General features: G+C 45.6%; 11 protein-coding genes and 1 non-coding gene across 26 annotated transcripts; 7 read left to right on the top strand and 5 right to left on the bottom strand.

The window, feature by feature from the left end:
• Positions 1-54,026: 54,026 nt before the first annotated feature.
• Positions 54,027-69,016, bottom strand: ATP23 (ATP23 metallopeptidase and ATP synthase assembly factor homolog). Of its 2 annotated transcripts, XM_069490020.1 has the most exons (6): positions 68,407-69,016; positions 65,279-65,324; positions 64,444-64,525; positions 60,349-60,486; positions 58,178-58,261; positions 54,027-54,401 (listed from the first exon to the last, which is right to left on the bottom strand). In XM_069490020.1, the coding sequence occupies exons 1-6, from the start codon at positions 68,591-68,593 to the stop codon at positions 54,198-54,200; spliced, it is 741 nt and encodes a 246-aa protein (XP_069346121.1). In that variant the 5' UTR covers positions 68,594-69,016; the 3' UTR covers positions 54,027-54,197. The 2 variants fall into 2 exon arrangements, with proteins under 2 accessions (XP_069346121.1, XP_069346122.1); XM_069490021.1 differs by lacking the exons at positions 65,279-65,324; positions 68,407-69,016 and adding an exon at positions 60,936-61,128 and having other exon boundaries at positions 64,444-64,495.
• A 72,365-nt stretch (positions 69,017-141,381) lies between these two features.
• Positions 141,382-166,226, top strand: CTDSP2 (CTD small phosphatase 2). Its single transcript, XM_069491861.1, has 8 exons — positions 141,382-141,944; positions 156,219-156,367; positions 158,531-158,569; positions 159,016-159,117; positions 159,700-159,756; positions 161,815-161,907; positions 162,049-162,234; positions 162,410-166,226. The coding sequence occupies exons 1-8, from the start codon at positions 141,881-141,883 to the stop codon at positions 162,533-162,535; spliced, it is 816 nt and encodes a 271-aa protein (XP_069347962.1). The 5' UTR covers positions 141,382-141,880; the 3' UTR covers positions 162,536-166,226.
• An 874-nt stretch (positions 166,227-167,100) lies between these two features.
• Positions 167,101-185,906, top strand: AVIL (advillin). The gene is made up of 20 exons (XM_069490668.1): positions 167,101-167,209; positions 169,500-169,584; positions 171,000-171,074; positions 171,827-172,023; positions 173,434-173,542; positions 173,635-173,745; positions 174,034-174,236; positions 174,697-174,775; positions 174,886-174,984; positions 175,739-175,892; positions 175,995-176,095; positions 176,569-176,706; positions 176,809-176,967; positions 177,763-177,942; positions 179,371-179,516; positions 179,653-179,797; positions 181,256-181,444; positions 182,063-182,131; positions 183,752-183,874; positions 185,323-185,906. Exons 2-20 carry the CDS (start codon positions 169,519-169,521, stop codon positions 185,434-185,436), a joined length of 2,457 nt encoding a protein of 818 aa, XP_069346769.1. The 5' UTR covers positions 167,101-167,209; positions 169,500-169,518; the 3' UTR covers positions 185,437-185,906.
• A 1,021-nt stretch (positions 185,907-186,927) lies between these two features.
• LOC138396532 (EEF1A lysine methyltransferase 3) lies at positions 186,928-206,809 on the bottom strand. Of its 2 annotated transcripts, XM_069489998.1 has the most exons (8): positions 206,563-206,809; positions 206,340-206,451; positions 197,930-198,039; positions 197,502-197,675; positions 195,124-195,252; positions 194,276-194,398; positions 189,325-189,412; positions 186,928-187,480 (listed from the first exon to the last, which is right to left on the bottom strand). In XM_069489998.1, the coding sequence occupies exons 1-8, from the start codon at positions 206,737-206,739 to the stop codon at positions 187,074-187,076; spliced, it is 1,320 nt and encodes a 439-aa protein (XP_069346099.1). In that variant the 5' UTR covers positions 206,740-206,809; the 3' UTR covers positions 186,928-187,073. The 2 variants fall into 2 exon arrangements, with proteins under 2 accessions (XP_069346099.1, XP_069346100.1); XM_069489999.1 differs by lacking the exons at positions 186,928-187,480; positions 189,325-189,412; positions 194,276-194,398; ... (1 more) ...; positions 197,502-197,675; positions 197,930-198,039 and adding an exon at positions 199,492-200,206.
• On the top strand, positions 196,069-196,175 carry LOC138397712 (U6 spliceosomal RNA). Its single transcript, XR_011235839.1, has one exon. It is a non-coding gene; the product is annotated as a U6 spliceosomal RNA (small nuclear RNA).
• A 99-nt stretch (positions 206,810-206,908) lies between the features above and the next one.
• METTL1 (methyltransferase 1, tRNA methylguanosine) lies at positions 206,909-210,987 on the top strand. The gene is made up of 7 exons (XM_069490000.1): positions 206,909-206,966; positions 207,329-207,466; positions 208,162-208,325; positions 209,493-209,677; positions 209,769-209,882; positions 210,054-210,155; positions 210,319-210,987. Exons 2-7 carry the CDS (start codon positions 207,354-207,356, stop codon positions 210,472-210,474), a joined length of 834 nt encoding a protein of 277 aa, XP_069346101.1. The 5' UTR covers positions 206,909-206,966; positions 207,329-207,353; the 3' UTR covers positions 210,475-210,987.
• A 1,001-nt stretch (positions 210,988-211,988) lies between these two features.
• CYP27B1 (cytochrome P450 family 27 subfamily B member 1) lies at positions 211,989-215,837 on the top strand. The gene is made up of 9 exons (XM_069491424.1): positions 211,989-212,177; positions 212,836-213,026; positions 213,543-213,745; positions 213,833-214,033; positions 214,122-214,294; positions 214,475-214,647; positions 214,839-214,917; positions 215,187-215,384; positions 215,724-215,837. The coding sequence occupies exons 1-9, from the start codon at positions 211,989-211,991 to the stop codon at positions 215,835-215,837; spliced, it is 1,521 nt and encodes a 506-aa protein (XP_069347525.1).
• A 2,630-nt stretch (positions 215,838-218,467) lies between these two features.
• MARCHF9 (membrane associated ring-CH-type finger 9) lies at positions 218,468-223,408 on the bottom strand. The gene is made up of 4 exons (XM_069490620.1): positions 222,625-223,408; positions 221,439-221,594; positions 220,556-220,748; positions 218,468-220,303 (listed from the first exon to the last, which is right to left on the bottom strand). Exons 1-4 carry the CDS (start codon positions 222,979-222,981, stop codon positions 219,969-219,971), a joined length of 1,041 nt encoding a protein of 346 aa, XP_069346721.1. The 5' UTR covers positions 222,982-223,408; the 3' UTR covers positions 218,468-219,968.
• Positions 223,409-226,174: 2,766 nt separating this feature from the next.
• Positions 226,175-229,083, top strand: CDK4 (cyclin dependent kinase 4). The gene is made up of 8 exons (XM_069489420.1): positions 226,175-226,395; positions 226,832-227,068; positions 227,201-227,336; positions 227,441-227,608; positions 227,765-227,874; positions 228,135-228,185; positions 228,324-228,459; positions 228,700-229,083. The coding sequence occupies exons 2-8, from the start codon at positions 226,851-226,853 to the stop codon at positions 228,790-228,792; spliced, it is 912 nt and encodes a 303-aa protein (XP_069345521.1). The 5' UTR covers positions 226,175-226,395; positions 226,832-226,850; the 3' UTR covers positions 228,793-229,083.
• A 42-nt stretch (positions 229,084-229,125) lies between these two features.
• TSPAN31 (tetraspanin 31) lies at positions 229,126-231,997 on the bottom strand. Of its 2 annotated transcripts, XM_069490202.1 has the most exons (6): positions 231,794-231,997; positions 231,100-231,267; positions 230,768-230,848; positions 230,308-230,439; positions 229,904-230,017; positions 229,126-229,801 (listed from the first exon to the last, which is right to left on the bottom strand). In XM_069490202.1, the coding sequence occupies exons 1-6, from the start codon at positions 231,854-231,856 to the stop codon at positions 229,727-229,729; spliced, it is 633 nt and encodes a 210-aa protein (XP_069346303.1). In that variant the 5' UTR covers positions 231,857-231,997; the 3' UTR covers positions 229,126-229,726. The 2 variants fall into 2 exon arrangements, with proteins under 2 accessions (XP_069346303.1, XP_069346305.1); XM_069490204.1 differs by lacking the exons at positions 230,768-230,848; positions 231,100-231,267.
• Positions 231,998-234,369: 2,372 nt separating this feature from the next.
• Positions 234,370-251,050, top strand: AGAP2 (ArfGAP with GTPase domain, ankyrin repeat and PH domain 2). Of its 2 annotated transcripts, XM_069490075.1 has the most exons (19): positions 237,639-239,310; positions 240,943-241,001; positions 241,600-241,687; positions 241,863-241,948; positions 242,093-242,240; positions 243,256-243,390; positions 243,728-243,837; positions 244,266-244,424; positions 244,583-244,669; positions 245,097-245,201; positions 245,636-245,798; positions 245,987-246,106; positions 246,889-247,017; positions 247,922-247,981; positions 248,214-248,362; positions 248,465-248,555; positions 248,661-248,883; positions 249,020-249,275; positions 249,455-251,050. In XM_069490075.1, the coding sequence occupies exons 1-19, from the start codon at positions 238,140-238,142 to the stop codon at positions 249,695-249,697; spliced, it is 3,582 nt and encodes a 1,193-aa protein (XP_069346176.1). In that variant the 5' UTR covers positions 237,639-238,139; the 3' UTR covers positions 249,698-251,050. The 2 variants fall into 2 exon arrangements, with proteins under 2 accessions (XP_069346177.1, XP_069346176.1); XM_069490076.1 differs by lacking the exons at positions 237,639-239,310; positions 247,922-247,981 and adding an exon at positions 234,370-234,529 and having other exon boundaries at positions 249,455-250,246.
• A 2,209-nt stretch (positions 251,051-253,259) lies between these two features.
• Positions 253,260-273,867, bottom strand: OS9 (OS9 endoplasmic reticulum lectin). Of its 11 annotated transcripts, none has more exons than XM_069491430.1 (15): positions 273,676-273,867; positions 273,056-273,232; positions 272,129-272,192; positions 271,927-272,003; positions 271,607-271,705; positions 259,137-259,347; positions 258,912-259,013; positions 258,591-258,691; positions 258,339-258,390; positions 257,577-257,665; positions 257,115-257,342; positions 256,597-256,786; positions 255,510-255,674; positions 255,254-255,366; positions 253,260-254,961 (listed from the first exon to the last, which is right to left on the bottom strand). In XM_069491430.1, the coding sequence occupies exons 1-15, from the start codon at positions 273,835-273,837 to the stop codon at positions 254,836-254,838; spliced, it is 1,956 nt and encodes a 651-aa protein (XP_069347531.1). In that variant the 5' UTR covers positions 273,838-273,867; the 3' UTR covers positions 253,260-254,835. The 11 variants fall into 11 exon arrangements, with proteins under 11 accessions (XP_069347531.1, XP_069347538.1, XP_069347530.1 ...); XM_069491429.1 differs by having other exon boundaries at positions 253,261-254,961; positions 258,912-259,016; XM_069491428.1 differs by having other exon boundaries at positions 253,268-254,961; positions 257,070-257,342.
• Positions 273,868-282,722: the final 8,855 nt, after the last annotated feature.

The raw sequence follows: 282,722 nt of genomic DNA, 5'->3' as shown, positions 1-282,722 counted from the left end.
TGGCCACAGAGCAGGGTATCTTATGCATCTGATTGTTATGATCCTCCTCTACTGAGGTCACTCTTTGATGAGCAGTTATATGGGACAAACATCTTCACTCTCTGTGCCCTTTCAGAAAAACCCATCCACGCACCTCCTGTCACCAGTTTTCCAGTTATGTTCTTTCTTGGGGGGATGCCAACATTCAGTCCACAACACTGACCATCTAGTCAAACCATTAGCCACTGTCGTTCAGTATTAGCCATACCTCGGCCAACTCCTCTTCCAGGAAAAATAGAAAATTAAGCGTATTCCTTGAAGTACTATCCAGTGATAAGATCTCCCTTCACTACCGTACTTCAGAGCCACCCCAGAGCGGAACAGTAGTGCTGAGCTAGCCACTTCTGGGATATGCCAGCATATCATACAAATCTATAAACCAGGCCTGATTTTTTTTTCTTTCTCAGTCAATGTTGGTCATAGAGAACCCCTTCATGAGGCCATATACAGTTGTTCCTAAGTATCCATGGGGGATTGGTTCCAGGACCCCCTCAGCGACCATAATCCATGGATGTTCAATTCCCTGATAAAAAAAAAAATGGCATAGTATTTGCATATAACCTTTGCATATCCTCCAGTGTGCTTGAAATCATCTCTAGATTACATATAATACCTAATGTAAGTCTCCACACACATCCTGATCTATAGACACTTCCAGGCACCATTGGATCTGCTAAGTCACATGGCAGAGGACTTTGCACAGCAAACTGGACCTATTGCAGAGCCTTCTTTTTTTTCAGGGTGATATTTTGGCCTCTGTGTGCAATCACTTGAATGTACACTTGATATACAATCCCTTGAATTATTTCCCACTAATTTACAACTTAAAGAAAAGAGGCTATGTATTGTGTGCTCCTAAAATACCCACATAGGATGTGGCGACTTTGGCTATTTTTATTTAATTATTCAAGGAAAGGGTAGCCCCATAGGCTAGAACTCTTCAGGATACCCAGTGACTGACATGTGTAAGACATAGATCCCGAAAATGAAGGGAAGGACCAAACAGCGATACTAAAAGACTTCTCTGACACCAAAACAATTTGTTGTGAAGTGAAAAATTCAGCCCATCAGCTCTGGTTTTTCCCACTGCACTAAGCATCCAGTTTGACTGATGGACCATTCATTTTGGTCCCACAGCCTATAAATAACAATCCTAAGCTCCCATGCAAAGGAGGGCCTTCAGTGAAATGGAGAATCATTGTAACTATGCGAACATTATCGTTTCAAACTCTTTGCTTCTTATCATTTATTTGCTATTCTTTCAGGCCAAACTGAACAAAAATGCTAATTTAGCACAGTTTAAAAAACAAAGAGGACAGCGATTTCACTCGAAATGGGGTCGTTTTTATTATTGTCATCTCTGCCTTGGACATAGACATTTAATATTTAAATGTTATTCCCTGGGAGATCTGGACTTTCAGCATTTTGTGGCTCTGACAGGATTCAAATTTCAAATTCTACCTTGTGTGAAAATATCATTTCAAAGTGTGTGCCCCAGGAGAATAACAATAAACCTGAGTCTTGGCATTTTTTAAAATGAACTTTTTTCAGAGGTCTCTTAAAATGTAGTTTATTCTCTCTCCTTCCTAGACACCAGGACTTAAGCAATGATGCCTTTCATTTTCTTCCAGTTAAGTTCAGTCTGAATCTGTTACCACACTATTTACTGTAAGCAGAATGAGTAATTGCTAAATGAAGTAAGATTATTGTATCTGCATTTAATACATTAATTATAATACATTTTCACGTGATAAGCTTGCCCTTTTATTCTAATTGAAAATGTTACATTAATTGTCTCTAATTACAATTTGGCTATTAAAAACATGTCTATTGTTTTTCTTTGTTATTAGTATAATCCTGAAAACACCTGCCCCCCAATGTACTAAATAGTAGGGGCCACAGTGATTAATAGCAAATCCTATGAAATCACTTTTTATCCTCAAGTAGTCTGAACAAATTGAGTCATTAAAGCACCTCAGCTTCAATGCTACATTGCTCTGGCATGTTTCATAAGGTTGCATAAATTCTGTCACTCTGCATCCCATAATTCACATAGGGTGAGAAATGCCATGTGCTAGACTTAACGACATGGCGTCCACTACTGACAGTGGCCCGGCAAAGCTTAATGGGCATGTCTTTTGTAAAAATATTTACAAAATTTTGGAAATAAAGGTTCTCAGATTTTCTTTAAAGGTGATTTTCTTATTTGAGTTCTTCCAAATTTTTTTCATAGTTGCTACTATAATAGTATTCAAATGATTTCCTGAAAGAGAACTGACTTTAAACAAACACATGCTGAAAGTTCTACATTTTGACATATGCCAGAACGACCAGTTAATTTCTACTTTAACTAGAGTTAGCTCTTTTGCTGCAGACAATATGACTAAAAAGGTAATTAACAGAAAGGTAGAAAAATTAGGAAAAATATTATTTTGCCTCTATCTAGCTTTTTATTAATATTTTCTAAGTTTATGATGTGTCTTTATGAATTAAGAGGTTCTGTCTTGATTGAATCCATTAATAGGTTAGAGAAATTTGAATTTTACATCAGAAAGCCAGAATCAGCAAGTATTTTTAAGTCTCATACCACTGTATTGGCTTATGTGGCAAGGATACCCCCGAAAGTTGAAGATAAGGCTAAACATGAATTGCAAAAAAAAAAAAAAAAAATTCAGTAACCAAAATAAATTGTCAGAAAAGGTAACCATCCTAACCAATAATCTGAAAGTAAATGGCTGAGAAGTTTCAGTACAGACAAATTCCAGTTATAACTTCAGAAGCCTACATTTCTATTTGCAGCATGGTTGACTGTGTGGTAAAAGAATATATCTGTGGAAGAGTAAGCATGATGCCTAGAAAACAGATGGAAAAGACTTAGTGCGCAGGCCCCTTGGCACATACGTCCTTAGAGTAGAGATAGATACATCAAGATCACATAACTCAAAGATATCAGACATTAAGGCCACTGACCAGCCCCCTGGCTCTTGTTCCATGCTGGAACCACCTCTGCGTTGTAATTTGGCTGCCCAGGTAAATTCTTAACAGAAGCAACTATTGAACCACAAAGATAATATTCTGGTCCCCTTGGCTTTCATTTATTCAACAGATACTAGTTGAGCAACTTCCAAGCACCAAGTACCCTGACAAGCACTAGACAATGCAGTAGTGAACTATGCCCTGTGGAGCCAAGGAGGAGACAACAAACAAATTAATGTACAAATAAATGACTGTTATAAATTTTATTAAGTGCTATGAAGGAAAGATAAGAAACAATAACTAGAAGGACTTAATTTGTGTTGAAAGGTCAGGAAGGCCCTCTCCGTGGAAAAGATAAGTTTAAGCTGACATTTGAAGCATTTGGTAGCCAGCTGAATGGTTGGGGAGGAGGGTTGGGGAGAAACACCACAGCAGAGGGACCAGTCTGTGTATGTCTTTACAGGCGAGTTAAGTTTCTTGTAGGCATCCTATAGTTGAATCATTTGTAATGTCTTTTCAGTGCAAACTTTAACCCATTTGCATTCAAAGTTAGTATTGCTATGTGAAGCTTATTTCTGTCATTTTATTAATTGATTTCTAGTTGCTTTATATATCTTTTGTTCCTTTCTTTCTCTCTTGTTATTTATCATTGTGGTTTTGTGGTTTTGTGTAGTGGCAACGTTTGAGTCCTTTCTGTTTCTTATTTGTGCATTTGCTCCACCAGAGGGGTTTACATTTTTGTATGTTTTCATGATGGTTGATATAATCCTTTTGCTTCCAGGTGTAGGAGTCTCTTAAGTACTTCTTGTAGGGCCAGTCTAGTGGTGATGAATCTCTCGGATTTTGTTTATCTGAGAAAAACTTTATTTCTCCTTTATTTATGAAGAATCACTTCACTGGTTATACTATCCTTGGCTGACAGTTTTGTTTTGTTTTCTTTTCTTTTCTTTTCTTTCAGCACTTTGAATATATGGTCCCATTCTCTCCTGGCCTGTAAGGTTTTTGCTAAGAAATCCACCATTAGTCTGATGGTGGTTACTTTATGTGAGACTAGATGCTTTTCTCTTACTATTTTAAAATTCTCTTTGTCTTTGACTTCTGACTTTAACTATAATGTGCCATGGAGAAGATCTTTTTGAATTGTATCTGTTTGCATGTCTCCGAGCTTCCTGTATCTGCATTTCTAAATCTCTTGATGGAGTTGGAAAGTTCTCAGCTATTATTTCATTAAATAAGTTTTCTATACCTTTTGTTTTCTCTTCACCTTCTGGGAAACTGAAATTTTAAATATTTGGTCACTTTATGGTGTCTCATATGTCACATAGGCTTTGTTCATTCTTTTTTATCCTTTTTTCTTTATTTTTGTCTGACTGGTTTATTTCAAAAGATCTGTCTTCAATTTCTGAAATTATTTCCTCTGTTTGATCTAGTCTATTGTTGAAGGTTTTGAAAGTGTCTTGTATTTCATTTAATGAATTCTTCATTTCCAGAATTTCTGTTTAGTTCTTTTTTATATCCATCTCTGTGGTAAATTTCTTGTTCATATCCTGAATTGCTTTTCTGGCTTCTTTGTATTGTTTTTTTCTGAATTATCTTGTATCTCACTTTAATATCATTATTTTGAATTCTTTTTCTGGAATTTTATAAATTTTTTTATTGGAACCTGTTGCTGGATATTTATTATGTTTCTTTGGAGGTGTTCTTATGTTGATATCCGTGCATCTGGTGTAACAGTCACTTCTCCTAATTTTTTTAATTGCTTTCACAGGGGAGGACTTTTTCCTGAAGATGTATTAGTGGTGTTGGTTGGATATAGCACTTTAACTTTGATTCTGGGTATGTGTGGTAGTGTAGTCTCTGTACGGTTTCTTTGACCATAAATAGCATTAGTGTTGTCTGTTATTTCCTCAGTGGTTTAGGGTGTGTTTGTTAGTGGAGGGAGCGGTGAAATTTTGCTAGGGACAGGAATGCCTTTCAGCCTGTTCTTGGACCCCCACGGTGGCAGCAACAGGGCAAGCATGCCTGTCCTTGGGCCTCAGGGACACCTGTATGTTGGCACCTGTATTAGTGGGTCCAGATTGACCAATTCTTGGGCCTCCAGGCAGTTTGCTCATGGGCCAGTAGTGGCAGGTGAGCAGGTTCTCAGGCCCTGCGCAGCATGTGTGGTATGGGTGATGACAGTAGCACTGGCTGGATAACCCTCTGGCTCCCAAGCAGTCCATGATGATATTGATAGTGGCTGTGATGGCCTGGATGGGCCAGTCCCCAGGCCCACAGGAGGCATATGTGGATGGGTGCCAGCTGTAGTGGTAGTGGCAGGTTGGGTGGGTCCAACCTCTGACCTGAAGGAGGTGTGCTCCAGTGCCAGTGGTAGTAGATGGGGCTGGGCAGTCCTCAAGCCCCCAGACAGTGTGCTTGGGCATTGGGGCTTGCAGAGCCAGGCCAGGCAGATCTGTTCTCAGGCCCTCCAGTTGTGCATGCAGGCACTGGCTGTGGTAGGCAGAGGCAGGGTGATCCCCAGACCCATGGCTGCATGCTTAGTTGAGGGCAGCAGCTGCTGTGCTGCAGCCCTGCTACTGGGAAGGGCAGGGTTGTTTTCAGTGGCAGTAGCCATATGCAGGCAGCTGGTGAGCATGTGCTTTGTTTGCATTTAGGCTCCTGTGGTGGCAGCCAACAGCAGTGGCAGCTGTGTGCTGGAGAGTTTGTTCTTGGGGCATGTGAAAATGCATGGTGACTTCACTGCTAGGGGCAATATAGTTGTTGCCAGTGGCTCCTACTTTAGCCCTGGTGACAGCAGCCAGCCACAGCAGTAGCTTCGGGCAGGAAATGTCAATGGGGCTCCAGGATAGTGAAAATGCAGGGGCCTCTGGGCCCCTAGGCAAGTTGCAGTCTAGTGGGGGCTGGGCTGTCAATATGGCTTCTTGCTGTAGCTGCTTAGGGCACAAGGGTGCGTGTGGGACGCAGCATGAGCTCCCTTCTCTGGACCATGCCTTTGCATGGTCTCCAGGCAGCTCCCTGTGTTAGTCTCAGGGCTTGCAAGGATCTAGGGTCTCCCCTGTGGCTAGGATTGCAGGAGTCTGCAGTGGGAATGTGGACCAATGGGGGTCTCTCAATTACTCTTTCCCCACACTGGGGAGCCTTTCAGGATCCCAGCCAATCCCAGCTGAGCAGGCTCACTTCCCTCTCTTCCCTGCCTTAGGTGTTTCCTGTCACTTCTCTGTTGAATTCCAGTGTTGTCTCTTGGATGATCTCATTGAAGTGTAATTATCTACTGGCTATGTTGGTTCTTCCTCATGGAGGAGTCCAGTACCAGATGCCTCTGGTCAGCCATCTAGAGGCCCCTCCAGTGGTGTTCTTTAATCTAGTTTAGGAATTACTCTCTCAGTCAATGTTATCCAAATCTCTTTCCCAGCTTTCTTCTCCTCCTTCCCACTGACTCTACACCCTGGAAGAAGGGGCAGGATTGCAAACTAGCCACTGCCCCACTAACTCTGCAAGTGGGTTCTGAGCCTGCAGAAAAACTCCTGCATCCTTGCCACATCGTGTGCTGGGAGCCACACATACCCTCCATCTCTCTCAGCTCCACTCCCAGCTGTTCTCTCCCACCCAGCTTTTTTGGAGCACATCTGTCAGCCCTCAGTCTTTGTGGGAGCTCCTGGCAAGAAGGCAGAGCCCCACATTCTTGGATGACCCTTCAAACCCCATGGAACACTCTCCTAAGACTTCTTGGGCTGGAGAAGGTTGCAGAGAGAACAGGTCAAGGACCAGGTACCTAATGTGACACTCCATGAACTCTGCCCTTTCTAAGAAGCGCCTTCTGCTCTCCCAGCTGGCTTTATATTTCCTCCCCAGGAGAAAGATGAACCAGTTCTTCTGGGAGCAAACTCATTTTGGCTCACACTTGGCAAGCTGTCATTGGACCTGGACTAGGGTAACACACGGGTAGATGGTCACGAAGAAAGGAAAGATGAACTTGTGGTTCGATGTTTCAAGTTATTTCCACACATAAATATTTTATACATGATATCTCTACAACCTGATCTTTGAAGGTCAAGCTCGTGACTTCTCTCTTGTTCCCTAAAATGTCCAGTCTACTGAAAGCCTAATGAATACTTTTGGAAGACCGAATGTATGATCTACAAACCAGTACTTTGTAAAGTTCCTTGTTGTCCTTCCTCCAAGTTTCCTCTGCCTCTTTAGTCCAAAGGTCCTTACAGTGGAGTCTACTGATGCCTTTTGCCCACAGGTCAGGAGTAATGTAATCTGGGGGTTAAGATTCATAGGTGCTTGATTCAGAACAATTGAAATACAAGCCTGACTCTTCAGGAACCCTCCATCAATCAAGAACTGAAAAGAAAGGCCAGGTGCTGTGGCTCACGCCTATAATCCTAGCACTCTGGGAGGCCGAGGCGGGTGGATCATTTGAGCTCAGGAGTTCGAGACCAGCCTGAGCAAGAGTGAGACCCTGTCTCTACTAAAAATAGAAGGAAATTAGCTGGACAAGTAAAAATATAGAAAAAATTAGCCAGGCATGGTGGCGCATGTCTGTAGTCCCAGATACTTGGGAGGCTGAGGCAGAAGGATCACTTGAGCCCAGGAGTCTGAAATTGCTGTGAGCTAGGCTGATGCCACAGCACTCTAGCCCAGGCAACACAGTGAGACTGTGTCTCAAAAAAAAAAAAAAAAAGAACTGAAAAGAAGCAAAGAATTGTTTCATGTCTAAAGAGTCAGGGTTGAGCCCTATTTCTTATTTTATTAGGAAACAGTGTCTATCTATCTTCAGGTCAATCTAAATGAGGATCTTTAAAACTTATACACTTATTTAATGTTGTTTTCACATTCTATGTAACAAGAAATAAAATGCTCACGCACATTTGCGCTCTCTCTCTCCCCCCGCCACACACACACACACACACACACACGCCCTACAGGTGTTTAAATAGTGAAATGGTGTATATGAAAAGTTTTGTAATCTGTAACAGGCTTTGAAAGCATAAGTTGATGCTAGCATAGAACAATAATTTTTATTATATCTCTTAAACTGGTGCACTCATGGAGTGCAGGACCCTTCCTTACTTTGCAACAATACAGCATAGCAGACATGACTATGGCCATTAATGTCACAAAAACAGGGGTTTAAACCTTGTTCTGTCACTCTCTACTGGGACTCTGAGCAAAGTTCTTAACCTCCCTGATATGAAGTTACCGCATCTGTAAAAATAGAAATAACAATACTTACCTCAGAGGAGTGTTGAAACAATTAATGTATACTTAAAGCACTTAATGAACATGCAATATTATGGATCATGAATAGAGCTCTATAAAGAGTCCATTATTACTTTTCACTGCTTTAGTTTTTTGCTTTTGTCAAGTGATGTCACACTTTGCTTTTCTTGGACCCTTAACTCTATAATCCAGGAAAATATACATTCCTGAACAAGCAAGCACTCTCCTTTGGGAGCATTCTTCACACAAGTGCTGTAGAAGGACATTTCATTAACAAACCTAACAAAAACACTGGCCTGTGGGAACATTAAGCATCATCCCTTATCATAGAGAGCTAAGCCAGAAGCATAGGGGATTTTAACAGGCCAACCCCGAGGGGTCTCTGGCACCATAATCAACCTTTGCTCATTGAGTATTTGGCAGTTCCCAATCTTATTATACCCACTGCATACATGATGAATGACATTCACGTGTAGCACTAAAATGAAGGCTTCGGTGCAGATGGAATATGCCGCAGGTTGTGTTGAATTCCCCTTCCCAATTCACCCTTATCTCTTCAGGCTCACGGAAATGCCAGGGAGATCCATGTCCTTGGGTGACCTCATCATGCAGATCACTCTGAGTTTGCACTAATTTCCAAATGAAGTAATTCATTTTAAAACTTTGGTAACTATTATCAATAACAAATTATTTGTGACACATCTCACAAAGGACATACCTTGATTGAGAACTGCTGCTCCCAGATGAGGGCTATGGGATTCAGTAAAAATATTGATGCTAAGGGTTAGTTAAAAGCAGAAGTTGTAGTGACCTAACCTATCCTACCACCTATGTTCAGTTACATGTTAAACTTACTAACTCACTAAAAAGAATCTTTCTGTTTAATTACCTATGTTTTTTCTTTAATGACCCAAAGTCTTCAAAATGATAGCATGTTTTAAAAATGGTTTATTACATTTTCTTATCCCAAATATTCTTCATGTAGCTGTTCATGTTCATTTTGAATATCATGAATAAGCTGTCACCAAGCTTTTATTAAATAGTTTTTAATAATGCATGATTTATAAAGTGGCTTGTGTTAAAACATGTTTCCATTTTTTTCCTTCATGTAGTATCATTAAGACTGAAATATTATATATGCTTCCCAGCACATGTGCTCCTGCACAGTTGATATTTGTGACTTCTTCTAGAATAATTACACGGAAAGTAAATGAAATTAAAGATACTTAATATAAATGGCCGCCCTCAAGATAGGCTACCCATATTAAACTGTCTGTGGAGCTGGTGGGACTCATCTCAATGGGCTCCCGACAGATGGAGTGCTCTGTGCGTCATGTTACTTTGGAGCTTCTAAATGTGCCTGGTGGGAATTCCATTACCTGCACCAGCTGTACAGGTGACCTCCCTGTCTTCCACTTGCCAGATTCAGAATATATGAGGCAGTTTTAAGCATGATTTTAAAATACAGCATATGCAAATATGGCCGTACTTGACATATTTACTCTGGTGCAGAAAAAAAAAAAAATCTGTCCTTCCCGCTTTAACCCCTGGATGTATGGGACGTATGGTTTTTCATCTCCTGAAAGTCTTTCTACAAAAAGGCATTTAATGCCCTTCTACATTGGGAGAGATTTGAAACGTTTTGTTTTCTTTTTAACACCTACAAAATGGGAAAATATGTTTTCTTTTATGGGGTAAAACTTAATAAAGTGTTCGATTTTCTTATCAAACATAGAATTAAATGATTAAAAGGTGGAGACATCTGGAAGATGTCCTCAACCCAGAAACGTCTTCCTTCCCAATGCCTGAAATTTCTCCATTAAAGACATATTATCTGCGATTCAGCAATCTTTGTACAGGCTTCCTTTTTCATAAAATGTGACAAGCAGAGCCAGGATTGGAACCCAGTTTCATTTGCCTACAAACCTCTTGTTCTTTTCCTTTACAATATACTGCTTCCCTTGGAGGATAGTCACTAACAACACAAATGTGAAGGAGCTTTTTTCCTAAGTGACAGGAAAGAAATCAGCACATGAAAACACTGATCAAGACGAGATGAAGACTCAAGAAACAGGGGCAAGGAATAGATAAAGAAGCTAGCGAGGCCAGGTGCGGTGGCTCACGCCTGTAATCCTAGCACTCTGGGAGGCTGAGACAGGAAGATCGCTCGAGGTCAGGAGTTCGAGACCAGCCTGAGCAAGAGCGAGACCCCATCTCTGCTAAAAAATAGAAAGAAATTATCTGGCCAACTAAAAATATGTATACAAAAAATTAGCCAGGCATGGTGGCGCATGCCTGTAGTCCCAGCTATTCGGGAGGCTGAGGCAGGAGAATCACTTGAGCCCAGGAGTTGGAGGTTGCTGTGAGCTAGGCTGACACCACAGCACTCTAGCCTGGTCAACAGAGTGAGACTCTGTCTCAAATAAATAAATAAATAAATAAAAGGAAGCTAGCGAGTGACAAAAGAATAATGTCTACTTCAGTTTTTCCTAAAATTAGCCATGACTAGAGTCTGACTTCTAAAAAGAACTCCATCTACAATGTAACATAGTGCTAACTCATTCCACTTTAAAGATCTCATATCACTGCAGAAACTTCACTTTAATGGTCCCTGCTCATATAACATGTATTACAACATGTCAGATTGGACTGAATTAGAAATGGAACATCCATCTATTTTTATTTGCTGCCTTATTGAACAGGTTGTAAAATAGCTTTTCAAATGTATTACAGTAGCAGTGAGCACCCCTAGCACCAGCCTGTGGTATCTATATTCTGTTTCCCACTAAAAAGTAAAGGGCTCCTTAAATAAATGATTCTTTCTGAGTCTGGGGCAGAAAATGCATCAAGATGAGTCTGGGATATGTTTTTGAAAGGAAGCTTTCAGCAACTCATGAGCTCATGTCTAAGGGAAATAGAAGCCAACTTGAAGGGGCTCTCACTGGCCTAAAGAACATCAAAATGAACAATAACTGCAGTCGATGGAAACACATCAATGTTGTGAAGCATTAAAACACATATAAATGCAAGAGAGAACAGAAAAAGAGAAACTGTTATCGATTAAAAGAAATTTGAGAGACATAATCAAATATAGCGATCATTGTTTAGATTCTGTTTCAAATGAGCCAACTGTAAAGAGATTTGGGAAGAATCTGAATATGGACTGGGTATCAAATGATACTACAATATTAGTATTGCTCATTTTGGGGGGTGTAATAATGGCATGATGGTTAACTTTAAAAAAAGAGATGCAAATGAAAATATTTACAGATGAAATGGCCTAACTTCAGGAATTTGCTTTAAAATATTGTAGCAAAAAAAAAAAGGTGGAGTAAAGGGAATAGATGAGACAAAATTAGCCAACTCTATATTTGTTGATGCTCAGCGATAGATGCATGGGGGTGCATTTTACTATACTCTTTACTTTTTTATTTAAAATCTCTATATTTGAATTTTTACTTTATTTAAATTTCCTTTAAAATTAAACTACTATTTAAATTGTATTAAATTATATCTAAAATTTGTTAATTTTTAATAATAAAATATTTTTGTCCATTTCACTATAGTTATGTCTACATGGCACCAAAATATTGAGTTTGAAATGAGAAAGGATTTGTGGCCTCCAAGATGACTACTATTGAGCCTCACCTCCTGGTATTTATGCCCTTGCATAGCCCCCTTCCACATTGCTTCAGGGTTGGTCTGAGTGGCCAGCAGAAACCAGTGGGAGTGGTGGTGAGTGACTTCCAATGCTAGACAATAGGGGACATTTCTGCTTCTGCTTTGCTCTCTTGGACCACTCACTCTGCAGAAGCAGCAGCCACGCGATGATGGCACTTAAGCAGCTTCTGTGGAGAGGTCTATGTGGCTTGGAACTAAGGCCTCCTGCCAACAGCCAGACCAGCTTGCCAGCTCTCTAAATTAGCCAACTTGGAAACAGATCTTCCCATCCCAATCAAGCCTTTGATGGCTACAGCACTGGCCAACATCTTGACTACACCCTCATGAGAGGACCCAAGCCATAACAGCCCAGCTAAGCTACTCTGTATTAGTCAGGGTTCAACCAGAGAAGCAGAACCAGTAGGCAATATATGAATTTATTTCAAGGAATTGGCTTATGACATTGTGGAGGCTGGTTTAGCAAGTCTGAAGTCCACAGAGCAGACAGTCAGAAAGGGAAGAACCCCAGCAAGCTGGCTGGAACTCATGGACACAGGCCAAAGCCATTATCCACAAATGAAAAGATCTCTCTCATTCTCTCTCTCTTTCTCTCTCTCCCCTCCCCCTCAAGGCCTCTTTTAAGACCTTCCAATTGTTTAAGTCAGGCCCACTCAGAATAATCTCCTTAAAGCCAACTGATTAGGGACTTTAACTACACCTGCAAAATCCCTTCATAGCAGCACTTAGATTACTGTTTAATTGAATGACTGGGAGAAGGTGTGTATATGCTACAAAATGCCCATGGTTTCTTCTCCATCCTCAAACTCTCAGGATACAGTCTCTCCAGTAGCCCACCTCATCTGGAAACACAAGGGAATTCTGAGGAATATTGTTCAGCCTCACCAAGATGACACACCCACAGCCATCACACACTCCCAAATTCCAGACCCACAGAAGCTGTAAAGGTAATACATTTTAATCACTGTTTTGAGCCTTTGGGTTTTGCAGTAATTTGTTATGCAGCAGTGTATCACTAAGAGAGGTTTGATTAAACAGGTTATCTGGAATCAAGTGTAACTACTAATGAAAAGTTGTTGCCTGAAGTCACTTGAGTTTTATTAGGTTTGTACTTAGTGAATTCAAATAGTGTTTATTTGTATGTAGGTTTAGTTTTGTACATTGGGGGGGCTTATTTATGGGTGCAGGTGGGTTTAGTTACAGCCTTCAGCAGAATCAGAATAGCAGGATAACAAAGTAGGAGGCACATGTCACTAGGACCAATTAATTATCTCTAAAATACTTCATGGGTCTTAAAAACTTGCTGGGAAATCAAGTAAATAGACTTAGAAACCTAACTTAACCCAATATCCCTACGCCAAGATGCCTCACTCTGAAATGATCCTATGGCCTGAGGTGTGGTATAGAGAGGGGCATAGACTTTACCATCAGACGCACCTGCCTTCTGGCCCCAACACCATCTCATACAGGATACCTTCCTTGGCCACTTTACATAAGCTTCCTGGGCCTCAGACTGTGTCAGTAAAATAATAATATTTAAAGCTTCCAAGGTCTAGACTTTTGTTTTAGTTGTCAGAGTCTTGGAGAGTTTAAAAAAAAAACACAAAAGTCCAGGCATGGTGGCTCACACCTGCAATTCTAGCACTCGGGGAGGCCGAGGTGGGAGGATCGCTTGAGGTCAGGAGTTTGAGACCAGCCTGAGCAACAGTGAGACCCCGTCTCTACTAAAAATAGAAAAAATTAGCCGGTCCTGGTATTGGGCGCCTGTAGTCCCAGCTACTCGGGAGGCTGAGGCAGGAGGATTCCTTGAGCCCAGGAGTTTGAGGTGGTTGTGAGCTAGGCTGATGCCACAGCACTCTAGCCTGAGCAACAGAGCGAGACTCTATCTCAAAAAAAAAAAAAAAAAAAGACAAAAGAAGAATCTTTTCTGGTGAAGAACTATTCCTATTTCTTAATATCAACTTCAGAATGTTATGATAAGGATTAATACAATAATTTATAAAGCACCAAAAAAATAGCAGATGCTCAAATGCTCAGTCCCTTCCTCCCTCAGTACAACAAAGCCAATTCCTTGTGCGAGTTTTGGTACCCTCCAGCCTTCTCCGTGTCCCATCTCCCGTCCCACCTTCCCAGTCCCCACCAACACACACACACACACACCTCTCAGCCTGGTGTTTTTGAAGCCTGTAAATGACCAGAGACTGCACGAGGAAATTCTGTGGGGTGAGGGATTTTCAAGGGGTATGTCTCTTCCCCACAAAGAAACTCACCAATTGTCTTCTTTCCTCACAGCTCTAAATGGCGTCCTCTCTAGGGTTTCATTGTTGGCTTCACTTCAGTTCTGCTTTAGGTACTCTTCCCTCCACAGGTTCCGTTCCTCTCAGTCCTGACTGGTTTTTGTTTGTTTGTTTGTTTGTTTGTTTTTTCCTGTTACATAAATTAACCCATTTATTATAGGCTAGTCACGTCTGAAAAGGTGAGCTTCTGTTGGTCTTTTCATTCCTTCAGTCTTCTAATGGCGGATTTTACTGTGTTTAGCGAGGTGTTCCCGCAGTGCACGGCCTGATCGCTGATCTCTGTTAGGTCCGGAGCCCAGAGGGAGACACACAGGAAGCCTCATGTGTACCAAAATGCTGTTATTTTGAACATCTGGGTGCAGATGGGTGGAGGCCAAAAAGGCATCCAGGAGAGAAAAGGGGAGAGCCTTGGGTTTTATAGAGGGTTTTTCTGGAAGGAGTAAACAATTTCTTTTCAAACAACTGGGAGGGATAAGGAAAGTAAGTTCCCCTCTTGCATTCTATTCCTTTATCTCCCTAGGGTATGGCCGGGAGAGATTAGCATAGTCCTTATCAGGAGGGAGAAGGAAGGTCATTTCCTTGTCTCCCTGGGGTCTGGCAAAGGCTACTGCCTAATACACCCCTAGGGAGGGGAGAGCCCTGGGTTTTATAGGAGGTTTGGGTGGAAGTTTGAGGACGGTGAATTTTTTAAGCCTAGCAATCTCCACCTCACCTTTACCTCACAACGCCTCCTCAGGAGCAGAGAAGCCATTAAGCACTGGTTCAAATCATATGGTTCAAACCCAAATGACTTTAACATTTGTTCTTTTCAGAGACCTACCTGACAGACTTTTGCAAGCACAATTTAAATTAAGCAGGATCTCAGAGTCAATCTTTTCTTTTCTTCCCCCCTCCCCAAGGGTTTTTCTTTTTTTCCTGGTGAGGAAAAGGTTTGGGAACAATTTATATTTGTTTGGCCTAGGAAAGAAAGGGACGGAGCTGGAATGTATTTATTTCACTTTTTAAAAAAGCATTTAAACCCAGCGCTCAGTACACAAAGAGATGCCTCCAGTAACTGAAAAGGGATGAACCTCGGCATATTTAATGTCAGAATCTGGCAAACAGTTCTAAAGGTTGGTTTCCAAATCTCTGCCCTAGAATCATTTATTTCTCTCCGTACACGGTTACCAGGGAGCCAGCGGACCAGAGAAGGTAGACGGATAATTGGGCAGCAGCACAACTCATTTCTCAGTTGGCAACCTTTTAAAGCTTTTTAAATCCTAAACAGCAACTGGCCTTTCCAGTTCTTTTTTCCTCCTTCTGACTGATGTCTGCAACAGACGTTGCTGCCTCTGTTTTGACGGGCTGAAAGCTCTGCCCACTCCCGATATCGGGAAAAACACCCAGTGCAAACTGTCCGAACATACACAACCAGCCTTTTAATGGCTTGGGACATTTCCTGGTATCCATGTTTCTGCCTAATGGGAAAATCCTGTTTTCAGCTGGGGCCCCAAGAGGGAAGTTGTTCAACTTGTGAAAGTCAGTGAAATAAAATAGTCCTTCCATTTGGGCAGCAGGTATAGAAAAAGAGCAGAACCTGTAGCCCTCAGACACCACAGCACTGGGAAAAGGCAGAGCCGTGGAGCTGCACAAACCAAGAGGATCCCCAAGTTCACATGAATTAGCTTTTTGCAGAGCCAATTTTGAGGGAGCAAATCACCTTAGCAACACTGAAATGAAAAAAAAAAATATTTAAAACATCAAATTCTCAACTCTGGCTGCACAAAAAATCACCTGGGGAGATTTTTAAAAATAGAAATGCCTGCGTCCCACCCCTAGAGCTCTTGCATTTTTTTTTAAGAACTCCAACAGGGATTCTGATGCACAGCTGGGATTGAGAACGGCTGACTGGGAACGTGGGGAAAGTTTATAAACAGAGATTGTAGATCAGGACTCTGTTTGCAGAAAGAAACCTCCCAGAGCCGATCAAAAGATTAAGATCAGCAGACCCTGGACAGCGCAGGGAAAGGAGTCAGTCACATCTTAGGATGGCTCCTTACTAGGGAATTTGGTTTTTATATCAAAACCCTCATGCGACCATATACAGTTTGTTATATATTCCTATGTGAGTTAATTTTTCGGTAGAGTGGCCCAGCTGAGCCAAAACTGGAATGCAAAGTCTAGCTCCTCACCACTCAAGGCGTAATTCTCAGACCAGGAGCAAGAGCATCACCTGGGAACCTGTCAGGAAGGCAGAGTCTAGGCTCCATCCCAGTCCTGGGGAATCAAGATCCGCATTTCCTTAAATGAAATGTGTTGGAGGCCATTGTTCTAGACTGAGCACTGGGCCCAACAGACCAGACCAACCGGAGTGGAGCCACTCGTGCAGTGGTGAGGTTCCTCGTCAAGGCGGCAGCAGAACTAGAATTGTTCTTACGTATATGTGCCTGGCACATAGCAGGCAGGGATGGCCGACACCACCAGGAAGACTTCAGGAATAAAATGGAGGGAGAGAATCTGCAGGGGGACTAAGCAATACAGAAATGGAGATGGCACAAAGAATCATCAGAGAGTAAACATGAGTTTGTGACCTCATTTGTACTCACAGATGCTACGGTGTGTCATCATACATACCCCAAAAAGAAAAATCATTTTGCTGTCACCATAAGGTCCAAACTGAACAATTTCCAAGTGTTGTCATAATTGAAAGATTCCTGGAGCAGCTAGACCCTCACCTGACCATTACTGCCAAAATTATTGTCCCCCAAACTCGTTATCCTAAAAATTGGGAAAGAAAAAAATCAAGCACTTATTCTGCCTCTTCTATATGAACTTCACCTCAAAGTAACCAAATAGTTGATAAGATAAAGTTCTATATAGAAAAAGTCCAGGTAATAATTAGTAGGAATGATAATCCATCATCACTTGCCAACCCCTAAGGAAATAAAGGATTAGGCAAGTGGTTCTCACCCTTGGCTGCACACGGGAATTACTTTTGGGAGCTTTAAGCACTCTGGTAATGACTACATCTCACCTCCAGAGATTCTGGTTTGACTCACCAAGGGATGGCCTCACAGTGAGACGTGTGGAGGGTTAGCATCTCCCCAGGTGACCCTAATGAGCAGCCCAGGCTGAGACTACTGATATAGGCAATGCCCATCAATGGCTGCTAGAACAATTAGATAGGAAAATTGCTGGTCTAGAACAGATGGATCACTTAGACAATAGCTATACCCACTGATCAATCATAACATAAGAAGATGTGATGCAATAGGAAGTATCCAACACCATCTATAAAATTTTCTTGTCAAAAAGTCAACTTGAATCTGATCAAGCCTCTTAATTTAACGACCACTTACAGGAACAGAGGAACAGGTTAAAGGGCACTCTCAGAATGCATTCAACAAAATCTAGAATGGAGAAAGGCTATAGGACAAATAATCCACTTTCTCCAACAACAAATAAACTGTAAGAAAATTTAAAAAGAGAGAGAATCTATACGTTAAAAGAATTTTCAAAGAAAAAGACATATCAATACAATGTGTGGACTTGATTTGAATCCTGATTTGAACAAACCAAAATTTTTTTAATTTTATGAGACTAATCTGAATATTGCTAGATTTTTTTTTTTTTTTTTTTTTTTTTGAGACAGAGTCTCACTCTGTTGCCCAGGCTAGAGTGCCATGGCATCAGCCTCGCTCACAGCAACCTCAAACTCCTGGGCTCAAGCGATCCTCCTGCCTCAGCCTCTCGAGTAGCTGGGACTACAAGCATGCGCCACCATGCCCAGCTAATTTTTTCTGTATATATTTTTAGTTGTCCATATAATTTCTTTCTATTTTTAGTAGAGACAGGGTCTCGCTCTTGCTCAGGCTGGTCTTGAACTCCCGACCTCAAGCGATCCACCCGCCTCGGCCTCCCAGAGTGCTAGGATTACAGGCGTGAGCCACTGCGCCCAGCCAAATATTGCTAGATATTTGATGATATTAAGACAGTTATGTTAATTTTTAAGGTCAGCAAACCTTTCCTATAAAGCCCAGATAATAAATGTTTTAGGCTTTATGAGTCAACAGTCTCTGTTGCAACTACTCAACTATGTTACTATAGCCTGAAAGCAGCTATAAGCAACACACAAACAAATGCGTAAGACTGGGTTCCAATAAAATGTTATTTACAAAATAGGCAACTGGATGGATCTTGCACATCTCTGTTTTAGAGATATGTTCAGAAGAGCTTATGGATGAAAGTATACAATGGGTGGATTTTGCTTCTAAACCCTCCATTGGAGAGGAGGGGAATGTAAGTGGACAATATAAATGCAATCAGGTTGGTCATGTGTTGATAATTAGCTGAGAACAGGAACATGGGAATTCATTATAGTAGTTCTCAAAGTGTGGCCCCTGGACCAGCAGCCTCAGCGTCACCTGGAAACCTGTTAGAAATGCAAATCTCAGGCCCCACCTCAGACCTCTTGAATCAGAAACACAAGGTGGGGAGCAGTTCCGGCCATTAAACAAGCCTCTAAGTGATTGTAATGCACGCTAATATTATTCTCTCTCTCTTTCTCTCTCTCTCTATTCTCTTATACGTTTGAAATTTTTTATAGTAAAAGAATTTTTTTAAATCGGATCCCCAAAGTGGCCACACCAGATAAGCAGTCCCTTTCAGGAAGTATCAATTGTTTTAGTTGGAGTATGACACATTGCTGTAGCAGAGGAATTTAAAAATTCAAATGAAACAACCTCCTCTGAAATGCTTAAGTCTATTACCTAACTCAAGACAAATGACTAGCACACACACATTTTTGTATAGCCCCAGTTTTTTCTAACAAATTATTATTATTATTAAAACAGAAGCTAACCCACCAAACTTTATTTTGTATGTACTATCAGTTGGATATCTGTATTAGTTTTTCAGGAAAAAGAATAAGTTATTTACTGTGAAAACACCTCTATTATTGAGAACATATCTTCCTAATACTCTGCTTTGTTTTCTATAGGTATCCGATATTCTTTTCCAGATTTTGTGACATTTTAACAATGTTTACAATATTTATTATTATATCTTGAATTAATTTGAATCGAAAAATATGCCAACTTTCTTAACCTCATCATCAACAGATTTGTTAACCTTTTCATTATGCCAGTAAACAGTTTGCTGTGGTTTTGGAAATGAGGTATGTGGAGCACTTCTCCATTATTCTTTAAAATTTATTCTAGCCATTATAGAATGAAGATGCTCTCTGTGTAGCAAAACAGTCTGTAACATGCCATTTTGTCAGATAAATTGACCACAGATTCTCTCTTCCTCTTTAACTGAGCCCTTCTTTTCCAGGGTCTAAGTGTGTCAATCACTCATTCTGAAACTACTGATGATGACAAGAGATCTAGAGGAGACATCCAAAACATCATATATTTTATCTAATATAATGTAAGCAGAGGTTACCTCATTTCTACTTCTTGATTGGATTTGCCTAAATTCCTTTTATCTTTCAGGATTGCAACGCACTACCAAAAGCTGGCATTTTTATGTTAAATATTCAGTGTCTTAAAAAGCACATTTTCTATCAAATAACTGATCCAGCCATCTTGTATTCAATCTGTATAATAACATACACATTCTCCTCTAACGATACAGTGAATTATTTTCTCAGTTAAAATGATTTGGTTGCAAGAAATAGAGACTGCCTGGCTAACTTAAACAGAAAAGGAAATGTATGGGAAGAAAATAGGGTAACTCACAAAATGGATCAAGATATGGAATAAACAGGCTCAGAAAGAGCAGGAGCTAGAACAACCCCAGAGAAAAACGGAAGCAAGACCTGATCAATGTTACTCAGGAAGTGCCACAGAAATAAAAAGTGTCAGCCATTTTTGGTCTTTATATCACTCTTCTCAAGAATGTAAATGCTGGGCTGAGTGCAGTGGCTCACGTCTTTAATCCCAGCACTTTGAGACTGAGGCAGGAGGATCACTTGAGCCCAAGAGTTTGACACCAACCTGGGTAACGCAGCAAGACCCCATCTCTGTTTGAGGTTGCTGTGAGCTATGATCGTGCCTTATAGATCACAGAGCAACAAAACGAGACCCTATCTCTACAAAAAGAATGTAATGCCTCCTGGTCACCTGGCCTGAGTCAGGAGTCATCAAGCCACTAACTGATAGTCCCACCAAAGCAAAACCAGGGCGCTATTCAGAAGGGGGATAGCTAATGGGAGGCAAGAATGGCAAACAGTCACTGCAATCATTGATTTTAAAAATATGAGCAAAATACTTCTTAAAAGCAAGCCAAGTATAGGAATCCCTCATTCAAGAAGTAGATGCCAACAAAAAAGTTGTCCATAACACAAAGTGTATCATGTCTTTAATTCTGGTTATATAATTGAAGACACATACACAGAGAACTGTGAGTAAAAACTATAAATTGTATAAGTTTGAATCATATTCAGCTTAATAATACAGGGGACTTATTCACTCACAAATATTTAGGCAGTGTTCTAAATATGGAGGATACAGTTGAATACTGAAAAAGAAATTTTTTAAATCCCTGCCTCATGGAACTTGTATTTTTGTCAGAGGGAGATAAACAATAGACAAAACAAATAAGTAAATTATGTGGCGTCCTAGAAGGCAACAAGTGCTATCGAGAAAAATCAGAGAAGCCTGACAGGGAGCACCAGGTCAGGGATGCAAATTTAAAGAGAGTGGCCAGGGGAGGCCTCACAGAGGTGTGACAGTGGAGCAAAGACTTGCAGGAAGAGAGGGACTAAGTTTGGAAGAAAGTATTCCAGGTAGCACAAGGCATTGAGGCAGGGGTATACCTGGGTGCTTAAAGGCCACAGAGAGGCTGGTGTGGCTGAGCCACTGGAGTGGGTGATGGGGAGAGGGTTTGGAGGTGAGGTCAGAGGTAAGAGGGTAGCCAAGTCATATCAGGACTTGCAGGCCACTGGGAAGCCTTTGGCTTTCTCTAGATGGGAAAACTACACTGCAGAGAATTAATGCCCCCACCCAAAAATCATCCTTCCCTTGAATGATCTTTCTATTCTAAAACCTATCAAACATTAAAACATCCTTTCCCCCCACCCAGCTCTCAAAGCCTATCTGTACTCTTCCTAGACTATCAAAGATTTCTGCAATATCCAGGCAGTGTCTACCTCCCAGAACATGGCTACTCAGCTGTAGCAGTCAACGTCCAACCAGGAGACAGAAAACACACAGTAATGTTAATAGAGAAAGTCTAACTATAACAGAAGATTAGTGTAATGGGGGATAAGCTAATAAAAAGTAAGGAAAACTCTAAAGAATACAGGAATTGCAGATACCACTCTTAGCTGAGATAGAGTACCCAAGAAAGGGCTCCCTTCTTCCTATGGCAGAGATCCAGACTTTGTTGGAGAGAGTGCAGTCATAGCTCACTGGTTACAGAGAAGTTGCTGAGGTGTCAGACTGGTGGAACTTTCTGGAAATCCATCCTCTGGGGTGCTAGAGAAAGCCATCCACAGGGAGATGCCATGCCTTGGAACTTGCTGCAAAGCTGCATAAAGGACTACCAGGGGAAACTGCTCAGTGCCAAATGGTGTTGGTTGTCATGCACTGCGGGAGCTGAGCACTGGAGAAGGAGCCAGATGCTGGAGAAGCCACACTTTTCAGGAACTGAGTGATGAAGAAAGCTGTGCCCTGCACTGCCAGCCTGGTGAGGTAGAAGCCACACACAGAGCAGGAGCCTGCCAAGAGAGCACACTAGAGCCGGAACATTTTCTTCTCTAGTGTTCTTCCAGTGCCCTCTATTGACAAAGCTTAGCGTCATTCCAGCTGGCAAAGGAAAAATATTTCAAGAACCAGCTCCATTTTCATAGAGCAGGAAATAATGGGTAGATTTGAAGCTGAGAAGCAATAAATTTATAACTGGCATACCAGCTGTTCTTGTTTGGATGCAATATTCACAGTACAAACTGTTGATTAGTTGCAATATTATAATTCTCTAAGTGTTGCTACTTTGCAATTCAAGGTACTCCAAAGAAATCCAAAACCATGCATACATGTGAAGCTCCAGGTTCTGAAAAATAAAGTATACCCAAACCATTTTGAAAATTCTACTCTTGTAATATATATGAATGTCTGTTTAGAGCACTGAAGAGTCTCCTTGGTAAAGAATTATTTGTGTAGGTTTGGATGTGTGGTGTTCTATATAATCATAAATTCAATTGATTTTTTTATCATTTCAATTTTTATTTCAAAATATTAAGGGGGTACAAATGTTTTTGTTACATGGATAGCTTTAATAATGCTTAAGTCAGGGCTATGTGTGTCCATCACCTGAATAGTGTTCATTGTACCTGTTAGGTAGCTTTTTACCCCTCCCCTTTTCACCCCTCCCACCTCCGTTGTTTCCAATGACTTTTACTTCTCTCTGTGCCCATCAATTAGTTCCAAATTATTAGAGAGTACATGTGGTGTTTGTTTTTCCATTCTTGAGATACTTCAGCTAGGATAATGGTCTCCAGTTCAATCCAAATTGCTGCAAAAGACATTCATTCATTTCCTTTTATGGCTGAGTAGTACTCCATGGTATACATATACCACATTTTGTTAATCCACTTATGAATTGATGGGCACTGAGGTTGACTCCACATCTTTGTGATTGTGAATTGTGCTGCAATAACTATTCCAGTGCAGGTATCTTTTTGATAAAATGACTTATTTTCCTTTGGGTAGATACATGTAGTGGGATTAATGGAGAGAATGGTAGGTCTAATTTTAGTTCTTTGAGGAATCTCCATACTGTTTCCCATACAGGTTATACTAATTTGCAGTCCTACCAACAGTATATAAGCATTCCTTTCTCTCTGCATCCACACCAACATCTATTGTTTTTGGACTTTTTAATAAAAGCCATTCTAACTGGGGTAAGGTGATATCTCATTGTGGTTTTAATTTGCATTTACCTGATGACTGGTGGTGTTGACCATTTTTTCATATGTCTGTTGGCCATTTCTCTATCTTTTTTCGAAAAACTTTTGTTTATGTCTTTTGCCCAATTTTTAATGGAGTGGTTTGTTATTTTCTTGCAGACTTGTTTGAGTTCTTTATAGATTCTGGATATTAGCCCTTTATTGGCTGTATAGTTTGTAAATATTTTCTTCCATTCTGTAGGTTGTCTATTTGCTCTATTATTTCCTTTGCTGTGAAGAAGCTTTTTAATTTGATCAGGTCCTATTTATTTATTTTTGTTGTTGCTCTAATTGCCTTTGGGGGTCTTAGTCATAAATTCTTTGCCTAGTTCAATGTCTAGAAGAGTTTTTCCTACATTTCCTTCTAAAATTTTTATGGTTCCATGCCTTACATTGAAGTCTTTTATCCATCGTGAATTAATTTTTGTAAGTGATAAGAGAGAAGTGTCCTGTTTCATTCTTCCTCGTGTGGCTATCCAATCTTCCCAGCACCATTTATTGAATAGGGATGCTTTTCCTCAGTGTATATTATTCTCTGCTTTGTTGAAGATCAGTTGATTGTTGGTAGATGGTTTTATATCTGGGTTCTCTGTTCCATTCCATTAGTCTATGTCTCTATTTTTGTACCAATGCCATGTTGTTTGGTTACTGTAGCCTTGTAGTACAGTTAAAATCTGGTAATGTAATGCCTCCAGATTTATTCTTTTTGCTTAAGATTGCTTTGGCTATTAGGGCTTTTTTTTGGTCCCAATGAAGCATAGAATTATTTTTTCTAGATATGTGAAATATGACTTTGGTATTTTGATAGGGATTGCATTGAATCTGTAAATCACTTTCAGCAGTATGGACATTTTAATTATGTTGATTCTACCAATTCATGAGGATGATATGTTTTCCATTTGTTTGTGTCATCTGTGATTTCTTTCCTCAGTATTTCATACTTCTCCTTGTAAAGTTCTTTCATCTCCTTGATTAAGTATATTCCTAGATATTTTATTTTCTTCATAGCAATTGTGAATAATATTGAGTCTTTGGTTTGACTCTCAGCTTGACTGTTATTAATATATAGAAATGCTACTGATTTGTGTACAGTGATTTTGTAACTAAGATTTGATGAATTTCTTTATCAATTCCAGGAGTCTTTTTGTGGAGTCTTTGGGATTTTCTAGATATAAGATCATATTATCAGTGACAAGTGATAGTTTGACCTCCTCTTTCCTTATGTGGATACACTTTATTTCTTTCTTTTGCCTGATTGCTCTGACTAGGGCTTCTAGCACTATGTTGAAAAGAAGTGGTAATAGTGGGCATCGTTGTCTTGTTCTAGTTCTTAGGGGAAATGCTTTCAACTTTTCCCCATTCAGTATGATGTTGGCTGTGGGTTTGTCATATATGGCTTTTATAATATTTAGATATGTTACAGCTATGCCTAGTTTGCTGAGGGTTTTTTATCATGAAACAGTGCTGGATTTTGTCAAATGCTTTTTCTGCATCTATTGAGATGATCATATGCTCTTTTTTTTTTTTTTTTGGCTTCTGTTTATGTGGTGAATCACATTTATTGATATGTATATGTTGAATTATCCTTGCATCCCTGGGATGAAGCACTTGGTCATGGTGAATTATTTTTTGATGTGCTGTTGAATTTGTTTTGCTAGTATCTTGTTGAGAATTTTTGCATCTATATTCATAAAGGATATTGGTATATAGTTTTGTTTCTTTGTTGTGTCCTTTCCTGGCTTTGGTATCAGGGTGATACTGGCTTCATAGAATGAGTTGGGGTGGATTCCTTCCTTCTTGATGTTATGGAATAATTTCTGTAGTATGGGTACCAGCTCTTCTTTGTAGATCTGGTATTATAGAATAAATTCAGCTGTGAATCCATCTGGTCTAGGACATTTTTGTTTTAGGGAGATTTTTTATTACTGCTTTGATCTTGCTGCTCATTATTGGTCTGTTCAGGAGTTCTATGTCTTTCTGACTGAGTCTCAGGAGGTTACGTGTTTCCAGGAATTTGTCCATTTTCTCTACGTTTTCTAGATTATGTGCATAGAGATTTTTGTAGTATTCATGAATGATATTTTGTCTTTCTGTGGTATCAGTTGTAATACCACTTTTTCATTTCTGATTGAGCTTATTTGGGTCCTTTCTCTTCTATTCCTAGTTAATCTAGTAAGAAATCTACCAATTTTGTTTATCTTTTCAAAGAACCAACTTTTTGTTTTGTTGATCCTTTGTATTGCTTGTTTGTTTCCCATTTCATTTAGTTCCACTCTGAGCTTTGTTATTCTTTTTTTCTGCTAGCTTTGGATTTGGTTTGCTCTTCTTTTTCTATTTCCTTGATGTCTTACATTAGGTTGTTAATTTGTGATTTTTCTGTTTTTTTGATGTAGACATTTAAGGCTATAAATTTTCCCTTTAGGGCTGCTTTTGCTGAATCCCACAGATTTTGATAGTTTGTGTCCCCTTTGTCATTCAGTTCAAGGCATCTTTTGATTTCCATCTTAATTTCATCATTGACCCAAGAATCATTCAGTAGCAGGTTGTTTCATTTCCATGACTTTGTGTAGATTTGAGTGTTTCTCTTGGAATTGATTTTTACTTTTATTCTACTGTGGTCTGAGAAGATACATGGTATGATTTCCAGTTTTTTAATTTGTTGAGATATGTTTTGTGGCCTAAGATATGATCAGTCTTAGAGAATGTTCCATGTGCTGATGAGAAGAATGTATATTCAGTAGTTTGGGGGTAGAATGTTCTATAAATGTCTGTTCATTCCATTTGCTCTAAAGTCCTGTTTAAGTCCAGTGTTTCTTTATTTTCTGCTTCAACAATCTGTCCAGCCCTAAGAGTGAGATATTGAAATCCCTGGCAATTATGATGCTACTATTTATCTCTTTGCTTAAATCTAGTCAAATTTGCTTTATGAATCCAGGAGCTCCTGTGTTAGGTGTGTATGTGTTTAGGATTGTTATGTCTTCTTGTTGAATTGTTCCCTTTACAATTATATAATGACCATCTTTGTCTTTCTTTACCATTGTTGATTTAAAGTCAATTTTATCTGATATGAGAATGGCTACACCTGCTCTCTTTTGGTTTCCATTTGCCTGGAATATTTTTTCCCATCCTTCACCTTGGGTCTGTGTGAGTCTTTGTGGATTAGATGTGTTTCCTAAAGACAGCAGATACTTAGGTTGTGTTTTTTCATCCATTCAGCCAGCCTATGTCTTTTAAGTGGGGGGTATTCAGGCTGTTAACATTGAATGATAGAATTAATATGTAGGATGCTGTTCAGTTCACCATGTTGGGTAGTACCTTATTGCTTTTTTTTTTTTCTTTATTGTGCTATTGTTTTATATAATCTATGAGCTTTAGCTTTTGGGTGATTTTGTACTGTTGGGTATATATTGTGCTGACACACGTATAATGCTGCTCTGAGTATTTCCTGCAGGGCAAGTCTGGTCATGACAAATTCCCTTAGTGTTTGCTTGTCTGGAAAAAACTGTATTTCTCTATCAATTATAAAACTTAGTTTTGCAGAATATAAAATTGTAGACAGGCTTTTTATTCACTTTAAATTCTCACCTCTTGATATTTGTTTTTTTCTGAGATAAGTACACAATTGTCCACCTTTACTTGGATGTATTATGAATGAATGGCACAGTAGAATATACCATGATAGAACAATGGCTCTATGTCAGACAGACTCAGTTTTAAGTTTTGATCCTACCACCTGCCAGATGTGTGCCCTTAAGCAGATCACTTCATCTCTATGAGTTTCAGTTTGCTCTCTAGTCAGGACAATAATGCCCACCTTACAGGGTTTAAAAGACTGTCTGGAGCACCTAGTAGAGTACTTGCCCCAGAAAAAGTGCTTATTTTAAAAGATGGCCTGGATTTAAGAATTTTTCTGTTCTGATGTTGTTAGGGTTTTTATTCAACTGCCCATGGTGGAAATTGTAAGGATGCCAAGTTAATTCAAACTTTCATTTCAAAGACAGTCACAGAAGCATAAAATAAAGCTTGTAAAGTGTTCCCCTAATTACCGTAGAATTTCTAAACAATATTCCAGAGTTGTTGGAAAAAACAGTAATGGGCACAGATACCAAAGGTTAATAGAGACTCTCAGAAACATTAGCTCTTCCCTTGCCGCCTTTCCTTGATTTTTTTATTCTTCATAATGAGAGATGTTTTTTAAAAGTGAAATTCCTTTTCCTCTTAAAAGTGTCTTACTATAATAATTCTATTCTCAACTTAGAAAGTTCAAATAACTACTTATGGGAAAATGAACCACTTCTTTACATACAGTGCTGCCATTTACAAGGGCTTACCAAATGGAATCAGGTACTATACGAAAGAACTGTGAAAATAAAGCTCAAACTTGAGATCTGTACACTTCACTTAAAAATGCCAGAATGAACTCACTTTCAAATTTCTCATCACAATAAATAAGTTCCTAGGACTTTCATCTAGTTTAGTCTACTCTCAATTCCCAAAAACCAAAATGGACTTTCTAGCCTCTATGTTCCTTTGGTTCATTTTATATTACAAATGTTGTTCATATTCAGACCAGACATGTTGCCAAATATTTCTTCTACTTTTTAAAGTAGATGTCAGCCAGAGAGGAATGTACCTCTTCCTTGACAAGAGGGTTCTGAAGTGTCCTCTAAGCCAATTGAATTCTCAACACAAGATCAATAAAACAAGAGTATAATGAAACCCAGGTGTTATACTAATTATTAATTTAACCATAAATGAAAAAAGAGAAATATTAATCCTTGATGCAAGTTGTTGTGTTATTACAGAATCCATCATAATGAAGTAATGACCCCACTTTGCTGAGAGGTTAACTGTACTAATAGTACTGTATTGACCAAATGTTAATGAGTTGTGTGTGTGGCAGCAGGTGAGCAGGAGATGGCAGAGGAAGCTATGCGATAGGTAGATGATTAAAATGGAAGTCATGTCTTGGGTAATGAGCGGCATTCACATCACATCTTCTCAGTCACAGCACAATTTCTCCAGCTCTGTTTATAGTAATCTGTGGGATTATTTGATGGCAAGGTGACATTTTGCCTTTGGAACAAATTTTTCTCATAGAAAGCACAATTACCCACTGATATTGTGATACACAATTAGACACAGCAATGCTGGGTAATTTAGATTCTTTTAAACATACAAACAGTGGATATGTTGTCCATTAGCACATGAGATTCTTCGGTCCTTTTATATAACCCTTTTGGTCTAAATGCTTTGGCAGTACGTAAATTGATGCATTCTGAAATGTTTTAATTGTTATTTAAATAAGAAGTTTCAGGAGAACACTAGGAGCTCAAACTAATATGTGTGATGGATCAGATCTTTATTGTGTGCAGACACTGTGTTTTAAGGAACATTATTTGTCTCGTATTCTATCTAAACCCATTTAACCAAAAAATCCATATTATAAAGGAATTTTATTATGGTATAAAATGTAATATGCTGGAAATATGTATTAATTCTTATGAGTCTAGTTGTTTTATTTAAACTCACTGAGGTATCAATAATGCACCACACTGAGTATCCAAAAGAGAGAAACCTCTTCTTGTATATTTTCTAGGCTTTGCCAACTTTAGCAAGAGAATTCTTTCCCTGGAAAGCATGTGTGTTTGTGTGTGTGTGTGTGCATGCACATGCACTCATAGTTATCTACCCTTAGCCATCTCTCCATTAACTACATGTAAAATGACAAAGTTTCATCCCACACTGATTTCCCTTCCCATCACTCAGGACCACCCTCTCTCCTCCAGGTGTATTCAGGAGACCTCAGTGTGTTTAAACATTAGCCCAAACAAAACACAATTTTATGGAGAAGTCTAAAATAAACTATTTGTTATATGTCATAATCAAATAATTTAAGAAACAGCAGTGTATCCTCAAAATCACGGAAAATAAGATAAACGTATCTTCTTTCTGGAGTATGGAAGATATTTAAAATAAACTCAAAAAACATTGGAAACTGTATTGTTCTATTACGCATTAGGAACACATCATTAGTCAAAAGAAAGAAAAAAAATCACATTTACTTTCTGATGGGATATTATCTGATTGCCAGAAATTAGCAGAAATACTAAACCTCTGCAATACTCATCTATAATGTGGGATAATATAAGTACCTCGTGAGGTTTATTGTGAAGATTTAATGAGAGTGAGAAGGGGTCAGCAAACTATGGACCACAAGCCAAATCGGGCCCACCATTTATGTTTGTACAGCACACAAGATCACAATGGTTTTTATATTTTTAAATGATTAGAAAAAATATTATGGTAGGAGAAAAGAATAACAATGTTTCATGATGTGAAAATTAGGCAAAATTCAAATTTCAGAGTCTACAAATAAAGTGACATTGGAACACAGCTACACTCATTCATTTTTGCATTGTCCATGGCCACTTTCACACTGCAACAGCAGAGGTGAGCAGTCGCAACAGAGACCTTATGACCCACAAAGCCTAAAATATTTACTGTCTGGCCCATAACAGGAAAAGTGTGAGATACACATGAAAATCACTTAGCACAATTCTGGCATATAGTAGGAGCTCAATGATATTTATTTACATAAACATGTCCTTAATATATTCATATATATTACATGGAATAAAAATTTTGGGTCCCTCAAATGCTACATGACCACAAACTGTAGTATGAAAATCTGGCTCGACAGAATAGGCAGACCACTCGGGGCCCCAGCAGGGATTCTCTGTTACCCCCTGTCCCTGCCACCAAGACTAGCTGCTACTTGCCATCTGCTCTGCAGAGAGGACGGAGAGGCCCCTTCTGTGCTGGTTTAGATTATTGCTCAAAACCAATCAAGCCCTCCCCCACCACCTCCTTGGGTGAGTTATACTTTGAGAATGGCCAGATTACTTGTTTTTGAATGGAATGTAAGCAGACATATCATGACCTACTAGAGTTCTCATTTTCAGAGCATTCATTCTAGACTCTAGGTACAAGGGAAGCAAAAGTCATTAGAACTAGAAATAATTCCCTAACTTGCCACCTATAAAATAAGTCCCAGCTTCAAACTTCCCTCACTGCTGGGGTCATTCTCTGCCCATCAGATCAGAATCTTAATCTTCTCTCCTGAATGTTCAACATTTCTGGCCAAATGAGACCCAAGGTCTATCCTGCTAGTCCAGGTGTCTGCAGCCCAAGCAGTTGTCAAGGCTACATTTTTAGGTCTACAAGAGTGTTGAAATGGATTATTCACAAATATTAATGGTAAGGCTCAGCTAAATTTGGTCCTTCTGCCAGCCAAATGGAAAGGAAATGCTCTGGTGAAAACATAAAATGCAGTCAGCTGAGGTTACAGCTCATTTTTGGCATGGAATCAGCTTCTCAGATTTTCAGCTTGAATAGATTGCTTCCAAATTCATGTAAAAGTGAGGAAAGAAAAAAATTGGGTTTACAGTCATTTCAGCAGTAAATGGTCTCTGAACCACCTTGATACCCTCTCTTGAGGCCCCTACTTTCTCAGCCTCTAGGTAACTTAAAAGAAAAAAAATGGATGAATATGTTGTCATTATTTATTGCCTAAATAAAGAGTTTGGACAGGTAAAATATCTTTGGGAGGAGACCAAAAACCGTCACTCCAGGAAAGTTTCCTACAGGGCATGGCATGAGGTCTTACCATCATTCTCAAATAGCAAAAAAGCAAAAAATGGGAAACGTGTCAAACGAGAACAAACAGGGAATCTTGTTTAGAGGGAACATCCCACCTGACAATTCCACACCACTAGAATTCTTGGGTGACTCAATTCATTTCAATTGAAGGTAATTCCCTTATGTAATTCAATCACATAAAGAAATTCTCCAAATGCTTTCTACTAATACAATCACCCTGATCAGATATTACAATAAAGGCACAGACAGAAGAAAAAATAGATAAATTGGACTTCATGAAAATTTTAAAATTTTGTGCATCAAAAAACACTATCAACAGAGTAAAAGGGCAACCCACAGAATGGGAGAAAATATTTGCAAATTATACACTGAAAAGAGTTTAATGTCCAGAATATACAGAGAACTCCTAAAACTCAACACCAAGAAAACAAAAAACCTGATTCAAAAATGAGCAAAAGATCTGAATAGACATTTCTCTAAAAAGGATATACAAATGGCCAATAAGCACATGAAAAGATGCTCAACATCTCTATCGTTAGGGAAATGTAGATCAAAACTACAATCAGATAGCACCTCACAGTAATTAGGATGGCTACTATCAAAAAAAAAACCAGAAAATAACAAGTGCTGGAGAGGGTGTGGGAGATTGAAACCCTGCACACCTTTGATAGGAAGGTACAGCTACTATGGAAAATAGTATGGCAGTTCCTCAGAAAGTTAAAAGTAGGATTACCGTATGATCCAGAAATTCCATTTCTGTACCCAAAAGAATTGAAAGCAGGGTCTCAAAGGATGTTCATAGCACTACTAACAATAACTAAACCATGGAAGCAAGCCAAGCATCCATCAACAGATGAATGGATAAGAAAAATGAGGTATATCTAAACAATGAAATATTATTCAGCCTTAAAAAGGAAAGAAATTCTGACACATGGATGAACCTTGAGGACATTATATTAAGTGAAATAAACCAGTCACTAAAGGAAAAATACTGTATGATTCCACTAAAATGAGGTATTTAGAGTAGTCAAAATCAAAGAGACAGACAGTAGAATGGTGGTTGCCAGGGGCTGGGGAAGGGAGAATGGGGAGTTATTATTTAATGAGTACAGAATTTCAGTTTTACAACATGAAAAGAGTTATGGAGTTGAATGGTAGGGATGGTTGCACTGCATTCTAAATGCACTTAATAACACTGAACTGTATACTTAAAGATGGTTAACATGATAAATTTTTTGTTATGTGTACTTTACTACAATAAAAAATTGGGGGGAAAATCTTATAATCATCTGAAAGGATAAAGATGTTCATAGGGGTGAAGTTTAATAGCTGCTAACTTTCACATAAAATACTATCCCCAGAAGAAAGAGAATATTATAACAGCAGCATCTGCCCAGATTTCAACCAGTGAGGTTCCTAATTTATTATGATCAACTAGATAGGGATCCCTGATTTGTCAGTACGAAATCTATTTTCCTAAATGCAATAATATTGTAAGCACCATTAAGCCTTGGGATATTGATGATTTGAACATTTAGACAAATAAAAAGTCTTAAAATATTGTAAAAATTAAAAAATTTAGTTAAGAAATCAGCAACATCTATGAATATGTATTTTTCCTAAAGATGTAACTCCGGTCCCAAAACAAATCTTTAAATCTAAAACAGCTATAATAATATTGTAACCAATAATTTTATATTATCATAAAATCAGAAGATAAGTAACTAGTTTTTAGGATAAGAAAATGTTGGTAATAAAGCATTATTAGGAAATACGGAGCAACATTCTCTTACTGTGGGCTGTGGTTTTAGATTGATGGTTTGATAAAAATTCATGTGTCCCTTTCTATTTATTTTAAAAATAGATAAAAACCTACCACAGTAAAATGCCTCTAGGTCTGTGCATAGTGCCTTAGAAATAAAAATTTATTATCAAAGGATGTCTATACCTTCAGCTCATTCAAAGAGCTCCTCCTACCGTTTTCTTTACAATATAAAATGATTCTGAAGAGAGGAACTTTAACGAAAGAACCAGAGCATGACAAAATCAAGGAGTAGGAATGAAAAGAGTGAAAGCCCAGAGTTAGGTCTGGGTTTCTAATTCCTTAAACAGGAGGAGCCAAAGGTCAAACCCAGCCTTAAACAAAGCTTCCAGATTCATCATTCTCAGGGTCTTCCCTCCCATTAAGCTGCTTTGTCCAGTAACTGTGCTCACTTGCAACTTTTCAGGGGCTTTCCAGAAGTACTATCTTAACTCAAAGAGATGCACCCTAATGAGAAAATATCAGGCACGTGACAGAGTGGGGTGGGAGAGAATTTTTGAACAAGGCACCTCTTCCCATTATCCCCAAACACTCTCTCAGGGACAATCTCTTTACTCTACACACAAATCATCCTGAATAGGAAGTGAAAGGTATAATTCAGGCATAAAACAATTATTTTTAAAAAACAGATCATTAGTAACAAGCTTCTAATTTGACTTAGAATTGATTTCTAATTAATTCAAATTGGTTAATTAATCTCTGACATTTTTGGTGAATGGGCAGTAGATTTTGTTTTTCAATCTATAGGCATAGGAGACACACATCTGAACCACAAAAAGTAAACAGTAAATGCATTAAATAATAAAGTTTAGAAGGCTACACACCAAACTTAACACGTGGGAGATGAGAAACTAGGGAAGAGGGTATAGATGGGGACTTTTTCTTCTTACTTGATACAATTCTATATTATTTGAATTTTTATAAGCATGTTTTTACGTATAACTTCTGAGCTTTCTGTGACAACATTGTCAGTTCTTTGAAGACAAAGATTGAGTCTCAGCTTCTTTTTTGTCCTAGTCAGAGTTCTTACTCTTCTCGAGGTCACCTATCACCTTTAAGAGACAAATCTAATGACTATCTCTCTGCTCTTATTTTACCTCCTGGCAGCAGTAGATACTTCTTCCCTAAAACACTTTTTACTCTTGGTTTTCCCCAGCCACACCTCTCCACCACCCTGCCTACCGCATTGGCTGTTCCGTCCCTGTCCCTTTGACTGCCTTCTCCTCCTCTTCCAGACCTCATATTGTTGAGACCTGGGGACACAGTTCTGAACCACCTTCTCTTGGAGCTATACTCTCAGGATCTGCTGGTCCTTTCCTTGGTCTTCAAATACCCTCTATATGCAAATGATACCCAAGTTTGCATCTTCAGCTCTAACTTATCTGATATCAGTGTTTTGACGTCCAATAGGCATCCAAAACTAATTACATTCAGATCAAACCCTTAATTTCCATCCCCTAAACCTCTTCTTTCCCATCTCAAGAGATCGTTCAGGACAAAAACCTCTTTCCCTCAATCCCCACATATAATCCATCAATATATGTTATTGTGTCTCTCTCCAAAATATGTTTTGGAATCAACTGCTTCTCTCCATGTCTATTATTTCCACTTTAGTCTACAGCCCTCGGACTTACCTGGCTAACCCTAACAGCCCAGGTGCTCTTCTGCTCTTGCCCCACAGTTGTTCTCTTCGCAGCAGCTAGAATAATTTTTTGCACTCTTCAATAGGTTCTGATTACACTTAGAATGAAATCTAAACTCTCCATTGGGACCTTACAAGATCCCACGTGACCCAATCCCTGCCGGCCTTTCCCTCCTCATCTCCACTCTCCCTCCTTTGCTCCCTGGGCTCCAGCTACAAGAGCTCCCTCCCTCCCGTACCTTGAACTGCCAAGTATGCTCCTGCCTCAGGGACTTTGCACTTGTCTCCAATGCTTGGGATGCTCTTCTCCTTCTGCCTCTCTAGCTGATCCCATTGCCTTAAATGATACCTCTCAGAGGGGCCTTTCTCACGCCACAGCTGTCACTGTCAACCACATTACCCTATTTTATTTTCTTCATAGGCTCTTTGCTAACTTATTTATGGTCTTCATTCCACTGGAAAGTAAGCTCTAACTGGCACATAATAGACAGTCAAATACTTGTTGAAGAAATAAAATGTGAGTACTAAAGAAAGGTTTTTGGTTAACTGACTCTAGTGATGATTTTATTTTATAACTGGAGTAAAAGGTGTTTGTTAAAAAATTGATTTCTGTTATAAACAAGTGATTACAGAGTCCTGGGTTGCGCAAGTTGCCCCTACAAGTTTATGGTGGATCTGTGATTTGTTCGTAGTGCTGGAAGAGATTACAACAAATAACTCTTGGGCTCAACTCCTTTTGTTTGGTATTCCCAATACCTTAATGCAGGAAACAGCTGAAATGATGAATTTGCCTGTTTCTTCCAGGATCCCACCTAGTGATTATTTGAAAGGAAGAGACACCAAAGCAGAAAGTCTGCTAATAGTGCCCATTGGGACCAAGATACGAATTAACCCATTTATATTGTCAGCTGTGTGTCATGTTCCCCAAGGGAACTATCGAAAAGTAATGTCATGAGCCACTTCCAGTTTCCAATGAAAAACTCCCACATGGACATTCTCTGCCATTTCTAGTGAGTCTGTAGTTCCATTGCAAGCAATTTTCAAAAATGTCCATTATTTTTAGATAATAAAGCAGATCTCATAAGGAGGATTAAGGATTAGGTGTTATCAATGTAAAGAGAAAATAATCATTCTTAATCATGACTGCATTACGTGAAAAAAATGACTTCCTTTCATTGGATTTTGGTTTAAACCATTATACTGAAATTGGCTTCTGAAAAGTTGTCTCGGGTAACTTATTTATAGTCATGATGTGGAAAAACAACACAATTTGCCGTCAGTATCCTATTATTCCTATACTGTTCAGTTATTTGTGACCTGAATAAATAAGGCCTGATGGTTTAATAGGATGAGAACGCTGCTGAGATATGTAGAAGCAAAGATAAAACCTCTCGTCTATTTTCTGCAAGAAGATGAACTTGATGAGATGGAGATGCAAGTCGCGATCCTTTGAAAAGCGTGGCTGCACGCCCGGAGCCTTGCCGTGCAGAGCTCTACTTCAAAGGGACACAGGGTGGAGTGATAGGGCCGGCTTAAATAGGTGATTCGGGGAGGAAAATCCTTTTTGTTATAGGCATCTGAATACCGCAGGAAAGCATATTTCAAGACTGAATTATCTCGATTATTGTTCATCATCTTCACGTTTCCCTTTGCATCTCTAGTCACAGCTGAATATTTCAGAATTTCCAACTCCTCTATTAATGCTACAACTACAAATTAATTTCATTTTCCCACTTGGTAATATGCTAGGTTGCTTGTAAGGCTTTAAAAGATTCTTAGAAAAAAAGGTGCCAGAAGAATGTGAAATATCATCGCATCTCTGAAAAAGAAAGGCTTGAGATCTCTGGCTTAGTACTAACTTGCCAGCCATCAAAACTACTGAAAAACACCTGATATTTTTTATTCTATAAATTCCCAATCCTTTGACCAACCCCCTGATAAAGATATCCACATCCTTCATTTGCTTTTGTTCATCTAACAAATGACATGAAGATGTGACGTGCGGATGAGATGAAAGTGTGTGTGTGTGTGTACATATGTGTACATTTGTGTATGAAAGGGAGGACACCTGTTTTCCCAGGGTATGCCACAAATGTACGATTCTTAATGACTTCTATCTAGGATTTATACTTGTATTCAAATGTTTAAATTTTTCATCTTCTGAACATCTAAGTCATACTAAATTAATGGAAGAAAATGGTAATTGTTCATTAGAGAAACAAAACGAAATGCCACATTAAGAAATCATTGAAAACCCTATTATCTATTACTGCCATCCTACTCTAAAAATTAGAGAAATAAAATCACTGGAGTTGAAGTTATATTCCCACGCAAACCAAAGACATGTTTGCCTCCTCATCTAAACTTTACACTTCTCTCTTTATAAAACAGGGTCTGTGTCATATCTCTGAATCCTAACCAACAAATCAAAGGTGCTGAATACATGTTTTCCTACGATGATGACAATAATGAACTAACTCCTCTTAATTCCTACCAGGAAATATATTCCATATATTTAATCGTTAGACCCATGTTTCTCAAAACACATTTCACAAAAGGTGTACGTGCTTCGCCATTTTGATGGTTGTTCTATTAAAAAGGGGGAGAGAAGTGTTCTTTAGCCAAATAAGATTGAGAAACCTAGGTTGTATAAAGTTAAATAGGTTTCACTGCCGCAGAATTTCTTAAGAAACTTTAAAACATTTTTACGTATTATGAAACTCTAAGAGAGGGTTAAAGTTTGCAGCATTTCCCAAAATCGTGTGATAAGGAAAACTTACGAAAACTTGACATGTACGGGTGTCTTTCAAAACAAAGTTTAAGAAATGCAACATTAGATGAATATTAAATGAGTACCCACAGTATGCAAGAGTAGTGTTCATTGAAACATAGCCTTTCTCTCGGCCTCAGGGTTTGTTGGGGTTTTTTTGTTTTTTTTTTTTTAATCTGTAAACAGATGATAATAGCACTTACCTCACAGGGTGGTCATGAGATTGAAATGAAATGAAATGTATGAAATGCCAAGGCTAGCACAAAGAGGGCCAAAATGAACACTCTTTCTCTGTCCATAAAGACAGCCCTTGTGGAAAAGGAAATTGTCCTGAATTTCACTGGACTTGTATATAACTTTGTACAGGTTTGTATGTCTTGGGACAGAATTGTGGCATGTGCCATCTCTTTGTCTGATTTCAGAGCCAAGTCAGCCCAGCCATGACCATCTCCCACCCCAACTGGGATTTTACTTCCTTAACTTGATAAGCCTCCACTCACCGCTGCCTTTCTTAATTAGACCTATGATTAACTCACACACAGTCAACACACTTGCAAAGGTTCAAAGATTCAAACATAAACCGGAAGCACGGTGCTTCCAACTGCCAAAACGGGCTAAAGTACTTTCTTAGCCACGGATCTTAAACAAAAAAAAATACATCACTTACAGCAATGCAAGTGCTGAACAGTACACAAGAAATCCTTTTAGTTTCTAATCTGTTTTAACAACACTGCATGGCAACGTTCATTAAAATAAATATTTAAATAAAATCTAAGTTGAACAAAGCATTGCAAAAATGTTTGGCGTTTTGTGACTCAAAACTCATCAGTGATACATGAGCGCCCTCTGCTGCTGGCTAGGTTTTTCAACAGCTCAGATTTTCAGTACTGCTTTTTCTTTTCTTTTTCATTTGTTTTAAGCACATTGCGGTGTGTTGTTTTGGTTCTGTTTTTTATATATAAATTAACAAAATTAGTAGTAGAATGGCCATCAGAATGCATGAAATTATTTTAAATTATTTCCTCCTGTGTTCCAACACCCACTTAAAGAGTTTTCGTGATGGAAAACATTTAGATTTTGTACTGAGCTGCAATCGTAGGATGCAGTATGTTATTGCCCTTTAAATTGTAAAATGTCCTATAAAAGGCAATTTATGTAGGTACCTGCTAGCATATCATATAGGTTCCAATTTTTATTGATTGTAGATATGATTTACTGCTTGTTTTACACTGCCTATTTCTTAGGGTTCCAGATTTAGCAAATAAAAATACGTCCCAGGTACTTGTACTAAACAGTTGTGCTAAAAAATACTAAATTATTGAGTAAAAAAGTATTTATTATTTATATTAAATTCAAATTTAACTAGATTTCTTCTATTTTATCTGGTGACCTTATCTATTTTCATGTGTGCTCTGAACTTCATAGTTGAAATTCTTTTCTCTTATGCTATTCAGAGTGTTTATCCTACCATAATAATGAATAAAAGCAAAACATCTCTTTCTCTGTTTCATATTTCTTCCCTCACATTTTATGAGACACTGAATAGATTTTAACATATCCAAGCTTAAAGCAAAAGACTGAATTACCAGGGTTAGCTAGGCATGAGATTAAAAACATTTGTTCTTAAAAGAAAAGTTATTTAATTAGTGGATGAATCAAACGAGAAAAATCCTGAATTCCTCAACTTCCTTTACACAGCAACAATGATGAAAACCATATAAAAGGTTTGCTTTGGTTTGGTTTGAGGAATGGCAAATTGGAAAGTAAGGATACCCAGATGCAAATTATGAGCCATGAGTCTCAAGCCTGTGCAGTGAGTCACCTGTCCAAGTCTTAAAACTCAAGGATGCCCAGGCCGTACCTGCAGAATCCCTGAAGCTGGAACCCTGAGGAATCTTGTGCTTAAAAGCGAGGCAATTTAAATATATAGCCAAGGTGGCAAACCACTGCCCTAAGGCCATCAAGTCATCTGGGGAGTGCTTCTTGATCTTGACCTACACGCGAATCAACACAGATTGATTCAGTAGAATCTGGGCATTTCTAATTGGCTGCTAGTTGATGCCATTGCCGCTGGGCCAACAACCACACTTTGAGGAGCAAGATATTAGGATAGACCAAAAAAAAAAAAAGAGTAATTTGTTTCAGTATGGGATTACATAATGTCTGAATTGTGTGAATTGAAAATGCACACTATTTACAACATTACTGCCAGAATGTAATGATAACTGCCATGGAAATGAAAGAAAAACAGATCTCAATAGTCCTGCAGTGGGTGTAGCGTGCTATCCTCAGTGACTTTACTGTTTCTGTCACAGTATCTCTCACTGGCACAAAGCAGTCATCAGGGGATATTTGCTCCCTGACTGCTTTTTCAGAAACAGTATGAGAATTTGCATTAGGTCATTTTATGTGCAGCATCTCACATATGGAATAATTTAAAGCATACACGTTTAGATCACATTAGCATTTAGTTCATAGTTCGTTTCCATCAGACCTTTTTTTAACCATTTTGGTCTGTTGGAACTTAAAGTAGGAATATGCAGATTGTGCAACCAGGTGAGGCTGATCAAATCAACCCTTGAAAGCGCAATTGGTAAATCTCCAGTGCTTTTGAAAAATTAATCGAGACAGGTTTGGTGAACCTTTGCTGAGAGTGTCTTTAGGATGAACGACTTGATGCCCAATATATTGTCGTAAAGGAAAATTCCAGCTGCAAATCCCAAGGTGACCCATTTACCTTGCTTGGGTGGAGAATAATGACTTTTTAAGCACTGCAAATAATTCTGCTGGTTTAAAATCAATTTGGTTAATACAATTAAATGGAACTATTTGATCTTTCAGGTTCAAAAGCCATCAATTTGACTCATACATTAGCATTTTAATATGGAAACAGCCACCACAGTCTTCCGACGCCTTCTAAACTGTTTTACAGGGATGTGTTATAGAAAGCAGTGCACATAGTGTTGTCTTTAAAATCTTTCCAGATTTAGTCACGAGAATTGGTATTCAAATATTCTGCCTTAAGCACTCATATTTCACCTCAAAGCTAATGCTTTTATGAGGTCTTTTGCTTATATCCACCCGAGAAGGTAGAGGGGCTACACAGTGTGCATCAGGTTCCACCGAACAGCCAGCCTCCCACCACCACCGCCTTCAAAGTCACAAGACATACTTGGGGCACACAGGTATGGTCAGTGTCAAAGCCCTATTTTCAGTTCTCATTTTAGTGAATCAGTTAATAGTATTTTATACTAGCAGCCATTCCCTCTCTCCTTGGATTGCTCTTCCCTGATTTTCTTACAGGATACCAAGTCTCCTTTGGGCCTCTTTGACCACAATTTTTCCATCTCTTCCTTCTCTGACAAAACCTTAAATGCAGGTATTCCCCAGATTCTAATCTTTGGCCTTCCCCTCTTCCCAATCTATTCATTTTCTCTTCATTCTTATGGCTTCAGCTATCACCCCTAATGTGTAAACCCCATGTACAACTCGAGGCCTGGCCTCTCCTCCAAGCCCTAGAACCACGCTGTCCAATATGGTAGCTACTAGCCACATGTGGCTAATAAATTTAAATTAATTAGAATTAAATAAAATTGAAATTCCATTCCTCAGTCACACTAGCCACCTTTCAATACTCAATAACCACATATGGCTAGTGCATTCCATGTTGGATAGTTCAGATAAATAACATTTTCCTCATCGCAAAAAGTTCTATTGGGCCAGGTGCAGTGGCAATAGCAGTACTTTGAGAGGCTGAGGCGGGAGGATCATTGCTTGAGGCAAGGAGTTCAAGACCAGCCGAGGCAATATATTGAGACCCCATCTCTACAAAAAATAAGAAAAATTAGCCTGGCATGGTGGCACATGCCTGTAGTCCCAGCTACTTGGGAGGCTGAGGCTGGAGGATCACTTGAGCCCCAGGAGTTGTGATTGTGCCACTGCCCTCTAGCATGGGCTACATAAAGTTCAAGACCCTGTGTATATTTTAAAAAGAAGGAAAGAAAGAAAGAAGGAAAGAAAAAAAGAAAGGAAGGAAGGAAGGGAGGGAAGGAGGGAGGGAGGAAGAGGAAAGAAAGAGGGGGGAAAGGAAAGGAAGGAAAAAAGGAAAAGGAAGGAAGGAAGGAGGGAAGGGAGGGAGGGAGGAAGGAGAGAAAGAAGAGAAGAGAAGAGAAGAGAAGAGAAGAGAAGAGAAGAGAAGAGAAGAGAAGAGAAGAGAAGAGAAGAGAAGAGAAGAGAAGAGAACCTGGGCATGGTGGCGTATGCCTGTAGTCCAGCTACTTAGGAGGCTGAGGCAGGAGGATTGCTTTAGCCCAGGAGTTTGAGATCACAATGAGCTATGATTGCACCACTGCATTCCAGCCTGGGCAACAGAGCAAGGCTCACCTCTAAAAAAATTTAATTTAATTTAAAAAAATTCTGTTGGACAGTGTTACCTAGATAACAATAGCCAATACCATGCAGATGTTCCTCAACTTACGATAGGGTTACATCTGGATAAACCCATCAGCAGTTGAAATATTAAGTCAGAAATGTATTTAATACGTCTACCAAACATTGTATCTTAGCCTGGCCTACCTTAAACATGCTCAGAACACTTACAGTAGCCTACATTAGGGCAAAATCATCTGGCAACACAGTACACCGCAAAGTGTCAGTTGTTTACCCCGTGATCATGTGGCTGACGGGGAGCAGTGGCTGGCCACCACTGTCCAGCATCCCAAGAGAGTGTCCTACCACTTTCTACTGAATGCATATCATTTTCACACCCTTCTAAAGTCAAAAAATCCTAACCTGAACCATCATGCAGGGACCATCTGTAAAGCATTTACAATTTACTATTACCAGGCACTGTTTTATATACATACGTGTGTGTGCATGTGTGTATTCTATGTTCTCTGTGCATTGTTCTTTCTCTCTCTCTCTCTGTATGTTCTCTCTCTATACAGTCATGCACCACATAATGACATTTAAGTCAACGACAGACCACATATACAACAGTGGTCCCATAAGATTATAATGGTGCTGAAAAATCTATCACCTAGTGACATTGTGCCCCCTAAAGTTGTAGCGCACCGTATTACGTGTTTGTGGTGATGCTACCGCACTGCCAGTCATATAAAAGTATAGCACATATGATTATGTACAGTACATAATACTTGATAATGACAAAAATGACTGTCACTGGTGTATGTAGTTACTATACTATATACTTTTTATCATTATTTTAGAATGTACTCCTTCTACTTATAAAGAAAAATTAACTGTAAAACAGTCTCAGGCAGGTCCTTCAGGAGGTGTTCCAGAAGAAGGCATTGTTATCATAGGAGATGACAGCTCTATGTGTGTTACTGCCCATGGAGACCTTCAAGTGGGATAAGACGTGGAGGTAGAAGACACTGATATGGATGATCCTGACCCTGTGTAGGCCTAGGCTAATGTGTGTGTTTGTGTCTTAGGTTTTTTAAAAGTTTTAAAAATAAAAAAATACATATAAATTTTAAAAATTAAAAAAAGCTTATAGAATAAGGATATAAAGAAAGAAAATGTTTTTGTATAGCTGTACAGTGTGTTTGTATCTTAAGCTAAGTGTTATTACAAAAGTCAAAGAGTTTTAAAAACTTAAGTTTATAAAGTTAAAAAGTTACAGTAAGCTAAGGTTAATGTACTATTGAAGAAAGAAAAATATTTTTATAACTTTAGTGTAGCCTAAGTGTACAGTGTCTATAAAGTCTACAGTGGTGTGCAGCAATGTCCTAGGTCCTCACATGCACTCACCACTCACTGACTCACCCAGAGCAGCTTCCAGTCCTGCAAGCTCCATTCATGGTAAGTGCCCTGTACAGGTGTACCATTTTTTATCTTCTATACCATATTTTTACTGTGCCTTTTCTATGTTTACCTATGTTCGGATACACAAATACGTAGCATGGTGTTACAGTTGCCTACACTATTCAGTACAGTAACATGTTGTACAGGTTTATAGCCTAGGAGCAATAGGCCGTATCATATAGCCTAGATGTGTAGTAAGCCCTACCATCTAAGTTCCTTTAAGTATACTCTGTGATGTTCACACAATGACAAAATCACCTAGCCATACATTTTTCAAAACTTATTCCCATCATTAAATGACACATGACTGTATATGTTTCCTCTGTGTGTGTGTATATATATATGTTCTATAGATATATATATGCCCTCTCTATATCTGTTCCCTATAAATATATATGCTTTCTCTATATACATGTTCTGTCTGTATATATGTTCCCTCTCTATGTGTGTATTCTCTATATATATGTTCATTCTATATATGTTCTCTATATGTACATTCTCCCTATATATTTTCTCTCTGTATATATACTGTATATATGTTCTTTCTACACATATATGTGCTCTTGATATCTATATGTGCTCTCAGTGTGTGTGTGAGTTGTGTGTGTACACACTAAGTATGTCTTTACATGCCATATAGGTATATGCACAGTATATGTATATGTATATACACAAACATACACACATATATACTCATTTAATTCTCACAACAAATTTCTTTTTTTTTTTTTTTTTTTTTTTTGAGATGGAATCTTTCTCTGTCACCTGGGCTAGAGTGCCGTGGCGTCCCTAGCTCATAGCAACCTCAAACTCCTGGGCCCAAGAAATTCTCCTGCCTCAGCCTCCCGAGTAGCTGGGACTACAGGTGCACACCACCATGCCCGGCTAATTTTTTCTATTTTTAGTAGAGATGGGGTCTCACTCTTGTTCAGGCTCGTCTCGAACTCCTGACCTCAAGTGATCCTCCCGCATCATCCTCCCAGAGTGCTAGGATTACAGGCATGAGCCACCACACCCGGCCTTACAACAAATTTCTGAGGTAGAAATTATTATTATCCTCCTTCCCACTTTACAATTGAGGAAACCAAGGCACAAAGAGGTTCAGCAATGCCCAGAGGCCATGCTCTTAACCACTTCGATAAACTACCTAGATGGTATTTGAAGCTTCATATTTTTAGCTGTCTACCTGGAATCCTACAGACACTCGAAACTTATCACATCCAAAAATAATAATAACAACCTTATCTTCCACCTCCCTCACCCCTAAATGACCATCCTGTGCTCCTTGTCTAAGTTACTGCCCCATGATCCATCCCAGCTAGTAACCTCAGAGTCACCTTGTCTCTTCCCTCACCACCACACTGAGGCCATCACCCCCTCTGGCCAGAGAAGTTTCCCAGCAGGGTTGTTGGTTAAGGAGATGTTCATATATGTATAGGATGGAATAAGGGAAACAGGTATCCAGGGAGAAACTAACCAGCCTGTGTGTTGACGGGCAACGGTTTTGTTCACTGTTGCCCCAGGAATTGGTTTCCCATTACCACTGTAACAATTTACCATAAATTTATTGGCCAAAAAGAAGATGAATTTATTATCTTACAGTTACGGAGATCAGAAGTCTTGCAATGACTCAGAGTCTAAAATCAAGATGTAGGCAGTGCTGTGTTTCTTCCGTAGTCTCCAAGAGAAGATCCATTTCCTCGTCTTATCCAGTTTCTAGAGGATGCCTACACTCCTGGGCTCTGGGCTTCTTCCTCCATCTTCAGAAAATATCACTCTAAACTCTGCTTCCATCCTCCCACATCCTTCCTCTGCCTTTGATCTTCTTGCCTCTCTCTTATTTGAATTACATTGGGCCCACCTGGATAAACCAGGGTAATATTCTCAAGATCCTTAACCTGGCCGGGCTCGGTGCCTCATGCCTGTAATCCTAGCACTCTGGAAAGCCAAGGCGGGAGGATTGCTTGAGCTCAGGAGTTCGAGACCAGCCTGAGTAAGAGCGAAAGCCCATCTTTACTAAAAATATAAAAATTAACCAGGCATGGTGGCACGCACCTGTAGGGAGACTGAGGCAGGAGGATCCCTTGAGCCTAGGAGTTTGAGGTTACTGTGAGCTAGGCTGATGCCACGGCACTCTACGCAGAGCAACAGAGTGAGACTCTGTCTCAAAAAAATCCTTAACCTTATCACATCAAAGTCTCTTTTGCCATATAAGATAACATATTCACAGTTTCCAGGGATTCAGATGTGGACATCGTTATAGGGGAGTCGTTATTCAGCCTACCAGACCTCATGATTCTGCAATGCTGAGCTGACACACAAACCTTGAGGGGGAAAAAAATGATAGACTAAACCTCCCTCAAATAACAATGATAAAATCTAGCCAAAATATAAATAAAATTATTTGGAGGCACAGGAGAGTATTCAAAAGCAGGCAGAAACTAGAAGGGATCTTGAAAACCATGAACTGCATCTAGTAAAACTTGAGGGTTTGCAGCTTTTTGCCTGAGGCCACTTTCTCCCTGAGTGCAGCTGAGGATGACAGAAAGCCACAGTCTTATTGGTTTTATGTGTCAGAGGAGAGAGTTGGGGCTGGAAAAGTAACTGGATTGTTAGAGGGAAATCCTGTAAGGAAAGGAGCAGCAGAAAGGGTGGACACCAAAAATCCATTTAAAAGCCCTGCCCCAATACTTGGCTAACAATTAAGCTACACATTCACCAGGGAGGCCCCAGGGGAACAGGTGGAAAACAGCAACAGGAAGTTGCAATAACTGATTAGGAGGTTCAGCTGCTCCCCAATCCAGAGGAGACCAGATCTGGGGCACAGACAAATTAACTGCCCTTTAGAACAAAAATTAACACTCTTCGAAGCAACAGAACAGAATCTGGAATCTCTATAAAACACGATTCATAATGTCCATTTTTAAAAATACAATTAAACATCACTAGACTCGCAACGAAACATTAAATATAACCCATACCCAACAGAATAATCAGTCAATAGAAACAAACATCGAGTAGTTGTGAGTATAACTACCCCCACCACCCCCTCCCACCTGACCGGCACCCAGTGAGTGTTACTACCATGTAAGCACCTTAGTGTTGATCAGTTAGTACCAATTTGATGGTGAGTACATGTAGTGCTTATTTTTCCATTCCTGTGACACCTCATGTCAAAGGATGGGCTCAAGCTCTACCCAGGATAATATAAGAGGTGCTAGTTGGGAATAAATTTAACAGAAAAAAATGTAAGACTTCTATATTGAAAAATATAAAACATTGCTAATAAAAATTAAACAAGACTTAAATGAATGGAGAGATAGTCCATGTTCGTTAATTGCATGTTCATGAATTGGAAAACTTGATATTGTTAAGATAGCAATACTCTCCAAATTGATCTATAGCTTCAATACAATCCCAATCATAATCCAGTAGGCTTTTTTTTTTTAAGAGATGGGGTCTCCCTCTATCACACAGGGTGGAATGCAGTGGCATGATCATAGCTCATTATAGCCTCCAACTCCTGGACTCCAGTGATCCTCCCTCCTCAGCCCCCTGAGTACCTGGGACTACAGGCGTGCACCTCCACCTCCAGCTAATTTTTCAATTTTTTGTAGAGACGAGGTCTCTCTATATTGCCCAGGCTGGTCTTGAACTCCTAGGCTCAAGGGATCCTCCCACCTTGGCCTCCCAAAGTGCTGGGATTACAGGCATGAGCCACCATGACTGGCCAATAGGCTTTTTTATAGAAATTGACAAGGTGATTCTAAAATGTATATAAAAATGCAAAATCCTGGAATGGTCAAAACAACCTTGTAAAAGAAGAACAAAGCTGGAAGACTTACACTCCTGACCTTAAGATTTACTATAAAGTACACAAGACAATGTATTATTGGCTTAAGAATAGACAAATAGAGCAACAGAACCAAATATAAAATCTAGAAATAGACCCACACATATATAGTTCATTGATTTTCTGCAGACACCAAAGCAATTCAATGGGGAAAGTAAAGTTTTTTCAACAAATGGTTCTGGAACATCTGGATATCCATAAGAAAAAGAGTGACTCTAAACTCCTTTTTTATATCATAATTGATATATATTATAACTTAAATATAAAAGCTAAAATGCTCTTAGAATAAAATGTAGGAGACTATTTTCACAATTAGCAAGTAGGCAAAAATGTGTTAGGGCACAGAAAGCAATAACCATAAAATGTTTTTAATTGGTAAATGAGACTTCAAAATTAAAGACTTCTGCTCATTGAAAATGTTAAGAAAATGAATGGGCAAGCTGTAGACTGGAAGAAAATATTCACAACACATTTATCTGTGGAGAATGTTTATGTGAAAATATAAAGACTTTTTATAACTCAATAATAAAAACATAAGCAACCCAATAAAAATGGGCAAAACATTTGAACATTATTACAAAGAATTTTTTTAAATAAATATTTTTTTAAATTTCCTTTGTTAAAAAAATTGACCAATAAACACATGAAAAATGTTCAACATCATTAGTCATCAAAGAAATGGAAATTAAAACTACACACCTACTAGAATGACTAAAATTAAAAAGACTGCTGGTCCAGGTGCAGTGGCTCACATCTGTAATACTAGCACTTTGGGAGGCCAAGGTAGGAGGATCTCTTGAGACCAGGGGTTTGAGGCCAGCCTAGAAAATAGCGAGACCCGATTTCTACAAAAAATTTTTAAAAATTAGCCAGGCATGGTGGCACTTGCCTATAGTCCCAGCTACTCTGGAGGCTGAGGCAGGAGGATCACTTGAGCCCAGCAGTTGGAGGCCAGTAAGCTATGAGGATGCCACTGCACTCCAGCCTAGACAACAGAGCAAGACCCTGTCTGAAAAAAAAAAAAAAGACTGCTGACAACATTTGTTAGGCTATGAAGTAAATAGAACTTTTGTATACTACTGGAAGGGATGTAAAATAGTACAACCACTTTGGAAAAAAATTCCGCAGTTTCATTTGACATTAAACATACATCTATCCTTTGACTCTGCTATGCCATCCTAGGTATTTTACTTAAGATATTTGTGGAAATGAGTCCAGGCATGGTGGCTCACACCTGCAATGCTTTGAGAGTCCAAGGCGGATGGATCGCATGAGGCCAGGAGTTCAGGACTAGCCTGAGCAACATAGCAAGACCCTGTCACTACAAAAAATAGAAAAATTAGCTAGGCATAGTTCCAGCTACTCAGGAGGATGAAGCAGGAGGATCGCTTGAGCCCAGGAGGTTGCAGTGAGCTATGATGACGTCACTGCACTCCAGCCTGGGCAACAGAGCAAGCCCCTGTCTCAAAAAAAAAAAAAAAAAAAGATACTTGTGGAAATGACAACATATCCACAAAAAGACTTGTACAAGAATGTACATAACAGCCTTATTTACAATACCCAAAACCAAAAACAACCCAATACTTATAAAGAGGAGAACAAATAAGCAAATTGTGATATGTTCATACCATGGAACACATCTCAGCAATAGGAAGGACTGATACATGCAATAAGGTGAATGAAGCTCAGACATTATGCTGAGCAAAAGAAATCTAACAGAAAATAGCACATACTTAATGATTCCACGTATGTGAAATTCTAGAACAAGCAAAATTAATCTATGGTGAAAAAAATGCATAACAGTGGTTCTGAACTACCTGGAGGGGGAAGAAAATGAATCAACTGGAAAGAGAGAGACAAGAACTTTCTGGGCTGATGGACGTGTTCTGTATCTTCATTATGATGTGGGTCACACAAATGTGTTCATTGTCAAAGTTGAACAGTTAATGTTTGGGCATCTCAATACATGTGAAGTTTACCTTAAAAAATAATTGAGTGGGAGGTAAAGAGTGGGTGAAGGTATAGATTGAACAAAAGGGTAGGATGTTGATAATTGTGAAGTCTGAGTCCTTTGTGCAAGGATACTCATTATACTATTCTATTTCCTCTGCAAATGTTCGAAATTTTCTACAGTAAAGTTTTGTTAAACTGGCAGAAATGAGTTAAAGACAAATATGCACTGAATTCTAAATGCAATAATATTTTTAACTATAATCATATGAGAGCTGGTATAACCACAGAGTTTTTTCCTGGCAGAAAATTGAGTGCTAAACAATTAGGAGACAGTTGTTTTGATCCTTTCTGCCCTTGGGAGAAGGAAGGGCAGAGTAAAGAATGAAACAGGAGAATCTCAGTCTGCAGCAATCAGACCATGCTGTTCCAACTATTCAACTTCTCCTTCTCAAAAGGATAGAAATATCCAGCCGAGATATTACCAAACTTATTTATGTGTTCATCAATCCCACTTCAGAGCAATACCCTGTGTGTATAATTAATAAATGTTAATTTATGTTGATGATAATGTTGCACTTGAATTTTTTAACTTTTTGCTTAATTTAAAATATTTGAGAAGCAAGAGCCAAGCATTCTGCTAATAACCTGCATTTTTCTCTCATTATTTTCTTTCTTCTTTCTCTCCCCTGATGATTTTTACTTCTAACTTTTGCAATGCAAGTGTTAGAGTCCCCAAGAGCAGAATTTGGTTCTATAGAAATTACCAAGTAGAATATCTGGGATTTTACTAAACAATATTGTTCATTCAACAGGTACCAAGGTTAAGTTAAAAGGGGAAAAAAAATCACATGATACCCTAAGTGGCAAGTGGCAGCTTCTCTGGGTAGGAACTGCATTCATACTGCCTCACATCCAAGGTAGTAAATAAGAGGGGGAAAATTCACACTGAGCCAAGAAAACTCTCCTGACATAATGCTTCACAGTCCAAGAACAAAGGTCAAAGCTATACGCACTCTCCAAATCTGGATCTGTAGGGTCAAAGCCAGACAAGGTGGCCACCTGTTAGTAGGAGCCCTGAAGAGCCTCGCAAGAGTCAAGGAGGCTAGACTCAGCACTCCCTGTGGGAACCACAGCAGCCCTCATTCTCCCAACCACTGCATGAGGAGGGAATCAATCTAAGGGAAAGATAGAGATTGCATTCATTCAATAAACTTTTATTACGAACTTATTGTCTATTGCATACTAGGGAGACAGGGGTGACCAACATGGACTGGGTCTTTGTCGCTATGGGGAACAGCTGCACCAAGGAGGAAATGCAAGGTAATGTGGGGATGTGCACAAGGGATCCTCCTGCCTAGCACTCACTCGACCCAGGTTGGAAGCTCAAGAGAAAATTTCCAGAGGGTGTAACATTTAAACTGAGACCTGGAGTACGAGGAGAAGATAGCAAGTTACAAGGAAAAGATAGCAAGTCAAGGGCATGGGGGAGGAGACAAGAGGAGACCATGTGTGTGAAACCTGTAGAATGGTATGGGGTGATGGGAGGAGGGTTATGGAAAGGGACAATGTCGAACAAAATACCTAGTTCCCAAGGAAACTTGTACCCAAGTCCCAAGGAGAAGAGAAGCTGTATGTCCTGAGTGCCAAATCAAAAAAGTAAACTTAGCGGGGAAAGGGTGAAATGTTCTGTAAATGGTTTAGAGAAAATTGGTAGATGTCTGGGGAAAAAAATAGGTTAAATCTCTAACTTATTCCTATACCAAACTAAAACCCAGAGATATCAAAGATGTTAATGGAAAAGAAACCCACTGATAGCCCAGGTGACTGGGAAGGACCCTGTCTCAAAAAAGAAAGAAGGCAGACCATTAAAATACCACAATATGGGAGGGAAATTTTTAATAATCTTAAAATGGGGAAAGTCTAAAATAAGAAAAGCCATAAAAGATAATATTAATATACTCATCTGCATTTCTTACTTTTCAAAAAAATAAAATACAAACAATATTTTCAACAGTTTCATGAAAAATGTGATATTATTCATAATAAAATGTTGACATATAAATTTTTTACATGTACATAAAAAACAACTCAATAGAAAAATGAGCAAAGAACATGAACAGAAAACACAAAGAGGTACCTCTTAAGCATAAGATTTATGTGAACTTACTTATAGCAGAAATGTAAACTATGACATACTATTTTCTCCTATCAGATTTACAAGGATAAAAAACATGGTAACATACTCTCGTACATTGTTAATGAAGGCATAACCGAGTATATCCTCTAAGTAAAGTAATTTGATAGATGTTATTTAAATACACAATTCTTGATATGGAAAGATCTCCATGATGTATTGTTAATTGAAAACAGTATGGCGTTTAATAGGGAAAGCAGGATCGGAGGGAGAATGTTTGTAAGCGTCTAGAATATCTCTGGAAGTAAACCAGAAAGAGGAGTTTCCTCCAGGAGAGGAGAATCAGGTACAGGAGAGGGAGGAAGAGTTACTATTCACCCTGTATACTTTTCTGCCTTTTGAATTTTGTAATTGGGCATGTATTACCTTAAAAATTAAATGCACATTCAATTATTACTGTTCATAATTTCTTCAAAATTGTCATGTCAATATAATCAATGAATCTTTGTCCTAAGTATTAGCACATAGTACAATGTTAACCTAAATTTGGTTGAATATACAATAAATTTATTTTCATCATTTCAGTTTCATTTTTCAACCTATAGTCCCAACCATGCCTTTTTTTTTTTTTTTTTTAACTGCCTCGCATCCTACTACAAAGCCTTCGTTCCCATTTTAACTGGATTCTTTTTCAGTGGCCTTTCTGCTAACACAAGTTATCTGTGATTACGAGAGCTCCCAAATACCCATTTCCAAAGTTACAGTGCATGCTAGTTTCACCACAATCTTAAAAGGATTGAGTACAAACCTTCTTTGGTTGGTTGGTTGGTTGGTTGGTTTTTATTGTGGCAACATGCAGATACCATAAAATACACTATCTTAAGAGTCTGCGCCGGCTTCTCCCGCCCCGCGCGTGTTTGGGCCGGGGGACTCGCGGGAGAGATCGCCCAGTCTAGGGTGCCAGGTCTTCTGTGGCCCCGAGGAGGTCCCCATGGTGGGCCCCCTCCTGCTGCCCTGAGCCCGCTCAGCTGGTGCCTTGGAAGGCTCCTGTCTAGCCGGCAGGCGGGGAGGCGGCGGTCTCTGGAACCCGGGCAAGGGAAGGATGCAAAGTGTGGAGATGGCGTGGGAGTGCCCAGGCCGGGCGTCTGAGACCCTTGGAGTTCTGTGTCTGAACGCGTAGTGCTCATTTGCCGCCTTGCCATTCTTTGCCTCGTGCCTAACTTCTCCTCAAGGGTAGGGGTGGGGGTGGGGGTGACGGTGGGCAACCCGCATCTGGGAGCTCAGCAAAACCTTTGAGAGCGCTGTCCCCACACACTTGTGCCACCTCTGGCCTGTGTGGCCCCTGAATGTGCTCATTCTCTTCTTCCTCGGCGTCCATTCATCCCGATTAGTAACCCCTTCCTGCCCCAAATCCTGCCTCTACGTCCCCCCATCCCCATTCCCGCCAGGGCACTGAAGCTGTTTTGTTGTTTTTATTAAAAATTGAGTAGTTACAAAAGTATTTATAAAACACATTTAAGTGTAAAGATAGGCAGTATAGGGAACGTTCCTTTACCCATTATGTAGTTTGAGAAATAAAACATAGCCTTTGAAAGCTTCTGTGTTCTCCTTTTCGAACCTGTAACCTTCAGGAACCCCTCAGAGGTAAACAGTATCTAAATTTTGTGTTTATAATTCCATTATTTTTCTTATAGTTACTACATATGTTTGTATTCCAAAACAGTATGTTGTTTCTTCAAGGTTTTTTTTTTTTTTCACTTAATCATTATGTTCTGGAGACTCATTCTTGAATTGGAACATGTTTTAAATATATTCATTATTCAGTTAGTTTTTAGTAAAAACAATCAAAAATGTTTATAATCTGGCAAAAAGTTATGACACTCTGGCTACAATGTAACCTCTTTGTTCCCTTCTTTCTCTTTTGTTTTTTTCCTTTTTGTTTTATGTCTTTTTTTTTTTTTTGAGACAGAGTCTCACTCTGTTGCTGGGGCTAGAGTGCAGTGGCATCATCATAGCTTACTAGCCTCCAACTTCTGGGCTCAAGTGATCCTCCTGCCTCAGCCTCCCAAGTAGCTGGGACTACGGGCATGCGCCACCATGCCCAGCTAATTTTTTCTATATATTTTTAGTTGTTCAGCTAATTTATTTCTACTTTTAGTAGAGACGGGGTCTCGCTGTCGCTCAGGTTGGTCTCAAACTCCTGAGCAGATCCACCCGCCTCGGCCTCCGAGACTGCTAGTGTTACAAGTGTGAGCCACCACGCCCGGCCTATGCCAGTCATTTTTGTCTGTCTTGTCTATCTACAAGCCTTCAACAAACCCAGAGTTCCAAAATAGTTACATAAGGCAGATTCTGCTAGTATAATTGTTGCCTAAGCGGGGAGACAGATTTCTGGTGCTTCCTTCTCCACCATCTTCCCAGAATCCTCAAACCTTGTTTTAATGTGTAATAAGTTACTAGGCTTGAAGTGTTAACTTTATAATTTATATTTAATCAAATTTTTACTCAAAAGAAAGAATCCTGCTAACTTCACTGTCTTTAAACCTCTAATCAGCTACATCTACACATAGGCATCACCATCTTCCGGTCTGGGCACAGGCCAAGTGACATTTGCCAGGAGCAGATCAAAGACGCAGCTACTAGAGGCATGAGGAAGATGCAGGTGATGCCTGTGTTAAGGGGTGTAGATGACATGACCATGTTTCCTGAATCCAAAATTCAGGCACAGGGCATGACAAAAAATTTGAGAATGATTATATGAAAAATCTTATATAAAAATTAAATTAGATTGTACTTTGAATTTAATGTGCTGCCTTTATTTTAAAATCTAATCAGGACTGTCTCCAGAAAATTAAGCCATATGGTCCCCACATATATGTTGAACAAAAAACAGGGAAGAGGATGGCACTGACCACTGAATGATTTATGCCCACCTTTCATCACGACATCTCAATAAATGTGCTATAATGAGATCAGTACATTTTTCTTTACATTTAATGTAAATACCAACAATGGTCACCTATCAACATCATATAAGGGCATACTTCACAGGTTTCACAATCAAACTTTAAAATAATCACATGTAATAAAAAACAAATCACAATAATAAAAACAAAAAAAATACAAGTATACTCTAGAAAATACAAAAATGCAATTTATTTATCTTATTTACCAAATGATTAGCTATAAAGATACAATTTTTGCCTTGGAGTTTAAGGCAGTTTCACTCTTTGCCACAGTTACTTTTTCTGGTCATATGCTAGAATCACAAACTTCTGTGTTTTATCTGTATTTAATTGATCACTTAAGGTTCATGTTTGTTCACTTCAGAACCATATTCTTTTCTTCATGATCACTGAAGCTCTGTAATATAAAATATCATTGTCTTCATATATTTGAATAATACCGATCACGGTTTTGAAAGTCTCTATGAGCATATTTTGCATAAGTCTTATTATGTGGGATCCTTCCAAAAGGTTCATGGTCATTGAAACAAGATTCAAAAACTTCATCAACCGCCTTCTGAGCTACTTCTTTGCTGACATTCCTAACAGCCAGGATAGAAAGAATAGCTCTGTCTCGCACACAAGTCTAAAAAGAAGGAAAAGTATATGGCTTTAATTTTATATGAAAATTTAATCATGAAATAATGCTTTTTTGTTTTTAGAGACAAGGTCTTGCTCTGTCACCCAGGCTGGAGTCCAGTAACACAATCACAGCTTATTGTAACCTTTAGCTTCTGGGCTCTGGCAATCCTCCCAATTCAGCCTCCGAGTAGCTGGGACTACAGGTGTGCACCATGCCAGGCTAATTTTTTTATTTTTATTTTTTGTAGAGACAAGGCCTTGCTATGTTACCTAGGGTGGTCTGGAACTCCTGGCCTCAAGCAATCCTCCCACCTTGGCCTCCCAAAGTGCTGGAATTACAGGCGTGAGTCAAAATAATACATGGTATACATCTGAACCACAATTAAAATTAACTTCCTCTCATATTATTTTGTTAACTTCTGTCATTCCAAAAAAGAAAACAAAATTAACAAAGAAACATAACTCTTAAATTATGGAGCATGTTTAGCTCAATCTAAAATTATTTAGGCATAAGACTTGCATTTTCTCATCTTTTCTAATAATATAAGCAGATGTCATTATCTGAAGTTCTAGGCAGTGTCTGCCCAATAATATCTCTCAATTTGCAAAATCACCAAAGTCTATAAGCAAGGTTCTCATTAACTTTTTCATAAAATTTAATTTTATGAAATTAATTTTATGAAATTTCATAAATTTTTCATTAAATTTAATTAACTTTAAAATATACTTCACTTCTACACCTCTCTTCCTTAACTTTTCAGCTGACCAAAGCTAGATAACTCTTCCTTTGACAGTTATCTCAAACTCTCTTCCCTGCAGGCAATAAGAAACCACTGGAAACTTGGAAAGTGCCTTAATTTTTTAGGGGAGAAAAGAAGTTTTGCCTGGATATTAAAATTCTATTCTAAGTAAATAATTTACCTAATGTCACATAGTAATAGACTAGAATTTCTCAATACTCTAATTTAAATATTTTAAGAAATATAAGGCCCTGCCATTCCAATTCTCAGAGAGTTTTTAATCCATTTATTTCTTCCCAGGCCCAAACTAAAACTCAAAAGAATGGCATTTGATCTTTTCCTAAAAAATAATCAAACACTGGTTTTGATGACTGTACATCCTGACAATCATCAATTTTCTCTGCATGTTGCCAATTTCGCTTTGGCGTGGTCAGCATGCTAGAGCTGGAGATACTCACTAATACTGGAATATAACTAGTGCTTCTCAACCTAAATGATAGCAAATACTGATTTTAAAAATAAACCCCAGGCATACAAGAACAAGGACAGGAAGAACCATATGGAGCCACAACAACAATTGATGACAAAAAGAGGCCGGTCTGAAGGCAGTGAGTTATTGCACTTGATTGTTCAGTCCCCCCTCTCACTACTGCACTTGACCAGTCTTACAAAAAAGAGAGAGAGAGGAAATTTCTCCCCCCCAGAAGAAAAAAAAGTGCCAAAAATTTGTCTCCTAGAGCCAGAGGGTTGGGAGACACAAGCGTAGACCACAATTCAGACTGACTTCTTTCCAGATATAATAAATTTCTGTTAAAATAAAAGTGTTACTGTGCAATTTTACAGTTACTGTACTTGCTGTTTATATTTCTTGGGTACATGCTCTACAAAAGCAGGGACTCCATTCTAAGACTCTTCCTCACCACACACTATTTTCTATCCTATTGCTAGTTCTATTCATTTTCTACTTCTGCTACTCAATGGCAAAAAGAGGAGCGATTTCTCTTTCAAAGACTGTGAATAGCTCGAACCTATCACAAAGACAGAAGGCAGATGAAAATAAATGTTCATGCTCTATTTCTTTACGTTATCAACTGATTTTTTTAAATTGTTAAAGAATATAAAATTAGCGTGTTTTTCTGAGAACAGAGTATATGTTAAGACTCTCTTTTAAAGAACTTTTTAAACGCTATTGACAAGAACAGACATCTATGAGCCATGCTCTCACATGCTTGAACCACATTATCCTCCTTTCTAGGGAAAGGCTGATGTGTACCCTACTTCTGCCCTCTCCACTGAACCAGAACACACAGAATTTACCGGAGAAGCAGGGATTTGAGAGCACAGAAAACATGCAGCACAAGACAAGTCAGTGGCATATCACTAAGTTGTCTTGGCATGGGCTGAAAGCCTAACGGTCCAGTAGCCGTAATCACCCCTTCCAGGCACCAGGCTTGTCTTCTAGCTCCCATTGACTAAGTTCACAACTTCTCTTAGTAGCTCACTTTGACTTTCCACCCTTCACCCCAGAATTAACTTACTCTCTTCTCCATAGAACCAAGGGCCTTCCTGCTGTTCCAAGCCCATGCTTTTTCATCTAGTTGAAACTGATATCCTGATGCTCACATGATTCACAAATTGGCCTAGCAAGCTCTTCCAGTAGAAAATCTCTTGGCTCACACCTGTAATCCTAGCACTCTGGGAGGCCGACGTGGGAGGAGTGCTTGAGGTCAGGAGTTTGAGACCAGCCTGAGCAAGAGCAAGACCTCGTCTCTACTAAAAATAGAAAAATTAGCCAGGCATCGTGGCACACGCCTATTGTCCCAGCTACTCGGGAAGCTAAGGTAGTAGGATCGCTTAAGCCCAGGAGTTTGAGGTTGCTGTGAGCTAAGCTGACACCTGGGCACTCTAGCCCAGGCGACAGAGTAAGACTCTGTCTCAAAAAAAAAAAAGAAAAAGAAAAGAAATATTCCCTGGTCAATAAATACAAATCTCATCTAAAAAAAAAAAAAAAAAAATTTCTGACATTTTTCCTGTGACAGAACTGCTCACATTCCTTAGCAATCCATGAGGTCTACACTTCCTTTCCCCACATCCATTTATCATAGATCTCAAAGGCTTTCTGGCACGATAGTCTTGCCTTATAGAGTTTTTTATTGTTGTTTTTGTTTTGTTTTGTTTTGTTCACAAACTCCCGCTCAGCTAAGCTCCCCTTAACCAATGGATTGAACATGCCAATGCAAAGCTTTTCTAGCACATCACCCAGCCTTCACAGGTGCACTGACACATAGCCATAAACTTGTGCTAAAATGCAGTCTCTGTTCTGAAAGGGATCACATTTTTTGTCTCCAGAATACTATAATAGATTCAAAATATAAGTCCAGGACTGTTAGGATAAAACTAAGACAGACTGTAACTTCACTTCCATTCCTTATTCACCCCCATCCAAAAGTACTCCAGGGGCAAGATCATAGCTCTCTTCATTGTTAAAATCTCCCGCTCACTCAGTCACATAGCTTGCCCCTTACTATAAAGTAGAACTAAATTCCACCCACTTTGTTTAAATGGTACTCATTTTGTATTCTTTTAATATAGGTAGTTCTTTCACATTTCAAACACTAAATGTCCTTCTCATTTCTTTATTCATTATTTTTACTCATAGCACTCTTTTTTTTTTTTTGAGACGGAGTCTCACTCTGTTGCCCGGGCTAGAGTGAGTGCCGTGGCGTCAGCCTAGCTCACAGCAACCTCAGACTCCTGGGCTTAAGCGATCCTACTGCCTCAGCCTCCCGAGTAGCTGGGACTACAGGCATGCGCCACCATGCCCGGCTAATTTTTTGTATATATATATTTTAGTTGTCCATATAATTTCTTTCTATTTTTAGTAGAGACGGGGTCTCACTCTTGCTCAGGCTGGTCTTGAACTCCTGACCTCGAGCAATCCACCCGCCTCGGCCTCCCAGAGTGCTAGGATTACAGGCGTGAGCCACCGCGCCCGGCCCATAGCACTCTTGAGGGTAGGTGATCTCATGTTAGTTTTTACCTGATGATGTTGTTTTAATCCGAAACGTAACCTGAATATTTCATTTACAAGTGAGCAGTCTCCACTAAGGTTGGCAGCTCGAACCTACCACAAAGACAGAAGGCAAACGAAAGGTAAAGAAATGCTCATGCTCTATATATCTCTAAAATATCAACCATTTTTTAAAAAATTGGAAAAGAATATAAAATTAGCATGTTTTTCTGAGAACAGAGTATTTGTAAGATTTTTAAAAGCATTTTTTAAACTCTATTGACAACAGAGCAGATATCTCTAAGCCATGCTAGACGATGTCAAATACACTGGAGGGATGGGGGAAAAGTTCAATCACCTACCAAAGAGAATTTTTTAAACTTTACACTGTAGCTTTACTGAAAGAACTGATTTCTTTAGAACCAAAAGTCAAAGAGTTAGACCTCAGGGTTAAAGTCTACACTCTCTACAAGATACAAACACTTCTAGAAATTACCAAAAAGACTTCAAGAAAGCATTCTTGAAACAAACTGAGTTTCAGTGTGAGCTTAAAACTGAATGCATCAATATCTAAGACAGGTTGAGCATATGACTCTCCCAGTCCTAGCCCAAAGATCTCTTGAACCTTCCCTCAAAATCATGGAAGTTCATGACCTTCCTCCAGGCCCTTATTTTAAGTGGCACAAAGCACAAAGAATGAAGAACATGCCAAACTGATGACGCTATGAGCATGACAGCCTGAAGTTAGGACATATTTTCTAATTTACTATACTTTCAAGGTAAAAATTTTCTAATTTACTATATTTTAATAGATGAAAAAGTCTTAGAACTACCCACATAGACCCTACAGCCAACATGGCCACATTTTTGCTAATTCATTGCAAACAGAATGGACTACTTCTTGTTACTTCTGCAATAACATGACCTCATTCCTCTGAGGAGTTCAAGGTACTTAACACACTTTAACTAGCTTACAGGCATTCATTGTCATAGCACCCAAGAGAGAAACCTATTTAAAAACTCAGGTTTCAGTCTACTCTCCAAAAAATATGAATTATAATTAGATGCCATGGGGCCACTTATTAATTTCAAGGGAAAGAGAAAATAATCTAAGTTATAAAGTATAAGCTTGAGATTTATAGTCATTTTTTAATTTCTCATTACATTGCACTCTTCAATTAACGACATACAAGTATGAAATACATATGTCTCTCTAGGAGCGTACATATGTATACTTCGGAGAGCAATCCAGAATATTTAATAATAACTATCTTTTTTTTTTTTTTTTTGAGACAGAGTCTCACTCTGTTACCCAGGCTAGAGTGCCGTGGCATTAGCCTAGCTCACAGCAACCTCAAACTCCTGAGCTCAAGCGATCCTCCTGTCTCAGCCTCCCGAGTAGCTGGGACTACAGGCATGCACAACCATGCCCGGCTAATTTTTTCTATATATATTTTTTGCTGTCCATATAATTTCTTTCTATTTTTTTTTTAGTAGAGATGGGGTCTCGCTCTTGCTCAGGCTGGTCTCGAACTCCTGAGCTCAAACGATCCACCCACCTCGGCCTCCCAGAGTGCTAGGATTACAGGCGTGAGCCACCGCACCCAGCCAATAACTATCTTCTTGTGTTATATTTTTGAGACTATATGTTTTACTCTAGGGCAAGCAAAGAACTTTACCAATGGAAGGCAGCACAGCAAACAAGTCACGAACTCTGGTAGTAATTCTGCCTCTGCCACTTACTAACTTGGGAATCTAAACAACTGCCTCACTTTAGACATATATAAAATGGAGTTAATAATAGTATCTACCTCAGTGGGTTGTTGTGAAGATTACATAAGAATCCATACAAACAGAACAGTGTTTGACACATAGCCTTTAGTAAATGTTAATTATTATTTTTTTATTTTATATAATTTATTCCACAGGAAAAATTAATAGTTTATTATTACTAAAGTCAGGCATCACTATTGTTAGGACTTAAAGGTGATATTTAAGACAATTCTAAATACATACTTAAAATTTCTCTAGTTGTATCTCAAAAAGTTGTATTCAATATTAGTTAAAAACAGAAATTCAAGATTAAGGTGGAACTATGACAGTAAGAAAAGGAGTAAGTTTAAATAAATTATAATTGAATAAAATGTTCAAACACAGAGTATTTTAGGGAAAAATTTATTGTCTTCTACAGTAAAACTCACCTCTGAACAGGCCAAATGTCTGACATTAGTGAACCAGTCGACGTGAGCACGACAATGATCAAATGCATGAATCAGCTCATGGGTGACCACTCTGTTCATATGGGCCTGATTACGGATATTATTTTGGCACAAAACTATCTAGGAGGTACCAAAATAAGAGAAGTTCAGTGATTTCGAAAATCTACTTTCATTTTGTAGATCCCGTCTTTCTCCCACAAGCTCACCTGCCTGGAATGCCTCCACCCACTCTTCTCCATAGACCCCACATCACCCAGCAGCCAAGTCCCACTCCTAACTGCCTATGCTCCGTAGCCTTTGCCAATGACTAACCTCTCCCCTTCTCTCTCTGGACTACAATGGCACTTAGATTAAGGACATTTATTCATGCACCATCCTCACTGGGCTGACGACACCCATCTGTCTTGGATTTCACTGCGTTACGGTTAAGAGCGTGGGCTTTGGAATGAAGTGGACAGACTCAAATTCCAGCTCCAGCCCTTACTAACTTGGTGACCTTGGGCAAGTTTCTTAAACTCTCTGTGCCTCAGTTTCCTCAACTATAAACAGGAGATAATTGGAGTACCTACCTCATAGAACTGTGAGAATTAAACGAGAATGTATGCAAAATACTTCTTATCAAGTTTCTGAATGAGCAATGAATGAACAATGAATGACCACCACTGTCCTCATTCTCCTAGAATGAGGGAAAATGCCAGGAAAAATCCTCAGAAAGACCTTCAGAAAGAAGTGCAAAAAGCCAACAGCACACTGAGCAGGACCCTATAAGAATAAGAAAGACATGAGGGATCCTAATAGTAACAGCTGCCATTTTTTTGTGTACTTACTATGTGCCAGACACTGGGCTACACACCAGGTATTTGATATACATTCATTCCACATTCCCTTACTCAACTAATATCTATGGAGACCTAATAGAAGATTTATAATCTGCTAATGGAGATAGAAATTATCAAATGTTTATCAAAATATTTAAATACATGAAATGACAGTTGTCATGAAGAAAAACCCAGGTTGTCATGAGCATATACGATGAGAATGCCTGACCTGGTCTGGATGGTGGGGAAAGGCTTCTCTGTGGAAGGAATGTTTAAACTGGGATCTAACAGATGAACGGGAGTTAAATTTGCAGTGAGGAGAAGGGAATAGTCTAGGCACAGAGAACAACATATGCAAAGAATAGGGGGGGAGTTGAAGAATAGAATGTTTGAGAAGCTGAAAGCAGAGCCACAGAGCTGAAGCACAGAGTCAGAGGTAGTAGGCAACAGATACAGCCAGTGAGGTCGGCAGGGGCCATTGACCAAAGCTAGATGCAGAGAAACTAGATGAAAGCTAATGAAGTACTCTCGGCAAAAGACAATGGTACATGAGCTAGAATGGTGAGAACTGAAAGAGGGATTCAAGGTAAATTGGGCAAAATGTGGTAGTAGATTGAATATGGGGAAGGAATCAGAGGTCTCAAGGATGATCCGTAATTTCTGGCTTGGGTAATAGGATGGATGGTAGTACCATCCACTGAGATATGCAAAAGTATAAGACCAGGTTGGGTGATTATGGGGCATGGTAAAAATCATGAATTTGGTCTTGGACATGTCAGGTCTAAAGTGTTTTTAAGACATTTTAAGTAGAAGTATTAAGTGGGCACTTGGATATATGGAATATGGAGTTTGAAAGAAAGTTCAAACCTTGGAAAATTAATGAGATCCCCTTGGCAGAGTATAGGGTAAAAAAAGAAGGGGATCTAACACCAAGGATTGAGGGACTATAACATTTAAGGACTGGCAGAGGAAGATAAGCTAGCAAAGGAGCCACCAGAAGAGTGTTCCATACTAGAAACCAGGGAAAGAAAGTGATTGGCATTACCAGCTCAAGTTCAGTGTATGCTGGTCTTAATTCCATGTTTGCTAAATGAAAAAAAAAATGAAAACAAAAAAAAAAAAGTGTATGCATACTATATGACCAAGCAATTCTGCTCCTAGGCATATACCTTGGAGAAACTATTACAAATGTACACCAGCAGAGAAGGTCAAGAATATTCATAGCAGCATTGTGCATAACAACAAAGTTGGAAACAATCAATATTAGATAGGGTACTATAAACAAACAATGGAATACTATACAACAGTAAAACTAAATAAACCAGAGAGGTACATACAACAACATAAAAATCTCACAGATAATGTTGAACAGAAGAATTAAGTTACAGAAGACTACCTACTATACAATTTCATAATATTACAAAGTATTGCATATAATTCAGTATTCCATGTATAAAGCTCAAAAGCAGGCAACTAAATAACACATTGTTGGACTGTATATGTAGATGATGAGACTATTCAGAGAGGCAGGGAATGATCACTACAAAAGTCAGGATAAAGAACGGAGAGGAAGTGACTCAAGAGGGGCACACAGGTTTCTGAAGTCCTGGTGATATTCTATTTAAAAAATCCAAATGGCAGTTACACAGGTATTCACTTTAGCATTATTACTGACAGTGTACCTATATGTTTTTTTACTCCTTTGTATGAATGAGATACTTCATAATAAAAATTTTAATTTACAAAACTAAAAGGAGAAAGTGCCCAACTATGTTCATCACTACTGAGAACTAAAATCAAAGGTCAAGATGTCGCCTCTATTTAACCCAAGGGGGCGGGGAAGAGGGTGAACTTACCAAGAGCCATTTTGAGAGCCACAGTATCACGTATTGTGACTACCAATTTACAAATGAGGAAACTGAGAACAAAAAAAATAACTTGCCCAAGCCCCACAGCTAATAAGCAGGGGAACTAGGATTTGAACTGTAATCTATCTGACTCCGAAACCCAGACCTCTCATCCCTGTGCTATATTGCCATTTCCCATGAATACTATAAAAAACTTATGAATAACCAAAATACATATAAAATTCTCCAGCAGGAAACAGTTCAGTGTAAATATGGTTTATATATTCAAATTGGAAATAGTTATTAATATTGACAACACATTTGTCTACCCTCAACACATGACCTAATCCATCTACCACCTCTAAGACTCTGTCAAAACCCCCAATGACTTAAAACTAATAATAAAATTTATTAAATGTTTACTATGGGCCAGGCGCTAAGATAAGCAACTTTTTTTTTTTCTGAGGCAGAGTCTCACTCTGTTGCCCGGGCTAGAGTGCTGTGGTGTCAGCCTAGCTCACAGCAACCTCAAACACCTGGGCTCAAGCAATCCTCCTGCCTCAGCCTCCGAGGAGCTGGGACTACAGGCATGCGCCACCATGCCCGGCTAATTTTTTTTATATATATTTTTAGTTGTCCAGCTAATTTCTTTCTATTTTTTTAGTAGAGACGGGGGTCTCGGTCTTGCTCAGGCTGGTCTCGAACTCCTGAGCTCAAACGATCTGCTCGCCTAGGCCTCCCAGAGTGCTAGGATTACAGGCACGAGCCACCACGCCCGGCCTAAGATAAGCAACTTTAGAAGAGATATCTCATTTAATTCTAATCATCACTCTATAAGATAGATATAATCATTACCCAAATTTTACAGATTTTACTCACTCCCCTAATCTAAAATTTTCACAGGTTATTATCACTTCTCACCATGTGAAAGTGGAAACCTTTATTTAGCATTCAAAGCCTCCGCCATATGGCTTCCTTTCTTTCCAATTCTATTTCCCTTAAATCCCCAGGGGCTCATGCCCTCCAGCTAAACTGGACAACATGCCATTCCCAGACATGCCCTGGTTTCCCAGCTGCCACTTTTGCTCATAGTAGCCCTGCTCTGACCCTGAGAAGGCTTTATATCCTCTAGCTGAATCTGCTGGCATCTTTTAATCAATCACAACACTGTCTCATTGTGGCAACCAAGCCCTCCTAAAAAAGTTTAGCCTGCCTCAAATTTTATTATTTGTGTTCATGTCTCATCTTCCCTGTGAGAATGTAAACTCCTTAAGAGTAAGGACCACGACTAATTTCTTTTTTAAAGTTTTACGCAAAGTCTACCAAATAGAATGTCCAGCATATGGAAGGTGCTCAGCAAATATCACAAGAGAAGATTAAAGGAAAGGAAACAATTTGGCAAAAATGCCTACCTGAGATGTTGAAGCATCAAAACCTCCACTCACATTTCCATTACAATCTTCACACGAAAAGTGTCTGTCTTTGTTAACAGCACTAAAGGGCAAGAATAAAGATCAACATACATAGATGAGTATTTAAAAAAAAAAAAAAAGAAGAGTAGATTAAAGAGACAATGTCCAGAAGCCGTGTGTATGTGGGAAACAGCCCTGGGCCAGGAGTCAGGAGATCCTCTACCATATATATAGTAAATCCCTTCCACCACTAACACATATGAACCCTGGGAAGCAACTTAATACCTTCAGGATTCAGTTCTTTTGTCTATAAAATAAGGGGATTATCTCTGCAAAACTGAATCCTAGTTCAAATCCTAAGATATGCTTCCATAAAGCATTTGGTCAATTGATTAATACCCTATTAGAAATATGTTGGAGTTCCTGCCCTTGGGCCAGGTCAAGAAGTGGACATCAGACCTCACTTCCTTTAATCCCCTCATAGTTATAAAACATCTGGAAGGCTCCTACATAACAAGCTGAGATTTCTTCTCCATTAAAAACAATGCCCAGGCTGGTGTAGTAGAAAGGCCAGGTTTGAATTACTTACAAGAAAGATTTTGAGTATTGTCTTTACTAAATTCCCAAGGTGAATGGTACAGCCAGAAATTGAGTTAGGGTTAGAAGATGTCCAAAGAGAACAAGGCCTGCCTGGAAAGAATGCAGCCAACCCCCACCATCTAGCCTACAGAAAAGGCTTCGTGACCAGAAGTGAGACATCTTAAGCAGGTCCAGTGTGGGGGTTTTGTTTTTAGCAGCCAGAATATAAAGCAGCATTGCATAAAGATTTACTTACCAACCCGAGTGTTTCATAGCATCAAGTAGAAGTTTGACATATGGATCTAGAAAGATATTGATTCAATTAAGTAAGCTAACTGGAAAAAGTAAAAGTTATTACATTACCCAAATAGCAGCAAATTAATAAAAAGTAAACCATAAGGAAGTAATACTACCTTAAAATTGGTAAAAAACGGACATGAAAAGACAAGCTTAAATTAATATCAAAGTAAGTCTTAAATGAAACAAAACACTAATACAAATACCAGGATGGTACCACCACACACCTGCAACAACATCAAATATGCTTTTAAAGGTCATTTTTAGTTAAATGATCAAATGCATTGCATTACAGTACATAATACGGCAGATAAGACTGAGGGAATTTGGGGCCACATCCCTACAAATGAACAACAGCACAGTACCCAAATTTGAGGAAGGCAGTGGCCACACTGTTCTCTGTCCTGGTCAGACCACACTGGGAACACCATGTCCATGCTGAGTACCTACCTCAATCTAAATGGGACCTGCCACTGAAAGCCCTTCCACAGGGGATGGTGACTAGAATAGTGCCGGACCATGTTCAGTAAGAAGCAAGAAAGGATTTGGGGACTTGGAAAGGAAAAGGAAGACTTGAACCAGGACCACAGTACTTTCGAGTATTGAAGGGATGCCGTGTCGGAATAGATTCAGTCAATATTTCTTCAAAGGGCAGAACAAGGACCAAAGAGTGAAAATTACATGTGACAGATTTCAACATAGTATGAGAAAGGATTTTTCCAACAACTAAAGTTGTTGAAACAATAGAGTAGACTCAAAGAACAGGTAACCTGTTCCAGGAGAGGTCTATGGGCTCTCTGGTCATTGATGGCACTGAGGTTTTCCTATATGGGGACAGGACACCTCTCATACCAACTTTTCACAAAGGCATCTTTTCTGAGAATATAAATGTACAGCAAATTATAGGACATAACACAAAAAATAAAGAAAAGAAACCAAAATTAAAAAAAAAAAACATTAAAAGCAAAAGCAGGTAAGTAGTGTGAGATGAGAAAGTTAAATATAGGTTACTGCTTTACTGACCCACCCTCTCTTAAGAGTGTGAACAGTAGAATAATTATTATTAAAAATAAGCATTACTAATTGAGTGTATACCAGGTGTCAGGAACCATATTAAGTGCACCATGGTTCACACAATTAAGAGAATTTTACAAAGTTGATATAGTTTCAAAAGTCCGTAGTCTCCTTACTTAAAAAAACAAAAAATGCAGGTAGCACAGTGGTTTGTCTCAGAAAGGACCTGCAGCAGTATTTAGAATAAATTTGCTTTTAAGAAAAATAAGGCTGGGCAAGATGGCTCATGCCTGTAATCCTAGCACTCTTGGAGGCCGAGGTGGGTGGATCGTTTGAGCTCAGGAGTTCGAGACCAGCCTGAGCAAGAGCGAGACCCCAATTCTACTAAAAATAGAAAGAAATTAGCTGGACAACTAAAAATATATATAAAAAATTAGCTGGACATGGTGGTGCATGCCTGTAGTCCCAGCTACTCGGGAGGCTGAGGCAGAAGGATTGCTTGAGCCCCGGAGTTTGAGATTGCTGTGAGCTAGGCTGATGCCATGGCACTCTAGCCTGGGCAACAGAGTGAGACTCTGTCTCAAAAAAAAAAAGAAAAGAAAAAGAAAAGGTCTCTCATGAGGCCAGATTTCTCCCATCACCCCCTGCCCAGGGATGTGATTTTAAAGTTTCAAGGTGATGCTTTAATACCACCAACAGGCCCTCCCCTTGGAAGGCTGAGGCCGGTTGATTCCTACAGGGGCTAATATTCAGCACCCTATCATCCTCACATCCCACCTATTCAACTGTCCTCCACTGTGTGGCTCCACTGTAAAAACAGCTACCTTTTATTCAGCTCCTGATATGCTGGTACTTTACAGTCATAAAATCTATTCCGCACAACATCCCTAAGAGAGGTATCTTTGGCCCCTTTCCCCTTTTTTTACAGATAAGGATAGAGGGGATCAGGGTGGGTAAGTCATTCTCTCTTACCTAATAAGGAAAGGGACCAGCATCTGAACTCACATCTAACTCTGCAACCCACAGCCTTTCTGCTGTATTCCACTTTGAAACGCCTTAAAGACAGAGTCCTTACTCATCTTTGTATTTCCCCCCACCAGAACCTAGGAGGCATTCAACACATATTTATACAGTCAATACAATGTCCTCATTTTCCCGCCCTTTACCCTCTATTTCTCTTCCTCCTCCCACCGCATCCCCATGAGTAGTCTCAACATGCAGGTAATCCCAAAAAGGTTGGAAAATCCTGGGTGCTTGACTTTAGACTGTGACTGGCCAGCTATGAAATAGAAACCTTGCTTTGGGACAAGTACATGTAAGATTTTCATTTTCTAAATGCACCTGAAATAAACTTAGGAAATCTATGTAAACATAAAGGAGTTAAGAAATCTTTTCTAGTGTAATGTTCCTGGGACTGGAGAGAAATTGGGTATTTGTGTCCCTATTTAACCTACAGCAGCGGTTCTTAACCTTTTTGAGGTCGTTGGTCTCTTTGAGAATATGATGAAGCTATGCACTCTCTCCCCCCAAAAAAACGCACTTAGAAACATACATACACACACACACACACACACACACACACAATTTCACAGACCTTTTCTGGGATTTTTACACTCGAAACCCATTTATGCATGAAAGTTAATACCCTCTTCCAATGAAGGGTAGGTTTGCAAACTATCGTTTTTGCACTGGCAGCAATATATGCCTTAATTCACCTAAAACTCTGCCTCACCCTTACCCTAAAGTCACCGTGTTGCTGCAAAACTTACGTAAGAAATCAGAGGATCTGCCAGAGCAGTGTGACCAAAAAGGGCAAACTCCTAGCCTAACTCCTCGTTCATTCCACAAGCAACAGAGTGCTGAAAGGGGCCTCAATGCTTCCTCTAATGGGGAAACTGAGGCCCAGGCCCCAACCCCACCCCCACGATGCCTAGAGTCTGCACGGAGGTGCCTGAACGGGACACGTCCAGCCCTGGGGATGAACCCCGGCTGAGTGGTGCCCAACCCCTTCCCCGCCCACCCGGTCTCAGACACCACCCGGCCGACCCTCAGTCTCCAGGTCACGGCTCCTACTTGTCTCCAGCGTCTTCAGCAGCATGAGCTGGCACTTCTGGTTGTGGGTGAGAAAGCTGAAGAGGAACCCCTGCTGGGGCTTCGCCTGGGCCAGCCGCTCGGGGAAGACCTGGCACGGGACGTGTTGCTGCGGCAGCTGCTCCCCCGCCGCGGGGCCCGGGCCGGGCTCGTCCGGAGCTCCCGCCATGCCGCCCGCCGACCTCGCCGCCGCTTCCTCCCGGCTCGGGCGGCTGGGGTGAGGCTGGGAAGGGTCACCTCCCTCCCGCCAGCCCGACTGCCCAGGCCCTCCCTCCGCAGAGCCGACAGGGAGAAGGGCTGCACAGAGACCTTGGGGCCAGAAGGGGCTCTGAGCCTGGCGAGGTAGGCCGGGCGGGGCGCGGTGAGAGGCACCCTGGGGCCAGAGGCGCGGGGCGGGGCGAGGGACGCGGGGCGGGGCGAGGGGCGGGGAGAGAAGAGATGGGCGGGGTGAGAGACGCGCGGTTCTGTAGGGACGCTGGGCGGGCTGCCGGCGGGTGGAGCTGGACCTGGCGATTACTTCGCAGGTGACACCTGTGCTTCTGTGGACGTCTCTGCTGCTCTTTGGCGTCAGTGGCCGAGCCCCATAAGCGTCGTTCTGCAGCCTCCTGCCTGCTTAGCTGCTAAGGGTGTCCCACCTTCTCGTGGACACATCCTCACCTCCTGGCCAATACTAGCCACTAAGTCCCCTCCTGCCACTGAAGGTCTCTACCATCCTCCCACTCCCTGCCTTTCCTAGCGGCCCCCCACTTTCCTGACCCTTGCTGTCCCTCTGATCCACTCTACCCAAGGATGCCCCAGGCCATAATGAAAGCAGTGTTTTTCAGAAACGTTTGAAAACTAATTATAAAGAATGACTGTCACATCAAAATCCTTAAAATACAGGACCCAACTACTTTTTTTCTGCCTCATCTGGACTCATTCGCCACCCTACTCTCTTGCCATCCCACATAACTCTCTGATAGCAACACACACCCTGTTTACTTCTACCTCCAAGCCTTAATTCATACTGTTACTTCCATCTTTAACCCGCTTTCCTCAGTCCCTATGATTGGGGCCCATGTCAAATCTACCTACTCCAAAGCATATTCCCAGATACCTTAATCAAAATTAATGTCTCCTGATCTCCCAATGTACAAAGTACTTTGTACCTGTTATCACTTTCATCACAGCCTGCCAGGCTTTCTATAATTTGTGTGTTTCTCTTTTCCCACTAATTTTTTTTTTTTTTTTTTTTTGAAACAGGGTCTTGCTTTGTTGCCCCAGCTAGAGTGCAGTGGCACCATCAGAGCTCACTGCAGCCTCCTACTCCCAGGCTCAATTGATCCTCCTGCCTCAGCCTCCCGAGTAGCTGGGACTACAGACACACACTACCACACCTGTCTAATTCCCACTAAATTATTAATATACAGCTCAGCTCACATATTTATTCAGCACATACTAACGTACCAGGCAGAGTGGTAAAAGACTGAGGAAACAGATGAATAAGAAAATTGCTGAAGTTGAGGAGCAGCATATGGTTTACTTCTGGGAAACACCTCTGAGTAATACAGGCTTATAAGGCCTCGAGGATTATGAACAGTACCTCATGTGCCATAGGTGCTCAATAAATATCTAAATTGGGTGGGATGCCAGGATTATTTATTCATTTGAAATATAAAAATATGAACACCTCTTATGTACACAGATTGCTAAAGGTAGAAGTTAAAAAAAAAGTTGCTACTTTTTATTGAGCACACCTTGGATACATTATTTCTAATCTCACTACAACCCAGCAAAATAAGTTTTATTATCCCTAATTTGGAAATAAAGAAAGCAGGCTCAGCAAAATTAAATCCAGGACCACACAACCAGCTTTCAATCTAGAGAATTAAAATGTCCACATATGGAAAACTAAACCATTACAATTTAATGTAATTAGCTTGGAATACTGAAGGAAGGCTAGATGGAGAAGGCGGGGCCCAAAGTGGACCACAGCCTATAAACATTTTAAATATATTTGAAATATTATTCAGCTACAGGAATAAGCAAAAAAGTGCAAATCAAAAGCTGCAATATTTCCCTACCAAATTAGCTGACACTTTAATACTTACTGCTGAAGGAACAGAGAGGGAAAAAAGATTCATAGCAAAAGTGGTTGTCTAGGTATTGGAATATTTTTATTATATTCTTGTTAATTTTTCTAATGTTCGGCAGTAGGCATTATTATTACCTTTATAATCAGAAAGATAAACTTAAAAGTTGAGTGGGCTTTACATGCCATGTGTAGCTTCGTCCACAAACAGTATAAAGACTTAGGGGTGGAATGAGAAGGCAGTAGGGAAGATATAAAGAAGTACAAATACAAATGAGTCTAAAAGAGAAAAACAATTACAAAGAAGTGAGAGCCTGGGCAAAGATTTAGCTGCAAGGATTTTCCTTTCTCCACTGCAGCACTAATTAAGAGCAAAAAGGACATAAACTGTTTAAATGTCCAACAAGAGGCATAATGGAGTGCATGCAAACATAAGTGTCTTTTTTTTCATTAAATATGTTCATTAAAAGTTTTAAGTTGCAAAACAACGTATACATTATGATTCCATTTTGAATTTTTATTTACTATGTGCATAGAAAGTGTCTGGAAAACTGCTCCAAAGTGTTCACAGCAGTTATCTCTGGGTGAATGGGATTTGGAGGTTTTGTGGTGTTTTTGTGTGTTTGTTTGTTTGTTTTTGCTTGCCTTCATCTTCTAAAATGAAAATAATTGCTTTTTTATAGCAAATAAGTTATTTAAAGTAATTTAAATCTATCACAGTAACAAATGAAGTTACATATAATTTTTAAATGTTTACCACCTTTCAGCTGATTATATAAATTGGGTTATTTATGTCATATCCAACTAAAACAGAGCCAAGATGCCAGAAAGAAAAAAACACTCAGAGTGCAAAATATTGCTCCAAGAACATATTAATAATTCTCTGCAAGCCTGGCTGCTGAAATTGCTTGCTATCACCTAAAACTAATTTTATCTATGACTACTAAAACAATCTGCTACAACACTAAAACTAATTTTACCCACCACCATCACTCACCAGTCAGAACTTGCCAGCTCCCCAAAACCTTACTAGTGCCAATAAACTTTCTTGAAAAACAATACATAACATTTCTCCTTTTTATAAAACCTCTCACCCTCTCTTTTCTTCTACAGATATCCCAGTTTGCATATATGCCCCAAATTACAATTCTTTCTTCCCAAATAAAACATTTTAATTTCAGACATTTGTCTCTAAATTTGATTTGATTTTGACATACTTGGTGTCAGACGCAGGGTTCCAAAGCTGACGCTCACCTTGGAGAAAATCACCAGCCCTTGGAACTAGGGCATGAGGTGCCCACACTGGTGCCCCTTGAGGCCCTGCTTCCACTGGTCGCCTCTTTTCCCCTTAGTGACTCTCTCTTGGACTGAACTCCCAATTTTGGTCAAGTTCTGTTTTATTTGGGACTTAGTGGGGAGGGGTCTTCCCCCTTCCTGTCTGCTCTGGTTGGGAAATCTCCTACTTGGGAGGACTCTTCTCTTTGCACACCTGGGCTGTGGGTCTGGGTGAAGAGATTTTTTTCCCTTTGGGTTGAGTTATCTTTCCTATTCCCTTCAGTTGGAGGAGGCAACTTACCTTCGTAAAGATACACTTTATTTTCCATCTGTGCTTACATTTATTTGGCCTTTACATATTCAGCACTTGCATTTAATTGACTCTTGTATATCTGACATTAAACCAGAGCACCCACAAAATGGGCTTTCAAAATTTAAGACATGATAAAATATTTTCTGACTCCAACTAATAACATATTCAAACATTACAAAAATTATTCAAAGTCTATTATACTTTAAACTAAACTAAAACATGAGGCTATAAAAGCATACACTCCCAATAAAATATACATCTCACTAATACCTTAAGACTAAAAAAACCAAAACATTCAGGACTCAAAGATTGTCTTATAAAATACTGTCTTAAAACTTAAACTCTTTCCTCTTTAGAACTTTCTGCTCCCCTTACAATTCCTCCTCTTTACCCTTCTCTTAACTCTTTTACAAAACTCTTCAACTATTCTGACATGCTATTTAAATAAAACACTTTAACATATATTTTCATAAATCATTTTAACCTTCATGCTTTTTTAAAAAACAAAGATAAAATTCTCATATAAAGACAACTGCCCTATACTAAAAAAAAAAAAAAGACATTTTTATCTTCAAAGATAAAAAAATTAAAATCAGAAAAATATTATACAGACTTTACTAAAATAAATTTTTTTATTTATTTATTTTTTAGAGACAGAGTCTCCCTCTGTTGCCAAAGCTGAAGTGCAGGAGTGCAAACATAGGTCACTGAAACCTCCGACTCACAGCCTCAAGTGATTCTCTCACCTCGGCCTCCCAAAGAAATTAAGATTACAAGTATGAGCCATGCCTGCCTCCCCATGACATTTTAATTTATTTAATTTATTGCCTTTAGACTTCAGCTTTATTTTTTCTTTTTGCGGTTTCTTTCCCTAGAGATGGAGCCTCACTCTGTCACCAAGGCCGGGAGTGCAGTGGCATGATCATAGCTCACTGCAGCCTCCAACTCCTGGGGTCAAATAATCCTCCTGCCTCAGCTTCCCAATTAGCAGCTAGGACTACAGTTGCACACCACTACGCCAAGCTAATCTTTTATTTTTTTGTAGAGATGGGGTCTTGCTTTGTTGCCCAGCCTGGTGTTGAACTCCTGGGCTTAAGTGATCCTCCCACCTTGGCCTCCCAAAGTGCTGGGATTACAGACATGATTGGGCTCTTAATTCAAAACTATTATACAAACTAAATGTATTCTATTATTTTTTATTTTTGAGACAAGGTCTCACTCTTTTGCCCTGGCTGGAGTGCAGTGGCCTGATCATAGTTCACTGCAACCTCAAACTCCTGGACTCAAGTGATCCTCCCACCTCGGCCTCCCAAAGTGCTATGATTACAGGTGTGAGCCTTATTCCATTATTATTATTCATTTTTATATTATAATTTATAAACTTAATTCTTATTACCTGCCTAATCTTTATAAAACCAACTCTTCCTAACAGAGTAATATTAACTCAATGCCTCAAGCTATAATGCCTATATATGCCTATATAATGTCTATAGACTAATAAAATAAATAATAGATTCCAAACAAACCTACCCTAAAAAAATTTTTCCCTCTGGCCTCTTTGTTACTCAAATATAGTCCAAATGCCTGACATAGAGCCCCATAACCTGCCCCAACATGAGACGAACACAGAGACAAGTCCAGCCCAACACCAAAAAATAATTAAACCTCAATACAAAATAATTAATCAGCATTTTGGGAGACTGAGACAGGAGGATCGCTTGAAGACAGGAGTTTGAGACCAGCCTGGGCAACATAGCAAGACCACCGTATCTACAAAAAATAAAAAAAATTACCCAGGCATGGTTTCACCAGCCTGTAGTTCCCACTACTTAGGGGGCTGAGGCAAGAGGATCACTTAAACCCAGAAGTTCAAGGATGCAGTGAGCTATTCAAAGATCGCACCACTGCACTCCAGCCTGGGCAACACAGGGAAACCTTGTCTTTAAAATAATAATTATTATTATTCAGTGATACTTTCAAAAAAAGATCTTGATCCAAAAAAACATGAAAGTTGATCATACAAATTGAGTCATTCTTGGCATACCCTACTAAAATACAGTTGAGAAGCGGGGGGGGGGGCGACACTCAGGGAACAAAACATTGCTCCAAAAATATAAGTCTCTATAATCCTAACTGCTAAAACTGCCTACTATAACCTACAACCAATTTTATCTAATGACTAGTAAAAGAACCTGCTACAACTCTAATTTCACTAACCGCAGTCACTCACCAATCAGAGCTTGCCAACTCCCCAAAACTTTATAGTGCCAATAAACTTTCCTGAAGAATATGTAACACTTCTCCTTCTTAGAAAACCTCTAATCCTCTTTATTCTTCAGAATAAAGCACCAAATAGCACCTCATCTACATGTATGCCCCAAATTAGTTTTCTTGCCAAATAAAACATTTTAATTTCAAAATTCATTTCTGTATTTTCACTTCACAGATTTTTAACATTTAATGCTATGTTTATTTTAATTGGCAAATAAAAGTTGTATATGCTTATAGTGTACATGTTTTGAAATATGTCTATATTAGGGAATAGCTAAATAAAGCTAACATATGCAGCTTTCAGCTTTTCAATCACTAACGTCGAATCTATTTTTCAAAGGCCAACAAAAATTTCGTGAGATTAAAGCCTTTCCTTAGCCTTGCAGTTATTTTAAATGTTGGGAAACAACAAAACAGTCTCCACCGCCCCCCCAAAAAATATACCGCACTAGTCTCGTAATCCCACGCAACCAGGAAACGCAGCGTCACAGGCAAGCACCTCCTTCCTGAAGGATTCGGCCCTTCAACCGGAAGTGAAGACCGAAGGCGCGCAGTATTCTGGGAAGAGTTACGATGGCGAGATTGAGATTGTTGGCTGTTACCAGGGCAACCGGAGGCGATTGACAGTTATCTGCGGTTTGGAGCCGTTAGCGAGAGAGGCTGAGATGCTCAGAGGTCTTTTAGGATGAGCGAAAGGGTCATGAGAACCCTCTTAAAAGAAGATTGTTCTATCAGGAGGTTATGCAGTGGTTCTCCGCGGTAGAACTGCCGGACCTGGGGATCTGGTCGCGCCCTCTTGTTTTTCTTTGAGTCAGTCCTTTAGAGTAAATGAAGTGTGGCCCAGTAGCTCCTCACTGTCTCTTCTCTTGTTTTGGGCCTCCTTTTAGAAAACGTAAGTTGAGCTTCTAATATACATTGTAATGTGCTCTAATGTGTTTGTTTTTTAAATTATGGAAACTGAAAAAATAAAAAAGAAGAAAATCAAATTCATCCAGGTACACAGAAGTAACTTAAAATTTTCGTGTATTACCTATCAATTTTTCTTCTCTGCATAAATATTTTTGACATAGTTGAGTTGATTTGGGGATAACCATTTTGTATCCTGCTTTTATAGAGATATATATAATATAATTTTGTATTAAAATCTTAGCAACAATGAAGTCATTGAAGACCTTAATGTAAATCTGTTTGCAGGGAATTGAAAAGACAGAGATGAAATGGATGCGGCATGTGGAGACAATTCTTTCAAGAAGTTTGGCTGTAAAGGAAAAAAGAGAAGGTCAGTAGCCAGAGGAGAATGGCAAGTGAAAGAAAGAAACTGGAATTTTTCTTTAAGGAGGAGAGAATGATGTTTATTAGTACATGAAAAAAATAAAAACAGTGATAGTCAGTAAGAGATTAAAGATACTGCCAAAAAAGAGGATAACTGACTCCCTAAATAAATAGGAGGAGATGGGATTCATAGATCAGGTACCTAAATTAGTTTATATTGAAAGTGGAACTGGAAAGAGGATGTCAAAGTGAATGTGGGTGTTAATAACAATTAAAGAACTATTACAAAAGAGCAATAAAAATATATCGAAAGATATATATACACAAATGGCCAGTAAATAGGTATGTTCAGCCACATTAGTAATAAATATAAATGGCATATTAAATGCCTGTTAAATTGTCAAAGATTATCAAGAAAATATTTGTGTTGGGCAAGGATTCAGTGGAATAGGCATTGCAAGTGGGAATAGTAATTGGCACGTGTCCTGCCCCTGCCAGGCATTTTAGAATTCTGTATCAAAATCCTTAAAATGCATACATACTTTGACTAAGCAAATATACCTCTAGGAAGTTCTCAAAAGGAAATACTCAAAACTGAACATATATGTTGAGCTGGGTAGAGTTCATTGTAGCATTGTCCACCAACAAAAGATAGGTTAAATAAGTTACATTCATGCTTCTTAGACATGGATAACATTGTTTCAGATAAGTTTATTCACCTTAGTTGAAGTAAGAGCATCCTCAAGTTTTCTAGGAAGGGAATGTGGAGGTGCGGTCTGATTGACTACCATGGTAGACAATCAGTAGGATGCTTTGAACCATAAAAATGATGATGTAGAAGACTAATGATGAAGAAATATTTGTAAAATACATTGTTAAAAGAGAAAAGTAAGTTATGAAAGCAGTGTATACAGTGGGCCTTACCACAAGGTGTTTTGTTTGTTTGTTTTTTAGCTATTCTTTTTGCTTATCTGTATTCTATGTGATAAATATGTTTTCTAAGGACAATTAAAACATTATTTTAAAGATGCAGGGAAGGGGAGAAGGGAATGGGTGACACCCTACTTAATGGGTACAATGAACAATACCTGGGTGACAGCCACACTTATAGCCATGACTCAAGCATTATAAAACTGATCCATGTAACCAAAAATATTCGTGTCCCTGTAACACTTTGAAATATAAATAAACAAAGTTGCAGATAAGCTTATAAGTGAGATAGGAAGTTGGAGAAGTGCCTCCCTGGTAGCCTTGAAGTAGATTATGCTGTGTGAAGCAGGAGATCAAAGGAAATAAGAAGCTTTAACAAGCTTTAAGAACTATTTTTTAGAATGTGTTTTATAGATGTATTATTTATTGATATCTCACCACTCTCACAAAAGATTGAGTATGTTTAAAAAAGATGCACACTATAATAGGAGAAAATGATTGGAAGAGAAAATGGAAGCGAAAGGTAATTGGAAAACAAAATAAAGCCAAAAGTATATTAATACAGCTAAAAAATTTATGCCTAAAGGTCCTGTGTAATTGCTAGAGGCTACCACAAATTGGGCTCTAAGTCTCCTAACAACTAAAGCAAAGGGCTGGGTGAGATGGCTCACATGTGTAATCCTAGCACTCTGGGAGGCCGAGGGGGGAGGATCGCTTGAGGTCAGGAGTTCGAGGCCAGCCCGAACAAGAGTGAGACCCCATCTCTACTAAAAATAGAAAATTAGCCGAGCATGGTGGTAGGTGCCTGTAGTCCCAGCTACTCGGGAGGCGGAAGCAGGAGGATTGCTTGCGCCCAGGAGTTAGAGGTAGTTATGAGCTAGGCTGATGCCATGGCATTCTAGACCAGGTGACAGAACAAGACTCAGTCTCAAAAAAAAAAGATTTTTTTTTTTTAAGTTGCTTAAGAGAAGCATAGTTTTTGTATAAAAGCCTGCAAAAAAATTCTCCCATGGTTCTCATAAGGAAATAATTCTCAAAACAACCATGTGTAAAAGGAGATACTATTTCCCATTTACAGATGAAGAAACTGAGGTTTACAGAGATTAGATAAATTGGCCAAGTCACATGGCTGGTAGAGGATAGAGCCAGGATTTCAAACCAAGTCTGTTCCATGCAAACCATTTTCTTAACTAGGTACCCTACTTTATGGAAGAGAGAGCATTAAGGTATTTTAAAGGATGAAAAAAGTTTTGTCAGGCAGAGATTGAGGAAGATTGAGGTGAACAGAACACCACCAAATGAAATCAAAAAGGTTGGAAAAGCATGGGGTATGTTTTGGATACAGCACACACACACACAAAATTCCTGGGAATATGAGATATATGCAAGTGAGCACTAGAGAATAAGTCTGGAAATACTGGAGACAGATTTTTTTTTTTTTTTTTTTGAGACAGAGTCTCACTTTGTTGCCCGGGCTAGAGTGAGAACCATGGCGTCTGCCTAGCTCACAGCAACCTTAAACTCCTGGGCTTAAGTGATCCTACTGCCTCAGCCTCCCAAGTAGCTGGGACTACAGGCATGTGCCACCATGCCCGGCTAATTTTTTCTATATACATTTTTAGTTGGCCAGCTAATTTCTTTCTATTTTTAGTAGAGATGGGGTCTCGCTCTTGCTCAGGCTGGTCTCGAACTCCTGACCCCGAGCGATCCACCCGCCTCGGCCTCCCAGAGTGCTAGGATTACAGGCGTGAGCCACTACGCCTGGCCCTGAAGACAGATTTTTAAGGACATTATAACAGTGCCAGTCTAATAAGTTTTATCTTTTTTATACAGGAGTCATTGGTTTAAGCTGTTTTTTTAAGAATCATAATCTTCTAGAACTTCCCAGGAAAGTTCACTTCACTTAAGATATAGCTTATCTGATAAAGGTCTCAGGCCTCAGGGCATAGTGGACCTGATAAAACTGAGCTTTAAGCACAGAGACCTTGAACCTGAAAATTCCCTATGAGAACACTGGGGTTCGAGGTGTTGACACTAGAACTAGATTGGGGACTTAACCCATCAAGGTGAGGGAGGGATCTGATGACATATGATAGAATCCTGTTACACATTAGCTATGTGAAATTGATCGGGTAATATAAGTTCTTTGGATCTCTATTTCCCCATCTCTTAAAGGGTGGAAAGAGGAGGAGAAAGAAGATGAAGACTGTTTGACAACATGATCTCTTAATATCTCTTCCAGTACTAACATTCTGTGATCATATAGGCCAGAGATTGCAAATTCAAATGCCTCGATTAGAGGCTAAGAAGTTTTCATAAATGGGGAAAGGGACAATATAAGAAAAACAAGGAGTGATAGAGGATAGAGTGGTAGAGTTTAGAAATGTCCTCTCTAAAACTCCAGGCAATTCTTGCAAGAATAAGGAGCCAGTGTTGCCAGATCTTCTGATTTTTTGGGAAAAACAGAAAAACTATATTTTTAAGAATATTATACAGAACAAACAAAAGTCCTCTGATGGCTAGATACAGTTCATGGATCACTAATTTTCAACTTCTGCTATAGGTGGAAGGGCCTACACAAGAGTGGTAAGCATTTGAATGAAAAGAATTAAATATGAAGAAAGAGGAAGAAATAAAAAAAAAAATACCACGATTTCCCCTGGGGAATGAGGAGGAGGTGGCAACATTCATAGAAATACTAAAGTCAGCAGAAGGTTTGGGGAGAGAAGGTGCTTGACTGTGAGTTTCTTGAACATGGGGAAAACTTATCATTGATATGTGTCCACAGCACAGAATCAAATTCAGCTGTTGAGTTTGAGAAACATGTGAGATTTATCAGGGGTAAGGGTACAGGAATGTAGGACAGGAATTTGGGGGAAAAAGATAAAAGAGGAGTTAAAGACATAAGATTCATTCTTTCAATAAAGTTTTATTGAACATATATCACAATATGTGTTTGTTATTTCACAAGATTTTAAACCCTATGAGGACAGAAACCACGTTTTTTTTTCACCACTTACCCATCACCTAGCACAATACATGGCCAATGCTTAATGTGTGTTGAATAAATGAATGAATAAATAGAAGGCACTGTACTTTACAATATGACACAGAGTTGAATTAGAAAATCTTCTAAAAAGAAGCTTACTAGCCAGGAAGTAAGACAAGTCTTATACATAAATAACTAATACAAGTTTATAAGTAGTGCCACTTTACCAAAAAAAAAAAAAACACCAGAGGATTCAGAAGAGAAAAAATTTTGTAGAAGTTAAGCTGTGTCTTGATAATGGATAGTTAGGATTGGATCACAGAGATGTTGAGAGGATCAGAAGCAGCTAAATAGAAGATGTATAGCCTTCTGTTGAAAGTAAGAAGTGTTTGGAACTGCAAAGAAAAAGCGTGAATAGTGAAACAGTTTGAAGCAGCAACCTTGATCACCCACATGTAAAAAAAGTAAACAGGGAAAAAGTTATCAGAAAGCCTAAGAGAAACATCAGGAGAGTGAGTTTCATAGGAATTAAGAATCCAGGTTTCAAAAAAAAAGAAACATCAGTCAGGATTATCAAATACTACAGAGACAGCAAGCTATCAAGGAGGATCCAAGGCCATTGGATTTGGTGATTAAGGAAATAATTGATGACTTTAAGCAATTTATTTATTTTTGGCAAATGAATATAAGGAGAAGAGCTTAAAAGAGCAGTAGAATTGAGAGGCTTGTTGATTTGTTTAAGGAGGTAGAGAATGGGGTTCCTAAGAAGCAGGGGAAAAAACTAGAAGAGAAGGAGAGATTATTTGCATCCCTTAAAGTACAGATAAAGTACAGAAGACCAAAAGAAAAAGAGAAGAAAAAAGAAAAAAAGAGAAGGAAAGATTAAGTTACAAAACAGGATGAATTTATGAACAAAGATTTGGGAGAATCTAAACAGTAATGAGATCAAGAAATGAGGGAAGAGTCATTTGTCAAGAATCAGCATTATAATTCTAGCAAATATTCAATAAAAAAGGTAATTTTTTAATCTCTCTCAGCATATTTTGATAACCTGGTTTCTTTACACTTTTATACAGCCCCCAAATAATTTTTCTTATGCTGAAAAATAGTATTAGACATGTTGCTTTAAAATCCTCTTTTTATAAATCAATAGGTATTACAATGTACAACTCCTGCTTTTTGGTTGCTCCATATCCCTTTCAGGAAGCCACCGCCCCTCACAACCTTAGTCTGTGTGGTTCAAATGGGGCCAATTCCCCACTCCCCACCCTGTCCCCACTCTTACACTTGATCCAGACCTGGCTAATGAGAACTATCACTGGTACTTTTGCTGGCACTATAAAGACTCTCTTCCTCTGATGTTGCAGGTGCTAAAGACCACATGAGCAAGGAGCAGACAGGTCACCTTTGCTACCACATGGTGGTTTGTCTAAATTGAAGCTAAAGAAGCCAAGCTGGAAGACAGAGACCAAGTCCTGATGACATTGTTTGAACTCAGGGATCCCAACATGCCTAAAAACTATTTTTACCACTGGACTTCTCAGTTTAATGAGCTAATAAACTCTCTTTTGTACTTAAACTTGGGCTTTACCTAGATTTTTGTCATTTACTACTTAAAACATCCAAATACAGAGGAATACATCACGTCAACATTGTTTCTCTTTGTTCTCTGTTTTATTTTAAATGTCTTACTCTATAACGTACTCTGAAAGTATTCTACAGTTCTCACTAAATTAATCTCAAATCTAGTACAAGTCCTATGGTAATCCCAATATTATTGAACTTCTTTTTGTTGATTGTTTGCTTGTTTTGGAACTAAACAAAATTAACTCCAAAATTCATTGAGAGGGAATAAAACATGAAAATACCAAGAAAATAGGAGAATTCATAAAGGGGAATTGTATTACCAGATATTAAAACATCAAGAATAGGCCGGGCGAGGTGGCTCACGCCTGTAATCCTAGCACTCTGGGAGGCCGAGGTGGGCGGATCGTTTTTTTTTTTTTGTTTTTTTTTTTTTTTTTTTTTTGTTGAGACAGAGTCTCACTTTGTTGCCCAGGCTAGAGTGAGTGCCGTGGCGTCAGCTTAGCTCACAGCAACCTCAAACTCCTGGGCTTAAGCGATCCTACTGCCTCAGCCTCCCAAGTAGCTGGGACTACAGGCATGCGCCACTATGCCCGGCTAATTTTTTCTATATAGATTTTTAGGTGTCCATATAATGTCTTTCTATTTTTAGTAGAGACGGGGTCTCGCTCAGGCTGGTCTCGAACTCTTGACCTTGAGCAATCCACCCGCCTCGGCCTCCCAGAGTGCTAGGATTACAGGCGTGAGCCACCGCGCCCGGCCTGGGCGGATCGTTTGAGCTCAGGAGTTCGAGACCAGCCTGAGCAAGAGTGAGACCCCATCTCTACTAAAAATAGAAAGAAATTATATGGACAGCTAAAAATATATATAGAAAAAATTAGCCGGGCATGGTGGTGCATGCCTATAGTCCCAGCTACTCGGGAGGCTGAGACAGGAGGATTGCTTGAGCTCAGGAGTTTGAGGTTGCTGTGAGCTAGGCTGCCGCCACGGCACTCACTCTAGCCTGGGCAACAGAGTGAGACTCTGTCTCAAAAAAAAAAAAAAAAAGAATAATAAACATTGGGTGGTAGTGGAGTAGGAATAAACAGTCATGGAGCAGAATTGAAAGCCTGAATATATTTAAGAGTATTTACATTTGACACCTATCCCACTACCAACAAAAAACCTGTTAAGTGGAATTCAAGACTTCTTTACAGTTCTTTTGTTTTTAAGCTCAGGAGATATAGTCAAGCTACTGTGTCCAAATGTTACTTGAATAAGTTATTTTTTTTCTTCTGTGTGAGTCTCTGTTTCATGTACAGCCCGGTTTCTTTGTTTCTGTTTGTATTCAATTTTAGGACTTCTTCCCCAAACTTGTTGATCAATTTTATTTTATAAATATGTAAAAAATTAGCATGATTCCAAAAGTCAAAACCACACACAAATGTGTACCCAGAAAAGTATTATTCTCTCCATACACCTTCCATTCTGCTCCCACCGTCCCCCTGTAAGTAAAACAATTTCCCCAGTTTCTGGTTTGTCTTTCCAGTGTGCCTTTGCATAAAAAGTAAGCAGATACATGTGCATTATTTCCCCTTATTTCTTATCTATAATAGTGGCATACCATGTATTCTTTTTTGTTCTTTGCTTTTTTCATTGAGCAGTAAAGCCTGAAAATCACTCCAAAAAAGCTGTCTAATACTCTATTCTGTGTATATATAATTTATGCACTCCATATCCTATGTATACACATTTAGGTTATTTACATTTTGCAATTACAAACAATACTGCAGTATATAATCTTACACATATGTAGTTTTATGTTGCTAAAGATGTTTCTTCAGGATAAATTCCTAGAAGTAAGATTGTTGGGTCAAAGGGTAAATTCATATGTAATTTTCTTAAATATTGCCAAATTCCCCCTCTACGGGGATTATATTAAATATCATTCCACATTCATACCAGCAGTAGATGAGAATGCCTATTTTTCCATAGCCTTGGCAATAGAGTTCATAGCATTTCTTTTTTTTTTTTTTTTTTTTTTTGTTTTTTTTTTTTTTTTGAGACAGAGTCTCACTCTGTTGCCCAGGCTAGAGTGAGTGCCGTGGCGTCTGCCTAGCTCACAGCAACCTCAAACTCCTGAGCTCAAGGGATCCTCCTGTCTCAGCCTCCCGAGTAGCTGGGACTACAGGCATGCGCCACCATGCCCGGCTAATTTTTTCTATATATATTTTTAGCTGTCCATATAATTTCTTTCTATTTTTAGTAGAGGTGAGGTCTCGCTCTTGCTCAGGCTGGTCTCGAACTCCTGAGCTCAAACGATCCGCCCACCTCGGCCTCCCAGAGTGCTAGGATTACAGGCGTGAGCCACCGCGCCCGGCCTTCATAGCATTTCTTAAACTAATGATAATACTCATTTTTTAAAAAATGTAACCATAACCATGATGTCTATCTACTTATCACAAAATTGATGCTTTTCCCAAAAGAATTTTAGGTACAAGTCCGTGGAACCATAAGTAGCTTGCATCCATGAATTTACATTGTGTGGATTCTGAATCATATGGATTTTCTATGTGGATTTTCCTTTTTCCTTTCATAGCTATGCTCTGGAACAACGTGGTGGAGAAGCTGGGAGGAGGCGAGCACCAAGCCCCCACCATGTAGTCAGTTTGGCTGCCACCCCAACAGGCTGCAGCAGAAATACTGTCCCCTGAGGATAAGCCACTCAAACCTATACCCACGCACCCCTGGTTCCTGTCACTGTCTCAGAGATTGGTGCTGTGTTGTGTTTGTCTTTCCTGCAAAATGTGTCTTTGTTTTAGTCACATATTTTCATCATATAAGAAAAAAATTTCACTTTTGGACACTCTGGCACCAAGAAACAAGGAAAAGCTAAACCTAGGGATGTGAAACTAAACATCATCAAGAGATACATCAAGGAGAAGACAGCAGACATTTCTTGGATCTGACTGAATGCACACTGCAAATCCCCAAAACCTCAAGACTGTTGAGTGAACAGAGTGGACACATGCCTTGAACCCCCACGTTGTTCTCACCCTCCTCCGAATCCCACGCAGGAAGAGGCCCATCTGTCAATGGGTGATATTGTAGAACCAGCCACCAGGCACAGCTCCTCTTTACTGGAGTCAAGCAACTCACCATGTCTTCCTCTTCCACCTCCTAGAAACCCACCTGCCTGGCTGGCTGGCAAGGAAGGGCCTCCATGCCATCGACCTGTGGAGGGTGGAGGAAGCTACCCCTCTAACTCCAGAACTGCATCTGGCCAGCTCTCCCTGCATTTGCCACACCTCTACATTCTTCCCCTTGCTCTTTCTCTCTTACCCCTCACCCCTCCTTCCATCGGCCACTGCACCAATCACCCACTAGTACCTCAACAAGCCCATCTGGGTCCTCTCCCTCCCCGGCCTGATGGAGGCTGTGTGGCACAGTGGAAAAAGCACGGGCTTTGGATAAAAAAAAAAGATAAATCTGACTTTGGGCTCTGTGTTAGTGAGCTTTTTGACCTTGGACACATTATACAGCCCTTCTAAGTCTCAGTGTCTTCATCTGTTCAATGAGGATAATAAGACCTACCTTGCAGAGTTGTTATAGGATTAATAATGATGATTTTAGTGTCTGACAAGTGAGTAGTTCAATAAGTAGTAACTGGTAGTGGTAGAGGTGAGGGAAGGAGAAAAGGAACTTCAGCATCCTACGTGAAAACCCCATGTAAGGAAGGACAAAAAGGTGACTATACTTTCTTTTCTCTCCATCATCTAATCTGCTTCCTCACCTGAAAAAATAAATGATTTGTAAGGCCTTTTCCAATACTAAAATTCTATTTTCAATGGCAAAAATAACATTAGCATATTAAAGGCCTAATATGTACAGAGAAGGTCAAATAAATCTCGTTAGGTCAACCTGCTTAAATTAAAATCTACTAAAAAATAATCTTTAAATATTTTTTTTTCTTCCTTCACACATTATTGCCAAGAGCATCACTGTGCCTGATCAAGGGAAGCAGCCAGTGGCAATCTTTCCTCCACCATAAGTACTTTGGCGTCTGAGGCTATTTTCATATAAGTGTGTATATGTGTGTGTGTTGTGTATATATAATACACACATATAATTTTTATTAAATAATGTTTATGCTTCAAAATTTTCATTTCAATGCTTCACTGCTCTTTAAATCTGCACTAATATGGTCGCTGCTAGCCACGTGTGATGACTACGCTCTTGAAATGTGGCTATTCAGGATTGAGATGTGCTATAAGTGTAAACTACATACTACATAGCAAAGATTTAGTTTGAAGAAAAAAGAATGGAGCTGGGTACAGTGGCTCACAACTGTAGTCCTAGCACTTTGGGAGGCCAAGGCAGGAAGATCGCTTGAGGCCAGGAGTTTGAGACTAGCCTGAGCAAAAGCGAGACCCCCGTATTTACAAAAAATAGAAAAATTAGCCAGGTGTGGTGGCGTGCACCTATAGTCCCAGCTAATCTGGAGGCTGAGGCAGGAGGATCACTGGAGCACAGGAATTTGAGGTTGCTGTGAGCTATGATGATACCACTGCACTCTAGCCCAAGTGACAGAGGGAAACTCTGTCTCAAAAAAAAAAAAAAAAAAAAACGAATGGAATATATCTCATTGATATTTTAATATTGACTACATGTTTAAATGACACTATTTTAGATATATTAGATTAAATAAAATATAGTATTAAAATTAATTTTGCTTGCTTCTTTTTACATTTTTTAGTGTGGTTACAAGAATTACCTAAGTGGCTCACATTATATTTCTACTGTGTATGGCTCTAAACAAGTGGCAAGTCTATATAATATCAGTAATTCCCAAAACAGTTCTTGTCACAAACTTTTAGCAAATTAATTTGCTAAGGAATAAGGTCTATGGTTTTTTTTTCCGTGTATACTCTGTGGAGAATAAAATGAATACCCCCATTTAGTAATTTTTACATTCTAATTTTTCACAGTGATCTTCAAATCACTAGATATCAGTAGGAAGAGTGACTGCCGTACTCAGTGGTATGGCCTCATTCCAAGGAGCCCATCAGTAAAAGATCAGGCTGAGACGGTTGCCTTTCAGCTTCAGTGTCTAGGAAATTCGTTTCATTCCAATTGAATCAGTTCAATGCAACCCAGCTAAGTGTTCTCCTGGGTACAGACTGTCTTTGGTGGGAGATAACAATGCTATCACTAGGAAGCCTCATTTTACACTGCTTGTCTCCTCTAAATATTACTTTTTGCCTTTTTACCATCTGCAAGGGTTTTCACCCTGGGTCTGTGAATGTGCTTTAATGGGTTCATGAACCTCTCGAAGTTGTACTCAAAAGTTTTGTGTGTATGTGAATTCTTCTAGATAGAAGATCTACAGCTTTCATCAGATTCTCCAAGGGGTCTGTGACCCTCAAAAAGTGAAAGACCACTGATGTAAGGGGTTAAGTCGTGGTCTACTTTTGTATTACTTTTATATTGCTGCAGTAACAAAGTACCACAAATTTAGCAACTTAAAACAAATTTATTACCTTACAGTTCTGTAGGTCAGAAGTCTGATATGGTGTCAGGAGGCTAAAATCAAGGGCTGCTTTCCTTTCCGGAGACGCTAGAGGAGGATCCATTTCCCTGTTGATTTGGGTTGTTGACAGAATTCTCCTCCTTGTGGTTGCAGGACTGAGGTCCCATTTCCCGGCTGGCTGTCATCGGCTGTTCCCAGCATCTCGAGGTTGCCATGTGACCTTCTTCCTCCATCTTCAAAGCCAGGGTTTGAGTCCTTCTCACACTTGGAGTCTCTCCTGCCTCTTCTTCCATCTCACTTCCCTGGCTCATCCTTCTGCCTTGCTCTCCCACTTTTAAAGGCTCATGTGATTACATTAAGCCCATCTGCATAATCCAGAATAATCTTCCTACTTTCATGTTCATAATCTTTTTTTTTTTTAAAACAGAGTCTCACTCTGTTGCCCAGGGTAGAGTGCCGTGGCATCAGCCTCGCTCACAGCAACCTCAAACTCCTGGGCTCAAGCGATCCTCCTGCCTCAGCCTCCCGAGTAGCTGGGACTACAGGCATGCGCCACCATGCCCAGCTAAGTTTTTCTATACATTTTTAGTTGTCCAGCTAACTTCTTTCTATTTTTAGTAGAGACAGGGTCTGGCTCTTGCTCAGGCTGGTCTCAAACTCCTGAGCTCAAACAATCTGCCCACCTCGGCCTCCCAGACTGCTAGGATTACAGTCGTGAGCCACCACGCCAGTCATGAGCCACCGCGCTCGGCCTTCATGTTCATAATCTTAATGCCCTCTGCAAACTCTCTTCTACCATGTAATTTAATATAATCACAGATTTCAGGGATTAGGGCCTGGACCTCTTTGGGGGGCCATTGTTCTGCCTGCCACACCTGTCTTCCAAGTTTGAGCCATTTTCTGCATTCTAAGCACAGAGAGGGTGAGGCTGGTCGCCAGCCCCTATGCAGGGAATCTCTCAGCAGAAGGTATGTGAGGCAATGTTTGTCCTCAACAGCTTCCTAAGTCTTCTTTTAGTCACCAATTTTGAATCTGTAGGTCCCCATCTACAGATTCTACACACTTAGGTGCAGTAGCACCCATTCCTCTTGCCTCCCAGGCCAGGCTGTGACCTTCGTGTCTCTACCTTTCCTCCTCTTTTTTTTTTTTCCTTGTAAGAGGGGTTAGTGAGTTCAGTTCCTTTTTTTTTTTTTTTTTTTTTTGAGACAGAGTCTCACTGTGTCGCCTGGGTAGAGTGCAGTGATGTCGTTGTAGCTCACAGAAACCTCTGCAGATGATGTGCACTATAAAATAAAAAAGAAATAAAAATAAAAGAAAAATTTAAAAAGGGAAAAAAAAAAGAAATAAAAAAAGAAAGCCCAAACTCCTGAGCTCCAGTGATCCTCCTGCCTCAGCCTCCCAGAGTGCTAGGATTACATGCATGAGCCACCACACCCCACCCTTTCCCACACCCCACCCTTTCCTCCTCTTAAATAAAATAAACTTCCTCAGTTACTGTCTGGGAGGGATCTAACAAAAGAATTCACTCTAAATTGTTAACTGATAAGCAGTAACCCCTCCATAATAATCTTACAGCAAAAAAGATTTGCAAACTTTATTAATCCCATAAAAAATTTGTTACTAAATTTCTGTAAATTATAATTATGATGCTAATTAAATACTTCCACCTACCTATGCCTTCTTTTTTTCTTCTTATCAGCAGCAACCAACCCCACTTCCTGGGTTTTATCTGGGGGACAGTCATTCCTCCCTCTTCCTCTAGATTTGCCCTCTGTACCAGCCCCCAGCTCAGCACGCAGGTCTCCAAGAGAGCACTGTGGACCTGCCTGTCCTTAGGCTTACAGAGAACCAAGGAAGGAGGCTCTGGGACCAGGGGACAGGCCCAGGTTTCTTGGCCTGGACCCTCGTAACTGTCCCCTTTATAAACTAGGTACTTCTTCATCATATCCTTGTTTTTTAGAGAAATATCAAATATAAAAAGATACTGAGAACAATTGTCTTTACCAGGATAGATGATCTTTTCATTTTTAGTTTAAAACAAGATTTAGCAGCCAATCTAAAAAGTTATGAAGAAAAAAGTTATTCAGAGGTTGAGCCCTGGCTTGCTTACAGGCTCTCTGTCTCTGTCTCTGTCTCTGTCTCTCCCTTTCTCTCTCTCGCTCTCTCACACATTTCTGCTATGTGTAGTTGCAATAAAAGTTAAAAAATTAAAACCTGTTTTGTTGCTGATAGATTGTTTTGTTTCAAAATTCAAAGTATCCAGGTGTCCCCTTCATTAAACCATCAACCCCTTGACACCACAGACAAAATAGAAGCCTCCTCGGCACTCGCCTGCTGGAGCTCCCCACGGTGGAAAGGGGAACATCACATTTTGATATGGGGCCATTTTTTTACAAAGTCTTAAAAACAACATCACTTCTGTTCTCTCTCTCTTCCCACCCCTTTCATTGTTCATCATCAGGTGACGTGTGCAGTACACATCCTTCTCCCAACCCTTGTATCCCACCTTTGATCTCTGCCGCTTCCTCACTCTATAGCCCAGGCACCTCCAAAGGTGAGCTCACGGTGAAGCTAACGAAGCTTCCTCAGGCCCCCTCGCTTGTAAGGCCCTGGGAGCGTCAGGGGCTGCTGGAAGTTGTGGAAGGGTCTAGGTGGGGAGAGGAAGCCAGGTTGCAATAGAAAGCATTTCTGTGTGAGCAATTCTGGTAAATTGCCTAAACGGATATCAGAAGAAAAGATTCTGGATCTCCAAAGCATCAATAACTTGTCATGATTTATTATCTCATCCTAAATAAGTCCTTAAAGAGGTACTGGATACTTTTATACCCAGTTTTGCACGTTTTTTCTTAGAAGCCACCAAATGTAAAACCTTCAGCCCCATGAAGCCTGGGTCTGCCCCTGCTCACCTCGTCATGGTTCTCCATGGCATCCCCAGGTTTCCACACACTTGTATGGACTTCACTCCTAACCCCACGCCACCCCCATCTGACCTGCTTCAGCTTCAGGGGTGAACATTCAGTCAAAATACCATATCACTTACTAGCTCTGTGGTCCGGGGTGAGATATTAAGGCTCACTGAGGCCAGGTGTGGTGGCTCACGCCTATAATCCTAGCACTCTGGGAGGCCGAGGCGGAAGGATCCCTTGAGGTCAGGAGTTCGAGACCTGAGCAAGAGCAAGACCCCATCTCTACTAAAAATAGAAAAATTAGCCGGGCATGGTGGCACATGCTTGTAGTCCCAGCTACTCGGGAGACAGAGGCAGTAGGATTGCTTAAGCCAGGAGTTTGAGGTTGCTATGAGCTATGATGATGTCACTGCACTCTAGCCTGGGCAACAGAGGGAGACTCTGTCTCAAAAAAAAGGAGGGGGGGGGCTCATTGAGCTTCATATTCCTCACCTGTAAAATGTGGATCATAATAATAATACCTATCTTGAAAGGTTACTTTTAAAGATCAGAAAGAATGGATGAAAATTACCTATCATCTCGCTTGGAATGTGGGCGCTAAATTTATATTACCTAGGACTTTCAACTACCGCGGCAGATGGAGATGCGGAACACAAACTGCACTCAACCCAGGTAATTCCACAAATAGTTTCAGTCCTTACATTTGCTTGTCACGACTTATACATTAGCAAGCTCTTAACAGCGTGTTGCTTTAAGTTTGACCCACATGTTAACCACTGGGCCCAGTCTTGGGTGTCACCCTTTGGTAGTCCCAGGACCTTCCTATTTGTCCTTTTCTGCCATTCTGTGGGCACCTAAACTCTGCCTTGGATCTGCTTCCCACTCCCCAGTTCCTCCCAGCGCCTCTAGATATTATGTTTCTGCTTCCACCTTTATTTCTAGTTTGGAAAAACATATTAATTGCTGCTTCCCCCATTTAAGCTACTTCCCAAGGATTTCCCTGTAATCAATTGGTTTTTTCAGTATTCACTGAGTATCCATATATGTACTGGACATCTTGTTAGGCTCCTGGGAGAAAATAAGGAAAGTGATACAGACTCTTCTACTTTAACAGGCTTAGAGGAAATAAAATGGATTCAAAATTACTACAAAAAGATAAAGAATATGTTAAGTGCTGTAGAAGTTCAGGAAAGTAAAAACAAAAAATGTTTGGGCTAGAAGAATCAGGGAATGTTGGAAGAAGGACTATTTGATCTTGATCTTAAAGGACAGAGAGAATTTTGGTCATGGTAGAGAGGGAGGGAAATATGCTCCAGTGTGCCTAAGGGTGGGGCTTGGTGGACGTGAGTAGAGGAGTGTGGAGAGATAAAGCAGGAAAGAGAAGTTGGGATCCGATTTTAGAGGCCCTGAATGCCAGGCTAGAGAGCTATTATGTAGGCAGTGGGCAGCCCCAGAAGAAGGAGATGAAGAAAGGGAGACTGAACGATTGCGATGGGAAGAAGTGATTGGAACTGTACATTGGCCAGGCCCACGAGCTCACAGTGGTTGGATGGATTGGAAGGGAGAGGCCTGGAGCTGGGGAGCCCACTTCAACTACAGCTGCAGCCGGCCTCTGTTTATGGAACAGAAGCTGGGGGCAACGGGCTTTTGGAAGAAAAACCTTTTGCCAAATACAAAGACAAGCATTGAATAAATAAATAAGCAAACACATGGTGCAAAAAAACACAAGAGACATTGAAATAACAATTCCATCCATCCCAGGCTTCTGATCCTGTTATACCAGACTCCAGCCCAGAGTTCGCTGGCCTGTTCAAGGACATCTCTCTCGGCCATTTTCGCTTCTACTTCTCCTCTCCTAGCTTCTCTTCTACCCTCTCCCCACCAATCCTTTGCTCACCAGAGTTCATCCTCAACTCTCTCCTCGGCTAACACATTCCTCCACTTGACATCCACCTGGAAGTCCCCCAGACAACCCGACATTCTTTACCTGCCTCTCAAAATCTGTGCCACCCAGAGGCCAGGCCCAAACCCTGGGTGGCAGCCATACTGGACTCTTCCCTCCTCGCTTCCTCTACCAATTCTGTTCTTTCCTCAATGTCTCCATTTCACTGCCTTAGGACTTCATCAGTGTTCCCTGCATTATTATAGTAGCCTGCTAATTAGTTCTCTGCCTCCTTCTCCCCCTAGCAAAATTATTTCTCAGATATAAATCTGAGCACGTAACTCTGCTGCTTAAACCCTTCAAAGGCCCTCCCTCGTCACCCTCCCTCACCTCTTCCAGAATAACATTCAAATTCCTTAGTGTTATGACCTGGCCCCACATAACCTCTTCATCCTCCTCTCTCGCACTCCCACATCAGCATCCGTGCACGCTCTCATCCAGCAAGGATGCAGGGAGCATCTGCTGTGTACCTCACACCGCATGCTGCAGCCCAGCTCAACGTGCCCATGTCTGCTGTGCTTTCCAGCTGCCTGGGCCTCCCTGCCTCTCTCCACCCTCACTCACCCACCTGGAAAACTCCTTATTCCGTGAGACACAGATTAGGCGCTAGCTCCTCTCCTTTAAGCCCTCGCTGACTTCTGGGGGGAGGTCGCCATTCTGCATCTCTGTCCTCACAGCATGCATGTTCGTCACTGCCACCACACTACCTGACATTTACTTGTTTGTCTGTCGTTTCCCCTACACTTTTAATTCCTTGAGGACAGGGATCATACATATCTAACTCATCCTTAGGTCCCTAACAGCACTTAGGACAGAACACATAGTAAAAACTCAATAAAATTTTAATTTTATTCATTTCTAAGATCTTTCCCAGCTTTAAAATTCTATGATTCACGAGCAGGATAAATATTTTTTTTTTAATTGAGAATATGTCGTAAAACCCCACCCCACTCCACCCAAAATTATGGATTTGGATTTTCATATTTAGGGTTTTCTTAAATCTCCTGTGGACATCTGGCAGCCACTGCAGACGCCATGCCAGTGTTGGCACTGTCCTGGCTCATCTCTGAGCCCCATCTGCTTTAGGGTGTTAAATAAACGTTAGCTGTTAACTCACTTCCTTCCTGATCTGTATCTTCATTTCTGTAATCCTAAACAGGGCAGGGCAAAGGATTACTAGGGTGTCATGCTACCTCTTGCCACCAGAGGACAACAGGGAGACCCCCGTCGGTGTTAAAACCTTTCTGGCCACCAGATGGACCCCAAACACCAGTTTAATGGCAGAAAAGCCTTACTTTAAATCAGGTGCACTTCATTCAGAACGCGTTTTCTTTTATTCCTTCTCCCAGAATAGTGAAATCTCTCCCACAGATGACCAAACAAATGCCTGTCAATTGTCTAGTGCTATATGCTACCTTGCTTGGGAAGAGGAACTGTAGGAAGAAAAAGAAGTAATACTAAGAACTTTTTTTGTGGTTTTTTTGGTTTTTGTTTTCATTTTTTGTTGTTTGTTGTTGTTGTTTGTTTGTTTGTTTTGTTTGTTCTGTCTCCCAGGCTAGAGTGCAGTGGCATCATCATAGATCACTGCAACCTCAAACTCCTGGGCTCAACTGATCCTCTTGCCTCAGCCTCCTGAATAGCTGGGACTATAGTTGTGGGCCACCACGCCCGGCTAATTTTTCTATTTTTTGTAGAGACAGGGTCTCGCTCTTGTTCAGGCTGGTCTTGAACTCCTGGCCTCGCAAAGTGCTAGGATTACAGGCATAAGCCACTGCGCTTGGCCAACACTAAGAACTTTTTTAAAAATGGTTAGTAAAAGAGGCTCTCTTCAAATCCAAATAAAAAGAACCAGAAATCTGAATGCCAGCTAAGGATGTAGGTGAATCCAAAGAATTAGTGTTAATTTTTTTAGGTGTGTTAATGGTGTTTTGATTAAAAAAATAACAAATACACAAACCTAAAATCAAAGCAAACAAAATAAAAGCCCTCGGCCGGGCGCGGTGGCTCACGCCTGTAATCCTAGCACTCTGGGAGGCCGAGGTGGGCGGATCGTTTGAGCTCAGGAGTTCGAGACCAGCCTGAGCAAGAGCGAGACCCCGTCTCTACTAAAAATAGAAAGAAATTATATGGACAGCTAAAAATATATATAGAAAAAATTAGCCAGGCATGGTGGTGCATGCCTGTAGTCCCAGCTACTTGGGAGGCTGAGACAGGAGGATCGCTTGAGCTCAGGAGTTTGAGGTTGCTGTGAGCTAGGCTGACGCCACGGCACTCACTCTAGCCTGGGCAACAGAATGAGACTCTGTCTCAAAAAAAAAAAAAAAAAAAAACACAAAATAAAAGCCCTCCAAAAAGTCCTGAGAGGAGGGAGATAGTGAATCCCAACCTTGTTCGTCAAATTACATTCCTGAAAGCCTGGCGCTCTCGTGTGGCTCAAACAACCCAAATGAGAGGGGTTTGTGAACTGGAGAAAATCCTCCTAGGAGACAGTTTTGCTGGGCCTAGAAAAATGTTTAGCCCACGTGCTGTTACCAAGCCCTTGGTGGACTGGCAAGTGGGAAGGGAGTGGGGGCGAGACTTTCCTTCAAACATACTTGAAGGAAGTTGTTCTGCCTTGAAAGACAGCAAATTCAAGAGAGGGATTCTTCATGTTCTTTTTGGACAGACCTCTGGAGTTTATATTGTCCTTCAGGATGCTCGCAGTTCCTCCCATTAAAGATGAGTGGTAATTATTTACCTCAAGGAAGAAATTTCCATTAAAAACAAAGATTCACATCCAGATTGCATGAAAAGACTGCACTGGGTGTATATGGTGTTTTCATTCAGAAGAACTAGCAGGAAAAGCTGTCCAGGGAGCCGCAGGGGTATTTTCATTTTGTAGACCCCGGAAGAAATAATTCCATGCCCTGCTTTTCTTCTTCATATACTGGTGCTGTTTCTCTTCAGCTAAAAGAAAACTGTTTATAGGGAGGCTGATTAGAGGAGGTATTTTTTTTTTTTTTTTTTTTTTTTTTTTTTGAGACAGAGTCTCACTCTGTTGCCCAGGCTAGAGTGAGTGCCGTGGCGTCAGCCTAGCTCACAGCAACCTCAAACTCCTGAGCTCAAGCAATCCTCCTGTCTCAGCCTCCCGAGTAGCTGGGACTACAGGCATGCGCCACCATGCCCGGCTAATTTTTTCTATATATATTTTTAGCTGTCCATATAATTTCTTTCTATTTTTAGTAGAGGTGGGGTCTCGCTCTTGCTCAGGCTGGTCTCGAACTCCTGAGCTCAAACGATCCGCCCACCTCGGCCTCCCAGAGTGCTAGAATTACAGGCGTGAGCCACCGCGCCCGGCCTAGAGGAGGTATTTTTAACCAATAAATAAATGTTAGTGCCCAATCACCCACAACATGCATGTGATCCTCCCTGACCACCCCACCCCACCCCCCTCTACTAAAGTTGATCTCTGTATCATTCCATCCCAGCACTTGTGTATGTCCTTCACACACTGTGACAGCTGCTAAGCATTTCATTTGTTTGTTTACTTGTTTGTTGATTATCCCCTTCACTAGACTGTAGGCTCCATGAGGGCAGGACCCGGGTCTGTTCACCGCTCTTGCAGCTCTTATCAAAATGGCACAAAATGTGCATTTAGTAAGCAATCGTCAAATGAATAAATGAATGAAGAGAAAGCTTAGTGTCATCCAAATTCTACCAAATGCAAGAGGGGGGAATATGGAATCCCGGCTGGTTTCCACATTGAACATTCTCTCAGGTGTGAACAGGTCTATTAACACTATTGCTTTTTTTCAATAGAACCCAATCATAATTACTGTTAATTTACCTGTGTTCTCCAAGAGGGACTACTTAAGCCAATTATCAACATTAAAACATAGAAATGTGGCCGGGCGCGGTGGCTCACGCCTGTAATCCTAGCACTCTGGGAGGCCGAGGTGGGCGGATCGTTTGAGCTCAGGAGTTCGAGACCAGCCTGAGCAAGAGCGAGACCCCATCTCTACTAAAAATAGAAAGAAATTATATGGACAGCTAAAAATATACATAGAAAAAATTAGCCGGGCATGGTGGTGCATGCCTGTAGTCCCAGCTACTTGGGAGGCTGAGGCAGGAGGATCGCTTGAGCCCAGGAGTTTGAGGTTGCTGTGAGCTAGGCTGACGCCACGGCACTCACTCTAGCCCGGGCAACAGAGTGAGACTCTGTCTCAAAAAAAAAAAAAAAAAAAAAAAAAAAGAAAACCATAGAAATGTGAAATTTCACTGTTGAGATGGCAATCTATTTAAAATACGTCCTACTTTTATTCTCTTGTTAGAAGGCTCTCCTGACAAACTCTTTATAAAAGCCAAGTCTTCCCCTACTTGAGCCTAATCATGGTAGAACTATTAGTATGCTGCAAAGAACGGGGCTGGGGAGTGAGCTAGTCCCAAAGTTGAGGCCCAGCTTGGCCAATGACAGCCTTCTTGACCCTCCATTTCCCCCTAAGAATGCCTCCCCGCAGGGCTGCGTACCTGGCATATGTGGACCCTCAGGACCATTCAATTCCATGACTCAAAACCAGCCAAGAGTAGCCAAGCACCTATGACACCTTAGGGTTCCTCACCCAGGCACTGGGAACATCTCACTTAGGAGATGAGAAAGCAGGCCACGTCCCCTTTGCCCCACTCAAACTTTCTCTCCAGTCTCCATTTTTCTATACTCTTCAGCAGAAGGTGGGCGTCCACAGTGCACGCACACACTCTCTACCTCAGTTGCTCCTACTCACACAGAACCACATTGCTCCCCCTGCTGCCTCCTCAAAGCTCCAATTGCAGCTTTTGACTTTACTGTGAAATATGGCCAAGTGCTCAAGAGCCAAGGAGGGTAAATGTGTTATAGAGGCTCAGACTTTTCTAATCCCATCATTAATGGGCTGTAGTTAAGACACATCCATAGAGCACGTAGCCATACCATGGCACAAGAGGGGTACATTCTTTAACATTCAGGAAGCCTTTACAGATCAATTAGGAAAAAGCAAACTGCTCAATAGAAAAATGAAGAATAACAACATAAAAAGAATGTTAAAGCCCTGTGAAAATGTAATAACCCCATGAAAATATGCTCAGGCTTACTCATAAATTAGACAAATCAAACAACGAGACACCATTTTCACCTATCAGATTAACAAAAATTAAAATCAATAATGCCCAAGCTGGGTGCAGTGGCTCGTGCCTGTAGTCCCAGCTACTCAGGAGGCTTGGGTAGGAGGATAAATTAAAGCCAGGAGTTGAAGATCAGCCTGGGAAACAAAGCAAGACCCTATCTCTACAAAAACTAAAAAGTCAATAACACCCAGTGTTGGTAGGAGTGTGGGGAACCAGGCACTTATACCCTATTGACAGAAGTACACAGTGAGCAATTAACAATATCAAAAAATTAAATATAGGCCAGGTGCAGTGGCTCACACGTTAATCCTACTGCTCTGGGAGGCCGAGGCAGGAGGATCGCTTGAGGTCAGGAGTACGAGACCACCCTGAGCAAAAGCAAGACCCCCGTCTCTACTAAAAACAGAAAAAATTAGCTGGGCGTGGTGGTGCACACCTGTAGTCCCAGCTACTCAGGAGGCTTCTTCCTACAACCCTATTCCCCTCCCCTCCCTTCCACCCAGAGGATGCCAGGATCCTGAATTTGGTGTTAATCATACCCATGCAATGCTTTAAATGTTTTCACATTTTACATAAATGGTATTTTGTTGTATGCATTCCTCTGAAACTCACATCTTTTCCTCAATATTATATTTCTGAGATTCTTCCATGTTAATAGCTTTTTTGAGCTAATTTTTTTCCTCTGTATAACTTCATATGATATGAATATGCCACAATTTATGTGTCCGTTTTTCTGGTTAATGGACATTAAAGTTGTACTAGCTTTTCTTTTCCTGTTACAAACAATGCTTTATGAACATTCTTGTATATAACATCTCTTGATTGTAGTTGTGTGGGGATTTCTCTAGGATATTTGCCGAGGAATGGAATTGCTGGATCATGGAATATGGAAATCTTCAATGATATGAGAATTATTCTCCAAAGTGGATGTTCTAATTTATACTCTCGCCCCCAGTTGTTCACTCCACATCCTCACCAACACTTGATATTGTCAACCTTTTAGTTTTTGTGAATTTGATTGGTGTAAAATGCTCTCTTGTGGTTTTCATTTACATTTCTCTGGTTACTAGTGAGGTGGGCATCTTTTCACATGTTTTTGGCCATGCATGTTTCCTCTTATGATAATTGCCTTTGCCCATTTTTTTCTGTTAGAATGCTTGCCTTTTCCTTGTTGATTATAGAATTCCATTATATATTATACTTGCTGGTGTGTTATCAGTTAAATATTTTGCAAATATCTTTTCCCATCTGTTATCTTTTCACTTTTTAAATGAGTAGACTTCTGATGAATAGCAAGTTGATGGAATATAGTTGAGCTTTGTATTTAAATGTGTTGTTTTTTTGTTTTTTTTTTTGAGACAGCGTCTCACTCTGTTGCCCGGGCTAGAGTGCCATGGCATCATCATAGCTCACAGCAACCTCAAACTCCAGGGCTCAAACGATCCTTCTGCCTCAGCCTCCTGAGTAGCTGGGACTACAGGCATGTGCCACGACACCTATTTTTAGTAGAGACAGGTCTAGGTCTTGCTCAGGCTGGTCTTGAACTCCTGACCTCAAGCAATCCTCCCACCTCAGTCTCCCATTGTGCTAGGATTACAGGCGTGAGCCATCACACCCAAATAATATTTTTAAAAATTAAAAAAAAATAAATTATTTTTAAAAGGTTTAAAATCTAATTCCACTGCCAGGAATTTATCTTAGCACATGTGATAACTATTTACAGAACATTTAGCCAATATTTGCTTTATTTCAAATCATCATTCTAAAAACCATAAACTTTTTTTCCTAAAGAGGTTTTTTTTTTTTGGCTGGGTGCAGTGGCTCACATTTGTAATTCTAGCTCTCTGGGAAGCTGAAAAGGGAGGATTGCTTGAGGTCAGTAGTTCGAGACCAGCCTGAGCAAGAGCAAGACCCTGCCTCTACTACAAGTAGAAAACTTAGCTGGAGGTCATGACACACACCTGCAGTTTCAGCTGCTCGGGAGGCTGAGGCAGGAGGATGGCTTGAGCCCAGGAGTTTGAGGTTGCTGTGAGCTATGATGACACCACTGCATTCTACCCAGGGCAACAGAGCGAGACTCTGTCTCAGGAAAAAAAAAGAGTTTGTTTTTTAAGAAACTCAAAGAGAAGATTACGGCCCAAGGCACACCCAGCCAGGGTAGTTCCTGGGCCCCAGTGACATCAGGCGTTGCTGTTCATCATGCCTGACCAGAGAGAGCACACCTGGCCTTCTGCCTTGGCGCTGAGCGGGTGCTGTTCAGCTGGTTCACTCCACGCGGCTGTAACCTGGGCAAAGCAGGGCTGTTGGCATCATCATCACAGTCAACACTTGGCTCACACAGTGGGCACACCCAGGGGTCTGTGAAGCCTTCTTGGGCTCGGGTCTGGCCTTCCCAGTCAGGAAGTTCATGGCTGAAAAGGAAAAGAACAAAGCTTACAGTAGGAACAGAGTCTCGGGGTGCCAGGTTACCCCAGAAATAAAGCCCCATTTCTCAGCCTGGCCTGGGGGCTGGGAGTGGGAGCAGAGACAGGCAGTCATGACTCACAACCTCCCCACTGCACTGAAACCAGAACTGTGTTACCTATATCTATTTTATTTGACTACTGAGTAAAATTTATTTCCAGAAATAAAAGGCTACAAATAGAAGTTTGGAAATCTTTGAACTAGAGCGTACTGATAGACATGTGGTTCTCAAACAGAATAATAAAACTTTTTACAACCATTCTTCTACTTCTTCAGCTGTGGGGAGGAAAAAAAAAAGGCCTGATAATACTTGCCTTCGCCAACCTTGCTGGGATGCTGGAAGGATCCAGTCAGGTAACAGCCATTTTCAGCTAAGAGGCCCTTAGGAAACAAATTTATTATTTCCTTCCTACACAATGGAAATTATTTCCTGTTCAAAATAACTAGTCATGCAAACAAGATTGTGTGTTTCTTCCAGAAGGAGAAGAAGGAGAAGATGAGGAGGAGGAGGAAGAGGAGAAAGGATAAGAAGAAGAAAAACAACAGTTCAGTTACAATTTAAAAAGAGAGAAAGTGTATTCAAGTGCCTGCCGTTGAAGGAAATGTAGATTGAGGTGGGAAGGGAAGTGCAGTGTGCAAGATGCTTCAAACAATTCATTTAGTCCTCACAGAAAGTGATGCAGGTGGGTTTCTCGGGTTGTTTTATGGTTTGTGTTTTTTTTAATAAAGACAGGGTGTCCCTATGTTAGGTTTTAGTCTTTAATGTCGGTTCTTGGTGCGCCCATGGCCGAAGAATGACCAGACATGCCAAAGTTAAGCAAGCATGAAAATGAGGTTTATTGAGAAAAGAAAGATAGGATTATAGGGCAAGAGCAAGATATAGGTTTACAGAGAGTGATACATACGCCACAGATGACGACCAGACCCATTGTCACACCAAAGGGAGGGCAAAAGGAAAGGCGCAGAAAGAAAAGGGGTTGGTTATGGTCTGTGTCTTGCTTTATAGTGCCCAGATTGGGACCTCCCTAGTGGCTCAGACATCACCACTTTGATTGGACAGCTGGGAATTGCATTACTATGCATGTGGGTTGTTCTAGGTCAATTTCTGGACTCTATGGTACCTATGCTGCTTGGCCCCAGCGTGGGCTAGAGAGTCCTCTGCATTCTTTCGCAGCTGGCATGCTAAGTTATGATTGGCAGATTTGTAGGGTATTCCCTCCCCCCCCCCCCAGGTCTGGCAGTCACTAGGGATATTAGGGCGGGACAGGACCAAGATGGGGGCAACAGCACCCACTTTTGTCTCTGGGAGACCCGGAATTCCTCACTATCTACCTAACAACTATGCCGCCTATGTTGGACGTGAACTCCCGGGCTCAAGTGGTCCTCCCACCTCAGCCTCCCAAGTAGCTGGGACTACAGTGAGCACCACTGGGCCTGGCTAATGGCACAGGTGCTGTTATTACCATTTTGCAGATGAGAAAACTAAAGCTCAGAGAGAATAAACAACTTGGCCAAGGTCAGGCAGGACACTGCACACCCAGGTTGGCCTGCCTCCGGGGTGTGAACATTCCCTCCACAGCCCTGCCCCAGGCTCCTTCCCCTAAAGGTGCGTGTTCCCTTGCCATACTTCTCTTTCTCCCGTTAAGATCTGCAGTATCACTTTCATGCCTCTGATTTCCAGCCCCCTAGACGTTGCCCAGTTAAGAGCCCACCATCTTCACAAACACCATCTCTTAAAGGAGCTCTGAGCATCCGCACTCACACACTCCGCTGCACCTGGAGATTGCCCTCTTCTCCCTGCCTCCCACGCTCAAAATCAACATCACTTTTGGTGATTTCTCCTCTTCCCCATATACACACTCAATTATCTCAATTCTTGCTTGAAAATGTCTCTTACCTCTTGCTGTTTGTTTGTTTGTATGTTTTCTCTTAACACTCCGTGGCCCTATGACCTTATGTCTGCCTGGTTCCTTACAGAAGCCTCCAACTGGTCAACCTCAGTGCCCCATGTTTATCCTGGTAACTGCTGCCAGATTTGTTGTCCTTAAAAACACCACCTCCAACATACCCTTTACCTGCCCCCCACCTTTGCTGGATGGCCCACTGCCTTCATCAGACAGGTAAACACACAGCCCTGCACTCCAGGCCTCCCCATGGCTTCCCAGCCCCATCCCCAGCTCCTCCACTCCCCAGGTCCTCTGTTTAGCAAAAGAATTGCTTACTACCTGCACCTCCCCACTTGTGGCACCCTGGTCCCCACCAGCTGCCCTCTCCCACCTCCTGCCCACCTCTCACTCAAGCCCTCCAGAGCCCTCCTCCCAAAGCCTGCAGGCCTCATTATCTGTACTGTTCATCCTGCAAGTATTAGTAATTATGGACTGCCTTTAACTCTCTTCTGTGTAGCCTGGAACAGACATTGATATGGACAAGTGCTATTTCATCTTCGTATCTCATGTCTCCATCTATATCTGTATCTATATATCTCATCACCCCAAATAGTATGAACCACTGGAAGGTGAAGACGGTCTAATAGGTCTAGGCTTCTCCCTACAGTGCCTAATAGAGAGTAGGTGCTGGAGATATATAGATATATAATGTGTTGATTTCATTTTTCTTCCCACATACATTGGCCTCTAACAACTAGCCAGGGCTGGTCAGAACAGTAAGTATCAGCCTTTGAAGCCTGATTTTGGCCACCACAAATCTCCCACAGGCCAATTTCATCTTAACCCCTGGGCTCAGGGTCCTCCACAGGCGGCCAGAGCTGCCCGAGCTCTCGGGCCGCTGGTCTCCAGCGCGGTGGCGGACGGCGACGCTGGAGGCCGCCCCAGCCCGGCTCTGCCTGCCGATTCGGTGATCGTATTTCCATGCCCTTTCCTGGTCCCGAGCTAAAAGGAAACCTCTCGGGGGTATGGGGGGGCGGGAGGAGGCCTAAACCCTGGACCCTGACACTCTCATTTGGCGAAACCACTTCAGCCCAGCTTGGTCAATCGCACCCCGGGGAGCCCCTGCCCTTGGGAGAGAAAGAAGACACTGCACCTTTAAGTCTGCAGCCAGTTGAGAAAAACAAGCTGTGATTTATATAAGCGGGAAAATCATGTGATTTGCAGGAACGCTCCCTCCTCCGCCGGCCCCCTCCCCCGTCGCCTCCGAGCCCTTCCCGGAGGGGCCCGGGCCGGGCAGGGCTGCGGGCGCGGGGCGCGGGCGGGGGGCGCCGGGCCCGGCTCACAAAGCCTCGTCCCCGGGGGGTCGTGCCTGCTGCGCCTCCCCGCGGCCCGCAGACGCCGGGAAAGGCGGCGGCGGCCTCGGGGGCAGCAGAGTTGGGTCCCCAAACTGCCTGGCGGTGGCTTGCCGTTCGGGAGGTCCCCGGCCGCCGAGGTCGCACAAAGCCAAGGGCCGCAGCTGCCCGCGCATCCATCCCCCTCTCGCCGGCCGGTCGGCCTGCCCCGCCTCGGGCGAAAGTGTGCTGCGATGGAGAAACTGAGGCTTTTCCCCAACTTCTCAGGGAGAAAGGAAAGCCGGGACCCCACACACTGGCTTCTGTGTCCTGGAACACCCAGCACGGGGGAGAGAGAGCAATGGAAGAAATAACCTGGTTGGCAAAGGGCATAATGAAATCAGCCATTTCTAGAGCTGAGAGGCGGCTGTGTTTAGCCCTGGGAACCTAGCTTTCAGAAAAAAACCCGATGTGGCCTTTTCAGACAGAACTAAGGGGGGGAAAATGTCTGATTGGGAGGCCCTAAGCACCAGCATAGATCTTTTAGATATTAGAGGGAGGGTGGTGTAGCTGCAAGGAGCCCACGCCCACGAGGAGTTGACTCTGTACAGCTTCTGAAGGGAAATAAATACTTAGATCCTCCTGAGAAACTGAACCGCGCAAGACCTGAAAAGGTCGTCTCAGCCATCCCCCTGTCCCTGGGAGAAGAGCTGGAAGGAGGGGCATGAGTCTGTCAGTGCCACTTCCTTTCTCTAAACCGCAAATGATGGGCTCTGAAATTACCCAAGGAAGGGAACCCATGGCTTCTCAGGGTGACCAATTCCAGGGGTTAAAGCTTGTCAGAGATAAAGCTTAAGTTCCCTTGTATCTTCCTCTGTTGGTCATCTGCTGGGGAAGATGTGGAAGCCCAGCGCCGTCACATGGAGGAAAAACATGATGCAATTAACAAAGTTGCTAATGCCTCATCTCCCATGCCCTCCCCATCAGCCTCCCTACCAGCCCACCCTCTGCAACCCACACACCAGCTGGGCCTGGGCTGTCACCCTGGCACTCCTCCTGTGCCCCGTCCCCCTGTCCCATGGAGGGTCTCTATGCCAAGATCACTTCAGCAATAGAGCCTTGGTGCCCTCTGCCACACCAGCAGTGAGAAGCTCCTTCTGGAAAGGGAAAGCTCAAGTTAGGCAAATATTCCCGATTATTCTTTAAATCCTGCAGAAGAAAAATATAAGGAATTCAAGAGAATAGCACGCTGTATGTTTGGACAGTTACTAACTCATTCGGTTATTTAGTGACTCAGTTATTTAGTGGTTACCTGGCACTGAGACTGGACACAAGGGGTATAATGTGAATAAGACAGACACGGCCCCTCCCTGAATCCTAACCTCCTGCCCCACCACTCTGCCTCCCAGGACAGGAGGCATGCTAGACTCTCCTCTCCTCCACCAACATATGTCTGTCTCCTTCCCAGCCCACTCCAGCAGGTGTTGCCCCCAGCCCCAGCTGCTTGTGTCTCGTGTGTTTTGCCAAGAGCTGCTTCTATTAGAAGGCACCGACTCTCTGGTGATTGGGTGGTTGGTATAAGAAGTAACCTAAAGGCTTGTTCAGAAAATGAGATCAAACTAGGCAACCTCCTGGGCCCCTCCCAAAAAGGATATAGCCACCAAAATTTATAATTTAGTTCAGGCCCCACTTCACTCTGTGCCACCTGCTTTCTCTCTCTCTTTGTTCTTTTTCTAATATGCCTGGCTGCCCCCATCCAGTCTCCCCTGTCCTAAGCTTCCTGTGGCAGGGCCCTGCCAGTCTCAGAGCGCGCCCAGGTGCCATCTTCCCAGTGTGGCTCAGCTGCTTCCACAGGGGGTCCTGAGCCCCTCAGCCCTGCACAGATGCCTGCCCAAAGTCTCCTGGTCTCTTCCATTGCTATAAGGCCTCCTCAGTGAGGGTGCTCCACCGTCCACCCTTAACACAAGTCTGCCCTTCCAACCCTGCTAGTCCATACCAGCCCCTGCCTTGGTCCCAGATTTTCCTGATCGCTCCTATTTGCAGCCTCCCTTGGCCACTCACAAGCACAGCCTGATAATGTGCAAAGGGAGACCTGGCAATAAGCCTGTGGTGAACAAACATTTTAAATGAACAAACAGAAATTATGGCCCCAAGCTGAAAAGACCCTGGAAGCCACAAACTCTGTTACCTTCAAAAGAAGCCAGATCTGGACCTCTGAGGTTTTTAAAAAAATGCCATGAGTGGAATTAGTGAAATCAGCTCATCATGGATGGACACTGTCTCTTTCAGGAAATGGGGCCTCCGAAGAAAAAAGGCATCCCAGTCCCTGCCAAGTTCCATTCTGTTTCAAATTATCCTTCCAGTAAAATGAGGGGGCTACACTAACTAGTTTTTAAGGTCCTTCTAACACCAAAGCTCTGAGGTTCTACATTTCCTCTAAACAGCCTTTTGGAATGCTGCACATTCTCATAACCGAGTGGAGAATGCATTTGTGCTCTGGGCTGAAGCTCAGAATTGGCCTTTCACGACAGTATTTGCAGGCCTGTTTCCCTCTTTCTCCCTTCCCTGAAAGGGCCTCTGGTCGTTCCCAAGCTGCCTGAGTAGAAGGGAACATGCAGCTTCCCCAGAGCAGAGGGGCCCTCGAGAGGGAAAGCTGGCCCGGGCCCAGTGCAGGCTCGCCTCTGACTCTGCAGGGACATTCTTTCCTCCCAGCCAGCAGGGAACTTCTGGAACTTCTAAACAGCACATCCTCGGGCCAGCCCAGGCCCCATGGCATCCTGCACCCCAGCTTACAAGCTTTTAGTGGTAACTAGCACATTTGGCAAACCTCCTCAAGTGTGAGCCAAGCCAGGCCCTTTTCGCCAGGTCCCAACTAACACAGGGATGGCTGGGCTGGACCAAAATGGGATCCAGCCAGACAAGCCCAGAGCCTGGTTCTCTGGGCCAAGGCTGGAGAAGGCTGGAAGGAAATGTCCTCGGCCGGCCTCACTGCAGTCTCCGTCACCACGCAGGCTGGTCCAGGGATCTTAGGATGCATCAGTGATTCCAGGCAGGGCTCCATCCCCAGCCCACACTCAGCCCCAGACCTGGCCAGGGAATCACCAAGCATTCCCGGCAACATGAAGCACGGCTCGCTTTCCATGCCAGGCTACTCTGGGGTCTCTGGGTGGGAGCAGCCTGGACCCTCTCACTGTACTCCCGCTATGTGTGAGGAGTGCAAAGGGCATGTGTCTCCCTCAGAGGCAGTCACAGCCCCATATCTCTGCTTTTAGACGATTTTAAAGAGAATGTCAGTTTGAAAGCTCAGGACAGGTTCTGAGCTTAGCTTAGTTCTAGCTCCATCTCTGTCTCTCAAAACACAGTACTCTTCCCCGTGCATACGGAAACCTTAGAGGCAGTAAGCTGAGGCGAAGGGACCTTCGAAACTACCCAGGCTGTGCCTTGTCCGGATTTTGCCGAAGGTCTCCAAGAGGATGCACCACTTCCTCCTTTGGGCTGTCTAACTGGAGGGCCCGCCGTGTGATATTCAAGCTGATGACTCCAGCCCCATCCCCCCAACTGTAGGGACCCCATCATGGTGCCTCTCCAACCCCACAGTCCCTCTCAAACCTTGTCCCCACCGCAACCCATGTGCCAAGATTCTCAGAGGGTTTGTGCTTCCTCTGGTGACCTTTGACTTCTGCCCCTCAGCCTGCACCTCTTCTCCTGCAGCTGCTCCCCCCTCCAGCGCTTCTTTATCACCCTCCATACGCTCCATGCCACCCCCAGTCACAGGGCAGCAGACCTCTATTTAAGGTTTGGAGTCATGGAGGGGGATCACACACTAGGCAAGTGAGAATCCACCAACAGACGTGGATTCCATCAACCATTCCCCACCTCAGGAAACCTCTCACTATTCCCTGAGTCCCTACTTTTACCATCTTCTCTCCAGCCTCTCTTCTCTTCCAGACCCTTCTATCCAAACTCCATGTTCCTGTGGATTTCTCTTTCAGAACAATTTGTCTTGCCTTCGGCATGCCCAGAGGGTCTCACTGTTCTCACCAGAGGCTTCCCCATCAGGGAAAATCATAGCATAAGCCTCAAAAAAGAGGCTAGATGCTGGCCCCTCTTTTGGAAGGATAAAGCATAGCATTTTGTTTTCTATGTAACATTTTCTTCCTATCCACCCCCTTACATCTGGTACCCCTGACAATCAAGAAATCCACCCCAAATCATTCCTGTTCTCTTTTTTTTCTTTTTCTTGTTCTTTTTTTTTTTTTTTTTTACTCCTCTTTGGGTATGGAGCATTGTTAGTCAGCATCCCTGTTATAATTGAAAATGGTTCAATTAAATATGTTAGCAGAAAACAGATACAAAAGGACAGATATTATATGATCCCCCTTACATAAGGTATCTACAGTAGCCAAATTCAAATTCCTAGAGACAGAAAGTAGCATAGTGGTTGTCAGGGCCTGGGTAGAATAGTGGTTGCCAGGGCCACATGTTTAGTGCATGTGGAGTCTCAGCCTGGGAAGATGAAAAAGATGGATAATGGTGATAGTTACACAACAATTTGAATGCACTTAATGCCACTGAACCCTACACTTAAACATGGTTAAAATAGTAAATGTCATATTATATATACTTTACCGCACTAAAACAAATAAGTCAGCAACATTCACTCCAACCCCAAGAGGGACTTCGTAACTTCAGGTCTCGGCACATCTGTGAACACCTGTGCACGGACTTCCCAGGCTCAGACCTGGTGTTCGGTCATCTTTCTGCTGACCCCGCCTGATTGCTGTAGGCGTGTGCTGCCTTTCAAACTGATGGAAAACACAAGAAGCAGGGAGCAGTTGCCACTGGAATAGGAGCTGTCAGACTTTGGTTTTAAGCCTAGGTCAGTCGTTAACTAGCTGTGTGGCCTTGAGTAAGTTGTTTAATCTCCATCTCCACATACTTATAAAGCAAATGGAGATGCTAGCAGCCAGTCCCCAGTGAAATAACGGATGCAAACACACTTTGAGAAGAGTGCGTGCAAGCTGGTCTCATCATCTCTTATTTCACGTTGTCAAACTAAAAACATCTCAAACATAAGAAGGAACTTGCTACCTGGTAATAAGGAGGTAGCCAGAAAATAGCTCAGTAAATATAACCTAAAAATAATACTTTGATTTTGGGCAGATATCCCTAAATCATCCTCCTCCCTAAAGGTGGAAAGAAGCAAAGTTCTTTCCTGGTTTCTACCAGGAAAACTCCATTCTGTTGAGACACTTATTTTCTCCATGGTTAACTTTTTAAAAAAAAATTTTTTGACACTCAGTGCAATTCCATCCATGATCAGCTTTTATTCAGAGGCAATATCCAGCTTTGTCCACAGGTTGCCCGTGGCATTGCTCTGATGAGATGTGGCCTGGGGTTCCAAGCAGGAGCACAGCTGGGTGAGGGGTAGGGGAGGGCAGAGAGGAGAGTTGCATCCCATAAGCACATGTCCAAAAATGGCCTTTCTAATAACGTTGACTGTTGAAAGACAAATGAAAATAGGCCGGCAGGGGTAACATGGCTGCACGGCCACAAATCCCATCAAAGCTGGTCCAAAGGTGGCTTCAGTTGGCGGTGCTGGCTGCCCGTTAGTCTGACCACCAGCTGGTTTCGCTGTAGGAAGCAGCACTTTTTGCCCATGAGTCTCTCTTTCTCTCAGGCCTAAGGAAGAGGTTCAGGTCACCACAGCTCAGGTAAATGCATACTCTTCGTCTTTTTCACCACCCCTGCCTCACCACCACCCTCTCTGGTCCTTTTCTCAGCCTTCCCCTCCCACCTCTGTGGAACACCCCGGAGAGAGAGGTCTCGGGACTCCAACTCTCTGGCCCAGCCACGCTCAGGCCTGTCTCTTGCACCTCACAGTGACCCAGCTTAGCCCAGATGGAAGTCATCTGGTTAGGGCTTCAGGCTGATTTCACCAATAATTACGTTATGCTTGTCCACACCCATTCCCACATCATCTCCTTCCGAGTCCCTTTCCCACTCACACAGGCGGTGCCAAGAGTGAAAATGGAAACAGACCCAAAGGAACCTGGGCTGGGGTTGTGTATGGGGACATAACCAGGGCCCGAGGCTTGGACCACGTACAACTTCAGGCTCTGACCTCGTCCAGCCCCGCCTCCCAAGCAGCTGCTGCACCTTGGCTGCGGAATCAGAAAGGAACTAATTTTTCACTTACAGCCAAGGAGGGGGTTTGGGGAGATTTCCTGCAAAGCCCTTCTCCTGTGGGGTACTGTCTCCATTCCCTCCTCTGGCCTTGCCACAGCCCCATAGCCCTCAATCCACAGCCAGCGAGGGTCGTCTGTGGATCACCACACGCCAGGTTCATGGACCCAAAGGGTCAGAGGGCTGTTGCGGGGCTCTGAGAATGTCACCATGAGGTCCAAAATGTTCTCTCCTATTTTGTGGGATTTTAAGTTTTCTTAGGACCCAGGCAGGTCAGACCAAGGGGACTTTGATCCCGTGGGCACCTGGTAGAATAAACTGTTACGGCAAATGGGGCCTCATCCTTGCCCTGTCTCCACCCTTCCTCTCAGAGGTGGCCTGTTTAACAGCAAGTTGCTCTAACCTTACCTCACCTTCCTGGGAGCTCGGGAGGAGCTGGGGTGGAGGGCAAGGGTGGGGGTGCTGAGCTGTCCCTCTGGCTGGGAGCTCCCTGGAAGGGAGAGAGAATTCGAGAACTCCCTTTCCTGAAAGAGCCAGAGTGGTTCCTCACAACAAAATTGGGAGGCGTCCCCAGCCAGACACTGGACTGTCGGGAATGTATGAGCCCTCAGTTCCTCCACCAGTGGCCCTCTCAGCCCCGCAATGGAGGCTGGGCCCTCCATAGGAGCGAGGCCCCTCTGAGGCCCTCACCGGCCTCGGCCCACCCCAGCCTTCTCACTGGGTGCTTTGAGGAGCTGCAGCCCGGGCCCCTCCAGCCTGTGCACTCACAAAGGCACCCTCTGTCACAGCCTCCCCCTCACGCTACCCACTCTCCCCACACCCCCGCCACACACATGCACTTCCTACAGGAGCAGATTCCAAGCCGAGCTAATGTCGGATACTGTCTCCCAACGACGTGCTGGAACAAAGGCTGCTCATGACTAAATGCGCCCGGGTGCTTGTCAGGGCTTAGGCAAACGCAATTATAGGGAGAGGCAAAGCCACTCTCAGCAGCCACACCTGGCCGTACAGTAAACAGCACTTTTTCCTGTCGAGTTGGGGGGAGCTGAGAGACAGGGAGGCGACAAACCACAATTTGAATCATTTGGAGAGAAGCTATAAATATAATAATGAGTCATTTGTAAAATATAATTTCATCCAAAAGCCTGGAAAAAATAGGAAAGAAGTTCTTATGCTATTTCAGGCTAAATTGTTCAAGGGTGTTCTGCCAGAACCTGGGGAGGGGGCCCAGCTGCCCACCAAGACCCAGGCCGGGAGTCACAGATGGGCCTTCCCGAGCTCCCCCCTGCCAGAGTGCCGCCGCGGACACCACTTCCTGGGTTCCTCAGAATATCCTGAGGTTGGAATGCTCCGCACTTCAGAGTTCACTCCTTGGAGGGTTGATAAGAATCGTGGACAAGCCAGCCTGGCATCCAGGCTGTGCAGCCTGAGAACAGTTTAGGACAGGCATGCTGTTGTTTTTGGCAAACTGTTCCCCAGCCTTGGGCCCCTAACAGCCTTTCGTGCCCAGAGTGGCTTTCCCAGTGTGCTCCGGGGTCTTTTCCAGAGCACTGGGAAGCCTCTTTTCAGCCCTGGGCCCCAGCTGCTCTGGGGGAAAGAGGAGGAGCCTTTCTAAAGCTCTGTCTGGGGGAGGGGTTGAGGTCACTAGACTTGGCCCAGGTGGTCACTGCCATTCTGGGCACTTGTGAAGAGCATGAGCTCTGGAACTAGACTTTTCTTAGCTTCAATTACAGCTGGGCCACTTAATATCTGTGTGACCTTGAGAAAGTCAACCTCTCTGGGCTCTGTTACCTTATCTATTAGGTGGGTTTAATCACAGTACCTTCCTCAAAGGGCTATTGAGAAGATGAAATGAGTTAATATGTAAAGACTTAGAATAGGGCCTGGGCTGGGTGCCGTGCCTGTAATCTCAGCTACTCAGGAGGCTGAGGCAGGAGGATGGCTTGAGCCAGGAATTCAAGGCTGCAGTGAGCTGTGATGATGCCACTGCACTCTAGCCCCGGTGACAGAGCGAGATCCTGTCTCAGAAAAAAAAAATTTTTTTTTAATTAATTTTTTTTGAGATGGGGGTCTCACTCTGTTGCCCAGGGTGGAATACAATGGCACAATCACAGCTCACTGCAGCCTCGAACTCCTGGCTCAAGCCATCCTCCCCCCTCCGCCACCTGAGTAGCTAGGGCAACAGGCAATTTTTTAATTTTTGCAGAGAAGGGGTCTTGTATTTTACCCAGGCTGGTGTTGAACTCCTAACTTCAAGCAATCGTCCCACCTCAGCCTCCAGAAGTGCTGGGATTACAGATGTGAGCCACCACACCCGGCCCTAAATTAATTCATTTTTTTAAAAAAGGAATAGGGCCTGGCAATAGTGAATACTGGATAATGTTAACTAATAAGATCACTGTTATTATTTCTCCCTGGGCATCTTGGTACAGCAGGAAACCACATGACAAAGGCATCATGGCATACATGGTCCACTTTGGGTGGCCATGGATCAACCAGGGGTCAGGTCCCTTGGCTTGTCCTGTTGACCACAGGACAACAAACTGCCTAATCTCCACAGCCAGAGTAGCCCTTTTATCCCTCCTTACACCATGCTTAGCCTCTGAACTGAACTGTAGGTAGGGAGAGGAGAGGAGGGCAGCATTCTACCTGCTGTTTAGGGGCCTTAAGTCAATCAGGGTCCTAAGGCATCTTAAAGCAACTGAATACTTCCTGAGCTCTAACTTCAGCCCCTCCTTTTCCCTTTCCCTTTTCTCCTCCTCCTTTCTCCTCTGTCTCCCCTTCCCTCTTTCCTTTCCTCTTCATGCTAAGCCTCTCCTCCTTCCTTGTCTTCTAATCGCAGGGCAGAGCTGGGAGGGTGGGATGAAATTGAACTACCCAAAGCCTCTGTCTGGCCCAAACCCCTGCGTCCTGTTCCCCTGTTGCTGAGAGTGGCTTTGAAAACCCTCAACAAGACTCTTCCCCCCCCCCCAGGTGACCCCCACACCCAGGAAACCCAGAAGAGGTGGACAGAAATAGTCTCCATGTCAATATTCTGCATTTTCCTTTCTCAGAAACCAGAGCACCACAGCCAGCCCTAGTCCAGAGGGAAAGTAAGAGGATGTTTATGTGGCAGGAGTCCTTTCTGCTGTGACTGCCAAAGGGCCACCCCTCTCACTGCGAGGGCGAGGGCGTGCCTTTCCCTGGGCTGTCCCCACCCCCTGGAGTGATCTTCCTCCTCTCTTGGCCTGGGTAACTTTTTCCTCCAATAATTCTCTAATATTATGAAATACCAGTCAGTGTTTACATTTCCCTGAATGATTTATAAATTTCTTTTTCCTTTTTTAGCATGTTTATTTGAATTAGAAATCTAAACAAGATCTATACTTCATGATTGATGGATAAGTCTCTGAAGTGTCTTACAGTTTGTAGTTCCCTCTCTACAAAAATTTCAATAGCTCTCTCTCTCTCTCCTTGCATTTTTTTTTTTTTAAGGTGAAAAAAATCTGGCTGTTTCTCCTACAGAATTTCCCAAGTCTGGATTTTTATTTTTTTTAAGGTTGGTCAAGTGAAGCAGTAGGAGTGGAGAAGGAACAAAGGAATCTGTAACTGGTTGTGATCAATTAGTTGTAAACACCACTGCACCCAGACCAGCCATGGATTTTTTAATTGAAACGCAGTGGTATCATTAAACATATTTCTTGGTCCCTTGCAAAGCCAATAAGGTGGTAGTTAGATCTAGGGGCCAGAGTCAGATTTGGTTATTATTAATATCTCTTTTTGTTCTTATTTTTTAACAATATTACATCACATAGGTGGTGAAGTGTGCCTCCACCAGGGTATATAATATCTGATTGCCTCTCTTTTTATCATATTACCAGTTGTTGTTGATCATTGCCTAGATTCGTTAATGCAATAGAGGTTGCAAAATTGTGTTATTCTATTCTATCATTCCTTCATTTATTAGATGGAATAACCCATTTCCAATGCTCTTAATTGCTTTCTAGAGATACAGACTTCTATCTAGTATAATTTTCCTTCCACTTGAAGGACTTCTGTCAACATTTCTTATAGTGCAAGTCTGCAGGTGATGAATTCCTGCACATTTTACATGTCTGAAAAAGTTTTTTATTTCATCTTCATTTTCAAAAGCTATTTTCGTTGGGTATAGAATTCTGGGATGATAATTTTTTTCTTTCAGTACTTTAAAGATGTTGTTCCATTGTCTTCCAGCTTTCATTAGTTTCAAAAAGAAGTCTAATCTCATTTTCAACTTTGTTCCTTTATACATAATGTGTCCTGTTTTCCTCTGACTGCTTTTAAGCTATTCTATTTATTAATAGCACTAGTTTTAAGCAATTCTATTATGATGTGTCTTGGTATAGTTCTTCAGTTTTCTGAGCTATGGGTTCATTGAGCTTCTTGGATTTGTGAGCTTATAGTTTTCATTAAATTTGGAATATATTTGGCCATATGTCTTCAAATATTTTTCTGCCTCTCCCCCTTTTTCTGAGACTCCAATTATACAAATATTAAGCCACCTGAAGTTTTCTTACAGATCACTGATGCTTTGCTCTTTTTTGTTTTCCTCAGTCTTTCTTTTTTGTGTTTTGTTTTGAATAGTCTCTATGATTATATCTTCAAGTTCATTTTTTTTTTCTTCTGCAGTGTCTACTCTGCTGTTAATTTCACCCAGTGAATTTTTTATTTCACATTACATTTTTCATCTCTAGAAGTTTGATTTGGATCATTTTTAAATCTTCCATGACTTTATTTAACATGCCTAATCTTTCTTTTACTTTCTTGAACATATAGTAACCATCTTAATATACTTGTCTACTAATGTCCTTTTTCTAACACCTATGTCATTTTGGAGTCTATCTATTGATTGATTGATTTTCCTTGTTATGGGTCATATTTTCCTGATTGTATGCCTGGTAATTTTTATTAGATGGTAGACATTGTGAGTTTTACCTTATTAGCTACTGGATATTTTTGTATTCCTAGACATACTCTTGAGCTTTGTTCTAGAGCACAGTTAACTTACTGGGAAACAATTTGATCCTTTCAAGTTTGGTTGCTTTCAAGCTTTGTTAGTTGGGACCATAATATCCATTAGTCTAGGGCTACTTTTGCACCACTGCTGATATAATACCCTTATAAGTACTCTATCTGATATCCTGTGATTTATGAGGTTTTCCATCTGACTGGTGAGAATATAAACTGTTCTTTGCCTTGTGTGAGCTCCAGGGATTATTTCTTCTGCTCATTTAGTGTGGTTGTTTCCTTCAACTCAGATACTTTCCTTACACACGTGCTCTGATCAGTACTTAGCTAAAGACTCAAGGGAACCCTCTGCAGATTTCTCTCTCTCTTCCCTTTCTCTCTCCCTCTCTCTTCTCTCTCATTCTCCTCTTTCCTCTCTCTGATCTCTCTCCTCTCTGGTACACTGCCCTTCAAACTCTAGCTGCCCTACTGCCTTGGCCTCCCTGGACTCCCTGTTCTATCTCCTCAACTCAGAGAGGTTATTGGACTCCTCCTAGGTCCCTCCTCTTTGTGCTGCAGCCTGGAAACTCTCTCAAGGCAGTAGCCTGGAGCAATTGTAGAGCTCAGCTCACTTGTTTTCCTCTCTCAGAGATCATTGTCCTGTGCTATCTGATTTTCAAAACCATTGCTTCATATATTTTGTACAACTTTTTGAATAAATTCCATCCCTGTTATTCCATCTTGGCCAGAAACAGAAGTTGGCCTCGATAACTCACCTTAAATTTGTATATGCAGCTCAGGACCCTGCTTTCAGAAGGTTTCCCTACACTCCACCATTATCTCCACCACTGCAGGTTGGATGCCCTTCCTCAGTGAGCTTATAATATCTTATCTGTGAGTATGATTATTATTCATGAGTCTCTCTGTAGGGCCACTATGTTGCTACCTAGTCTCTGAGCTTATTTGGGGTAGGATGGCATCTACACATCTTTGTTATCCTCCTTGTTGTCTGGCATACAGTAGGTACTGAATTAAATGGTTAGGAAAATGAATGAAGAGAAACCCACGATTGCTTGGCCATCACCAGCAAGAACTAAGTAATGATAAGACCATAACTATAACTGGTATGTGCTGTTAGACTCACCATAAACAGTGGACACTGATACTGACAGCTGTCTCTGTGTACTTCCCTCATCCTGAGCTGAGCTGGCAGCATCCAGAACACTCCCAAGAATGTGACTTTAAATATCCTGACCTTGAAAATCCCAAGGCCCTCAATGGAGGGTGTGTGGACACATGAGTCACTCAAGATGCCAGAAAAATAACTGCTTCTCTAAGGCTCTCAGAATACTCCCTGTCCTGAGGTGAGGTGGAGGGCAGAAAATAAACATGGAAAGCCTAGTAAACACTCTCTCTGACGTTTGGTACATTCCCTACCTCTCACACATGTGTCCAGAACTCTCTACCTGTACAAGGAACATGGACAAAAGATCCTAGGCAAACTCATTGCCAGCTAAATGTCTGGACAAGGCAGACCCAATAGATGGAAAGTAGGATCAGACAGGATTAAGGAGCAGGGGAGCAGGGGGTCAGGACAGATCAGTCCCCGGAATCACAGTCTGTAGACTTCCTAAACCCACCTTGGCTCTGGAAACCCATGCCTTTCAGGTCTAAGGGACAAACCTCTGCTGAGCTCATACTCTGTACCCTACACAGTGCACAGATACTATCAGCACAAACTAAGTCCGGCTGCCTGTCTTTAAGGAATTTAATAATTTCCTTAAATGCAATGATTCCCAAATGGGGTTTCCTAGCCACCTTCATGTGAATCATCAGAGATATTTGTTAATAATGCCCAATCTCAGATGGAGGGAATCAGACTCTTTGGGGATGAAGCCCAAAAATCTGTTTTTTGTTTGTGTGTTTGTTTCTTTTTTAGAAACAAGATCTTGCTCTATCACCCAGGCTGGAGTACAGTAGCACAATCATAGCTCACTGTAACCTCAAACTCCTGGGCTTAAGTAATCCTCTCACGTCAGCCTCCTGGTAGCTGGGACTACAAGTGCAGGCCAACATTCCATGCTATTTTTTTTATTTTTATTTTTTGTAGAGATGGGGTCTCTCTCTGTTTCCCGGGCTGGTCGTGAACTCCTGGCCTCAAGCAATCCTCCTGCCTCGGTCCCTCATATTGCTGTAATTACAGGAGTGAGCTACAGCACCCAGCTGGATCTATATTTTTAATAAACTTCTTATGTACACAAATTGGTTAGAACTACTGCTTTAATGTTTCATCCCTATGAAGAGAGATTCATTGTGTTTTGGGACCTGAGAATTATATTGGCCAGTGTCACCTGGGCTTAGAGTTTCTTTGGCACTATAATTCCCATAGTGAGCTTCAAGTCTATTTGTTTCTGGTTGATTCTATGAGCTAGTATATAAAACCAGAGCTTTTGCTGAGACTAGTGTTTGAATCTGGGATCTGGCCTGCGAATTTCTTTCTCTAAGCAAAAGATAGGGCTTAGGGTTTAATCTTGAACTTGAACGCCCAGCCTTATGTTTAATCTTGAACTGTACCTTAGAATGATTTGAAGAAGCAGGTGGGCAAGCACTGTAAATCCGGTCTTGGCTATGGGCTGTATCCCACTCACATCTGTAATGGAAGTGATGGTCCCCTTGGTTTTGCGGGGAGTAAAAACCAGGAGGTGCTTGGCAAGGAGCTAGGGAATCAAGCTTCAACCATATCCCATGTCCCATGTCCCTTATCTCATACAATGCACTACCTCATCCCTGCTTCTGCTCATACTAACATACCTCGGGGCAAAGTTTTTGGATTTTCCAGTCCTTCTAGTTTCTAGAATCTCAGCAATTTTTTACCATAGGGAGAAAGGGGCTTCTCTTATCAAAGCTGTATTTTCTTCCTTCTCTGTTTTTGGGTAGGCTAGTTTGAACACAAGTTTACCTTTTTATAGTACCTCACTAATAGCAACTAGAAGGAGCCAACCCAACCCAACATTCTCCATTTTTCTACTAATTAATGTACTGCTACAGCGACAGTAGGCCCATGATCTGCATCCCAAGACATAATAGGAAACTGTCTAACTAGTTATATTAGCTGGCCAATTTCTCAACCCAAGAGTAGGAGTTCTTACTGCCCTTCATCTTACCTCTTTGCTTGAACCAATTCCACTTTTTAGGCCTGTCTCTTGAAACACCTTACTCATGGAACTAGTTTTTATATCAGTCAGGAATCTTTAGGTTGGAAAAAGCAAAAATCCAACAGGCTTAAACAATACAGAGAATTTATTAGCTCACATTACTACAAAGTCCAGAGGAAAAGGTGGCTTTGATCCAAGGCTTGATCCAAAAGTTCATACAATGTCACCAAGGACTCAGTTTCCCCTCTTTCCCACTCTGCCTTCATGTTTCATACCGTGGCCTTCCAACAGCAGCTCCAGGTTCTCCCACTACAGTCATAAAGTGGCCACAGCAATTCAGACTCACATCCTCATACTAGCAGCTGCCACACAAGTCCTGAGACTCATATTCTCTCACCAATTTGAAATGGGTCAAGTGCTCATCCTTGAACCAGCCACTGTGGCCAGAATGCTAATGACCTTGGTGATGGTTGGGAATAAGAGTACATCCCACTCAAGTTACATTGAGAATGTGAAATCCCATAAAGGAAAACCATATACTGTGGCAAGAGACAAGGAATAGACACTAGGAAGACAATCAACAAGGAGTCTATAGCCAAATAGCAGACAATTTATGTGACCTTCTCATTTTTTCCCCATGCTTTAGCCAAAGTGATCTTACTAAAGCTCAGATTCAATCCCATTGCTCTCCTGTTTTGAATCCTTCAGGCTTCCCATTTCCCTTAGAATAAGAGGTACTTGTTAATAAGGCTTGCATGGTCCTGTATTACCTGGGCACTCTTTGTCTCCAATCACTTTCTCTTCTCTTCCTCCCTCATACTTCAGATAAACTGACCTTTTTCTGGTGTATTTAATTTGCTGTGCCCTTCCTGAGCTCTCAATAATGCTTTCCCCTCTAACTGAACATTTTTATCACACTTTCTTGGCTAATTCCTACTCAATCACTAGATTTCAGGTTAGATGTCACTCCCTCCTAGAAGCTTTCCCTGAGCCCTAGTACTGACTCAGGTAACCCTCTATGGACTCCATAGCCCCTTGAATTTCTAACATGTATTATTTGTTTGGTATCATTGGTATTTATAAAAGATAAGAAGGCGTCACCATGGCCCTCAAGAAATGGCCACCTGAACAAAGAGTGTAGCTGCAGAGACAAAGAAGGGAGAGAGAGTGGTTAGGGAAGCATCTAGCATGCCTAGCATGTTTCTAGCCTGGGTAATAGAGGGAGACTGGTGTCACAATAAGGAGTTTAGACTCTATCACATAGGTGACAGAGCTGCAGCAGACAACTTCAGGTGTCCTGCACTCTGTGCCCTCTGCCCCCCTCAGATTCTGCTGCAGCTGTGCTGACACCCCAATAGCATCCTTCCTTAATGGCCACCACCTGGCTGGCTCTCTGCCTTAGGTGAAGCCTGGAGGGCTCACTCAGCCAGCACGCAGGGCAGCCCAGAAGTGCAGGGAGGTTAACGTCCCCAGCACAACCCTCAAGAAATGGGGTATAAGAGCCCACCAAACAAGTGCCCTGGCCTCCAAGTCTTCTGAGAGCCAATCTGAGCTGCATTCTACTCAGGTCCTCAGGGCCCCAGCTGGATCGAGCCCCAGTGACCCACAGTGGTAACCAGCTCAATGACACACTCTTTATTCAAACTGCTCAACAAATATGTGTTGGATGGATGTGTAGATATAATCCTGCAGAACTCAGGAGAGAAAGCCGAGGGTATAGATTTGGAAGCTGGCATCACAACAGTGACAGTGGAAACCATTTCATGAGATGGTTTGCCCAGTGAGAGTGGGTAGAAGTGAGGAAGACCAGAATAGAATCCAGGAGATCATCTACAGAGTGGGAAGAGGAAAGGAGCCTGGGAGGGAAACCAAGCAGAAGCAGCCACAGAGGCTGGACAAGCATTGGAGAGAGGATGTCATAGAAACCATGATAGAAGAGAGTTCAAAAAGAGGAAGTGGTGGACAGTCTGGCAAAGATAAAATTGGACAGAAAAGCACCCTTGGATTCTTGTCACTAGGAAGTCACCAGTGAACATCCAGTTTCAATGAAATGAGTAACTGGCAACAAACGAAAGTTGTCACATAACCCAGCCTCCTGCCATTTGTAGGGACAATTCTGATGTTTCTGGGAGGGTATGACAAGCTCAAAAGTACACTCTTTATTGACTTTTCTTCCTTTCCTGTTCCATTCTCTCCACTCCCTTCTCCCTACTCCCTGTTTCCTGCTCCCTGGGATCCCCTCCCACATAAACTATTAACATTCAAATCCTGTCTCAGGCTCTGCTATCAGGGAAATCCAAACTAGAATAGACTAGCTGCATTTCTGTTTTTCAGGGGGGAACAAGACTTTCTCTTATCTCATTGTCCAAAGCTGGTTTGTGTGCCCATATCTAATCACAACCACAAGGGAAAGGGACTGTTAAGATTGGCTTAGACCAGTCATGCTTCATTCCCTGGGGCTGTGCATGTCATCCACTGAGAAGACCACGCCAGGTCCTGGTTCCATCTCCAAACCATCACAGCTACCACGACTAATGAGCGGACCCCTCACAAGGACAGCACACCTCGACCCCTGCACATACACCCACCTGCATCTACCAGAGCTAGGGACTGCTGTGCATTCGGTTCCTACCTCCACTCTGCAGGGCACTGTGCTAGGTGCTGGGGGCCAGAATGCAAAAACTGTAACATAGAAGTCCTGACCTAAAGGGGGCATCATCTAGACACATTACATACACACAACTGCAACGCAAAAGCACAGAGGACAGCACACTTGATTCTAGCTCAGAGAGGGAAGACTTAAGATAGACGAGATTATGCTGAAGAAACAAACAACCCCTCACATTTATGTATCCCACACTACACAGCCCTCACAGGTGGACAGGAGGCTCTACTCCATGGCATCATGCTCGCTCCAAAACTCAGCCTAAGGGAGCAGCCTTTAACTGGGTATCACCTATTGCTGAGCCACAGGGAAAGAGAGCTCAGAAGGGTTTTGAATTAGCAATTGAATTCTTGGCCCAGAAGTGAACTGTATGACTTCCACTCACAGCCCATTGGCTAAAACTGGTCACATGGCCCCACCCAACTACAGAGAACCGAGAGGAGAGACACCATATGCCAGAAGGCAGAGAGGCAGAGATATTTAGTGAGCAGTGGAAAGACTTCCAGAAACCATCAAGGAGGAATGACATTTGAACTGAGCTTTGAAAGATATTTTAGTCTTCAATAGATGAAGTTAAGGGCCAGGGAGGAAGACCTGCCAGATAATTATATAAGAGAAGTCATGGAGGCATGAAAGTGCCTGGCTGGTATGACCAAAGTCAGGCTTCGTGACAGGGTGGGGACTGAACTGCAATCGGACTAGACAGGAAAGCTGAGCCTAAACTTTGAAGGACTTTGAATAGCATAATAAGGATTTTACACTCTCCCAGATTATTGGCAACAGGGAGCTACTGAGGAGTTTTTAAGCAGGGAAGTAACATGATCTGATCTGTGTTTTAGGAAGATAACTTTGGCAGCAGAATGGGAAGATTGGAAGAGAGAGAGACCAAAGGCTGGGAGACTCTAAGAGGCTGCTGCAATAGTCCAGGCAAGCGATAAGGATGCCGAGGACAAGATAGATGGGAGGGACACTTTCCATCTAGAAAAAACTGCTGCCTTTTTTCCTCTCACTTTCATGGAAATATTCAAACACGTACAAGAGCAGAGAGAATAGTTTAACAAATCCCTACATACCATTACCCAGCTTTAATTGTTATTCACATGTGGCAAATTTTGCTTCATCTATATCCTCACTTCATCCCACTAAATTATTTTCAAGCAAATTTCAATTACCACATCATTTAATCTGTAATTTCTTTAGCATGTGTTCCAAAAGATAAACACTCCTTTGTAACATAACTACTATACCATTATCACCCTAAAAATTAACAATGATTACTTTTATTTTCTGAGACAGGGTCTTGCTCTATTGCCCAGGCTAGAGTGTAGTGGTGTCGTCATAGCTCACTGCAACCTCCAACTCCTGGGCTCAAGTGATCCTACCACCTTGGGCTCTCAAAGTGCTGGGATTATAGGTGTGAGCCACCAGTGATTAATGTTATCAAATATCCATCCAGTCAATATCAAAATTTTCTGGATTGCCTTTTTTATTTTTTCCCAGTTGATTTGTTTGAATTAGGATCCAAACAAGGTCCTCACATTTCATTTGGTTCTTCCTCTGTCTCTCCCTCTTTCTCTCTCTTGTCATTTGCTCATTGAGGATTCTAGGTCATTCGTCATACAGAATTTCCCAAATTCTGGATTTTGCTGACAGAATCCCACATCATCATTTACCATGCTTGTCCTCCTCCTGCATTTCCTGTAAACTGGTGGCTGCTTCTAAAACTTCCCTCCTTTTAACAGAAGCAGAGGGAGGAGAAGGGAAGGGGAAAGGCAACCATTATTTATCAACACCTACTGTGTGCTGAGCACTGTGTGGGTGCTTTTATAAACATGATCTCATTTAATCCTCACTGCAAACCTTTGAGCTGAGTATTTACTATCACTGTTTTCACAGATGAGGAATCTGGGACTCGGGGAGGTTAAGTAACCTGCGCAGCCTCACATGTCAGAAAATGAAAGAACCAGGGTTTGAACCAGGTTCTGTTTGTCTCCAAAGCCCCTTCTCTTCCCACTGCACTACCCTACCCCAGAGTGAGGAGGGGCGTGGCACGTGAGTGCCAGTGCCAGGAAGGAAACCTAGCTATCCTAGTCCTGGGACAACCTCAGTATTAATAATCAACATTGCGACTTTGTATGTGACAGGTACCTTACATATATCCCAAGGACCTGAATGATAAATGTCTTATTATCCCCATCTCACAGGTGGGGAAGCTGAGGCCCAGAAAGGGTGAGTGGCTTACCCTGGACAGTGCAGTTGGCAAGCAGAGCCAAGTTTCGTCCCCGGGTTTGTCTGACTGTGGAGCCCATGCTTTGCATCACTGCCCTGCATGGCCTCTTCTGATGGATGGCTCCAAATTTCTGGGTGGCCACAGATGGAGCAGGGTGCAGAGCTGGGAATCAGCAGGCCGGATTTTCTAACTGGAGCAGAGGGGAGTGAGCTCTCACCGTTAGCCTAGAGTCGATCAACTCCTTCCTGCCATATTCCCCAACCACGGACAGCGTATGCCCAGCTCACGACAGTGAGGGAGACCTGGCCCTTGTCTAGCCCTGTCAATCCTGGTGGCATGGGCTCCCTCCTAGAGCTTTCTCAGGAGGCCCCACTTCCTACTGCAGTGGGGCAGGACTCAGGAGGAGCACTGAAAGGGGAGACAGGCAACGCTCCCTGGAGCAGCTCTTCCTCCCCAGAGCTGTCACGGACAATTGGAGAGAAAAACTGGGACATTCTCCCCCACCAGGATATTTTGTATGCTTTGCACTTACTGCTGCGTTCCCTTCATCTAAAAGCTCTAAAATTTCAAATAAAAAGGTACAATGAAAGCAGCAGCAGGATAAATAGCCACAGTGATCTGAGCTGAAGCCCTGGAAGCTTTATTCACATCTTTAGAAAAACTCTGAAGGCTCCTCGTAGCAGCTGCAGTACAAAGCCTCACACTTTAATTCTAAGGCTGCCAGAAATAGGTCTGTCAGGCCTGAAATATCACTGCATTTCATTACTCTTAAATGTGCATTACCATCTCTGCCTCATTACCAGCTGGGGGGTATTCTCCAGATCAGCTCTGGAGAGCACTGGGGATCTGGGACACACAGGGCAGGGCAGAGTTCAGGCTGGAACACCGCGATGGAAGGGGAGACCTCTTGGGCTTAAAGATTCGACTGTGGCCCACAGGAGCAGAGGATCCTGTTATTAACATGTCCTCAGCAGGGGAAGGCAGGCACCTGGAGAGTCTGATGTCACTGAGTTGGGCGGTGGATCCCGGAGGAGAGGAAAGAGGCAGAGGTAGGACTGCTGGGGTGGCAGTGAGGACGGCTGTTGAGCGAAGAATGGGGCCTGCGGAAGCCATGGGAAGCCGTGGGTAAAGGGTGCCCAGGCCTTCATGCCCAGCTGCAGGTAGGAACCGGTCAAAGGCAAATTAGGCCATCAAGGCCTATCGAAATCACAGGCACAAAGCAGCCAGTCAAAATCCTGGAGGGAAATGGCTGCTGGAGGTTTGGAAGTTTGGAGCCTGGAGCAATCTGCATGTTTATAATAAAACTGACACTCAGGGCAGCTCTGAATAATTCAGTAGGCACTGTGATCTCGTTACAGTGCGTGTCCCTGGGGCACAAAGGGAAAGGGGCTGGCTCAGCCCAGGCCTGCTGCCGTCGCCTGGCTCTCTTGAAAGGGCGTGACAGATGGGCCGACGCTGGCCACCACCCAGTCACGCTTCGCACGGTGATTGGTTTTCAAAGGAGGACAGGGTTTGTGAATGGAGCCAGCTTGTTGCTTGCTGCCTTCAAATGGTTGCTGCTGGGTCGCGTGGCCAGCCGGCCCCCTTGTGAATGGGGCATCACCAGTGGGTGGTGAGCAAGCCAGAGGCGACTCCCCCATCCCATCCCCTCTCACTGCTGAGCCCCTGACCCTTCTCTCTGCTGTCATGTTTAACTCTCCATTGGTCTTCCTCTGCCCGAACCCTGGATCAGCTAGAATTAAGTTCAGGTGCATACATCAATAAAAACAAAAAAAGATAGAAGTTTCTTTTTTTCTCATGTAAGGAAATCCAGAGATAATCAGTACAGACTTAGTTTGTCAGTCTCACCACCGTCCCTCGGCCCCTTGCATCCCAAGGCTCTGCCATCATCATTCCTTAGCATGCTGCCCCTGCTGCAACATGACTGCCCAAGTTCCAACATCGGGTCCACGTTCCAGCCATCAGGAAAAAAGAAGACGGGAAGAAGGTGCCCAGAGTGCATGATGGGCATTGAGATGTCTCAGAAGCTGCCACACAAAAGTTTACACTGAATAGATGACAACTTAGTTACACGGCTACATCTAGTTGCAGGAGAGGTTAGGAAACGTAATGTTTGTTTTATATGGCCATGTGTTTGTTGGGAGACAATTCTCCATGGGTTCATTCCATTTCTACATATCTTGCAAGTGAGGCATTGACTGTACTTTGTTACAGATTATCATTTCCAGAATACAGTGAACAGCCTTGTAAAATATGTAGTGTCCCCCTTCAGAGCAGAGGGCAGGCATGCTGCGCATTGTAAGGTATACACGGGCAGCCAGGGGCGGTGGTGGGCGCCAGTAATTCCATCAACTTGGGAGGCTGAAGCGGAAGGAGTACTTAAACTCAGGAGTTCGAGGCTGCAGTGAGTTACGATCATGCCACTGCACTCCAGCCTGGGCAACAGAATGAGATCTCATCTCTAAAAATAATAATTATTATCATTATTATATAAGTTCAGGGTTCCTCTCCTGAAATGTACTCCACTGCATGTCCAGGCATCACCTGGCCCTCTCTGTGAAGTCCTGTGAGAATTGGGGCTGATACTCTTGCTACTGTTATTGCTATGGGTAAGAAACTCACAGATGAAGATCTCTGACCCAGGAGTCTCAGCTTCTGCCAGCAGCTGTGACACTGGTGGGCTAATTTGCTAGCTTGTAAGTAGGATAAAATTTCAGATCCTTCGCAGTTCCTGACAGTTCAGCTAAGAATCAGGGTTTCTACAGTGGTAGTTACTAGAAATCTGCTATAGGCTTCTTCCTAGCAAATTGAGCTGCCTATACAGGTGTTTCCAGGTATCTGGGCCCCTCCCACAACCAAAGAGAAAGGAGCGCCTTCACCTGAAACTCCAGCCACTTCCAGAATTCTAGCAGGTCTTGAAATGCCTACAGACAGAAGGGCTCAGGTGCCCTCTCACCTCCTCTGCTCTGAGTGTTCCCTAGAGAACCTCCTGGACTTCCTCGTCTCCACCCAGCTGGACTCAGTAGGCCTTGGGATTTGGATTTTTACTGGGGTGCTACCAGAGCCAGCAGGCTGACCCAGCAAGAATCCCTTAATAGCACTCTCCAGAAATCTAGGGCTCAAGATGTTTCCTAGGCCTCCAGGACAGGGAGCTCAGTTCAGTGCCAGGGACTTTACTTCCTGCCTCATTGCCAAGGGAAGAGACCCTACACAATGAGATCTGGGTTACATATTAAAAGTCTTCAAGCCCTAATGCAATGTGATGTCCCAGACTGGATCCTGGAACAGAAAAAGGACATGAGTGGAAAAGTGTGAAATCCAAATAAAGTCGGTGGTTTCGTTAATAGTATTATTCTTATGTTAATTTCTTTCTTTATTATTATTATTTTTTAAGGCTAATCAAGTGAAGCAGTGGGAGTGGAGAAGGAATAAAGGAATCTATAACTGGTTGTGATCAATTAGTTGTAAGCACCACTGCACTTGGATCAGCCCAACGTTAATTTCTTCATTTTGACAAATGTACCATGGTTAGGTGAGATGTTGACTTTGGGGGAAGCTGGGTGAAGAGTACATGGGAAGTCTCTATACTATTGTTGCAACCTTTCTGTAAACCTAAAATTTTTCCAAAATAAAAAGTATATTAAAATAAGACAAAACTAAAAAGACTTCAATACCTAAGCTCAAGATTTAAGAAGCAGGAAAAGAAAGAAAGCTTAAGTTTAAACAGAAGGTAAAGGAGCAAAAAGAGAGGTTATGTCTAATTCTTAGGAATCTAAAGACCTTTGCTCTATTCATTCATCCACTCCATAAATATGTATCCAGCACCAGCTATGTGCCAAGAATTGTTTTCAGAGCCATGGATACAGCAGTAAACAGGCAGAGTCAAATCCCTGCCCTCCTGGAGCTTACATTTTAGTGGATCTAGACCTTAGTCTGCTCATCTAACCCCACTGCAACCTACAGGCGCCAGTGCAAGGCTCCCAGGACCGAAAGCAGGGCCAGTTTCTCTTAGGGTCACCTCAGCGTCCAGGAAGGGCTGTGCTTGACTGAAGAGAGTCAGGGGGCTTGAGGTGGCTCCAGAGTGTGCTAACTGCTTCTTGGTTTCTGACCTGTCACAGAACTGTGTGTCTGGGCTTTCACATTTATAAGATGAGCAAAGTAATAAGAAACCAACTTTCTCGCAGAGATATGCCCAAGTACAGCAGGCATGAGATGGTGCCAAAGGGATAAAAGTAGTAACATGATTATTGTAAATATTTAGATTCAGACAAAGAACTGGGTTAGGGCCCCTCTTCTGGAGTTACTACAAACCCCTCTTTTCGTCGTCAAAGAATCCCCAGGATCGGAGTTAAAAAAAAAAGTGGAAGCAAACTGCGTGCTCACCCCCTGGGCAGGAGTAGGCGGTCAGCCTGGACCAAGTCCAAGATCAAGGTCAGGGTTACGCCCACGCACACACTTGGTCCTTAGGAATCCTGGCTCAGCCAGCAGGAAAGGCTGGATAGTACCCCAGCCCTGCACCCCCCACCCCACGCGCCCCACCCTGCCCCACCCTGCAGGCCAGTTTCTGCTCCCAGGGGAGGGACTGGTGGCTGCGCTCCGCTTTGGCCCCGGGTGCCACCTCTGGAGGCATGGGTCACCCGGCCACGCCTGCCAAGAGGCCCAGCGCCGGCGACTCGGGCCGCGCCCCGCGAGAGGCCCAGCGCAAAGCAGCCCTGCCGGGCCACGGCCCAGCCGCCTTCGGAGGGAAAGTTGTTGCTCAACCCTGAGGAATGCGGAGCCAGAGCTGCGGCGGGAGGAAGCGCGGGAGATTACAGCGGGGCCGGCTGGCTGGGGACCGCTCTGGGGCGGCGCGCTGCAACTTCGCCCTCGTGTAAACAGCAGCTCCAGGCGGGTGACAGCCACGGAGCATGGTGGCGTAGCATGCAGAGATGGCCAAGCCAAGGCTCCCCGCCTCTGGGGCGTGTGGGAAGGGCAGCAGAGGCGGGCCCCAGGACTGAGGTGAGAACTTCCCACGGAAAACTCCAAGAAGTCAAGGCTTCTTGTCTGTTAGATTCATGATTAATCTGCGGCACGTGAAGAGTGCCTTGAACATAGTAGGCGCTCAATAAACATTTTTGAAAGACTGATGCAATCCCTCCGGCCTCGGTTTCCTCCTGTGTACAAGAAAGGGTTTGATCTCTGAGGCCCCTAGCAACTCACAATTCTAGGATGCTGAGATTAAATCCCATGTGTACTGCTGTGGTTTTGCTTTTAGTTTTTCAGGGACATTTTTAGTGCTACCCTTTATGATGTGCCAGGAGTGAATTTGACACCAGATGGCTTTTTTTTTTTTTTTTTTTTTTAATAAGAAAGAAGACAAAGGGAGGGAGAAAAATATTTTCCAACTGGCAGTGCTGACAGCATTTTGGAAGAGAATCCAGAGAGGCAAAGAGGAGCTGTTTCAGCCTGATTCTTCCTCCTCCTGCACACTCGGCCACCCTGGCCTCCACCATAAATGGCGTAGAGCATACTGGAGCTTTTTATAGATAAGACAAAGGGAGCATCATCTCAGGAGACTCCACCTCACCTTAGCACCTGCTTTGTCCTCTCTGGCTGTCACAGCAGACCAGCCCCTGAGCCACAAGGTTATGGATTCCAGCTATAGGCAGGGCTCTGGCTAAAGGCTGACTCTGGTGTTAATTAGAAGAACAGAGAGGCACCGGGCAAATCAGAAGCTAGAGTTCCCTGCCTGGGGAACATTCAGGAAAAATAGCCAAAGTGGCAATGTCTCTTCTGGAATTCTTCTCTGGAATCCCAACTCCCTCTCACAGGGGCAGGGAAGGGAGTGCTGGTTCTTGCTCAAAATGACCTGTAGCTCAGTTCTTAATATGTCATGGCACAGAGAAGGGAAATTCCTAGAATAAGCCAATTTGGCAGTGTGCACTGCGGTGCCAACCAGGGATGCTGCAATCAGTCTGCTTGGGTTCAAATCTTGGCTCCACTGCTTACTAGTTGTTTGACTAGGGCAAGTGACTTTGCCTTTCTGTGCCTTAGTTTTCTCAACTGTAAAATGGGATATAAAATTCCCACCAAAGAGGATTGTTGTGCAGCTTGAATAAGATAACACAAGAAAAGTGCCCGTGGTCTACCTCTTCAACAAACCATGGCATAAGGTAAGCACTCAATATTTTCAGGCTGGGCATAGTGGCTTGCACTTGTAATCCCAGCTACTAAGGAGGCTGAGGCAGAAGGATCCCTTGAGCCCAGGAATTCAAGACCAGCCTGGGCAACATAGCAAGACCCTGTCTCTTAAAAAAATTAGCTGAGTGTGGTGGTACCGACCTGCAGTCCCAGCTACCCAGGAGGCTGAAGAAAAATTGCCTGAGCCCAGAAGTTCAAGTCTGCAGTGAGCTATGATCGTGCCACTGTACTCCAGCCTGGGTGACAGAGCTAGACCCTGTCTCTTAAAAAAAAATCTTATTTGTTCAGCCACAGGACTCCCCAAACTATAACCTCATGCTGGGCAGATCCTCAAAGTAGCTGCCTTTGAAGAGCTCCACTGTGGTACTGTCATCTTTAGGCAAAGAAGTCTCCACCCAGCTGACTGGTCCCTCCTTCTTCCTCCTTTGCATCCCCAGGAGACTGGAGGAAGGCTGCACAGAATGAACAGAAATCATGTGTCAGGCTCCAACTTGATGAATCATCCCCAAAGGGATTTGGTGAGGGAGGGAAGAAGGAAGTAGAGGCTGAGGAGGACTGTTGGTGCCAGGTTGGGAGGTTGTGACCAATGCAATAGACAGTATAGAAACCAATGCACCATATACCATAGGTCAGTAGTCCCCAATATTTTTGACACCAAGGACCGGTTTCATAGAAGACAATTTTTCCATGGATGGGGGGGCAGGGGAGGAATGGTTTCAGGATGATTCAAATGCATTACATTTATTGTGCACTTTATTTCTATTATTATTACATTGTAATATGTAATGAAATAATTATACAAACATCTCTGTTAATGATAATCTGTATTTGCAGCCGCCCCCCAGTGCTAGCATCACCGCCTCAGCTCCACCTCAGATCATCAGGCATCAGATTCTCATAAGGAGCCCTCAACCTAGATCCCTCACATGCGCAGTTTACAGGAGGGTTCCCACTCCTATGAGAATCTAATGCTGCTGCTGATCTGGCAGGAGGCGGAGCCTATGCGGTAGGGAGGGTGATGGGAGCAGCTGTAAATACAGATGAAGCTTTGCTCACTGGCCTGCCGCTCCTGCTGTGTGGCCAGGTTCCTAAAAGGCTGTGGGCTGGTCTGCAGCTCAGGGCTTGGGGACCACAGCCATAGGTGGCTTGTGATGGCCACCCATAGCATATAACTCTACTGAGGAGCCTTGATTTTCTACTGATAAATTGTTTTTTGTTTCAGATGCAGTGCTCTTGAATACGTGACCAGTGAGCTCCTTGAAAACAGGTCTTATCTTTCTGTCATGGTGTCCACCCTGCACAAACACCTGGCAGAAGCTACTCACAAAATACACACTTCAGAAGTGCTTATTGATTAGTTGGGCTGTTAAACAGGGAAGCAGATTGGAATTCCAGGACTGGATGGGCAGGGGGAGACAGAGGCAGCTGGGCACTTGGGGACCAGAGATGTGTGTCCTTTGCTGTCTCCAAGTATTTTCCCTGTGACCCACGGGCTCCCACTCCATATACTCCACTCAAATTTTTCCAGCCTCCAGAAAGCCAGTGACACCTGGGTTTTCAGCTTGTCCTACCACAGGAGAGATGATTTCTATGCCAGGCCTGGGAAAATACTTGTCTCTGGCTGCTCTGTCACTCTGGCCTGTAGGAGCCTCCAAGGCAAACTCTGCTGCCATCTCTTTCCCTTCCCTGAGTGGGCATTGGACTTCCACTGCTCTAGCCAGGACAGAGCCTGCTGCTGCCCTGAGACATCTGGAGTCTTCCTGTGGATCTTCATGTGCCTGGCCCATTCCCATCCTTTGGGCCTCCTCTTAAGAGGGGACTTTCTTCAAAATTAACCACTCCTTTAAAATTACTTTCCATTATCTTCCCTGTTTATTTTGTTATTTACATGCTCATTGTCTCTCCACCTCACCCAGCCTGAAAGTTCCCTTAGAGCAAGGACCTTGTGTTTCTGTCCATCGCTGTGTCCCATCCCCTTTCAGGGTGCCTGGTATACAGTAAGTGTCTGCCTAATGAATGGTGGCCTCCTGCTCCCTGAGTTTGTTCCCATCTCTCTAGCATTTTCTGTCAATTCTTTTCTATTAGGTAATTCTTTCTCCCCAAAAATGCATCAGCCTCCTTTATTTTGCAAACTCTTATATTGATTCTACCCTTGAGCCATCAGCTTATTTTCCCCTTTCACACCACCAGCTACTCAGGAAAGAGAGCTGGCCTTCATGTGTTAGTTAGAACCTTTCAATTGAAAGCACAGAACACCAACTAAAAGCGGCTTAACAATGAGTAGTATATCATTTTTCAGAGCCAGGGAGGGTTCATTCCACCTCTAATAAAGTCAGCTTCTCTGTCCTGCTTTCTGAACCTCCTGGCCTGTGGGCTTCCCCTTCTGTCACCGCTCAGGGTTCATCACATGCCTATGCATAAACCAATCACAGGTACAGAGAACGGACGTCTTCTGGCTGGGTAAGATTCATCAACATTCATCCCCTGTGGCTGAGGACGGGGTCTTCTTCCTTGGGTACAGAGCAGGTAAGTTCCAGAACCAAGTCAAGCTTTTACTAGCACAGAAAAAGGATAGAGAGTGGCTGCTGAATCTTTGAGCTGCCCAATAACCTTCCAATAAATTGTTTTTCTGCTTCAGTTAGCCAGCATTGGTTTCTGTGGCCTGTAACCACAGAACCCTGTCTGATCTACACTCTGGGCCTGCACAGCGACGTGACAGGAGCAGCTATCACGGCAGGGGAGTGATCTCAGCACACATCCATGAGACAGCATAGAATGGCCACATGAAAGCAGATGGGAAATAGTCCTAGGACCTCAGGGAAAGTCTTTTTCAAGGAAAGGATTTTAAAAGCTGGGTTGTTAGGGCTTAGAGCCAGAGGCTGTATATTTCAGGTGACTTTACTGTGATCACATCCCCAGGCTATGTAAACAGGCTATGTGACCCATGGATGTTCAGTAAATGTTGAAGTGGACTGAAGTGACCACTCTTCCTTTTAAAATTCTGACTTTTCCTTGGTGCCCAGGAGGCCACCCATCTAGATGGCTGGCCTCTCCCACCTACTGGCATTCCTTCAGAAGATGGGAACAATGATACTGCTGTTTCCTCCCACCTCATCCTAGCCCTCCTTGGGGACAACCTGCTGCTTCCTGGTTCTGTACCTGAGCAGCTCTCCCACCTCTGGAGCAAGAGACTACAGCCATTGTCACTCAGACCTGCCCCACCCCTAAATCTGAGGCTCAGACCTTCCTTCCCTGACCTAGAATCTTTTCCTTCCTCCTCTGGCTTCCTGCTCCCACTGAGCCTGCTTTGAAGAACCTGGTCCAGTCTGGCACATAATCAACATCTCATCAGCAGCTGTCAATATTGTCTTATCCTCTTCTGCCTCATGGCCAGTGGCCTGCCTCAAAGCCAGCCATTCACTGCCCCTACCTCTGGCTCTAGAATGCCCCCACCCCCTCTTGTTCTCCCTCTGGCCCCGATGCTACTGCCTGGTGCTCACTGCAGCCATCCCGGTCCCCTGCTTGACTCACCACGGATTCTCACTGTCTCACCTCAACCAGGCCTCACAGGGGCCCAGTGATCCTTGTCCCCTTTGGGAGGGGGTCTCCAATCAAGTTCCCACAGCAGCTTTTGTAAGCTCCAGAAGCTCCTCTCCTTCCCTCCCCACCTTCTTCCTAGAAGATAACCCTCTCCTTGGCACAGTCATCAGCAGGAGCAAGAGTGTCTGGCACAGGCATAACTACTAACACCTCAAGAAGACAGCTCTGACTTCTGATCACAAGACAGTGGACCAAAGCCCACTTTTTCTCTCAAAAATCACCCCCAAAATGACAAGGAAAATTAGAAACAGAAACCCAAAGTCCATCTTCAACTAAACTAGGAGACATTTAGAATCCTGGCCCACATCATATGAAAACAGAAAGTGGATGGAGGGAGGCGAATGACCCAGTGGCCCAGGAAAGGCAGGCCCAAACCATCCAGAGGCACACACCCACAAGAAGAAAGCTCAGGAACTGGAAGTAGCAATTAAGTCAGAAGGCAGGGCTGGGATAGGGTCTAAAACCTGGGGAATTGCTTGAAGATCTGTGTAAAGAGCAATTAGACTGTCAGGACACCCAGTCATACCCAGCACAATCAAGTGACTTATTGTGTCCCCTTCCCCACCCATGCAGGAAGATGGATTCTGGAAATATTGAAACAAAGAGACTCTGGACTTGGGGCAGGTGGAGAAAAAGGAATGGGATCAAAAACTGAGTGGAAGTCGGCATTGCGAATTGTAACAGTCAGTCAGTCTCCCTGCTGCACACCTCTCCCCACCATCCACACCACACCCAGTTCTAGGACTCTGGCTGAGGGGCTTATGGCCTCCAAGCAGGAGACCAGACTAGAGAATCTTTTTCCGGAAAAACCAAACTGTGTCAGAGAAAAAAGCCTATTGACACTGACAGTTGGGGCTCTCCAGTGGAAGAGCACAGCCACCCGATTGCCCTGCCATGAGCCCACATCGAGACCTTCCAGCTGGCTCTGTAGTGCCTCCCTCTCAAATGCCAACGACAGCAAAGGAACACCAGACAGCTGAGGAAAGTCTCCAACATGATATAAATCCAAGCCACAGAATATATGAAATCAGAGGAAACAGAGAGAATATAGAGAGAAGAAAATTTCAAATTAATATCCTCAGAGAGATATGATACTGCATGAATCCATAGAATGTGAAACTACTTTTTTAAAAGAAAGAAAAAACAGCCAGAGAACATGAAAGCACTCTTGAAAAGTGTTTAAAAAGAAAGAAAGAAAAAGGTCCTAACGATATACTTAGTCAATAGGTTAGGATGTAACATAGAGGATATCTCCCAGAAAATAGAACAAAGAGATGGTTAATGAGAGAAATAATTAAAAAAAAAAAAAATGAGAGGATCAGTCCAAGGAGCCTAGTATCCAAATAATAGGAGTTGCAGAAAGAATGAAGAGAGAAAATGAGGGAAGAACTGTCAAAGAAATTATAAAGAAATTCCCACAACTAAAGGACATAAAACCTTGAGCAAGCATCAGAATACCTGGAGGGCTTGGTACAGCACAGATTGCTGGGACCCGTCTGTCACCAGAGTTTCTGATTCATAGGTGTGGGGTGGGGGCCCAGAATTTGCATTTCTACCATGTTCCCACAGGTGATACTGATGCTACTGGTCTGGGGACCACACTTTGGGAACCACTGTGTTAGAGTACAAGTTGCTATCAAATGCCCAGAGAAATGAATGAAAAACTACTCACAGTAATATACTGTGACATTTCAATATATCAAGGATAAAAGGAAAAAAAATCTTAAAAGTGGGGGTAGGGGGAACGGGGGAGGTGAATTCAAAGTCTCAGGAATCAAAATCACAAGAACTTCTCAACTGCAAAATTAGAAGCTGAAAAACAAAGGAGCAATGTCTTCAAAATTCTGAAGGAAAGTGATTTTCAACTTAAAATTCCATACCCAGCCAAAACTATCAATCAAGTGTGAGGGTGGAATAAAGCCATTTTAAGTATGCAACAGTCTCTAAAATGTTACCTCCTAGGCGCTCTTTCTCAAGAAGCTACTGGAGGATGTGCTTCATCAAAACAAGGGAGTAAACCAAGAAGGAAGAAAACACTGGGTCCAGGAAAGAGGAAAAGGATGAAAGTGATGAGAAGTCCAGGATGACAGGATGGACCACAGGCCCAGAAAGCAACGCATTCAGAGAAAAGTGCAAGGATGGATGGATCATTCCAGGACAAATGTCTCCAAGGGAAAAAAAAAAAAGGATGGATAAAATTATGTGACAGGTTTGGCCATATGCAAAATTGTATTGAGAGGGCGTTTTACAGAACTGTTGAAGGATGTGGGAAGACAAAGCCACAGATTCAAAGAAAACCAAGCAAATAAAAAATGAGACAATTAACTCCAGAAAAAAACAAAACAAAAAAAAAGTTGTACAAGAAAAGAAATATAAACCGAGCATACAACAAAGTTATATTAGAAAAGGAAATGTAAACAAAATACTTGCCTCAAGAATAAACAGTATTTACAAAACAAATCACTGAACATGGATTTAAACATAAATTATGATATAAACATAATGTGGTGGGGGAAGAGGAAGAGGCGAGCAGAGAATCAAAACCCTCCTCTTCCAAAACAAGAAGTTAACAAATTAGATGAATCCAGAATGGCAGTATATATATTATTTAGAAATAAGGAAATACCAAAAGAAAGAGCTAAAAGTTGAAAGCAGCTGCCCCTAGGGATTAGGAGAAGGGTTAGAAAAGAAGACAGGGAGACTTCTGTTTTTGTTACAAGCCTTTTAACACTATCTGATTTTTGAGCTATGTGTATGTATCATCTTGATAGAATATTGACTTTATCAAGCAGCTATAACTCTGGTGCCACATCCTCCACTTCCGCATGGCTGCAGGACTCTGTGGACTCAAAGGAGCAGGGGTCTCTCCACCCTCTTTCCCTCTGGAGTGGGCATTATTCATCAGCTCACCTCTCTTCCTCTCTCAAATGCAATTTCTCCAACTCCTTCTGTTCCTGTAAGCAGCCACCAGCTGGGTGGCTGCACCAAACTCTAAGTTTCTAGAACATACCTTTGGGGCTTTAAATGCACTGTGCCCTTTACCTGTATTCTTCCCTTTTCGGCTCCCACCTCAAATGATTAACTCTAGTTTATACATCCGGCCTCTGCTGAAATAACCTTTCCTCCATGGCTGTTCCTCTCCCCACCTAATCTGAGCTACCAGTTCCTCCTGCTGTGTTTCCCCTGCTGGAGACTTTAGCACACTGTATTTATTGTTTTGCCCCTCACTTTGGCATCCCATTAGACTGCAACCTCTCTGAGAGCAGGAACTCTAGTTTCATTTACTGTAGCCCCAGGACACAGCCTGGTGCAGGGTTAAGGAGTTAGTAATTATGCAAATAGAGGAATTCACGACTCATTTTTGGTAAGGGCTCAATAAATATGTGAATGAGTGAATTAATGACTCACCAAAAAATGCAGATCCCTCCCCCCAAAGATTTAAAGTCTTTGCTTCCCTTCTGCCATCTCCCGTCTACCATTTACTCTCCCTCCTTCCTACAAGGTCACACTTCTTGGGCAAGTTGGCTGTGGCCAATGCTGGACTTCCAATCCACTCACCCCTGCCTCAACGCCATAGAGCCAGGGCTCCTTCCTGTCTAAGTTTGTACTGGGTTGGAATGAGCTGTTGAGGGGTTGGGTATTTGTCTGCCTAGCCCAGAAGGAAATCAATCCTCTCTTAGTTTCTCTGTCCCCAGGCCCAAAGTGCAGCTCTGGGAGGTCTGGGGCCCCAGCTTAACAGAAGGTATCAGGTAAGCTCTGGACTTTGGCCTGCCTGACAAGGATAGAGCGTGGCCTAGCTAAGTGGCTGGCCCTACCCAGTCTTCTCACTTCCCCATCCATTTTGCAGGCCAAGAGCTTAGAGTCTAGAGCTCTTCAAGCTGGCATGCTCTGGTGACTCCTGGCCAGCGTCTTCAAATGGGAAAGTATGAGGCCTCGGACTGGTGTAGGGCCGGGGCTAAGGAGCCTCGGCTTAGCACTGGCCAGACACACAAGACTCTGGAGGGTAAAACCCGGCCTTGCCTCCCCCTGCCGCCCCTCACCCCGCTCCCCGAGTTCTCGGGGCCAAAACTAAGCTGGCTCCCCAGAGGTCTGGGAAGAAGGGACCAGAATCTGCATCACTGGGAAGCCTCAAGGTCGCCCGTCCGGGTCACGGGCGTCCTGCCTCCCCACCTCCCCCGCGCCTCCAGAACTCACAGGGCCGCCCGGGCTTTAGAACGCAGCGACCTAAGCAGTGCCCCTGCGGGGCCAGCAGAGCGGCGGGGGAGGGAGGGAGGAAGGAAGGAGGGGCCACACCAGGGGCACGGAGGGCTGGAGGGGTGGGGGTGGGGCGCAGGAGGGGCCCCTTCTTTCCTTTCCCCACCACGCAAGTCGGGAGGAGCGAGGGAGGAGGGAGGTTTGGCTTCGTCCAGGGAACCTGTAAATGTGGTCGGAGAAACTCGATCAGCTCCTGTCGCTTTCCTATTTAGGAGAAGGGCTAGAGCCAAGCGATTAGCGGCTGCTAGGGGCGCAGGTCACGTGGGCGCCCAGGACCTGGGGGCATGGGGTGGGGAGGGCAGTGCTCTAGACGTGTGATCAGGCTGGCGGGAATCCCTGCCAGCCCTGCAGGCTTCCGCCCCAAATAGTTCTATTTGCCTTTATCTCACACACCCCCGCCCCCCCGCACTGTGGGATGGGAAGGTCCCGCTCCGGGTTCGTCCACCCCACGCGCCCTTTCTGAATGCTAGGGCAAGGTGTGTCTGTGGGTTTCGCCAAGCCTCAGCTGGCTTCGGTCTTGTTTCGGAAGGCTGGTGTAGAGCTGACTCCTGGCGCCAAGCTCCTGTGCCTGGGGTGGGTGCGGGCAGGCCCCGCTCTGGGTCTGGGACTCCGTCACTGACTGGGTCGTGGACAAAGTGCCTAGGAGGCTGGCATCCTGCCTCCCAGCCTCCCTGGCTCAGTGCCCCAGGGAGATCAGCAGTGCCCAGAAAGGAAGGTGCCCGCTGGGACTGGCTTCCAACAGGGCGCTGTGTGCCAGGCTCCATGAGAGGCATCAGGGGTGTGCATTAAAAAGACAGCAGCTGCCCTGAAGGAGCTTACACTGCAGTGGGGAAACTGGCAAGTAAGCCAAAATGAAAATACAGGGCTCCCAGAAGCATCTAAATCAGACTGGGACCTGGAAGGATTTGAGAAAAGAGGTGGCACCTAAATTGTATCTTCAAGGACGAGGAGTCAACTCACAGAGGAGAAGGAAAGGCCCTCCAGGCAGAGAGACCTGCCTGTGCAAAGGTGTGGAGGCACAGGGTGTCAATCACAGAATCCCAGGTACTAAGTCCCTCCTGACAGCAGCACAGGAGAGTGTGGGGAAACTGCAGGAGACAGGAGGGACCACGTGTGCCCAGCAAGGTGTATGAGCTTCTGAAAATCTTGGGGAACTGCTGAATCCTTCCATGTAGACAAGATCAGGATCAGACAGAATCAGACTTGCATTTTCTAGGAGGGCTGGGGATGGAGAGAATGAAAAGAGTTGACTGGGAGCCTGTTGCCAGCCTCCCCTGAGACAGCAGCCCTGGGAATGGAAAGAAGGAAAGTGCCTAACAAATACTTAGGAGAGGAAGAGCCACTGGTGTTCAGGACTGATTGGGAGTAGGCATGAATGGGGAGGAGGAGACTTGGGGGGTCTCAGGTTTCTGGTTTGGAGAACTGGGCAGATGACGGATGCAGAAGGAATAGATTTGGAGGAAAAGTTGATGATGAGAGTAATATCTATTGAGCACTTAGTGTTTCAGGCACTAAATACTTCACATATTATCTCACTTAATCCTCATAATAACCTATGAAGAAGGTGCTATTGTTACCTCCATTTTAATGTGGGGAAACTCAGTCAAGAGGTTACTATCTAAGTAGTAGTGTTGGAATGATGAGCATGCCTGTGCACCTCGCAGAACGCACCATCCAACATCTGAAACTCCAGTGAGGTTTCCCAGGCTGCTCTGCAGAAAAGCTAGACTCCCTACCATTAGCTCTTCCAGCCCTTCCCAGCCCTCCACATCTGGCACCTGACAGCTGTTCAGTCATTGTCACTGGGTCTCTCTCCTCTACCAACCCCACCTCAGTCCCAGGACCTTGCCCTGGGAAGCCAGAACAGGACCACACTGCACTAGCCTTGTGACAGGAGGGCACAGGACCCCGAATCCTGATGCTGAGACCCCACCTTCCCAGTTGGAATACAAAACAGAACTGAGACTGCAGGAACAATCAGATAACCCAAGAAGATGGATATGTTCCATTGGTAATTTTAAAAAATTTAAAGAAAAATATGTAATATTTCAGCGACATCATAGAGAGTCATGAAAGGTCTCCCGCAGACCAACACCATACTTATTTTCTGTAGGAAAAAGGGCAGGGTCCTGGAGCATGCATGCATCTCCCACAGAGGACGCTCCTCCAGCTGTTTCCCTTTCCCCAGACTTGGCTCAGGGGCACCTAGTCCAACTGCAGTAGCCACAGGAGACAGGGACATGCATGCCATGTGAGCCCCACCCCACTATCCCTGGTTCAGCATTTAGGGAAGTGAAGACAGTGCTGCTGTTTCTAAGTTGCCTCTCACCGACCTCCCAGTCAGAGAGGCAAGGTGGGAGGGATGGAGCAGGCAGGTGACCAAGAGAGAGTCAGTGGGCTTTCTCTTGGGAGAGCTTTAAGGCCTAGAGAACCCTAGCTTCAACTATCTCCCTTGAACCTAATTAAATGAACTACCTAAAGTTATACAACCAGCAACTGGCCCAGGGCCTGTAGGCAGGAGATTATTCATGAGGCTGTCCTAGGCCCAGGTTAGAATGTCTACTTGCCTCCCACCTTCCTCACTACTTACCTGTAGGAAAGAGGCCCAGCAGTGTGGAGAAAGTGCCTAGAGTGAATGGGTCTGGAGTGGAGACCCATTCCCAGTAATCTGGGAGCAGAGAGAAGCCCATGGCATCAAGCCTGAGTGTGTGTTTTGACCTCCAGTAAAGCTGCCATTGCCTTTGTCATTTCTGAAGGCAGAGTCCTCACCAGGCCTCTTGGGGACCTTCCCTCATACACCCCTCCTCGCTCATTTACCCCTCTCCTTGCTGAGTTCTATTCTCACCCTTGTGCCTCTGGCCTTGGAAGGGTTTTTGTCTGTTATCCATACACTTTTCTTTGACCTCTCAGCAAGAGGTGCTGGAGGACCATCTCCTCTGCATCTTTCAGGGACAGCCAGAGCCCTACATGCAGAAGGCATCCACAACATACAGGAGGTGAAAGTATAACAGGATTATTCTAGCATTGGGTCACAACCCAGTGGTGGATCATGAAATCACTTTAGAAAGTCATCGATAGTACCTTTTAAAAAAATGAAATAGAGTCCCGGCGTGGTGGCTCACGCCTGTAATCCTAGCACTCTGGGAGGCCAAGGTGGGAAATTCACGTGAGCTCAGGCATTGGAGACTAGCCTGAGCAAGAGTGAGACCCTGTCTCTACTAAAAATAGAAAAAATTAGCCAGGTGTGGTGGTGAGTGCCTGCAGTCCCAGCTACTCGGGAGGCAGAGGTAGAAGAATTCCTTGAGCCCAAGAATTTGAGGTTGCTGTGAGTTAGGCGGATGCCACAGCACTCTAGCTTGGGCGACAGAGTGAGATTCTGTCTAAAAAAAAAAAAAAGAAAAAGAAAAGAAATAGAATACAATACATGCAATAGAAAACACTAGAGTGTGCACACATAGTAAGGGTAACTATTGTCCATGAAAACTTGTTTCAGTTATCTCACAATATAAATTGTGTTTCTTTCTGCGTGTCACTGAACCTCTGGACAAAAGAACACTGGTAAAGTCAAGATCTATACAGCAAACACATAAAGGCTGCCTGTTCTGTGTTAGGTACTATGCCACTATGCTAGGCACAAGAGACCCAATAAAGAATAAGACAGCCTCCAGTCTCAGTCCACTTTCTGGTTGGGAAGCCAATAAGCACAGTTGCAAGATAGAGTACTTAGTGCACTGAGAGGTCTGTAAAACCCTGACCTAAGAGTGGGCATCTGGGAGGGCTTCCCAGAGAAGGTGATGCAGTCAGAGTTCTTAGCAAGAAAAGACAGTGACTAGGTTCTAGTATCTCCCCCACCCTATATCTAGGAAGGGAACTATGTTAAAGTGTCAAGGATTTTAGTCTTAAAGTCTAAAGAAAGATAGCTAGTCCTGCCTTCTCTTATTAACAAGCTGTGAGACCTCAGGTGAGTCAATTAACCTTTCCAAATCTTGATTCCTCATTTATAAAACAAGCATCTACAAAAATGGGCATAATATCTGCTCTGTCAATCTCAAAGAAGTGAGAGATCAAATGAGATAATGTATGTGAAAGTACTCTGTAAGCTACAAAAGGGGAGGGATTGTCTCTATGGATGAGGAAATGCAAGCACAGAGAGGTGAGGTGTCCTACCCACCACTACAGCTCTAGGGGTAGCAGGTCCCCCTCAATCCCCAGACCTCAGCTCCTGCCTGTGCTCCTCCCACTGCAATGGAACTACCTACTACCTTACAAGAGGGCAGGGGCAGGGTCCAAAAAGGCCCCCTAGCAACCTGACTATTGAAGATTTACCTCAAGGATCTCATTGTTTTAATAATGGGAGGTAAATATGTCAGAACTTCTCCATTTCCCCTTCTGTTCATGAATTAAAATCTACCCAAATTCAGTGTTTAAAGTTACATAAGCATCATTCAGATCTTCTGTAACAGCCACTTTCATTTTGGAAAAACAGCATTTCCATTAAAATGGTGTTATATAAAAAGGTTTTGTGTATGTGCGTAGGAACAGTAGATACAGCCACGCATGAGCACTGTTAAGGCTCACAGGCACATACATATGATGACTTCATCTGTCTTCATGAAAAAGGGACCATAGGGAGTAGGTGCATGATAGTGCCTGGTGAGTTAAGTTGTGACCTACTTGTCCTCTGACCACCAGTAAGACCTGATGCATGTTGCACAATGGGAACTCTGTTGCAGGAAGCCCCTTCCTTGGCAGGGCGACTTCCATTCAGTCACAGAATAGTAGGGTTGGGATTAGCTCTGAAGTCACCCAGTGCAACCTCACTCTACATCACTCTTGCCGGCCTTGACCTGAATAGCTCCCATCCTCCCAAGGTAGCCCAAGTCACCTGTGGACAGATGTAGATCACTGGAAAAGACCTGATATTGAGCTGAAACCTGCCTTTCTGGAGCACCACCTGTTGGGAACAAATGTAAATCCTTCACCCTACAATCTTGGGCAGGGGACTCAAGAAAGTTTAGAGTCCGGGAGCCATTGCCAGTGGGGGATGCCCGGGGCCTATAGCGAGAAGAGAGGGCAGCTGAGTCGATAAAACAGGGTCTTCTTTTAGAGACCTCCCTCCATCAAAACCGAGCATGGAACTATGGGGTAGGGGAGGGGAAGGAGATAGGGCTAGGTTGCGAGGAGGCAGGGCCGCCTAAATGGGAATAAGTGAGTGGCTTTGAGGAAAGCCTTGCACCTCAGGTCTCATTTTAAATGTGGGGTCACACAGTCCCGAGGTCAGTTCCAGCTCTTACACTCAGGAGTCCTAGGTCCGCCTTCACACACATCCCTTTCTTTCGGGATTCAAGGGTTGTGCACTTTTATGTGAATCCTTGATTCTAGGGCTGGACAGGAAGTAAGGTAACTGTCCCGAACCCCATCCCCCACTCCCGGCCCCGGCCCGACCCGAGTTAGGCTTCGCAGCTTGCCTCTGTTACCCGAAGGGCGGAACAATCCCGCCTACCCCAAGTAAAGTGGCTGACACAAGAACACCCCAGCACCGAGCACGGAAACGTGAGCTTTGGAGTGGCCTTTTAAGTAGTTGGGAAGGGGGTGTGGCCGAAGAGACTGGGAGGCCTCAGTCTGGCGAGGGGGGAGTGGCCCGGGGGCGTGGCCGTAGCGACTGGAATGTTGTTGGGTCCTCGCACCGCATAGTAAGGAGGAGCCACGCCCCTTTTCTCCGAGAGGGCCAATCGGAGCGCCCGAGCGGTTTCAAGTCTCCCCCACCAGCCTGCCCGCCCGCCACCCCACCCCCCTCGGGGATTTGCTTTTTCCGTAACAAAATAGCAAAGCTCCGGACGATCAGCTGCCCCGGCAGCTCACAGGTGGAGGGGCCCAGGGCCTAGGACGCTGCCCCGGAGCGCAAAGCGCCAGCGGGCCTTGGAAAGGCCGGGTCGAGGGCTGGGAGGCGCGCGGGGGTGGGCGCTGCAGCCGCGGGTTGTTTATCTGGAGTACGGAGGGGAGGGGGGAGCCTGGAAACCGCCCCGTGTCCCATTTCCTCCTCTTGTTTTCGCTCCGGATTCTCCATGTTGGACCCAAACTGAGGAGCCCGGAGCTGCTGCCGGGGGATCGGGGCCGGGGGCACCCGGGGGAGCCGCTGCCCGGGCCGCCCGCCCTCGGTACAGGCCGCCTCCCTTCCCGGCCCGGGGAGGAAACGAGAGAGGGGATGTGAACAGCTGTGGGAGTCGGAGTCTCGGGAGCCGGAGCCGGAGCGGGCCCCCGCCCAGGCCCCCCAGCCCAGCCTAGCCTGCGCGCCCGCCCGTCCTCCCGCCCAGCCAGCCCGGGCCCGCGGGATTGTTAGATGGAACACGGCTCCATCATCACCCAGGCGCGGAGAGAAGACGCCCTGGTGCTCACCAAGCAAGGTAGGGGCAGCAACTTCCCAAAACTTTGCGTCGCCCCCCGGGCGGGGAGGGGGGCTAGCAGAACCCGGAACCTGGTCCAGGCCTTTGACCTACTGGGACTCAGAGCGGGCGATTGCGACCAGACCCCCTGGTCCATCCGCCCCCGCGTCCCGGCAGCACCCAGACCCCCTTGAGGCTGCACTGGGCCCGGGATCCCGGCGCCGAGGGGGAGGGGCGTCATCAGCGCAGCTGTCACCCTGTCCCGAAACCCCTCCCCCCGAGGCAGAGAGACGAAGGGGTCGCTCTTGAAGCACAAGCCCACCCCACGTCTGCCCCCTCCCGAGTTGGGGGGTGGGGTCGTCACTTTCCTGCACCGCCGCGCGCGGCTGCCCCAGGATCTCTGGGAGGGGTTGGGAGAGGGTCGTAGGGGTCCCGAGCTGGAACAGAGCCGTGACTGGAGTCCAGCACTTCGCAGGCCCCTCCAAGCCAGAGGTCGCTCCAGCAGCGGGCGGTGACGGCGTCCGGCGGGACTTGGGACCAAGTTCACCGCTTGCAGGCGGGGGAGGCTGCGGTGGGGGAGGGGCCGGGCCCTAGCTGACTGGACGTGGCGGGTCCGCGACTCAGCGCTGGGCCCGGGACCGCGGTGGCGCAAGGCTCTCGCCCGGCTGCCTGCCGCCGGTTTCGCTGAGCAAACAAGCCCGACCCGAGGCCCGGCCGGAGCCCCTCCCTGCCCCGGTGCGCTCCCCCGGGGCCGCCGCTGCACACACAGAGCCGCGTTTGTTTAGCCTGGGAGCGGTGTCCCTGGTTACATAATTCGCCGGATGGCATCAGACCCGGCATGTTTCTGAATCGCGCAGCAAAAAAGTGCGAGTTCTCTGTGGGCAGCGGCTCGCGGCCCCCGCCTTCCAGAGGGTCGTGTGGAGACGCGAGGCGGGTCGCGGGCCCTCTGTGGGGTGAGGCCGAGGCCTCTCCCAGGGGCGGGGGTAAGGTTGGGGTCCGAGGGTGGAACCTCTCTTAGTTTGGTCACAGTGGGGGTACCGAAACTCTTTTCCCCTCCCCCACGTTCTTCTTCTGGCCTTGAGGAATGTGTCCAAAATAGCGGGCAGAATTTCCACGGGGAAGGTCTAGCGTCGGTTTTTTCTGGAGAACTCCTCGGACTGGGGCCACCTGGCCCTGGAGGCTGGGGAGAGAGCACGCCTCTGGGACTAAATCCGGAGCGTTCCTTCCCCCTCCCCCAACAGAGCGTGAAGGGCCAGAATATACTGAGGCCTAGAGCCTGGTGGGCAGCCAGCTGCGGGGCCTCGGTGCCGCCCCACATTCCCCTGTTTGACAACATTAGTCAGCAGGTCACTTACGCCTGGGGTTCGCGTTCCAAAGAAGCTCCCCCAACTTGCCTAGGTGCGAAGCAGCTGGATTGGTGGAGTCAGCCTCTCTCGAATTCCCTTAGTGGAACGGGGGTGTGAGGGGGAGGAGACAGTGTGTGCCTCTGGCATCTCTGGCCCTGCTTTAAATAAGCCCGTCCTGAGGAAGGATGGAGCCTTGCCTGCTCAATCCCAGCCCCATAGAAGGCCCCCACCCCGCTGACCTCTCTGCTGCCTTGAGTCCTGCTCTCCTGGCTGCATCACCAACCGGGCTGTGTGACCCAGGCAGCAACTTCACAGCCTCTGCTGGCTGCTCAGTTGTGCTGAGGGCTGAAAAAGAGAGGCTGCCTGTGTTTACAACTCCTGACTCGTCCCACTCTCTTCCCAATCTCATCCCAGGAAATGACCCTAGCAGCTAGCCAGAGATGAGGAAATCTGGATGTTGAAGGGTTGGAGAGGGGGCAGTGGTGATGAGAAGCTGGGAGGAACAACCCCGTGCTTCCTCACCACGTCTTCCTCTCATGTAGGTGTTCAGGAGGGTGCCTTGGGGATGATGAGGCCACACCAGGAGTGAGGGAAAGCTGAACTGTGAAGCCACATCCTATAAATCAGAGCCTGAAGTTTCATCCACCAGGGAGAATAGAGACAACAGAACAGATAGCAGAAAGCAAAACAGCTGGCTTCTTGACGGTGTTAATTTGCTGGTGTTGGATTTTCTTGGAGTTACGTTTTTTGTTTTCCTGTGTGTGTGTGTGTGTGTGTGTGGTTGTGGTTTGTCCTTCAAACTTAACCCTAGAGGAATCTGAATTCTCAAGCCAGCAGCCACTGAGTCTCTCCCTCCCCATATAATTTGATTGCATTCCAGAGAAGGCATATTTTCTTCCTGGGCTGCTTGGGCACCCAGCAACCACTAAGCCAACTTTCTGAGTCCCACATCATTTACAAACAAAACTTGCATCATAAAACAAAAAACAAAAACTGGGGGAGGGGGGGAAACGTTTCATTTATCTCCTTTATGTGTTCTTTCCTTCCCCGCCAACCCCCACAACACCCCGTCTCCAAGCCTTGCTTTCCTTTGCTTAAGGGGAAAGGACTATGAGGCAGCTTATTAATAAATGAATTTCTGGAGAGAAACAAATTGCTCCTAGCTTGGGTGGCTTTTGAGTGAAGCTGTTTGCCATTGCAGATTTTTTTTTCTGTTTTAGCATTCTATTTTTCTGAGGTTTAAGACTGTCTGGGTGTGTTGATGATTCAAAAGTAATTACAGTAGGGGAAGTAGAACAAAGTTGCTGAAAGCATTGATGATAAAAGCACCAAAATTGGATCATCTTCCCAGACAGATGGATGAAATGGCTTCCTGGTACAGCAAGGACAGGAATATGTGTAACATCAAAAAGAAAAAAGAAAAGTTAGTATCAGTTTGTCAAGAATGGCCATTTATTGCAGTCCTATATGAGGTTGTCACCCAGTTGCTGGGGTGTCATGCCCTGGGCTTTGGGATTAGATGGGGAAAAGCCAAGGAAATAGGACTGGCCCTGTAACCTCCTACTGTGAAATGAAGAGTGAGGGCAGCCTCTTCCCAGCTCTCATTGACCCACCAGCCTTTTGGGGGAAACGGAGATTTTTTTGTTGTCCAGGAGACCGATGACCCTTCCTCTCCTGGAGGGGATGATGAGGCCTCAATCATCTCACATGGAATTAAATAGGTTCTGATAGCTAATCTCAAGGATTCTTCCGAGAAACTTACCATGCCTAAAAATTACGATGGTGGTAACTTTTTCTGGCTCTTGGTTTTCCACATAAGGGAGAAATTCTGCCTTATTTTCTCAAGAAGTTCAGACACCTTTCACTGTACATGTAGTTAAGCCCTTAACTTGAAAAGCTTAGAAATGAATCTTGCTGGAGCTTTCTTCCTCAGCCTGCTCTGTGTATGGGGTGGGGTGCTCTGTGGCACAGCCGGTAGGGTCCGGGGTGCATGTTTATAGCTGCTCCTCCTCCTGACTCTGGTGTCTCTGACCTCCCCTTGCCTAGCCTGGGGGTTGGCTTCTTTGTGCTCTCATGGTGACTGCTGAGGCTCACTCCTGTGTGTCCGTTGTAGTTTTTTTCCCCCATCTTGGGGTAGGGGTGGGAGCCTGTGTGAGGACTTAAGCTTGTGTTTGTTCCTGCCCCAAGAACCCCAGAGGAGTGCCGATAACTCAGCTAGGATTTTTATAAATGCCAACATCTGGGGTTGGGGTTTTCAATTGTCTTGCAGAGCTTTCAACTGAGTAGGACTTTGGAATTGCTGTGAAAACTCCCTTGGGGACGGCAGTAGTGTTCCTGTCTTCTCTCTTCTCAACTGTAGAAGTCTTAAAGAAACTGGGTAGCAGAGAGGTCCCGTTTCATCCGCTGTGTGGGACCTTCCATATCCCTTATCATGGACTTTGTTAAAATGGTAAATGCTATAGAAATCACATTTCCAGCTAAGGTGAATTGATGCTCCCAACCTTTCTGTGGAGAAGCAATTGAAGTGTCATAACTAAGTATGGGAAATATGTAAATATAGATGGGATTGTGTGTGTGTATGGGTGCGCGCGCGCACACACACACACCCCTTTTCTTCCCTTCCTCTTCCTGCTCACCTTTCTTCCTGCTAGCTCTTGGATAATTGGGGGTGGTATTGTTTTATTCCCATCTTGGGAGGTTTGATTCTTGGATTGGGTCTAGTGGGGAAAGAAGTTAGAGTGTTCATTGTACTTCAAAGAATTGATCCAGGAGCAAATTGATTGCTTCTGTCCTGGGTTCAAATCCCTGCTTTTCCTGTTCACAGTAAGATTTGACAAATCTCTTTAGTATTCTGAGCAACTTATCTGTAAAGTCAGAATAATATATACCTTTCTATAATGCCTGGTACTTAGTAGGTGATAAGTGTTAATGTCTTCCTTTTTTACACAGCTAGACTATCTGTTCACCCTCCTCCATCCCCCCAAGGACACATGGTGTAAACAGCACATGGTCATGTGGGTTTTATTGTTCAGGACAGGTGGCTGGGGGTCAAGGGGGACACTGATATAGGGGCTTGGGCCTTCTGGAAGGATCAACCTCTGAGGCTTGCAAACAGCCTTGTTGCTCAGATCCCTTCTTTGTGCCAGTGTGACTTGGGATGGGATTTTATTTCCATGTACTTGGGGGCTTTTGCCATTCTACCTGGTGCCTGTGCATGGGACGGGAGGAAGCCAGGGAGCCATGAACCTCCTGTAAGAGTATCTAAAGTCTAAACTTTCTTAGCAGTGGCTCAGCCTCTCAAATATGAGTATAACAAATATCAAGACAACTATGTGCTACATTCTCTTACTGTTTGCATTTGCTGTGAGAGTTAATGAACTCAGTGAGATTCAGATTTCTTCTAGAGAATTTTAATAACAAGAAGGGAAAAAGAAAATGGATCTTTGAAGAGAAATATTCTTATGCTGTTTCTTTGCTTCTGTAGTTTTGGGGTACAACGTTGAGAAGCACACAAATAGCATTCAACTGCTTTTCATCCTGTCTCAGGCTGGCCAGCCCTGGGAAGCATGGAATTAACCCAGTTGTCTTGGGGACATGGGGATTGGGTGTGGCCCCGACATGATTCCCTCCCTCTTCTGAAATGGAGGACTAGTTCCCAACTCAGATGCAGATGAGTGCATTAACATGCAAATCTTATGGAACTATTACAAGTTAAAGTGGAGAAGTTGACTCCTTGGAACTGGAGGCCTCTGTGGACCAGAGACCAACTAAAACAGTGTTTCTTTGTCCGGCAAAGTGCCCAGCCCTTCAGGTCCAAGTGTGCCTGCACTGGGATCTGCTGTTGCAGAATGGGTACTCCAGTGAGCACCACAGCCTCCCCCTGGCGAGGAAGTGTGTATACCCTATTTGATTTGTCAGCTGTTCTAGGGGTTAGCCTTGAACCTGATCTCTGAGTGGATCTGTCATTTCCTTTCCCTCCTGGTTGCTCTTAGTCCTCCCCTCCACCCTGACTCCCTAAAATCAGGCTTTGCTCTTACTCTTTTTATTCTATACCTTCTTTTATCTCTTGCTGCAGCTTTTCTATCCTGTTGAATTTGCTCTTTCCCAGCTGCACTGTTCCCAGGGAACAAACGTGGCCTCAACCCCAGTGAGAGCCGAGCAAGCTCATGGGAAGGCTCAAGTCCCCTGCAGAAGCCTTCTTGGGCAGTGGATCCCAGCTCTTCTGTTTCCATAGCAGAATGGGGCTGGGGCCCCCCCTTCACAGGAACAGGGGCCTGCAGGAGGAGACAGCAGGCTCAGGTATTTTGACTCATGTACGTAATAGAATAAATGCCCCTAGAAAGGAAAAGCAGATCCTGGGCATGAGTCCTCTGAGGCTTCAGAGGTACTGAGCCAGTCAGATATGGTGGGGAGAGGGACCAAGGGGACTTTGGCTGAATTGCCTTCTAGTCCTGGAAGAGTTAGTCAGAGACCCCTGGCAACCTTTAGATGTTGGCTTTCAGCCGGGAACACACATCAGAATCTACTGTGACACTTACTAAAAATGTAGACCCCCCACCTGGGACCTCCTGAATCAGAGCATGGGCAGGTGGGCCAGGCATGCATGTGTTCCAAATGCTCCTTGTGGTTCTGACAGGTGTCCCTGGAGAAGAGCCAGCTAAAGCACAGCAGTGGCCCCAACTGCCTATTTAGCCTTGAGCAGGAAGATTCCGCTTGGGGGTCCAGTTTTGCTGTTTGTTAAAGATCTATGGCTCCTCAAGGGGAATCCTAAAGTTTTCTGAGTGAGTGGACAGAGTAGTGATCCTCACTTACCCAAGAACAGTCACAGCCAGTATTTACAGAGCACTTACCATGGGCAAGGTACCATTCCTAGCACATTATATCTAGTTGCTCACTGACGTCTCAGAACAACCTTATGAGATGTGAATTATCCCCACTTCACAGATCAGGAAAACCCTCCCTGAGAGAGCTGAAGGATACGGCCAGGGTCAGCCGGACCCTGCATTCAGGGTCGAGCCCTCACTGTGACCCTCACTGCCTCTCATTTGCATTGCCATTCCACTTTTTAGAGTGTTGTTGAGTTCACGCTTTAGGTGATCTGAAGCCACCTTGTAAGGGACCATGCAGGGAAGACCTTTCTAGATTGGCCTGTGAGGAAACTGAATCCCAGAGAGTTGCGCCTTAGGCAAAACCACAGAGCTATTAAGAAGCCGAACTGGGGCAAGAGCTGGGTTTCCTGACTTATGGCTCAGTGCTCTCTCAGGTGGACACGCCTATACTGGTTGGCTGGTCCTAGGTGAAGCCAAGGGAGGAGCAGGTGAGTGTCCCTGGAGGTGGAAGCAGGGCGGTGGGTGCTTCCCTGGCAGCGCCTGCCAGTGCTGCCGAGGCCAGCCACGTGAAGAAGGAACTGGTTGGCCAGTGTCAATGACTGTGTGTGTGTGTGTGTGTGTGTGTGACAGAGAGAGAGAGAATGTGATTGGTTTTTGTGGAGTCCTGGAAAAGGCCATTTCTCAGGCTTGGCCCTGTCACTACCTCTGTGTAATCTCTGAAATGAGAAGAAATCTCTATGGTCTCTTCTTGGTGAAAATTCTGAGATTGAGTTTGGGATGAGAGTATGAAAGTGCTTTGTACTTAATGACCAGCAGCTGACACTTTCCAGGCTTTTGATTAGGGCCAGGACACTCCCTAGGCTCCTTGTAATTCTGACACCTTGAGAAATAAGTAGTCTTCCCATTTTACAGATGAAGAAACTGCGGCCCGTGGCCACACACCTTATACATGGCAGAGCCAGGATTTAAACTCAAATCTGCGGCACCTTGTGTAACCACTTTGTTTTCACTGGTCAGAGGAAAGACACTTGGAGGTTCCCTTGCTTTGTCCTGTGTCTTGGCTGCTTTCTCATCTCTTGCTGTGTCAACCTAAAGCAGGCTTACATAGCCGGACGGGCAAGAGGCACAGGATTCTTCTTGGTCTTTGACTAAATCCAATCATTGCAGGAGTCAAGGGTAGAGCGCCAAGGCAGGAGCTTGAAACAGCCACTAACGGGGTGTCTGTGTCCCGCTTGCTGGGTTTCTGTTAGCCTCACAGCCTGCCACAGGGGCCTGCTCAGCACCTCCTTAGGAGAAGGAGAGTGGGGCTCAGGGTGGACAAGTGTGGTTTCCAGCCCCCGACAGAAACACCTCTGTTCTAGCAGGTGCTGCATGGGCAGGGTCTTCTGCTGAGGCACGGGGGCAGGATCCAGCCCTTTGAGTTTTCGTGGGTGGCATCTCCCCTTTGTCCCTGCTGCCCTATGGGTCATCAGACCACTTCCTGACACCCGCCAAGAGCTCTCTGGAGTAGGGTTTGGGGGCTGAGTCTGCTGCTGACACATGTGTGAGGAAATACGGCCTCTGTCACTGGTCTAGGACCTGCTGCTGCTTCTGGGGGACCCTCCATGACCCAAGCACGTTTTAAAAGTATGTTGGAGCTGCCCAGGAGGGTGTTTTGGCAATAACTCCTTTATAGACTGATTCTGAAATCAACAGACCAAATTCAAAGAAGTTGCCAGGAATTACCTTCTCCCAAAACTGAGCCCTTCTTGAGGGAAGGTCCCTAACTGAGATCAGAGACCAGATTGCTGAAGGGGACAGGAAAAAGGCAGGAGACAAGGTAGCATGTGACCTGTGACCCCCCACCCCACCCCACAGGTGACTTTAAGGACCCAGGACCCAGGTCTGAAAGAAGTCTTTCTTAGAAAGAAGAGAGTTGTGGGCTGGGTGCAGTGGCTCATGCCTGTAATCCAAGCACTTTGGGAGGCTGAGGTGGGAGAATTACTTGAGGCCAGGAGTTCGAGACCAGCCTGAGCAAGAGCGAGACCCTGTCTCTTCTGAAAATAGAAAAAATTAACCAGGCATGGTGGCGTGTGCCCATAGTCCCAGCTGTTTGGGAGGCGAGGCAAGAGAATTGCTTGAGCCCAGGAGTTGAGGTTGCAGTGAGCTACGATGATGCCACTGCACTCTAGCCTGGGTGACAGAGCGAGACCCTGTCTCAAAAAAAGAGAGGGAGTTGTGCTGGGAGCTCTCCTGCCTAGGGAAAGGGAGCTAATAGAGACATTGGCTTAGGTAGGAACACCCCAGTTGCTGGCTATAGGGAGGGCACCAATGTAGAACATGCTGGTGTGAGCCAAAAAGCATGGCTAAAACTGCCTTTTAAAAAAAAAATGTCCATGCAGCCAGATTTACAGCTACTTTTCAGAACTTTGGGAGCTGGTGCTCAGCTGGGTGAGGCCCTGCCTTGTTAGCTGAAGAGAACAGTGTCAGTGGTCAGGTCCTGTGAAAATGGTACACCTTCCCCATTGTTTCTAGTCTTTTCTGTGTGTGGGATGTCTAGGCATCTCTCACCCTCTTTTGTTCCCTGCCGACTCACCTGCTGGTCAGAGGAGCTCTTCCGTCCACCTGGCACTGTAAGGCCTGTCCTTAGCCAAGGCACAGATGCCCCTTGCGGAGGACCTGGGAGGACTCCTCTCCATGGGGAGCCCCAGTCAGATGTGTCTTGGCTGCAGGGCCCAGGCAGCCGGCCAAGTAGGGCCGGAAATGCTCCAAATACTCTCCTTCCTCCAATAGCTAAGGGGAAAGAGGCCCCTCAGAGAGGCCATTTTATAGTGATAGCCAGACTAAGCCCTTTGCTGTGGGGGGATGGGAGACAGTGGGGAAGGAAATGCTTCTGAGAGACAAACCAAGAAAGAAGGCATCTTTCTACATGAATGGGCTTGTTAAAATCCAATAGCATGAGGCTGGGCACTCAGGCCTGTAATCCTAGCAGTCTGGGAGGCCAGGAGTTCAACACAAGCCTACCAAGAGCGACACCCCAGTCTCTACTAAAAATAGAAAAATTAGCTGGTCATCATGGCAGACACCTGTAGTCCCAGCTACTTGGGAGGTTGAGGCAGGAGGATCACTTGAGCCTAAGTGTGCGAGGTTGCTGTGAGCTACAGTGACACCACTGCACTCTAGCCAGGGCAACAGAGCAAGACTCTGCCTCCAAAAAAAAGAGAAAAAGTCCAGTAGCTTAAGAGATTGCCTTCTGCCCAATCTCAGGCAGATGTGTGAGGCATTCCTTTACTGGGAACGGAGCTGTGTTGTTGGCACAGGTGATATGTGGACCTGACTTTCAGAAGGGTAAAAAAAAGTGTTGTCCTGGTGAAGCTGGTCTTCATCTGGGTACATACATGCACGTGCTTCTTAAGAGGCAGAGACAACTAGTGTCCTCACCTCCTGCTTCTCGGGGGAGGTGGGAGTGGGTCCCAGGGCAAAGAGTAATGTTCCTCTCAAGTGAAACAGCCTTACGCTTTCCTGTTAGTCAGAGTACCAGTCGAGGCGATTGTGAGCTGGGAAACAACTTTGGTGGTAGATTTGGGAGAAGGTGTAGGGGTTGTTTTGACTTTTTTTTTTTTTTTTTGAGACAGGGTCTGACTTTGTCACCCTGGCTCCAGTGCAGTGGCGTCACCATGCCCAGCTAATTTTTCTAATTTTTGTAGAGAAGGGTTTCATTCTTGCTCAGGGTGGTCTCAAACTCCTGAGCTCAAGCAGTCCTCCCACCGCGGCCTCCCAGAGTGTTAGGATTACAGGCGTGAGCCAAGCACACCTGGCTTGTTTTGACTTTTTGAAACCTGCTGCTGCTGAGAGTTCCTTGGGCACTTTTTCCTCATCTTCTGTTCTTGAGCTTTATCCACAGGATGGGGGGAGGCCTCTTAATCTCCTGTGGCTGGCCTCCTGGAATGAGGCCCATGATGTTGCCAATTAGTGGTCATCTCCCCCTAGATAATTAATTAAAACAAACACAGCATTTAGGTTTAGAGTTTGCATAGTACCTTACTCTAAGTTTGTTTATCCTTTCAGTCCTGAGTGAGGGTTTGCTGTTATCCCAATTTATGGATGAGGAAACTAAGGTTCCAAGAGGGTATGTGGCTGAGTCAGTAACTGGCAGAGCCTGGACCCCAGCCCAGGTGATCCCCAGAGTGGGAGGACGCTTTCCACATCCCGCCCTCTCTTCACACCCTGCCTCATAAGAAGCTCGCAGCAGTGCGCGGGGCTGGCTTGGCTTCCTTGTCTTCAGCCACCTGCCCACTTTCTTCTTAAGCCAGAGCTGACTCCCTCATTGGGTCTGTGCTGGTCCTCTCGGACATCGAGTCCCAAACCAGATGTTTGGAGCAGGGAGAGCAGATGCACATCAGCAGTTGGGCAGGAGAGAGAGGGCTGGGTGTCCACAGAGAGGGTAGCAGGGGATGAAGGAGGGAGAGCATCTGGTTGTAGAGCTACATGGCACCCACTGGAATCCTGCCCTCCCTTTTTGGGGAAACTGTGCAATGAAATCCCTGTGGGCCTGTAAATCCTCTTGTGGCCGGTGTTCCTCTCCTGGGAAGGCAGCCTGATGCTCCTCCCCGTCACCATCACACACAGAGGGGTGCGGGTGGCCTGCACCTGGCTACCAGGGACACAATGCTGAGTGCTGGCTGAAAGGAGCCATTTGAAAGGCTCTTTGACACAAGTTTCAGATCCTACTCTGTTGTGTGGTTCCCTCACCTCTAAATCCACGAAACAAAGCAGGTCTTGGAAGAAAGCTCTTGGCTCTAGTCCCTCCCCCATTGTCCTCTTGCTGTCCCAGAGGTGGTGGTGGATTTCCTGGAGTGGAATCCCAGAGGCTTGTACTGTTTTACCATTTGCACCTTTGGTGGCCTGCCCAAGAGGACACGTTGTAGGGAGCTGGACCCCAAACTGGCCTTTTACCAGCCCATCCTAGGGAGGAGTAGAGTAAAGTTCCCAAGAAGAGACCTTGAGGGTGCCCCCAAACTTCCCAGTTGTTGCATGAGTAAAGTGCAGGGTGCCCTTGAACTGTCAGAGGCCCTACACAGGGTAATGGTTAAGAGCCTTGGTTCTGGGTTCAAATCCTGGCTCTGTTGTTATACTACCCACATGACCTTGAGCAGGTTACTGAACCTCTCTGGGCTTTAGTTTCCCTCCTGTAAAATGGGGAACTAGTGTCTACAAATGGGTTTGTGGGGAGGCTCAAATGAGGTAGAGGTGTCAAGTGTCTCCCACCAGCCTGGCGCATCACTGGTGCTGGGTAAACACGGCTGAGGCCTAGAAAGACTAAGTGGCTTGCCTCAGGTGCCCGGCTCCTCCAGTGCCCGCCGTCTTCTCACATAAAGCAGGCTTTTCTGTTTCCAACTCTTCTGGGCTGTTCCAGACTAGTGGAGGCTTCCCCAGGTCCTAGCTCTGTGGAAGTGACAGAGGCCCTGGAGGCCCCTGGAATCATCACTCAGCCAGCCAGTTATTGAGCACCTGCTACACAGAGGGCGGGAGGCTAATGAACGGACCAGCCATTGCAGGCCTTGCGGGGAGGCAGCCATGCTGTGGGGAAGGCTGAAGCAGGCCCTGATGAATTCTCGGGAGCAATGTTTGTAAAGGTAAGGAGGACAGACAGCCTAGAAAAGGATTGAGGGAAGTGGGGCCCCATGGGGAAGGGGGGAGTGAGGCATGTCTGGGGTATTGACCTTGCCGTTAGGGGTCTGAGGTACTCTGCTTCAAACGCCTGGCCCCAAGGTCAAGGCATTTGTGGTCTCGGAGGCCCAGGGGCTGCCGGCCACATTGTGTTTTTGAGAAGACCCTTATCCCCTGCAGAGTCCAAGCTCCCTGTCTAGGGCGGAGGCGCTTCTGCCTGTTGGGCTCCCTGCAGCGGGCGCAAGCCAGGCCTCTCCGTGGCCCCAGTCAGCTGCCCCTTTCACCCCCTGCCTCTCAGGATTACTCAGCCTTCACAGCGTCTGTCACTAAGATGCTGAGTGCATTCCTGACGGCCTCTCTTCAGGAAAGGCCCAGGCTGTGTGGCCTTTTAAAAAAGGCTCCGTGCCCGGGTTAAGCCTCTGATTGTGGTTCTGCATGAAGAAACCATAAACCAAAGGAAGAGCGAAGGTTCAGCTTTGCTCGTGGAGCTTTGTGTCAGCGTCTGCTTTAAGTCCCTGGGCTTTGAATTTAATGTAGGCCATACAGGCAGGTGGGAAATCTGTCCTTTCCCTCTAATTTCTGCATAAAACCAGGGGGGGAACGTCCAAGGACTCTCTTCCTGCTGCCTTTAAGTGCTGGGCTCTGCTTGGAATTTTGTCCCCTGATACAGGGGATTGGGGGATAACCCCCGACAAAATCCCTAGTCCCTGGGAGTCTTGGTTTTTTCTCCAGGGCCAAAAGCTTGAAAGTGACATCCAGGTTTTTAGGCTACTTGCTGAACCATTTTCTAAAAGGTTTCCAATGGCCATACCAGTGTTAAGGATCTGGCCTTAACCAGAGAGGAGAGGGACAGAGTTCCGGACCCGCTGACTGGGGAGGCCCCAGCCTGCACCTGCAGGAAGTTGTCTGCCTTTCTGTTGAGTCAGAGCCGAGTTTGTGGTCCTGGGGTGGTGCTGACTGCACTTGACTGACTGCTGTGTAGGGGCCATTTCCTCACCCTTGGTCCTGAGGGAATAGTTTGGTTTTTCTCTCCTCCTCTCCAGGGGCACAGGCAGCCCAGTAGCTGGGTGTTAAATGGCTCTCTCATCACCCACTTCTGTAAGGGCCACCTCGGTGCATGCTTGCTCTGAGGGCTAGACTGAGCCAAGGGAGCTCCAAGATGCTCCTGGGTGGCCCCCACCACATCGCCTTCCTCTTGCCTTCATCCCCATCTCATGGAGTAACACTGGGGAAGTTGTCCTCAGTGGTACGCTATTTGCTTTTCTTTACCCCACAAAGACAGAGGCATCTCCAGCGTTTATTTTCTGCACAGTAGTTTGCCCTGTGCTTTAAACTGGAAAGGCTTGGGTTTAATCCTTAGGCGGTCTCCTGCTCAGCCTCTGAGATACTCACACCCTCAGGAGGGGAGACCTGAGGCTGAAGGCCGTTCTGTAAGTGGTTGTGCAGCGCCACCTCCTGGCCACAGTACCCATCGTGTCTTTCCCATTCTTGCTCAACAGTTGCCAGAAAAGTTCGTCTAATCAAGAGGAATTTGCAAAAGATATTCTGAAGTCAAGATATCAGGATATTCAGGATTTCTGTTCGAACTTATAATGCCCATAGCTCTTTGTATCTGTTTGGCCTTTGTGGGGCTGCCTTGCCAAGCCTCCTGTTAAAAGGGCTTTGTATTTCCAACACCCAGGTTGTCGAGGTAGGACTAAGCAGCTGCAGTCCAGAAGCGAGGACATCAGCCCAGGGCCTGAGGCTGGATGTGTGTATACAGAGGGCTTAATCCACCTGTTTTACCAATCAGGTTCCATGTCCTCGAGGGGAGGGAGCATTAAGGCAAGTGGCTGGAGTGTGGGAGAGAGACAAGGGTGTAAAGGAAGACTACAGCTTCTTCCTTGGGGCTGTGACTGTTCTGGAGTTTCTCGTCTCTTGTTTCTGGTCTGGAGTTTTAGGCAGATTGGGCCGCCGTGCTGCCACTGAGCCAGCATCTGGGGAAGCTGACGCTGAACAGAACTGTAGCTCTACTAACTCAAAGGGGACTGGGTTACTCCCTTGTCTAGAATGATTAGTCTTCCTGGGAGCTGGCGTGAGGGAGGATTTTTGTCTCGGGGAATTAATTTTGAGAGCACCTTCAGTATGCTGTAACCGGAGCAGCAGAACACCTAGATTTTATACCTGTTCCCATCTTTGAGTCTCTCCCTGTCTGTCTCCCCCAACCCTGAAATGAAGAACAAACCCTAAATCCTCTGTAGCTCACGTCTCCCATTTCCCAAACCAGGGAGTGGGGATTCCTGCCATTTATGCTTTAAAGAGAAAATGTTAGAATAAACGTGTACATTTTACTGTTACTGTATGTGGTCGTTCAACAGACATGTACTGTGTGCCCTGGTGGAGCTTACAGACTAGAGGGGATATGGCCATGAGGGTAGCTGTGGACTGATGTCTCTGTAGGTAATGCCTGTGTCATTCTCTCTCCACTCTAGGCCTGGTCTCCAAGTCCTCTCCTAAGAAGCCACGTGGACGTAACATCTTCAAGGCCCTTTTCTGCTGTTTTCGCGCCCAGCATGTCGGCCAGTCAAGCTCCTCCACTGAGCTCGCTGCGTATAAGGAGGAAGCCAACACCATTGCTAAGGTAGCTGGGTCGGGGTGGTGCGACACGAGCAAGGAAGGGACTGCTAATGGGAGATCCCTGCAGATGAGGGCAAGTGGGCAAGTGGCCTTGCCTGAGATTGTGAAGGTCTCTAGCTCAGAGAAGTCCTTCCTCTAGCCTTCCATTCGTAATTCATTTGCTTCCCATTTGTGGTGTGAGCCACCTGGATGTCCCATTGGTTTCTGAGGACCCCTGTGGTCCAGACCCTTCCAGGTCCCAGGAACCATGCAAGGCACTTTGCATATATTGTCTAAAGTGATCCACACAGCAACCCTGCAAGGAGATTCATAGGATTCCTATTTTGCAGACATGGAAACTGAGACCCAGGGGGTTTATGCAGTCCCTGAAGAGTTCATAGTTGATAAATGGTAGTGACAGGATTTGAACTCAGATCTCTCTGGCTCTAAAACCTGTGTTTGTTGTTTTCTACTATGCAAAGCTATCTTCCAAGTTACTTGACTTCCAGGGAACCAATGAATTAAAACTCTAGCATGCTTTTAATAACCCCTGCTAGCAGTTCTCACCTATACCCGTGCAAGGCATTTAGAGATGGAGGTGGGGGAAGGATTTCTGGATTTGTTTGTTTTTTTAAGATAGGATCTTACCCTGTCACCCAGGCTGGAGTGCAGTGGTGTGATCATAGCTCATTGCAGCTTCAAACTCCTGGGCTCAGGAGATCCTCCTGCCTCAGCTTCCTGAGTAGCTAGGACTACAAGTGCACACCACCATGCCTAGCTAATTTTTATTTTATTTTTCTATAGAGAAATATCTACAGAAAAGATTTCTATGTGGATCATTTGAGACAATATATGCAAAGTGCCTTGCATGGTTCCCAGAACCTGGAAGGATCTGGACCACAGGGATCCTCAGAAACCACAGGGGCATCCAAGTGGCCCACACCACAAATGGGAAGCAGAAAAATAAATAAAAATGTCTTGCTATATTGCCCAAGCTGGTCTTGAACTCCTGGGCTCAAGCAATCCTCCCACCTCAGCCTCCCAAAGTGCTGGGATTCCAGGCATGGGCCACTGCACCCAGCCTTTTTTCAAGAGACGGGGTCTTGCTCTGTCACCCAGGCTGGAGTGCAGCGGTGCAATGAAAGCTCACTTGTAACCTTGAACTCCTGGGCTCAGTTGCTACTTGTGGGTATTTTTGATCATCACAATGACTAAAAGATATGGCAGCATTTCAAGAGTGGGGCCAGCCCCAACCAACAAAAATTATTTTGCCCCAAATGCCAGTGATACCTCTCTCTGAAACACCGAAGTCTAACTGTCTAACTGTCCTTCCTCTCTCTTAAAACCAGGCAAAAGATATGTACATCAATGAACGATCACTTCATTTTCCAATGGGGAGAAATGGTTAAATAAAGTACAACCTGACAGTAATACTAAGTGATTAATTTTTACAAAGTGTTCTCAATAACGTGGAGAAGTATAGTGTTGCAACATTAAATCAAAAAGCAGAATGTGAAATTATACAGTATTATATTATGGAAAAGAGACTGATAACACAAACTTGGAGGAAATACACCGAAATGCCAACATTAAATGCTAGGATTTTAATTTTTCTTCAAGGTTTTTGTTAAGAACACTTACCACTTTTTACAACTATAACTTAATTAGCAAAAGGCAGGGGAGGGGTCTTTCTGATCTCTCAGCACCCCACCTCCCCTTGCATTTTGGGTGCCTGCAGTGTGGCTTACTTGATGTTTTGTTAGGGGCTCAGTGCTCCCCCATAGATCCCCGCAAGGAGGGCATAGAAAACATGTTCTCACCCAGGAGTCTAAAGCCTGGGTGTAAGGACTAAGCGCGAGGTTAAACCACCATAATGAGGAGTTTAGATTTTGGGTTTGCCTGTGACTTTGTGTCCCCGAATCAGCTGCTGAGTTCCCTGTTCCTTACTTTGTCCAGCTGAGAGGCAGTGTAGCTGCGAACAGGGACACCGTCTTCTCCAGTCTTCATCAGGCCTAATGTGGGAAGGAAGCGCTGGCTTTTCCCCTTTCCTGCCTAGCTCCTAGGAAAAGTCACTTTTGTCGTGTTAGGTGCTTCCAGGTGGCTGGGTATGGGGACAAAGTTGTTCTCCAGGACTGAGGCAGAGGCAGTGGGTTTGGATGGGCACTGACCACCTTCTTCTCTTCCGCAGTCGGATCTGCTCCATTGTCTCCAGTACCAGTTTTATCAGGTACGTGAATCTGGCTGGTGCCAGAAGTTTGGAAGCTCAGGACCCTGTAGATCTCTGGCCAGCCCTGTTGGGCAGGTGATGCCCTCACTCCTCGGCTCCTGGCCGATCACCGGCGTGCCCTGGAAAGCCATGTGTTCCAGACATGTGCTGAGGGCCTGCCATGTGCAAGGCATCAGGTTTTGGGTGGGGGACAGCTGGTGCTCCATGCCCTCTTCCTGCAGCTGCTCTCCATCCTACACCAGCCCTAGCCACCACCTCCAGTGTCCAGATCACTTAATACTCCCATTGGGAGTCTGAAACCCAGAAACTAACCCTACCTCCTCTATTTTCTGCCTTTAAGTGGTGTCTGTCATGGGTTGGTGATTCCGTCTCCACAAACAGCCCAGCTCTTCCTCGAACTGGGCTTTCTTGGTGGGCAGATCTCAACAGCCCGACTCTGGTTTTAGATCCCAGGGACCTGCCTGCTCCCAGAGGTGACAGAGGAAGATCAAGGAAGGATCTGTGTGGTCATTGACCTGGATGAAACCCTTGTGCATAGCTCCTTTAAGGTAATCCAACATCTAGAGCCCTTCCTACCCCCGTCTTGGGCCCTTTTGTGAGCCTGACAACAGGTGCTGTAAGGCAGCCTAAAGATGAGGATAGAAGAGTGACCAGAGGGAGAGGGCCAGGCCTCTGGCATTTTGGCCACCTTAGTGTCACAGATATCTAGTGGCCACACTGAAGAATGTTGAGTAGAAACTTGCTGCCCTCCCCAGTCACTGCTAACAGGCTGCATCTGCCCCCAGCCACATAGCACAGAGAGCCACCAGGGCTCCATACGGGGCAGGCCTAAAAGACTGGTCGAATGAGCTTTGGCCCCTCCCTGCCCCTGTTTGTCTCGTCAAGATGTTTGTTAACTAGGGAAGACCCTCAAACACTCAGCTCAGGTAGAATTTGGTGGGGTGGAGGGCATGAGAAGTAGGGAAAGCCAGAAGGGATATCATACTCTACTGGGGTGAGAACCTTAGTGGGGTGGCAGGAGGAGCATCCAGGAGACTCCAAGATCTGTTTCTCCCACCCCTCCCAGGGGTGTGGTGGGGGCTGCTTGTCCCTCCTGCCATGCTGACACCATTAACTTTTCTGCCTTCCAGCCAATCAACAATGCTGACTTCATAGTGCCTGTCGAGATTGAGGGGACCACTCACCAGGTAAGCTGCCTGCCAAGCCACACCCAGTCCAGAAGGTGGGCGGTTTGCCTTCCGTTTCACCTGTGCTGGGGTCCTCAGCCCCTCTTAGGGCTTGTGCTCCATCAGTTGATCCCTTTTCTGTAACTTCAGCCTCCCCTTTTTTTTGGTATTAGATACTCAGGGCTTTCTCATCTTAAAAAAAAGTTTCAACCCCACATCCCCTATAGCTGTCATCCTTGTTTTCTCTTTGCAGCTGAGCTGTTTGAAAGAACAGTTCACATTATTTAATGATAGTAATAGCTATCATTTGTTAGTCCCCACCCCCCATGTGCCGGCACTGTTACATGATTTATTACATTTTCTCTATTCCTAAGTGGTTGGTGTCCCTGCCTGTTACCGGCAAGGAAACCAGTACTGTTTCTTCTGCCTAGAATGCCCTCCTCCTCATGCCCACCCACCCCTGAATAGCTAGTGAATTTCTTCCTCCCCAGCCCAGGCATCTATTCCTCTGTGAAGCCCTCTCTGACTCCTTCCCCTTGGGGCCCTACCCTGGGTTCTGCCTAAATACTCAGTATGCATCTGTCAAAGTGAAGAGCACTCAAATCTAAACAAGACCAGCCTCCAGCTCTGCGTAGCTGCTCAGTCCAGGGTTAAGGATCACGTGCTGCTGGTACTGAAAGACCGTTTACTCACAGTGCTTGCCCAGGTGGTCTGCCTGCTGCCTGAGAGTCAGGGACCACTGGAGCAGATGCCCTAGTAGCCCTGATACTTGTTAGCGTGGTCTGGTCAAATAGTAAAGTTACTAGCAGGGAAACAGAGATTGAGGCTTCCGTGGGTTCTTGTCACTGTCTCACATCCATCAGACGCTTTCTCCATCACCGGCTCCCCACTGAGGTGCTCCGCCCGGCCCTGCACCAGCTCCTGGTCAGAACCAGGCTTGGCCCAACAGCCCTTTATGGTCTAGTTGTGGGTACAGAGATGTGCAAAACCCATGGGGAAAAGACAAAGGTATATTTTCAGACAGGCAAATATACACTGTGAACTCCTGATTAACATGCAGGGGTGTGAATAATAAAAAAGGAATGAGGCTAAAATGAGGGTGGTCTACCTGCCCAAGGTGGGGTTGAGTGAAGAGTGGGGAAGGGATGCCAAGCTTGTTGAATAGCTGGGAAGACGGAGGGGCTTGCTGACAGTGAAGAAATGGCAGATTAACAGGAGCCAACCTGTGGCTGCCTGGAGCAGAGGGTCCCTGCTGCAGAGCTTCAGGGGGTCTGGTGAGTTGGCGGCCAGTTCAGGCCAGCTCTAGGAGGGATAGTCATGGCAGGCTCACAATCTTTGGCTAGGGAGTGATGTGAATAAAAGGAGCTTTGAGGAAACAATTCTAGTAGCACCTGTGTGTGCTAGAGGCAGGGAAGCAAGAGAATGCAGTCATTTGGGGGGACATGCAGCCAAAGAGCCATTTAGACCAAAATGTGAAAGATCATGAAAGGTGGACACAGGTGCTGAGTGTGGCTGGCACAGAATGGGGGGTGCTAGGGCAAGAGGCAGCATGGTGTCTCATCCGTGGTCATTGAGGGGAACTAGTCACTGTTCTCTGGTACAATCAGAGAAGTTGTGTGAGGACATGAGGTTTCAGGAAGTATCTGTGTCTTTGCCTGATGGTGCCCTGGACAGACTGTCCTGCCGGAGCCAAGGACAGAAAGCTCCTACAGAGGCTGTGGCTGGATTCAAGTAATCCAGGATAGGCTGTTTCCATCTGTGAGGCCTATTCTTGATTACTTGTTTCTGGAGGCAGCTGATGGTCCGCCGCCGGAGACAAAGATGGCTCCTGGGACATGGTGTATTCGCTTCTTCCTGAGCCTAGTTAAGGTTGGGACCACTGAGCCACAGAAGCCTGGGGAGGGGGCGATGCTAGTGTCCTGGTCTGTGGGGCAGAAGACTCCCAGCCAGGCCGTCCAAGAGGCTAGGTGTGGGAGGTGGACCTACTGGGTGCTCTTTGTGTAACTGGTGAAGGTGACGATGCGGCAGTGCGTCGGCCTCACAGGGATGCCTCCAATAAGCCTCTCTGCTTCTCCTCAGGTGTATGTGCTCAAGAGGCCTTATGTGGATGAGTTCCTGAGACGCATGGGGGAACTCTTTGAATGTGTTCTCTTCACTGCCAGCCTGGCCAAGGTACCTAGGGGCAGGAGGGGAAAAAGGAGCCAGGAGCAGGTGTGACAGCCGCAGGGGTGGTCCAGTAGCTCCTTGCTGGTTCACAGGATGCCACAGGGGACCAGGATTGCATCCACACTAAGTCCTCTTGTCTCCCACCAGTATGCTGACCCTGTGACGGATCTGCTGGACCGGTGTGGGGTGTTCCGGGCCCGCCTGTTCCGGGAGTCCTGTGTGTTCCACCAGGGCTGCTATGTCAAGGACCTCAGCCGCCTCGGGAGGGACCTGAGGAAAACCCTCATCCTGGACAACTCGCCTGCTTCGTACATCTTCCACCCAGAGAATGCAGTGAGTCCTGCATGCCCACGTGGCAGGGGTTGGAGAGGGAGTGGGCTGTGGAACCGTGGGCTTACCCAGAGGAGCACACCACCCCCGGTAGACCCAGCCAGCCTCTGTGGGCTCCGGGGTGAGGGAGGGAAGAAGCGGCAGTCAGGAGATTCACACCATGTTTTCCCGGTCCAAGGTGCCTGTGCAGTCCTGGTTTGATGACATGGCGGATACAGAGTTGCTGAACCTGATCCCAATCTTTGAGGAGTTGAGTGGAGCAGAAGACGTCTACACCAGCCTTGGGCAGCTGCGGGCCCCTTAGCCTTCCCTGCTTCCAAGCAACGGCCATCCTAGTAGGGGACTTTGCTATACTGTGCCTTTATGATCAGCCTGACAGAGTGGAAGCTGGAGCACCTCACCAGATGGGGCCTGGAAATAGTGAGGAATGATTGGAAAGAGCTTTAGGACAGGTTAGATGCTGAATGGGCAAATATCAGACCAACGATAACCAGAGCTACCTGCTCCCTGAGTTGGTTCCCAAGCTGTGTGTGTGAGAGAGTGCATGAGTGTGTGTTGCCGTGAGCTGTGGCCCCAGCATATGCAGTGTTTCAGTGGGGGAGAAGCTGAAAGATCGTGACTCTTCCCAAGTTAGTTCATCTCCTCTCCTGTCACCCTGAGAGCCACTGAGCTCTATGGGGATGAAGACTATTGAAGGCTCCATTGCCAAACCAGGCCTTTCCTCAGTGTTTTAAGGCCTACGCCAAGGAGAAAGTAAGGGTCAGAGGCTGCCTTTGGATGCCCCAGGCACACACCTTTCTGAAATCTTTCTCCAGCCAGCTGCTGCAGACAGAAAGATGACATTCTGGGAAGATGAGAACTTGTTCCCAGACCAGTGCCCCAGTGGCCACCAGGTCCTGTGGCCCAAGGGCTGCGCTTGCCTCCAGCCAAGTGCCTGGCCTGGGCCCTTTCTGTGTCTCCCTAAGGCTTGGGCGCAGGGCCTGCCTTCCTCACCACTTAGCCATAGTCCTGAACCTGTGGGGAAGGAGGCCTTCTCCCTGCCCTGGAGGAGGACAGATACCTGATTTCCGTTCTTTTGACTCTGTTTTAAAATTCTCTTTCTAAAATGGAGTGATGGGCCTGTTTTGTTTTGTTTTTTTTTTCACAAAGCTGCAGTCCTGGGCCCAAGATGAATGTGGGAGGCGCTAGGGGTGCAGAGAAGAGATATTCCTCAAAGATGAATGTGTGTGTCCTCTGGGCTTGTAGATCAGCTGAGCTCGGGATTGTTTCCATAAGTCTCCTTTCAGGGATTCTCCGCTGGTGCTGGCGCAGGGACTTTGGTTCCAACGCTGGGGAGAGCTAAGCTGCCCCAGCCCCTCCCGTTTCCTGGGCAGGGCTCTTTCCTGTTGTGTCTTCCCCCAGGGCCTGCCCTGTGCTGAGCTCTGTCTTTTCCAGCCTTCATCTTTCCCGGCTGTCACTTTTCCTTTCCAGGGCCTCAGAACTTCTGCCATTTCTGGGCTGAGGGGGAACAGGTGTTCTTGTCGTTTAGTTTGCCAACCAAACGTACATGCTTCCTGCCTCTGGTAACAGGTGTGAGCGAGCCCCTCACAGACCTGTGCTCTGGGTGTCTCTTGTTTTCAAAGGTTCTTAATAGTGAATGCTTTAAAAAATCATCACAGAGTGGAAGTTTCCCCAGGGTGGAAAACAAGAGGGGAAGCACAAGGGGCCCCCAAACAGGGAGCCCCACCTCAGCATCACTGCCTTAATCGTGGCCTCCCCCGGGGCTGGGTGGGGTTCTCTCCTCTCTTCCTTCCCTCCTGGGGTGGGAGTCCTATCCCCATTTCTGTTTTCCCTGGAAGCAGGTGTCACAAAGCATTTGTGAATTGCACCACCTACTCAGGTTGCATCCCCATCGTCCCTTTCAATTTCCACACACTAGGTCCAGCCTCAGGAACTAACCAGTTTCGGAAAACCAGGTGGTGGAGCAGCAGTTTGGTGTTCCGAGTGATAGCTGGCCGGCATCTTTCTCTGGCGTTGTGGTGCCACTTTCTCTCCTTGTCCCAAGGTTGCAAGACCTTGTCTTTCTCTTTGGCATCACAGAAGTGGAAAAGAGTCCCCAAAGCTCCTGTGGCCAGTGCCCCCAGCATCTTTCCCTGGTGCCTGCAGGGTCCTGCTGCAGGTGAAGGGAAGAGGACTCCAGGTGCTAGCCAGCAGCACCATCTCCCGAGGGAAAACGGGAGCTCAAAGTAAGGCCAGCTGTGGCTTCAGAGCCAGGCCCTGGCATAGACCATTCTCCTAACATTGCAGCAAGAGCCACTCTCCCAAGCCCCACCCTGAGGGTTTAGCCCTTGGCCAAATCTTTCACTATCTGAGCCCAGCCAAGCTTTTCTGACTAAAAAGCAATAAGAGGCTCTAAGCTGATTGAGTTCCAAGGACTCTTTCTGCCTTCCTTTAGATCTCCTTGTCTTTCCAGGTGGAAGGAGAGCCTGTGTCACCCCCTTCCTTTCCTAACAGGCTTGTCCAAGTGCTTGGAGTGTGAACTGTGACCAAAGCCTGGGATGGCTTGGTGGGAGTGTCCCTGCTGCTTCTGCATGAAGCCCCTGCTTTGTAGGCCTACTGCTGTCAGAACCCTGCCTGGCCACTTGCAGTTCTTCCGCAGAAATGCCATTCCCATCACCCTCTCCTCCTCCTCCCAAGAAGCAATTCAGCCAATTCTAAACAGGGTCCATCCACATAGACCAGAGCCAGCCTTGTCATTATTTGCTGTCCGGTTTCCAGTTTAAGTGTGTTAGGGGCAAATGATGATTCTTACCTTGCTCCTCAGAGGAATTAGGCCAGACTCAATTTTGCAGGAGGGCAAGATTGGGAGGAAGCCAACTCATCCCAGGCTCTGTTCTAGGGCTTCCCACCAGCCCTTCCCATTGGACACTGGTCTTTGGGAGGCAACAGGCCACCATGCCTGATCAGCACCAGTTGAAGCCATGCCAGGAATCTGCCTACCTGCCAGGTTCAGTTCTTTAAGGTGCCTCTTCAGGGACACAGTGTGTCTCTCTGATTGGGCTTCTAAATCAAAAGCCTGATGTTCGTGTCCCTCTCATAGGGGGAGCTTTGGACACAGGACCAGTTTGGAAAAGGGTCAGGTAAGGGTTTCCACTCTGCACATTGTAGAGGGGACACTCTGTAGGCCCATGGGTCCCTTACTAGAGAGGTTGAGTGAATTTGCCTTCAGTTAACCCGGGACCTTCTGTTTAGCTCCCTCCTGCCTCCCAAAGATTTTAACCATTTTGTAAATGTATAAACTCACCTCTGTTAACAGTGGCCCAGGAGCTTCTTTGTGCTAAAAGCATGGGAAGTTTAAAGGCAGTCATTCCCTGGGAAATGGATCCCATCCTATCTGCTGCCCCTGCCCTGTTCCTGAAGCCTCATTTAGTAGGGCAGTCCCCTGTAAGGCTGTCCTTACATCCAATGCCCTAGCCAGGCCAAGTGTGTGAGAAAGGTTAAGTCCATTTTCCCCCTCAGGTCTTCAGTTGGTTACTTAACCACTGTTGTCCTCAATCACCTGTTTTGTAAAACAGAGGTCTAGTTTAGTTTTGTCGTCGTCTTTTTTTAAACGCCCATAAATATTTGCATTCAACCAGGGGAAAAAGGGTCAGAGGTCTGGCCAGCTGCCCCATTCCTTTAATGTTCCTTTAATGTTGCAGGGCCTGCCCCTGATGCAGACCCTCCTCTTTGGGCCTCGTGAGCTTCTTTGCTTATATTTACCCCAAGTTTGACACATTCCATCTTGTGCCGCTTTCCCCCTTCAAGATGCCATTTGGAGGGTAGGGGATCTGCTTCCCACTGTGACTGTGCTACGGGATTCTGACTACCTTGCTTACAGATTCATGGTTTGATAAATTTGTTGTATTCAAAAACTTGAAATGTAGGACGCCATTAAGTGTCTGTTTATATTTTTGGAATATTTGTATTACTTACAATTAATTAATAAAAGTGGGTTTAAAAAACCTATCCAGGAATGAGAACTGCCTCCTGACTGTGCTGTTGTTCACTCGGGCACTTGGCGGGCACCGCCCTTCTTCCCTTGCAACCTCTTTGGTCAGATGAAGTGGGAGAACCCAGCTGAGCAAGCTGTTGCACCCAGCTGGGAGACCGGCTGCAGATTTGGCACCAGGCTTCTGCTCAAGGTTACACAAGTCCAGCTGTGTTCAACTCCATTGCCATCCAGGTGCTTGACAAGCATATGCTTGGTGTCCTATTGACTTCTGGGCATAGAAGCCCTAAGGGAATTGGAGTCTTGATTCTTCTGTGCCCCTCACTGATTCTCCCAAACCAAGAACCCTGAAACTCAGAGCCCAGCATGGTTCTTGCCACATAGTAGGCACTCAAATATTGATTGGGTTGATGTATGGCTAGTGGAGACCCCCAAGAAGCAAAACAGCATGGCCTAATAACACTCTCCTGGCCCCTCTCCCAGACTTCCCCTCCCTCTGAGAAATGCCCAGAAGCTTCTCAGAGAGGCTCTTGCCAACCTGGACATCCCAGGCACCTAGGGCTGCTCCAGCCTCTGCCTCCTGTCATCAGCATAATGCATCCATATCTACAATATGGCAAATTTCATATCCTCCCACCCTCTTTCCTGCATTATTGATGGGCTGTGCACTTTTTAAAAATCAATTAGATCAGGGCGTGGCGCTGGAGTTAAAAGAGAAAAGAAGCCTTTAAAAGTCTGCTCTTGTTTTTGCTGTTTTGAATAGGAACAGATAAAGCTTTCCCTCTGGTTTGCATAAGTCAAGCCCAGTGCCAGGGTGGCTGTGATTGGCCAGGACTAGGAAAATGCGGTTAAGATGCAAACACAGGCAAATATAACGCGCTGTCTGTACGGCCATCACTAAGCTACGGCAGCAGGACCTGGAGCCTCCACTTCGGGGTGGTTCTTGCATACTGCTGCTGCTGCCTCGCCAGAAAACTGGGAAGACTGACTGGTGAGCAAGAAGGCAAGGTAAGGTCTCTGGTCTAGGGGGGCATGTCAGTTGTTGCTCATTCCTACTGAATGAGGAAGAAATAGAAGGAACAGAAGCTTGAAATTCTCTTGGCTTTGTCTTCTGGGATGAGGCTTTTAAAGGGTTGAACGAGGAATCTGAACAGTTTTGCAAACTTTCTGTTGAGAAGTAGAGAGGTTCTTCTTAGAGACAACTCAACAGATAGGGCACGTTTTCAAAAGCCGGAAAAGACTGAGCAGACCCCCTTCACCTATCTCTTGTTAAAGATTAGGCGCAAGGCAAGGCAGAAGTTAAAACCTGCTCCCTCTGCTTGGCGTCGGTCTTGTAAGGGCATCTCTGTGAGAATTAAAGGCCACTGGCTTTTACCTTGGAATTTCAAAAGTGACCCACTCTAGGGGGTTCTGTAGTCCTAAAGGATACTGAATTATTAAAGGACTTACGGATGAGACAGGGAGAGACCCAGCTTTGGGGGACTTTGATGTCAGAATTAAGTTTTCTGGGTGTTCAGTGTGGCAGGAAGGGACATACATATCTTCTGCATTTGGGGTCCCTGGCCCAGTGAGCTCTTTCCCGATTCCTATGTTCCTGCTGGGAAATAGGACGGCTTTCAGCCTCTGAGGCTCACAGTCCGAATTAATGCCAGTTGGTTTGGCTTTTCCCAGGTTGACACTTGTACTTCTCTACCTCCAAGAAATGAATTCACTGGGCCTTGTCCCCTTCCCCTAGTTGGGTCATGGCATTTGCATTTAATGACTGAAATTTAGGGTCTGAAGAAAACCGGAACAAACATTTCCTGGCAATACTGAGCAGCAAAGGGTGGGGCAGCACAAGTTATCAAATTAAATCCTCAAACACTGGCCGCTCTGCATCACTGCCCTGCTATGGCAAGAGACAAAGGGAGTTTGCTTTTTGCTTTTCTGCCAAAGTCCATATTAGATAATGGCACATTCTCCAAACCTGGCTTCATCCATCAAGGCTCAAGCAAAGAATGGTCAGACATGCTCCTCTTAACAAGCACAATGTGCCCCCAAATAGCAAAAATCCATACAGTCCTTTCTGGGTGATATTTTTCTTATCCTATGTAAACCCATCAATCCCATCCTTTTTCCTTTGCCTCTTGGGAGAAATGAATCTAGCGTTCATTAGTTATTCATATTATCAGATTATAAGCTCCTTGAGAGCAGGAACCAGGCAGGCATTTTAATTATATAAAGCCTCTGCGTGACCTTGGATGTGTGTACGTGTTTAATAACCCAGTACTCGCCTTAAACACAGGTGGTGCTCAATCCACACGGACTTCTCGTTGCCACACTTCTCGTTGTCACTTCCTCCCTCTCCCCACGCTGCCTCTCTCAGTCCTGAAGGCACTGGAGACCTCTAAGTTCCCCGAGGGCGACTCATCCACAGACAAGCTTGAGTCAGCTAGCAGGTGGGCGAGGAAGCCATCTGCCCCGGGCAAGACCAGGCCACACCCGCCTTCCCCGGCTGCTATTTTGCTTATTTGTCCCAGGCCCAGCCCTGCCATTTGACTTTCCCTTTGTTTCTGGAAGGCACAGGGAATATATTAGTCATATGACAAAAGCAGGAAGGGTTGAGTTTTAGTTAGGAGAGTTTACTTAAAAAAAAAGTAAAAGCCTAAGGAGAAGGCCAAGCGGTAGACCAAAGAGTTGACTGTGGACAGAACCGGGCAAGCAAGGATCTGGGAAGAGTTAGGATGAGAGTGAGAGAAGACAACTCGGTTTGGAAATATTTTTTTTGATGAGCTTTTCTGCCCCAAGTGCCACTGAATTTGGATAGGTTTAGGAAGAGTCATAGTACATGGAAGTGGCCAGAAGCACAATTTTTAGGATCAGGTAAGGATTTCATTCTAGTACGTGACCTTGAGTGAGTTATTTAACCTCCCTAAATCTCAACTTTATACTGCAATGTAAGCTGAAGAAAATAAGACTCACCTGAGAATTAAATGAGATAACATGCAAAGTGAATCAACACGGGGCTTAACATATTTATCACCCCTTTGGTAAGTACCGTGGCTATTACCAGAGCTCTTAACACGGAAGTGGCAGGTGGGAAACAGAACTTGCGGTGGGGACAGGGACGCCCAGGTCAGCCAGGCTTACGTGTGTACTTGGACAAGGCATCGCCTCCATCATTGTGAAATGGTGCAGGGATGCACCCAAGAACACGGCAGAATGGGTGACAAGAGATTGGGAAGTGACTTAGAAGAAAAACTGAATTAATGCCCACTGTGAAAGGCATCATCTTCCCTCTTGCTCTGTGATGTTTCAGTCCTGGGAAGACAAGCACCATGTCTCTGAGCAGCGCCTTCAGGGCTGTGGGCAACGACCCTGGGATCATCACCTGGAGAATAGAGGTGAGCTGGGCTGAAGGCACACCTTACTCCAGACCACTGGCATCTAGGAGCAGGGTCTGGCAGCCGGGGCTGCTAGATGACAGCCCTCCAGCACTCCTTAGCCAGTGGTTTGCGAACAGTGAGAGTCAGCATCAAATGGACATTTTCACATCCTTGACCCTTCCCAGGTGCTCCCAGCAGGTGGGTGGCAGGTGGGAGAAACACTCTTAGTCCTGGAGAGCATGGCTCTAAGCAAAAATAAGCTTGTCCTTTATCCAGCCATCTGCTCAGTGAGTCTGCACTTCCAGTAAATGCCCTGGAAAGATAGGTGGGCCCCACCCAGGAGACTCCTCGCTGCTTCCATCGGGGAAGTGGAACATGTCTTCCCCAGGGCACTCTGGCTCCTACAAAGCATGGGAAGAGGTAGGAGGGCACAGCACAGACGGGGCACTGCTCATCCCTTCTCCACCTGGGCTTGAGCCACTCTGGGTCCCCGCAATCCACAGCTGGGAACCACGCTGGCCTGGGTGGCTCCACCTGCCAGTCGTGAGGACCCCCCTCCACCACTGCCACGCTCTGAGCCCAATCAGTTGCTGCTGCACAAAACCCAGAGGTGACGCCTCACTTTACTATCCTCAGTCAGGAGGGGGTCACAGCTCTTTAGCAAGCCTCTCAGAGATAGAGACTCCCAGTTTATTTAAAAACTAATATGTGCTAAAAAAGAGTTAGCAAAATTGCGGTATATTTAATATTTTTACATTTAATACATACATTTTACATAGAACACACACAAGTACAGCTGCAGGTCTCCCTCACTTGGAGAGAGCGATGCAACTCTACATCTAAAGCTGTGTGAATGGCCCTCCTGGGACAAGCCCTACATGCAGTGACAAATCAGGGCCCTGACCCAGACTCCAAATATGAGACACTTGGCATGAAGCCCTGCAGACTGCTGGTCCTCTCCAAATGTCGTTATCCTCCCCACCTCCCATGGCCCAGCAGAGTCCTGGTGTTCTTTCCCACACAGGCCTTGGCCAGCCGGTGGTCAGAGTTGGGAGCACAGTGTTGAAGGCGCCGGCACAACTGCTCATAGGAGGGTTTTTACTTGGTAGTTTATATCCCGCTGTTTTCCCTGCAAAGGGCTGGAAGTGGCTCATAAGGCTCCCCACGGTATAGCAAGACCAGGCAGGAAGTGGAGAGGAGAACAGGGCGAAGGAGACCAGCCCAGGGACCCAGATTCGGATCTGCAGACAGAGCTGGCAGAAGCCAGAGGGGGCTATGTCACTCTGTGGCTGGCTGCCTCGCCCCTGTAAAGCCACTGGGAGCAACTCCTTACTTCTCCCCGACCACCTGTGCCAAAGGACACAGAGGAGAGAGGTCTGTCGGGGAGAAAGGAAGGAGAGAATGCAGCCTGTACACACCTCTTGTCTTTCCAGAAAATGGAGCTGGCACTGGTGCCCCTGAGCACCCACGGCAACTTCTATGAGGGGGACTGCTACGTCATCCTCTCGGTGAGCACCATCGTCCCCACTCCTGCAAGCTGCTCCCCTGAGAGCCAATTCTGGGGCTCTACTGGGAGATCCACTGGTGAGGGAAGGTAATCGGGTCCCTGGTACCTGTCTCAATTGTTCCTCAGTGCTGTGCAGAGCAGACCTCCAGTTTGACTACCAAAGGCCATCATTAGGCCTGGGGTTATAATTTTGCATCAGAGGGTGGGGGCAGGGCCCTCAGTCTGAACCTCAGCAAGCCACCCACGAGCGGCACTTCTGTCACTGGGGCCCAGGCCCCACATTAAAGTGGTGTGGAGGAAGGCCCCGTGGATACAAGGCCTGTCTCTGGCCTGTAAGTGCTCACTCTCGTGGAGGAGACACTCTCTCCCGTGAACGGTGCTGACAGCCGTGCAGGTGTGCAGATCAGCACCGTGCCAGCTGTGCAAACACACGAGAGCGAGAGCGTCTGTGAGGGAAGCCTACAAGTCAGCTGGGAAAAGATCCCCACTGGTCTCCATCTATTCGGGGGAACAACAAGCTGTCAAGTTTCCCCAAATGTGGGGAGAAATTCAGGCTGCCAAAGCTTGAGCCATGATCCCAGGTCTGCACAGAGGCTGGGGCAGCTCCATCACCCATTGCAGGGAGAAAGAAGGCACAGGCCTGCCAAGGATAGGGCACAAGCCACCATATGCTGCATTCTTTCCATGCCAGAGGGGCCACAGCAAAGGGGAGGTGAGCTGGCCCCTGACCCGTTCTCTCTGGCTGCATATCAGACCCGGAGAGTGGGCAGCAGCCTCTCCCAGGACATCCACTTCTGGATCGGGAAGGACTCCTCCCAGGATGAGCAGACCTGTGCAGCCATCTACACCACCCAGCTGGACGACTACCTGGGAGGCAGCCCCGTGCAGCACCGAGAGGTCCAGTACCATGAGTCTGACACCTTCCGAGGCTACTTCAAGCAGGGCATCATGTGAGTGGTGATGCACGGGGAAAGGACAGAAACAGCCATTGACAGAAGAGGAAACCCAAAGGGCCAATGAGCATATGAAGAAAGTAATCAGGGGAAGGCAAATCAAAATAAAGCTATCACTTCTACCTACGAGAGCAGCACAAATGAAAAAGCTGGGTAGTGCCAAAGTCGGTGAGGCTGTGGGGAAATAGGAACCCCTGTGCACTGCGGGTGGGAGTGTCAACCAGCACAGCATTCTGGAGAGTAGTCAGTGCCACTCAGGCAAATCCTGATGCTGGGTGTACTACTCACAGAAACCCTCACGCACCCAGGTCCATGAGGACCCATGAACCAGAATGTCCACAGCACTACCATCAGTGGTGGTAGGCAGCTGCCGGTGACACAGGTGTCCGCCACTGGAAGCCTGGACATGCACTCAAGTGTTATGCAGCAGCCCGAAGCAACAGACTAGACACACATTTAACACATGGACAGATCTCACTAACATGGTGCATGGTGAACAAATTAAGAAACAGACTGAGATATATAACAGAATACCAATTTCTGTTTTAAAAAATATATGCACAAAAAACAACAGGACACATTTTACCAGAATGAAAATAAAAGAGAGATGTTAAACTGTTAGGATGGAAGCCTAGGGTGGGGGGAGGAATGGGAGTAAGGCACGCAGACGGAAGGGAACACACCTAAAAACACTAGAGAGGGGGCTTGTAAAGGCCAGTGGTGATAATGTTCCATGAACTGAGAAGTTTAACTCAAAACTTTGCACTTGGGATTAAAAACAAAAGAGAAATTCCAATGAGCTTGAGAATTCTGAGGCTGGGCAAGGCCAGCTTCTTGCAGGTTGGCAGTCTCCCCTGACTGGGGACCTGCCGGGCACAGAACCCCACACTGAGTCACTGGGGAGCCCAAGGACAGCCCCTCTGCTCCAGGGTTACCTTCAGCACTCCCCTCGAGTGCAGGACACCCGGTTCCGAGGCTGGGTTGCGGTGAGTGTGGGGCGGGAGGCTGACTCCTGGGGTGGGTGCTCTTACGGCCATGGTGTCATTAATGCTTTTGCTGCTGCACAACTTGTGCCCCTCTCCTCGTGGCATACGGATACTCAGACAGTTCCCAGAACAAAACAAGCCCTTCCATGCTGTAGTCTTTATTGCTGATGTTTCCTCTGCCTGGAGCACTATTCCTCTGGTTGCTGGTTCCTTTTCCTTGTAGTATTTCAGCTCAAATGTCCCTTCTTGAGAAAAGACTGTCCTGACCTCTCTACCAGAAAGTCAGTTGCCAGGTCTATCCATGGGGCAGCAGCTACTATCATCTGCATTTACCTTGCTCATTTACTGTCGGCACCACATGGGCAGAGGCTGCATCTGCGCAATCGCAACTCAGCAAATAACCGAATGGATGTTCCCTCAGCTACATGAAGGGGGGTGTGGCCTCTGGGATGAAGCACATGGAGACCAACACCTACGATGTGAAGCGGCTGCTACATGTGAAGGGGAGGAGAAACATCAGGGCCACTGAGGTAAGTCCTGCCCAGTGTCTGTCCCGGGCCCGGGACTTCTCCACCTGGCACCTAAGAATTCCTCCTGAACAATGCATACCTCTCATTTGCAGGTAGAAATGAGCTGGGACAGTTTCAACCGAGGTGATGTCTTCTTGCTGGACCTTGGGAAGGTCATCATCCAGTGGAATGGCCCAGAGAGCAGCAGTGGGGAGCGCCTGAAGGCATGGTTCTTTCCAGTCTTAGCCTCTCTCCTTCCCCTCAGGCCTGGTCATGGGGCTTGCATGATCTCAGGCGCCTTTCTCTTCTTCCTTCCATGTTGCTCTTGCCCCCAAATCAAGGTGGACCCCTGCCTTTGCATAGCATCTGTCTTGGAGACAGGCCAAGTGTTTGTGACTCGCCCTGGGCTCCTCAGCATTGGAATAGCTCCTGTGTCTGGGATCCAGGCTGCTCCCCCGAAGCCAGAAAGGGGTCCCATATGAGCTGAGTGCTTCCTTGGGCTTCTTTGACAGGCTATGCTTCTGGCAAAGGACATTCGGGACAGGGAGCGAGGGGGCCGTGCTGAAATAGGAGTGATCGAGGGCGACAAGGAGGCAGAGAGCCCGGGGCTGATGAAGGTCCTTCAGGACACCCTTGGCCGACGCTCCATTATCAAACCTGCAGTCCCTGATGAGATCATAGATCAGCAGCAGAAATCAAATATCATGTTGTATCAGTGAGTAGCTAAATCCAGCTGCTGGCTGGAAGTGCGGATGGGGGGGATGAGTCCCTTAGAACACCAGCCACCTCTGAGTAGCTCTTTGTTTTGGGTGTAGGCGTCTGGTTTTCTTCTCAGTCCTTTTCAAATGCAGCTCCAAGAAGGAGCTTGGAGATCCCCCACTCAAAGAGGCAGCTATCTTCTGTTCTTGTGAGCAACTCTCCTGATCTCTTAGGAAGACCTTTCCTTTATTCTGGTCTATACATGCCCAGGGATGTGGAAGAGATGATGTTTGAAAGACAGATGCACAAAAATCACTAGAGAACAATATGTACATTCCTGTATGCATTCAAGCTATGTCTAAGAAGTCAAACTCTACCTGGAAACTCCACACTAAAACAAAGCCAGGAAAACGTCAAGTTGACTACAAGATGCTTTGTAGAAGAAAAGGCACAGGCTAACCTCTCCCTTTCTCTAGTGTCTCAGACTCAGGTGGGCAGCTGGCAGTCACAGAGGTAGCAAAGAGGCCTCTGGTCCAGGACTTACTGAGCCATGATGTAAGTAGAGCTTGGGTGGGCTTAGCTCCCGGTAGCTAGACCTGGCTTCAGAAGCGACCCTAGGCAAAGTCTTGAGTGGTAGTAACCACATTTATCCCTGACTGCTTCAGGACTGCTACATCCTGGACCAAAATGGAACCAAGATCTACGTGTGGAAAGGAAAAGGAGCTACAAAGGTTGAGAAGCAGGCGGCCATGTCTAAAGCTCTGGTAGGAGATATAGAAGTGCAATATTGCCCAAGTAATTCTGCCAATAACCCTTCAGATGTGTCACTTCAGAAGGCCCTACTAGATCCTTGAGCATATAACACTGCAGTTATATATATGGACTTCAAAATCAGACAAACTGGGATTCAAAGCCAGGTTTTGCCTTTTCCAGCTGAGTGCTCTGGGAAGACTACTTAACACCTCTGAGCCTCAGTTTCCTCATATCTAACATGGGGATAATAATACCCATCTCTCAGGGTTGTTATAAGGCTTAAAAAGCATTTGTAAAACACTCAGAACAGTACTTGGCACACCCCACCTGCTCAATAAAAGGTGCCTGTTATTATCGAAAGGGATATCACATATCAAGGTTAATGGCCCTGTCCTCAAGATGCCTATGATATTCGTGCAGACCCATGCAGATGAACCAAGATGCACTTACAAAGCAATAAATCAGCAAACAAATGTGACACAAAGTCAGTAGAGCACATAAGTGCTGAAAGAACACAGCATAGAGGGTCTTGCAAAAAAATTAATAATCATAATCATGACAAGCCAATGAAGAGATGCCAAATTGCTCCACTAGGTCATTTTTTTGAGGAAGGTAACTTGGTCCTTAGACAGAAGTCAGTTAGAATTTGACTCTGACTCCCAGAGGGGAGAGATCCTACTAACTGGCTTCCAAGAGTAAATTACCAGACAAGTCAAGTCAGTGTATTCCCTGACTGACCTGCCTTTGTGGATGGTGGGTCTGCAGGGCTTCATCAAGAGTAAGGGTTACCCCAGCGGCACCAACGTGGAGACCGTCAACGATGGTGCTGAGTCAGCCATGTTCAAGCAGCTGTTCCAGAAGTGGTCAGTGAAGGACCAGACCGTGGGCCTGGGGAAAACGTTCAGCATTGGCAAAATTGGTGAGATTGCCCCCACATCATCCTCTCACTGCTGGGACTCTCCACAGAGGCAGGTACAGATGCTTCTCACTCACTCGGCTTTTCCCAACCCCCTCCCTGCAGCTAAAGTTTTCCAGGATAAGTTTGATGTGACTCTGCTGCACACCAAGCCAGAGGTAGCTGCCCAGGAAAGAATGGTGGATGACGGCAATGGAAAAGTTGAGGTAAGCCCATGATTCAGATGTCAGGGCAGCCAGCACTGTCCCTCTTGGCTATTCCTGCTGGGGAGCGGGGGGACACAGTGCAGGTGACTCTATGTCTACTTTGCTTTCCTTTTCCCCTCTGGGATCTCAAAGTAGTCTCTGAGAGTCTTACAAGCCTGCAGAGTTTTCAGGGGAGTGAAAGGCACATCCCTAAATGTGCTCTCAGTAACTCACCTGGCAGATATAGTCAAATCATCACTCAGTCTGCAAAGACCGAGCCATGATGGGATGCAACTGACCAGGACAACCAAGTTCTTCTCAGGATTCAAATCATGCAAATGTGATGAGCCCTCACCACTGGGCAAGAACCAGAGGGCAAAGGGGACTTGGAGTGGATGTTAGCACCTTCTCCACCTGGATTCTCTGTTTAGCAATGGCCCAGTCCCCTTCAGGGGCCCCCATCTCTGGGAAATCGTGTCTTCCTCTATGCCCAGGTCTGGAGAATTGAGAACCTGGAGCTGGTCCCTGTGGAACATCAGTGGTATGGCTTCTTCTATGGGGGAGACTGCTATCTGGTTCTTTACACATATGACGTGAACGGGAAGCCACATTACACCTTGTACATCTGGCAGGTAGGCCTGGCACAGACTCTCAGCTTTGGATCCTGATGCTTTTTCTTCCCACTGGGCTGGGATGGGGAAGCAGGGTCCATCACTCCCCTCTCAACGCTGCAGGGCCGCCACGCCTCACAGGATGAGCTGGCAGCCTCAGCATACCAGGCAGTGGAGGTAGATCGGCAGTTTGATGGGGCCACCGTGCAGGTTCGAGTCAGCATGGGGAAGGAGCCACGCCATTTCATGGCCATCTTCAAGGGGAAGCTAGTTATTTTTGAGGTAAGGATCCTCAGATAAATTACACCATGAGCAGGAATGCTCAGAACGAATGAACTAGCAGGGAGCTACCGGAGAAGACAGGAGGGGTGGGGTGGAGAGCAAGGCTTGGATTAGACACAGAGAAGAAGGGGGTTGATCTCTCTAAGACATTCAGTGAATCCTGAATGCCTAGGGCTTCAAGTCTGAACCACTGTCTAATGTCCAAGGCCTTTCATAATCTGACCCATATTACCTGTGCAGGTGCATTATCCTCAGCTCCCAAACCTGTACCCTCCACTCCAGTCAGGTGTACAGTGGGTCTCCTCATTGGCCTCACATGTGCCGTGCCATACCATGCCCCTCCCCTTGTGAACATGCCCCTTCAAACTCCAGCCCCACTTCTTCCATGAAGCCCTGGCTGAAGCACTACCAGGCAGTGCACAATGCCACATACTTGGTATCACGCAAGTCTGGGATCAAGTCCTAGTCTTGTCATTTGTTAGCCAGGTTTCTATGTCTCAGTTTCCTCATCTGTACTGTGGGAATAATAACACCTACTTCACAGAGCTATTATGAGGATCAATGAAATTAGGTAGGTAAGGCATCAGTCACAGGGCCTGGCATCTGATAAAGTTCTCAGAACGAAAGCTAATACCACTGGTACCATAACTCCAGCTCACCCTCGCCCTTCAGTTAGCTTAGAAGCGCCTCAAGGGCAAAGATGGTATCAAAACATCCACGTTCCCCACAACAGCTAGTCCATCTAAAAGTTCACATGGGCTCCTTAGATTCAGACTCTGCTTTTCTTCTCTCTAGGGTGGGACTTCCAGGAAGGGAAATGCCGAGCCTGATCCGCCAGTAAGACTTTTCCAGATTCAAGGAAATGACAAATCTAACACCAAAGCAGTGGAGGTTTCAGCCTTTGCCTCCTCCCTAAATTCCAATGATGTCTTTCTGCTACAAACTCAGGCAGAGCACTACCTGTGGTATGGCAAGGTAGGATGGCTGGGCCCAGTGGTCAGACCAGCCCTTCAGAGCCCAAACTCACGCCCCTCCACCCCCGTCAGCAAGGTCAAGATCAAAGGAACTGAACAGTAGGCTGGAATAGTCCTTGAAAAGAGGAGACTTCTTCCTAAAGAATTGTCAAAGGGAGCACCAACATTCCCCACAATCAGGCTCCAATTAAAAACTCACTGACAGCCCTGCTTATACTCAGGAGACATCCCATGAACTTCTACATAGATGGAGGCTGGATAAGTCAATCTTCCCACATGAGTTGGTGGATTATAACAGACAGGCACTAACGCAGAACAAAGATGCTAAAAATATGATGTTAATTCATATTGCATTAGTGCATTAAAAAGCACTAAAATTGTTTTATAAAAGAAAATTGAATAGGAAAAGATGCTCAACATCATTAGTCATTAAGGAAATGCAAATTAAAACCACAATGAGAAACCACTACACATCTATTAGAATGGCTAAAAAAATTGACAGTATCAAATGTGGATGAGCATGTGGAGCAATAGGAACCTTCACGCATTGCCGGTAGGACTGCAAAATGGCACAGCATTTGGAAAACAGTTTGACAATTTCTTATAAAGTTAAACATACACTTATCATATGATCCAGCAGTCCTACCCCTGGGTATTTACTCAAGTGAATTAACAAACTATCTTTACACAAAAACCTGTACATAAATGTTTATAGTACCTTTATTCATGATCACCAAAAATTGAAGACACTCAACTAGAAAATGGATAAACACTCATATATTCATACAATGCAATACTACTCAGCAATAAAAAGGAATAAACCACCGATGAAACATAGATGAACTTCAGATGCATTACGCTAAGTGAAATATGCCAGACTCAAAAGCTAAATATTGTGGTTCCATTTATGGCATTCAGGAAAAGGTAAAACCATAGTGATGGAGAACAAATTAGTAGTTGCCAGAGGTTAAGGATTCAGGGAAGGTTTGATTCCAAAGGGGTAGTAGCTCCAGAGAATATGGGCGGGGGAGTGAGGATGAAACTGTTCTGTATCTTATTGTGGTGCTGGTAACATGATTCTGTTTGTTAAGACTCTAAGAACTGTATGCCAAAAAGAGTTTTAAGGTAAATTTAAATTTTTTCTCTAAAAAAAAAAAAAGTAGGTATTAGAACTCCAGCTGAAGGGGAAACAAACGTGACTCTTGTCAACATTCCCTGTGGGTTTCAGTCTAGTCCTGCTTTTTGCCACCACACAGTTTTCCTCCCCTGCCTTCCCAGCACTAGAACAAACCTATCTATGTCCCCATCCTGAGGGCTTGGGAGCTGATCTTGGCCACCCTGAGCTATCAGTCTCAAAAGCTTCCCTTCCCACATCAACATGTCCCTGTGCAACTAACATCTATCTGTGCTCTCTTCGCCCCACTCTCAGGGGTCTAGCGGGGATGAGCGGGCAATGGCTAAGGAGCTGGCCGGGTTTCTCTGTGACGGAACTGAGAACACTGTGGCCGAGGGCCAGGAGCCAGCCGAGTTCTGGGACCTATTGGGAGGGAAAACTCCCTATGCCAATGATAAAAGGTATGGGAACACAGCAGGTCCCTTTTCTTGGCTCTTCCTGCCTCCCAGGCTTGTGAACCGCACAAAGTCTAAGCTCCCTTTCAGTTTGCAAACTATTTCCAAGCAGCTCAGAGCCTCTACATGGACTGTATTGCAGATTACAGCAGGAAATCCTGGATGTCCAGTCTCGTCTCTTTGAATGTTCCAATAAGACTGGCCGGTTCATCGTCACTGAAATCACGGACTTCACCCAGGACGACCTGAACCCAGGTGATGTGATGCTCCTAGATACCTGGGACCAGGTAAGACCCAGCCATAGAACTCAGAATCCCCACCCCAGAACAGACCCAGGGAGGGGAGCCTCGGACCATGCCCAAGTCAATCAAACTTCTGTCAGTGGTGCCTAAAGGAAGAGCCTACTTTTTGCCAGGATTGGAGAGAACAGAATGATGTTTAAAGCTCACCATCCTGGGAATTTTCCCACTTTGCTTTGGGAAAATCAGGCCATCCCATCATCATGTACTTCTTTATCTTAGAATAAATAGCAATGGGCTCCAAATTTAGAGAATATGGGCCTTTTAGGGAACAAAGGGGTGTGAACGGGAAATGTTCAAGGTAACCCCTCCTTCACATGCCATTTTTCTTCAGTTTGGCTCAGCCATAACTCTGAGCACCTCCTCCATGCTAGTCACTGTGCTAAGTGGGTATCACCAAGGTAAAGGGACCCTGCTCTGAGTTTACAGGTTAATGGGGGAAGCCAGACAGAGAAATATTCCATGACGAAGTATACACAAGGTGCCATGGGAGCACAAATTAGGGGCACTCAATATAGTTTAGGAACTCAAAGTAGACCTCCTGGAGGAGACAGCTCCCAGGCCAAATCTGAAAGGATGAGTAGGCATTAATCGGTAAAAAAGGATGAAGAAGGAATTCTGGGCAAAGGAAATGGAATAAGGAAAGCAAGGCATGAAATATTATCAGAACATAGGATAGAGTTAAGGAGCACCCTAGAGATGAAGCTGAAGAAGTAGGTATGGACCTAACCTACCATTGTCAAGAAATTTGACATTAATCCAAGAAAGTCTGAAATTTAAGCAGGTGCCATGGCCAGACTGTGCTTTAGATAGATCACTCTGGCAAATGTAGGAGAGGGATGAGGGTGAGAAAAAAGAAGAGTGTACACCAGTCAGTAGACTACTGTCAGGGTTAAGTTAGAGCTGCTGTGGGCCCACAAAACGGCAGTGGTGAGGAAGGCAGGGATGGTGATAGATTTGACAAATGTTTAGAAGGTAAGGTTGGCCAGCCCTGATGACTCACCAGATACGGGGAGTTTCTAGGATGACTTCCAGGTTTCTGTCTTAGGTGACTGGATGGATACCACTTTCCAAGAGTGGTGGCTCAGAAAGATACAAGTTTAGAAAAGAAGAGCTACATTTTAGGGGTGTTATATCCGAAGTGCTTAGAGACAGCCAAGAGGAGGTGTTTTGTAAGAAGTTGGATTCAGGAAGCTGAAGTTAAGAGAAAGCTCAGGTTTGGAGATGTACATTTGGAAGACATATGTTGCAATTAAAATAATAAATATCAAGATGACAAATATCAAGAGAAAACCTTTCTCTCTGCTGAACAAATTAGGTGGGGAAAGTTTTCTGATGCTGTGAATTGCTCACAAAACAAAGAGGAAAGATAGGGTAGGATGTATGATCTAGCACTTTGTCTTTGGGACAAATACATTAACAAATATTAAATCTCTACCACAACAGGTGTTCTTGTGGATTGGGGCTGAGGCCAATGCCACAGAGAAGGAGAAGGCCCTTGCCACAGCCCAGGAGTACCTGCACACTCACCCCAGCGGCAGAGACACTGACACACCAATCCTGATCATTAAACAGGGGTTTGAGCCTCCCACCTTCACAGGCTGGTTCCTGGCCTGGGACCCTCACATTTGGAGCGTAAGAACAATGAGAATGGGGGAAATATTCTTACTGCCAGGGAGCTGAGAACTAAGAGCTCAGTGGGAAGGTCGGGTACTGACTCAAGGGCCGAGTAGAACCAGGACCTCATTTCCCCCACTCTCACTCCACTCCCTGCCTCAGCAGGAAGTCCAGTTAGGTAATTCACAGCTTGTCTCAGGGAAAAGCAGTGTGAAGTAATAAACGGTTTATAAAGTGTATCCGTACACATCATCTTTTTGATCTTTACAACCGTCCTGATAGCCAGTGCAAGTATTATTTCCCATTTTATAGATGAGGAAGCTAAGAGGGTAAGTTATTTGTCCAAAGTCATGGTTAACCAACAGGAAGAAGCTAGGTTTTCTGACCCCTAGTCAACTGCTCTTTCTTAAATTTTGAAGGGAGGACTGAAGGGGCACCATTAAAGAGTGTATGCCACTGCACTCCAGTGCCTTCTTCAACCCAGCATGGACCTAGGAGGGGAATTTTCATTTTTACTTATCCTTGAAATGTCTTCTGATTCCCTAACTCTTTTGCTTTTCCTGAAGATATAGACCAGGCCTAAGATATCCCTCCCTATAAGAAATACCTCATCCTGTGTTTCCTATCTCTTCTTAGGCAGGAAAATCATATGAACAATTAAAAGAAGAGCTTGGAGATACTGCTGCTATCATGCGGATCACTGCTGTAAGTTGGGTTTGCTCTTGGAGAAGCAAGTTACATAGGCCACCAGAGCCAAAGAGAAACAATAAATGCTACAGATGCTCATAGGCAAAACTCATGCCCTTCTTAGTATTACTCTAGTTGTCTATTTTCATGTAAAGATTTTTCAGGCCGGGCACAGTGCCTCACACCTGTAATCCTAGCACTCTGGGAGGCCAAGGCAGGTGGATTGTTTGAGCTTAGGAGTTCGAGGCCAGCCTGAGCAAGAGCGAGACCCCGTCTCTACTGAAAAAAAAAAAAAAAAATAGAAAGAAATTAGCTGGACAACTAAAAATATACATATAGAAAAAATTAGCCAGGAATGGTGGCGCATGCCTGTAATCCCAGCTACTTGGGAGGCTGAGGCAGAAGGATTGGTTGAGCCCAGGAGTCTGAGGTTGCTGTGAGCTAGGCTGACACCATGGCACACTAGCCCGGGAAATAGAGTGAGACTCTGTCTCAAAAAAAAAAAAAAATTTTTTTTCTTCCAGGCCAAGTGGCTCAAACCTGTAATCCCAGCACTTTGGGAGGCCAAGGCAGGTGGATTGCTTGAGTCCAGGAGTTTGAGACCAGCCTGGGCAACATAGCAAGACCCCATCTCTACAAAAAATTTAAAAATTAGCTGGGTATGGTGGCACACGCCTATAGTCCCAGCTACTTGGGAGGCTGAGGCAGGAAGATCACTTGAGCACAGGAGTTCAAGGCTACAGCGAGCTATGATTGTACCACTGCATTCCAATCTACGCAACAGAGTGGGATTCTGTCTCAAAAAAGGGGGAAAAATAGATTTTTATTTTTCTTTTCTTTTTTTTTTGAGCCAGGGTCACACTCTTTCACCCCAGGTAGAATACAGTGGCATTATCATAGCTCACTGCAACTTCAAACTCCCAGGCTCAAGGGATCCTCCTGCCTCAGCTTCCCGAGTAGCTGGGACTACAGGCGTGCACAACCACGCCTGTCTAATTTTTCTATTTTTTGTAGAGACAATGTCTTGCCAAAAGATATTTTTCTCAGTTTCTGACAGTGAAGCCCACAGAAACTTAGGTCATTTGCTCCTATTTTAATAGTTAAAAGAAGCAGAGCCTCAGGCCAGGAATCCAGCAGTTCATTAACCTCAGGAAGAATGCATGGCACCAGGTGTTCAAACCATCTGGCAATTTTGTCTTTGTGCTTTACAAATTCAGATTCCAAAGCTAATGTTGATGTAGTGTCTTTAAATTGTATTTAAGAAAAGTATGACTTCAATCTGAAGTCATTTAAAGACTGGAAATGTAGGGCCTAAATAGAAGTGCCAAGAGAAGGTATGTGATCACAATCTTTAACTGAGATTTAGGCACAGCATGTATGCCAAAATGAATATCCAGGACTCACCTTAAACTCACTGAATCAGCTTTCCCAAGAAAGATCCCCAAATCTGAGTATTTTTGATTCCCAGATGATTCTGACATGCAGCTAGGTTTGGGGACCATTGTTCTGAAAGATGATTACAAAGGGTGAAGTGGTATAAGTCAAAATGTTAAATGTTATACACACACAGAACTGTAATCACACAGACACTGAACAGTCCATTCTCCTGTGTTTATATTCTTATTTTATCCTACCTAGGACATGAAGAACACGACCCTCTCCCTGAATTCTGACAGGGAGCCAAAATATTACCCCATAGAAGTTCTGCTGAAAAACCAGAGTCAGGAGCTGCCTGAGGATGTGAACCCTGCTAAAAAGGAGGTGAGTGGCTGAAGGAACTGTAATCTGTGGTAAGTGGAGCTCTCCGTGATAAAGCACCCATCTCAATAAATGGCCTAGGACAGTTCAGGTGCATCACAGGCACTCGATGGACATTTGAGCTACCCAGTGGCTCAAACCAAAAACCCAGGGCTCCCTCTTGATTCTTTTGTCTCACCTCCTCTATCAATCTACCATCTGGCCTCTGTCCACTTCTCTCCATCTCTCTGCTGCCAGTCTAGTCCAGCCATCATGGACTTACTGCGATCCAACTCGTTTCCAAGCCTGTCCCTACAATCCATTCCCCACACAACAGCCAAAGGGATCTTTTAAAACAGAGGGCACTGTCCTGTTTAAAACACCTCAAATGGCTTCCTACTGCACTTAAAAAAAGAATTAGAAAATCTACACAATCTGGACCCTGCCTACCTCTCCAATTTTGTCTCATATGCCACTACCCTCTTCACTTATTACCCTGCATCCAGTGGCTACTTTTCGTTCCTGAATATGCTTATTTCAGCCTTTGAGCCTTTAGGCTTGATAGTACTCCTGCCTGAAAAAACATTCTTCTCCCGGATCATCACAAAGCCAGCTCCTTCTCACAATTTAGGTCTCAGCTCCAATGTCACCTCCCTAGGGAGGCCTTCCCTGACCACCCTAACACTATTTCCCTTACCCCCTGCAGTCCTTTGATACTTGTTCATTGTCTATCTCCCCCTCTGATAATATCCCAAAGAGGAAGGACCTTGTCTGTTGTTCACTACCATATCCTCAGGTTTTCAGCACCTAAAACAGTGCCTAGCAGAATGCCTAAGCGAATGAATTAACATATTCGTGTTGAATGAATTAATTCATTTTCCCCTTGAAGAAGTTGATTTGGGAAGGGTGTCTGGATTTCCCACAATGTCTTATCTAACTAATTCTTAAATATCTGGACTACAACTTTCTTGAAAGCAGAGGCCCTATCTTAATAATCTTTACTTGGATACAAAACATCCATTACAACATTAAATAAATGTTAGGAGAATTTTATGCTCTCAGTAAGATCCACCTGATCTTGTATTTGAAAATGTCTGGATAAAAACGGTAGTTAAGGTTATAAAGCAAGGAAAACCATCACTCGATTTAGTTCTCCATTCTGCCAAAATTTAATGTCTATAATTCATCCGTAATATATAACCCACTTGTTGCCCTCTGGCAAGAAACTGGTCCTAGCTGGGGCTGTGAGAGCAGTGAATCCAGCAAGCTTCTTCCACAGGCCAAAATGGGACCTCGTGACCTGAAGAACACTCTCCTACGAATAATTTAAGTCCCTGACAGCCTTTCTGAGAAATTAATTCTACTTCCCCACTCAAGCACCTACTCAGAAGTCCCTGTTGTGCCCACTCTCCTCACCTCTGTTGGCATTGATCAGTCTTCCTTCTAACTAGAAACTTTGTTTTCTCTCTTAGAATTACCTCTCTGAACAGGACTTTATGTCTGTGTTTGGCATCACAAGAGGGCAATTTGCTGCTCTGCCTGGCTGGAAACAGCTCCAATTGAAGAAAGAAAAGGGGCTTTTCTAAGGCAAGAAGACATATGCCTACTGCGAGACCACATAAGACAGCAGATAGTGCCAATATCAGAAAAGAATTTACCTACCAACTTCTGCCAGATATTCCGCTACGTAATTTAGATACAATAATCTGCAAATCATAGCATGCTCTCCACTTTTTTCTCATCTTTGCATTTTTTGGTTGTTATAAGCCTAAAATGTTAACCACTCACTTTTTGGGTTTTGTAGCCTTCTAGCTAAAGCCTCAGGGGAAAGCACTACAACTGCATGAATCTGGAGAAGTCCAAAGAAAGGCAACCAAAAAACTAAGCTTAAAATATTTAATACTGTGCCAAGACCTACATTTGTTTTAAATTTTAAGATCAGTAATTCTAAAATCTATTTAACTGCAAATCATTGAATCACACATATACCCCAGTGTCAAAATCCAAATGCCCAGATCTGTTATGTGCCAGAGCATTTTTAACTTTTCAAATAAAGGTGTAATGAGCAAATGGAGTTCTTTTCAGTATTTGGGGTTTGCTTGTTATGGTAATTTTTTTCTTTTCTTTTTTTTGAGACAGGGCCTCACTCTGTTGCCTAGGCTGGAGTGCAGTGGCATGCACAGCTCACTGTAACCCTGAACTCCTGGGCTCAAGTGATTCTCCTGCCTCAGTCCTGTAGGTGTATGCACTGCCATGCCGGCCTAATTTTCTAAAACAATTTTTTGTAGAGAAAGGGTCTCACTATGTTGCCCAGGCTGGTCTCAAAAACTCCTGAACTCAAGCAATCCTCCTGTCTCAACCTCCCAAAGTGTTGGGATTACAGGCGTGAGCCACTGCACCCAGCCTGTTATGGTAATTTTATGTTATGTTGAGGAAATGTTTCAGTACTGGGGAAGTAAAGCAATGTTTAGTGAGCTCTCTGGATAACTGGTCCACTCTAATTCTAGTTTCTGATGCAAGAATGTCAAAACCTGCCTTACAGCTATCCAGGAAACCTCAGTACCCACCCACATTCCATTATCCACAAGAGAAACAGGGCCATGTGTCATTAATTTCTGTAAATGAGGCCAGAACCAGCATACCACTGCAGAAAGCCTTCAAAGCATGGTACAGACATGAACAAATGAACCCACAATTTCCAGACAACTCTAAGTGTGAATCAATAATTCTAAAGAAATCCATGTTGCAGAAGTAATATAACTGGGGAAGTTCCAGGGTAGAAGCACAGTTCAAAGTGTCACACAGTGAAAGCAGAACAAAAGAGTTCTATCTCACAGAAGGAGTAAGATAGAATGTGTGAGTTAGAAATTTCAGGGACACCATAATAAATCCATGTTGAAGGGAGTAGCAGCATAACTGTCGATGCCTGTTCTCCAAGACACCGTCAGTCACATCAATAAGGCCCACCTGTTGTTTTCTAAAACACATTACAAGAAAGGCACAAAAAAGCTAAACCCAGTATTACGCAAACATGAAAAAATTCTATTCTTTTTATTATGTAACTATTTTATTTAATACCTTTACCCATGAATTATGTAATTTCATTATAAATTCAAATGAAAAACAAATTCTGAGTTTGAAGAGGCTTAGGAAATAACTTCTTTTTGTAATGATGTCCAGAACTAAAAATAAACATTCCTTCTGGGCCAAAAGTCTCTGGAACCTATTCAGCCTCTGCTGCCTCTTCACCTTCTCCACATTCAAACCGCACGAAGTCTATCACAGACACCCCCTGGGGCTGTACATACTGTCCCAATGTAATGGAGGGATCCAGCAAGTATGGCTGGGACAGCATCTTGGTCTCTGCCTCTCCCCCAGGCTCATCGTCCAGGGAGCCAACGGAGAGAGGAGCCATGCCCACCACATGCTGCCCGAGGCGGCGGCCAAGGTCTTCAAGGTTTGCTTTCTGCTCAGACGTCTCACAGACAACCAGGGCCCCATACTTGCCCAGCACCAGGTTGTGAAGGGAGGGATTGTGCATTGCGCCATGGACATAAGAGCCAACGTAGAACCCAGATGGCACCTTCACCCATGCAGCTCGTTTAAGAGTCATGTTTTCTCCCAGTTTCCCTATAAAAAAGCAAAAACAAAAACGAACACACCACCAGAATATGATGTGTGTGGTGATACCAGAATATGCACAGAAGAGACCAAGTTGGAAGAAATCCCTCTCCATTTACGCTGGATATGCAATAAGATGGAGAGATACCATTTTCAGATTTTGTTAGAGGAAAAGCGATGTATGGGGAGAGAGTGAAAGAAGTGGAGAGTACCTTTATGGAGTACCAACTACATGCCAGGCACTCTTGATATTTAAAAACATAGGCTATGGTGTCACACAGACCCAGGTCTCAGTTCTGCCTCTTATGGCCATATGACCTTGGGCAAGTGACTTAATGACATAATCCCATTTACTAATTTATCAAGCCTTAGTCTCCTTATCTGTAAAATGGAGATGATACTGCCTACCTTTCTGGGTTATTGGGAGAAATAATAAATGTAAAATCATTTACTACAGTATCTGGCACATAGTGAGCACTCAAATGCTGGTTATTATTATTACATTACACTTAGGCTTAGAGTACTTAAGTAATCCACCCAATAATACATGGCAGAGCTGGAATTGAAACTCAGATCTGGCCCAAAACAGTCAGGGGCTTTTCCCTACCAATTTACCCACCCTCCTGACTACCACCATAACTGACACAACTTCTGATCATCCGCTGTATCAGGAAAAAGTCCACAACTAAAAGCCCCAGAAAATCCAAAACCCCATGTCATCTGATAGTTTCAACTTCCTCTCATCAAAAATAAAAAGATAACATTTTCAGAGTTGTTTATGAGATCCAAAAAACAGATATTCTCCTTTCTCTTAGGATGCTATTTCCTTCTAACAGAAGTCCAAATAAGCCAGAAGGTAGGAAAATGTAGGAGAATAAACAAAAGGGTCTGCACAAATATGCCTGAAATTAGCCATAGTTAAATTTAACACTCATAAAAAGGGAGAATTTGGAAACTAAAACATAGTTTAAAATAGGTCAAATCATCTGCCCAATAGTTAATTCCCAGAAACTGACAAGGCTGAAATATCCGATTCTTCCAGAATTTCTTAATAAGCCCCACACATAGCTGTCTGCCTGGTTTCTCAACCATGACTCACTGAAACATCACAGACACTGCAAGATGACCTGATAAAAACAGAATTGATGCCTTGACTGGAAATTTCAGATGAGGAATAAATTCCCAGCAAGCTCCAACCCCATCCCTCCCTTCCTTGCTCCATCAAGGACACTTAGGAAGAAAGGAAAATCCCTACTAGTCCAACCACAATGATCCAGATATGGTTCCCATAGTCAGTGGGTTATAAAAGAATGTATCTTCACAAACTCAGGACCAGATTTTTTGAAAAGAGAGACCAAATTCCTAAAAAGGGTGCCCCTAAATTTTCCTGGATCACTTTATAAGGAAGATGAAATAATCTTCAATGTACTATTTTTCCCATACTATATACACAGACAGTCAACAGGAAGTCAAAGGGCCATCTCTGCCTAAAGACATGCTTTGTTTTGTTGACACAGTGATGCAAATAACTTTAATTAGTTGCAAACAGCTAGAAACCATGAGATTTCTGCATATAAATCTAAATTCTTTTAAGGAATTCATAAATTCTAATGACACTGGAACTCTATTTCCCCCGATATAGCAACTGGCTACAGCTTGGTAATGGCACTTCCTTCAGCAGAGTACGAGCTCTTCAGGATGCCTACTGCTGCCTAATGTCTAACACACAAACCACTCCTCACATTCATATTATCTGACCCTCATATGTATATGAGCATACAAGGAGGAACACCAAAGATAATAAAAGATCCAGTTCTTAATTTCCAGTTTCCAGAATATTTATAAATACTCACCAATTGCTACGGCCAACTGATCCTTGAGAGACCCTTCTCTGTCAGGTCCAGCTGGAAGTCCAGAAAGCTCAGACGAATTCAAGAAGCCCTAAGTGTACAAAGAAAACAAACATGGATCAGTTCTACACTATCCAAATTATCAAGAGAATAGACAAAAATAGCCTAAGAAAATTATTTAAGACAACTGGGAGAAATAATATTTCCATTAAGCTAAGGATGTTAAAAATTCATAAGTTTCATTTTTATATTTTATTCCATCACTGCACCCCCATCCCAATTCTATTCCACTCCTAACCTTCGGCCTAACTTCTTAGAATGTAATTTCTAGAAATTAGGAACAATATATTTTTTTTTTTAAAGAGAAGGGGTCTTACTCTGTCGCCCAGACTGGCATGCAGCGGTGCAATTGTAGCTCACTGTAGCCTTAAACTTCTGAGCTCAAAGGATCATCCTGCATCAGCCTCCCAAGCTGGGACTATAGGTGTGAGCCACCATGCCTGACCAGGAACAATATTTTCATACAATCATAAAGCTAGGAGACTTGCAGATTGTCGGTGGGAATGCAAAATGGTGCAAATCCAATAGAGAGGAACAATGTCTAACAAAACTACGCATACATTTATCCTTTGACCCTGCAATCCTATTTCTAGGAATTTATCTTGATGATACACTTTCAACAATACAAAAGCACATATGCATGAGATTATCCATTGAACAATTACTGCTAATCATAAAATTTTGGAAACAGCCTAAATGCCCAAACATAGAAGATTGGTTGAATAAACCATGGCACATGCACACAATAGATTATGCAGCTGGAAAAAAGAAAAAGGAAGATCTCCATGAACTTCTATGGAGTATTTCCAGGATATATTATTAAATGAAAAAAGCAAATTAAAGCATATATGGGGGCAAGGCACAGTGGATAACACCTATAATCTCAATACTTTGGGAGGCCGAGGTGGGAGGATTGCTTGAGCCCAGGAGTTTGAGGTTACAGTGAGCTATGATCGCACCACTGCACTCCAACCTAGGCATCAGAGAGGGACCCTGTCTCTAAAAAAAAGAAAAAGAGGCCGGGCGTGGTAGCTCACGCCTGTAATCCTAGCACTCTGGGAGACCGAGGCGGGTGGATCGCTAGAGGTCAGGAGTTTGAGACCAGCCTGAGCAAGAGAGAGACCCCGTCTCTACCAAAAATAGAAAGAAATTAGCTGGACAACTAAAAATATATATAGAAAAAATTAGCCAGGCATGGTGGCGCATGCCTGTAGTCCCAGCTACTCGGGAGGCTGAGCCAGAAGGATCGCTTGAGCCCAGGAGTTTGAGGTTGCTGTGAGCTAGGCTGACGCCACCACACTCTAGCCCGGGCAACAGAGTGAGACTCTGTCTTAAAAAAAAAAAAGAAGTGTATATGCAGGAAAAAAGTGTATATGCATATAATACCACCATTTGTGTAAGAAAGATTTATATAAATACACTTATTTTTGCAAAAAGAAATACCAAAAGGATAAACACAATCCAATGACATTGGTTATTTACAGGAGTGGCTAGGAATGGTGTAGAAGAGAGTTGAAGAGGGAGTAAGACTTCTCTGAGTATACCTCTTTATTTTTTTTTTAATAGTTTTAACTTTGGGACTTTGATAATGTTTCACATACTCAAAAATAAAATTAAATCAACAAGAATTTGGGGTGAAAATAAAAATTGACAGAAATATAAGACTCTAACTGTATGTCAAACGAATAACATAACCTCACAAAAGGAAAAAAAACTAATCCATATAATTTTCAATACAGTCATTTGGCCACATAACTTCAAAGTAAAGACAAAAAGAACTACAAAGAAATCTTGAACTCTTTAGTAGTTTTTTTATTTGCGGTGGTCAGATGAAGCAACTCTGAAACAATTTTTATATATATATTGTAACACTGAGTAAAATAAGTAAATATAAGTAAACATATTGAAGTTGCTAGTAGCCAGTGTTCTCACTGAGAGAAGGAAGATACAAACATAGAATGGGGGAAGGAAAGGAAGAATCCTATGGCCCTAAATTAGAACTGAAACACACACACACACACACACACACACACACACACAGTCTACTGAAAGAACAGAAAAACAATGACATCTCAGTGAAAATAAGCATATCTAGGCCAGACGTGGTGGCTCCCGCCTGTAATCCTAGCACTCTGGGAGGCTGAGGTGGGTGGATCGTTTGAGCTTAGGAGTTTGAGACCAGCCTGAGCAAGAGACTCCATCTCTACTAAAAATAGAAAGAAATTAGCTGGACAACTAAAAATATATATAGAAAAACGTAGCCAGGCATGGTGGCGCATGCCTGTAGTCCCAGATACTCGGGAGGCTGAGGCAGAAGGATCACTTGAGCTCAGGAGTTTGAGGTTGCTGTGAGCTTGGCTGATGCCACAGCACTCTAACCTGGGCAACAGAGTGATATTTTGTCTCAAAAAAAAAAAAAAAACCCTAATGCCCAGATCTTGGTGTCTAAAAACCATTTCCCCACTAAAAAGGACCACGACTCCTTGAAGAAGTGGACAATTCCATGGTTGAGGCAAGGAAAGTAATACTAATATAAATAATATAAACTGAAAATATCTTGCTACAACAAAGAGAAAATACTCAGAAAATGATAAGAACATATCAAAAAGACACTAGCATCAGCTTGCACAAAATCAGCTTGCCCTGGTCAAATCCGCCAATAATTTGAATATCAAAATGAATAATGAATTATATAATGAATTATAATCTACTGTATAAAATAAAAGTCCATGAGTCAATGTTAGTACTAAATAAGTCACTAAACAAAGGGGGTAAAAGGTAAATTTCTTCCTAACAGTATAATGCCAACTATTTTTTTTTTTTTTTTTTTGAGACAGTCTCACTCTGTTGCCTAGGCTAGAGTGCCGTGGCATCAGCCTAGCTCACAGCAACCTCAAACTCCTGGGCTCAAGGGATCCTCCTGCCTCAGCCTCCCAAGTAGCTGGGATTACAAGCATGTGCCACCATGCCTGGCTAATTTTTTCTATTTTTAGTTGTCTGGCTAATTTCTCTCTATTTTTAGTAGAGACGGGTCTCACTCTTGCTGAGGCTGGTCTTCAAGTCCTGACCTCAAGCGATCCTCCTACCTTGGCCTGCCAAAGTGCTAGGATTACAGGCGTGAGCCACCACGCCTGGCCCACAATGCCAACTAATATTAATAAAACTAATACATGTAAACAAAATAATAAGAGAAAAACCATTATGCTAACTATCATAGTAATAACTGATCCTGACAAGAATCATCAATGGATGCTACAACTAGCGTTAGGCAAAAGCTTTTCAGGAACTGGATGTTTACACAGTTTCAAAGAATCTCCCACACAGATTACTTGTAAATTACAAAGAAGAACCTGGCAACTTTACAGTGGAGAAATCTGACAAATACTACCTTAACATCAAAGTTAACAACATCAATAACAGGACTAACAGTCACTATGTGCCTCCTCATGTGATGTTCTGAGAAAAATTCTGCTTAATATTCTAACAAAAATCCATATTCTAAGTCTAATTATGAAGAAATATCAGCTATATCCAAATTGAAGGACATTCTACAAAAGTGTCCTGTAATCTTCCAAAATGTCAATGTAGTAAAACAGAAAGAAAGGCTGAGGGACAAAGAAAAGAGATTAAGTAGACAGGACAACTAAATATAACATATGATACCAGGCTGGATCCCAGATCAGAAGAAAAATTGCTTATAGCAAAACATGAATACACATTATATATTATATAAATAAAAATATTGTATCAATGTCAAAATTCCTAAATGTGATCACTGTGCTATGGTTATATAAGAGAATGTCTTTATTTTAGGAGACACATGCCAAAGGAATAAAGGGTTCTGATATCTGCAGCATACTCATAAAAGGGTAAAAAAAAAGTGATGCTAATATGTATATAAAAAGCGATAGAGCAAATGCAGCAAAATGTTAAAAAATGGTGACTCTAGATAAAGGGTACACTGGAGTTTATTTCAGAATATTGGCAACTTTTTGGTAAGTTTGAATTTTTTTCAAAATAAAAGTTTAAAAAAATTAAACTAAAAGCCAAAAGGAAAAAAAAAAAAAATAAAGCTAAAAGGGACCAAAGGTACAAATAATGAAACAGAGGCCCAGGAAAATAAGTGAATGGTTCAGGGTTATGAATAGAGTTACGGGCAAAATCAAAGCTAGACTTTCTAGTTCAAGTGACTCATCTACTCAATACAATTCTAAAAAATAATCTTAACACTGTTTTCCATATGACTATTCAATGCCAGTAATAATTAACATTTACCAAGAGATCTCAGGAGGATAAGTAAGAGAAAAAAGGTGGCGACAAACTCGAAAAAAATTGCTGAGTGGTTAATTTTTCCCTTGAAAATAAGGCTGAATCAAAGGCAGAGAGACATAATTCCTTCCTTGATCTTTCTTTGGCAAGAATATGTTTATTCTCCTAAATTGTACCTTCTCCAATCTCTTTATTTAGAAAACTTTTCTTCTGGCCACTCCAGATTTCTGAACTCAAAGCCTCAGATAGCTTCACTGATTTGGCTGACTCCACCCCACTCATTCATTAACTCAGTAGACAAAGATTTACTGAGCTCCAGCTAAGTGTTGAGCCCAATTCTGTTTCACCAGAGATACAGTAGTGAAAAGACAAATTCCCTGCCTCAAGCAGCTTACATTCTATTAGGGAAGATGGACACCATACAAATAAAAACGTAATACATAAGCACTATAATAAAAAATTTTAAATGAGGCAGAATAAAAGGATAGAGCAACAGGAGGAAGGGTACCCCTGTCCAGAGAGATGTGAAGGAAGGAAATGAGACATGACAATGTCTTAAAATGATACAGCAAAGACCCTAAGAGGTGAACAAATTCAGCATGCTGGAGACAACCCCCAAACTCACTTTACTGTATGTGGAGACTTGATCCTTCAGGCTGTGACAATGCAGCATGGTTCCAAGGGCTACTTGCTGGACCAGCTGTTGAAATTTTAAGTTCTTGGAAACAAAATCTGTCTCACAGTTTACCTGTGGGAACAAATTGATGTTGCTATATAAGCTATTTACTGATCGTTTCCAAAAGTACCTTTAGGTTGGAGAGTAAACCAAGCTTTGATAGAACAAGCTACAGATTCAACAGAAATAAATGACCCTAGAATTTTAAAGCTGCAGTTTCTCTCTTAGTTTGGGGCCAAACTGAATGAAGTGATTCCTGTCGGGCCAGTGAGTTAGCCGTAGCCCACGCATTCAGAAGACGGTTTGATGATGTCCTGAAGGGCTCCCTGCAAGTTCACCACTTGCCTGTGGCTGCGTCATCACTGCATTCTCCAGCCTCCTCCGACTCCAAACTGCTTTTGCTATCACCTTGTTTATTCCCCTTTCTCACTCTGATCCACATCTGATTCTTCACCAGTTATGGCCCTCAAACCTCCTCTAAAATAGCTATTCTCTCTCCATCAACTAATTAATTACTAGCTTTAAAATCTAACTGTTCCAGGGAACAATCAGTGACTAGGTGTAAGGCAGCACTAAATTCACACTTAGGAGTAATATTCTAGACTGCTAGGCCATTTCTCATCAACACACCTGTGCGTTTCTATACTTCAATGAATCAGTAGCTAATAACTCAGGTCTTATGAGTTTAACTTCAACTCCCATTTATGCTCAAACAGACCTCTTCTTTAAAGGGTCTACCACAAGCCTTATACCCCAAGCACAGCTGTTCTTGCTATGTGGAATTTCCAGCAACTCACCTCTACTAATACAGTCGTGTTTCCTTCCTGCAACAGCCCAATCAGGCCTTCTTTAGTCTTCCTCCCATGGAGCTTGGCAGCTTTGCTCCAGCCCTCCTTCTGGGCCTGCTTGTGGAGCCAGACCTCAGCCTATAAATTGAAAAGAAAAAGAGTAGATGACAAAGTCACAGAATTTAGGACTGAAAAGAGCTCTAAAATGTTTCAGGTTCCCTGATTCTTTCTGCTTCCCCTAAATTCTCTAATAGAAACTAATCTATCATTTTCTGACAGTCTATCACTAAATGCCAAATACCAGGCATTTTTGTAACTAGTGTTTTGGATAAGTTTAATCTTCACAACAATGCTATGGGGCAAAGAGTAGTATTTTCATTATACACTCATGCACGTGATGACATTTTGGTCAACAATGGATTGCTTATACGATGGTGGTCTCATGATTATAATGGAGCTGAAAAATTGCCTAGTGACACAGTAGCCCTCCTAATGAAGGACAATGCATTGGTCAAGGTTGTGGTGATGCTGGTGTAAACAAACCTACTGCACTGCTAGTCATATAAAAGTATAGCACATGCAATTACATACAGTACATAATATTTGATAATAACAAATGACTGTTATTAGTTTATGTATTTACTATACTATTATTCTTCTTATCGTTATTTTAGAGTATACTCATTTTTTTTTTTAAAGTTAACTGGTAAAAAAAAAAAAAAGTCTCAGGAAGGTCCTTCAGGAGGTATCCCAGAAGAAGGCGTTGTTATCATAGGAGTTGACAGCTCCATGCATCTTACTGCTCCTGAACACCTTCCAGTGGGGCAAGACGTGGGGGAGGAAGACAGTGAATTGATGATCCTGACCCTGTGTAGACCAGGCTAATGTGTGTATTTGTGTCTTAGTTTTTAAAAGAAAAGTTTAAAAAGTAAAAAAATAATAATTAAAACTTGAGTGCTCGCTTCGACAGCACACATACTAAAATTGGAACGATACAGAGGGGATTAATATGGCCCCTGTATAAGGATGACATGCAAATTCGTGAAGCGTTCCATATAAAGAAATAAATTTAAAAAATAAACAAAAAAACTTGAAAAAGGTTTATAGAATAAGGATATAAACAAAGACCTGTACAATGTATTTGTGGTTTGAGGTTTTTTTTTGTTTTTGAGACAGGGTCTTGCTCTGTTGCCCTGGCCAGCAGAGTACAGTGGTGTGATCATAGCTCACTGCAACTTCAAACTCCTGGGTTCGAGGGATCCTCCTGGCTCAGCCTCCCGAGTAGTTAGGTCTACAGGTGTGTGCCACCACGCTCAACTAATTTTTTAAAAATTTTTTGTAGGGAGGGGGGTCTCGCTACGTTGCCCAGGCTGGTCTTGAACTCCCAGCTTCAAGTGATCATCCTGCCTCGGCCTCCCAAAGTGCCAGGGTTATAGACATGAGCCACTGCACCTGGCCTATTTGTGTTTTAAGCTAAGAGTTATCCCAAAAGAGTCCAAAAAAAAAAAAAAAAATCAAAAGATTTAAAAAGTTTATAAAATAAAAAAGTTACAGTAAGCTAAATTTATCATTGAAGAAAAATTTTTACATAAATTTAGTGTAGCCTAAGTGTACAGTATTTATAAAGCCTACAAAAATGTACAATAATGTCTTCACACTCACTACTCACTGACTTATCCAGAGCAGCTTCCAGTCCTGTAGGCTCCATTCATGGTAAATGCCCTATCCAGGTGTACCATTTATCTTTTATGCTGTATTTTTACTGTACCTTTTCTATGTTTAGATACACAAAGACTTACCATTGTGTTATAATTGCCTACAGTATTCAGTATAGTAACATGTTACACAGATGTGTAGTCTAGGAGCAATACACTATACTGTGCAGCCTAGGTGTGTAGTAGGCTATACCATCTAGGTTTGTGTGCGTGCGCTCTATGAGGTTCACAGAACGAAATTGCCTAACGACCCATTTCTCAGAACACACCCTATGGTTAAAGACGCATGGCTATAAAGACAAGGACAAAACAACTCTAAAAGATTAATTAAGATGTCCGAGGTCACAGGGTTAGTGTGAGAGCACCACCATTTGAGTTCTGGTTGGTCTTACTCCAAAACTCACACAAACCCTTTCAGCTCCAGGCAGCAAGAAACACCATAGCAGTCTTGCACGGGATAATGTTTGTTAACCTTGGGATCCTGACTTAATTGCTTCCAAATAAAACAAAGGCTGAGGCTGTCATTTAAGCCAGAATTCCATGTAGGGATCTGCCATTATGGGTCACTGGCAGCAGGTCTGACTTCTATGCTCCTCAGCAGACTGCCCTAAAAGTCTGAGGTCGAGCCCGAGCATCCCGCCCTGCACTCCCCAACCCCCACCGTGCACGCACCTGTTTGAGATCCCCGCCACAAGTCTCTAGAGCTTTCTTGCAATTTACAAAGGAGTAGCCTGTTTTCCGCCGCAACTTCATGAGAAGTTCCTTGCTGGAGGCCGAGGAAGACAGCCAGGAACCAGTGTGAAATGTGTGCCATAGCTGAGGCGACTGAAGCAGAAGGGACCCCGCCTGGACGAGTTAAGAAACAAGGGATGAGAAGTAGGAAGCAGTGAACTCCGGGGCGCGGTGGGCACATCTGCAGGGAGGATACCTTAGGGCTCGAGAAATACGGAAAAGGAAGCTCAGGGGGGCTGGACTGCGAAGAGACAAAGCCGTCGGGGGCAGGGTGGGATGGGGTCGCACGGGGGAAGGGAAGGGTACGCTCCAGGCACACGGGAGAGCTGCAAGAAAGGCAGGTCGATAACGGGGACAGGACACCTCACCGGGCAACTCCTGGTCCGCGAGACCAGGCAGAGGCTCAATGACCGCAGCAGCGACATCTTTCTGGTCGCAGTACACTTCCACCACCTGGCGCACCAGTGAGGCGACAGACCTACGGCGGGGCGGAAGGGCCAGAACTCTCCACCTGAGCACGCCAAACGAGGATAGCGCCACCTGCTGGTCGGAGGGGCACAGTCGCTTCCTCTACTTGGTTTACTGAGACTGTATTTCACACGCGAATTACCCCTCAGGTAAAATAACGGAATGCAAGAAATAAAGTTGGCAAAAAACAATACAAGACATGTAGGTAACACTTTGTTTCTTTATTTTCAATGCGCTTTTATATTCATTATCCATTTATGACTCATCACAAACTTGTGAAGTAGGTGGGTGGGTTCAGAAATTTGCTCAATATCAAATCGGACAGGAAAGTTGGGGTGGAGTCCTTTCAACAAACCGAATAAATACTTTTTGAGTGAGCAAAATATTTGTTGAACACCTATTGTGTGCCAGGAACTATGGGGATTAGAGATGAGTAAACCACAGCCCTACTCTCCAAAGTAATCTAATGGTGAGAAACTGAGGGTTATGTCCATGCAAGACAAAGTAAGGTCCCCTAAGATGAAAAAATAGTGAAAAAGTCTCAGGGAGAAAGAAATCACATACAAGCAAGAGGCTCAGGAAAATCTTTTTTCAGGAAAGAGGCAAAGAATAATGAAGATTTTGACAGGTAGCAGTAGCCCTTCCGAGCAGGGAATCATCATAAAGAATGGAGGAAGAAGTCAGGAAATTTTAGTGTGGGTTTAGAGAACAGAGAATAGACTTTTTATAATTTGGCCAAGGTCCAATTCTTGTAGGAAAGGAGTAGGAAATGAAGTAGAAAGACAATTTGGGAATCACATGGAATAATAGACTAAGTACCAATCAGAGACGCTTGTTTTCCTTCCATAGGTGGTAAAAGCTATTCAGAGCTGATTTCAGAAGCTCACAAGAATTTGCAGAATAGCTTGAAAGAGAGAGAATGGCCACAGAGTGTCCAAAGGAAGTGACTATGTAGCTATGCAGTGAGCAAAGAGAGCCCCAACCAGAGGTGCCACATTAGGAAGAGAAAAGAGGTGAGGGCAAAACACATTAGGATGGAAGGACTGACAAAGCTTGGAAGTCTAAGGAAAAATCAAAGGTGAAAAGAACCTAGTACTCAGGCCAATGTTCTTCTGCACAAAATGATGTTCTGTAATCAGGGCTCCAGCTCCAAGAAGGATGAAGAAGCTACAGTCCAAAGGACAGATCTGCTGCTTATCCCCAGTTGCAGGGGTGGGAGGACTTCACCCAGTTAGAACCATGGTCCCTGCAGACCAGACTGTAGCTCTGAAAGCAAGAAACAGGTGGTCTGAAGCTTCTTCCTTCTCAGCCCCTGGCAAAAACTGAGTTCTTTGGATGCAGAAGAGATTTTTAATGCTTATTTGTTGCCCTTTAGAAAAATTCCACAGAATTTGGTTTTTTAGAAAGTCCATTCTGTATAAACAGACAGCACCAGGACTACAAGTGATCAGTGACATCTCTCTGCAGCCACTGCTCTCACAACCCACTTACTTCCCTTACCCCTAAAAATCCTGTATATTCTCCCATCCTCCTGTGAGAACAGGAGCTGGGAACCTCCTTGGTGCTTTAACGCCAGTGCTGCCAGGGCTCTAGGATTCCTAATAAGCAGGCATCTCCCTGCACCAGCCCAAGAGTATCTGGGGGAACAAAGAGGGAAGGAGGAAAAAGAGAAGCCAGGGAAATCCATCCTTTCTGGTCTTTGTGTTTATGGCTCTGTGGAATGGCTTTGGAGACAGGCACTTCCTTCATGAGGGCAAAAGGTTGAGAAGAACAGAAGGGGTGATGTCAAGCAGGTCTTGGTTCCCTGTGCCTGGCCCTATAAATGTTGACATTCTCATCCTCACATCGCTGGACCAGCTCCAGCTGGAAATGCTGGGGCAGGAAATGCTGAAAGAAGCTCTCTGTCCCATGTTCCTCTCTCATCGTGGAGGCCAGATAGATGGTGCCATGGGGCCCGCACAGATGTTGGAGGGTCCCCAGCAGCAGTGGAAAGGTGGGTTCCAGGTACACGATATCAGCCCCCAGCACCAGGTCATAGTCTCCAGGGAAGACATGCTGGTCAATCCCCCAGGACAAGGCCCGGACCTGGGCCTGGCCTCCAGCTGGCACATTGGCCTGGACGTTGCCCTGGATCTGTTCTAGGGCCAGAGGCAGGTCAGTGATGGTAACATCCCCCCCTGAGAGAGAGGAAGGAGGAGAAATGCAAGTCAGAGGGACCTTCTGTGCCTGGAAGGTCCAGGGACCTCAGGGCATAAAGGACAATGTCTTGACAGCCCGAAGCCCATACTGGTTTTTCGTTGTCCTAATTACCCTTTCACTCACTGCCATTCTCATTACTCTACATTCTACAACATCAACATTCTCTCTGAGCTAATCTTCAATCTCTGCCCAACACACCACAATCAGATGTCAGCAGAAGCCTTGGCAGGCCTCAGCTGGAGATGGGCTATGCACCCCACCCCCACTGACACGAGCCCTCCGTAGGGGTCTGGAAAGCTTCCCAGAAGGCGTGACCTCAGCTGAGCTCTAAAGGACAAGTAGGAGTTAGTCAGGTGGAGCTTTCCAAGAAAAGAACAGTGAGTACAAAGGCCTGGTAGTGAGAAAGCATGGCATATTCAAAGAAGGCTGGATCATACAGGTTCTGGAGTGGGGAGAAAAGTGTCAAGATGTGAGACAAGAGGAAAGTGATTATGACATGCTAAGGAGACTCAGGTTTAATCCTGAGGGCAGTAAGTTTTAAGGGCAGAAGTAGGAGTGAAGATGATCAGATTAGCAACTCAGAAAGCTTCAGTCATGCAATAAATATATATACTGAACACCTACTAAGTGCTGGGTATATAGTAGTGAGCAAGACAAAACTTCAGCCTTCCTTGCATTTCATTCTAGAGGCAGAGGCACATTAGGTACTGCAAAAGTAACCATTTAATAACCATCGTGATAACTATTATAGAAAGAGAAGCAGGAAGTACTAAGAATTCCTTCATTCATTAATATTTATTATGTGCCTATATGCCAGGTACTGAGAACACAGCAGTGAACCAAGCAGACAAGATTCCCCCTGACATGGAGCTTACAGTCCAGTGGTAAGAAACACAACAAATAGGCCAGGCATGGTGGCTCACCCCTGTAATCCTAGCACTCTTGGGAGGCCGAGGCAGGAGGATCGTTTGAGCTCAGGAGTGCGAGACCAACCTGAGCAAGAGCGAGACCCCGTCTCTACTAAAAATAGAAAGGAATTATATGGACAACTAAAAATATATATAGAAAAATGAGCTGGGCATGGTGGTGCATGCCTGTAGTCCCACGTACTGGGGAGGCTGAGGCAGGAGAATCGCTTGAGCCCAGGAGTTTGAGGTTGCTATGAGCTAGGCTGACGCCACGCCACGGCACTCTAGCCTGGGCAACAGAGTGAGACTCTGTCTCAAAAAAAAAAAAGAAAAAAGAAAGAAAGAAACACAACAAACTAAATAAAATAAAACAAAATACATTGTATATGAGACAGTAATAACTGCTACACTGAAGTACCAAGCCAGGAAGGAGGATAAGAATTGCTTGAAGGATGGGGCAGGGAATGTAATTTTAAATTGGATGGTTCAGAAAAGCTTCCCTGAGCTGATTGCATCTAGGCAAAGACCTGGAGAAAGCAATAGAGCAAATCACAGGGATCTCTCAGGCTAAAGTCTACCACACAACAGACCAGCAAGTGCAAAGACTCTGAGGGAGGAGTGTGCTTGGCAGGTCTGAAGAACAGCAGGAGGGCCAGTGGCTGGAGCAGAGTGAGTGAAGAGGATAACAGTAGGGATCAGAGCATAATCAGGGCCTTGTAAGAAGACTGTGAGAAATCTGGCTTTTAGTCTGAGTGATGTGGGAAGCTGCAGGAGAATTTTAAAGGGAAGAATGGCATACACTGACTTATGCTTTAAGAGGAGCACTTGGGCTGCTGTGGGAAAGACTGCAGAAGGGCAAGGTCAGATCCAAGGAGACCAGTTAGGAGGTGGCTGCAAGGACCCAGGTGAGAGATGAGGTTTGAACCAGGGAAGTAGCAATGGCTAAGAAGTAGTCAGATCCTGAATATATTTTTGAGACAGAGTCCACAGTATTTGCCAACAGATTGGATATGAAATATTGGAAAGAGAGAGCAGCTCAGGATGGTTCCCAGCTAGAAGACCAAATTACCATTCACTTAGATAAGGAAGGCTGCAGAAGGGGCAGATTTGGGCAGGAAGATCACGCATCCATTTCTGGACACATTAAGTTTGAGATGTCCATCAGACAACCACATGAAGATACTGAGTAGGCAGTAGGTTATGCAAACAAGTCTGGAGATAGAAATGGGACAGTCATAGAATTATGATTATAAAAACAACATTTAAAGCTTTGAGGTGATAGGATTGCTTAGGAGTGTGTGTACACAGAGAAAGGAGGGGGTCAAAAGACTGCCCTTGAGCCTGGAGGCACTCAAATTTTCAGTTGTGAAAATGAGAAGGAACCAACAAAAGAGAATGGAAAGGAGTGCCAGTGAGGTAAGCAGAAACCAGAAGTGTGGTGCCCTGGAAACCAAAGGAAGTATTCTAAGGAGGAGGTAGTATCAGTGTCAAATGCAAAGTCAGCAAAGGTGGTCTGAGAACTGGCTCTTGGGTTTAACAAGATGGAGTCAAAACTGAAGCTCACAACCCGAACTAGAGAAACTGGAGTGAATGGGGCATGCTGGACTGAAAATCTGATTGGCACAGATTGAGCAAAAATAAAAAGAGAAGAACTAGAGACAGTCAGTATTAACTCTTGAGTTTTGTTTTAAAGTGAAGCAGAGAAATGGGGTGGTAGCTAGAAGGAGATGTAGGATCAAGGTTTTTTTCTGAGAAAGGATAGTACATTTATATGCATATTTATATTCCATATATATATGGAATGATCCAGAGAGAAGGAAAAACTGATAATGCAGGAGAGATGGGCGTGGGGGTAGGGATTGCTGGAAAATGTCTTTGAATAGGTGGGAAGGCTTGGGGTCTTGCGACAAGTGGAGGGCTTGACCTTACCTAGCAGTGCTTTCAGCCACGGTAACAGGCGAGAAGGTGGTGCACACAGAGACAGACATGGTTAGGTGAGCAGATGTTGTGATAAGAACACAACACTGTGGACGTTTTATGAGAAAACAGAAGCAATCAGAAGAGATAAGAAACACAGTCATCAGCTGAGGGTGAGATAGCACTTGGAAGTTTAAAGAACGAGAAGGTAAGAAACAGATGTTCAGGAGAGTGGAAGAATAAGTGGACAAGAGAAGTGTAATAGGCTAGCTGGGTAACACTTAAGACCTACTTGAGGTCAGTGATAACAAATTTAAGATGACACCAGTTAGCACAGTTATGTATCCACTAGGAGGGGCAGAGGGCCTAAGCTAGCCTGGGGGTGGGACTGTCAAAGAGGCCTTCCCTTCAAAGTGATGTTTCAGCTGAGCAATGAAGGATGCATACGGTAAAAGGGTTTGAGGTAGAAAGCACAGCCTGTGTGAAGACTTCAAGGAAGGGAACATCAAAGTAGGTTTGAGGGCTGGGCACGGTGGCTCACACCTGTAATACCAGCATTGTGGGAAGCCGAAGCGGGAAGATCACTTGAGCCCAGAAGTTCAAGGCTGCAATGAGCTATGATCACATCATTGCACACCAGCCTGGGCCACAAAGCCAGTCCCTATCTCTCTTAAAAAAAAAAAAAAAAAAAAAAAAAAGTAGGTTTGAGGAACTGACTGAAGGGCAATAGGCAGCCCAAGGAAGAGAGGAGAGGAGGAGGCACAGAAAGGCCGGAGAGGGGAGCTGGACCTTGGAGGCCATGCCAAGGGTATTGGTTCTATCCTGAAAGCAATGAGAAGCCATGAGAAAGATTTGGGATGGGGGTGCATGAGTACAGTTGCATTTTGAAAAGATCACTCTGACTGCTGGGTAGAGAGGACAGAGGTCTAGGCATGGACAAGGAGTCAAAGCAACAAGACTATTTTGACTAAGTAGCAGTCCAGGCAAGCAGTGGTGGTGGCTTGGACTGGTGAGCTGTCAATGGAAAGGGAAAAATGTTAGAAGATTCAAGAGATTTTTAGGAGGTAAAATCAATAGGATTTGGGGATGAGAAACAAGGACATGTCAAAGGTGGTGTCTAGGTTTCTCACTCGGTGGATGGTAGTTTGATTCACTGCAAAAGAGAAGCCTTGGGGAGAAATGGGTTTGGGGTCGGGGGAGATCACAAGATCTAGTTTGGGCATGCCAAACATCCCTATGAAGAAGCTTGAAGGCTCTGGAGAAAATCCAGGCAAGAGATGGCAGTGGCCTGAACTAGAGATGTTGGCAAGAGAGAAGACAATTGGGGAAGTATTAAGAACTTATAACCCCTGAGACAGCTGATTGCTGGGATATGAGGGGAGAAAGCAAGGGACAAGATGACACCCAGATTTCTGACCTGGCAGCCGAATAGGGGGTAAAGGAAGAGAAGCCAGTCTAAGAGCAAGTGAAGGTAGGTGTTTCCATCCATATTATATGCCTTTTCTCCCCTTTTTAACATAACTGCCTTTCTCTCATCTGCCCATCCTTCATGCAAAAACTGCTGTTGACACTCCTTTCATTGTTTCTGAGCCTGCTTGAGTTCACACTGTTCACCTCCTTCTCACCTGACAGAGCTTCCCCTTGAGGGATTGCAGGGAGTCCATGTGGACATGGACAGAGCATGCCCAAAGGCCCTACGCATGCCTCATCATAGTTCTTGTACTATAACATCTTCCCCTATCTCGTCCACTTGACCATAAGCTCCCTGGGCAGAGGAAATCTGTCTTATTCGTTGTTGAATCCAAATGATTCTTGGCACATAGGGGACCTGGAATACATATTGGCTGAATGAATAGAATAATGAATGCCTGCCTCTGGGAAGACTTCCCTTAATGTGACCTAATTCTGTGCCTATGAACAGGACATGTTAATTTGCATTCCTAGGGAGACGACTTCATAAGAGTTTTTAAATGAGTGCTTTCCATGTGGAGTATTATCTTCCCATTAGATTATAAGGTAAGGAACTGTTTCCTTTGTAGTTTTTGGTTCTTGACAAAACTGAAGCAAAATTTTCCTTACCTTTTCCTTTCCCAAGTCTGCAGTGTCTAATTCTTACTTCCACTTCCCACGAAACACAGCCTAACCCTCAGAAACTCATAAGCTTGTTTCTACTAGCAATAAAAACCTAAATGATCTAAAATATATTCATAATAAGGTCATAAAGGTTTATTTATTTTTTCATTCATTACTTTTAGAGAAAAGGTCTCACTCTGTCCCCCAGGCTGGAGTACAGTGGTATGATTATAGCTCACTGAAACCTCCAACTCCCAAGCTCAATTGATCCTCCTGCCTCAGCCTCCAGAGTAGCCAAGAATACGGGCACATGCCACCATGCCTGGCTAAATTTTTTATTTTTTGTAGGCATGGAGTCTGTCTATGTTGCTCAGGCTGGTCTCAAACTCCTAGCCTCAAGTGATCCTCCCACCTTGGCCTCCCAGAGTGCTGGGATTACAGGCATGAGCCACCGCACCTGACCACTCATAAGGTTTAATATTCGAAGGTTGGCCAGGCGCGGTGGCTCATGCCTGTAATCCTAGCACTGTGGGAGGCCAAGGTGGGAAGATTGCTTGAAGCTCAGGAGTTCAAGACCAGCCTGAGCAAGAGCGAGACACTGTCTCTACTAAAAATAGAAAAAAAAAAAAAAAATTAGCTGGGCAACTAAAAACAGAAAAAATTAGCCAGGCGTGGTGGTGCGTGCCTGTAGTCCCACCTACTGGGGAGGCTGAGGCAGGAGAATCACTTGAGCCCAGGAGTTTGAGGTTGCTGTGAGCTAGGCTGATGCCATGGTACTTTAGCTCAGGCAACGGAGGGAGACTGTCTCAAAAAAAAAAAAAAAAAAAATACTAGCTGGTCTCTCTCCCTGCAGGGTATCCCCATATATGCATTTTGACAGAAGACCATGTCCAAAAGCAAAGGAGATTATACGTAATAGCATTCTCCATGCAATCACGAAAAAGCAAAAAGGTAGAAACAACTTCTACAAGGCCTGCCTAATTTTATTTCCTACCCTCAAATCAACCACCCTGGGTGCTCTGACAGCCAATCAGCGCTGTCGGGCACGAAGAAGCGGGCGTCGGGGGGGTGAGGAGGGGAATTTGTTAAAAGGAAGGGACTGTACTGGGCCTAAAGCACTCCCCTCTCCCAAGAATTCACGAAGTGACAGTTTCTCCTCCTCCCTCCCCCCGCACCCCCCCACTCTCTCCCGCGGCAAAGCCAGCTCACGCACCCTGCAGCGCTGCCAAGATCCCCACGATGCCCGTCCCCGCGCCCAGTTCGATCACCTTCTTGCCTCGGAAATCCATATTTTGACTCTCGAAATAACTGCACAGGCTCAGAGCCTATGGGAGAAAAGAGAGAGAAAGACCGTCGCGGTGAGGACTCCATCTGGAAGAGGCGGAGTCGGGGGCTGGACCTCCCAGGGACCCTCACCCGGGCTGCCCACTCCTCACCGCATCCCACACGCCCGCCGCCACCCCGAGGCGAGACCCAAAGTTCTGCGTGATGCTCAGCACATGCCCACAGAAGGAGAACTGGCTCTTTTCGGAGTAAGAGTCCGCGAAGAGCCCGACCTCCCGTGGAAACACCGATTCGGGCTCTGATTCAGGATCTGGGTCGGGGTCAGCCATCCGGCAGAGAGAGCGCCCGAGCACCGCGGCCGGCTCTGGAATCGCTGGTTTGTAGCGGGGTAGAGGCTGGGGCCGCGGACCGTCTCGGCTTCCCAGTGGCACGAGCCCCGCCTCCCCGAGTTTGCCCTCCCTCCTCCAGTTTGGCTTCCTGGAGGTGGAGTGAAGAGCTGCCCCTCCCGCCCCGGTCCCTAGTGTATACCCGACCGGACTCACGCAGAACCACACAGGTCAGCCCCAGCAGACTGGTGCGAGGCCAGGGGAGAGGGGAGAGGGGGACGAGTGACTCTACTGTTGGAGGCAGGGTCCCCCCGACCCCTCTTACCTATGGGGTGCACTGGTGCTGCAACCAGATGGTAGCCCAGACCAGGCAGATACAAGCTAAGGGGAAATGTTGGGTGCCTGGGTCTGGCCTTGCCAGCCGGGTTAGGGACTAGCGGGGGGGAGGCGCCTCCCTGCACCCGCTGGGCACGTCCTCCCAGCCTAGGCCAGACGAATTCGCTCTTGGGTCTTTAAGGGGCGGGGTCTGCTCCCAGCGTGCAAGACTGCGTCATTATCTTGCGCCTCCGGCCTGCGTCTCCACATGGGTTAGGTGTTGAAACCTGGGACTGCTGATCATGGCGGGAGCCGAGAGTTGGGACACGGCCGGAGCCGAGGCTCCGCAGCCCCAGAAGCGCTACTACCGGCAACGTGCTCACTCCAACCCCATGGCGGACCACACGCTGCGCTAGTGAGTGAGCGGGTCGCGGGGAGGGAAAGGAGGACTTGATTGCCAAAGCAGTCTGAGCAGCACTTGTGCTGGGATGGTTGGGAGGATGAGGGGTAGACCGGGGAAGATCCGCGGGGTGACGTCAGTTTTGGGGGGTGTGTCCGGGGGATTTGACAGAGAACGGAATTGGCTAGTTGGGAGGGGGCGTGGCGTTCTGGCCTAAGTCTGGGTAGCGGTGCCAAGTCTGGGAAGAGAAAGAATTGTTACCGAGACTAGTAATAGAGGCAGAATGTCGTTTTCATCTTTCTGTTTGTTAGATTTAATAAAAAGGCAAACATATACACAGTCCTGCCGCCACCTTACTCCATCCCACAGAGCGCATACACAAAGCAGGATCCCAGTACCTTAGGCAACCAGTCTCTGGGAGAAGGGGAACTTGTGCCCCAGAAAGGAGAGCTGTCCAGCCAGGGTCACATCAACCCCTAAAAGTGGAGACAGGCACGTCAGCGATCATGGGCCTCATGATGGGCCTGTGATTCACCCTAGAAGTTAAGGGTGGTTTCCATTGTGCCTCCTAGAGGTCACACAGCCCACTGTTGAGAAACCTCCTCCCATCTACCTCCCACCCTCACCCTCACCCACCCACACACTCACAGTCCCACTTCTGCAATAGTATGGCCAACTTTCTCACATTTCTTATGCCTTCTTTCCAATAGCCCTGTGAAGCCAGAAGAGATGGACTGGTCTGAGCTATACCCAGAGTTCTTCGCTCCACTCACTCAAAATCAGAGCCACGATGACTCAAAGGATAAGAAAGAAAAGAGAGCTCAGGCCCAAGTGGAGTTTGCAGACATAGGCTGTGGCTATGGTGGCCTGTTAGGTAACACTCTGGCCCTTTCTCTGGGGTAGAGAAGAGGCCTACTTTCTGCCACCTCAGCAGCTTTTGTGGGGGCCATAGTTGGCCTTTCTCCTTTTGACCAGACACTGGTGACATCAGCATGGAAAGCCTCCACCTTCTCTCTACTCTGGGTCTGTGGCCTTTGCCCTGGAGAATGGAGGGGGTTGCCTCAGGTGCCTCTCATAACCTAGGTTGTGCTGTCTGGCCTATGTGAGCCACTTCACCCGCCAGGTGCCGGGTCAGTGAGCTGGTCAGCACAAGCATCAGAGATTGGCCACGGTGACTAGTGATCCTGAACTGTCTTTCTCAGGGATTCCTCCTTCTCCCCTCCCCCAGCACCCTCCCTCACTAGAACTCATTCCTTTTGCTCCACTCTCATGTTTTTTAGGTTCTTCTTGTATTGTCTGTATTGTCCCAGCTGTGCATGCCAAGGCACTTCCCTATTTTTAGATCTTCTCATACAGATAACAGCCTGATAGAGAGGAAGAGTATGATACTTAGAAGCAGAAAACCTTGGTTCTAGTTCTAGCTCTACCCCTTCTTAGCGCTATATGATCTTGAGCATTTCTGACCCTTGGTTCCTCATCTTCACAATTTAACACAGAGGGTTGTAAGGATGTGAAAACACTGTGGAAACGCTAAAGCAATTGCAAATATACATATATTCTTGGCTCTACCATTCCAGTCCTAGTGAATGGGAAACAGTGAATTCTGTTTTGTTTGTAGGATTTAATAAAAAGGCAAGCATATACACAGTCCTGCTCCCGCCTTACTCCATCCCACAGAGCGCATACACAAAGCAGGATCCCAGTACCTTAGGCAGCCAGTCTCTGGGAGAAGGGGAACTTGTGCCCCAGAAAGGAGAGCTGTCTGGCCAGGGTCACATCAACCCCTAAAAGTGGAGACAGGCAGATCAGCAATCATGGGCCTCATGATGTTCATGTGATTCACCTAGGGATTAAGGGTGGAAACACAATCTTCAGATCTCCCCAGCCTTTTCAGCATAAAACTATCCATATAGGTATCTCTGTCCCCACTTGCCATTCCTGACTTTGGTAGTTGCAGATTGAGGCTTCCTTTGCTGTGTTGACTCCTGTGTACTTCCTGCAAGTATAAGGTTGATGATTCCATTGCTATTTCTGTGTCCAGTGGAACTGTCACCGCTGTTTCCAGACACGCTGATTCTGGGTCTGGAGATCCGAGTGAAAGTCTCAGACTATGTACAAGACCGGATTCGGGCCCTACGAGCAGCTCCCGGAGGTGGCTTCCAGAACATCGCCTGTCTCCGTAGTAATGCCATGAAGCACCTTCCTAACTTCTTCCGCAAGGGCCAGGTGGGGAGGGGCCCTAGTGGCTTAGCCTGGTAAGTAGGCAGGGCCTAGAGGCCAGGCTCTCACAACCTTGTGGTGCATGTCTGTCTCACAGCTGACAAAGATGTTCTTCCTCTTCCCTGACCCACATTTCAAGCGGACGAAGCACAAGTGGCGAATCATCAGTCCCACATTGCTGGCAGAATATGCCTACGTGCTGAGAGTTGGGGTGAGTCGGGAGTGGGAGGAAGGATGGAGTAAGTGGCCTACCCAGGGGCCCTTCACTAAGAATTCAGTGGGGGTGCATTTAGGGACTTGCACAACCACTTCCATCATCTTGCTACTCAGTTGCATGCAGCACCTCCCCTCAATCCGCCATCTAGTGATTTTGCCTGTGCAGGGGCTGGTATATACCATAACTGATGTGCTAGAACTACACGACTGGATGTGCACCCATTTTGAAGGGCACCCCCTGTTTGAGCGTGTATCTCTGGAGGAACTGGTAAGTAGGGGGCCTAAGGGAAATTGCAAACATGCAGGCCATTTCCAGAGTGGCTCTGTATTCTTTGAATGCAGCTCAGTGCCCAGAGGATGAGATGGGAGTCTAGGGGGCCAGGGCAGTCTGAAAGGTGGGCAGGGACTTATTGGACCCTTCCTTCTCCCAGAGTGAGGACCCCATTGTGAGACATCTAGGCACCTCAACTGAGGAGGGAAAGAAAGTTCTACGCAATGGAGGAAAGAATTTCCCAGCCATCTTCCGAAGAATACAGGATCCCACCCTCCAGACAGTGACCTCCAGTCCCACCCTGCCTGGTCACTGACCGCTTATCCTACCTTGGCTGGACCCCATCTTCCAGGGACTGGAAAGAAGATCAGGACCCCTCAACCTTCCCAGCCGATACTGCTGGGGCTGAGAGGCAGTGATCTCTCAAAGAAGTTGGGGGCTGCCTATGGAAGAAGGCTGGTGTTCACAACTACCCCCGGCTCCTCTCACCTTCTTGTCCCTTTGCTTCCAGCAGATATCAAAAGAAGCTGACTGGGAAGGACAAAGGGTTTTGGACCAGAGGAGATCTTTGGAAGGGTGTGGGGTCTTGCCCTCCCTTCCTCTTATAGGATCTCTCCTCAGTCTGAGTGAGGAATGCAGTGCTCCACCGTCCATCTAAACTGCCCGCTAGGCTCAAACCACCTGTCTACTTGTGTTTACTTTGCAGTCTTGGGGATAAAGTGTATGCATGCGCACATGCCTGTTGTGCCATTTCTTAGGAAAGGCTGGTGTATCATGTGCCTTCTCCCATCCTCCCATCTGCTCCCTGCCTAAGGCTTGACCTAGGGAAGCCTTTATTGTTGCTGTCTCTGGAGAGTCCCCAGGAGGGGGTGGTGGTGGAAATCCTCTCCTTTTTCATGTTGACCTTCGATTCCAGAACTTCAGAGCTGACTGACTGGCACAGAGCCTGGTTGGGGGAAGTGGGGAGTGGGAGAGTGAGGAGCAGAGAGCTAAACTGTGGAGGATTCTGAAGCTAAAAGTGGCAAGGGGCTGCTAACCAGAAAGCCCCCCAGAAGAGACTGAGTCAGCTTAAGATTCAGAATACACTGCTCCATTCAGTGGCCCAGACAGAATCTCTGAACTTTTCTAATTTGCAAAAAATTCCTTTGTTTCTGCTCTTCAAGCCCCAAATTCCGATGGCTGGAAGGCGGGGGCTTGTTGGCCTCAGATACCCCGCTCACCCCAAGAAACAAAGACGAAGGCACCTGGAGCCGTTTTAACCCATTAACCCACCTACCATCTGCCCAGTGTGTGTGTCAGGTACAGGGAGAGACGGAGATGTGGCTAGTGCAGGAAAATAAGGCAGAGAAGGTGCTGCCCAATGAGCCAAGAATGTGGGGACAGTTACAGCTGTGCCTCTTCCCTGCTTCCCTTCTGGGAGGAGCTGGAGGGTGGAGAATTCCTGACGATGGGCCTGAAGAGGCTGGGGAAGTGATGGGAATAGTAGGGACTGACTTGTGTAGTTTGGTCACCTAATCCATACTAAATAGCCTTTACCTAGACAAGAATTTTAGACTGCTGGAGGGCACTAGCGCCATCAGAAAAGCTCAGATAGGCTTCTCCTCCCTTGAGGATCATTGCAACATGAAACCCCAGGGAGCCTGGAAGACAGCCCCAGCCCCGCCTACTTCTCCTGGGTGCTAATCCCCAGCACCGACCACTCAGAAAGAGGGGATTGGCTGAGGAGCTTGGAGAGGGGGAGTCCTCACCTCCTAGCCCAAAGGTTAAATAGGGCTCCAAGCAAGATGCTCCAGAGAAGCGCTCTCTTTCGTGGGCCCCGTGAACCACACCATGACCCAGGCCCTCAAGTTCGCTGCCAGAGTGTTCCATCACTGTGCTCCTGAGCTGGGCGCCTCGCGGGACTACAGAAACTACGACTCAGCATGCCGGGGCTTGGCAGACATCCCAGGCCCCTCCACACCCAGCTTTCTGGCTGAACTTTTCTGCAAAGGGGGGCTGTCCAGGCTACATGAGCTGCAGGTAGGAGGGGAGGCCATTCCCATGACTGAGAGCTGGGGAAACCAGATTTGACAATGTCAGAAAAGACAGGGTAGTGCAGAATATACGAGGGAGGGCCACTGAGAACGGACGCCGATGATTATAGAAAAAGCAAATTGGGACTGGGGGCGATGGCTCGAACGGCGCCATCCGTCGCCATCCGTACACCCCGCAGAGTAATGCGCTCAGGAAGCGCCTTCTCGCTATGCAGACATCTGGAGACCCTGCAGTTCCAGTACAAATGTGGGGGGGGGGGGCGGGGGGGCGTCGCGAAGCTCGCAGTACCCTCCGTGAGCGTTGGGCTTAAAAAGCTAGACGGGCTCCTTTTCATTCACTGAGGGCTCGTCCTGAGATGAACAATGCAGGTACGGAACCATTAGGGATTTATCTGCTTCAGCTCGGCCCAGATGACCAAAGAGAGGTCTTGAATGTCTGCTTTGCCCAAAGTTTCTTCGTTTTGCCCATCACACTCAAACTTCCTAGGGATTGGAAATGGGAGAAAGGAAGAGTTTGCAGTATCAGGGCCATACACTAGCTGGGCGCTCGGAAGGGAGCAGAAGCTTCCTCTTCCAAAGCCCAGCCAACGCCCCTGAGAGTCTCCGCCCGGATCTCCAAGTGTCCGCTGCGTCGGTTCTCCCAGGTGCAGGGCGTTGCGCGCTTCGGGCCCGTGTGGTTGGCTAGCTTCGGGACGGTGCGCACGGTGTACGTGGCCTCTCCTGCCCTCGTCGAGCAACTGCTGCGACAGGAGGGTCCCCGGCCAGAACGCTGCAGCTTCTCGCCCTGGGTGGAGCACCGTCGCCACCGCCAGCGAGCTTGCGGACTGCTCACCGCGTGAGTCTTCTTTGTCCCCAAAGCTTAGACGCCGGGTAACGGCCCTCTCTTGCAGCGGGTCCCAAAACAATCTATCAGGGAGCATCGGGAGATGTCGGCCGTTTCCCCGACAGACCTTCTGGCATGCTGGAGTTCCCATCCCAGTGTGTTTCACCCAAACTCGGGTTCAGCCCCACTCTCGCCCCCCGCCCACCTCCTTATCCTTTCAGTCCAGAATCCTGGGAACAGAGGGAACCAGCGGGATGGGCTAAGGTACCAGGATCTGCATGGATTGTAAGATTTTGTGACTCAGGTTATCCGAGAACCCAGGCCCCTCTGGGGCAGGAAATGAATAAGGAGGAAGGGGGATGGAAGACGCGCGCAGGCAGGGTCAGGTTTCTGTACCCCTGGAGGAACAGACTCAGTCCCTCCCCTGGCCACCCCAGCGGAAAGAGCTCCTTCTCCACAGCAGCCAGCCAGGTCGAGCCATTCCACACACCCCACCTCCCTGATGCACCCTTCTCCGCACCCCCGCAGGGAAGGCGAAGAATGGCAGAGGCTCCGCAGTCTTCTGGCCCCGCTCCTCCTCCGGCCTCAAGCGGCCGCCGGCTATGCCGGAACCCTGGACAGTGTGGTCTGTGACCTTGTGCGACGACTGAGGTGCCAGCGGGGACGTGGCACCGGGCCGCCCGCCCTGGTTCGGGACGTGGCGGGAGAATTTTACAAGTTTGGACTAGAGGGTGAGTCTGAAGACAGAGTTAGGGGCAGGAGCAGGAGGCGCCTGGCCGGGGTCTCCCGGTGCCCTGACAGCGCCCCCTCCCGGTCAGGCATAGCCGCGGTGCTGCTGGGTTCGCGCCTAGGCTGCCTGGAGGCAGAAGTGCCGCCGGACACAGAGGCCTTCATCCGCGCCGTGGGCTCAGTGTTTGTATCCACGCTGTTGACCATGGCGATGCCCAGCTGGCTACAGCGCCTTGTTCCCGGGCCCTGGGGCCGCCTCTGCCGAGACTGGGACCAGATGTTTGCATTTGGTAAGGCAAAGAAGCGAGGTGGAAATGGGGGAACGTAAAGCTGTCCAGGAATAGTGAGGCATTAGTGGTGTGCATTCTCCCCACGCAGCCCAGCAGCACGTGGAGCGGCGAGAGGCCGAGGTAGCCATGAGGAACCGAGGAAAGTCTGAGGAGGACATGGGACCTGGGGCGCACCTGACCTACTTCCTGTTCCGAGAGGAGTTGCCTGCCCAGTCCGTCCTGGGGAATGTGGCAGAGTTGCTACTGGCCGGAGTGGACACCGTGAGGTTCTCCCTCAATGCTCTGAGCCACACTTCCAGAGCTTAGCCTCCCCAGTCTCAGGGGCCACTTTTCTGTTGCAGGGGATCCACTATGGCCACTTTGCACCTCCTTGGCCCCAGACTGCCCCATATTCTGCCCCCTATACTGTGTCCTCACACCCAAAACCTCTGATGCCCTCAGGTGTCCAACACACTCTCCTGGGCTCTGTACGAGCTCTCCTGGCACCCTGAAGTCCAGACAGCACTCCACTCCGAGATCACAGCTGCCCTGGGCCCTGGCTCCAGTGCCCACCCTCCAGCCACCGCTCTGTCCCAGCTGCCCCTGCTGAAGGCCGTGATCAAGGAAGTGCTAAGGTAAGGGGGAAGGAGAGGAAGAACTAGAGAAAATGTTGGGGAAGCAGATAGTGGATGGAAGCTGGGAGAGAGCAGAGAAAAATGGTACTCTCCTCCTGACCAAAAATGGGCTTGGAAGTCAGAGACAGTGAGAAGGAGGTTACAGTCCTCATACTCACTTTGCTGTCTCCATCTTGTCCCTTGCAACCTAGACTGTACCCTGTGGTACCTGGAAATTCCCGTGTCCCAGATAAGGACATTCATGTGGGTGACTATATTATCCCCAAAAATGTGAGTAGAGTCTATGGATCCCTTTTGCTAAGCCATTCCTCATTCTCTTGGGCCCCAGCCCTGTTCTCTCAAATGCCTTTCAAACCCTCCCCTTGACCTCTCTCTGGGATATATTGGGGCAGTGGAGAAATCATCCAAAAGTAGCCCCAGAAAACTTCCCCGTCACCAGCTAGGGTCTGTTTGTCCCAGTCCATACAGCCCTTTCTTCATGCCCCACACCCCCACATTCTTAGGCCCAAACTAACAAGTTTGTGTTCCTCCTCCACCAGACGCTGGTCACTCTGTGTCACTATGCCACTTCAAGGGACCCTGCCCAGTTCCCAGAGCCAAACTCTTTTCGTCCAGCTCGCTGGCTGGGGGAGGATCCAGCCCCCCACCCATTTGCCTCTCTTCCCTTTGGCTTTGGCAAGCGCAGCTGCATAGGGAGACGCCTGGCAGAGCTTGAGCTGCAAATGGCTTTGGCCCAGGTGAGTGATCTAGACCTTGTACCTTCCCTAGATGGAGAGACCCTAACCCTCAATAGCTGTGAGCTCTTGTCCTCTGAAAAGCCGAGGAAAATATACAAGATGTGGTAGAATGAATCCTCTGAAATATGACAATACCATTATAGGCCTGGAGTGTAAGTGAGGGTATTTGGACTATGTTTTTCCCTACCATAATCCATTATCTTCGTTACCAAGAAGTCTCCTACTAGCCACAGGTGCCACCCCAACGTTGACCATTCTAACATTAATAATGCCTTTTACCAATCAATCCCATCATTATAGATTCCTCCCATAGTGAGAGCCTTTTTCCTCTCTTTCCAGATCTTGACCCATTTTGAGGTACAGCCTGAGCCAGGTGCTGCCCCGATCAGACCCATGACCCGGACTGTCCTGGTCCCTGAGAGGAGCATCAACCTACAGTTTGTGGACAGATAGTACTGTGGAAGGAGGCTGTTAACATCACGCTACACTACAGCAAAGCGCTTGAGGCAGCCCTGACCAATGTGTGAAGTGTGCACTTGGCCTGACTCATTAGGCCCCAAGAAAACCATGGTCCCTCCGCCTCCTGGTCATATACACATCCTTCAAGGGCCAACCCAGATTTTAACTAGTACTGCTGGGTGGCCTGAGGAGGGATTCAACCACTGTTCTTTTGGTGCTTCCACACTGTTCATTCATGCTGCTGGGTAAGCATTTGTCACAGCCTGAGCTAAGTAATTGTGCATCTGGTCTGTACCTGGTGGTCCTTCCTCTTTGCATGCGAGCTCTTTCAGAGGAAGGGTGATGTCTTATTTGGTCTTTATATCCCCTGCCAGCACGGATAAACCTATCTCTGACTAGGTGACACCATACTCATTCTCAGATTGAATCTGGACCATGTGGCAGAAGGGATAAGCAGCTTACCACACTCTCTCCACTTCCTCCTTCATCTTGCCTCTAGGAAGGTGAATCTGTCTTAGCCTGGTTTATGATTTTTTAAAACTCTCTCATTACTATTAAGTGTGTTTGCCCTGCTACTTAGCTCCCAGGCAAAAATATCTACGGGCCTGCCCCTGCCCAGGCCTCTGCCTTTTTTATATAGAAAACTTTAAATATTCATAAGTTTTATGATTAAAATCAAATGTTCCATTCTGGACTTTTTACTCACTTCTCTTCCCCTCCCACATCCTATAAGACCTGGAGGCAAGTCCCTGACCCCCATCTCCCACCTTGGGTTCTCAGGTCCTTCGGGTGATTCCCATAACAATGGGAGGTCTGGACACCTGGAAGAGTAGTTTGTAACACAAACCCAGACACGATTCTGTCTGGGGTGGGAACAGCCAAGTCTAGTCTGGCTTCCTGTAAAAGACTAAGGGGATGGCGGTGAAAAGTAGCTACAGGGGCTAAGCTGGAAAATGGGTCAGGAGCTAGGGATTTGCAGAGATGGGCAGAGGCTGCTGACTAGTAAGAGAAGTGCTTTTGGAGCCTGGACTACTAGAACCAAAGGACAGCCTAGAATGGCCACTCTGCCCTCTCTGGAAAAGTTGCTCCAAGATAACTTCCTTCAGAGAAAGACAGAGATACAGGCAGAGATGTGGCGTAAGACAGACAGGATGAAAGCCAAGTGTGGGGGTGGCCAGAAGCCCTGGGGCACCAAGGCAGGAAAAGATGGGTGGGCAGAGGGAGCCTCTGTTTCCCTGAGTCAGCACTCTCTGGCCCCCCAGAAGCTGGGCACAGTTCTCCCCTTGTGATGTATACAGATTAACTCACCTTCCATCCAAATAAATCTCTCAGCACACTCTGTGCAGCTCCCTCTACATCCCAGATTACCCTTCCCATGTTAGGACTTGTCCCCTTTCCCTCCACCCCCAACCACTGCCCCATTCCAATTAGCTGGGTATAGATGGAGATTTCACTTCACAGTTCTTCCTCCCCTGCACCACCTCAGCCCTCTGCCCTAGACATGGCTCCCTGACCACATAAACTCCATTAGCCACCAAGCCTTCTGTGGGGGGATCTAATTATGCAAGATCTATAGAGTGGTAGGGCACACCCAAAGCCTTGTGCAGAGACCAAAGTTTCTGTGCATTTACTGCCCCTCCTCTCAACTCCTTCTCTACTGCACATTTAGTCTCCAACCCTATTCCCCTTTCACTAAGCTGAACTTGAACCTAAATGACCCAATTTTTAGCAGATTTGAGGTTTGAGAGAGAATAAAGCCCAGCTTGCTGACAGCCCCTTTTCCCTGGAATCAGTGATGAAAATTCTACCCACCCACACTCCCCATTCCTCACTGGGCAAGTAGGAATGCCCACTTGAGGAAGGCAACAGTTTCTATCACCCCTTTCCTGGACAAGGATCTCTTCACGTTGGAAAAAGGGAAGGAGAAGAGATTATACTGATTGCTGGCCCCAAGCCCCATACTAAGACCTCCATTGGTGTGAAAGGAGAGGGGAAAGCACTGCCTCACGTGGCCTGGTTTTAGGACCCAGAGTGGAAATGGAGACTGTGTTTGTGTGTGTGTGTCTGTGTTCTTGGGTATGTCAAACCTTCCATGCAGAGCCATCATGGGGACAGCCCAGGCTTTGCACAGGAAGCCCCATATATGTCCTATCTACCTGAGCCCTATCTGCCAGTATAGGTATTAGTAGTCATTCTGATTTGCTATCTCCCATTTTGTCCCCACCAGCTCTTCTGTGATTGGCAAATCAATAAAATCTGGCCCTTCTGTCTCCCCAGGTGGAGAGTGTAGAGGGTTATCTCTGGGAAAACAGATCACCACTGGGAAGGCGGAGGGCTCAGCCTCAGTCCCCTGTCCACTCTGGTCCCCTCAGAAGTTGAAAGTGGTATGTTTTCACACTCGGACCCCAGTCCAGCTTTGGTTCCTACACTCCCAGGCAAGTCTGGGTGCCAGCACCATGGACAGCAGCCAACACCACTTGGGAGAGGGGAAGGGAATCAAGGTTTCCTGGCAAGGATATGTGGACCTTTAGAAGTGAAGTATTTTCTCCAAAACATCCCCAGGGAGGAGGCAGAGCAGAACCTTCCCTGAGAGAAGGACCAATAATAAGAAAGTCCTCTAGATCTGACTTTAGCAGTGTATAAAGGAATTATTTTAATTGCTGATGAATAGTTCACTTAAAAGACACCATCATTCATGTAATACACAGTCCCAAGGTCTCAGGAGAAACGGACCAGGCTTCAGGCTGACCCACGTTTTAAAAAGTCCTTCCCAAATCTCTTCTCTGTAAACAGTCCCCTACATGCTGCTGCCTCCAAGCACAATACCTTCCATTAACACCACTAGCTGGGCACACCGGGATCAGACCTGTGACCCTAAACTGCCATAGGAATAGCTTAAACTGGCATTGGAGACTCATAACACTGGGAGATTCCCTCCATCTCATTCCAAATGAGTCCAAATTCACTTCACACTTTTCTGGGTGAGCACAGTACCTGGGATGGACTAATAGAACCCAGATGATCTCTAAAACAAGATGGACGGCTCCAGCCTCCCCAAGCCCCAGGCCCCAATATCTAGAGAGTGAGAGGAGTTCTCATTCCTACAAATAACTACTACCCTTCACATTTGCAATGTCTATTTCCCCTCATAGTTCCATATCTATTATGTCACTCAACACAAAATTCCAAGATTCTGTGCAACTCCAGATGAAAAACACATTTTCGAATTTGTTATACCAACTACTATTTGAAATAAATGGACCATCAACTAGTCTAGAAATCTTTTTATGCCATTACCGATTTTCTTTGCAATGGCATCCAACCTGTCCCTCATTTATCCTCATTCCAATCCTATGAGGTAGACAGGAAAACCACAGCTGAGAGATTTTTTTCTAAATCACAACTTGCAGGTGGCAGGCCCACCCCTTAGATACCTCTGAGCACTGCCACCTAGCAGCCAATGTGAATTATTCACCAGCAAGTGGGAGTCACACCTACAACTCAGAACCCACTGCTGCATTTGGGATTTACAACCTGTGCAGAGAAACCTCCCCACACCTCCCAACCCTCCAGAAAAGCCCCAGATGAGAAAGGAGTCTCCACGTGCATATAAATGATTCTTTATGCCCTTCCCCCATGCAATGGGGGGTGGAGCAGGGGGAAGTCCCCCGCCCTCATGCAGGGAACGGGAGGTCAATGTGTACTAGTCTTATTGCCAGATGCCCTGTGGCCATGGGGTGGGGAATGGGGGTCTACAGCCCCTTTCTTCTGGCACTGGTCCCCCTTCACCAAGTCACCATGGTGGAGATGGTGGGCTGGAGGCTCTAGGAGCTGAGGTAAAGGCGGTTCCCTCCAGGGAAGAAAAGTTGCTCTCCTTGCCTGCCTGCTGGCCGTCTCAGGATGAGTGTGAGGAGCTGTCAGTGGGGGCTGGAATGTCATCCAGGTGTCTCTACCCAGTGGGCAGTAGAGGCCAGACATGTCTCCAGCTTGAAGCTGCCTGCAGAGATCCTCAGTGGTGGAGGCAGTATGCCCCAAACACCTTATCCAGGTGGTACCTCCAGCAGCCATGAGAGCTTATCTCTAGCTGATGCATTGACTCAAGATCCCTGCTCCTGGAGTCCAAGTTCAGACTGTGGTGACCCTCATGACAACCTCTCGGCCAGAATGGGAGCTGGAGCGGGCATCTGGTGGCCGCAGCTGTTCAAGGAGGTGCAAGATTGTATAACCACAGCGCTGAGGCAAGAGCGTCCGCATACGCTGGGCAGCTGGGGGGCGGCTGGTGGCCCCAGAGGGGGGGCCCGTCCGTGAGGTCCTAGGGCCCGGCTTCCCTGCCGTCCCTCCCCCTGCATCTCCTCCTATGTCCTTGGTCTTGTCATAATTCAGGACCTTCCACTGCTGGTTCACTGCCTGCCAGCGCTTGAAGATGCGATAGACAGAGGAGCCTTCATGGACGATGAGGCCTGAGCAATAGGGATAAGAAATCCAGGGTCAACCGCTACCCAGACCTAGGCGAAGGTACTTAAGCAAGCATTTCTTCAGAGTGAGGAGGTACAGTTGCAAAGGGTCCTGGAGAAGCAGGGAAGGGAAGGGCACCAAGATAGCCCTAAAGTCCCCCAATGGCAGGAAATAAGGCCACAAAACTGAGGGGATGGGCAGGGAAGTTACATAAGAGGAAAGTGCTGAGCAGGTAAGGGAGAGAGAGGTGCCCTCACCTATGCAGACGACATCCATGAAGCCATACATGCCGTAGCAGATCTGAAAGAGCAGATCCTGCCGTTGCCACTTGGCTGAAGGACTGAGTGAGGACCAGATGAGCCAGGAGATGCTGGCGACGAGGAAGAGTGAGCCCAGGACTATGGCAGCAATCTGGACCTTCTCGATGACCGTCAGGGAGATGGCCTGCCACTGTGTGGGAGAAAGGGCTCCAAAAAGTCACAGAAAGGGACGGGGGGAGGCAGGTAATAGGTGACCCTGAAGATTCTCCAGATCCTTACCTAAACCCTTCAGGTAGGATTAACATCTGTCTTCTCTGTGCCCTGATTAAATGTGGCACTTGCCTGATACTATTTGTCTGTCTTATTTTAGAAAGGCAGGATCAGGCAAGTGGTCTGAAGCCAGACCATCTAGGTTTGAATTCCAAATCTTAACTTCATCATTTACTGGCTGAACAACCCTGGGCAAGTTTTTTAATCTCTTTGTGCATCAGTATCCTCATATATACCATCATATATATAACGATGGTATCTACCTAAAAGGATTATTACGAAGATTAAAATAGATAATACACACCAAAACATGACACACAGAAAACACAACGTTTGCTATTATCATCATAATCGTCAACATTATAATCTTTTCCTTTTTTGTTGTCCCAGTGTCTAGAACAGTACCTGAACACAAGTGGGACCCAATAAATGTCTCTGTGAATAAATGAAGGAAGGAAGGATTTATAGACACACAGGAGATTGTGGTAATAGCAGGGAGAGGTGGCTTTGGGAAAAAGTAAATGAGATGAAATAGGCTCTGTGGAGGGTCCCTGATTCCAACAGCTGAAAAGCCCTCACCCAGTCTCCAAGTCCTGTCCTTGCACCTCACCTGCAGTGGGTTCTTGGTGCTGATCGCTAGGACCTGGTACTTGAAGTAGCAGAGTTCACAGCTCCAGGAGCCCCTCTCACTGATCCAGCGGATGAGGCAGGGCTGGTGTGTGCAGCGCACTGAGCCGTCGCAGCGGCAGGGGCTCAAGAGCTCCCCCTGGAGGAAGAGTGGGGAGGGGGCCCTGTCAGCCATCACCACCCGGACCCCACTCTGCCGCGCTCCCTGGGAGGGAAACCTCCTCTTCAGGTCATTCTCCCACCTTAAAAAACTCAGGCCTTTCACCACAAACAGGGCAAGAGGCTAAGGCTGCAGCAGAAATGAAAGAAGTTAGAGATCAAGGGAAATGTCCCCTACTAAAGAGATGAGGGATGGAAAGCGATGGGGGGTGGGAATCGGGAGGACTGGTCTTCTCTTTTACAAGAATTCGGGAAGGGTGGTCTTTAAGGCTTCTCAGAGGAAAAGCTTTCCCTTAGGATCTGAGAGAGGGGAGGATCAGAGCTTCTGAGTCATGCCTTCCTTCCCCACCCCATCATTGTAAAGTTATTACATAGATCTGGTGCAGACTGGGATGGGTTACCATCCACGGCTTCCAGAGATTAAAAAGGGGAGAAATCCTGGGGGTGGGAGTGGAAGATGTTTCCCTTGAACCAAGGAATCATTTCTCACTACAGAGACACCCTTGGCACTATTCCGGGACAACTTTGTCCATAAAATTTTAACAAACAGTGCTCTTTGGAACGAGATAGAAAGTTGCAGAATGGGAAGTGAAGAAAAGTGCCCCACAGGGAGAAATACTGAGTGAGGCAAGGGTGCCGGCTGGGCCCCTCCCTTCAAGGTGGGCACAGAAGCATTCTCCTTTCTGCCCACCTCCAAGAGAACAGGGCCCCTCAGCCTATGGCGACCCTCGGGTAAGAGAAACAGGAGAAAACGGCTGTCCCTGTTAATGGGTGAGAGGAATTTTGAGCCCTCCCAGGAGAAAGCCCCACACCTTCCTGGGGACTCCTGACTCCCCAACACAAATACACTTCAGGAGTCTCCAGCCAGCCCCCCAACCTCATCCCATTCCCACTCCGGGTCCTGCGTCCCGCCCAGCCTCTTTAGGCCCCGCCCCCTGTTCGCGGTCTCCCCGGACACCCCAGGTGTGCGCCCCCACCCCTCCCCGCCCGGCCAGGTGCCCAGGCCTGACCTGCTCCGGGCCCTGGAAGCAGATCCGGCACTGGGGGGTTCGGAGCCCGCTGTCCAGGCTGCTGCTGAGCGACAGGGCGTCCAGCGCTCCCGGGGGCGGCAGCGGCGGCGCGGGAGGCGGTGGGGGTCCGGCCCGCGGCTCCTTGTCGCCGGCCAGGCCCCGGGCCCGCGGCTCCGACCCGTAGTACTCCTCCTCGTCGCCGTCGCCGTCCCGGGTGGAGCAGCCGGCGAAGGGCGCCCAGCCGCAGCCGCCTCCCCCGCCCCCCCGGGGCTGCGGCTCGGCCCGGGGCCGCCCCCCGCCCGTCAGCACCAGCAGCTTCAGCTCGTTCAGGAACATGCGGAGCCGAGACTTGAGCATCGTCCGGGCGCCGGGGGGCGGGGGGCGGCGTGCAAGGGGGGCTCTCGGGCGGCGGGGGGAGGGGAGAGGACAAGGCCGGGAAGGGGGCGCGCGCCGGAGAGCCAAGCCAGGCCGGGGTCTTCGGGGCCTGCGACCGCCGTTCACTGCTGCCACCGCCGGGGCTCTGGGGCTCGCGGGGCCGAGAGGGCTGGCGGCCCGGGGGCAGAGGGGTGGGCAGCCATGGCCAGGGCAGGGGGCGGGGAGGGGGACTCAGGGTGCCGCGCCCCGCGGGTCCGGGTCCGGAGCGGGCCGGGCCCGGGGGGTTACGCGCCCGGGTCTTCCTGCGGCGGGGCCGCCCCCCATCGCCGTCCTCCCGGTCCCAGTCCCGCTCGGGCTCCGGGATCCGGCTTGGCTCGGCCCGTGCGCTCGGCGGTGGCAAATGGCGGCTCCTTCCGGCGGCGGCGGCGGCGGAGACCCCCCCGGAGCGGCGGGCGGGCGGGGCGGGAGCCGGGGAGCCGGTGAGGGATGGAGGGAGGGGCGGGGCGGGGAGGGGGAGAGGAGAAGGGGCCGCGGCTGCGCATCCCCGCCCTGCCCCGCACGAGCAGGTGTCCCCAGGGGCGGGGGCAAGTGTGCGAGCCCGCGGAGGGTGGAGGAAGGGGAGTGGCCAAGGAAGGGGAGTGTGCACACACAAGGGTAGAATAGGTGTGTGTATGGGGGTGGGAGGGTGAACGGGTGCTGATGGAAGGTGAATGGTCAAAGGACGCAGGTGTATCAGGGAGGTAGAGGCTTGTGCAAAACGGAAGTGCACAAAGACAGAGCTGTGCAAGGGTCCGAGGTGTGAGGGAGATGAGTGGGCAAAAGATGCACTCAAGGAATGTATACATTAACACAAAAGACTGAACAGTGTGCGTGGTGTGGGACTGTGGAAAAGAAGTGACTGTGTAAGGAATGGAATCGGACTGTATGAGAAACAGAAGCATATGATTGTAACGTGTGAGGAAGATGAGTGAGCAAGGGAGATAGGTGTGCTAAACGGATGAGAGTGTCTTTCCTGGTACTCTCCTGCTCTCACCTCCATCCACTACATTGAAGTGAACACGACACACACACATGCTTAGCTCTTTGCTTTTATAGGGCCTTGACCCTGAGAACAAGTTCTACCTCTATCACATTTTTTTTTTTCTGCCTTACACTTACATCTTCCCTCTCCTCCCCTTTGCAAAGCTGAGGGAAAAGGGATTCCAGGGGAGCCCATTGGGTCAAATACACTGGGAAAAAATTAATTAGAAAAGAGTAATTAACAGGAGAAGGGAGGGGATGGAGCCTGGGACAGATTGCCAAATTCAGGCTCCTCAATAGAAAGTGATGCAGGAGAGACACTAATGTTCTTACGAAACATTCAAATATTTTGGACGGATGAATGAATGAATCAGAAAAAGGGGCTGGGAACCAACCAGACATAGAGGATGGCTTCTGTTACAAAGACAGGAAACTGTAGTAGGCATATGTGAAAGGTGAGGCTGAAGTGGGGACTACTGGTGTAGCAAGGGAGTCTGACAAACTCACAGGCACTTATCTTAGCCTTCCAGAAGGTTTACAAACCAACCAGCCTTTGCAAAGTAGCCAATAAAACATTCACCTCTTGAGCCCCTAGCTAGTTCAGCGCTTGAGGTTTTTCTTACTAGAATCCCAGCTGCCTTTGCCAGCAAAGGCCCAGAGCTGTATCAGAATGGAAAGAGGAGAATCTGTACTGACATGTCTTTCATTTTGCCCAGAAATTCGTCTTCTAGTCTGAACTCCTATATTCTCAGCCAGATGGTTAAGAAGAATAGAAGTTAGGATGAAAGGAGTGACAAATAGGGAGGATCGGTTGAGCCCAGGAGTTCAAGATCAGGCTGGGCAACACAGCGTGACCCTGTCTCAAAAAAATGATTTCAGGTTTTAAATAATTTCTCATAAATGAGATACTGATCCCTTCCTTCCCTTACTCCCATACCCCCAAATGGCTGGGAAATAAAGAAGTTGGAGCCAATCAGACAAAGGAAGTCACAGAAACCTACCTGTGTGTCTATCTAAATGTCTGTGGGCAGAGGCCATTTGGGAAAAGTTGTGTTTTGGATAGGGATAAGGGCTAAAAAAGCTACACTGAGGGAAAAGAGGGAAGCACAAGGACCCCAAATGAATCACAAAGTTTTCAGAAGGGCACAAGTCATTCTCATTCAATGTGGTGGTGGGGGGTGAGGGGTGTTTAACTTCTTTGTACATGCTCACTCCATCTGTCTATATATGACATGTATAATATCATATGAATACATATACGTGTATACATACACATGTACCAATATCATAGAATCTTAGTACTGAAAAAAACCTTCAAAGGTCAAGTATTCTGTCTCTTCCTCAATAACTTCTCTGCCAGATGGCATCAGGTCTCTGGTGGGGTTCCCCCCTCATTATTTTTTCCATGGCATCAGGTTTTTGCTTTAACATTCCAGTGACATTTGGAAGTTGGGAAGAGGGAGGGCATTATCTTGCCATTCTTTGGATTACTGTATTAATTTGCCTTCCATCCATCCTTTATTCCTAGTTTTGCCCTCAAATGGGCATTGTCTACCCCCTATTTTATAAGACCACATTGTTTACTACATCTTTATAGATAGCTGCACCACTACGTTAAAGGACTAGCGACTGAGACACCAAAAAACAAAACTAAACAAAATTAAAACCCCACATACACACTGGAAGCAAGCACTCAGTACAGTTTTGCAAAATGAATGAGTGAAACAAAGGCACGAACGAGAATATGTTCTTCCATGGTGGTGGAGCCAAAAGGTGACAGCACCACCTCTGATACCCCGACCGCCCTTCACCAATATAAAGAGACTGAATGACAAGTAGTGAGACTGGAGATGCGCTCAGGCTCGACTCTCAGCCAAGAGTAGGGATCTGGGTGGCCCAGGTTACCATGGCACCGCCTTGTGCTCCACCCTCTCTCGCCCCCCCCAACCCCGCCCCGCTCCAAGCCAGGGTTATGGCAGCAAGTCACGTGCCCCGCAGCGTAGCCACACCTCTGTTCCTCAGAGCAATGTCAAGTGGTCACGTGTGATAGCAACACATCACGTGACTGCCATCGCCCCTCCGCCCCCTTATCCTCACTCCCCCCTCCCCGTCAAAGCGACTCCGGCGCAAGGGTGGCAGTCACGTGCCCCAAACGTCCGGCGTTCGCCCCGCCCTGCCAGTTTCCGCGCGCCTCTTTGGCAGCTGGTCACATGGTGACGGTGGGGGTGAGGGGCCCTCTCTAGCCTGCGGCCTGTGTCTATGGTCGGGCCCGTAGCGTCCAGCTGCCCGGGACCGAGCTCGGGTGTATGGCGCCGAAGGAACTGGCTCTGGGGGCCCGATAACGGGCCGCCTCCGCAGCTCCCGGCCTGGCGTGAGGTAAGTGCAGCCCCTTCCCAGGAATGAGGACAGTCCCCGCCCCCCACGGTTTCCCACGCGTGCGCTTCTCGGGCTGGTTATGGAAGAGTCGCTCAACGGCGGGAAGTGGGGCCTTTGTGGTTGTGGGGAGGTGTAGTTTTAGAGACTGGGCTGTAGAATCTTCGATGCAAGGCGTGTGTCATGTGTGATCGCCTTTGTGTGGGGAGCGATGGTCCCAAGGAAAAGGCATTTTTCTAGGGCCTCACGTGGCTAGAGAGGTTGGTATTAGAGTCATTGTGTTATCTCTGGGGCCAGCCCCATGGAAGTTTGGGAGGGGATGGGATGCTGGTGGTGGTGTCTTTGTGCTGTCTTTTGTGGGAGTCACCTTGTTGCAGCAGGCTCATACCATCCTAACTGTGGAAGGGAATTTTGGTGGTAGGAATCTCTGTGATTGTAGGACCTCCCCTGATCTGAGAATGGCTACCTCTCGATATGAGCCAGTGGCTGAAATTGGCGTCGGTGCCTATGGGACGGTGTACAAGGCCCGTGATCCCCACAGTGGCCACTTTGTGGCCCTCAAGAGTGTAAGAGTGCCCAATGGAGGAGGAGCTGGAGGGGGCCTTCCCATCAGCACAGTTCGAGAGGTGGCCTTACTAAGACGGCTGGAGGCTTTTGAGCACCCCAATGTTGTTCGGTGAGAAGGTGGTGGAGGGTGAGGAGTGGGGAGTAAAGGGGAAAAGGAGAGAAATGGAGACCCTGAGGAAATGTGGGAGGCCATGTTGGGTCAAAGAGGATTGACCAGTGAGTGACCATTTATTCTGGCCAGGCTGATGGATGTCTGTGCCACATCCCGAACTGACCGGGAGATCAAGGTAACCCTGGTGTTCGAGCACATAGACCAAGACCTAAGAACTTATCTGGACAAGGCACCCCCACCAGGCTTGCCAGCAGAGACCATCAAGGTAAGTGGGGTGGGTAGATAACTGAGAGGTGGATTGGGACCTTTGTAGTAGAACCTGTTGGGGTTTTGGGTATAGTGCATCTGTACCTCCCCTTTCCAAACTAGGATCTGATGCGCCAGTTTCTAGGAGGCCTAGATTTCCTGCATGCCAATTGCATCGTTCACCGAGATCTGAAGCCAGAAAACATTCTAGTGACAAGTGGTGGGACAGTCAAGCTGGCTGACTTTGGCCTGGCCAGAATCTACAGCTACCAGATGGCACTTACACCTGTGGTCAGTAGAAAGGTGGTAGCCAAAATGGGTTCTGATTGCGGGTAGGAGAGTGATTGCCCATAGCAATTGAGAAGTCACGTGCTTCATGTCTTTTCAGTCAAGCAGTTACCTTATGGTAACCCATGGGGCCTCATCCACTCTTCCTACTCCCTTTAGGTTGTTACACTCTGGTACCGCGCTCCAGAAGTTCTTCTGCAGTCTACATATGCAACACCTGTGGACATGTGGAGCGTTGGCTGTATCTTTGCAGAGATGTTTCGTCGAAAGTATGGGCTCCAAGTTCTCTGGACCACCTTGAATTTCCCAGATCTCTTATTCATAAAACCACATCCACACCCTGCCAGTTCTTTTACTTGAGTACCACTGACCACACCTTGCCCATAACCAGAAGCTCTGAAATGTTCTGGAATTAGGAACTTCATATCCCTTTATTCTCCATATTCTCTATTTTGAGCCACTAAGCAGTAACCATTCATCTGAGATATCTTTGAAAATGACTGCCACCTTGTGTCCTTTCTTACCTTAGGCCTCTCTTCTGTGGAAACTCTGAAGCCGACCAGTTGGGCAAAATCTTTGAGTAAGTGCCCAGCAAGGGGGACAAGAATTTTCCCCTCTGAATCCTCCTTCTGCTGAGCCCTGGTGGCAGCTGGCTTTGCCTGTGGGGATGGGGCCTGGAGAAGGACCCTCTTGACCAGAGTTCTCCTGTCCACTGTAGCCTGATTGGGCTGCCTCCGGAGGACGACTGGCCCAGAGATGTCTCTCTACCCCGAGGTGCCTTTCCCCCAAGAGGTCCCCGCCCAGTGCAGTCGGTGGTGCCCGAGATGGAAGAGTCTGGAGCACAGCTGCTGCTGGTACTGGGCATGGGCATGGGCATAGGGTGAGACTGGGGTAAGAATGGAGCAGTACATAAGGGCCCAGATCATTGTAGTTACATAGACTTAGTTTTAGTTGGTAGGTAGGCTGCAGTTTTTATTGCAGCTGTGAATGGCCATTCACAGAGGGATGTAGAAGAGAGCCCATCCCAGGTATGCGGGTGGGCAGAAGTCTTTTTTTTTCCTTCATGGTTTTCTGACCTTTGCTTTCCCCCTCAGGAAATGCTGACTTTTAACCCACACAAGCGAATTTCTGCCTTCCGAGCTCTGCAGCACTCTTATCTACGTAAGGAAGAAGGTAATCCGGAGTGAGCAATGGAGTGGCTGCCACAAAAGGAAGTGAAGCTGCCATTTCCCTTCTGGACACTTGAGTGGAGAGAACCCCACTGAGAAGGCGATCTCTGCCTTCATCTCCGAGGCTGTGGAGACTCCTCTTCCAACTTTTTACAGAGTATTTTGCTGCCTTAATGACATTCCCCTCCTGCCTCTCCTTTTGAGGTTTCTCCTACCCCCTATTTCTTTACACTAAGGGGTATATCCCTTCTTGTCCCCCGCCCTCCCTTGATATTGGGGTCCTTTTTTATACAGGAAAAACAAAACAAAACAAAGAAATATGGTCTTTTTTTTTTTTTTATGTTTGTTTGGCTTTGCCATTGGGAGATTGGGAAAAACCACTTGGAAAAAGGAACTTCCCTGCAAAACCTTAAAGACTCCTTAAGTTACAGGTTCTAGGCAGTCAGTGGAGCCCCTTGACTGGCAAAGATTAGAAAGGAACTTAAGTTGCTTCTTTGAATATGGGGTTAAAATGGTTTTTATTTTTATATTCACCGAACTTTCTCAAACTGGGTCTTGCTTATTACAAGAAAGAGTTCTTGGTGATTTTTCTCCTTGGCTCTATCTCCACTTTGCCCTTGGAGCCAGACCAGGGCATGTTGAGGTGTTCCAGCGTGTGGAAGGGGGAAGAGGAGAAAGAGGAATGACTCTAGCCCCATCCCATGTACTCCCAGAAGCTTCCCATATTCCCTTGGGGAGAGAGGGAGGAAGTTTTTCTTCCTATTCCTTATAATCTTCCTCCCACCAAAATATGTCAAGGCATAAAGTCTCACTATTCAGTCAGTTTTAGGGGATGTGGCAAAGGGCTTTTCCTTTTTCTCAGACAAAAAAGGGCTGTAGACCCTAGGTTTTCCCTAAGGGAGGAAGAAAAAGCTTAGGCAGAACACGAGAGAAGTCAGAAGGATCCAGAATCTCATAGGAAGGCACTGGGGTTGGCTCTAGGATCCTTCTGATTCCGAAATCTCATTGCTAGCCAAACACCAAGGATCTGTAGGAACAAAGAGAGAGAGAGAAACACCAATCAATTCTCAATCTCTGGAGTTAAGACTTGTAGAGAAAGGGTGTATGTGAAGGAACTGGAGAATGTTACCTCTGTAAAGCTAAAGAAGAGTCCAACACCTCCCAGGATTTTCAGCGCTTCATCTGAATGCTTAAGAAACTTTTCTCCACACATCTGGCATGTGGGGCTCTGGCTCTTGCAGATCTGAGGATAAAAGGTGCATGTGGAGAATGCAAAGTTGCTATTCACTAATAATCTATGTTGAATGTCCACAGGAATTATTTACTATTATCTGACCACCCCTAGACACGAAAATCCCACTTGGCTAATTCCCCAGCCTCTGTATTCAGCCCCCAGCACACAGGCCCATTACAAGAGAGCTGCTAAAGCAGCAATGACATTAAAACCAAACTTGCCAGCTTGCACATTGTCTTTGCCCACTTTACCCCCTCCCCCTGCTGCTGCACCCCCTCCTTCACACACCCCCAACTCACTGCAGTGCAGAAATCATAATCTTGTTGATAGAGGGTTGTGAAGTTGAATAAGCCACAACAATCAAAACTTCTTTCAAGTTCATCCCGAGTCTTGTTACTCATGACCCACCAAGAAGCATTGATGACATCTGTCTGAAGGATAAAGGCAGAGGGAAATTAGTCTCCCTATATCCTGATCTCAGTTCAAGTGCCTCAATTTCCCTATTCTAGCAAAGGGAGTTGACATCCCTCAGAAGCACATGGTGCTACAATTATAGACACAATGATAAATATCCACCTTCTCAGGTTTTCTCTCTAGATCATCTTCATGAAAAATTAACGAAACACCCCAGAGGAAGCAAATGACTCAAATCTGGAAGTAGTGGACCTGAGGATGATGTTTGGGTAGTTGGGGCCAGACTGAGAGGAAGGAGTTAGAGGCTAATGAAAAAAAAAAAAAAGTAAAAGGGCATCCCCTTACCTGTTTGCTTCGGTTAATAGCCAGACATGAGCAAGAGATTCCAAACTGGAAGATGAAGACCAAACCAAGGATGATCATGTACTGAGAGCAAGAGTTATGGAAAAAAAAAAGTCCTAGATTCCTTTATGTGCCATCATTAATAACTACCATCTGGTCTCTTCATAGAATTTATGCCACCACCTCGAGTTGCAAATAAAATCACCAGCTCTTGTTTCACAGATTATGGTACAGGGTAGGGCAGAGAGATGTCCCCAGGGTCCCTGAAATCCCATACCCTTCTGACTCAACCCTCCCAGAAGCCTGGATGCCCCCAACACTTCAGTTCAGGATACAAAGAATAGCAGGACTTGGTGGTGGTTGACAGCACCCACCAGTCCAGCCACTGCGATAAGGAGAAGGAAGACTCCCACAGCAATGACTCCTCCGATGATGTGGATGCTGGACACCAGACCCAGGCCCTTACCCCAGGCAGCCACTCCAATGAGCAACAAGCCCACCAGCTACAGGAAACAGCAGGACACCATATCTCAATTCTAATGTGCAGTACAGCCGAAGGGCATTACAAGGGGGCTTGGGCAAAAAAAATAATTGAGTGGTGTGTGACATGGGGATGGGGGTGGTGCTATGGGAGCCAAGAGCATCCCTGAGCGCTCCTCCCAAAGGAGGTCAGAATGGCTGGGGTGGCGGGTAGGGGATGGCAGGAATGATAGAGTGTCTGAATGTAAAAAGAATCCTTAGCATCACTCCATCATTTCTCTGTATTTTGGGAGAAACAGGTTCACAGGAGGGAGGGATGGGACTTTATGCCCACAGCCTTCAGTTCATTCCCCCCACCCCCAGACAAACCCCCTCATCACCGGAAGTCTCCCCTCTTCCACGGAAGTCCCCAGGAATTCTCTCTTCGCCGGAAGTTCCTGGGAATCTTCCCGGAACCCTCAGTACACCCCTCTCCCCACAGGAAGTCCCCTAGAGATTCTCCCTACTCGTCTTTCCGCCCTGAAGCTTCCCCCACCTCCAGAACCTCACCATGTAGACCACGTTGAGAGCGCAAAGCGCATTCTTGGAGCAGGCAAATCCGCCGCAAACCATCTCCCCAGCTCTGGGGACCCAAGTGGTCCCAAGGACTTGGGGGGAGGGTATTGGGGACCGTCTTCTAGAACCCCGACAGCTTCTGTCTCTTTAAATCGAAGCCAGCCAAACCCAATACTCTGCGCCTGCACCGTCCCACCCCTGGTTTGGGATTGGCGAAACTCGTGGCTAATCCAGGTCGTCGATGGTCTGAATGCCAATCAATCTGTATTACGTCACTGACCCGCCTCCTGGCCCCTCCTTTAGGTTCTTCATTGGATGAAACTTAAAACTAGGGGCAGGCTTTTCAGAGCTGCTCATAGGGACCAGTGCCTAAACTCCAAAGACCCGGATTGAAAACGGAGCTTTCTGTGGTCAGAGTTGGGAGAGGACTAATCCGAGGGAGGAGGCTCTGGAGAAGCTCAGGTGGAGAGATGGAGGCTGGGGGCGGGGATGTAGCTAGGCGGAAAGGGCTCCTCCCCTCGAAGGAGGGCCCTTCTCCGCCCCTTTCCCTTCGTCCTGCAGTGACCGCATGATGACGCCATCGTTTTGTTCTTATTGCATCACACTCCAGAATACTCAGAGGAGCCAAATATTGAGCTATTTAGCCCGGCTACGGGGGGCCCCAGGTTGGGCACGGCAACCCTCAGCAAATCCTCACACGTTTCTGTGTCCGCTGGTATACATGTCGTGTCCCATATCCTCTCCTAACGGGGTGTGACTATGCCAGAAATTCAGTGTGGAAAACAGCAGCCTGAGGCTGGCTCACATCTGTATGTTACAATGCTACAGGTGCACACACGGTGTGCTCAACATCTTTGGAGGACATGCCTGATCCAGAGCTTGCAAAAAATGACAAAGGGAGGAGTCTGGGATGTGAATAAATGAGGGGAAGGAGGAGTCTGCATATTTTCACCTGGGGCTGGGTTGATCCATAACTATTATTAAGTGCTTTGACACGTGTCCTTTTCATGGGGGTGAGGAAAGACAGAATTCCTCTCTCCCCCAGGAGAGAAAAGCAGTATTAGTAGGAACAAAAAAGATAAACCTCCAGTCAACTGCACAGGATGATTTAAGTTTGTGTGTTCTTAGATTCCATGACTGCCTATGTAGTCCATGACTATACTAAGTAGTATAGTCTTAAGACTAGTCAGACTGCATGGGTTCCAACTTTGCCACTTACTAGCTGTGTATCCTTTGGTCAAGTGCTTAAACTCTCTGTGACTGTTTCCTCATCTGTAAAATGGGGATAAATAATAATATACCTACCTCTTGGGTGGTTAATGTATGTAAAGTGCTTAGAACAGTACCTGGCACATGGTAAACACTCAATCTTAGTTTTTACTGTTCAGGCCATTTTACAGATTCCAGTGGGTAATCCCAATCTCAATTGCTTCATCTCCAACTACACAGATATTCACATAGTTATAATCTCTTGTCTTTCGTAAATTAGTATCTAGAAGATATGCAGGAGATGAGACACTTGGCCAGGCCAGAAAGGTTTGAGTCTTGAAACAAAATAATTAGGTTCAAACTGCCCACCACCTCCAACCTCCCACTCCCTTGCTCCCAGCCCCATGCCCTTCCCACCTGCAACCCCCATCTTTATTCTCTCCTTCATTTCCTCATCCACCCTCTTCTCTTTCCCATCCTAAATCAAGGGCAGGACAGTGGTATTAGGGAGAAGGGAAACCAGCTGGCAAGCATCTTGGTTGTGTGGTGTAGTGAAAAGGGTACCAATATTGTAATCAAAAGATCTGGATCCATGTCTTTGACCTCTTACTAGCCTCTTTGAGCTTCCGTTTCCTTTTATGCAGAATAGAGATAAATAAGCCTACCCCTCGGGCCTGTCATGAGGATAATACATATGAAAGTGTGTTGTAAACTATTAAATGTTATAGACATGTTGATTATTATGAAAGTAATTGAACATGCAGCATGGTGGTTTTATCTTGAGCCTCTTAAACAGGAGGTGGTCACAGTGGGTAGCTAATCAAGGAACAGTTACATTGCAGGGCACATTGGGCTGTGTAGACAGGCTGGTGAGTACAAGCGTGTACTAGAATGCAGGGCTTTGAGGGTGACAGACCAAGTGTGTGTGGATTCCTGTGAGAGTTTGAGACAACACAAATCTGCAGGTCACCAAGAGTTTGGGATTGCACCTGGGACCTGGCTCGCCATGTTCTACTGGAACCAACACCCATTTTAATTAACCACCTCCCACAGGAGGCCCTGGGCCGGATGCTTGTTAAGGTCTCTCATCCACCTGGCTGGGAAATCCTAGCAGGGGTTGGCTGGCAGAGCTGATGGGCCAACACTAGGGGGGGTGTGAGGTACAGGAGGCAGAGCTGTCCCAGGCTGTGGGTTTGAAACTCACCAGTCAGGAAGTGAGGCCGACAGACAGACGGAAGGGCGGGCAGGGGCGGGGAGTTCTGGGGCACAGCAGAAGGGGCCTTCTGGGGTTCGGGGGCTGCAGGGCCATGGATTTCAGGGCCAGAGGTTGCTGTTAGCCTGGCAAGACAGGTCTGGGCAACATGCATACCCAGAGGCAGTTGGCTGTAGCCTCAGTGAGAGCAGAAGTCAGACGACATGAGGTGGCCAAGCAGGCTCTAAGCCGCCTCAGGAAGCTAGCAGATAGGGTGGACAACACTGAACTTCGGGACAGCATCCAGGCTTCACTGGACAGCATACGAGGTAAGAGAAGGGTCAACCTCTAATTTGGGTGTATTGGGGACCAGCAGGGGCAAAGAAGGATTAGCTGTGTCATATATCACTTCCCAATCAGCTACTTCCTAGTCTCCAAGATGGAACTGGGACTCTGGGGAAGAATACATTTGGTGAAGATGGAAAAAGACACAGGAGGCGTCATTCTTCCTTTTTCCCCAACTCTTATCCTTTCCCCAGGAGATCAAAATACAGGTCACTGTTGAGCTGACCTTCTTGGCAATGGAGAAGTGGGTGAGCATGGGGAAGACGGGCTGTGACAGACCAATGGTGGATTCCGTCCCTGCCTGGGGAGTCCAGAGCAGGAAGCAGTCTGGGGCAGGAGGTTCTGGGACTGGATAATGTGTTCATTCCCAGGACCCACTAAGGATCAGTGACCTCTTGTTCTCCAGCTGTAGAGAGAAACATGCACACGCACACACACGCTGAAATACAGCACAGAGAATCTCAGGCTCTCAGGCACACACTAACACTCACACACCATGGACTGTAGAGCTGAAGTACAGAGAAGTCCCCAGGACTTCTTGGTCCCCTCTCTTTCCTTTGCTCCTGTTCCGGTCTTCCCCCCACACACCTTCCGCTCTACCTCCTTAGTGCCATTAGAGCAAGTGATGACAACACAGGGAGGAAGTGCTGCCATGGCAACACCATCCGCCACATCCTCCTGCATACTCTAGCTTTCAGTCCTGTGGTGGGGCCCTGGCAGGAACAGCTTCTCTCCATCCACAAGGGCCCACCGCTGAGGAACTGGTGGAACTGGAGGTCATTTCCAGCTTGCTCTCTTCTCATTCACCTCTGAGGTAGCACAGAGCTAACAATAGCAGGTTTCCCTGCTCATGAAAGGTGTCTGGTAGAAGCACATCATCCATTTTCAGCTGCCCATGGGTGGGGGGCAGGAGGGTCAAGAAACCATTCTTTCCATCAAGGACACCTCCTGCTAGACCTCTCTGCTGGTAGAGACCACCCGAGCATAACTTGGGGAAGGAAAGGCTCCTTGGGATTCCTAGTGGAACAGTCTGATCCCTTCCCATTGCCCTTCTGAGGCTAGTGCCACTCTCGCCTCCTGTTCCCCCACCCTTTGCCAATAACTACACCTGAAACCTTCCCTGACAGCCTTAGTGGTTGGAAAGGCAGACCTGGTGAAGTGGCCCATGGGGCCTCCTAGGGAGAAACTCTAAGCCCCACCCCTGTTTAAAAAAAAAAAAAAAAAAGGAGGAGGAGAGAGGTGTAGGCCAGGTAGAAAAGCTCTGCTTAGCTCTAAAGAAGGAGGTAGTGAGAAGGGGTGGAGGTGGAAATCTCCGAGAAGTCTCTGCTTTGTACAAGTGATTTGTTCTACTCCTTCCCTAAGAGTTGAGATTCTGTTCCCATTGAACATAAAGGAAAACTGAGGCCATCAAAAGACTGAAGATTAAGCCAGAACCAACAATTGTCCTTCACTCTCTCCTTCAGAGAGGACTACTAAGGGGTTCTCCTGTCCTGGGATGGTGTCATCCTGATTCTGCAGAGAAGGAGGGAGAAGCTGCTGACCCCAGGGGACAGAACCATGGAGGGATTGGGTACAGGCCTCTGGGAGAACAAAGGGCTCCCAGCATCCTGGTTCAGAACCCCCCCACCCTCACCCCCCACCAGGCCGAGCTCGCTGGCTCCTGCCTCCAAGAGCCGCCCACGGCAGCACTTATTATAGTCTCAGCTGCGTCAGGAGGGTGGGACGCCAAATCAGGGGACTGCTGAGACTCCCCAAGTCCTGGGGAGAGGTCTCCAAGGCTGCAGAGAGACCTCCCCCTCCCATCTAACCCTACTCCCAAGGGGTCTCAGCCTCACTTTCACATTGGCCTAACTGCTTCCCGACTGGAGGATAGAGAGCCTTGAACTCCAAGGCCCCTAGAAGAGTGGAGGACACAGAGCAGACAGCTTCCATTCAGTCTGCCTACCTCCTTTTTAACCTTCTAGAAAGAGTCCCACCCAGCAAACCTCAGGAGACTGAATGGGAACCCAAAAGAGGTTGGCTGCCGCTGCCTCAACTGAAGGGTCCTTATATTCTGGGAGCGAAATCTCCCACACATGGGTAGCCAGGTGTGAGGGTGGTGCCTCCACAAACCCAACATCCCCAGCCGGTCACCCACCCACCATACACACGGATCCTTCCTCTCTGCTTATTCCCGCTGTTTCTGAGGCACTATTGGAGCTACAGTTGCTATGGAGACTGGATGCATTTTGGTATGGGGGGTATCAATCGTAGAGGCACTCCTTCTCCCTTCACCTGGAACTGGAGCCTTTGACTCACCCTGTGGCCTGGGCTCCTCCACCCCCTCCCCCAGGCACACCATCTCTTTCCTACCCTGCTAAGTTCCATGTTTGTCTCCATCCCTGGGGAACACTTTCCAAGTTCACTTTAGGACAATTGGGCTCAAGTTGTGACCCCCTCAGAGTATCAGGTGTGGGGGTGTGGGTGGGAAAGGGAGCTGGATCATGAGAAATGTCAAGTGTTTAGGTACCTAGCAGAGACAAGGGGTCCCAGGAAAAGGATTTCAGGGTCCCCTACTTTCTCACTTCAGCTTCTGCAGAATTGGCAGTGACTCTGAGTTGGCTCTGTTCACAGCTGTCTGTCCACCCAATAAATCGATTTTCACCCTTGTCCCTAAATGCCACACCCCACAGTGGAGCTTCCTAACCTTGTTGTGCAAGAGGAGGGGGCTAGGTTGTTTGAGGAGGTGAGTCCAAGTCCCAGGAATCCAGCCCAGGATTTGGGAGGGAAATCCAGTCCTGGATTTTGCACCGCCCTCGCAGACAGCGGTGCTGGTGGAGAGAAGGTGGAGGGGGGAGATAGGGTGGGGGGGCTGGGGGCCGCCTCCTCCTCAATGTGAGGGGAGCGCCCGGACACAGCGCGCATCCGGACCGAGCCGAGCCCGGGCGAGGCCCCCGGACTCTTCGCCAGGATCTCACGCCCCTCCCCTCCCAGACCCCAGACCCGTGGGTTCCCACCCCCCTCCGGTTCCCTCCTTCCTCCCCCGCCGCCTCCCGTATCTCCATCCCCAGCATCCTCCCCGCGCCCCTGCGAATCCCCCGCACGGCCAGCCCGACTAGCTTTCCACCCTCCTCAAGACCCCCTCTCTCCTACCGCATCCGCAGCCCCTGTCCCTTGAGTCCCCATTCCCCGCCCCTGCCTCCCCCGCACCGGTTCTTCTTTTCCCTCAGCCTCGGGTCCCCTTTTCTGCCCCCTTTTCCTTCCTCTCCCCCATTTGCCCCCACTACTGTCCTCCCCGCCCTCCCCCTCCCATCTCAGAGCCCCCACCCAGGCCGGGGTGCACGGTCCGGCGCGCCTCTCTGGAGCAGCACCAAGGTCCCGGGGCTCCAAGGGGGTGGGGGCGCAGGGCGGGGAGCATGGGGAGGGGGCGCCCCATGTGATGGGAGGGGGGCGCAAGCGGAGGCGGCGGAGGCGGCGGCGACAGCGGAGCCGGGCTGGGGGCTCAGCGGGGTCCGGGGTCTGGGGGCAGCGAGCAGGGCGGCCCCATGGCCGGGCCCCCCTGAGGCAGTCCGGGGGAGTCCCCTCCCCTCCCCAGCTCGGGGGTCTCTGGGCCCCATGAGCCGGGGCGCGGGCGCGCTTCAGCGCCGGACAACGACCTACCTCATCTCGCTGACCCTGGTCAAGCTCGAGTCGGTGCCTCCGCCACCGCCTTCTCCGTCTGTGGCCGCGGCCGGTGCCCCCGGGGCCAGAGGCTCCGAAACCGGGGATCCTGGCAGCCCCCGAGGCGCGGAGGAGCCGGGCAAGAAGCGGCACGAGCGTCTCTTCCACCGGCAGGATGCGCTGTGGATCAGCACGAGCAGCGTGGGCGCGGGGGGCTCCGAGCCCCCGGCCCTGTCCCCGGCTCCGGCCAGTCCAGCCCGCCCAGTCTCCCCTGCTCCTGGCCGCCGCCTCTCCCTCTGGGCCGCCCCTCCCGGACCCCCGCTCTCCGGGGGGCTGAGTCCTGACCCCAAGACCGGGGGTGGCCCCACCTCCTCCCGGCGCCCCCTACTCAGCAGCCCGAGCTGGGGGGGCCCGGAACCCGAAGGCCGGGCAGGCGGCGGCGTCCCTGGCTCGTCCTCCCCGCACCCTGGCACCGGCAGCCGGAGGCTCAAGGTGGCGCCTCCTCCGCCGGCTCCCAAGCCTTGCAAGACCGTGACCACGAGTGGAGCCAAAGCCGGCGGGGGCAAGAGCGCGGGTAGCCGCCTGTCATGGCCCGAAAGCGAGGGCAAGCCCAGGGTCAAGGGGTCAAAGAGCAGCGCCGGGACTGGAGTTTCTGCCCCTGCCGCTGCTGCCTCCGCCGTCGTCGCCGGAGGAGGAGGCGCTGCAGCCGCGACCTCTGGTGGGGTCGGGGCTGGGGCTGGAGCCCGAGGGAAACTGTCCCCTCGGAAAGGCAAGAGTAAGACCTTGGACAACAGTGACTTGCACCCGGGACCGACTGTCACCTCTCCTCCTCCGCTAACCGTCCCAGCAACCCTGACTCCAGCCGCTGCTGTCACTGCCGCCTCCGCGCAGCCCCCCGGGCCTGCACCTCCTATCACTCTGGAACCCCCAGCTCCAGGGCTGAAACGGGGCCGGGAGGGGGGCCGAGCATCCACTCGTGACCGCAAGATGCTCAAGTTTATCAGCGGCATCTTCACCAAGAGCACAGGGGGGCCTCCTGGCTCCGGGCCCCTTCCCGGACCCACGGGCCTGTCTTCTGGCAGCGGGTCCAGGGAGCTGCTGGGCGCAGAGCTCCGTGCCTCCCCTAGTGAGTAGGGTCAGGGCCTGAGAACAGGGAGGGGAGGGCACGTGGAATGCTCAGCTTGGGGTGCGGGAGCGGAGCGCTGTTCAGGAAACTGGGGAAGCTTTCCTCTTGGGTGGGCTGATGAACCAGGTTCGCTCCTCTGCCAAGGACTGGGGCAAAGAATAGGAGGTCCAGGAGCGGGGTGAGTAGCTACATTGTGCGACATGAGATGACTTGATTTTAGAGGGACTGAGAGAGCCTCAGAGCTTTCTGGGAAAATAATGCCCTTGGTCAGCAATTGCTGCTCCCAGAGAAGCCCCAGAGCCTACTTCCAGCCTCAGCAGGACTCTGGGAGAGAGGAAACGGGGCTTTGCCTGGTCTAGAGGGACGTTGAAGGTGAAGGGGATGAGGAAGCCTCAGTTTCCCCTGAGCACTTGGGGCCGGTGGCGTGACAGTGCCCTTGCAGGCAGCTCCTCGCCAGGGACAGGTCTTCACCTGGGCTGAGAACAGACTAGTGATGTTTTCCGTGAAGTGAAGGCGGACTGGGCAGTACGCGAGTGCGCGGGGGGCTGGAACGTGCCGAATATTTAAATGTGAAGTGAGAGGTGAGGACTGCAAGCCTCAACTCCCCCGCCGCCCACCCGGCCCCGGAGCGGCGCTGAAACCCGCCTGGGGCTGACCCCGGAGTGAGTCAGGGGGGCGGAACTGCAGCAAAGGCAATTCTTACCCCGGGAGACTGGGGAGGCGGCACGGCGAAAGCAGTGTTGTTGTTGTTTTTTCCGAGGGGTGTATATTATTTTATTTTCTGGAGGAGATAGGCAGGGGACTCTTGATTCGGCTCACACTCCCGGGAGGGGAGGCGGGCCCGGGAGCGGAGGCGGCCCCTGGGGTTTGGCTCCGGAGCGGGTGGGAGCAGATGGCTCCGGATCCCAGAGTTCCCGCCGCAGCTGCGGCGCCCCGGGAACGTCCGGCCAGTGTCAGGCGCGGGGGCTGGACCCGGCGGGCGGAAGGAGCGTCCTTTCCCCCAGGCCTGTGGCTTCTCTCTGCCAGGGGATGGAGCCCTTCCCCAGTTCTTCTGGAGGGCGCTAGTGGGAGGGCGTGGGAGAAGGAGGCATAGGAAAATCCAGGCTGTATCCCTTGGGCTGTGGGGAGGGGTCAGGCCCACAGTGCCCGATGACCTTGAAAAAGGAGGGAAAGTCCTCACCTCAGTTTCTCTCCTGTGAAATGGAGATGGAGGAAGACCCACTCTCTTCTGTGTTCCAGCACCTCCTCCCAGGAGCTGCCCTGGGAATCAGTAGGTCAGGGAGGAGCTCCTCTTCTATTCTCTTTCCAGAGGGAAGAACCTGCCACTATCAGAGCCCTGGTCTCCCTGTCTGGGGCAGGGACTCACGTTTGGGGATGTGCTTTAAGGGAGATGCCAACTGAAGTATTTTTGTCTTGCTGGCTCCGTTGCTAAGCAACCACTGAGCGGCAGCAACAGCTGTGGGGAGAGCGGCTGGGATGGGAGGACTGGGGACCACTCTCAAACCTATCTGTTCCGCACATCTCTCCAGCACAGGGGGGTTAGGGGAAGCCGCAGAGGGAGGAGGGTGGCTGAGGGTTGGGAGTCCTCCTGGGCTGGAAACCTCCCCACTTACTCCCCTTCTCCCATTACAGAGGCCGTGGTCAATAGCCAGGAATGGACTCTGAGCCGCTCCATTCCTGAACTGCGCCTGGTAGGTAACCCCTTGCCTGTAAGGAAGGCTGGCCTCCCACCCACTGCTTTCTCAACTCTCTCCCTTTCTCTCTGTCTGTGAGAATAGGGAATCATTTTCCAGTTCTCTTGAGAGTCTACCTTCATAACGCCATCCTGGGGCTTGCCACATCCCCACAATTTTTTCTTCTTTAGTCTTTATCCTCCCATCCCCTTTGCTCTGTTTGTCTGTGGACCTCTCCAGGACCTCTTCCCTTTGGCCCTTCGTGTACTTTGTTAGAATGGGGTAAAACTTTCCAACTAGTGCCTAGAGCTGTGACATGCCACACACATACAGGTCTAGTATGTTTCCTAAAGAACACAACACACACAAAAAAACTGGTACTGAATTGCTGACATTTTTCAGCTTGTGGTCCACTTTGAGCTTTGGAATCATTTCTTACCACAGTCATGCCCTGATCCTCCCAACTGCTGTCTCCTGACTGACTGTCGTCCAGTCCCTGTAGGGCCCTTGGATGATTTAACATTGCCAGTCCCTTTGTGTTCTCTGGAGTGTCCAAAGCCAAGCATCCTGCCTTCTCTTAATTCCCACAATCTCTGCTCTGCAACCTTGCCCTCAGGGTGTGCTGGGTGACGCCAGGAGTGGGAAGTCATCGCTCATCCACCGATTCCTGACCGGTTCATATGAGGTGCTGGAGAAGACAGAGAGTGAGTTCTCAGGAGCCATAGTAAGCTAAGGATTGGGATGAGGGGTCAGGAGTAAGATCAATGACTAGGCAATATGGAGATCAGGGGGAAGGATGAGGCCACAATAGCTGAAGTACAGGGAGCATGGGAAGGTTTTCACCCCTGACCTATTGCCTCTTCTGACTCTTCTGAACAGGTGAGCAGTACAAGAAAGAGATGTTGGTTGATGGACAGACTCATCTGGTGCTAATCCGAGAAGAAGCTGGGGCACCTGATGCCAAGGTGAGGGGTGGAGGATGGGAGCGTAAGCTGGCTTGGGTCAGCGCTGGCCAAGGAGAGGGCTCTGGTTCCCCAGGTCTCACTTGAGACAGTGTCCACAGGAATAGACCTGTCTGACTCTCCATTTGCTCCCTCACCCCCCGCAAGTTCTCAGGCTGGGCAGACGCGGTGATCTTCGTCTTCAGCCTGGAGGATGAGAACAGTTTCCAGGCTGTGAGCCGTCTCCATGGGCAGCTGAGTTCCCTTCGGGGGGAGGGACGAGGAGGACTGGCCCTGGCATTGGTGGGAACACAAGGTAAGGAGGGGTGGGGGAGCACTGCTTTCAGGGGAGGCCCTGAGGAGGCCACGGAGGTATTGTCCAACATGGGCGACAGCTTGATAAGGTGTGGAAATGGCCACTTGGATTCCAGTAACCTCCTGGAGGGAGTCTTGTCTCCAAAAAAGGGAATTGTGAAACCAAACACAAACTTCCCAAGGTCTGAAGGGGACCTCCAGGGAAGAAAGGACAGTTAAAAGAGCCATCTCCATTCCTCCCTGAGATCTCACCTAGCTTGTGTTCTCACACTGCCATTTCCTGGTGCTACCGCCAAAGAACAGAAAATCTCAAGTCCTAGTGTGGATAGAAAGCCTTTTCCATCTTCCCTTTGCTACAGCTGGGTCAGGCTGACACCTTTTAAAGGAACTTATCTAAAAACAAAGAGAAAACACAAAGGAAATAATGGAGAAAACAAGAGGACAGAAAACCTTTTAGTTGTCAAAGTAGTGACTCAGGCTCTCAAACTCTTTGCCAGAGCGAGGAAGGCTTTTCTGCACTCACCTGTGTGAGCTGGCAGGACTTTCCATCTGAGTGCCTGCTCTGCAGGTGGCTGCCTCTACCTGTTGCTTGCCTCCTGGCTTCCTGTTGCAGAGTGAGCAGTCCACCTGTTGCCCATGGACACCCACACTTTTCCTAGTTCACATGCCGAGTGTGTTCTCACTAGTTCAGGGATCGGTGGGTTTACAGGGCAAGGTGATTATCACTCATGCATGAGTCTCAGCCATTTCAGACCTTGTCAGGAAGTGCCACTCACCTCTGGAGTATTCTTTGAAAACAAACACACACACACACACACAGCTCACCCAGCCAACCCATATGTGAGCTGGACCCAGCTAGGGCTTATACACTCCCATTCCGTTTGGTCACAGGAGGGATGTTCTTTCACACTCCATTCCCAGTGGGCCCAGCTGGAGCCTGAACACAAGGGAAAGGGAATCCTGAAAAGTGGGAAAGGGCCCCTTTGTCCAATCCTGCCTCTTTCCTGTCCCCTCAGACAGGATCAGTGCTTCCTCCCCTCGGGTGGTGGGCGATGCTCGTGCTCGAGCTCTGTGCACGGAAATGAAACGCTGCAGCTACTATGAGACTTGTGCAACCTATGGGCTCAATGTGGATCGGGTCTTCCAGGAGGGTGAGTGTGCTGATTTCCAGCATGTGTGGGGTGCCGGGAGCTGGAGCCCTGGGATGTTCTTAGAGGTAGGGTATCCAGGCCTCTCTCTGTGAGTGACGTTAGCCTCTGTGGGAGGGAGGAGAGATCAGGGAGGCCAGAGAAGCTTTGCTTAATAGTCACAAGGTCTTTCTAGGCTGGAGGAGCTGGTGAGGCCACAGGTGGCATGAAGGCCACAGTGACAAGAAGTTGGGGCCTATATTATCTACTGGGGATTTCTCAAAGCTGGGCATGGAAGGGTGGTCTTGGGTATATCTGGCCTGCTCACACCTCTTCTCCCTTCCACTCCTCCTCCCTTCAGTGGCCCAGAAGGTGGTGACCCTACGCAAACAGCAACAGCTTCTGGCTGCCTGCAAGTCCCTGCCCAGCTCCCCAAGCCACTCAGCTGCTTCCACCCCTGTAGCTGGGCAGGTGAGTTGGGGTTTCAGAGTACACAGAGGGGGTGGTAAGATGCAGAGGAGGGGCTAGGGACCCAAGGACAGGTACAGAGCACCCAAAGCGGTTGGGGGAGCAGGGGAACAGATGGAAATGGCAGTGAAACTATTTGTAGAAAGAATGTTGGACTGGAAATCAGCCAGGTTTGAGACACCATTTGCAATGTCCTTGAGCAAGTCACCTCCCAAGGTTATCAGGAAAATTATATAGCATAATGCTTATGAAGTCAACCTTTGCAAAATTTAAAGCACTGTAACAATGTTAGTGAGGATTTTTTATTAATGATAATATAAATAAATGGTGAGGAGATCAAGGAATGTCTCAAATTCCCCATAACTAGATGTAAGTGTAGCTTGGTGGGATAGGGACATCTCAGCCCTGCTAACTCTTCCATATGCATTCAGGCCAGTAACGGGGGCCACACTAGCGACTACTCTTCTTCCCTCCCATCTTCACCCAATGTTGGTCACCGGGAGCTCCGAGCTGAGGCAGGTGCAGTGGCCGGATTGAGCACCCCCGGGTCCCTGCACCGAGCAGCCAAGCGCAGGACCAGCCTTTTTGCGGTATTGGACATGCTGACCACCCCCATCTTCCTGTCCCCTGTCACCTGCCCATCTTCCCTTGTCCTGCACCCCTCTGTTGGACCCTTCATCTGTCTTTCCTGTCCTTCCATCAGTGTATCCCTCCATCCATCCTTAACTGATTCCAATAACCATTCCAGAATCGTCGGGGTAGTGACTCTGAGAAACGGAGCTTGGACAGTCGGGGAGAGACAACAGGGAGCGGGCGAGCCATCCCCATCAAACAAGTGAGTGGGGCCAGGCGCGGTGGTTCACACCTGTGATCCTAGCACTCTGGGAGACCGGATTGCTCGAGGTCAGGAGTTCGAGACCAGCCTGAGCAATAGTGAGACCCCATCTCTACTAAAAATAGAAAGAAATGATCTGGACAGCTAAAAAGATATATAGAAAAAATTAGCCGGGCATGGTGGCGCATGCCTGTCGTCCCAGCTACTTGGGAGGCTGAGGCAGAAGGATTGCTTGAACCCAGGAGTTTGAGGTTGCTGTGAGCTAGGCCGATGCCACGGCTCTCTAGCCCGGGCAATAGAGCGAGACTCTATCTCAAAAAAACAAAAAAACAAAAAAAAACAAAAATGAGTGGTACAGGGGCTGGGCAGGCTGAGGGCAACTGGTCTTAGCTGGGTTTTCTCCCACACGTGTCTTTCCACACTCCAGAGCTTCCTACTAAAGCGAAGTGGCAATTCCTTGAACAAAGAATGGAAGAAGAAATACGTGACCCTGTCTAGTAATGGCTTCCTACTCTACCACCCCAGCATTAACGTGAGTGGCAGAGACTGAGCCACACTGGCCAGCCTTGGATGCCCTTCCAGCTCTACCTGTCCGTACCTCTGACAAGCACTAACATCACTTCTAGGAAGCTCTAGTCCTGTTCTCTTAAGTTTAGCAAGCATGTGTTAAAAGCCCACCATGTGCCCATGCCAGGAATGTAAAGGTAAATACATCTCTGCAGGAACTTTCAGTCTAGTGGGAGAGCACTGAGGAAGGGCCTCTCCCTGGCCTGCTATTCAGGGAATTCTTTCTGGAGGAGACAGTCCTGGGCCACATCTGATGGGCCCGCACCCTAGAAGCGCATCCTAACCCCGTCAGCTCCCAGGGCCCTCCCCAGTCCCTCTGTATCTCATACTGTCGTCGAATGCTGCCCACACTGCCAAGGACCCCAACTTCCCTGCACTCTCAACCCTGTACCCCTCCAGGATTACATCCACAGTACCCATGGCAAGGAGATGGACTTGCTAAGAACAACAGTCAAAGTCCCCGGCAAGCGGCCCCCGAGGGCCATCTCTGCTTTTGGCCCCTCAGCCAGCATTAACGGGCTGGTCAAGGACATGAGCACTGTCCAGATGGGTGAAGGCCCTGGTAAGTGGGGCTCATGACACAGGAGCAGGAGAGGGGCCAGGGCCGGGGGAAAGGGGTAGGAGGGGTAAGAGGGAAGTGGGCACTGGCACTGGATAAGTGGGAAGGTGGTTGATAAAGAGGGGGACCCCATGGGGAAGCAGCCGGCAGACAGAGAGGCTCACTGAGGTTTCATATTCTCCTTCCAACAGATGCCACAACTCCCATGCCAAGCCCAAGCCCCAGCCCCAGTTCCCTGCAGCCACCACCAGACCAGACATCCAAGCACTTGCTGAAGCCAGACCGGAATTTGGCCCGAGCCCTCAGCACTGGTCAGTGGGGACCACCCTCCATCTACTGTCTTACAGATCCAAATGGGGGGTGGGTGGGAAATGAATTCTGTGTGGAGGCTTGGAGGCTGGAATGAATGTCTGAGTGAACACATGGAGCCCCACACATGAACGCCCGTCTACCTAGTGCCAGGCTCCAAGCTCAGTCATATCATGTTTGTCATAATGGTTAAGACAAGTGGGCTCCAGAGCCAACTGCCTGAGCCCAAGTCCTGACTTGCCATGTGGGTAAGTTACTTGACCTCTCCATGCCTCAGTTTCCTCATCTGTAAAATAGACACAATAGTTGCTACCTCAGAGGGTTGCTTTGAGGCTTAAACAAACTGAGAACATTGTCCAGCACATAGTTAGCTGTTAGTGTTTGGCATGCTTGAATGAATATATATATATATACACACACACACACACACACACACATATATATTTTTAATAGCAAGTAATATTGTAACAAATGATCCTCACAGCAGCTTTTTCAGGTCAAGATCATGATCCTCATTTTAGGGAGAAAGAAACTGAGGCTACGATTAAGTGATTTGCTTAAGGTTCAAGGCCAGTGAGTGGCAGAACCAGGAAGTGAGTGCAGGTCTGACTCTAAACCACTCATCTGCCCACCTCCCCAGGACCGATCAAGGAAGACCTGGGGAGGGACAGTTGAGGAGGGGCCCCCTAAATGCCAAAGCTAGCTCAGGAGAGGAGACAGGCTATTGAGAAATCAGGAAATCTGTGTAAGGGGCAACTGAGGCAGCTGTGTCCTCCTCCCTAAGACTGCACCCCATCTGGAGACCTGAGCCCCCTGAGTCGGGAACCCCCTCCTTCTCCCATGGTGAAGAAGCAGAGGAGGAAAAAACTGACAACACCATCCAAGACCGAAGGCTCGGCTGGGCAGGCTGAAGGTGAGGCTTTGGCGGGCGGTTCCACTCCCACCCTGGACCCTCATCCCCAACGTCAGATCCCTGGCCCAGCTCCTGCAGCAGGAGGAAAAGTGCCTGAGCTGAGCGCTTGACTATCGTTACCATTGTGCATAATTTAGTGGAAAAGTAGATGGACATCCCCCAGCCCCTGTTCTCCTCCCCTGTCCCCAGCCAATGCCTTTTTCTCCAGTAGTCTCCAGCCCCTGTTCTCAATGACACCCATAAGTCTGTAGCTCCTGCTCCCTCTCCTAGTGACCCTCTAGTTCCTGTTCCTACCCTCAACTCCACTTACCCGCCCCCAGCCCCTGCACTCAGAAATCCCCCTGATCCCCAGTGATTCAGCCCCAACCTCAGTGTCCCCCATTGACTCCTCAGCTCCTGGACTCTGTGACCACCCAGTCCCTGTTCCCAAGAATTTTCAGTGATGGCCAAATTCCCCCAACAGCCCTTGACCACAATGATCCCCATTCTTTTTCTCCAGGGACTGTCCCCCTCAGGCCCCAGGGCCCTCTCATCCCACCCTGTGACCCAGCTTCTGTCCCCTTGCCCCATGCTCACTGAGATCCTGCCCCTCCCTCCTCCTCCCAGAGCCCCAGCTCCTTACCAATCATGATAACCCGTCCCACTGCCCCTGCTCTCTGCCGGGTGCTCAGACCCAGGTTCCAGATCTGCCTACTCTCATGGCTCTTGGCTTCTGCTCCACTCTGCTCTGGGGCCACTGACTTTAGTTCTGCTTTCTCTCCCCATCTGTCTGTCCTGCTTTGTCTCTGGCACTCTGTCACTGTCTCTCTCCATCTCTCCATCTGCCTCTCTTTCTCCTTCTTTCTTGGTCTCTCTTTCTTCTGCTCTCTATTCTATCTCTATCTCCTTCGCTTCGGGAAACCAGCCAAGCGCAAAATGTGGAAACTAAAATCCTTTGGTAGTTTAAGAAATATTTATAAAGCAGGTAACAAGCGGGGAGCCGGGAGGGGTGCTCAGCTGGGTTGCAGAGGGGCGGGGGTGTCCCTGCCTTCCCCTGCATGTGCTCGGGCTTCCTGCTATCCCCCACCCTCTGCTTCCCCTACCCCCACTGCCCCCCTCCCAGGGGCTCGGGATGGACATCAGGGAGGATGGGTTTGGGAAAGGCAGCCCCTGCTTGAACTCAGTTCCTCATGACCCCATCCCATCCCCCCACCCAGAGGAAAACTTCGAGTTCCTGATCGTGTCCAGCACCGGTCAGACGTGGCATTTTGAGGCAGCCAGTTTTGAGGAGCGGGATGCTTGGGTCCAGGCCATCGAGAGTCAGATCCTAGCCAGTTTGCAATGCTGTGAGAGCAGCAAGGTCAAGGTAAAGGTTAAGGGGTGGGGTGGGTGGAAGGAGAGCAGAGCTGTCTGAGGAGAAGAGGAGGCTTTGAGGGAGAGTCATTGCCAACCCCAACCCTTTCTGCAGCTGCGCACAGACAGCCAAAGCGAAGCAGTGGCCATCCAGGCGATCCGAAACGCCAAGGGGAACTCTATCTGTGTGGACTGCGGGGCCCCCAGTGAGTGCAAGAGGGCGCAGAGGGGGCCTGGGAGGTGGCATCTCTGGCTGGGTTCACTGGAGTCGGAGATTGCTGTGAGAGCCAACTTCTGCACTTCCTCCCCAGACCCCACGTGGGCCAGCTTGAACCTGGGCGCACTCATATGCATCGAGTGTTCGGGCATCCACCGCAACCTGGGCACACACCTGTCCCGCGTTCGCTCGCTGGACTTGGACGACTGGCCGCGGGAGCTGACCCTGGTGCTGACGGCCATTGGCAACGATATGGCCAACCGCGTGTGGGAGAGCGACACGCAGGGCCGCACCAAGCCCACGCGGGACTCTTCGCGGTAAGCGTGAGGGAATGGGGGCGGGGGAGTGCGGTTGCTGCGGGTGTGCAGGTCCTGAGAGGGTCCCCTGGGTAGGAGGCAGAGGTCCTGGCTAGCGGTCCCTTGAGCCCTTTACCGTTGACTCTTGGTCTTGCAGGGAGGAGCGTGAGTCGTGGATTCGCGCCAAGTATGAGCAGCTGATGTTCCTGGCGCCGCTGGGCACCACCGAGGAGCCCCTGGGCCGCCAGCTGTGGGCCGCGGTGCAGGCCCAGGACGTGGCCACCGTTCTCCTGCTTCTGGCCCATGCGCGACACGGGCCACTTGACACCAGCGTAGAAGACCCGCAGCTCCGCTCCCCACTGCACCTGGCGGCTGAGCTCGCCCACGTTGTCATCACGCAACTGCTGCTGTGGGTACGTGAGTGGGGGGAAGGTAAAGGGGTCTTTGAGGTTTCCGTCTCTGGAACGTCTGGCGCGGGAGAGCCCCATCTTCCCCAAGGGACCCTGGAGATTGGCTCAGGAATCGAGGAGACGGCGTGCGGGTGTGGGTCCCCTGGGGGACGTGAGGTCACACGACCGTTTCCGCCCTCTAGTACGGCGCGGACGTGGCGGCCCGTGACGCGCAGGGCCGCACGGCGCTGTTCTACGCCCGCCAGGCTGGAAGCCAGCTGTGCGCCGACATCCTTCTCCAGCACGGCTGCCCAGGCGAGGGCGGCAGCACAGCCACCACCCCCAGCGCGGCCACCACCCCCAGCATTACCGCCACGCCCAGCCCCCGCCGCCGGAGCAGCGCCGCCAGCATGGGCCGCGCCGACGCCCCGGTTGCGCTGGTATAGTTGCCCACCGGGAGAGACACCCCTACCCCCACGCGTGCCGGGCACGACCACACCGAGTGGACCGCTGGACAGATGTACCCACCCACCTCTCCAATCCGCACCCTGCCCCACAGGAGCACTTCCTACCCCCACGAGGACACAGCCCCCACGCCTCCCAGAAGACACAAACTCACCTCCCTTTCCCCAGTGAGGCACGGAGACCCCAGCTCAACACGTCCCCTGTCCACTGTTCCACACTCGGATTGCTCCGGGTCTGCCCGCTAGGTGTTTGCGGAACGGGACCCCCGCCGCCGTCCGGGCTCCTGGGCGCTTGGACGTGCCCGCTCGCACCCTCTAGGGGCGAGAAAAAGACCCAGTCTTGCCTGTGCTCAACTATCCCACGGCGGGAGCCCATACCCAGGCTGGCTCCTGGGGCGACGCCACGCCAGAGGGAGGGGTTAGTACATAGGTAGGGCTAGCCCTGGGATTTGGGGCCAATTCGGGGACCCCACCCCTTCCATGCTGATCTCACTGCCCAGTGAAGGGGGGAAGGGCAGCGAGGGGCAGGACCCCTGCTGCTTATGGGGGTAGGGGGTCCCCAACCCTTTCCGTGAAAGGGACCATGAGGAGTGGAAATTAGGACGTCCCCCTAACACCTACCCATGGATGGAACCTACAGGGCTGGGGGGGAGCAAGAGCCTGGGTCCCTCCTCACTACTATCTTGGGAGGGAGAAGGGATGGAGCAGGAGTGGGCTAAGGGGGCTGGGGGGGGTCTTGTAATTTATTGCTTTGTTCCCCAACCTGGGGGCGGGGCGGGCAGGGGCGTGGGGAGGGCGTTTTGGGGTAAGGGAAGCCAAGGGTGGGCAGGGGGTGGGGTGGGGTGGGGGTGCTCTCGGGTTGTGAGTGTCTGTGACCGTGACTGCGTACCTGTGACTGTGCAGCGCCCGTGGTGATCTGGGGTAGGGGGCACCCCTACAATGGGACCCCTCCCCCATTGTTCTGTCCAGCCCCTCCCTCCCACCGGAGCAGCTCCAGACCCATCCATCACCCTTATGGTCCCTCCCAGCCAGGGCTGAGAGGATGTGAGGTGACTCGGAGGGTTTCCAGGTCCCCTTCCCCATCCCCAGAAAGGGGTGGGGTGGACTTACCTGGCCCAGCCCTGCCTCCCTCAATCAACCCAGCTCTTGGGCTGTCTGTGTCAGTGGTTTCCGGTCTTTTTTTTTTTTTTTTTTTTCTGGCTAAAATATTTTGCAAAGGAACAGGTAATTGGGGAGGGGAGTTGGGTGGGGGCAGGGGGGAATGCCCCCCTCATCTCCTCGGAGGCAGGTGGTGTGAATCTTCAACAGCAATTAAAGAGGAAGTGATTTTGTCTAGGGGGTGAGCTGCTGGTCTGTTTTTGAAGAGGCAGGTCAGGGTATGGCCTTGGTCAAGGTGGGGAACTGAGGTGGGAGAGGGCCAGACAGAGGTGCTTCCCACTGGGGCTGGTGGCAGGGCAGTACCCATGGGCACAGAGTGGTTTTATCATGTACAACAGTTCTGGTAAGCCCATGTAGTGGAAGGACATGGGCAGGCTGAGGCAGCAGTGGGGATCCTGGGAGCAGAGAAGTCACTGACTTCCCAAGAGGACCCTGGTTCTGGGGGAGAGTTGGGGTGTGGGGCAGGCCTATGGAGAGGGGTGAGAAGATGGGGTAGCCTTGGTTAAGATCAGGAACTTTGGAGATAGACCTGATTTTGAAACCTGGCCCTCTACTTCATAGCTAGGTGACCTTGGGCAGATGACCTTGGTAGCATCTGTTTATTTGTAGTCTGAAAAATATCTGTTCAGAGGGCACCCGGTAAGTACTCCTGGGGAGGGCTGCCCAGCCAGCCTGCTCACTTTGAGTAGAGGTTGTAATAGGGGCCCCTCCCCTGGCCCCAGTCAGGGTGCTCCAGAGGGAAGGGGTGGAAGATCTCCTGGGAAAGATTTCCAAGCTGGCTGCAGAGGTCCCTGGTGTCCACAAACTCTATGCCAGCTGATGCAAGCATTTGCCCACCTCTGTGTCAACAATGGAGCCACCAGCCCACAGCAGCCTGAGGCCAGTGCTGCCTCTAGGAGCTGTAGTACTGTTAAGCTCTGCATGTAGCCACTAGCACTATTTCTCCAGTGCAGCTAAAAGTTTTTGCCCCGGTAGAGGGGCTGGGCAGGGTGGTATTGAGCCAGCAGCCAGTGCAGGTTGGGCACAGCCACCACATGTGTCATCTGCCTCAAGGATGGTAGCACCAGCATCTTTGGGTAAAGTTGGTTTTGACCCTCGGTGCCCACCAGCCCCAAGATGTTCAGCTGCAGGTGTGCCACCAAACTGACACGATATGGTCATAGCACTGGGCCCAAGTCCGATTCACATGGAGGCTGCTGCTCTGCACGGTCCTTGGCAGGGACCTAGAATAGCAGCAAGTCCCAGGGAAAGGTGGATTCAGGGGTGCAGGTGCAGTGACAGGTATAGAGCAGGGGTGTGTGTGGTCTGGGTAAAGCAAGAGGAAGGGGGGCGAGTGGCAAAGAAGACTGACTAGAGGACCTGGCCGTCCTCCCTTCAGCTCAGAGACCAGGGACTCCCTCACTTCATCCCCACTCCTCAGAAGCCTGGAGTGTGAGAGAATACAGGGAGGAAACAAAAACCCTGGAAAGAATGAAATTCCCTGCAAAGGAAACTGCAGGCAAGCAGGAAGTTCCTTTCATTTCCAGCCAGTGAAAAATGGTCAAGCTGTTGGCGATCCCCACAGCAAACCCAACACCAAGTCATCCACTTGATTCTTTTTTTAATGGGGTGCATCTTTGGTCTTGTGGTAAACTGTAAAAGGTGGTAGTGGATGGAGTGACAAAACATAGAGCCTTCCAGGTTATGACCAAATAGGACCCTAGAAGGGTACTTCCTGGGTGGGTGAAGGAGACCTGCTGCCCCTTTACACCCACGCCACCTCCACAGCTCACCCTGGGCTCCTGGCTTGGTCCCTGTTGCCATCCACCAGCCCTCTCCCCACCCCTTCCTGGTTGCCATCTGCCACATACCCTATTCCCCTCCTTTTATTGGCCCTAGCACAGTTGGGGCAAACTGACCTCCATGGGAGTTTTGCTAAAAGCCAAAGAGAAGTAAAAGGAGTGATTGAAAGTACAAAATGATTAATATAGTGAGGTTCTAGAACTCAGCTTTCTGACGATGCTATGACTCCACCCCAATCAAATCAGACACCCACTTCTGCTCCAGCCTCTCATCCTTGCCATTCTACTGTAGCTTCTGATCACTTTTGGGATTCTCTTGCCTTCAAGTAATCTAGGCTCTTCAGAATGCAGGAGCTAGTTCATAATAATAAAGTCAGTGAGCACTTACTGTGGGCCAGGTGCTATGCCAAGAGCATGACACACACACTTTCCCCTTCAATCCTCAAAACCACCTTCCTGTTATCCATGATTTACCAATGAGGAAACAGCATTCGAAGTTAAATAACTTGTTTCAGGCCCCTCTGATGGTAGATGAAGGGGTGAAGATTTGCACCTAGCATTCTGACTACAGCTGCCCTCAAGACATTTTCTAAGCTCTTGCACAGTTAAAATATCCTTCCCTCAAGATACACAAATGGATCTGGGGAGGCAGGATTTTTAAGTCTACCATTTACATTTCAAAATAAAACAATTTAAGCATAATATGCACAATAAACACCAGTCCACCACATTCAGCACAAAGAGGGTCAGTCTCATGTACATTCCTTCAACAATTGAATCTCTCACGTTCTACTTTTAGAGGCCTGGGAGTTCCATGCCCTCTGTCCCTTTTCTTATCTTGGGAGCCAGTGGAGAGTCTTCAGCAGAAAGGCTGTAGCCCTCCTGGATGGGGAGCCAGAGGAGACAGCCTAGGCCCCTTTCTGCCTTTAGAGTCCTCTGCACTGGGAGGAGGGCACAGGGATATGAGGGGACCCACAGTGCGCTTGACAGTGAGGAAGAGATAGAGACACCAGCCCCACCTACCCTTGGCATACTCAGGAGCTGGCATGTGTGGGCAGCAGCCTGCTCTCTGGGCATGGCCAAAGGTGGAGCCCCTCTAGGAAATGCTGAATGGACAAAGGGGTGTGGGTGGCAAATGGAATCTGGAGCACACTGCAGGAGGGGGTTCAGCCGGAGGCAGATCCGAGTGTCGAGGGGTAACTTTGGTGTGTATTTTGGCTTTCAGGATATAAATGAGGAGAGGATAGGGAAGGAATTGGTGCTAAAGAAGGGAAGGAACAGACGCAGAGAGATGAGGAAAAGGAGGGATGACAGTACTGCAAGTGTCTCTTTCAATCCTCACGAGGCTAGTTGGCTTTGCTTAGCTGTCCTGGTCTCTCCTGTATACCCTGTCCCCCACTGATACCACCTGAAAGGTATGAAGCAAGCAACAGGATCAGAGAATGTGCCCTTCACCCTGAAAAGAACAGCAAGCCTCCTCCCTGCTTGAGCCCCCACCCGACCTACGCTCCCCACCAAAAAAGGCTGATGGACTGATGGTCCAGTTCTTTATTTTGAAACCTGATTGTTCAAGAACATGGTGGGTTCTGTACCCCACCCTTTTCGCTGGGATTGTGTTGGAGGTGATGGGCGACATTCTCCCATTTCCTCAGCAACAGAGGTGAAAGCTCCTCAACTCAGAAACACAGATTGTAGGGGACAGTGTGTACAGGGAAAGGGAGAAGGAAATCCCAAGGCAATCCAAGGGACAGGGGTAAAGTGACTCCACACAGCAACGGGGGCAGGAAGTGAGGGCATTTGCTTTCTGAGGGCCTGCCAAACTGCCCTGCTGTCCGTGCTCTCTCTACCGTACTCCACTCAAAAGACCTGACCAAATCTCTAGGTGGGGAGAAGGAAAGAATCCTATCCTATCGTTAGGGGACTATGACAGGAAAAGCCAGGGAGGAAAGCAAGGGGACTGGGGAAGAGCCTGGGAGAGCAAAACTCCCAGGCCTGGTGAGGCTGGAGGGCAGCAGCACTCACCCTATGGCCCTCCACACCCCCAGAGCTGGGGCCACCAGGTCCACAGCTCAGCTCTGCCCTGCTGTTTGCCTTCAGGGGTCCTGGGGTGGGGAGGTGGGAGGAGGCAGGCCAGTCTTGGAAGACTCTGGACTCCTTGGAGGGCCAATTACAGTGGAGGTCTCAGAAGTCAAACTCATCCAGGTCCCCCGTGCCCTCCCCTCCTTGAGAGCCCCACACCCGGCGGTAATTGCTCTCCAGTTCTTTCTGCCGCTGGCGCTCCTTCTGGGCCTCTTCAGCTCCCTGCACCTAGAGGGAGACGGTGGGGTGGGCTGGAGTCGCTGACTGTCAAGCCAAGGGAAGCAGTGGGTACTTGAGGTTCCAGGAAAATCCTGGGACTGGCAGCAGCCGGTGGGGGGCGGGCTCTGCCTGAGAGGCAGCACACTGAGCCACCAGAACCCTGGCTTGGCTTCCAGAAGAGTAAACTAGCAAGGCTGGGATGTGGCTGTGTGCCTCCTTTTCCACCATGCTTGGGCCACCTCAGTGGGCTGGGAGGGGGAGGGCTGGAGGGCCAGGACTGGGTGGAGGGGAGGCCTCTCACCAAGATATTGAAGAAGATCTCCTTGAGGCTTTTTGTGTCCTCATCGGTCAGCCAACGTGCGTCCTCTTCAGTCCCTTCGGCCCCCGGCCGGACAATTTTGATCTCAATCTTCCCTGGAAAGGAGAAGTATGGCAGTGAGAGGACAGGATGGCTGGGAGCCTCAAGGCAGGCCCCGTACCCCCCAGGTCCCCAGCCCCTCCGCTTCCGGCGGCAAGCCCTTCCAACAGCGCCGAGTCCAGCGCCCTCCAGGGCCCACCTTCAGCTGTGAGTCCCTCCCTCTCCAGCAGCTCCTTCACCAGCCCCTCGATTTGTTTCAGCTGTGGGTTTTCCTGTTTCATCTCGAGGACAGTCAGATCCTGATTGGGGCCTCCGTGACGGAGCTTGGTGACCCGGACCCGGACTCTGTGCTCAGGATCCTCCTCTTAGAGGGGGAGACACATAGGGAGACACAAAGCACAGCCGTGACTCCAGGGTTAGGGGCCGTAGTGGTCACCTCTCCCTAATCATCAATTGCTTTGGCAGCTATTCCATCTCACACATATATGAGCCAGGGCTCAAAAAAACTTGCACCCCCCCTTTCTAATCGCAGTCTATAGCACTCCCTCCACCAACTGCAGCCTTCCTGCTTCCCCTCTACCCAGTAATTCTGCCCATCACCTACAGGAAAATGACTATGTTTTCTGAAACAAAAATCAAGACACCTGCACCAACAAAGAAGTTTTAAGAAGCGGGTTGGAAAACTGTGGTCTGGTCCTCCACATGTTGGTAATTCAAAGACATTTCAATGTTTAGAGAAGCAGAAAGAGAGAGATGGAAGATTTGACACTGGAACATTCCATTTGTCTGATCTCCATACCCACAGAACCCCGTTGAATGGACAAAAAGAGGTGCAGAAGGAACAGAATCCATCCAGGCTATTGGCTCATGTGCAGCTGGGCTGGCCTATTCATACCCCGACAGCTGGGGCCTCTCCTGGTGCAAAGTCCTAATTGTTGGCCGGCTGCACCTTCACAGATGTGTAGTTTTCAGCATACAGGCTCATAGTCATTCAGTATCTGTTGATCACCCACTATGTGCCAGGCAGAGCGCTAGGCACTGGGTGTATGGGAGCAAACAGGAAACAAGACAGACATGCTCTAAAAGCTGCTTTCCAAAAGGATGAGAAAGAGGGAGCCATGCCGAGGGGTGAAGGTGGGAAGAAGGCAACAGTGAGAACGGTGCCCAGAAAGAGGGCAGAGGATGTGTACTCTCAGCAGGGAAAGGACGTGGTGCCCTCTGGGAACAAGACCAGCTGAGGGGTGAAGACAACTGACTGGCTGCTCCTCCTTGTTTGATGCTCTCACCTGTAGGTTGGGGCGATGGCGGAGGCTTTTTGGGGACAACTCTCCTTTTCTTGTGCTTCTTCACCAGCTCTGGACTCTGTTTTTCCTCCAGCCTTTTGATGAGTTTGTTGAGAGTGGATGTCAGAGCCAGCATTGCCCGATCACGCTCCGACTCCTTCTTCAGCCCGTCTGGGTCCAGCTCCTTCTCTGTCTGGAATACCCAAGGCGGGGTGCAGGGTCAAGGGTCTGGGGAGGAGGGAAGGCTAGTGGTCCATGCTCCAGAGGAGAGTCTAATATTTAAGTCCCATCCCTCTCTCTAATCCCCCTTCCCCCCCAACCCCCTCCTAAGTAAGGAAGCAACTACCATTTTGGAGTGCCCTGTCCTATGCCCAGGCCGTGCTGGGTGCCACCCTTTGTTCTCCTTTAGCCCCCCTCGCTGTCCCGCCTGCGGGAGCAGGAGCTGTGGGAGTGGCAGGCGTAAATGCTGGGCTTGCCTCCTGGATGATGTTCTCCAGCTCCCGCTCCATGCCAGCCTTCACCTCTGAACGGAGCCGGTCTCGGTCTGACGGGAGCAGTATCCCTTCCAGTTCCTTCTCAAATTCTCCCAGTAACTGCTGTTCATCCTCATCTTCATCTTCATCCTCATCATCCTCTTCTTCCGCCTCACTCTGATGCTCTGTGTCACCCTTTTCCTTCGCCTCTGGTTCCCTTTGAGGGACTTCTGCAGCATCCTCTGCAGGCTGCTCCTGGCCTGCATCTGGCTTCCCCTGGGTGGGTGGGGATGATTGGGGAGAAGGAGGTAGACAGTTAGGGTTTCAGCAGAGACACATGGTGGGGGCAGACAGAACAGTGGCAGGGGTGTGTGGTAGCAGGGGGACTCGGGAGGAGCGATGGAAGGGAGTCAGCTCTATTGGGCCTACGTCAGGCCCAGGTCAGGGTGGTTTCTCAAATGCTGCCAGCTGGGAGGCAGTTTCCACCCCTCCCTTGAGCTGGGCCCATACCTTTTTTGTTCCACTTTTCAGCTCCGCTATCAATCGAATCAAATCCGCAGGACTCCGAATGACCTTGACCTGCACGTTGTTCTGAAAATCTGAAATGAATAATCATGGACCCGTTGTGTTTTAAATTCTCTTTTGATTCCTAAGGAGAGGCAATGAAAGACCAAGGAAGGACATGGTCCCTGCCTCTTAGAGCTGGTCAGTGAGTCAGGGGCAAGAACACTCCTGCAGAGAGCACTGTCCTACGGTGGACATGCAGGTGGGAGAGAGGGATGCTATCAAGCTAAGCCCCCTGCTCTTCCATGCCCTTCTGAGGCCCTTCTGGCAATCACTCCAGTTTTTAGGACAACAGAGGAGATTGTGGGGCCAAGGGCTCTTATTCCCTGGATCCAGTTCTCCTCTTCCTACAAATATTAACCATTCATTGCCTACTCACTTTCAGGCATTCTGCTATGAATTATAGATTTATTCTCATTTGATCTTATAACCTTTTAAGGTAGGGGTTATTACTCACATTTTATGGGTAAGGAAATTGAGGTTAAGTGCAATTGTCCAGGATAAAAAGTCAGCAAGTGGTGGAGCCAGTGTGTTCTGCTACCTCCCTAAAATAGCATTATTGTCTACAGAGAACAGTAACTCCTGTAAAAATGAATTCACTGCTGGCCCGGCTGCCCAACCTCCCTCCCAGTGTTTAGCTCTGCCCTCCACCCACCCCTGCCAATCCTAAAACACACTCAGTGAAGGGGACATGGAGGGTGGCCTCACCATTGGGAGAGCCTGGAGCTGGATCTGCTGCCTCAGGGTTTGAGTCCTGCTCCTGATGAGGAGAAGAAACCAGAGTCAAGTATGACGCCTTGTTTATGCCCACCATACTCTTAAGGCAACGGTTCTGGGGAGATCCCTGCATTCCCACATGAATGGAGGTCACCTCATAATGACCTCAGCTCCAGTAACCCTCTCCATCCCAAAGCCCAGGTGCAGCCTCATCAGAGAAGCAGGTGGGATGCTGGTTCTCACCTCAGCCTGCACCTCCTCTCCCCCTGTGGGCTGGTCCTCTGGCTCATGAAGCATCTTCCAGAAATCTGATTCCTTACTGTCATCCTTGCTTGGGCTTGCACCTGGGGTACAGAGCACAGGGAGAGATCTGAAAGGAGGGGAGAAATGGAAAGGAACAAATAGGATGGGGTACATTCCCCTCCTCTGCTACCATGGGATTAGGGTCCATGGTACTCCATGGTACCCCACGCCATTCTTCCCTTCCCCTGTACGGGACAATCAGATCAGGGGAAGGGAAGAAATACAGATAAATTTCATGGCACAGATGAAACAAGGTCCTACCTGTTCTCTTTGGGGGTACTGCTCCAGACTTGGTCTCACTCCACATTTGGGGGTCCAGATCTTGCAGCTCCTCTATGATTTTATCTCCATACTGCTTTGAGTCTACTGAAAAATGGCATGCAAGCAAGCTAAGAACACACCCCTCTGGGCTATTCACTCACTACTTCATGTTCTGCCTGCCCCTCCCCACATCCTCCTTCCTCTCCTGCTCTTCTAATTACTCACCGGCTTGTCTCTGAATGTAGGCCATGTACTCCTCAGGCTGCAGGGAAGGGTGACAGAGAATGGCCTGGGGAGTGGCACTGGCTGGGGGCCGAAGGAGAGGGTGGGGGCAGAGCCGAGAAGTCCGAATGGTCAGCACGTAAGAGCAGGACAAGGGCTCATCCACACGATCAATGTAGTCCCCAGAAATACCTGCACCCTCGTCACAGAGGAACTGCCAGGAAAAAAACAGAGGATATGTTGTAATTACCACCAATAATTAGTTTTAGTTCTTAGAGCAGCTATCTTTTATTAAGCATTTATTATGTTCAGGCAGTGAGCATACATTGTATCTATGGCAATTTACATACTTTAGCTCATTTATTACAAAAACCCAGTGAGGGAGGTATTGGTATCTAAATTTTGTGGCTCAAGAAATTCAGGTTTGGGCTGGGTGTGGTGGCTCACACCTGTAATCCTAGCGCTCTGGGAGGTCAAGGCAGGAGGATTGCTTGAGCTCAGGAGTTCGAGACCAGCCTGAGCAAGAGTGAGACCTCATCTCTACTAGAAATAGGGGGAAAAAAATGGTAAAAAAAAAACAAAAAATAAAGAAACTCAGGTTTGATGCAGGCACTTGTTCAGGCTGACCTGATAAGTGGCAAAAACAGGAATTGAACTCAGGCAGTTCAACTATAGGTAACCAGATAATTTTTGTTTCACATTCTTACGTTATATAAAAGTGGCATACATATATACTTATAAATATTTGCTTTATATATATATTTTTGTGTACATATGTGTAGATATATATTTTAAAATATGTGCATATGCTAAAGACTTCAGGCAGTTCTAACATCCTTATGCCATTCAGAAAGAGCAAAGATACTGATTAATGTTGCCCTTTGATAAATTAAGCATGCACCATTGTCATCTCTTTTTTTTTTAGACAGGGTGTCACTCTGTTACCTGGGCTAGAGTGCAGTGGCGTCATCATAGCTCACTGCAGCCTCCAACTCCTGGACTCAAGTGATCCTCCTGCCTCAGCCTCCTGAGTAGCTGGGACTATAGACACGCACCACCATGCCCGGCTAATTTTTTATTTCTTGTAGAGATGGGGTCTCACAGTGAGCCACTGCACCCGGCCCACCATTGTAATTTCTAAAGTAATTACTAAAAGCAAAAGAAAGAGAGGTCCTGCTTCTGAAATGGCAGCATAGGGACTTTGCGGACCCACTCCCTAGTCAAATTCCGTAACTGGGGGAAATTTAAAAAACAAAACATTTAAACTCTTTGGAAATTTTCCTAAAGACATACAACAAATGAAGAAAAGTTTATTTAAGAAACTCTACTAAATCTTGAACAGTGAGAGTTTGTGGCACTTGAGTCATGACCTGCTCCCTCACGCTATGCCCACCACTCCCCAATCCCCACCCCAGAGAGAGGAGCTCCACTCCAGGTGAGTATGGTCAAAAAAAAAAAAAAAAAAAAAAAAATGGGGCTTCCCAATCCCTCGACATCCAGTCACAGGATATAGTATTTCACTGGGAGTGGCCACCAATATTTCTCAACCCCTTCCCGGCTCCAAGGTGCAAAGACTAGATTCCTGGAAAAAGCGGTCAAGAGAACAGGGCTCCCTTATTCCACCCAGCCCCACTTATGGGGCAGAGGCTTTACTTCAAGTGCATAGGACAAGCATATTGAGACCCTGATTGACCTCACCTGAGCTTGCTCATAGGGTGGCAGTTTCACAAAAGGAGATGCAAACTGAGAAGACCAGAGGCTATCATCCCTGCCCAGCTCCCTGCTCAGAAAGCAGGAATGTTGCTCCAGGAGAAGCAAGTCACTGTCCCTCACACCAGCTCCAGAGCAGGGTCTCAGAGATTTTGTCTGGGGGAGAGGCAGTCCCTAAGAAGAGAGCTCCAAAACTCTCTCCAAAGAGCCTAACTTTATGTGAAACAGAGTATGGGGAAGTTCAAGCCTAAGGGGTGCTCTCAAAAAAATGGAGATTTTGGTAGGAAGCAATTAGAGGAGGCTGGTTGCTCCATTAGTGTAACCAGCTAAACTGTAGGTCAGCTAGTTTAACAGGGAGAACCAAGGAAAGACAGCAACTATGAGCCCTCCTAGATCAGAACAAACCTAAAATATTTGCCTCAAAAACCACCCGTACAAAGGCGTCCACATTTACTTGGATCAGACTATGGAACAACTTATGCCCCACATGTCAGAAACGACAGAGCAGTCAGCTGGCAATTAGTGGTGCCTAACAGCTGCGTGTGACACCAGCAAAGGCAGACAGTTTAACAGATTAGCAAAAAAAAAAAACAAAAAACAAAAAATAGTCAAAAAGAGCTCTGCTGAACTCACTGTCATCTAGGGTGACTGCGTGCACGGCCCCAGCTGTGCCCTCAGAGGACAGACACCAGAGACTTCGTATTGTGGAGGAAAGAGACTTCACTAAAGTAGTCCAACCAAGTCATTGAACAAATAAACACGCAAACAACAAAGTCATACTGTGGGGTAAAGGGCAGGAATCAGTATCTGAGGTAGCTATAATAAATACATTACCTAAAATGTCCAGTTTTCAACAAAAAAATAATGACACACATATAGAAACAGCAAAGTGTGACACATATGTAGAAAACAAATGCAGGTAACAGAAACCACTTCTGAGAGGGCCCAGATGTCGGATTTCACAGACTTAAAAGTAGCCATTACAAATATGTTCACAAAATTAAGAATTAAAATCACACAAAGTGTGTTCTCTGACCACAATGAGATGAAATTATAAATAAATAACAAATCTTGGAAATTTCACAAATACGTAGAAATTGCACAAAATACTCCTAAGTAACCAATGGATGAAAGAAAAAAACAAACCAAGAAAATTAGAAAATACCTCAAAATGAATGAAAATGAAAACACAATATGTCAAAACTTATAGGATGCAGCTGAAGCAGTGCTTAGCAGGAAATTTACAACTGTTAACAAAAATATGTTTTAAAAAGAAATCTCAAATCCATAACCTAAACTTCCATCTTGAAAAACTAGAAAAAGAAGAACAAACTAAACCAAGAGCAAGCAGAGGAAAGGAAATAATGAAGATTAAAACAGAAATAAATGAAATAGAGAATAGGAAAACAATAGAGAAAATCAAGAAAATTAAGAGTTATTTTATTTTTAATTATTGTGCATACATTATAGTTGTACACACTTATGGGATACATGAGATATTTTGATATAAGCATACACTGTGTAATGATCAAATCAGGATAATTGGAAGAGCTGATTTTTGAATCAACAAAAGCGACAAAACTTTAGCTAGACCAACCAAGAAAACATACAGATTTAAATTAGTACAATCTAGAATGAGAGGATTAATCCTCTATTCTATTCACTTCTATTAACCTTACAGAAATAAAAATGATCATAAATGAGTACTATTCACACTTATATGCCAGGAAATAAGATAACTTCAACAAAATGGACAAATTCCTAGAGATACACAAACTACCAAAGCTGATACAAGAAGAAAAGTAAAGAGATAGAATTAGTAATAAAAAATTAGGGCCGGGCACGGTGCCTCATGCCTGTAATCCTAGCACTCTGGGAGGCCGAGGCGGGTGGATCATTTGAGCTCAGGAGTTCGAGACCAGCCTGAGCAAGAGCGAGACCCCATCTCTACTAAAAATAGAAAGAAATAATACGGACAGCTAAAAATATATATAGAAAAATTAGCCGGGCATGGTGGTGCATACCTGTAGTCCTAGCTACTCGGGAGGCTGAGGCAGGAGAATTGCTTGAGCCCAGGAGTTTGAGGTTGCTGTGAGCTAGGTGACGCCATGGCACTTTAGCCCGGGCAACAGAGTGAGACTCTGTCTCAAAAAAAATAAAATAAAATAAAATAAAAATCAGACACCAAGGCCAGATGGGTCCACTGGTGAATTCTATCAGACATTTAAAATTAATAAATACCGCTGGGTGTGGTGGCTCAAGCCTGTAATGCACTCTGGGAGGCTCAGGTGGGAGGATCCCTTGAGCTCAGGAGTTCAAGACCAGCTTGAGCAAAAGCGAGACCCGGTCTCTACTAAAAATAGAAAAATTAGCCCAGTGTTGTGGTGCACTCCTATAGTCCCAGCTACTTGGGAGGCTGAGGCAAGAGGATCACTTGAGCCCAAGAGTTTGAGGTTGCAGTGAGCTAAGATCATGCCACTGCTCTCTACCCAGGGGGACAGAGTGAGACTCTGTCTCAAAAATAACTAACTAAATAAATAAATACCATTTCTTCACAAGCTCTTCCAAAAAACAGAAGAGGAGGTAATACTCTCCGACTCATTCTGAGGCCAGTATTATTACCCTGATATCAAATCCAGACAAAGGCATCACAGGAAAAGAAAACCTCAGACCAATATCTCTTATGAATTCAAACCCCCAAAATCTTCCACTGAATTCAGCAATATATTAAAAGGGTTATATATTATGACCAACTGGGATTTATCCCAGTAGTGTAAGTAGAGTTAATGCAAAAAGTAAATTAATGTAATACAGTTTCTCAATAGAATAAAGGACAAAAACTACATGGTCATCTTAATGTATGAATTCACCTGTAAAGTCAAGTTAGCCTAGGTTTTCTTTGTGGGAAGATTGTAAACTACTGATTCATCTTCTTTAGTAATTTCTGGAATATTCAAAGTTTTCTATTTCTACTTGGGTCAGTTTTAGTTAAGTTACTTTTTTTTAAGAATTTATCCATTTCATCTGCTTTTTCAGATTTATCAGTATTAAGTTGCTCATGATATCCTTCTATCGTTTCTTTACTCTCTATGGCCTCTGTAATTAGATTCTTCTTTTCATTCTTCATGGGTTATTTTTGCCTCATTTGCTATTGGTCAGTCTCATCAGAGATTAGTTAGTTTTATTAGTCTTTTCAAAGAACCAACTTTGTACTCTGTTGAGCTTCTATTATTGTATTTGTTTTCTATTTTATTAATTTCCACTCTGATCTTTACTTTCTTTCCTTCTACTTTTTTGAGTTTATTTTACTGTTTATTCAACTTCTTAAAATGAATGCCTAGCTCATTCATTTTCAGCTTTTCCTCTTTCATATCTCTTATAAATTTCTCTATAAATCATTTAATTTCAAATTAAAACATAAGAAGGAAAAATTAACAAAACTGCCAAATTCACTATCACAGCGGGGATTTTAACACACCTCTTTCAATTGGTCAACTCAAAATAAAATTAATAGAAAGTTTGAACAATACAATTAGAGTCTTCAACTGAATAATTAGAGTACACATGCTTTCAAGCACAAACATACCATGTTTTAAAATTCACCACAAAGAAAGTCCCAACAATCACCGAAAGAATCATTGGGAAAAAAAAAGAATCATTGGCACAGTGGCATAAAATTAGAAATCAATATAAAAACAACAAAAGTAAAACACATCTGTTTAGAAATATAATAAGCATAATTCTAAATAAGCTTTGAAGTAGAAATCACAATGAAAATGGAAACACTAATATTAAAACTTGAGGAATGTAACCAAAATAGTATTCAGAGTTCAATGTTTAGCTTTAAATGCATCATTAGGAAAGAAGACAGACTGAAAATTAGTGAGGCAAGCATCCCACTCAAGAAGTTACAAGAACAGTTGCAACTCATATCATGGACAAAAGGATGATCTCTCTAATATATAAAGCGCTCTTATAAATTGAGAAGAAAAAGGCCAACAACGCACGAGATAAATGAGCAAAGAATTTGGATGGTTAAAAGAAAAGACTAAAGAAGGAAAGAGAGACAAACTACTCTTAAATATGAGTAAGATTACACATCATTTCTTAAGGGAAATGCAAGTTAAAACCACACTAAAATATTATTCTTTGATGCCTAGCTGATGACTGGCCAACATCCAAAAGTTTAAAAATATACAGGGTTGGCATGGGTATAGGGAAATCAGCATTCTCATACATTGCTGGAGGGGATTTACCTAGGCAGAGCAACTTGGCAGCACATATCAAAATTACACAAATCTACTTCCAGGAACTTAATCTACATATGCTCTGGAGGTACAAGATTATTCACTGCAGCACTTTTATATTAATAAAAGATTTAAAACAACCTAAATGTCCATCAGCAGAGAACTGTTTAGATAAATGATCATATAACTGTATAACAGAATAACAGTAAACATATACAAGAACAAGGAAGCTTTTTATATATTGATTTGGAGAAAGCATAAAAATACAGGCTTACAAGTGCATAAAATTTCAGAGTATAAAAAGAAACTAACAATGATTACCTTTCTTATTAGGATGAGAACAAGCTAATGAGGGGCAAAGGTGTATTACGACTTTTTTCTTAAAAGTCTTACCCCAGAAATGAAAAAATTAAAAATCTGAGAAAATGAATTAATTTATTATATTACAAAACTCAAAGATGAAAAACCATATGACCATCTCAATAGACATAGAAAAAGCATGTGTTAAAATTCCACACTTACCCGTGGTGGAAAATATCCAGCAAACTAGGAACAGAATGGAATGTCACATACCTGATAAAGAATATCAACAAAAAGTCTACAGGAAAACATCATGCAAACAGTGAAACTTCAGGAGCATTCTCTCTGAAGTCAGAAACAAGTCAAGGATGCCTACCATCAACACTGCTATTCTACTGGAGGTACAAGAAAAATGAAATGTATAAGGGTTACAAAGGATGAAACCAAAACTGTCCCTATTTGCAGATGACATGATTATCCACATAGTAAATCCATGAGAATCTGCAAACTATTAGAAGTGAAAAAGTTCAACAAAGTTGCTGAATACAAGATCAATACATAAAACCAATAATGTGACAATACACCGGCAAGAATCAATAAGAAAATAGAATTTGTGAAAGATGCCATTTATGATAGCATCAAAAACTATTAGAGGCCGGGCACGGTGGCTCACACCTGTAATCCTAATGCTCTGGGAGGCCGAGGTGGGAGGATCGTTTGAAGTCAGGAGTTCAAGACCAGCCTGAGCAAGAGCGAGACCCCCGTCTCTACTAAAAATAGAAAAAAATTAGCTGGGTATGGTGGCATGTGCCTGTAGTCCCAGCTGCTTGGGAGGCTGAGGCAGAAGGATAGCTTGAGCCCAGGAGTTTGAAGTTACAGTGAACTATGATGACATCACTGCACTCTAGCCCAGGTCACAGAGCGAGACTTTGTCTCAGAAACAAAACAAAACAAAAAACTATTAGGTACCTGTATGTGTGAAATATCTGCATGCACATATAAGACACAAACACTGTAAGGTATCTATGACTAATCTCACATAAGAGGTAAAGGACTTTATAGAGAAAATTAAAACCTTTGGAAATAAATATCATGTTCATAGTGTGTGAAGACTCAATATCATAAAATATCAATTATCTCCAAATTAAACGAAAATTCAATGTAATTCCAATCAAAATCTTCAAAAGGGTTTTTAACAGAACTTGGCCAATAATAGCCCAGACAATTTGAAGAACAAAGGGGAATGCATCCTATCAAATACCAAGATTTACTATAAAGCTACAATAATGAAAACAATGTGGTATTGACAGGAATAAACAGACTACTAAAACAAAAGAAAAGCCAAGAAGAAAAGCCACATAAATATGAGAACTTGGTAAATGACTGAGGTAGAACTATAAATCAGAGAGGTAAGTATGGACTATTCAATAAATAATGTTGGATGCCATGGCTCATGCCTGTAATCCTAGCTACTCAGGAGGCTGAGGCAGAAGGATTGTTTGAGGTCAGGAGTTTGAGACTAGTCTGAGCATCACAGTGAGACACTGTCTCTTTAAAAAAAAAAAAAATTAGCCAGGTGTGGTGGCCAGTGTCTGTAGTCCTAGCTATTCAGAAGGCTAGGGTAGGTGGATCACCTGAGCTTAGGAGGTTATGGCTGCAATGAGCTGTGATGGAGAAAACAGCTTATGAATATAGATGCAAAATTCTTCAACTAAATAGTAACAAACCAAATTCAGCAGCATATTAAAAGCATTATACGTCATGATTTATGTTAGATTTATTCCAAGAATGCAAGGATAGTTCAATATAGGTAAATCAATCTATATAATACATCATATTAATAGAATAAAGGAAAAAACCCCACCTGATCACCTCAATTAATGCAGAAAATGTATTTGATAAAATTCAACACCCTTTGCATGTAAGAAACACTCAATAAACTAGGAATAGGAGGGAATGTCTTCAACTATTGATAAACTCCATATAAGAAAAACCCACAGCTAACATCATAGTCAGTGGTGAAACACTGAAAGCGTTTGCCTAAGGTTAGGAACAAGACAAGGATGCCTACACATTACAACTTCTATTCAACACAGTACTGGAAGTTCTAGCCAGAGCAATTAGCCAAGAAAAAGAAATAAAAGGCATCCAAATTGGGAAGGAAGAAGTAAAATTATCTCTGTTCCCAGATGACCTGATCTTATACATAGAAAATCCAAAGAACACACAAAATTATTAGAGTTAATAAACAGATTGGCAAACTTACAGGATTAAAACCAACATACAAAAATCAGTTGTGTTTTTATACAGTTGCAATGAATAATCCAAAAAGGAAATTAAATTTTCTTTAATTTACAATACCATCAGAAAGAATAAAATACATAGGATAAATTTAACCAAGGAGGTGAAAATTTGTATACTAAAACCTATAAAACATTGCTGAAAGAATTAAAGACAACATAAATAAATGGAAACACATCATGTGATCATGGACTGAAAAGCTTAATATTGTTAAGATGACAATACTACACGATGTGATCTACAGATTCAGTGCAATCCCTATCAAAATCCCAATGGTGTTTGTTATAGAAAAATTTTTAAAAAGTCCTAAAATTCACATGGAATCTCAAGGGATCCCAAATAGCCAAAACAACCTTAAAAAGAGAAGAACAAAGAGCACTTACACTTCCTGATTTCAAAACTTAATACAAAGCTAAGGACAGACATATAGACCAATGAAATACAATAGAGAGGCCAGAAATAAGCTCTCACATATATGGTAAATTGATTTTTGATAAGGATATCAAGAAAATTCAATGGGGAAAGGACAAGTCTTTTTCAACAAATGGTGCCATGAAAACTGGATATCCACATGCAAAAGAATGAAGCTGGACCATAACAAAAATGATACCATATATAAAAATTAACTCAAAATGTATCAAAGACCTAAATTTAAGCAAAACTATAAAACTCTTAGAAGAAAACATAGGTGAAAATCTTCATAACCTTGGATTAGCCAATGATTTCTTCAGTATAACACCAAAATTTCAGGCAATAAAATCAAAATTAAAAACTTTTGTGCAACAAAGGACATTATTAAGAGAGTGAAAAGGCAACTAATGAATAGTAGAAAATATTTACAAATCACATATCTGATAAGGGATTAATATCCAGAATATATTATATAAAGAACTCAACACAACTCAACAATAAAAAATAATTCTATTCAAAAATGGGCAAAGGGGCCAGGCATAGTGGCTTACACCTGCAATCCTAGCATTCTGGGAGGCTGAGGAGTTCAAGACCAGCCTGAGCAAAAGTGAGACCCCATCTCTAAAAAAACAGAAAAATTAGCCCTTCATTATCTGTGACCTGTCCCCCCAAAACTGCCCAGCCTCATCTCCCACACTCCCCTTCTCACGATTATCCCCTCCAGTCCCTGTGACTATCAGGTCCTGGGATAGGCATGGCCTCTTGCCTCCAAGGCCTTTTGTACTCACTGAATCTTCTACCTGGAATGCCCTCTTCTCCTCTCCCACCCCTCTACATCCTTATCCTCCAATTGTCAGTTCAAATATCACTTTTCCCAGAAGGCCTGCCCTTTACCCTAGATTTGGTTAGTTCCTTTTTTGTGTGTTCCTCTATAGTCTGTACTTCATCTGTCATCGTGTTCATCCTGCTTGTTGTGACTGTTTATTTAACATCTGTCTCCTGAGAGCAGGACTAGGTCTCTCGGTACCATTTTATCCCCAGTTCTATTGCAGTGCTTGACATAGGGCATATGTTCAACAGATATGAGAAAGATATGCAGTCTTTACCCTCAGTTCTTGGCCTACTGAAGGTACAAACACTCAAAGAAATAACTAGAATACAATGAAGTAAGTGCTGTAACAAAGTATATATGTCCTGGATGCTTGTGGGTATATGAGGCTATACATACATGAAGTGCTGAAGGCACACAACTAACTTTCTGGGTTAGTCAAGAAAGGTGACTTTGTTCTTTTTCTTCTTTTTAATCCTCTTTTACAGGAAAGTTGACATTTGAACCGGCTTATCACTCATTCCATTCATTCAATGAATAATTTCTGGGCACCTGCTTGGTGCCAGGCACTATTCCAGGCACTGAGGATACGGCAGAAAACAAGACAGACATTATCCCTGCCTTCCTGAAGCTTATTTAAGTGGGAGCAGAGACCGATATTAAACTAAAACAAATAAAATAATTTCAGATAATGATGCATGCTTTGAAGACTATAAAACACCGTGGATGTTAACCAGGACAGGAGCAGTGAAGGGGGTGTGTCTGTGTGTCTTTGTCTGTTTGCTTATGTTAGGTTCCCTGTGGAGGTATCATTTAAATATAACCTGAATGAGGGGACAGAGCCAACCATTCAACAATCTTTGGGAAGACTGCTCCAGGCAGAGGAAACAATGAGACCCACTGGTTCAAAGACAGAAAGAAGGCCAGTGTGGCAGAAACACAATGAGTTTTTATGTCTCCATTCCAGACCTTGTCCCTGAACTCCAGAGTCACAGAGCCAAACGCCAACTGGACATCACCACTAGGATATCGAATAGGCATCTCAACCTACGTATATCCAAAATCAACCTAATTTTCTCCCCCAAATACGTTCCTTCACACTTAAGTAAATGACAATTCTATTATTCCAGTTCCTCAAGCCAAAAGCTTGGAGCCATCCTTAATTCCATCCCACATCCAATGTATCAACAAATCCTATTGGCTCTATTTTCAAAACATATCCAGAATCCAACCGTTTCCATCACCTCTACTGCCACCACCCTGGTCTGTGCTGAAACATCTGGATCTTATCCTTTGTGCAAGGCAGAATCACTGAAGGTTTTCCAGGACTGGGCAGAGAAGTGACACACGTTTACAGGCATGTTGGAACCAACAGGTAAATTTTGAGGAATGTTGCAAGATGGTTCACATCACATTGATAGCTGGATTTGGGTATGGTGGGAGTATTTATACCACAGATATTGGCAAATATTATAAAATCAGGGGCTCCCCCTGCCCCGCAGAGATCTGGGTGTTCAAGACAACTGCAGGTACAAATCTGTATTATGAAAAGATAACTCTGGTAGGTGTTATGTGGTTCTCTACAGTGTGCATATTTGTGAATACATTAGAATCACGTGAGGACCTTTTCTTTCCCACCATACACAACACACACACACACATCTGCCTTACTGCCTGCCTCAACTCAGCTAGGGACCACCAGATGAGGAGCATTTGTTAAGCGGCTTTTGGGGTGGAGCTCTCTGAACCCCCACTGGTGCAGAATGCTGCCCAAAAAAAAAAAAAAGAGGCTGTTGGGTGCTTTGGGAGACCAAAGTGGGAGGATTGCTGCAGCCTGGGCAACACAGTGATACCCAGTCTCTACAAAAAAATTTTTTTTAAAAAGTTAGCCAGGTGTGGTAGCAGACGCCTGGAGTCCCAGCTACTCAGGACATTGAGGAAGGAGGATTGCTTGGGCCCAGGAGTTCAAGGTTACAGTGAGCTATGATTGTGCCTCTATACTCCAGATTGGGTGACAACGTGAGACCCTGTCTCAAAAAAAACAAAAAAATGGTGAAAGATAAAAGTACTAACCATAGGAAAGCAGAGGAGAGTTTTGAAAGATTATCTAGAAGTCGAGAGAATGGGCTTTGTTATTTACTCTAAAAAAGCTAGATTCCTTTCCTTCATCTCACTTCCTAGTTTGTAATCAGACTCTCTGATTCTCCTGTTAACATCTGTCTTCCCCTCTAGACTATGCAGTCCGTGAAGGCAGGGGCTGCAGATTTGCTCACCACTGTATCTCCAGAGCTGAGCCCAACGCCTCAATGCCTGCGTATGCAGCAAAACTTCACTGAAGAGTTGTTAAATGAAGAAAGGAGGCACAGTGTGAAGGAAAAGGAAGAGACAAGGACGATACTCAGGTTTATATCAATAGCTTAGGTGACAGAAAGAAGAAGTGTGGAAAAAAGATTAAGTGTGGTTGGAGGTATGGGGGCAGGATCTGGAAAATGGTGCCTTGAAGTGCCTCTGAATATCCAGGCAATGACATCTGTCTGGCAGCTGGAAATATGCTTTAAATTTTGGGTTTAGAGTTTGGCAGAGACCCTCCTGACTATAAGATGCAACCCTGTGCTCTTCCCTCAGAATCTGAATTGTCACTAAGACAATGTCAATTTCCCTCTCTCAAGACTCACCCGAACCTCAGCCTCCCGGGGCCTCCCATTGAGGTCACACTTGGACCCGTTGCCGTAGTTCTGGCTGTGGTAGCGTTTCAGGCGATGCTGCTTGGATGCCTGGAGAAGACATCAGGAAGAAGAGGCATGAGAAAGACAGCAAGGTGGAAGAATGGCACTGCACCTCCACAGGAACAGGGAATCCAGGTCCCAGGGGACTTTGTCCTAATCGCCACCGAGCCCCAGGAAACACATCAGCTAATCCTGACCCTCCCCTTCTTGTCAGGGCTCTCAATCTGCAAGCATGACCCCTTTCTCTCCCAGTCCCACACTCCTGCCACCTTGGCTGTTTCATCATCCCAGTTGAAGGCTGATTGGTAGTAGCCGAGATAGAGGACTTCACCTTTGATCTCTGAATCTGCAAGAGAAGCCACAGTAAAACACAATTACTCTCTTTTAAGAGGACTAGGAGGGGACTAGGCAGGGAGATCACTTTCCATGATATGATACTGAGGGCTTAGGTAAAATGTGGGAGTGAGTCACCTTCCATGTGGTACTGTTGGATGTGGCGTCCATAACAGAATTCATATGTCCACCAGTCCTTGGTCTGACAATTAAAAAATGAGCAATCAGGGGGATGGAGTGCAGATGTCTCTTCTTGGAACCACGGTCTCCTGGCTCCAAGACACGTAACTTCTCATCTACCACTCATCTCCCCCCACTTCCACACTCAATTCTCTGCACTCCCAGTGAGGAGGGAGAGCTGTTTTTCTTCTGTGACTCAGAGAGATGCCTCTAAAATCTGTTTTCTGCCTGTGGTCTTGCCATTCCTCCTCAAGATTTTTTTGGTCCTTCTTTGCCCTCCATAAGGATAAGAAATCATGGTAACCTTGAAGTACTCGTATCAGGGAAACACAGAAGGCTCCCAAATCAAATACTAATTGAATTTCTACAACATCCCTTGCATTGTTCCACTGGGAATACAGCTGTGAACAAGATAAACTCTCTGACCTCATGGAGCTTACATTCTGGTGGTGGGATTCAGATCAAAAATAAACAAACAGATTCAGTTAATAAGATGGTTTCAGATCATGAAAAGTGCCATAATGAAAATAGGATACTGGGGCAGAGAGCAATAGGGCAGGGGGTGACTTTACCAGGTAGGCTTCTTTAAGGAAGTACCCCTCCTATCACACACTGACTATCTTTAAGCATTTCAATCTTGCTTTAACCATTTTCTGAGATCTTCTATCCTAACCTTCCCCTACATTCAGCAAAGTGTCATCAGTGATTGCAAGATTCTTTGCTTCTTTCCTGTCTGTATAACCTTTATTATACAGACCTTTATTATACAATGGCCTTTTTAACTCCTACAGGTCCCCTAGATCCCGCCTCATTCACGGGCACTCCGGTTCTCAGATGGGCTGCTACATCCCAAGCCCTCATTCCATTCATCCCAGTCCCTTTTACCTTCAGCAGGCAAGGAGCATATCTCATTGGTTTCAACAACTCAGGGATCCCAGGCCCTTGGTAAGCAGGTGCTTCCTCCTCCCTTTCACGGTGGAAATGAATGGCTCCAGCTGGCAGGCGACATTCATAGCGCTGTTTGTACTTAGAGGAGACAATCACCACGTCCGAAGCTTGGCTCTGGGAAAGAAGGGAGGGTCGGGGAGCAGGGAGGCAAAGAAAGGCTGGGGTCAGGGAGAACAACGAAATCCCTCTTCAGACCCTGGGGAAGAGCCCAGTCGAAGACAGAATGAGCCCCAAGTCCTCCAGCTGTAATTGGTGGGTGAGGGGAGAGAGCGCTCCCACTCCTCCACGGGGGCGGAGTCTGGGTGTTTCGATCGTGAACTGGGACCTGGAGGCTGACAGCGGGAGGCCCCACCCCTCCCAATTCCTGACCCCCGGGGAATGGGTCTCAGTCTGCGATCCCCAGGAGTCGCCGTAAAAGCCCTACCCACTCCTACCTACTCTCTCCGATTTCCCCGAGGCTCTCGTCCCAACCTCCGCCTCCCCAGCTGCCCTTCTTCCTCTATCTCTTCCCCCTTCCTCTTCTGCCCTGGACCCTCGCCCTTTAATCGCCTCCTCACCTGTCCTCCCAGGACAGGCAACGGCAGGATCTCGATCCCATAACGCATCTCGCTCAGCTCCTCCAGGTTCAGGCTCCCGACACTGCCAGTCAGACTTGCGGGTAACAGAAGCCCCAGAAGCAGCAGCCCCAACAGACTGGACAGCAGCCTTTCCGCCGCCATCTTACGTTCTCCTTCTAATCGAGAGAAGCTCCTTCCGCCCTAAACCTGGCAGCGGCCTCACCCCGCCCATTAGCGCCACAAGATTTCATTGGCTGTACGTTCTATCCCTCTCTCGTACCCTATTCCCATTTGTAAACGTGGCCCCCAAACCCCGGGGAGGTGGATCACGACGATAAGCAAAACCAATCGCTACGCGTGATTGGTCAGAGAGACCAACCAATCATCGACGAGATCAAACATCACCACCCCCACCCTTCACCCTCCCCAATTGCAGAGAGGCATGGTCATCTATGATCAGGGCCCTTTTAAGTTTTTCTCTGTCTTAGCCCAGCTGTCCTGGTCATCTCAATACTTTTTCAGATGTTTCTTGCTTGCTGTCCCGCCCCCTGCCAGGCGGAGTATTGAGGCAGATGGGTGGGCGTGCGCAGCACCCCTGGAAGTTAGTTAATGCTTGCTGCAAAACAAACAATTATGCAGAAGCTTTCTTTTTTTCATATATACATGCTACTTTAGGGCAATCAGATAATGTGTCAAAATATCCCTTTATGATCCAGCAATTGTCTTCCAATGAAATTATCCTAAAGAAATAATGCGGGCAGCCGGGCGCGGTGGCTGCAGGAGGCTAAGGTGGAAGGATCCCTTGAGCCCAGGAGTTCAAGCCCAGCCTGAGCAACATAGCGAGACTCGGTTTCTACTGAGGCTTCCAGTTAAAGATGGTGAGGACAAATGCGTGTATTATTCTGCAGGCCATAGGAAAGGGAAAGAAGACAACAGCAACATTTTGGAATCCGGATATCAATCGGAAGAATGGCACCTGGTTTAGCAAACCTGAGAAAATTGATTCTGAAACAGAGGTAAACAAGAGCATGACTATACCTTTGGAAAGCCTTCTCAGGGGAATCTCACTAGCCAAAAGAAAAGTCCCCAACATACTCTCATTAAGGTTCTCTTAATGAAAAAGACAATTAGAATGAATTCTACACTTAAGCCTTTGGCCTACATACCCCAATCCTCACCCCTACTTTCCAATCAGGCTTTTCTTTTCTTTTCTCTTTTTTTTTTTTTTTTTTTGCCCATTATCTGCAGAACAATCAGCTTTTTATTTTATTTTATTTTTTTGAGACAGAGTCTTGCTCTGTTGCCCGGGCTAGAGTGCCGTGGCGTCCTCCTAGCTCACAGCAACCTCAAACTCCTGAGCTCAAGCAATCCTACTGCCTCAGCCTCCCGAGTAGCTGGGACTATAGGCATGCGCCACCATGCCCGGCTAATTTTTTCTGTATATTTTTAGTTGGCCAGATAATTTCTTTCTATTTTTAGTAGAGACAGTGTCTTGCTCTTGCTCAGGCTGGTCTCGAACTTCTGAACTCAAACGATCCACCCGCCTCGGCCTCCCAAGTGCTAGGATTACAGGCGTGAGCCACCGCGCTGAGCACAATCAACTTTTTAATGTCCACATTCTTAAATATAAGCAAAGAGCCAAGGATCATTAGACATTTAAGTCTTTAGTATACAAGAAAGAAACTAAAACAGGAAAGAAGGAAAAAACACATTAGATGAAATGGAAATTGCAAGAGAGAAAAAAATCTAAAATTAAACCAAATTTTTAAAACAGCCATCATCAATATTCTCAGAGAGGCCGGGCGCGGTGGCTCACGCCTGTAATCCTAGCACTGGGAGGCCGAGGCGGGCGGATTGTTTGAGCTCAGGAGTTCGAGACCAGCCTGAGCAAGAGTGAGACCCAGTCTCTACTAAAAATAGAAAGAAATCATATGGACAGCTAAAAATATACATAGAAAAATGAGCCGGGCATGGTGGCACATGCCTGTAGTCCTAGCTACTCGGGAGGCTAAGGCAGAAGGAATGCTTGAGCCCAGGAGTTTGAGGTTGCTGTGAGCTAGGCTGACGCCACAGCACTCTAGCCCCGGCAAGAGAACGAGACTCTGTCTCAAAAAAAAAAAATATTCTCAGAGAGATATTATAGTGCATCCATAAAATGACAATTGGAAGCTATTTGAAAGTAACTATTTGGATGAGCAAAAAGAGCTCTTGGAAATCAAAACCATAATAGCAGAAATAAAAATTCTATAGAAAGACTGCAAGATAAAGTTGAAGAAGATTAAATTTGTTCTAATTTAGGAGAAAATTGATAAAAATTAAAGGATCAGTCCAAAAGGTTGAACATCTAAATAGGATTTCCAGAAAGAGAATAGAGACTCAGAAGGGGAGAAATAATTAATTTAATTAATCTTCATAAATTAAGGCATTTTATTTAAGACTATTACCCCGAACTGAAGAACTGAGTCTCCAAATTCAAAGGGCACACTAAGTATCCAGCACAAAAAACACGCCCACACCAAGGCACATTCATTACAGCATTTCGGAACACTGGACGCAGAGAAGCAATTTTAAAAGCTTCCAGAGAGAAAGAACAGGTTCCACTAATCAAAAATCGGAGTAGCATTAGGATCAACACATCAACATTGGGAGCTAGGAGACCACAGGAAATGCCTTCACATTTTCAAGGGAAATTATTTCCAATCTAGAATTCTACACTCAGCCAAACTATGATTTAATTGTGAGTCCAAAAAAAATATTTCAGATATGCACATTCTCAAAACATTGATCTTCTGTGTGTTCCTTTTCAGAAAAATAAGAGAGGATTTATTACGGCAAGACAAACCAAGACAAAAAAAGTAAGTCAAAAAAGAGAAATCCAAGAAACAGAATCCAGCACAAAAAAGGGAGAAAAGGAATCCCCAGGGCTATGGTGAAGGGAGATACCAAGTTGTGTGATGAGACTAGAGATCAAGTCATTAAAATTAGAGCAGTTCAGAAGGATTTGGGAGTCATTTCTTCAAGAAAATAAGTAGTATACTTAATGCATCTGAACTTGTGCAGAAGAGATTTGCATAAGCAGAGAAGAGTTTGGGGATATATTAGTGATGAGTAGGTAGAAAGCTAAGGGGGGGAAAAGACAATTTTTTTTTTTTTTTTTTTTTTTTTTGAGACAGAGTCTCACTCTGTTGTCCGGGCTAGAGTGTCATGGCATCAGCGTAGCTCACAGCAACCTCAAACTCCTGAGCTCAAGCAATCCTACTGCCTCAGCCTCCTGAGTAGCTGGGACTACAGGCATGCACCACCATGCCCAGCTAATTTTTTTCTATATAGATTTTTAGTTGGCCAGATAATTTCTTTCTATTTTTAGTAGAGACAGGGTCTCGCTCTTGCTCAGGCTGGTCTCGAACTCCTGAGCTCCAATGATCCACCTGCCTTGGCCTCCCAGAGGGCTAGGATTACAGGCGTGAGCCACCGCACCCGGCCAAAAAAAACAATTATTAATTCTAATGAAAATAAAAAGTGTGCTAGAAAAGCTAAACATTTCGGTTTTCTTCAATATGGTAGATTGACTATTCAATTGATACTCCCACTAAAAACAACTAAGAAGTGCTGAGAAAAATGGAAATATCTTCTTGAAAACATGGTAGAGGTCAGGTGTAGTGGCTCACGCTTGTAATCCTAGCACTCTGGGAGGCCAAGGCGAGAGGATCATTTGAGCTCAGGAGTTGGAGACCAGCATGAGCAAGAGCTAGACCCGTCTCTATTAAAATAGGTGTCGTGGGGTACACCTGTAGTCCCTACTCGGGAGTCTGAGGCAGGAAGATTACTTGAGCCCCGGAGTTTGAGGTTGCTGTGAGCTATGATGAGCTATGATGATGCCACTGCACTCTACCTCGGCGACAAAGTGAGACTCTGTGTCAAAAAAAAGCATGGTAGAGCCAACAAGACAGTAAAGAATTAATAAGCCAAAATCTAAATGAAGTCAAAATCCTAGAAAGCTATTCAAAACACTGCACTCACATTTGCTTGGAGGACATTTGCCAAACTTGCAGACTTGAGCTTTCTTTATTTGTTTTCCAGAGGAAGGGATAGAAGATTCACCAGAGGTGGGAGTCTGAAAGGAGATCTTCCCTGCAGTGAACCTTCCCTCATGTCCCCAGTTCCCAGGGAACTGTAACAAAAGTTGCCTTAGTGTGAAACAGAACAGAATTTGTGACCACAAGTAAGCCTTTAAAGAAATTTTTGGTCTAATTTCAGATTTGGGTGGTTTAAAAAACAACAACAAAAAACTCGATTTGTAAATTTAGTTTACAGTGGTCCAGAAGGAAGTGAGTATAAAAGGCCTCGGGCACTTGGCAAAAGCAAATGCAAATCCACTCTGGAAAAATGTCTTTTCATCCTAGGCACCAAAGAACTCCTACAAATCATTTTCCAAGGAAAATTAGTAGCTTATAATAAAAAATAACTAAACGCAAGGAGATAAGACACCAAAAATGAGAACCAGAAGAAATAACAACATCAGAAACTGAGCCTAAAAGACCTTAGATATTGTAATTATCTGACACAGAAAAATAATTACACTTACTCTTTTTAAAGAAATAAAAGAGAAACTTAAAAATATATTTGAAAACAGGAAATGATAAAAATGATCTTACTATGTTGTAGTTGGGTTAAAAAAAATCTAGAACACTTAAAACAGAAGCTCTAGAAATGAAAAATACAAAGTTTTACATTAAAAAGTGAATGGATAAAATAATTAAGTAGTTTAATTAAGAGACAATTATTCTTCATAGAAGAACTTCAGCTAATAAGTGCAGAATGAATAACAATATACTGCCATCATTTTACAATCCTAATGAAATAAATGATCTAGGCAAGTGTCATCAATGATCACCAAAAACATTAGGTAAGAGGCTTATGGTGAATTAGACAGACACCATGTAAATACACTGATAAAATTTAACATGACCAACGGAGGAACAACCAGTGCTTCACGATGTGATATCATAGGAAGTACAAAGCATTATCTATTAAGGATTCTTGCCCCCTAACAAAGACTCTAAATATAACTACCAGTTTATAAAAAACATGAGAAATAGGAGAGTATGTTAAATGACACCACAAGAATGTAATCTGGAACAAACAGGATCAATGCCCCAGTTTCTTCAAGTACATTGCAAGGGAAAAAGAGGGGGAGGAGAACTGTTATAGAGTAAAAGAGATCTAAGAGACATAGCAACCAAATGCAAAGCATAGGTCTTGTTTGGATCCTGAATCAAGCTATCTATAAAAAGAATTTCATGAGTCAGTTAGAGAAATTTGGACACTAACTGGATATCATATGATATTAAGAAATTGTTAAATTTTGTTAGATGTAATAATGGTTTTATGGTTATGTTTTTTTAATCTTCCTTAACTCTTAGAGATATACACTTATCTATTTATCATGCCTGGTATTTGCTTTAAATCCTGTGGGATCTGGGAGGAATTAGTGGAGTATACATGAAACAAAATTGAACATATTTTATAACTGTTAAAGCAAGACAATAGTTTACCTAGGAGTTCATTATACTTTTGAGTGTGATTGAAATTTTCTACTTAAATGTTCTTTTAGGCCGGGCGCGGTGGCTCACGCCTGTAATCCTAGCACTCTGGGAGGCCGAGGCGGGTGGATCGCTCGAGGTCAGGAGTTCGAGACCAGCCTGAGCAAGAGTGAGACCCCGTCTCTACTAAAAATAGAAAGAAATTATATGGACAACTAAAATATATATATACAAAAAATTAGCCGGGCATGGTGGCACATGCCTGTAGTCCCAGCTACTCGGGAGGCTGAGGCAGTAGGATCGCTTAAGCCCAGGAGTCTGAGGTTGCTGTGAGCTAGACTGACGCCACGGCACTCACTCTAGCCCGGGCAACAGAGCGAGACTCTGTCTCAAAAAAAAAAAATGTTCTTTTAAAATACCCAAAGATCAGTTTAGATTTATCTGAAGATAGGATTAAGGAACTAGAAGATAGATGAGAAGAAATTATCCAGAATGAAACAGAGAGCCACAAAGAGAGAAGTATGAAAGAGAGGATAAGATATATCGAGAGTATAGTAAAAAAATCTAACTGATTGGAGTTCCAGAAGGAGAAGAGGGAATGGAGCAAAGATAATGATTAAGCATTTTCCAGAACTAATGAAAGATATAAACCAACACAGATTCAAGAGACCCAACAAATTTCAAGGAGGATAGACAGTGAAACTGAATAACACTAAAGGAAAACAGCAGTTCTTAAAAGCAGCCAGACTGTGGTTTACATGGGTGTATGTGTTTGTCAAAACTCACTGACTTATAACATGTAAGGTCTGTGTATTTCACTGCATGTATTTTATCAGAGTAAAGAAAATTAAATTAAATTAAAAGCAGCCAGAGAAACAGACTCTGTTCAAATGAGCAGCATTCAGAGTGAGAACTGACTTCTTCTTAATGGCAATGATGAAAGCCAGAAGACAATAGTTGATATCTTTAATGTGATGGAAGAAAACAACTTCTACTGGGAATTTTATGGCTAGCGAAAATATATTTCAATAATGAGGGTGAAATACAAATATTTTCAGGCAAAAAAAACCCAACAGGGTTTGCAACCAGCAGAATAAATCTCACTAAAGAAAATTCTAAAGGATGTACTTCAGACAAAAGAACAGTGATTCTAGGTGAAAGGTGGGAAACAGAAGAAGAAATAAAGAATAATAAAACAACAACATTAATGGCTTCTGGAATATAAAGTCATGTTAAAAAAATAATACCATAAATTATAAATAAAAGAAAGTTCGTTGTGTGACAGAGACAATGTAATGCATTATCAGACTAGTTGAGTTTTCCTCTTGGTCACACAAACTACCTTTACCAATACCCCAGCAGTGAGTTGGGGCCATGTGATTGAGTTCTGGCCAATGAATTGTGGGCAGAAGTGATGGACACCACTTCCATGCCTGGCTCCTAAAATGTTCTGGGCTTTCTTCCACATGCTCTTTCATCCCCCACCTGCAGGCTGAATAACAATTCCCAAGGAGACATTGACTGCCACATGTTGAAGATGGTGGACCTTTGTCAGTTGGGTCCCTGAATGAATGCATGGAGCAGAGTATGCTGCCACTACCACCTCCAACGCATGCCGGACTATACAATGGGCAAGGAATGAGCTTTTGTTAATTCACTGAGTTTTGGGGTTGTGGTAGCAATACTGACCCTCACAAATATAGATGAGGGTCCTTCCCTATAGATCAATAGGGAAGTAAAGTGTACCAAAACCCAAAATATATAGCATTAGTTTAGCAATCAGGTGACATGAAATTTATACTGGAGGCTCAAAGGATGGCAATTGATTTGTGTCAGTAAACAAGACAGTAACCATGGTTTCTATAAAGAAACAGAAACATTTCTAGGTATTTCAAATACAGGGAATTTAATAGATTATTATTGACAAAAGTGTCACAAGGGATGGTGTAGCAGAAAGTTTACCCAAAGATTACTAAAAGCAGGAAGCCACTAACTCTAGGGCTAGTGGAGCAAAAGGGGAAAGGGTGTTACTCAGAGTCCACAATTGCTGTGCTGCTAAGGCAGCTGCCATTGACACTGAGCTGCCTGAACAGGAGCCCAGAAGTCCACTGCTACCGCCATCACCACTGCAGCTCTTATCACCATTGTCAGAACCTAGCAGGAAGCCAGCTGGGTAGGGAGTCTGAGAAATGGAATTCCCACCAGACCATAGGGAAGATGTTCTGAAAGAGTATGTGCAGAACTGAGAGACCCCAGATTCTATCTGCAACATCATGTTATGCAATCACAAAATATTTGGTAAACTGGTACCTGTAATAATTTGAGAAGCACACCATATGCTATTGAGCCTGGAGCTCTAGGGGAATGAGCTGGAAAAAATCAAATGGCCAGCATGCATTGGCAAATTTTGGCTGCATTACAGAAAAGAGATGAGCTAAGGAGGGAATTGGCCCTTTCTGCCAGGAAAAAAATGAAAGGGAATCACGTGTCAGGAGACTTTTTTTTTTTTTTTTTGAGACAGAGTCTCACTCTGTTACCCTAGCTAGAGCCCAGTGGTGTCTTCATAGCTCACTGCAACCTCAAACTCCTAGGCTCAAACTATCCTCTGGCCTCAGCCTCCCAGAAGGTTAGGATTACAAGCGTGAGCCACTGTGCCTGGCTTGTGCAGAAACTTTGTACCTTGAAATGTAGGAAACTCAATTGATTTGAGACCCAAAATAGTAGGGAATAAAATCAAGAAAGACTGACCAAAAAAAAGGCTCACTAATATCCAGCCTGTGGCAAAGAGTAGATCAAGAATATGTTCTCTCTGAAGTTAGAAGAGAGCAGCATGGGAATGAGAAAGCAAAGAAATAAGGCAGATTTAAGAACCATTAATAGCAAAGAACTCTGGATGTGGTTACTAGCAGCAAACAGACTGCAGTGAGGTATGATCGCACCACTGCACTCCACCACTGACTCCGAGTAAATAGGCCAGAAGCGAAGGGGGTTGGTTTGTTTGTAACAATTTTATATAGGTACAATTAACTTATAACAACTGTACATATTTAATGTTTACCATTTGAGTTTTAACATTTATAAATCCATGAACCATCACCACAATCAGGGTAATCAACAGATCTATCACTCCTAAAAATTTCCTCTAAGTTTTTGAAGCATTCTATTACAAAGAAACCACAAGCTAGTTAGTACTAAAAATATCTTTGACAGCTCAAATGCAAAACAACCATAATGCCTCTATGACGGTTAATTTTATGTGTCAACTTGACTGGGCTAAGGCATGCCAAGGTAGCTGGTAAAACATTATTTCAGGGTATGTCTGTGAGGGTGTTTCTGGAAGAGATTAGCATTTCAGTTAGAGGGCTGAGTAAAGCAGATGGTCCTCCCTAAATGTGGATGGGCATCACCCAATCCCTTGAGGCCTAAATAGAACAAAAAGGTGAAGGAAGGGAGAGTTTGCTGTCTCCTTTCTCTCTCTCTCTCTCTCTCTCCCTCTTTTCTTTT

Source organism: Eulemur rufifrons, chromosome 16 (assembly GCF_041146395.1).
Source record: "Eulemur rufifrons isolate Redbay chromosome 16, OSU_ERuf_1, whole genome shotgun sequence".
Classification (NCBI taxonomy): Eukaryota; Metazoa; Chordata; class Mammalia; order Primates; family Lemuridae; genus Eulemur; species Eulemur rufifrons.
This window is presented reverse-complemented; position numbering and strand designations above follow the sequence as displayed.

Coding starts and splice junctions, on each gene's coding strand:
- AGAP2 (XM_069490075.1), top strand. CDS start 238,140: ATGAGCCGGGGCGCGGGCGCGCTTCAGCGCCGGACAACGACCTACCTC. Junction 241,949..242,092: donor CTGGGGCACCTGATGCCAAG/GTGAGGGGTGGA, acceptor ACCCCCCGCAAG/TTCTCAGGCTGGGCAGACGC. Junction 245,202..245,635: donor TCTACCACCCCAGCATTAAC/GTGAGTGGCAGA, acceptor GTACCCCTCCAG/GATTACATCCACAGTACCCA.
- LOC138396532 (XM_069489998.1), bottom strand. CDS start 206,739: ATGGCTGACCCCGACCCAGATCCTGAATCAGAGCCCGAATCGGTGTTT. Junction 206,452..206,562: donor CGGCGGGCGTGTGGGATGCG/GTGAGGAGTGGG, acceptor TTTCTCCCATAG/GCTCTGAGCCTGTGCAGTTA. Junction 189,413..194,275: donor AAGTCTCCACATACAGTAAA/GTGAGTTTGGGG, acceptor TTGTACACTTAG/GGCTTCTTGAATTCGTCTGA.
- CDK4 (XM_069489420.1), top strand. CDS start 226,851: ATGGCTACCTCTCGATATGAGCCAGTGGCTGAAATTGGCGTCGGTGCC. Junction 227,337..227,440: donor TGCCAGCAGAGACCATCAAG/GTAAGTGGGGTG, acceptor TTTCCAAACTAG/GATCTGATGCGCCAGTTTCT. Junction 227,609..227,764: donor AGATGGCACTTACACCTGTG/GTCAGTAGAAAG, acceptor TACTCCCTTTAG/GTTGTTACACTCTGGTACCG.
- CYP27B1 (XM_069491424.1), top strand. CDS start 211,989: ATGACCCAGGCCCTCAAGTTCGCTGCCAGAGTGTTCCATCACTGTGCT. Junction 212,178..212,835: donor CCAGGCTACATGAGCTGCAG/GTAGGAGGGGAG, acceptor CGGTTCTCCCAG/GTGCAGGGCGTTGCGCGCTT. Junction 213,027..213,542: donor GCTTGCGGACTGCTCACCGC/GTGAGTCTTCTT, acceptor GCACCCCCGCAG/GGAAGGCGAAGAATGGCAGA.
- AVIL (XM_069490668.1), top strand. CDS start 169,519: ATGTCTCTGAGCAGCGCCTTCAGGGCTGTGGGCAACGACCCTGGGATC. Junction 173,543..173,634: donor GAAACATCAGGGCCACTGAG/GTAAGTCCTGCC, acceptor TCTCATTTGCAG/GTAGAAATGAGCTGGGACAG. Junction 174,985..175,738: donor CGGCCATGTCTAAAGCTCTG/GTAGGAGATATA, acceptor GTGGGTCTGCAG/GGCTTCATCAAGAGTAAGGG.
- OS9 (XM_069491427.1), bottom strand. CDS start 273,837: ATGGCGGCGGAAAGGCTGCTGTCCAGTCTGTTGGGGCTGCTGCTTCTG. Junction 257,666..258,338: donor AGCTCCAGGCTCTCCCAATG/GTGAGGCCACCC, acceptor TATTCATTTCAG/ATTTTCAGAACAACGTGCAG. Junction 255,367..255,509: donor GGAGGGACTCACAGCTGAAG/GTGGGCCCTGGA, acceptor TCTCCTTTCCAG/GGAAGATTGAGATCAAAATT.
- TSPAN31 (XM_069490202.1), bottom strand. CDS start 231,856: ATGGTTTGCGGCGGATTTGCCTGCTCCAAGAATGCGCTTTGCGCTCTC. Junction 230,018..230,307: donor ATTATGATTTCTGCACTGCA/GTGAGTTGGGGG, acceptor TTTTATCCTCAG/ATCTGCAAGAGCCAGAGCCC. Junction 229,802..229,903: donor TCTTCTTTAGCTTTACAGAG/GTAACATTCTCC, acceptor TTGTTCCTACAG/ATCCTTGGTGTTTGGCTAGC.
- MARCHF9 (XM_069490620.1), bottom strand. CDS start 222,981: ATGCTCAAGTCTCGGCTCCGCATGTTCCTGAACGAGCTGAAGCTGCTG. Junction 220,749..221,438: donor GCACCAAGAACCCACTGCAG/GTGAGGTGCAAG, acceptor TCTCCCACACAG/TGGCAGGCCATCTCCCTGAC. Junction 220,304..220,555: donor CATGGATGTCGTCTGCATAG/GTGAGGGCACCT, acceptor CCTATTGCTCAG/GCCTCATCGTCCATGAAGGC.
- CTDSP2 (XM_069491861.1), top strand. CDS start 141,881: ATGGAACACGGCTCCATCATCACCCAGGCGCGGAGAGAAGACGCCCTG. Junction 158,570..159,015: donor TCCAGTACCAGTTTTATCAG/GTACGTGAATCT, acceptor CTCTGGTTTTAG/ATCCCAGGGACCTGCCTGCT. Junction 161,908..162,048: donor TCACTGCCAGCCTGGCCAAG/GTACCTAGGGGC, acceptor GTCTCCCACCAG/TATGCTGACCCTGTGACGGA.
- METTL1 (XM_069490000.1), top strand. CDS start 207,354: ATGGCGGGAGCCGAGAGTTGGGACACGGCCGGAGCCGAGGCTCCGCAG. Junction 207,467..208,161: donor GCGGACCACACGCTGCGCTA/GTGAGTGAGCGG, acceptor TCTTTCCAATAG/CCCTGTGAAGCCAGAAGAGA. Junction 208,326..209,492: donor TGGCTATGGTGGCCTGTTAG/GTAACACTCTGG, acceptor TTCTGTGTCCAG/TGGAACTGTCACCGCTGTTT.
- ATP23 (XM_069490020.1), bottom strand. CDS start 68,593: ATGGCGGGAGCTCCGGACGAGCCCGGCCCGGGCCCCGCGGCGGGGGAG. Junction 60,487..64,443: donor TTGATGCTTCAACATCTCAG/GTAGGCATTTTT, acceptor GGTACCTCCTAG/ATAGTTTTGTGCCAAAATAA. Junction 54,402..58,177: donor GATTAAAACAACATCATCAG/GTAAAAACTAAC, acceptor CCTTCTTTTTAG/ACTTGTGTGCGAGACAGAGC.